The sequence below is a fragment of the Hyaena hyaena genome, unplaced genomic scaffold (genome assembly GCF_003009895.1).
Source record: "Hyaena hyaena isolate Hyena2069 unplaced genomic scaffold, ASM300989v1 scaffold_6, whole genome shotgun sequence".
Classification (NCBI taxonomy): Eukaryota; Metazoa; Chordata; class Mammalia; order Carnivora; family Hyaenidae; genus Hyaena; species Hyaena hyaena.
Genome location: NW_024080638.1, coordinates 6,556,078 through 6,828,056, shown reverse-complemented (window position 1 = coordinate 6,828,056; position 271,979 = coordinate 6,556,078). Strand labels below are relative to the sequence as shown.

General features: G+C 39.6%; 4 protein-coding genes, 1 long non-coding RNA gene and 3 pseudogenes across 10 annotated transcripts in view; 5 read left to right on the top strand and 3 right to left on the bottom strand.

The window, feature by feature from the left end:
* Nucleotides 1-10,321, bottom strand: part of SNX30 (sorting nexin family member 30) — a 129,193-nt gene extending 118,872 nt beyond the window's left edge. Inside the window, exon 1 of one of the 2 annotated variants that reach the window (XM_039239388.1) lies at nucleotides 10,111-10,321. In XM_039239388.1, coding sequence (XP_039095319.1) covers nucleotides 10,111-10,266 — 156 coding nt within the window. In that variant the 5' untranslated portion in view covers nucleotides 10,267-10,321. The remainder of the gene's footprint in view (nucleotides 1-10,110) is intronic. The other variant, XM_039239412.1, reaches the window with a different exon arrangement.
* Nucleotides 1,161-1,278, top strand: LOC120237754 (annotated as a pseudogene).
* Nucleotides 10,322-40,297: 29,976 nt separating the features above from the next.
* Nucleotides 40,298-60,035, top strand: LOC120237662 (INTS3 and NABP interacting protein). 2 transcript variants are annotated; one of them, XM_039241052.1, is made up of 5 exons: nucleotides 40,298-40,499; nucleotides 41,613-41,695; nucleotides 55,359-55,461; nucleotides 58,071-58,161; nucleotides 59,283-60,035. In XM_039241052.1, exons 2-5 carry the CDS (start codon nucleotides 41,671-41,673, stop codon nucleotides 59,376-59,378), a joined length of 315 nt encoding a protein of 104 aa, XP_039096983.1. In that variant the 5' UTR covers nucleotides 40,298-40,499; nucleotides 41,613-41,670; the 3' UTR covers nucleotides 59,379-60,035. The 2 variants fall into 2 exon arrangements, with proteins under 2 accessions (XP_039096983.1, XP_039096991.1); XM_039241060.1 differs by lacking the exon at nucleotides 40,298-40,499 and adding an exon at nucleotides 54,556-54,636 and having other exon boundaries at nucleotides 41,616-41,695.
* A 20,044-nt stretch (nucleotides 60,036-80,079) lies between these two features.
* On the bottom strand, nucleotides 80,080-232,569 carry KIAA1958 (KIAA1958 ortholog). 4 transcript variants are annotated; one of them, XM_039239737.1, is made up of 5 exons: nucleotides 232,529-232,569; nucleotides 157,561-158,755; nucleotides 117,888-117,971; nucleotides 93,647-93,819; nucleotides 80,080-81,672 (listed from the first exon to the last, which is right to left on the bottom strand). In XM_039239737.1, exons 2-5 carry the CDS (start codon nucleotides 158,729-158,731, stop codon nucleotides 80,866-80,868), a joined length of 2,235 nt encoding a protein of 744 aa, XP_039095668.1. In that variant the 5' UTR covers nucleotides 158,732-158,755; nucleotides 232,529-232,569; the 3' UTR covers nucleotides 80,080-80,865. The 4 variants fall into 4 exon arrangements, with proteins under 4 accessions (XP_039095668.1, XP_039095660.1, XP_039095643.1 ...); XM_039239729.1 differs by lacking the exon at nucleotides 117,888-117,971; XM_039239712.1 differs by lacking the exons at nucleotides 80,080-81,672; nucleotides 93,647-93,819 and having other exon boundaries at nucleotides 114,566-117,971.
* Nucleotides 80,863-86,146, top strand: LOC120236776. The gene is made up of 2 exons (XR_005529768.1): nucleotides 80,863-80,923; nucleotides 85,932-86,146. It is a non-coding gene; the product is annotated as an uncharacterized LOC120236776 (long non-coding RNA).
* LOC120237077 lies at nucleotides 138,828-139,576 on the top strand (annotated as a pseudogene).
* LOC120236769 lies at nucleotides 186,219-188,270 on the top strand (annotated as a pseudogene).
* A 10,973-nt stretch (nucleotides 232,570-243,542) lies between the features above and the next one.
* Nucleotides 243,543-271,979, bottom strand: part of HSDL2 (hydroxysteroid dehydrogenase like 2) — a 68,253-nt gene continuing 39,816 nt past the window's right edge. Inside the window, exons 7-11 of the mRNA XM_039240858.1 lie at nucleotides 270,166-270,360; nucleotides 268,946-269,017; nucleotides 262,366-262,515; nucleotides 259,413-259,541; nucleotides 243,543-244,635 (exon numbers count right to left, since the gene is read on the bottom strand). Coding sequence (XP_039096789.1) covers nucleotides 244,523-244,635; nucleotides 259,413-259,541; nucleotides 262,366-262,515; nucleotides 268,946-269,017; nucleotides 270,166-270,360 — 659 coding nt within the window. The 3' untranslated portion in view covers nucleotides 243,543-244,522. The remainder of the gene's footprint in view (nucleotides 244,636-259,412; nucleotides 259,542-262,365; nucleotides 262,516-268,945; nucleotides 269,018-270,165; nucleotides 270,361-271,979) is intronic.

The window sequence follows — 271,979 nt, the reverse complement described above, 5'->3', positions numbered from 1 at the left end:
AGAGAGAGAGAGGGAGAGAGAGAATCTCAAGCAGGCTCTGCTCTGTCAGCGCAGAGCCCAAAGTGGGGCTTGAACTCATGAACCATGAGATCGTGACCTAGGCCCACATCAAGAGTTGGATGCTCAGAAATAAGTCAGGCAGAGAAGGACAAATACCATATGTTTGCACGTATAGGAGGATTAGGAGGAACTTAACGGAGGACCATGGAGGAGAAGAAGGGGGGATGGGCACGGAGAGGGGCACTTGTAGGGATGAGCACTGGGTATTATACGGAAACCAACTTGACAATAAACTATTTGTAAAAAAAAAAAAAAAAAAAAAGAGTTGGACGCTCACCGGGTACCCCTTCTCTTGCCTTTGTCCACACAACCCCCCCAGACCACCCCCCCCAACAGAACAGTTATTCCTGATTATTGCTCTGGCAGCCAAAATAAGGAATTCTGTGGGGCAAGACAGACACAAGACAGCTTACGAGCCCTCTAGAATCTAGTAAACACACCCCATTACTCATACATGAATTGGTGTGCTTTTGCCAAGCTGTTATTTCTGTATTTTCACACAAAACATCTGTCTTCTTCCCTGTAACCTTTACTCATGTTCAAGTCTCTCCTAAGTGCCTTCCCTTCACCCCGTGTTCCCCTCAAGCCACCACCCTTCTTATTACAAAACAACTACCAACTCCTCCCTTGCATTTGATTGTCAGTCTCCACATCACCTTCCGCACCGTCCACTGCCATCTCTATTTCAATTTCCTGGGGTTACATGTCTATATAATAAGGAAGAGCTTTCCAGAAGCAGCATTTGTGCTAAGACTTGAACTCTGAGTGGGCTTTCAAAGGTGGGGGTTCAGACCACCTGTGTCCTGACTCCTGACCTCACACTGCACCCTGGTCACCTTTCCATTTCCTGATCGCTCTTGCTTCCTAACTCGGGTGCCTCCTCTCTGTGAGGGCACCAGTCATCCCCATGACACCAAAACAAGTCATCTTTACACGTCCCAATCTTTCTTCTTGCAGGCACCAGCCCCAACCTACACCCGGCTAACACTCCTGCTACCTCTTTCTCTGTCAGTCCCTCCTTGTCCCAAGCACTGACCACACATTCCCCTGCTCGAAAACCCTCTAGGGTTGGCGACTGCCTAAGAAATAAAAGCTATGTCACTGCTTTTTGGCCTTTTGGCTAAGATCAAGTGTAGTATCTGTTCTTATCAGAAATAAAACTATTGGGTGTCCTGGGTGGCTCAGTCGGTTAAACATCGGCTCAGGTCATGATCTCCCGGATTGTGAGTCTGAGCCCCGCGTCTTTGGTCACCTCCCGACTGGTCTCCCTGCCTCCTCTCTCACTAATCCCCACTCTAGACCCTCAGAACCCATCCCAACGCGTGACCAGACTCAACCCAACTCCGGCGGGCACAGGTCTTTCCCATTTCAGGAGCTTTGCTCAAGCTGCTCCCTCAGCCCATGACGCTTTTCCCAGCCTAGACCAAAAAGGCTCCTCGGACTTCGAGGATCTCGTGAAGACACCATGTCTGCCACCTTAGCTGACGCACAGGCACACCCTCCGATGGTGAGGCTGACCGACAGGAATGGAGCACCCCTTCTCAATCCTCCCAAAGTAAAGCTCAAGCTTCGCTTCACATTTTAAAGTCAATGTATCTATCGGTCAACATTTTTCTTTTTTTTAAATTTTCTTTAACGTCTCTTTATTTTTGAGAGACAGACAGAGACAGAGCATGAGGGAGGGAGGGGCAGAGAGACAGGGAGACGCAGAATCTGAAGCAGGTTCCAGGCTCTGAGCTGCTAGCACAGAGCCCAACACGGGTCTCAAACCCATGAACCACGAAATCATGACCTGAGCTGATGTTGGGACACTCAACTGACTGAGCCACCCAGGCGCCCTCAATCAACATTTTTCTTAAGGGTCAAGTGACAAAAACAACTTAAAAAAAGTGTCACTAAAAGGGAATCCGTGACCTTCTGGAACCAAGAAGCTCTGCTAGCTTCAGGCATATCGGGACTCAGGTGATCTTCAGGGTGTGTCCCCCACTTCCTCTCCTAGCTCCACTTTCCTCTCTGGCCTCATTCCTCCGCAGGCACTCTCCACACTGCAGCAAGCAAAGGTTTACAGGCTACCAGAAAGAGCTGCTCTTTCCACCGGCATCCGTCTGAGCAAATCTCAAGAAACACTGTTTGGCTCTGCTAGACTCACATGTCCACCAAGGAAAATATTTTGATCAATGGAACATATTGATGAAAGACCAGAGAAGCCAGTGTGTTCCTCCCACCACCCCCCTCCCCGCCGACGCCCCCAAAACACTTTCCCTCTGGTTCAGATAAGCGTCCCTGGCAGCAGCTGCTTCCTCTCCAGGGATGGCCCCCTCTGTGGACCCCACACTTGTTGGGCAAGTTCTAGCTGTGGTTCTAGTTCCCACAGAAGCCCTAGATTCTACATCGCCTCTGACCCTCTGGCCCCGACAGTGACAGCCGTTTCCTGCTGTTGCTTCTCTCTGGGTTAATCTCACCATCTTCTTGACTTCTCCTGTTTTACATCATTGATGCAATTAATTCCCTGGATTATAGTCTCTCAGTTTGAAATACCTAACAGGCCTTTCACCCTGACCAGATCACAACTGATATAGACATTGACACAGAACAGGCAGGAAGTGCACAAGAAAGTATGGAGAGTACACTGCCTAGGGATAGCCACCATGAGCACCTCACATTTATTAAAGGCTTACTACTTGCAGTCTAAGCATGGACTCCCCAGATCTTCCTATCACCTTGTGATATAGGTACTTCTGTTACCCCCTTTTTACAGATGAAGACATGGAGGCTCAGAGAGGTTCAACAATTTGCTGTTACAAAGACCATAGACAGGCAGAGCTGGGATTCGAACATGGACAACCTGGCTCCAGAGTGCCAAGTGAAGAGTATTTCCAGTAAGAAGGTACTCAACAGCGCAAGTGCTACCTGCCAAGAGGTCAGGATGGATAAGGATTGTGAAGCATCTGCTGGATTTTGCAAGAAGGAAGTCACAAGGGGACTCGACTAATAAGTCAGAAACCCGACAGCAGCAAGCTGAGGAGTTAGGAAGTAAGACAAGAGGAGCAGACCTTTCTTTCAAAACATTTGTCTGTGACGGGGTGCCTGGGTGGCTCAGTCAGTTAAGCATCTGACTTCGGCTCAGGTCATGATCTCACGGTTTGTGGGTTAAAGCCTGCGTCAGGCTCTGTGGTGACAGCTAGCTCAGAGCCTGGAGCCTGTCTTTGGATTCTCTCTCTCTCTCTCTGACCCTCCCCTGCTCACACTGTCTCTTTCTCTCTCTCAGAAATAAATTTTAAAAAACATTTTAAAAATGCAATCTTTAAAAAAACAGGTTTGTCTGTGAAGAGGAGTCACAAAATAGGTGATGAAATGGGGTGGAGGGGAGAAGTATCACAACAAAGCTCTCTTTACTCCTGGTGTAAGAAGCAAGGGTGACCTGAGCATATTTAACTATTGATAGAATGAGCCAGGCAAGAGGGAGTGTGAAGACACAGAAATGGGGGAGGGTGATGGACAGGACAAGGTCTCAGAGAGGCCAGAGGGGGCGGGCCATACAGTCCAGGGGTGCCTGAGAATCCCTTCTATGGCAACTGGGGGCAACCAAGAAACAATGGCTACGGATTCACATCATTTTGTAGTCTGGAAAAAGGAAGGTGTTTTATGATGGCTTCTGTCTTCTCATCAGCAGAACAGGAGGGTAGAATGGGGGTCAGAGGGGGCTGTGAGGAACAGAGAAAAGTTTCAGATCAGCCATGGCACAGAGTGGGAGCCTCTATGGAAAGAAAGCAGTGCCCAGCACCACTGAGGCCCCAGTTGTGGTTGGAACAAGGGAATTTACACTGGCAACAATTCTCAACATGTCCAGATCTGAACAAATGGAATGATCCAGGCTGAGTGTAAAAGGAGGAAAGAAGGAAACAGAAGAAAGGAAGTGGTGGGAGCAACTGATGAGATGAGCCATGCCATCTAAAGGAGGGAGGTGAGGGGTGCCTGGGTGGCTCAGTCGGTTAAGCAGCCAACTTCGGCTCAGGTCACGATCTCATGGCTTGTGGGTTCAAGCCCCGCGTCGGGCTCTGTGCTGACAGCCAGCTCAGAGCCTGAAGCCTGCTTCTGATTCTGTATCTCCCTCTCTCTCTGACCCTCCCCTGCTCACGCTCTCTCTCTCAGAAATAAAAAAATAATAATAAACATTAAAAAATAAGTAAATAAATAAAGGAGGGAGGTGAGGGACACCTGGCTGGCTCAGTCAGAAGAGCAGGTGACTCCTGATGTCATGGTCATGAGTTTGAGCTCCACATGGGATGCAGAGATTACGTAAATAAAAAATAAAAATAAAAATAAAGGAGTGGGGGAGTACAAGTGGTCAGACAACAGGTAGGGGCAGTAATGACCTACTGAGGGAGGCTAAGGCAGGAGAAGATGATATCTGATGGCATCATCTCAGAGCCCGACCCTTCCGGGTATTACAGTGCAGGGCTGTGGCCAGGGAGAGGGCAACCGAATTAAAAAAGAGGTAAAGGTGTGTGGAGATTCAAGTCAAGAAGCTGATAGTTTTGGAGGTTTGAACAGAGTCACCGTGAGGTGAGGGCGTGACTTGAGAAGACAGTAAGTTGAGGTCTAGAGATTTCAATGAAGAAGAATGAACGGCAAGTTAGAAATGACAGGGAAGAAAAAGGTCGTGCAAGGCCTATATTGTTGTTGCTTGGCCCACATCCCTTTGTTCCTCCTTCCTTCAGCGGCATCCTGATCCTGCTTTGGAAACCACCTCCACCCTCCCCAGGCACACAGGGGGCTTCTAAAATACTAGTAATATTCTTGGGGGAGCCTGGCAGCTCCACTGGTAGAGCATGCACCTCTTGATCTCAGGGTTGTGAGTTTGAGCCCCACGTTGGGTGCAGAGATTACTTATAAATAAAATATTTAAAAATAAATAAATAAGGGGCGCCTAAGTGACTCAGTCGGTTAAGCGTCCAACTTCAGCTCAGGTCATGATCTTACAGTCTGTGGGTTCGAGCCCCATGTCAGGCTCTGTGCTGACAGCCTGGAGCCTGGAGCCTGCTTCAGATTCTGTGTCTCCCTCTCTCTCTGCTCCTCTCCCACACATGCTCTGTCTCTCAAAAATAAATACATGTTTAAGTAAATAAGAATAAAATAAAAGATTAGTAATATTCTCTTAATCTGGGGGATAGGAACATCAGTTTTTATTGTTCTTTAAACTATAGATATGTTTTATTGTCCAAACTACATGAATACATTTTATATACTTTGTATGTACATTTCACAGTTCAAACAAACAGAACCACCAAAGACTTCCCTTCTCCACTCTCCAAAGAGAAGGACTTAGTGCAGGTCTGGGCAATCAGAGTTACAGAGCTTGGTTTCTGCACTTGACCCAATTTGGGCCCATGGGACACCAGCCCAGGGCTTTTGCTGGAGCTATCAGGAAAGAGGTGCTCCCTTTCTGCTGAAGTTGTGAAGCTTATTTGTAGAACGTATCCCTTCACTATCTTGAGAATAAAACTAACACACAAGAAAGCAGAGCCAAGAGATGGAGAGTGACAGATTCCCAATATCATTTGAATACCTAGTTCCAGCCACGCCTGAAGCCAAAATACCTGGGGCTTTTCAAAAACATAAGCCAGGAGACTTTTTTTTTTCTTCAACCAGTTTGCACTTGGTTTATGTAATTTTAACTAAAAGGAAGTGAATTCAGTGGAATAGCCAAATAAAGGATTCTCAATTCAACAGCCTCTGTGAGCCTTTACAACACATAAGTCAATCATATCCTTCCTTCTGCTGAAGACACTGCAGTGGCACTCAAGAGTCATGGCCAAGGTTCTCAGGGTGACCTATGAGGCCCTACACAATCTGGACCTTTCCCCTCTCTGCTGTCGGCCAAGAACCCTCCACTGCTCACTCTGTCCAAACCACACTGGCTTCTGGGCTATTCCAGGACACGCTAGGCAGATGCCTTCAAGACTTTGCTTTGGCTGTTCCTTCCACCTTGAAGGACACTCCTCCACTCCACTCGCTAACTCCATCCCTCACCTCCTCCGGGTCTCTACTCAGAGCTCAAGTTCTCAGTAAAGCCTATCCAAATTCCCCTCCAAAAGCCAATGATCCTGAATCCTCTCATCCTACTTTTTCCTCCCTCCCATAGCATTTTTCATTTAACACAGTATATACTCACAAATGTACCCCATGAGGGCAGCGGTCCTTACTGGTTGACTCATCTCAAGTTCCTGGAACAGCGCCTGTCTCGTAGCAGGCCCTCAAATATGTGAATGAACAAATAAAAGGACATGAGCCTCCAGGGAGCAGAGCGTGGTTTATAAAAGGCAGTGCAGAGAAAGGACACTGACCTCCATCTCCTGAGCCAGATATAAGTGGAATACAGCTCCATTTTGAAGACTTTGGGAGAAGCGGTAGCCGAGGAGGGCAGGAAGTAGGCAGAAGAGTTCAGTGAAGAGGCTGAGGATGTGGGAAGGGGTGTTAACCACAGCCGGGGCTTGGGCAGGCTTGGTGTTACGTTCTGGGAGGCACACAGGAGTTGGAGGCTGAGTCAGGGAAGAGGTAGCCCAGAGTGGTTTGCAGATGAAAGTAAAAAAGAGAGGCAGGCCAAGTGGTTTATTTACATCTCAGGTGGAGATGAAGGATGCAGTGATAGAAGGCCTGGTGAGTTCAGCTGCCATGGAAAGAATTCGCGCTCACAACCCTGGGAAGATAGGAAGGATTCTCCCGTAACTCCATGGTTTGGATGACTGTAGAAGGCAGAGGACAAAAAGGCCATCATATGTGGTCGTTGTTTCCTTCTCAAGCAAACATCCCAGACGTCACTCAGAAGTGCCTGCTGGACCGAGACACAAGGCTTCCCTGTGCTTGGCGACGTCCTGGGCCCAGAGAAAGCAATTCTGCTCCACATAATACAATAACTCTGTGCCATGCGCAGCCTGTCAAACCCTCGTTCCCCAGTCCCAGCACTGACTCTGAACCAGGCATCCGGGGTCACAATGCACTGTCCAAAAAGGCAAGAAAAGAGGTTTCTTTTCAAAGACAGATCACAGCACTCTGCTTTCCTACCTGCCCTCCAATGACCCACATGCTGCCTGTGCAGGAGAAAGCAGGGCAGAGAAGGCTCCCTTCCACTGACTCCTCTCTGGTGCATGCCAGCTTCTCTCTACAGAAATTTCTCCAGAACATACATGCACGCCAAGATTCAAGGAAAATGTGACTTCCAGTCAGAGAAAGAAATTACATTACTTAGCCTCCAAGGAGAAGTGGCTTACTATAAATCAGGCCCTTGGGAGTGAGGTCATTTTGATGCTTCTTACAGCTCTAAGAAGACTTATTAAATGTTCAATAATTAATAATAATGGCTTCAAGACTGTCTTTCTCATAGAACTGGAAGCCAGCAGTAATTAGACTTGGGCCTGACTTCCTGCCCACCAACAAGACCTTGGTGGTACAGGGCATCTGTCCTCCCAGTATTTATTAGTAAAATGCCCAGATTTCTGAGACAGTTATCCTCCAAGAGTGGGTCACTAAGCAAATTTTTTTTGTTTTATTTAATTTTGAGAGAGAGAGAGAGAGGGACAGAGCATGAGTAGGGGAAGGGCAGAGAGAGAGGGAGACACAGAATCTGAAACAGGCTCCAGGCTCTGAGGTGTCAGCACAGAGTCCAATGCGGGGCTCAAACCCACGAACTGTGAGATCATGACCTGAGCTGAAGTTGGACGCTTAACCGACTGAGCCACTCAGGCGGCCTGACTAAGCAAATGTTTAAAACAGCCATCAGTAGGGGCACCTAGCTGCCTCAGTAAAAAGAGTCATGTGACTCTTCATCTCAAGGTCATGAGTTCAAGCCCTACATTGAGTATAGCAATTACTACGAAAAGATAATAAATTTCTAAAACCTTCCAAATAAATAAATAAAATAGCCATGGGTATCAGTCAGCATTCACAACAGCTCTGATAATCCCTGCCTTCTGATATATATTTTAAAAGATTTTATTTATTTATTTTTATGTGAGAGAAGGGTAGAAAGAGAGAATGTGAGGCGTGCGCACAGTGGTGTCAAGACAGAGGCAGAAGCAGAAAGAGAATCCCAAGCAGGCTCCACGCTCAGCACAGAGCCCGATGCGGGACTTGATCTCACGACCCTGTGATCATGACCTGAGCCAAAACCTAGTCAGATGCTCAACCAACCGAGCCACCCAGGCACCCCCACCTCCTGGTATGTATACTCTCTTCCCACTTTGTACTAGCATTGTGATCAATACAATAGAGCAGAACTATGTCACTTCCAAGATTAGATTACACAAGAGGGTAGCTTGAGTCTCGGGTTCTCTTGCTCTCTCGGACCACTTGCTCTAGGCGAAAACTAGCTGCCATGTCAAGCCGCCCTCTAAAGAGGAACTAAGGCCTGTCAACAGCCAAGTGAATGAGTTTGGAAGCTGATCCTCCCCCAACCCAATCTTCAGATGACCACGGCCCTGGTCAACACCTTGACTGCAACCTCAAAAGAGACCTGAGTCAGAACCACCCAGCTAAACTGCTCCTGGATGACATGACACTATTGACCCACGCGCACTATTTGCGGTGCTAAATTCTGGAGTAACTTGTTACACGGCAACAGATAATTCATTCACTATCCTGAGAAGGAAATCAGAGGGTTTTACTTCCCCTCATATCCTACATGCATGCATACAGGAACAATGTGTCTCTAAGAAAGCAACTAATTATTCATTCAGGCATTCCACACTTATTGAACGTCAAAGATGGGCAAGGTATTTCCAAGCAACATAACTCTGCATATAGTTTATCATCTATAAAATAAAGGGAAATAATCACAAAGAGCCCCCCCCCCCCCCCCCAGACACCTGAAGCTGCTCAACCCATTGGTTTCATTAGCTTTTTAAGTCTTTTTGCTCCTAATGCTCTACTCCCCACTCCTGGCTTTCATAAACTCTTTCAGGAAGGTACATCAAACGCCCCTCCAATAGCCATTTTGAGTGCTCGGTGCACTAATACTCATTTTTATGGTACCACAGGCCGTCCCATCTACAGGGGAAAGCCTCAGGTCCCCTGACTGCATTTAATATCGAGACAAGGAAGAATTCATTCAGTTATTCTACGAGAGGAGGGAGTTCTAGTCACAAGTGTCGAGAACAATTCTAATTTCCACATCTCAGTTAGTAGGTGGCCACAGCAGCGCTGACAGGATCACAGCTCAAGTCCTGGTCACTGCTGAAATGGCCACGGGGCCGGGGGAGGCCGCCCCTCACCCTTCGCTGTACTCTGCTGTCTCTCAAAGCAGCAGGAGGACTATTACGCGGCTCTAAGAAAATCAGGAGCCTTCTTCTGCACAAAGAAGGTCAAAGGGCGAGCTTTGCTTCCCTCAACCACAAAAACGGGCCTCTGCCAAAGCTAACCAGTGTGGAAGGCCGGGAGACGGGAAAGAAAGAGCCCCAGACCGAAAACCACAGCGAGCCTCTCCCCACCCGCCGGCTGGGGTCTGAGTCAGGTGACTCCTCGGGGCACACAGCAAACCTAAACAAAGATCTCCCCACATGACGGGGCGTGAGGAAGACGACTCTGGCGGCAAGACCAACGCCGCCGGTCCCACCAGGGAAAACCATTAACTCTTGCTCCGTTGCAGGGCCAGGAAAGTAGGGGAGCTACAAGTCACCCGGCAGCGCAGCCTTCGCGGATGCACCGGGAGGAGCTCGGCACCCCATCCCAGGGCACACGCGCCGGGCACCGCACACCCGCCGCCGGCCGCACCACGCGGCCGGGACCCCTCCCCGCCAGCTGTCACCGGCGCTCGCGACCCGTCACGGCCGGGCATGCCCGGCCCCCTCCGACCCCTCGCGCTGCGACTACGGCCCCGCGGGGGCGGCAGGGAGGGACGCTTTTTCCGAAGGCTCTGGGGGGCGAGGGCACGCCCGCCCCCGGGCAGGGGCGCCAGGGTGGGCGCGGCCGGGTGCCGGGAGGGAGAGCTCCGGGTCCTCCATCCCCCCGCGAGAGCGAAACGCGCCACCGGGTCCCCAGCCCCGCGCGCCCCACCTTGTCGCCGAAGCTGCGGGCCATCAGCAGGTCCGGGCTGGGCGTGCTGTCGCCGCCCACGGCCTCCTCGCTGCTGGAGCCGGCCAGCGGGTGCGGCATGTCGAGCAGGGAGTGGGGCCCGGTGGACGGCAGGCCCTTGGGGGGCCCGCCTGACATGGCGCGCACGGCTCGGGACGCGCCGCCGCCGCTTCCTCCTGTGCCCGCCGCGGCGGGCTCCCCCGGCGCCCGCGCCCAGGCCCCGCTTGGCCGCGGTCGGTCGGAGGCCCTGTACCCGCCGGGCTGAGAGCCCCCGCCGCCGCCCGCCGGCTCGTCTCCACCCGCGAGGCGCCGGGCCCGGCTGTGCTGGGCTGGGCTGCTCCGCGCCGCGCGTCCCCGCTCCGCGCCCGAGCCCGCCGCGGTTCGCTCGCACCTTGGCCGGCGGCGCCCAGCCCGCTCGCCACGCCGCCCAGCCCGCTCGCGGCCCCGCCCCCGCGGCGCCTCGGCCGCCCGGGCGGGGGAGCGGGGAGGCGGAGGGGGCGGAGGGGGGAGAGGAGCGGGAGGAGGGGGAGGAGGGGGGAGAGGAGGAGGCGCGCCCAAGCTCCGCCCCCGCCCGCCGCCCCGCAGGAAGTGCGCCCTGAGCCCTCGGCCGCAGTCCTCCGCGTGGCCGCCCTCGCCTCCCAGAGGCTGAACCGTGGAGGGTGCGCGCTGTCCCCGGACAAATGTTTAACGGCCATCAGAGGTGGGAAAAGACGTTGGAGCATCTTGTTCCATCCCGCCCGCGTTTACCGAGGCGCCCGCCGCAGGACGCTGGGGGGGCTCTGGGGCCCGCACGGGAGTCGGGATCGCCTGGCCTCGAAGATCATCAAAATGGGAGGAATTACGCCGCATGGTATACGAATGGCATAAAAGGCTGGGGGGCGCAGAGGAGCTGGAGGGCACGCGGTGGGAAACCTAGAAGGGAATTCAGGGAGGCCGCGTGAGGGTTCTTCCCGAGCGCCGCCGAGGGATCCCCAGGCCGTCGTGCTAAACCTCAGAGGAGTGAGCGTCAGAAAGAGATGGGGCGCCTGGGTGGCTCAGTCGGTTAAGCGTCCGACTTTGGCTCAGGTCAAGATCTCACGGTTCGTGGGTTCGAGCCCCGCGTCGGGCTCTGTGCTGATAGCCAACTCAGAGCCTGGAGCTGGTTTTGGATTCTCTGTCTCCCTCTCTCTCTCTGACCCTCCCCTGCTCACGCTGTCTCTCTCTCTCTCTCTGTCTCTCAGAAATAAATAAAACATTAAAAAAAAAGAGAGGGAGTGCTACAGAGGATGTAGGACCCAAACTCATACCTTGACCCAACTGCCTTTTGAGAGAACCGAATTTTCATGCGTTTGTGCTTCCTTTCTAGGCCTTTGAACTGAATTCTCGTTTTTATTTGCCAGTAGAGTGGAGATAGTCAAGGCGTTACTTGAGCTCTTTGGGGTGAAAGTGCACCAACTTTAACCACCTTACCGGTCTCTGCATTTTCTTTGCTTAGGGCCAGGTCAGTAGGGGGCCCAAGTCTGCGCAAGAATAGATGGCTTCTAGCAAAGTAATGGGTAGGGAGTATTTTTTTCCTATGTACTTCCAACCTCCTCAGGTTTGTCTAGGTTCACCTGACCCATTTTTTTAAGATTTTATTTTATTTTTTAAGCTTATTTATTTTGAGCGGAAGAGCACAAGCGCGCAAGTGGGGAAGGGGCAGGGAGAGGGAGAGAGAGAAACCCAAGCAGGCTCCATCCACTGTCAGCGCAGAGCCTAACGGCTCCAAACCCGAAATTGAGATCATGACCTGAGCGGAAATCAAGAGTCAGATGCTCAACCGACTGAGCCACCCAGGCGCCCCTCACCTGACAGATCTTGAAGTTGGGATTCACTGTGGTCTCCGCCTCGCCTTTATGGAGAAACCAGTGATACTTCAGCAGGAGGAGAATGCAGAGAGTTGAAGCTGAGCTAAAATATCACTCAGAGACTCGCTGAGCTTCAAAGACCTTATTTCCCCTGATATAGTTAGTGGGGCCTTAGCCCTCAAGTGATCAGCTTTTCTCTCCCTGTATCGGTCTGCCTTTTGGCAAGACGTTGCAGAGGGCACTGGGAACAATTTTATACTCTGCATCTTGTCTACCTCAAAGGAATGCCGATGTCTGGTCCTCCTGGAGATGGGTAAAATTAATACTTTTATATTCAAGGGCCACTTTTTTTTTTTAATGTTTTATTATTTCTAGGAGAGAGAGAGAGTCAGCATGAGCAGGGGAGGGTCAGAGAGAGAGGGAGTCACAGACTGAAACAGGCTCCAGGCTCTGAGCCGGCAGTCAGCACAGAGCCCGACGCAGGGCTCGAACCCGCGAACCGCGAGATCATGACCCAAGCGAAAGTCGGACGCTTAACCGACTAAGCCACCCAGGCACCCCTCAAGGGCCACTTATGACTACAGACCCTATTGTTCTTATTAACATCAAAATAAGTAGCATGGATATAACTAGAAATGAATGTTCTATAGATGTACAATATCGGTGGTTTTTACAGAATAGCGTTATTTATTTTAACAACCAGGCCACCTTAACATAATAGGGATCTTATTTTATGAAGACTCCACTTAGCTCCTCAGGTCACCAGGGAAGAGTGAAAAGAGAGCCACGTTTGGATCCCTGCTTAGTCACTACAAGTGGGTGACCATGATCAACTTACCTACCTTAACGAACCTGTTTCCTAACCTAAAAAAGAAGGAGGGAGCATCACCTTGGTGGCGGCTGTGAAATAGCATATTCTGCATGTAACGTACCTAGCAAAATGCTTGTGTGGAATAAACATTCCCTAAATGTTCCTTTCCTTCCTTTCCCCCTCTATCCGGTTTTCTCTACTATTGTTATAAAATAATAATTACAGAGTTTTCATATCTGAACAGGCTGCACCCCAAACTCCTGTGTTTGCTTAGTTTGGGTCAGAGTACCATTTTTCGGTGCTCCTACCAAAAACAAAAAATAAAACCCAGAAAACCAGAGTTCCTAAAAGGCCGTATGAAAGAGTTTATTTATTTATTTTCCAATTTCCTGGTCGGTCAATGGCATCTGGCCACAGTGATCCGGTGGGTAGTCATCAAAACTAAAGAAAGTGAACTGCCATGGAAAACATTCTGGTATAAAGTTTCCACCATTCAAATTTAGCCCAGAACTGCCTATTCATACTCACCACTTCCTGTTGTAGTTCAGTATTCCTTGTGGTGGGAAACCGTCACTAAAATAACGTTAAGTGTCCTAGAGTATGTGACTATGCTCCTCCTAAAAGTTTTCAGAGCAACATGGTGGGAAGGAGGAGATGTGGTTTTTATATCAGAACAGAAGAATCTAGTGTTTGTTGGAGTTTATGGAGGGAAGCTTGGATCTCTAGGGCTGGGTTCTGAGGAAGAATACACTGGATATTCTATGTATGTGGGGGCACGTGGTAGATGCCATAAATCCAACCAAACAGGATGGAGCCTTCCACCACCCAAAGGGAATCTTGGGCACTTAGGCTGGCACCTTTCATGAGACAGGGTCTTGGAACCCGGAGTTTTTTAGGTTTGCCAAGCCAGACTCCTGTAAACCTTACCAGCAAGTCTATCTAGGCTTTACATGAGCACCCAGACCTCAGAAACAAAGCAGAGTCGCAACAAAGCATTCTCTCTTTCTCTCCCTGGTACAGCATGTGCTTAGGCCTTATTCATGTTTGTGTTAGCTGCTTATCCTCTCCTGGTTTTTAATACAATCGTAGCTTTATTTTATATGGCATCCCAAACCCTGCCTCAAAATAACACCACCACTTCTGAAGTGGACGGCTGATGAGGACAAAGGAGGTTTTCAAAGAGCGTTCAGAGTGACATGTAGAAAGCCACAGAAGGCTGTCTCAAACAAGAGGGGCAACCGAAAGACACTATTGCCAACACAGGCAAAATTGTGTGGACAATCCAATTCAGCCAGTGATGTCCCAGGAAAAAGCAAAAGCCAGCAGGCCCACTTGAGGCCGGGATCTGAAGAGTTTTGTAAACAAGAAATTGGACCTTGCCCCAGGACCAGCAGAGAGGCTTATGGGTAATCGATAGGATCATTTTATATTTCCATATTGAGAATCCTGGCCCTCAAAGCACAGACCTTCTGCAGTGGATGATGCGACACAGGCCATGGAGCTGGTGCCTCAGATCCATCTGTCAATTTGTTAAAATGAAAAGTTTTAGACCCAAGAGATTCTGATTCTGGCGTGGGCCTGGAATCAACATTTTTAAACAAGCTCCTTGGTGAGACTGATGCTGATCTATAAACTGCACTTTCAGAAACCCTGTTCTCTGAGCTCCACCCTTTCTCTAAACCTTAAGTTGACATTCCAAACTACCTTTTGTAAATAGTATTTAAGTGCTTGCTTTGGAGAAGTTTCCTGTTGGCTGAAAAGTTTCTTAAAAGACAAATTTCTTTTGCAAAGTCTATTACAGGGAACGTTTGCCCTAAACTTTTATGGTTCTTTTTATGGAACATCTACGAGGTGCTTAAAATTTTGGAAAAGAGCCTAGGTGAACTAAACTATCTGTTGACAGATTCATTTCATAGCTCTGCCCGTGGAAAGCCTCACCACGGAGTGGGTATTCTTCAAAGCCCAAAAAAATTTCTTCGCATAGGCTTGCAAGTTCCCGGTAACTGGGCTTCATCTGGTCATAGAGATGTAATTCACCACCTCACAAGGGACACCTGCTACCTGGCTTTCTTTGCAAGCAGGCTCTGGCGGGCGTGGGTTTGTATGTTGTCTTTTTTTGGTGGCTACCCATCAGAGAGGGTGAGCTGGAGAAGATACAGAGCTGACAAGTACTGGAAGCCCAGGCATTGAGTCTCATTAGCAGCAAATCTTTGGATAAGGTGGAAAACCGACTTACTGGCTGTGTGCTACATGATAGTTTTTGCTTCCATTGCTAGGAGTGATTCTTACAAGCCATCTAGAAGGTAAACATTCAGATATCCTATGACCCAGTAGCTCTGCTCCCAGAACACAACAGAAATGCATGTGGATGTTCATCAAAAGACGGATTTGAGAATCTCCACAGCAGCAGCATTTCTAATAGCCCAAACTAAAAACAAGTTACGCAACAGTCACATATGGAATGTTACACAGCAGTGACAGCAAAGGAACAATATGGTGAGTGGATCTCACAAATACAATATTTTCCTTTAAATTTTTATTTATTTGTTTTTGAGAGGGAGAGCGAGAGAGTGAGCGAGCAAGCAGGGGAGGGGCAGAAAGCGGGGGAGGCAGAATTGCAAGCAGGCCCCACGCTGTCAGTGCAGAGCCTGACGCGGGGCTCAAACTCACAGAGATCATAACCTGAGCCAAAACCAAGAGTCAGATGTCTAACTGACTTAGCCACCCAGGTGTCCCACAAATATGATTTTTTAATGTTTATTTTGAGAGAGGGAGAGCACATGTGGGGCATGCACACACAGAGGAGGGACAGAGGGACAGAGGTAGAAGAATCCCAAGCAGGCTCCTTGGGAGCATAGCCTGACACAGGGCTCAATCCCACGAACTGCAAGATCATGACTTGAGCAGAAATCAAGAATAGGATCCTTAACTGACTTGAGCCACCCAGGCACCCCACAAACACAATTTTTAAAAGTAATCTCTATGCCCAGAGCACCTAGGTGGCTCAATCGGTTAAGTGTCCGACTTTAGCTCAGGTCATGATCTCATAGTCTGTGAGTTCAAGCCCCACATCAGGCTCTGTGCTGACAGCTCAGAGCCTGGAGCCTGCTTCAGATTCTGTGTCTCCCTCTCTCGCTGGCCCTCTCAACTCACACTCTGTCTCTCTCTGTCTCTGAAAAATGAATAAACCTTAAAAAAATTTTAAATAGGGGCGCCTGGGTGGCTCAGTCGGTTAAGCGTCCGACTTTCGCTTAGGTCATGATCTCACGGTTCGTGGGTTCGAGCCCCGCATCGGGCTCTGTGCTGACTGCCAGCTCGGAGCCTGGAGCCTGTTTCAGTCTGTGACTCCCTCTCTGTCTGACCCTCCCCTGCTCACGCTGTCTCTCTCTCTCTCTCCTAGAAATAAAAAAAAACAAAAACAAACAAACAAAAAAATTTTAAATAATCTCTATGCCCAAGGTGAGAATCACACTCATAACCCCAACACCAAGAGTCACATGCTCTACTGACTGAGCCACAACCACAATATTGAATGAAAGAAGCCAGATACAAAAGAGTATCTACTTTATGACTCTGATGGTATGAAGTTCCAAAATGCAGTGCTAGAAGTCAGAATTGTGTTACCTTTGTCTTTGTGGGGGCTTCGAGGGTACTGATAGTATTTTCTTGACCTGGGGGCTGGTTTCACACAATACATTCATATCTTGTGAGCCTTCATGTTAGGCTTCATTACAACTTTATGTAAAAAAGGCATCTAGTCTATGACCCTCACTTCCTAAATGAGGAAACTGAGGCCCAGAGAGATATTACATAACTTGCTCAAGGGCAATCAGCTAGTCCTGCTGTTAAGTGCTTCCTTCCATTTCGATGCATAGTGATTCACATGCGGGTTTGGGTGATACTTGTTTAAGTAAACCCAAACGTAAAGGAGTGAGGACATAAAAAAGAGGAAGACAGCTGTGTCAGCAGCTAGTATTTGCCTGCCAGTCATTCGTCCTTTCCTCTGGTGGTCCCTGTTTCTCTTCCACCCTCCGTTTTCAGTGCAGTCTTGTGAGGGCTTGGTGCCTGGAGCCGCTACCGCCATCTTGTGGCCATGAGTGGAGATATTCCCAGTACTTGGCGTCACTGAGCCGAGGCACGGACTCCAAACTTCTTAAGTAAAAAGTAAACACCTCCATGGTCCCAGACAGTTGAACTGGGACCCCTGTGACATGCAGCTGAACCCATCCTTAGAAATTCAGAAGAAGAATACAAGTAGGCAGGAGAGGATCTCAGAAGAGAGTCCCTCCTGTGGAGCGCAACATTCACAGCAGTGGTGCCATCCTTCTATCATATGGATTCTCAAACGGGGCCATATTGTCCCTCAAAGGGGTGAGAATTTGTTCATGGGGTAGCAGTAGGGCAAAAGCCGTCTTAGCTATTTCAATGGTTTATGGCTCTCCAAAGCTAACCAACAAAATGTTATTCTTTACTGTTTTTCTTGTTTTGGCAAATTTAAACCTACTTCACTCTTCCCCCCTTAAGGGCAGTAATAAGGATAAAGGGTTGAGAAACCCTGCTCTCTAAAGAGAGGGAGGGGCACCTGGGCGGCTCAGTCAGTTAAGCCTCCGACTCCTGATTTCTGCTCAGGTCATGATCTCACGGTTCGTGAGTTTGAGCCTTGCATCGGGCTCTGTGTTGACAGTGTGGAGCCTGCTTGGGATTCTCCATTCTCCCTCTCTCTCTCCCTCTCTCTCAAAAATGAATGAATAAATTTTAAAGATGCAGGAAGAGCTGTAGAACAGAAGAGGAACAGAGTTCCTGGATTCCCAAGGCAGAGCTTCTGAGCCTTTCCAAAGCCTTTGAATTCCACCAGCTCTCCCCAGAACCTTGGCCCAGGTTGGACCACTGTGGCAAGTCTAGCCAGACCTGCTCTGCCCAGCTCATCCTGAGCCTTGTCAGCCATGTATTCAATGACTGTACTGTGTCCTCACTGTACAGAGGTAAAGGAGACTGCAGACAAGAGGCCCCATCTTTCTGTAGAACCTGTGGGCAGTGTAGCAAGATGGTGTCAGGGGCACAGCAAGGAAATTACACTAAAACCCAGACTTTTGGTCCAGGTGAGGTGACTTGCTAAAGGCAGGGCTTCCCCCATACCATCCACTATCTAAGGTAATTGATCATGCTGATATTTCGGGTTGTCCGATTGGCACACCAGGAGGCTTGGTTTTCTCGCTTGGGGGCCTCTGTGATGTGGCAGGCAGCCCACCATCACCACCCAGTCAGGAAGGAAACAGCAGATTCAGGAAGCTGCATTCACCACATACCCATTAATCTGGTTCTCTCTGCTTGCTGGAAGAGTAGCCTTTGAGTTTAGGCCAATATATGGAAACTTCTAGAAGTTTTATATGCTGGCATGCTAATTTTTTCCAAAATCAAACCCAGTCCCTTGCAAGACTTCTTAAACCACGCTGTCCTACACTAGAATGAAGGTTCATTCAACTCCCAATTTCTAGTGCACGTGGGGTATGCTGGCTCCTCCACGTCAGCATCCTTGTGAGGTGGTCAGTCTTCCAAGTTCACTCCTTCCACTGCTTGTTGTCATCAAGTCAAAGCAGACGGAAGTTTTTCCTAGGAAAAGCCACACATCCATCCACTCCCTCAGAGTGGGATCTTTGGGGGTTATTAATGATGCAAGTAAAGTAATTTAACACTGAAATGAAAGCAGAGTTGTAACTTCACCTTGAACACGAGATTTCTGTACATTCTCAGGACAAACGGTCTGCTCTGCTGATTTCAGTCCATCCGCCAGCACCAGTACTACCCAGAACCCCCTGGAGGACTAATACATGGCTACATGGCTAGTATGGTCTGGGGATCCGGAAACTTAAAGGGGATACCAGAAACTAAACCATGCCACCTTAATAAACCCTTAATAAAAAATTTATGCTATAAAATCATAATCTGATATAATTACTAATAATACTTTTTAAAGTTGTAATTTTCCTGGAGTAGAGAAGATGCGTTTCATGTTGGATAACATTGCTGCTAATGGTATTCCATCACATGGGTAAGAGAAGCTACACCACGTCCGCTCCTTCCAGCTGAGACCCAGGGGACCCTAGGCTAGTTGGGCAGGGAAAGATGGCAGATGGAATACCTCTCACCTGCAGCTTCAGGTAGTACAGAGGTCAAGAAATGGCAGAGTTCAGAGTTGGGTAAAGTGAGAAGCCAAGATAAAAAAAAAAAAAACACAGGGTGAAGGGTCTGAATTGGTCACTCAAGCAAGGAGGGAGGGGAGGGTGAAAGCAAGTGTCAGTGGTGAAGTAAAGAACCACGGTTCAAGAACCGGGAGCAACAGGTTGAGAAAATAAGCTTCTGGTGGTCTTAAGCGGCATCCTGCAAGAGAGGACAAGGGATGTCACTGTGACCCATGGAAACTTCCTGAGATAGGAGGCATGGAGTGGCCAGGACAACCCGAATCAGTTATTCTGGAAAGCTTCTCTGAGTTGGCTGGGGAATCTGGACATAGGAAATGACTTTTCAAAATTCATTTCTGACCCACCCACAAAATCTGTGCAAACTAAGTGTGAGGCTGCAGAGAAAGCACCATGCTCTCTTGGCTTAGATAGACTCCCTCAGGAAGGGTGTGGCTAGCAAGAATAATTCCCCCTCCCTCTTAATTAAATAAAAGGTTTAGAATAATTTTAGATTTCAGAACAGTTGCAAAGATAGTACAAAAGTTTTCAAATAGTCCTCACCCAGTATCTTCTATTGTTAACATTTTCTATCCTTATGGTACATTTGTCATAAGGAGCCAACAGTGACACATTACTATTAACTAAAGAAATGGTATACTTTATTGCATGTTACTAGTTTTTCCCTAGTGCTCTTTCTTCTGTTACAGAATCTTGACCAGGATACCTCATTACACTGTGTAGTCATGTCTCTTAGCCTCCTCTGGTCGATGGCAGTTTCTCAGACTTTGTTTATGATGCCCTTGCTGTTTTTGAAAAATGCCCATCAGGCATTTTGTAGAATAGCCCTCAATTCGGGTCTGTCTGTTGTTTTTCTCATGGTTAGATTGGGATTATGGGTTTTGGGGCGGAAGACCACAAAGGTGAGGTCAATTGCTGTTCTCATCATATCCTATCAAAGGTACATACGCTCAGCATGATTTGTCATCATGAAGTTAACCTTGATCACCTGGTCCAAGTAGTGTTTGCCAGGTTTCGTTACTATTGTCACTCCTACTGCACGCCTCACCTCTTCCCATAGTATAGTCTCTGGAAACACAGTGCCAAGTGCAGTTTGGCTCCTTTTAGACCCTTGCTGTTAGGACCCCATTATCAATCTTTATTTGAAAGAGAAAGCTGGGGCACCTGGGTGGCTCAGTCAGTTCAGCTTCTGACTCTTGATTTCGGCTCAGGTCATATCTCACGGTTGGTGTGTTTAGCCCCATGTCATGCTCTGTTGTCCATATGGAGCCTGCTTGGAATTCTCTTTCCTCTCTTTGCCCCTCCTCCACTCGCTTGCGCACGCGCTCTCTCTCTCTCTCTCTCAGAATAAACAAAAATAAAACAAACAAAAAAAGAAAGTTACTTGGTTAAGGCAAGTCTCAGAGCATCACGTGAGCAAGCCCACTCTACCCTGAGCAACCACACGTGGAATGATCAGGACTCTGCTTTTTGGGAGTGTTCCTTGCCCTTGCTCTTGCCTTTTGTTCCTCAAGAATTTGTCTTCCCCCCAAGTCTGTTGGAAAGGAAACTTCTCTCTCATTAGGTATGCTAATTTCTTCTTGAAATCTAGTCAACAGGCAGCATTCTACTTGATTAGTGACTAGGAAAAGACTGAGGACACATTTGAGATGAAGTAAGGATGTAAATTTAAGAATATAATACTAGCAGAATGTTTAAAGAACCTTGAAGAGAGTAGAGACCTTAAAGCCACATGGGAAACTACAAAGTTATAGGAGTTGTAAAATAAAAGAGAAATATATTGACTATAGGAAAACTAAGAAAAGTTGATACTACAAGTACCATTTGTCAAAAGATAAATTGTGATGGGGAATGACAGATAAAGCATATGGATTTCTGTTGGCGGGGGGAGGGGGGGTGGTAAATGTTTTAAAATGGATTGTGGAGATGGGTGCACAGCCCTGTGGACACAGAAAGAACCCCTGAATTCTAGACTTTAATTAGGTGAATTGACAGATATGTTAAATAGCTTGATGGTGATAATCATTTTATAATGTATGCAGATATATCATGTTGCAACTTGTATGCAAACTAAAAAATAAATTATTAATAAAAAAATTTAATATCATGTTATACACCCTAGAGTTTTGTTAATTATACCTCAATAAAGCTAGAAAAAGAGAATATTAATCAATCAATGGGTGAATAGTATATGTGAATTAGATCTCAATAAAACTGTTATAAAAAAAGACAAAGGATAATCAAGAGAAAATTATTTGTTACACATATGACCCACTAGTTTTAATATTCTTGAAACACATAGCCCTACAAATTAACAAAACACAATCAATCAAAAATGACCAAAAGAGGGGCACCTGACTGGCTCAGTTAGTGGAGCACGTGACTCTTGATCTTGGGGTCATGAGTTCAAGTCCCACAGTGGGCATAGAGCTTGACAAAAGAATATGGACAGTCAATTCAATTAAGAGGAAATACAAATGGCCAATATATGTGTGAAAAAAATATGCTCGATTTCACTAGAGATCTATGAAATGTCAACCAAAGCGGAAAGATGCAAGTTTCGCTTATTATTGGCAAATATTGAAAGACCAATAAATTATAATTAGGTGAGGATTCATGCTTTAGGAGATCTACAATGTAAGCAATTTGAGGGCCATTTTCAAGCAAAGGAATTTAAAATTTCTTTACAAAACTTACTACAAAGGTAAATATTTACGATGAGAAAATCAATCACCACAATAAGAAATTTTATGAATCTAATCAGAAGTATCCCCCCAGGCAGTTTAAGCTGTTTTTTAACTTCCTGACACACTTCTGCAATACTATTTTTCATAGCCCTTTGCATGCATATTCTGTAAGAACTTCTTCAGATGACAATTATCTTATTATTTTCTGTAGAAAGAATAGAAAGATAATGAAGTCTTCCCTCTAGCACGGCTGTTTGAAAATTTGCTTTTTTGTTATTGAGAGCTTAAAAAAGCTTCAGCCCCCAATCCGTTGTTGGTAATGTGCTAAGATCCGATCTGATACACTGGCAGGCATAAAACGTGGCTTACCACCAAACATACCTGCTGTTTGCAGGCTGTTACACATTTTTAGCCTACAAGCACAGGAATTTTAATTGTGTCTGGGGCAAGTTCCAGGTGAGTTTATAATTGTATGTACTGCTTTCCCAAGGATATTACTGACAGAAACACCTGCTCAGAATTCTATCACTTGGACAATTGGAAGAATTTTCTATAGGGGCACCTGGGTGGCTCAGTTGGTTAAGCATCTGACTTGGTTTCAGCTCAGGTCATGATCTCACGGTTCGTGAGTTCGAGCCCCACGTCTAGCTCTGTAGTGGCAGAGCTTGGGATTCTCTGTTTCCCTCTCTCTCTGCTGTTCCCCTGCTTGTGCTGTCTCTCTCAAAATAAATAAACTTAAAAAAAAAAAAAAGAATTTTCTACCAACCAGCTTCTGGTTCCATACATTTCACACTCTGTTTCTCCTCCAGTGCCCTCATATAGCTGGTGCCAGGTGCCATTGGACAAGTTCATTTCATGATACAAACTCTGGCCCTGTGTCTTCACAGTCATATACTTGGAAGCCATTCCTCTGCCAGGATGTCTAGCAATAACGTCACTATGCACAGAAGTGACTGTGAACAGTGAACCTCTTAAATACATCCCGCTAAACTCAAATAGACACTTCCAGCTTAACTTTTTTTTTTAAGTGAACTCTACCCTTAATGTGGGGCTTAAACTCACCACCCAAGATCAAGAGTAGCATCCTCTATTGACTGAGCCAGCCATCCAGGTGCACACTCTACCCCCCCAACCCCCGCCCTGCCCCGCCCCAGGCTCAACTTTCAAACCCCTGCAGCCATTCCAAGGCCATCCAACCCAAGGGGAAGCGTGAAGGGAGAGAAATTTGGAGTGAAAAGGCACAGTAGTCTTAAGCGGTTGTGGATAAAGTAACCTATTTTTTCAAATATTACAAAAATACACAACCCTGCGAGCACAGTGCTAAACTTCTCTCAAGGCCTCAGGCAGGTAGAGGGGTAGGAGTGTAAGGACACATGTTCAAGTAAAGAACCCTGAACTTAAGCTCCATGTGACATCTCCCTCCCACTACTAATAAGGATACAGGGACCTGGGTGCTGTCAGTATCAGCACAAACTTGTGATTCTACCAAACTAAAGGCACTAGTACCTATGGGTATATATGTGCAAAGATGTTTATTGCAGCATTATTTGTACAGGCAAAGAGAGTGGAAATAACCTACATATACACCCCTAGGGAAAAGGTTGAACAAATTATAGTACATCCACACTATATTATATAGCAATAAAAATAAGCATTTTGTGTATTAGAAGGTCTATGATACATTAAATTTCATTCATTCATTCATTCATTCATTCATTCATTTAATTTATGAGAGAGAGAGAGTGCAAGCAAGTGCAGAGGAGGGGCAGAAGGAGAGGGAGGATTTTAAGGAGGTTCCAAGCCCAGCACCGGAGCCCAATGTGGGGTTCAGTCTCATGACCACGAGATCATGACCTGAGCCAAAATCAAGAGTCAGAGGCTTAATCGACTGAGCCAAACAGGCACCCCTAGACATTAAAATTTAAAAAGCAAATGGTGAAGTAACATGTATTGTGGAACCACCGTATACGAACGTATGTATGTCTAGGTTTATATGAAAAAAGGAAAACAAATGATACAACATGCACCAGACTATTAAACATTTTATCTTGGGATGAGGGGGCTGCAAGCGCTAACCAAATTAACATTTTAACTTTCTTTTCTTCCTTTCTTTCTTTTTTTTTTTTTTTTAGAGAATGTGAGTGGGGTAGAGGGAGGGAGGAAGAGAGAAAGAAAGAATCTGAAGCAGGCTTCATGCTCAGGAATGAGCCCAATGCAGGGCTCCATTCCATGACCCTGGGATTATGACCTGAGCCAAAATCAGGAGTCAGAAGCTCAACCAACCGAGCCACCCAGGCGCCCCAACATTTTCTTTCTACAACTTCATATTGTTTCCTTTCACACATTACAAAGGGCATTTCTTTCTTTTGAAATTTAAAAATTCTAATAAGGAATAATTTTTAAATCAAGACATGAAACATTGAGTTAAACATATGTACAATACTAGGGCGCCTGGGTGGCTCAGTCGATTGAGCATTTGAGTCTTGGTTTCAGCTCAGGTCATGATCTTCTAGTTCATGAGATCAAGCCCCAAGTCGGGCTCTGCACTGATAGCACGGCCTGCTTGGGATTCTCTCTCTCCCTCTCGCTCTGCCCCTCCCCCTGCTCATGTTCTCTCTCTCTCTCTCTCAAATAAACTTTAAAAAAGCATATCTGCAATACTTCCTACTTCTTTTCTAAGGCTAAGCAATATTTTTTGTATAAGCCAACCTTTTGCTTAATTTTCTCCATTTGTAAAGTGATAGAAGAACTTTAAGAAATCTCTGTTATATCCTAATTAGCAGCACATTTAAAAACATCTCTTATGACATACCACTTCTTTTTTTTAAGATTTTATTTTATTTTACATTTATTTATTTTTGAGGGACAGAGACAGACAGAGCATGAGCAGGGGAGGGGCAGAAAGAGAGGGAGACAGAATCTGAAGCAGGTTCCAGGCTCTAAGCTGTCAGCACAGAGCCTGATGTGGGGCTCGAACCCACGAACCATGAGATCATAACCTGAGCTGAAGTCAGATGCTCAACCAACTGAGCCACTCTGGCGTCTCTTAAGATTTTGTTTTTAAGTAATCTCCACACCCAACATGGGGCTCAACCCCGAGATTAAGAGTTGCATATTCTACTGACAGCCAGCCAGGCGCCCCAGGTAACACTTTCTATTTCAAATTATATTCATCTGCCACACAACAGCAACAAAGACAATGTTCAGTACAGTTCTAGACTCCCACCTAACAGTGATGTCCCACCCCTCTCCTCCATTTTAATGGACATACTCCTGGGGCACCTGGGTGGCTCATTCGGTTAAGCAGCCTACTTCGGCTCAAGTCATGATCTCACGGTTTGTGGGTTTGAGCCCCGCGTCGGACTCTGTGCTGACAGCTCATAGCCTGGAGCCTGTTTCAGATTCTGTATCTCCCTCTCTCTCTGACCTTCCCCTGCTCACGCTCTCTCTCTCTCTCTCTCTCAGAAATAAATAAAACATTAAAAAAAATTTAATGGACATACTCCTTTCTGTCCTACCTCACTTTTATCAGATGTGTCTTTTTTTTAATGTTTATTCATTTTTGAGGTGGGGAGGAGCAGAGAAAGAGGGACACAGGATCAGAAGCAGTCTCTGTGCTGGCAGCAGTGAGCCCAATGGGGGGCTTGAACTTATGAGCTGTGAGCATGACCTGAGCCGAAGTCGGACACTCAACCGACTGAGCCCCCCAGGCGCCGCCAGATGTGTCTTGAGACACGAGGAAACAAGCAAGGTTGAGTTCATGTCACACAATCTGACGTACACACTACAGAGGCATTTCCAATTTGAGAAAAAATATCAATTTTACTTATTAGAATTTTTTTAACACTTCAGAATTATATGCCTCTTTGCTGTTAATTGTATATATAATGTGTATTTTGTACTGGAACTGGTATGTTCTCAGTGTCTCATTTTGATGATGATCTTAAAAGTTTTTCTAATATTCTGACTACTCCATATATATAAAACATAGCAGCATATTCTGATTGTCCAAATGACCACTCTTTAGTTAACTAATGACATGGATCTTGGCTCCCACATTTATACGTAAGATCAAGAAACTACCAAATATTTCCATTTTAACTTCCCTATGGTAATGACCAACATAACACACGTAAACTTGTGCCTAGTCAGGCCCCTCTGTGCATTTGTGGATCCTGGGGCCTCAGTACAGATGCAGGCTCCATACGTCTAAATAGTTAAAAGTTATAATTCAAGTTAGGGGTGCCTGGGTGGCTCAGTCAATTGAACATTCAACTCTTGATCTCAGCTCAGGTCTTAATCTCAGGTCGTGAGTTCAAGCCCCACACTGCGCTCCATGCTGGTCATGGAGCCTATTTAAAAAGAAAAAAAAAATTAAGAGTCTGAGCAAAAAACTATTCCAATAGGGGCAGTGTCAAACTGCAACACCACTGACAGGAGCTGAGGGAGGAAATTTTATCAGGAAGAGACAGAAGCAAAGCAAGGAAATTATTGACTGGCTATAGTATAAAGCCTAGTTGGCTCTTTGTGATTGGTTTTCCTTAGGCTTCAATTTCGTTACCTGGAAATGTGTGTAGGCTTGTATTTTGGTTTGCTTATGCAGGATGTCACAGCATCAGAGCCACCTCAGTCAAAAGGCCTCCTTGTTTAATTGATTTAACTTCAGTAATGTCAAATTGGACAAACTAAACTTTCTTATTTTTTAAAAATATTTTAATGCTTATTTTTGAGAGAGAGAGAGAGAGAGAGAGAGAGAGAAAGAAGTGTACAGGCAGAGAGAGAGGGAGACATAGAGTCCGAAGCAGGCTCTAGGCTCTGAGCTGTCAGCACAGAGCCCGACATAGGGCTCGAACCCATGAATCGTGAGATCATGACCTGAGCCGAAGCCAGATGCTTAATTTACTAAGCCACCCAGGCGCCCCTGGACAAACTGAACTTTCTTTAGTGATTGTAGTTCTTAGCTTTTTGTTAATTTCAACATGGAGAAAATGTATTCTCTGGCAAAGAAACAAGTGAAATTGCCAATTAAATTCTTAAAATAATACTTAGATTCAGAAATGAATCACAAATTTTACCTATCATTAAAACATTCAAATGGGGATGCATGATAAACTATCACAGAATGTTAGAATATATTTTCATTTTGTCATAAAGTATCACTTATGTTGAAATTTTTACTTTCTCTTAATCTCTAGATGCATACAGTAAAGAATCAGTATATGCTTCACTCGTGATACATACAAACTAACATATACACAAGCATAAAAGGTATATCTATAATTTCATATTGCAGAAGTATTCTTCGGCCACCAGGACAGCTATTGTGACTACCACAGTCATTCATGAGCAACTCCAGATTCACAAATAAGAGTAAGAAGAAAAGCAAGAAAATGGAAATTCAGCACCCTTTGGTTATAATTGTCGGTTATGGGGGCACCAGGGTGGCTCAGTTGGTTAAGCATCCAACTTCAGCTCAGGTCATAGGCTCGCAGCTCAGGAGTTTGAGCCCCGTGGTGGCCTCTGTGCTGACAGCTCAGAACCTGGAGCCTGCTTCAGATTCTGTCTCCATCTCTCTCTGCCCTTCCCCTACTCACTCACTCTCTCTCTCTCTCTCTCAAATATAAACATTTAAAAAGAAAACTTTTTAAAAATTGTAGGCTATACAAGAATTTATTGAATTCCTGTCTGATCTGAGACACAGTATTTGGAATTTGTTTTTTGTCTTCCCTAAGTACTTTTGTCGCTCACCTATTTCCTGCACTAAAAAGCAGTGTCCATGTCTGGTCTTTTGAGACAATAGAAAAAATATAGATTGGTGTCTGCCCCACCCCAACTCATTCCTGGCCCAGAGCTCCTGAAAAATTTACCCTTGTAAATTCCTAAGTGATAAGAACAGTAGGAGTGTCTTTGGTTCTAAAATTTGGTCTTTGGGGGCACCTGCATGGTTCAGTTGGTTCGGCATTTGACTCTTGATCTCAGCTCAGGTCTTGAACACGGGGTCACGAATTTAAGCCCCACGTTGGTCTCCAGGCTAGGCATTGAGTCTACTTAAAACAACAACAACAACAAAAAACAAATAAAATTTCGTCTTTGAGCCTGGCTCCCAACACAGGGCTCCTAACCCCCTTAAAATTTCCTGCGTGACAGGAGTGCCTTTTGTTCTAATAAGATGACCGAGCGGACTCCTGCATGGCTCCAGGAAGGGGGCTAGTCATCAGAAAGACCACGCCATGACTAGAAGCTTGGAATTCTACCCTCCATTCCCCAAAGGAGAGGGGCTGGAAACGGAGTTAATGACGGGTCCTGCCTCTATGAGGAAGCCTCTATAAAACCCTAATTGTACAGAGTTTGAGAGCTTCCGGGTTGACTAACACGTCTACAGATCAGGAGGGTGACACACCCCCAACTCCACAGCAAAGAAGCTTCTGAGATCCAGACCATCCCGGAGCTTGGCCTGTGGATGTCTTCAGCCGGCTGTTTATCCATATCCTGTATCATGTCCTTTAATAAACTCAGCAGTGTAAGAGTCTCCCTGACTTTCTGTGAACTGTTCTAGCAAATAATCAAAGCCAAGGGGGAGGAGCCTCCAATATGTAGCCAAGTTGGACAGGAGTTGTAGGTAACCTGAGGGCCCTCTACTTGTGACTGGCATCTGAATGAAGTGGGGTGAAGAGGGAGGGCAGTCTCGTGGGACTGAGTCCTTAAGCTATGGGGTCTGATACTGTCTCCAGGTAGATGGCATCAGAATTGAGCCGCACATAGCTGGTGTCACAGGATTGCTTGGTGTGGGAGGGGCGCACACGCACTTGGCGTCAGAAGTGTTGTGCCTGTGCTAGCAATGTGAGTACAGGAGATACACAAGACTGGGTTTTTCTCAACTCAGACCTCAATGGGCATAACCCATAAACCTTCACAGCTTTCTATCCCAACCGCATTTTGACTCAAAAACATAAGGCAAGAGATGTGAAGGGTTTCCATGGGGCCTGAATAGTGTTAGTCATAGCTGTAGACGGCCAAGGCTCTAGGTTGTGCTGGGCCAGTGCTCAAGTGACAGAGGTTCTCATCTGCTCTGGAACAGATGGGTGCATGCAGCGTGTACATGTGTGTGTCATAAAGGACTCTCTAAGATATGAGGGCAGAAGCCCCTCCTGCTTGGACCCAAGGTAGTCCAAAACGACTACCTTGGAAAGCCAAATGACTTCACGCTTTAGAGGTGAAGGTTTGCAGTCATTTTGTCACTGGAACCCAAGTTCGGCTGCTTACAGCTCAAGAGCCGAATATTCAAGAGACAAGTGTTGGTTGGAAAGGAAAATTTGCTTTATTCAGGAAGCTGGCAACTTGGGAAGATGGTGGACTAATATTCAAAGACCCTCTCCTAAAGTCCTGGACCAAGCAAGCTCTTTTTAAGGGGGAGGCACAGGGAAGTGATAAAGGTCAAACAAGTAAGGAGAAGCACTCTCCATGTGACCTCAAGCAGATTTGCTGGCATCAGGGAAGGCTGTTCTCTAGTATGGTCAAGCTTGATCTTCTGGGAATACTCGGTTCCTTGTTTCCCCAGGGTCAGTATTCTGTTGAAATCTCAAAGAAGCTATAATTAGGCTACAAGTTAGAAGGCAAAGGTTAATGAGTTAAAGATATGTAGCCTTTGGGCTGCTTGGAACACAGTTACATTCTGAATGGGGAAAACTGTGGGAGAGGCAAGCAAACCCACAGAAATGCAGGCTGCCCTTAAGAGCATCTTCTTCACACTGTCAACAGAGATTCAAGTTTGCTGCCATATGTTACATAAAATTTAATGTATTGACCTGGGTGTATTAGTTTTGTGGTTTGTTTGTGTCTAAGCTTTACACCTGATTTATAAACAATTCTTAATTGTTTATAATGTTTATAATTCTTAATTGTTATAATGACTTAGGCTCAGGGCATGCATGATCTCACGGTTTGGGAGTTCAAGCCCTGCATCGGGCTAGCTCCTGTCAACACAAAGCCTGCTTTGGATTCTCTGTCTCCCGCTCTCTGCCCCTCCCCTGCTCCTTCTCTCTCTCTCTCTAAACAAACAAACAAACAAACTTAAAAAAAACCTTACAGAGATAAGTAGCCCTCACAGAGACACAGGACGTGTGCTGACTTACAGGTGTTAAGAGATTACTGAAAATCCTCATTTCTGTTGCCAATTAGGTATTAAAATACTGAGCAGGAACCTTCCATTTAAAACAATGGCATATAACTAACTTGGATTTAAATTTTAAAAAAAAGCTGAACTCCTAACAAAAAAATTATGAAAATAAAAACAAAACAATGGGAAAACACCCCTAAGAGATGACAAGTGTAGCTCTTCTAACAAGCTAATGTTAGTGCAAAATGTCCCACCTGATTTATCTTGTATCATCCACTCTGCCCAACATGGTGATTTGTAAGTAGAAAGCACACAATGAAAAGCTCAGATAGTTATGGAAAAAAGGCAGACTGCAAAAAGGTCATATGCACTTTTACCAAATTTTAAGATAATGTAATATATTTAAAATGCAGTGAAAGTTTAATGATACGTATTGGAGCAAAGAAAGCTGTGTTCAGGAAAGTGGCTTGCCTCAGAAGTGGAGAGGGAGCAGGATGGGAAGGCTATCTGGAACTATTTACATGTATTTGAAACATTTTGTTTTTTAGGCTACTTGGTACATTTCAGGGTGTCTATTGTATTATCAGGGTGTCTATTGTATTATTAGCTACATATTTTTAGAAGCCTAAACACTTCATTAAAATACAACCCAGACGAAAAAGCATGTCCAGCATTTGCTCTCCAGCATTCTCACATGCACTCCGACAGGCCGAAAATAGCAGTATGTTGGCTGCTGTGCTGACTCTAACAAGTGACCACAAACTCGATGCCTTAAAAACCAGAAATTTATCCTCTCGTGGTTTTGAAAGCCAAACGTTCAAAATCCATTTGATTGCACTGAAATCAAGGTGTCAGCATGGCCACACTCTAACCACGGGAGGGGGGGATGTCCTTTGCTCCTGAAAGTGGGGGTGCAAGCCACCACAGGCCCCACAATAAGGACAGAATGGCTCCTGGCTGCCTCTGACCAGAGTCCTGTAGCCCTTGGTTACTGTTAAAGAAAACTGCCTCAGGAAATAACATAAAGTGGCCTCCCGAAAAGTCCGTGGGATGCTGTTCTGCCTGAGATAGCAAACATAAGGTGCTGTGTTTGCAAGAAAAAAATAACACTAGTTTGCAGCTCAGTAATCATCACAGGACGTAAAACCTTGGCCTCTGGACTCTAGAGATGGCATCGCTAATTCAGTTGGCTGAGAACATCTTCCAGCTCCAGGGCCCTAAAGTGGAGCGACCAGGCCCCTGAAGCAGAATGACCACCTCACCACAAGCACACCGAACCAGACAGGGAGTCAGTGGAAGGGACAGGATGACCAAGAAAGCTAGTATTACAGTTGGCCAAATCCCTCATCAATCAGCACGATCCAAGACCCTGCGTCCCTTAGCCTGAATTTCCACCTTTTTAAAGCCATTGCTCATAAGCCACCTGGGAGTGCAGGTTTTTGAGCACGAGGTCCCCCTTCTCCTGGGTGGAGCCACACCAACAAAGAGCCTATCTTGCTTCACTGCAAAAGCTCAGTGTCACATTTTTCATTTGGCTTGCCCGGCCTTGGTGTGGTTAGGTTTTACTTGTTCCGGCATAATGCCTTCTCTTCTGCCTTTGTCAAATCTCTGCCTCTCTCTCTCTCTCTTTCTTTAAAGTAGGCACCATGCATGGAGGAGGACACTTGTGGGGATGAGCACTGAGTGTTATGTGGAAACTAATTTGACAATAAACTATTTGAAAAAAAATAAAATGAACACAAATAAATGGAATTACAGAATATTAAAAAATAAATAAATAAATAAAGTAGGCACCATGCCCAATGTGGGGCTTGGACTTATGACCCTGAGATCAAGAGCCACATGCTCTACTGAGCAAGCCAGACACCCCTCCCTGCCTCTCTCTTATAAGGACACTTGTGATTGTGTTTAGGAATCCATCTCAAAATTCTTAATGTCACCTGTAAAGACCCTTTTTCCATTTGCGGTAACATTTACAGGTGTCAGGGATTAGGACTTAACCACAAATAACTTTACCTTCAGTCACAATAGGAATTCAGTCCATTCCTAAGGTTTGGGTTGAATAAAACTGGCCCAAGAACAGTAAATTAAAAGTACTCATTAATTAGAAAGGAATTTTAAAAATGCCGGGGGATGTGGGGCATGCAGCATGGGCTGGAGCTAGTATTTTATCATTAATGATCTCAAATAAGAGCCCTTCTGACAATTTATTCAATTTACAAATGGCATCAAGCCTGGAGGAGCTGTTAACAGTGCTAGTGTTAACAGTTTCAGAAGCACAAACACCTTGAACTTTGGTGGGACAGCAGTGCTGAAAAGCTTATTAGCTGCACACAGTGAAAAGTCCACAAAGCATTCTTTGATTAAAGGATTAGATTCCTTTTCAAGAGTAGAAAAGCAAAAGTGGGGTTCTGGCCTCCACACTCAAAAAGCATCTTAGAGATAAAGACAGTTCGTTCTGTTTGTATTTTCATTAAATGTTTAGTGAATAAAGGAACAAAAGGGCACATTTCAGCTTCGGCTGGGTTTAAAACAAAGATCAATCAGTGGGTGTGTCTGCTTGGCGCTCTTCTGATGAGGGGACAGAAGGCAACCCGACCCCCCACAAACCATGCCCCCCCCCCCAGGTGGGATGTGTGACACTCCTCAGGGACTCCTGGCTGCCCAAGAATAAAGGAAAGGACAGAGAACAAATGGTTAGATTGATAGAGTCTCCATCAGTTTATAAATATCTTAGTAATATTGCAAAAAAAGGGCAATCTTATAGATAGGCTAATCTCCAGGAACGCCCTACTGTCTTAATGTTAATGCTTTGTTAGAGGGAAAAATAACCTAAAAAATAGCTAAACCTCCAGCAATCTATGTCTTCTTTAGCATATGAAAATCCCTTTAAGAAACTTTCTCTTGACTTTATGTCCCCCCACTCCACAGTATATGAGCAGTCACTCTTCACAACCCCGGTGCAGCTCTTTCTGCCCATGGGTCCTGTCCCCGTGCTTTAATAAAATCACCTTTTTGCACCAAAGATGTCTTCAAGAATTCTTTCTTGGTCATCAGCTCCGAACCCCCACCACCTCAAACCATCATCACTTCTAGGTACTCTGAGGATGCCAAAAGGTACTGGAAACCTGGCTCCTTAGAGGTGACCACGTTAGAAGCCGATGACAGGGGGCGCCTGGGTGGCTCTGTCAGTTAAGCACCCAACTCTTGGTTTAGGCTCAGGTCATGATCTTACAGTTTGTGAGTTCGAGCCCAGCACTGGGGTCTGCACTGATGGCACAGAGTCTGCTTGGGATTCTGTGTCTCTCTCTCATTCTCTGCCCCTCCCTCACTCTCTCTGTCAAAATAAATACATAAACAGAAAAAAAAAAAAAAGTAGATGATAGGAAGCATTACTCTGGGCTCATGCTGCCATGCTCCATGAAGAGCTTAATGCAATTTCTTGTGTCTTCTTCAGGCCCCAGTGAAAACATCAGGATTTGATCCATTTAATTAAAGGGACAAACCAGTGGTAAAATTAAACTCTTACCTTTTAAAGTCAATCAATCTGTTAAAACGTTTCCAATCTAATTTTTCCTGCCCTTAGAGCCCTCTCCTTGCCCCAGCTGGGGAGGCACCCTTTACCTCCCTCCATGGAGAAAGAGGCAGACTGACCTAAAGCCTTGGTGTCTGTGCCACATAGACTTGGCGGGCAAACTGTGAACTAGACCTGACTCCACGTGCGGCATCAGTGTGCACCGGCTGGCACCAGTGACCACACGGCACGCTGTTACCCTTGGCCATGGTTATAAACACCAGGGGCAGCTTCACCTAGTGGTTTGCTTCTGTTAAAAAGAAACAACAGACCTGAGGCACCTGGGTGGCTCAGTTGATTAAGCATCCAACTTTGGCTCAGGTCATGATCTCACGACTCACGGGTTCAAGCCCATGTCAGGCTCTGTGCTGACAGTTCTTCTCACTCAAAAATAAACATTAAAAAAAAAACAATAACAAGAAACCAGAAACAACCGGCCCAAAATGCAGTCATTTATGTTAAGTCTCACCGTGAGTACCTAAACTAATTGCAGTTTCAGCCTCTCCCAGGAGTGGAGTTTTAAAGCAATCTGTCTGAAATTTTCTGATGGCACTGGTGAAGTAATCTGCATGATAAGACCCCATGTCCTTTCCCCCTAATTGGAAGGTGCCCTTGCCTGGAACAATCCTTTCTTTTCTCTTGCTGATAATTTCCTTGTCCTGACCTGTTTCTGCCTATGAAATCTTCCATTTGGTACAACTCTTAGAGCATCCTTCTATTTGTTAGAGGGAATGCTATTGAGTCATGAATCACTGAATAAATCCAATTAGAGGTTGAATTTGTGTCCTTTAACAGTTCATTATTATAAACAAAGAATGGGGGCATCTTAGACAAGTGACTTCATCTTTCAAAGTCTCAATGTCTCCACATCTTTAAAGCTGAAAGGTGATCATTGCATCCTTCTCAAAGTTTAGTCTTGAGGCAACACACGTGGAGTCCCGGCCTGTAGTAAAGATTCCATAAAAGCTACCAATCACCTCCCAAGTTTGTAGAGGTTTCACTTCATGGCCTGCAAATTCCCCTTAATCAAGCCATCTGTCTGCCTTTTGATTGAACTGAAATCCACTCTCCTTCAAGTGTAGCTTCCCTCACATTCCTATAGAAGGTTCTATTATTACTCCTTCCCATAGATAAGGAAATTGAACAGTTATTGAACAGTGTTAACTCTGTTAAGTGGCAGAGCCAGAATCTTAATTAGGATAGTCTGGTTCTAAAGGCTGCTCTCTAACCCAGTGGGCAATTCTACACCTTTTTGTAGTTAAGAGTTTCCTGAACTAACTTCACCCTATTTTATGAAACAGGATCTGAAATAAAGAATACTTTTTTTTTTTAAAGCAATGTAGTTATAGTAGTCCGCTCCTAAGATGATCCCTGGTTTGGACTGAATGTTTGTGTCCCCCTAAAATCTGTATGTGGAAATCCTAATCTCCTGTGTGCTGGCATTTGGAGGGGGGGCTTTTGGGAGGTGCAGAGGTCACAAGGGCAAAATCCTCACATATGGAATTAGTGCGCGTTTAAAGGAAATTTCAGGGCCGCATGGGTGGCTCATGCCAACTTCAGCTCAGGTCATGATCTCACCGTTGGTGAGGTCCGAGCCCAGCGTCGGGCTCTGTGCTGATAGCTCAGAGCCTGGAGCCTGCTTCTGATTCTGTGTCTCCCTCTCTCTGCCCCTCCCCCAGTCATGCTCCATCTCTCTTGTATCTCAAAAACTACATATACGTTAAAAATTTTTAAAAAAAGATTTCAGAGGGGTGGCTGGGTGGCTTAGTCTGTTAAGTCTGTTCTGGGATCAAGACAGACCTTCCCCCTCCACTGGGCCTCATGAGCATGGAGCCTTCTTGAGATTCTCCCTCTCCCTTTCTCTCTCTGTACTTCCCCCCACCACCACCACTTGCTCTCTCTCTCTCTTTCTTTCTTTCGTTCAAAATAAATAAACTCTGATAAATAAATACATAAATAAGACCTCAGACAGATCCTTGACCCCTACTGTTAAAGTAAGCAGTTAGTTAGGTTTTGACAAGATGGCAGGGGGCCGGCAAGGGGAAGTCATGAACCATTATCAGGAAAGTTAAAGACCTGTCCTGACAGCATTCCAAAAACAAAGCCACATGAAGAGCCAGATCAAACTAGACAGGCCCAAGATAATGAAGGCCAGAGACCCTGACCAAGTAAGGGACAAAAGGCAGGAAACCCTGAGAAATCTCATCCCCAAATAATAAATATTCCACTCCTTAGTTAACAACCGTCAATAAAAGATAGAGACCCACACCCCACCCTGGGTGCAGCTGTCCTTTGAGCTCCCCATGTACCCTCTCTAATAAACTCCTCACTTGTACTGCTCAAATACGGTGTCTGGTTCATCCCTAAACACTACCTTGCGGGAGACCCAGAGCCTCCGGCAACATCCCAGGGATGGGCTGGGTGGAGGCCTCAGGGCCCAGTGGTCTCCACCACTCCACCAAGCAACACTACCACCATGTGAGGTTATTGCAAAAAGACAGGTGTCTATGAATGAAGAAGCAGGCCCTCACCAGAGCCAGATGGTACTGGTGCCTTGATCTTGAACTTCCCAGCCTCCAAAACTGTGAGAAATAAAACTCCGTTATTTATAAGCCACCCAGTCTACAGTATTCTGTAATAGCAGCCTGAAGGGACTAAGATAAGACAGTCCCAAGGGTTCCTATCTCCCAGGATGCACAGCCCTGTGGTCCCTTCTACACTGTAACAAGGCTGGTCTGTGAGCAATAGTATATAGCAGGAGAGATGGTAAGTCACTCTTAAGATCATGTTATAAAAGACACTATGGCTTCTGTCTCGGTCACTCTTTCTAACTCTTGTATCACTTGCTCTAGTTGTGAGTTGTCATGTCATGAGACACCCCGCAGGTTGAGGAACTAAAGGCGCCTGCCCTCAGCCACGTGAACAAACTTGCAGGCCAAACCTGCCATCCAACTAAGCTTTCAAATGATTTACAATCCCAACTAGGATTTTGGCTGCAACCTACAAAAGATCCTAACCCAGAACCATCCAGCCAGGCTGACTGCATTCCAGTCCTTCAAAAACTGCGATAAGAGAATGAACATTTGTTTTTATAAATGGGGCAAGTTTGGAGGTAATTTGTTACAAGCAATAGATAACTAATACGGCAACTGTCTCAAACTTAACTTCTACACACTTTATTTCAAAATAGCAAAAGAGAGTTAAGGTGGCTCCAACTGGAAATTGGGGACTATTCTCGCCTCTCTACTCTGAGATTAAAAGCCCATGGTAATCATAATGGCTTTATGGGCTGCTACCTGGCATTTTCTTATCAGTCAACAGAGCCTCGAGACTGTCACATGCATTCCTTTTGTCTTGGACTTTCCCCAAATAGATTTGTACAGTCTGTGTATTTATTAGCTCACCCATGACCGAGTACCAAGGTATGCAGTAAAAGGCCGCTATGTTATAGTTGCCACAATTGCCCGCAGCCTTCTCCAGAACTCTTTTCATCTTGTAGAACTGGAACTCTGTAATCCATTAAACAACCACTCTCCATTTTCTCCTTCCCCCAGACCTTGGTAACCACCATTTTACTTTGTTTCGATGATTTTTTTTAATGTTTTATTTATTTCTGAGAGAGAGAGAGACAGCGTGAGCAGAGGAGGGTCAGAGAGAGAGGGAGACACAGAATCTGAAGAAGGCTCCAGGCTCTGAGCTGGCTGTCAGCACAGAGCTCGACGCGGGGCTCGAACCCACAAACCGTGAGATCATGACCTGAGCCAAAGTCGGACGCTTAACCAACTGAGCCACCCAGGCGCCCCGTTTCGATGACTTTTGACCAAGTACCTCATACAAGTGGAATCATACAGAATTTGTACTTTTCCGACTATTTATTTCACTTAGCAAAATGTCCTCGAGGTTCATGTACGCTGTTGCTTGTATCACAATTTCCTTCTATTTTAAGGCTGAATAATATTACATTGTATGTATCGGCCACATTTTGTTTATCTTTTCATTTGTGGATGGACAATTGGGCTGCTTCCACCTCTTGGCTATTAAGAACAGTGCTGCTATAAATACAGTGTGCAGAAATCTGAGACCCTGCTTTCAAGCATTTTATGTATCTGGCCAGAAGTGGAATAGCTCAATCATATGGTAACTATTTTTAATATTGTAACCATCATCTTGTTTTCCACAGTAGTTGTATCATTTTATATTTCCACTGAACAGAGCATGCACGAGAGTCCCAATTTCTCTGCCAACATTTACTATTTTATTTTTTGGGTTTTTTCCTTCCACTTTTAAAAAGTGTTTTATTTTTATTTTTGAGAGACAGAGAGAGACAGACAGACAGAAAGACGGAGTGTGAGCGGCGGATGGGCAGAGAGAGGGAGACAGAGTCCAAAGGAGGCTTCAGGCTCTGAGCCCAGAGCCCACTGCAGAGCTGAAGCTCATGAACCATGAAATCATGACCTGAACCAAAGTTGGATGCCTAACCAACTGAGCCCCCAGGCGCCCCTTCTGTTTTTTTATAGTGGCCATCCAATGGGTATGAAGTGGTCATTCATATACATTTTTATTTCCTTTTTATAGATGACAGAACTGAAGCACTGAAAGGTAAAACAAGGGCTCACAATCATTAAGTGTCAGAGCTGGGATTTGAACCCAAGTAAACTGACCCACTAATATGCCAAAATTCTTGTGAGGTGGCAGTTCCAACAACTCTCAAGGAGAAAACTGAGGGGGTTCAAAGGCTAACAACACCCACCAAGTAAAGGGTAAAGAAATCTGTAGCAAATTAAATTCATTTTTCTCCTGATAATGTTGTCCTAATGCCTGGAGGCTGACCTTGCCAGGAAATTACAAAATATTGTTCTAGAGGTAGGCTCTTTCTCTCTCTCTCTCTCTCTCTCTTTTGTCCATGAATAGGCTTGTTTCAGAATGTCCATTAGGGCTCAGACTGCTAACAGACACATGAAAGGATGCTCCACATCACTCAAATGCAAATGCAAATCAAAACGACAATGAAATATCACCTCACACCTGTCAGAATGGCTAAAATTAACAAACAAGAAACAACCCTCTTGCAATGCTTGAGGAAATGCAAACTAGCCCAGCTGCTCTGGAAAAGAGTATGGAAGTTCTTCAAAAAATTAAAAATAGAGTGATCCAATGATCCAACAACTAGGTATTTAACCAAAGGATAAATAAACAAACACTGATTTAAAGGGACACATGCACCCAGATGTTTATAGCAGCACTATCAATAATAGCCAAATTATGAAAAGAGCCCAAATGTCCATCGACTGATGAATGGATAAAGAAGATGTAGTATATATGTGTGTGTGTATATATATATATATATATATATACACACACACACAATGGAATATTACTCGGCCATTAAGAATGAAATCTTGCCATTTGCAACCATGTGGAGGGAGATAGAGTATATTATGCTAAGCTAAATAAGTCAGTCAGAGAAAGAGATACCGTATGATTTCATTCATATGCGAAATTAAGAAAACAAATGAACAAGGCTGGGGGTGGAGAGAGAGTGGCAAACCCCAAAAAGATTCTTAACTATAGAGAACAAACTGAGGGTTGATGGAGGAAGGGGGTTGGAGGATGGGTTAGGTGGGCAATAGGTATTAAGGAGAGCACTTGTTGGGATGAGCACTGGGTGTTATAGTAAGTGATGAATCGCTAAATTAGTTAACTAACTAGAATTTAAATAAACACTTGAAGCAAACAAACCAAAAAAGGACATAGACTGGAGCTTTCTTATGCCATGGTTTCTGTATATCTAGTCAGGCCACCTAAAACCAAAAGAATTTCCTAAGGTCTTGTCAGCCATATACACCCCAGTCATCTTTTTAGTCAGTCAGGGACTCAAAAAGGCACCCCCCCTTTTTTTTACATTTATTATTTTTTTTTTAGTAATTTCTACACCCCACTTAGAACTTCAACTCATAACCCTGAGATCAAGAGTCATATGCTCTTGCGACCGGGCCAGCCAGGCGTCCCTCAAAAAATGCCTCTTAATTGAAAAGCAGTCCTGGCCGACTTCCAGAATGCTCATGAATTACACTTTGAATCTATACTGAAGAGACCTGGATTCCGAGGAATTCCTTCCTCCCAAGCAGAGACAATGTGTGAGACTTAAGAATGTGGGCCTTAGCATCTGGCAAAACATTTACTCCTTTGAAACTCAGGTTGTTACTTGACATAAAGTAATTCAACATTTCCGAGTTTTATATGTAAGTACATAAATATAAATCACATATAAATCAGGAAATGGCAGGACCAGAGCCCGATGCACAAGAACTTAGCATGCAGAAGGCACTCAATACATGCTGGGGGGGTGGGGGGGGGGCGCCACCACAGAACAGGTGACTCTCATCACTATGTGATTACCTTTTAATGTAAATAGGTAGATCTGTAGACCAGGCATCAGGTGATCCCACTAGGCGGGGCTTCGTGTTCTGAGATGTGGCACAGCCATTTCTTAAGGAGATTATAGCACAGTAGCAAACACTTCTGCATGTTTGGTGCTTTTCTTATGTATAGTTATGTAAACTAAACCCCCCCCCCCAAAAAAAAACCACCCAGGGATTTGTAGAAGAATGCAGACGCAAAACCCCGAGATGGCTGTTGAATAATGAAAGCCAGCGCAGCCTGTGAAGACTGGCCCTCCCCTTATTCTAGCCGAAGTGGATTCCTATCGTCGCAGGCCTGGCCAGGCTGATGACTTTTCTCTGAACAGTGGCCTTGACGAATGGGCCACTCGCGGTGCTAGGGTCTCAGCTGGTCTCCGCCACGCCCCTGCCCAGCAGAGCCAATAGCAAGCGTCTCTCGGTGCCTCGTCTGGCCCCGCCCCCAACAGCACCTCCTGCATCTCCCATGAGCCTTTTCGGCTGTCATTCTTCGGAAGAGAAGTGGCGTCTGCGCGGAGCAGTTAAAACACGAATCGCGGTGGGCAGCCGCTGCTGTCCGCTGGCAGAAGGCGGGACTTCCGCTCCCTCTGGTGTGCCCCAGGCAGGAGGCGGAAGCGTAGCGGGGGCGGGAAGGTTGTAGAGCCGCATGTTGGTCTCTGTTTGCAGGTCTCTAAGTGGTCGCGCCCCCTTTGAGAGAGCGATCTGGCTGCAAGGAGGGTCCTGGGCGCTCTCGTGGCCTGGGTAAGTAGGACCACCTGACGGCATCGGGGGATGGAAGTGTGTGGCCGCAGCGCGGATCTGCTGTCGCTGTCTTTGTTGCCACAGGGTAGCGGCCTCCCCACCGTCTTCACTCCCCCTCCTCTGGGTGGTGTCTGCCGGAGCCCCCGCCCAGCCTGCCCTCCACGCCCTCCTGCAAGGACCTTTTGAGACGCTGGTGCCGCCTTGCTACATCCCTGCTTAACGTTCCCCTTCACTAGATGGCCCTCTTTGCTCTCGACCCAGTCTGCTTGTCTCGCCCGGTGCTTCTGCCGGAGAAGCGCCTAAAGATACTTTGTTTAAAACCGCAATCTGTTTGCTAGCGCTCGTACTTTTCCCGAGTTCCCCTGAAGGCGTCCTTTATCACGCCAATAGAATCAGCTCCTCTCTACTTCCGGAGCACTGTTTACGCCTTTTAAAGAGAGCGTTTGTTAAACATTTTCGTATAGTGGCTTAAATGAGAGTATATTTTCCCCATGGGATTGTATGTGCCTTGAAGGCTGGAGTAGGGTCCTGCCCATTTGCGATCTCCCCAAGACCTAATACAAAACCCACGAAGTTTGGAAACTAGCTTTGTGACCTTGGGCACGGATCTCCCTATCTATAAAATGGTGATCATTAATTTCAAGCATCTTACATAGTGTATGGTGCAGAGTGTGTATTTGGTAAATTCTAGGCTTGTTTTCCTCCTTGGCTTTTAGTACACACAGTAGTTGCTGGATATATTTTAAGTGAATCCAAAAGCACCATACCGGAGTGATTTTTTTTTTTCTTTCTAGCACCCATCGTGTTGATGCTGTCAGTTGGTTGATATATGTGGTAGCATTTGGTAAATAGGATGTAACGGTGTATATCAAAGACAGTAATGCTAAATGTTGGTTCAACATCTACAAGAATAAATATTGAACGTTCTAACTAAATATTTGAGGGCTTTGCAGAGTTTAAATTTATGATTTAAGTCTGTGTGCTTTTCAGATGTGTATTTCTGATGAGAGGAGGAAACTGCAAATGTAGGGAAGCTACCTGTTACTGACAACTGTTAGTTTGTTATTCAAGTACGGTACAGTTTATATGTTTGGACACATTTATTTTTTACAGGCGATTGTAAATTGCTGACCAGTTGCCACTGAACATAGTTGAAACAGAATAGGAAGATATGGCAGCAAACCCATCAGGACAAGGTAATGCGTGCTGGAACTTGTTACTAATAGGAACTTTTCCCCAAAATAGTAAACATGTTTTAATAGAAAAGTTAGCATACACAGTTAACTGTAGTCAGAATATAAAGCGAACAGCAAAGTAAAAACCCTGTATTTGAAGTAAGTCCAAGATTATATCAGATATATAACATTCTTAATAGCTATTAATCGTGTTTATTTTTTTCAAATGTTTGTTTATTTTTGAGAGTGAAAGAGCAGCCGAGGGACAGAGAGAGAGGTAGAGAGAGAATCCCAAACAGGCTCCATACTGCCAGTAGAGCCGGCTCGATCTCACAAACTGTGAGATCATGACCCAAGCCAAAATCAAGAGCTGGATGCTTAACCAACTGAACCACCCTGGCGCCCCTATTAATCCTATGTTTTAACCTGTGCTAAGATTATTCACAATGTAGGGGCGCCTGGGTGGTTTAGTCAGTTAAGCGTCCGACTTTCGCTTAGGTCATGATCTCGCAGTTCGTGGGTTCAAGCCCCGCGTCGGGCTCTGTGCTGACTGCCAGCTCAGAGCCTGGAGCCTGTTTCAGAGTCTGTGACTCCCTCTCTCTCTGACCCTCCCCTGCTCACGCTGTCTCTCTCTCGCTCTCCTAGAAATAAATTAAAAAAAAAAAAAAGATTATTCACAATGTAAAACCTGTGTTCTCTTCTCTTTTACTTGCACTCAGAACCACTTTTCTTTAAGTTTATTTATGTATTATGAGAGAGCAAGAGCAGGGGAAGGGCAGAGAGAGAGAGAATCCCAAGCAGGCTCTGCATGGTCAGTACAGAGCCTGATGGGGAGCTTGAACCTACGAACCTCAAGATCATGACCTCAGCATCTATGCCAGCATCAGGAGTTGGACACTCAACGGACTGAGCCACCCTGGTGCCCCTCAGAACCACTTTTTTTCTCCCAAAGAGAGGGAAGGGGGGAAAGAGAGAGAGGGAGAGAGGTAAGAGGTGAGCAGGGCTTACCTAAAGTGGGCTTGAGCTCACTTGATGTGGGACTCGAACTCACAAACCATGAGATCATGACCTGAGCCAAAGTCAGATGTTTGACAACTGAGTCACTCAAGCACCCACACTTCAGAACTATATATATATATATATATATATACATATAATTTACTTCTTTAAATGTTTATTTGAGAGAGAGAATACCCACAAGCAGGGGAAGGGCAGAGAGATAGAGAGAATCCTAAGCAGGATCTGTAGTGTCAGCACAGAGCCTAACATGGGGATCAATCTGATGAACCGTGAGATCATGACCTGAGCTGAAATCAAGAATAGACACTTAACTGACTGAGCCACTCAGGAGCCCCAAGAACCACTTTTAAAGAAGTTATATTGTCACCAGGCAGTTCCCATGCTTTTATCTTCATTTGCTCTAAACACCTTCATATACATCTCAGTTTAGAAGCTTTCTAAAGCAAATCAAGTCAAACACATCCTAGAGAAGGAGTTTTTTTTTGTTTTTGTTTTTGTTTTTGTTTTTTTTTATTTCTAGGAGAGAGAGAGAGACAGCTTGAGCAGGGGAGGGTCAGATAGAGAGGGAGTCACAGACTGAAACAGGCTCCAGGCTCTGAGCTGGCAGTCAGCACAGAGCCCGACGCGGGGCTCGAACCCACGAACCGCGAGATCATGACCTAAGCGAAAGTCGGACGCTTAACCGACTAAGCCACCCAGGCGCCCCAGGAGTTTTTATTTAAAAATAAATTTTGGGACACCCGGGTAGCTCAGTCAATTGAATATCTGACTCTTGATTTCGACTCAGGTCATGATCTCACAGTCATGGGATAGAGCCCTGAGTCAGACTCCAAGCTGAGCATGGAGCCTGGTTGGGATTCTCCCTCTCTGCCCCCTCCCCGCTCCCCCCCACTCACATGCTCGCTCACTCTCTCTCTCAAAATAAATAAATAAACTTTAAAAATAACAAAAATAAGTTTTAGAGGTGGGTGGATGGCTTGGTTGTTTGAGCATCCAACACTTGACTTCAGCTCAGGTCATGATCCCAGGGTTGTGGGATCCAGTCCCACATCAGGCTCTGTGCTGAGCATGAAGCCTGCTTGAGATTCTCTCTCTGTCTCTCTCTCTCTCTCTCTGTCTCTGTCTCTCTCTCATGCGCACGCCTCTTCCCCCCCCATGCATTTATTCTCTCTCTCTAAAAAAAAAACAAAAATTAAAATTTAATCTCTAGAAAGTATTAAATCCCACTTTGTAAGTTGTTTCCTGTTTCACAACTTGAAAGCAAACCTCTGTTTCCTTTCCCCATCAACTTTGAACTTTTGTTTGACCCATATTTTTTTTATCCTCTCTGTTCTTTTTTAACCTTAGTTTTGTCTTAAATTTCTTCTAAACAGAATCATGGAGTGTGTACTCGTTTGTGTCCAGCTTCTTTCACTCACTGTGCTCTGAGTTTCATCCGTGTCATGCCATGTAGCAATAGTTCATCACGTTTATTCTGGAATAGTATTCTACTCTGTGTATTTACCACTATATTTTTATTCATTCTCTGGTTCAGGGGTTTTGGGATTGTCTCAGTTTTGGCCATTGTGGATATAGCTGCTTTGAAAATACTTGTTTATGTGTCTTTTTGTAGATATGTGGATTGATAGATACGAATGGAACAACTGAGTGTATTGTTAATTTTATAAAAAACTGCCAAATCTTCCCCAAACTGGTTGTACCATTTTACATTCCCTCTGGCATTGTGTGAGAATTATGGGTGCTCTATGTACAGCGCTATAGGTCTCTTTAATTTTGGCCATTTTAGGGGACGGGAAGTGACATCTCATTATAGTATTAACTTGCACTTCTCTGATGTCAAATGTTGAGCTCTTTTTTGTACTTGCGATCGTAAACTCTTTTGTGTGATTTGAGTGTTTTGTTCATTTTTAAAGAATTGGGTTATTTTTATCGTGAAGTGCTTTGTTTTTTTAAGTCTGGATACAGGCCCTTAGCAGGCCCTTTGTCACTGCTAATTGCATCATCTTGATTATCTTGGAGTTGGTTTTTGTTGACTGTATTTTTTTTTTTTTTGAGTGTGGGTCATGTTTTCCTTTTTCTTGCTATACTTAGTGATTTGTTATTGGATAGTGGATATTATGAATATACAGTGTAGAGACACTGGATTCTTTGTATTCCTCTGAAATGTGATTTCTAGCAGATGCAAACCTCAACTCAACTCAGGCTCCAGACTTGTCTTGCTTGTGTTGGGCGGTAGCTGAACTCTCTGTTCAGTCTTGGTAGCTCTAACTGTCCCTTTATTGCTAAGTCTCCTTGGGTTTCCCCCATCGTGTGTAGTGTTAGCAAGAAGCAAACACTCTGGGTGGATTTTATAGGCACGTTTTGGGCTTGACTCCCTTTTGCTTTTGGGTTTCTCCCCTCATTTTCTGGCTACTCTGCCAGCTCTGAGCTCTGTCCTCTGATACCTCAAAGCCAGTAAGGTGAGGCGATCCAAACTGTTTGTGGATTGAATAAAAGGTCACACATTCCCAAATCTCCCTAATTGCAGTTTCTGCCTGATTTGGGTCAGTTTCTAGTGCCTTCACTTAATGATTTTTTTTAATACTTCGCCCAGAATTCGTACTTCTACAGTGGCAGGGTTGCTCTAACCAAACTACTCTGCCAGTACTGGAAGTTGGAAGGCTGCTGTTGTACTGTATGTAAATCTGTTTTAGTATATTAGTTGCATTTAGGGCAAACTGAAGGTTGCCTGAGTTTTATATAAGTGTAATGTTGTGAAAAGCTGGCTATGGTTGACAGTTGAAACCAGCTAAGAACTGTTCTGTTCTGTCAAATAACCACATGTGATTTGTGTGCTCTGTGGATTAATCACCGTTCCCTTGTGGTCTTTGATTTCTTCTTTTCATCAAGTTATCAAATTAAAAATAATTTAACTTGAACCAGAGTAAAATCAAAGATATGTCTATTTTTGAAAGGAAATCTGCTGCTAAAAAAAAAAAATCACAGTCCAGTCTAGATGAAAATAAATTTTAAATTATCTGTCCTAATAGCACACATCATTGAGATTGAGATTTGCAGTTTACTGGGTTGTGGTTTTTTTCCGCATTTGCAATAAAACACACTTTTAGGGTTGCTTTTGATTGATCCACAATCATCTGCTGTGAAACCTCCCTTAATCTAAATAGATGTGAATTTAGATTAGCTTTTTGGCTTTTGTTGTTCTTTTGTCCATGATTTTGTTGGTGTCCTGGGCTGCTATTAGGCACCAGCAGAGGGAGTCCATATCATACTCTATGGACTCCCAGTGAATTTTTAAATTCCTATCTATCTGGATCTGTTGCCTTTAACTTTCTATATTAAATTATTTCTGTACTGTTTATGTATATGGGAACTGCTTAATACAGAGATTGAATGGCAAGGGCCATAATTATCTTACAATGATAGCTGAGAGAACCACGACTGAACAAGAAGTCCTGACCTGTACATCGCAATCAGTTAACGTCCCTAGTGTAGAAGACAGACTCCCATTGTGCCCGCTGGGCCCTCTAGCAGGTCTCGCAGTCTGCCTTACTGTGGTAGCGATCAGGACTGCTAAACCTCATAAGCTCTTGGCAAACCGTCACTGAAGTCTCCTATTCTTAGCATCTGTCGTGGTGTGGAACATTTGGTTCGTTTCTCATAACCACTTGATGGATGAGTAACATTTTGAGAATTCTAACGTGTAGAGGCAGACTGTCAAACTGCAGTTTGGCCAGGGTACTATGTAAAGAATCTTTCATTAGTGGTAAATATCAAGGTCCTATGTTTGTATGGTGGCAGTTGGATTGGGCCAGCCTGATTTCAGACACACAGAAACCTGGTGAAATAGTAAGAAATGTGAATTATTTTCTTGGATTCTTTTATAGTTATCGATAAGGAACGATAAGCCCTGAAGGTCAGGTGGTGGGAACTACTGATTTGGGGCCATTCTGTATGTGCTTAGCTGTGATTTCCGGGTGCCGTGTAGGAATGGGGTTGCATAGCTCTTGGGAGGTGTCTTGCTTGACCTTGGGCCCGGATGCTAGTCTTATCCCAAACTGTTTATAGTCCAGAAGAAAAGCAAATGTACCCTTAAGCCTTGTACTAAGGTATGCTACATCTCAGTTAAGAATTGGTCTCACTGATGAATAAAAATCATTTTTAAATTCTTCCATTTGATACTTTTTAAGTGGAGAGTGTGAATGCAAAGATGCAGCTTGCAGTTGGGTTTTTTTAAATGTTTTTTTAAAATTTATTTATTTTGAGAGATTTATTTATTTGAGAGATTTTGGGCACATGCATGAGAGCTGGAGAGGGCCTCAGAAAGGGGGAAAGAGAATCCTGAGCAGGGTCTGTGCTATCAGCATAGACACCAACACGGGGCTCAGTCTCACAACCCTGGGATCATGACCTGAGCCAAAGTCAAGAGTTGGATGCTCAACTAACTGAGCCACCAGGCGCCCCTGCAGTAGGTTCTTTATTTTTAAAGGTTAAGTTATTATTATTTTTTGATTTTTTTTAATGTTTATTATTTTTGAGAGAGAGAGAGTGAGAGAGAGAAGGGGAAGGGCAGAGAGAGGGAGACAGAGGATCTGAAGTGGGCTCTGTGCTGACAGCAGAGAGCCCAATGCGGGGCTCAAACTTAGGAATCATGACATCATGAGCTGAGCCAAAGTCAGACACTTAACCGACTGAGCCACCCAGGCGCCCCTGTTATAGGATTTTTTAAAGCTAGATTTTTGGGTGTGTGTCATTTTTAACTGCAAAGGAAAGAGTACAGTATTTTTCTGATGTGCTAGGATTGATCTGTAGGCCCCAGGTTCAAATAGGAAAGAAACTGAGTTGAGGCAGAATATGATGTGAAGTAGCTTCAGAGAGTGTGTATAGTTAGGAGAGAGCTTGAGATCCATTCCGCCTGGCCTGGGAGGACTGTCTGTGAGGCCTGTCCTGTGAGTGTAACCTGGAAAGCTGCATGCTAATCAGCTTTACTCTTTGTAATGAAAAACTATTCACTGAAAGTGGGTTGGCAGAATGGGGCTGACGGAGAATGGAGTGATGTTAACTAATAGAGAATGCTAGATAATGACAGTAATCGCTAGTATTTATTAAGCAGTTACCACATGGCAGGCCTTATGCTAGGTATTTTACTTATATTTTCTATATTTCATATAACCACCCTTCAAAGTTGTTACCATCGTCCCTATTGGTCCCGCAAAGTGAGATGATTTTCCCGATATTAAATAATAACTGGTAGTAGTGAGATGAGACATCAAATTGATTCTGTGCCCAAGTCCCCTGTTCATTGCTTTTCCATACTGCACTTTAGCTGAGGGATTAGAACATTCTAATTGTAGCATCTAAGAAAATTTCAGGAGCTCTAGAACAGGGGCAGAGACTTCTTAATCTTTGTATCTCATCTGCATCTTAATAGATGAAGCAGAAAATCCTTGCACTGAATGAGAAAAGTCCCCGTGAATTTAAGAGGAAAAGAAAAATGAGTGATGAGGAAAGGTCAGTTCAAGCAGAAGATAACTCATTTTATTTAGCCAGTCCTGAAGATGGGAAACTTCAAATAGGTAGAGAAAGTGGCAGTGGCTTACACGGAGGAAGTCCATGCGGTCTGAGAGAGAACTTGAACCCAGGGATGTCTGAGCAGGCATTAGGGTTTGTTCCTTTCCTTTGATAGGTATTTTCAATAAAGTCCGAAAGGTGGCTAAAAGTTGAATAATTTTTCAATCTCGTCAGATAGAAGAAGTGTTTTCCATTCACTAGATACCTAAAAGCTAATTATTAGTAATAATCAACTCATGTTGACTTAATAATGTCATACGCTTTTATTCTGCTAAGACTTAGACATCAAGCAGTCTCCCCTGGGTGAGGTTTGAGCTTTAACCACGGGATGCCTGACATATCATGAGGAGGTGTGGTAGGCAGAGTGATCCCTCCCCCACCAAAGATGCCCACATCATAATCCCCAGAACCCGTGACCGTGTTACCTTATGTGGCAAAAAGAACTTTGCGCATGTGATTAACGTTAATAAGGGCCTTGAGATGGGAAGATAATCCTGGATTATCCAGGTGCGCCCATTTTAATCACATGAGTCCTTAAAAGCAGCAAATTTTTTTTCCCCCCGGCTGTGGTCAGAGAGATGCAACGTTGCTGGTTTTGAAGGCAGAGAAAGGGTACCAGGATCCAAGGAACTCAGGCAGCTTCTAGAAGCTCGAAAAGGCAAGGAAACAGATTCTCCACCAGACTCCAGAAAGGAACACAGCCCTGATTTTAGCCCAGAAAGACCACTGAGCTGTAGAACTGTAAGATACTAGATTTATGTTGTTTTAAGCCACTAAGTTTGTAGTAATTTGTTATAGCAGCAATAGAAAAAAATAGAAATAATTCCCCATGTCAGAAATCTAGGAACCATCCAGGATACCTTTTTCCTCATTCTTTACTTTAGATTTACTCTATCAGTGTCCTGTTGATTTAATTTCCTAAATAGCTGTTGGATCTGTTTGTATCTTTCCACTTCCCTGGCCCGTAATAACAACTTCTTTCATTTCTAGCTTGTTCGACTGTCATAGTCTCCTGTTTTCTCTTGTCTTGCCTAATCTCAGCACTGCAGCTACGGTGCCCTTTTCATAGGGAGAAGTGTCGTGTTTTTTGTTTTTTTTTTTTTTTTGCCCCACCCCTAGTAAACTTATTTATTTATCCTTTAGATTTCAGTTCAGGCACTACTTTCTCTGGAAGCCTTCACTGGTCCCCCTACTCCCAGTCTAGGTCAAATTTACTCAACATTAATTCCTATAATAATGATTGTTATAAATGCTTACAGAATTTTCTTTATTTCAGACTGCTCATCTTAGGTTCTAAGTATACATTCATTTCTGTAATTATTTGATCATTTCTATCCTCACTGGACTCTTAGAGAACCATGAGAGCTAGAATCATGTCAAGTTTGGCTCATCATTGTATCCTTAGAACCTATCTGGTGCCTGTTTATGAAGGATACACAATAAATGTGTGTTGATTCAATAAACAACTTAAAACTGGTGAAACTAATAGTGTCACAGTGACTTTCCTTTAATACTAAATAGGTATGTTTAGGTATGACACGTTGATTTAAAGTATAGCTGTCAAGGGGCCCTTTGGTGGCTCAGTCAAGTGTCTGACTTTTGATTTCAGCTCAGGTCATGATCTCACAGTTAGTGAGATTGAGCCTTGTGTCGGGCTCCATGCTGTTAGCACGGAGCCTGCTTGGGATTCTTTCTCTTCCTCTATCTCTGCCCCTCTCCCTGCCCATGTTCTCTTTCTCTGTCTTTACCTCAAAATTTTAAAAAAGTATAATTGTGAAGAATATCTAGCTTATAGGATAACCACTTCAAAGGATTTGAATAATATTTTAAAATATCTTTAAAAAATTGTTATGAAAGCAGCTTATCAACTGTAATTGGAAAGTAGATGATTTCATAAACCCACTGATCAAACAAAATAATTTTCATTCTTTAGCTTTAGTATTTTTTTTCCAGTAAAAAGAATTTCAGTTAGTGCTTGTTTATATGTGATAGAGCTATTCATGTAAAGTGAGTATCAGCTGTTAGGTTTTATTATTTTTTTTATTTTTTAAGTATATTTGGGAGAGCTCAAGCGGGGAAGGCGCAGAGAGAGGGGACAGAGGTCCGAAGCAAGCTCTGCACTGATAGGCTGACAGCAGTAAGCCCGATGTGGGGCTCGAACTCACAAACTATGAGATCATGACCTGGGCTGAAGTCGGACGCCCAACCTACTGAGCCATCCAGGTTCCCCAGCTGTGAGGTTTTAAATATAATTTGACGTGACGCTAGTTCCTCAAGAATATTTTTATGACCAAAAACTGTATGGGAGCTAAATGTTTCTATGAGTGAATGTGATGAGAATATATATATGATTGTGAATGGAGGTAGGGCTGAAGTTCTAAAAGCAGAAGTATTTTAGAGTATGCTGCTTTATTCTAAGATAATTCTGTCTGGAAAAAGGTTAATTATAAAGGAATATTAAGTACTGCATGTGAGATGTATCTTTAACACCCTTACACGTCTAAGAATATAGAAAGTTAGATGTAACTTTATGAAATGTGTAAAAATGTTAAATTATGGCAAGAGGTTAGGTATGTGTTTTTTAAAAACTCATGTAGTGAGTATAATAAAAGAGTTAAATGTTATATATTGGTGTCCTAGAGTTTGTTTGTATAAACCCTAAAGGTAGGAGAATCTTACTACAGAACATTATGTATTATTTAATACGACCAGATAAACTACCTACTTTGTGCCTTAAGTTTCAATTTGCAATAAGTTCTTATTATTCTTTAAGTGCTATCTGTTGACTTTTATCTGCTTTTATAATGTAAATGTTTTATGCAAGACAGACATGTAAAATAATACTGTATATTATTTTTTAAAAGTCAAGAAGGAAGCATAGGTTTCAGGGGCATTAGACAAGATCAGAGAATAAAAGGCTGTACCCTTTCCCTATAAAGTAGTCTTTGTGGCTCTCACTGCCTGTAGTTATACATTAAGGTCTAGAATATGCAAGAGATCATTTTGTTTGGTTAGACTGGAAAAGGAGTTGGGAGAGGAAATTCTTTTAGAGACATTCAGGACATAAAATTAGTCGGAGTAGGGGCACCTGGGTGGCTTAGTTGGTTAAGCGTCTGACTTTCGCTCAGGTCATGATCTCGCGGTTCGTGGGTTCGAGCCCCGCGTCGGGCTCTGTGCTGACTGCCAGCTCAGAGCCTGGAGCCTGTTTGGGTCTGTGACTCCCTCTCTCTGACCCTCCCCTGCTCATGCTGTCTCTGTCTCTGTCTCTCTCTCTCTCCTAGAAATAAATAAAACATTAAAAAAAATTTAAAATTAGTCGGAGTAAGTGATGGGTTAGATGTGGGTAGGAACAGGGAAGAATGAGAAGGATAAAACTTGAGCTTCTGGGTGGGAGCATTGGGACACCAAGTGACATACAGAGATAAGCATTATCCCGTCTTTACAGGGAGGAAAGGTCAGGAGCTAGCTCAGGCCAGTTACCTCTTGTTTAAATACTTTAATGACTTCTTTGAAGTCTGAGGGCATCTTGTGCATGGAGAAGAATACTCATCACTGCTCATAATTTAATTAACAGTATATTAAAACTACTCATCTAATAAACTAAGTTCTAAAATAAAAATTTTTAGGGGCACCTGGGTGGCTCAGTCGGTTGAACGTCCGACTTGGCTCAGGTCATGATCTCGCAGTTCGTGGGTTCGAGCTCCGCGTCGGGCTCTGTGCTGACAGCTAGCTCAGAGCCTGGAGCCTGCTTCTGATTCTGTGTCTCCCTCTCTCTCTGACCCTCCCCTGCTCTCTCTCTCTCTGAAATAAATAAAAATTAAAAAAAATAAAATAAAATAAAAAATTTTAAACTTGTAGAATTGATTATAAGCTTATTTAGTTAAATTCTCGTTAATAGTTTAAATTGGAATTATAATTAATATGACTGTGTAACACATCCCTGTATAATTATTGCAAAACTTTATACATGTAAATCGATTTTAAAATATTAACCCATGATTAATTAATTTACTCATTCTGTACTTGTTTTTATGTCTTCCTGGGGTTATAATAATTTTCTCAGATTCTTATATCTGTACTTCCTAAGATTCTAGTAATTTTTTTATACTTTCTTAGAGTTACAGTAATCTTAACCACTACCAAAAACAAAACAAAATTTCAGATAAGTCAGGTTTTAGTGTTTTTGAATAAGTTTGATTCTCAGCCAAAACATAGATTTGGTAATGCCTTTAAAGATGACTGAAAAGCTGTGTTGATGTGCACTGGGTCCCTTCTGTAAGTAAACTTTACCTGTTAAGTTAATGGGATTTTTTTAAGCTCCTGCCTATATCATAGATTTTTGGTTTCTTGCAACCTGGAGTTAGTCCCTGAATGAAATACTTCTGTGTTCTGTTTTCATTTTGAATTGCCCTTTTCTGGTAGCTTTACTGCCAGGATTTAATGCGTTTCATCTCCTAAGAGGTCAGGGATTATTAGGTCTGTACAGTTAGTTTTCTTTAGGATATTTCACTAATGCATCCAGGTAGAACTCACACTTTCTACTTGGTCATTGTGTGACATGGGAGCTCCTAGCCACGGGGTGTGAGGACCTGCGCTGAATCCACCTCTCCTGTTCTGGTACCTAACCTGCTGTTTCTGGAACTGTCTGACTTCGCCCCAGTTCCCTGTGCCTACCCCTTCCTCCCGGTACCTTCACAAAAAAGTATGCAGCTATACTTTATAAACAGATACATTTCGTAGGAGAAACAAACCCTAAATGATAACACTGACTTAATTATTAACTATAATTGTTATAACTAATCTCATTATTAATTATAATGATTATGATAATTATTATTTTCACCCTTCTTTACAACTTTTTTTGTATCTTACTATTAAGTCATGGCTTGCCATAGATTGAATTTGTTCCTTTAGCTATAATTACTATGCTCTTGTTAATGATGCAGTGTGACAGCCTGGCTAACCTCAAGTTGGCTTCCTTGTCTTCAGCACTACCCTGAACATTCTTTAAAAAACTTCTTGCTTTCTGACCATAAGATGTTCCAGGCCTATCTTGATTTTTTTTTCTTGCCCTAAGACATGGACCTAGAACTCTGGTTCCTTTTCATGGAGGAGAGACATTTAAGAATAGTTTATGTTGGGGCACCTGGGTAGCTCAGTCAACTAAGCATCTGACTTTGGCTCAGGTCATGATCTCATGGTTCGTGGGTTCGAGCCCTGCATCAGGCTCTGTGCTGACAGCTCAGAGCCTGGAGCCTGTTTCAGATTCTGTGTGTGTCTCTCTCTCTGTCCCTCCCCTACTTGTGCTCTGTCTCTCTGTCTCTCTGTCTCAAAAAAAAACATTTAAAAATTTAAATAAAATAATTTATGTAAATTTACACATGACGAAGAGCATTGAAAAACTCAGTTGTGCTTGTATTTATCTGAACATTATCAAATTATCTTCATGTAGTCTTTTTACTGTTTTGTACATACATTTTTTAGAAAATTTTTTAAATGCTTAATTATTTTTGAGAGAGAGACAAAGTGTAAGCGGGAGAGGGGCAGAGAGAGAGGGAGACCCAGAATCTGAAGCAGGCTCCAGGCTCTGAGCTATCAGCACAGAGCCCGATGCTGGGCTCAGAACTCACCAATGGTGAGATCATGACCTGAGCTGAAGTGAGATGCTCAACTGACTGAGCCACCCAGGCACCCCTGTACATACATTTTCTGTGTACATACAATTACTTTACTGTAGTGACCCTAAAACATTTTTTGGTGAACAAATTAATCTTGAGGGAAATTGATATTTCTGTAAACAGCAGGTCAATACTTTCCAGTGTGATTATTTATTTTGTTCATCACATATTAGACACTATCAGATTTTTAAATTTGCTTTTCAGGACTTTATTTTATTTTATTATTATTATTACTATTTTTTAAGTAATCTCTATACCTGATACAGGGCTCAAATTCACAACCCTGAGACAAGAGTTGCAGGCCCCACTGACTGAGCCCGCCGGTGTCCTGTTTTTCAGGACTTTTCTATTCACTGTATCTCTAGATTCCTACAAAGATAGAACCACAAAATTATCTTCTAAGAATGCATTAGCCGCTTCTGAGAAGTGGAGAAAAGTCTTGTCCGATAGGAGGAAATATACCTAGTGGTGTAACCTGCGGTGAACCTGCAGCTTCATGTACACAAATGGGAGAGTGCTTCTTTCCCTTGGGAAGCATTCTTCACTGTACAGAGAACTCACTTTGGGGTTCTTTTCCCAGTTTTTTATCTTTCCATTTGTTTTCTTCTGAATTAGGGATCAGAAACTCAAATGCCCACAGGGCGTATAAACAAGTCGAATAAGGACTGCAGTAAGCTAGAGAGTGCCCAGTGAAAGGTGAGGCCTGTTTGTTCCTTGTAGGTACGTTTTGCCATGGGGTGTCTAGGTCCCCTGTTGCCGGTTCTCAACATGTTTCAAGAGAAGCAAGAAATCTGAGGGTTTTGTTTACAGTATCTCCGTGCTTACATATTGGCATTTAATTCACATTTTAAAAACCTAGTTGGATGCTGCTCCTGGGCCAGGACTTTGCACCCTCTGCTCCAGATCTTTTATAATTTGAAGATCAGAATCAAGCTCAGGGTTAAGTAGTTGCTAAAGGACACGTCTTTCTGCTCCCCGTCTGTTAAGGCTTCATTTCGTTCTCAGAATTGCTGTGTAGTCAGTCACCGTTATTTGACTTGCTCCTTGAAAGATCCTGTGTCATTTCTGAATGAAAGCAGTTGGGAAAAAGAAATATTGTTTGGATCTGAGTATGTCTATTGCTCTTTTCCTCCTGAAAACCTTGGTGATTCCAGTTCTTCAAAATTTAAGTCAGCAGAGCCCTCAGTCAGTATTAGTTTTAGACTCTGCATACAGCCATGGGCTGTGCTGGTAAGGTCGCTGGGAAGTAGGCAGTGGGAAGAGAGTAACCATCTAGGGAAACTAGTTACTAGTGGGTTTGTTATCTTGTGAGAGAAGAGAATTTGCTTTCTGGGTTTTTGGATGGCCTGGGTTTATAAAAATACCTCTAAAATGTTTTTTTATTTCTCTCTCTCTCCTCCACCCACCATCTTTCTTAGGTTTTCAAAACAAGAACAGAGTTGCGATCTTGGCAGAATTGGACAAAGAGAAAAGAAAATTACTCATGCAGAACCAGTCTTCAACAAATCATCCTGGAGCTAGGTATTGACGAAGAATGTGGTTTTTGTATTCAGTGATATAAAAAATACCTTGGACAAAATACTTCAAGTTGGTTGGCAGTGGTTTATTTCTCTCATATTGGAATTTACATGTTTTATTTCCTAGTTAGATTTGAAAAAAATTAGACAAATAGATTGGATTCCAAATATTTTAATCCTAACTAGGAATTTAATGTTTCCGACAGCCTACTTTTTAAAAAAGAAAAGGGTTTGTGTGGTTTTTGTTTGCTACTGAACTTATTGTCGCACCCCAGTCTTTTTTTTTTTTTTTAATGTTTTATTTATTTCTAGGAGAGAGAGAGAGAGACAGCGTGAGCAGGGGAGGGTCAGAGAGAGAGGGAGTCACAGACTGAAACAGGCTCCAGGCTCTGAGCTGGCAGTCAGCACAGAGCCCGACGCGGGGCTCGAACCCACAAACCGCGAGATCATGATCTAAGCAAAAGTCGGATGCTTAACCGACTAAGCCACCCAGACGCCCCTGTCACACCCCAGTTTTTAAGCATTCTGTAAAGCAGGTAAAATTTAGGTAGCTTGGTGATCTTTATTGTGTTCGGTTTCTGCCCTCTTACATCTCTTCCTTCAGATTAGCCCATTTAAGCCACCACCCAACCTTCCCCTGTCCTTACAAGTGCTGTCTGTCCTTATCTTGACTCCTCAGCACCCTCCACTCTGTCTTGAGGGCCCCTCTCCCCCTTTCCCAAGAAGAAGTGCTGCCCTAAAGCCACTTGCACCTTCATTGTGGATAAATCCGGTAGGTCAGAGGCCTTCTCTTATGAGACATGTTAACATTATTTGACACCACTGATCACTCCCTCCTTCTTCAGAGACTCTCTTTCCTTGGCTTCCATTCACTCCGTGTCCCACTGTCTTCATTTCTTTTGTAGACATTTCGCCACTGCCTGTCTCGTGAACGTCCGTGCTCCTCAGAGTTCAGTTCTACATCCAGTTTCCCAGTCGTCTCACATCTTTTCCGCCGGACAGCTACATCCACCCTCACAGCCTGTTATTTATGTGCTGATAACTTTTATCTAGTTCTCTCTCTCCCAGGTCCCAGACCGCCTCCTGGATACCTCCGCTCTGGTGTCGTTCAGGCATTTCTAACTTCGTATGGCCCAAGCTGAACTCTTCTTACCTTTGTGCCTCTAACTAGCCACTTAATATTCTTGGGCTTCTTGTCTCAATGGATGGTACAGATCTGCTAGTTCTCAGAGGCATAAGTGTGCCCTTCATTTATTATTATTATCCTTTCATTTCCATCTCCAAGCATATCCCATCCTCTTATGTTTATACTTGAAACGTGTCTCAAATCTATTTTTCTTCATCGCTACTGGTCCTGGCCACTCTCATTCCTTGCCTCAATTACTATAGCTGCCTCCTCACTGTATTTCCTGTCGTTAAATCTTCCTGAATACATTTATCAGTTGTGTCAGTTAGGATGCTTTCATCTGGAAGTAACCAAAAACCAAGAAAATGGGCATGTCCATTAGGAAGTACCTTAACCAGGAATGTGAAGAGCAGGGGGGTTCCAGAGTGGTGTCATGCAGTGGCCCAACGGTCAGTGGCCCAACGGTGTCAGCAGTGCTCTGGCTTCCGTCTGGCTTTCCTCTGCGCCTTTCTCTGTGGGTCAGCAGCTCCCAAATGGTCAAAATATGATTGCAATAGCCTTGGCCTCACCTCTACACTGAGCCACCTATAGAGGCAAAAGCTAGAAGCTTCCTCCCCTGTGTTCCTTTTGTAAGAGTGTGGAGAATGTTCTCAGAAGCCTTCCTGCAGACTACCCATCAAGTCTAATTGCCCAGAATTGTGTATCTTTCTCTTGCCTAAGCCAGAAACCAGTAAGGGGAATGGCACTGTCTTACACCAATCAGAGTTCACCCCCTGAGGGATGGGCCTGGCCGGACCTGAAGCATGGGACCACCGATAACAGATTTGTGTTCCACCACCAAGGAAATGGGGAGGCAATCAGTTGTTGAGGGGACCAGCCCTGTCTGCCATAGTGCTGGTCCTTCGGAGCCATCATGTGGTACCAGTGGTCATGTCACTTCTCTGCTTCTAATACTCTTGGGGGTCTCCCTTTACTGTTAGGATAAGCTCTACATTTCTTAATGTATTTCACAAGGCTCTTCATATTTGGGCACCTGCCTTACTCCCCAGCGTCATTTTTTGCCAACCCACTTCACCCCTTTTCAGTCCTGACGTCCAGTCCTATTGAACTCTTCATTCCTTCAGACATGTCAAGGTCTTTCACCCTGGGCTTTACATGGGCTGTACCTTCTGCTTGAAACATTCAGTTCTTCTGTTTTCATCATAAGTGTAACTTTATGATAGACTGGAGTACCTCAATCTGTTTGAAAGTAGGGGATCATAAATCATCCCCAAAAAATCACCAAACAAAAAAAAAAGTAATTTGAAGCCCTAATAAATAACATAGGCTTTCTTCATATAAATTAATGTCGACAGTGGGAGAAGGAAAAAAAGACTTACTCTGGAAGGCCTTTTTTATCCCTGCAAAGAATGCATAATGAAGACTGTGGTTCAGAAGTAAGGAAGTCTCTACTTTAAACAGCCAAATAACTAAGATTCCCGTTGTAGCATTGCACTCTCGAGGCCCTCTCTTAATAAGGACTTCCGGGATCACGCCGAGCAGCAGCATATTGCGGCCCAACAAAAGGCAGCTTTGCAGGTGAGCAAAGTGTAACTGACCTTCTTGTCTCGTTGGAGACTTCCTGGGTCTGGGAATCTAGCGCAATTCCTATTTTGTATTTCAGTGGCGCAGTATCAATAAAAGCGTTGCACACATAATTGCAATGGTTTTCTGATGTTCAGTCGTGCTCAAAGGATTTGAAGGACCGATACAGCGGTAATGAAAGTATCTTTTATGGTTTTGACGCGGCCATGATTGATTCTGTGTCATACCTGGCAAGGGATTGCTTGTGTACAAAAGGGTTTAGGATATCTGGATGGATAGAATGATCTTAGAAGTCGAACTCCCTGGTTTAATGGTACATACATTTTTTTTTTTTAATTTGTCACGCCGTTACTTCCCTGGTTTACTGCTGTTTGGATTCTTTTCTTAATGGTCAGCATACCTGATGTGCAGGAAATGTTTAAAAACTAACCCTGACCATAGGAACGTGATAATCCGTCAGTTCATAAAAATACTGTTCTTCATAGTAATAATAAACAGTTTTAGTGTTTCAGTGATCTTGGATAGTTTAACACTCTGAGACCTTGAACAAGCCACCATTACCTATGCTTTTAAACCTTGGAATTTCAGAATTTGAAGAGACAGATCATCTCACTTCAGGCAACCTAAAAAGTCTTCCTTTCTCTAGTGACAGAGGGAGGTCACTGGTGGTTTTCTGTTACTTCCAACATTCTCTCCAAAAATGATGGTGTCTCAATCACCAGTAATTGGCTCCCTTCCCCACCCCTCTCCCTTCCCAACTACTGCCCTTTTTTTGTCAAGCTGAGCTTTGTTGATCAAGAGTCGATCTTTGGGATCTTTGTTGCTAGTTTTTCCTGCTCCAAGGAACAAAGTAATACATGTCTTTGACTCACTATTGACTTTAGAGAATCACAGAGGAGAGAGTGGGTCTGATAAATGAGTGCCTGGAGCAGCTTCTATGAATTCTTTATTATACTCTCCATCTCTCATGTATTTAAACAAAATCAGCAGCAGTAGAACTGATTTTTAAAATAAATTTTGTCTCAAGGATAAGTAATTTTAATGTCTTGGTTGAAAAATTGTGACTTTTAATAGCTTAATTGCCTTTTTTTCCTTTTTTTTATACTCTCCCCCAGCATGCACATGCACATTCATCTGGATACTTCATAACTCAAGACTCTGCATTTGGGAATCTCATTCTTCCCGTCTTACCTCGCCTTGACCCAGAGTGAAGAAAATATTTGTAGCAAAAGCAATGATAATATCAAATGCCAAAGCTACTATCATTTAGTGCTATACAAACTATGACTTACAGACTTTTGGTGAACTTTTATACTTTTTGCTTCTTTAAAAGAAAGGTATGTGTAAGTCAAAGCAGAAGAGGAGGGTCACCAGGAGGATGCGAGCTTTGGGAACTGTTCTCCTTGAGGAACTGATGATGCTCCTTGTCACTGTTTTGTCACACAAAACACTTTGGTTTTAGCTCCAAATCAGACTCTGGATCGGATGGTCGCATACATTCATCCCCCACCCCCAATTAGGTGGACTGGTTATATCATTGTCTGCAATAGGCTTTCATGAACCATTTATAGTACTTTAAAAAAAAAATGAGGGTGCTTTTAAAAATGTGAACCAATGGGCTTAAATAAGTTACATTTATATTTGCTGTTTATAGAATTGCTATCAGTGTACCTTTTGTGTTTATAGTCAACATGTCATCCTCTGAAATCTTTAACTCATGACTATCTCCTCTATTTTCCATTTTCAAAGAAAATCTCAGATAAGACTAAGTTACCAACAAGTCTTAAACATCTTTTGTAAACCTATGCCACTAGAAATTATGTGACTAAATGCTATTAAAATCAGTGATAAGAAACATGGTTTTAAAATTTGTACATGCTCTTATTATTTAGTGTTACTACATGTATGGTGTGCCTGCTTTTTATCGTCCATTTTTGTTACAATTAAAAATGTATGCAAGTCAAACCCCTTTTTAATTACTTTAAGGAGTTAGGTTAAGCAATATGACACATCTTTAATGGATAGATAATAAAAGATTATTATCTTTCATAATCTGGGGTGCCTGTTTAAAAAGGCAGTGCCTCCTACCTTACTCCAGTCTTACAGAATTAGAATCTTTAATTCAGAACAAAGTCTTAAAACCATGGGTAGGAGAATTCAATTTTCATTATACACACACACACAAATGTGTATATGTGTGTGTGTGTACATATACACATGTGTATAGGTGTATATGTGTGTACGTATGTATATGTACACATGTGTGTGTGTGTGTATAAATTCATAGATTTCTATGTCCATGAAACTTAGAGGTCATTTAGCTAAAATCTACATTTTTTTAATGTTTTTTATTTATTTTTATTTTTGAGAGTCAGAGAGAGACAGCGTGAGCAGGGGAGGGTCAGAGAGAGAGGGAGACACAGAATCTGAAACAGGCTCCAGGCTCTGAGCTGGCTTTTAGCACAGAGCCCGATGCGGGGCTTGAACCCACAAACTGTGAGATCGTGACCTGAGCTGAAGTCGGACACTTAACCAACTGAGCCACCAGGCGTCCCTTTTTTTTTTTTTTAAACTTTTAATAGGATTGAAATTATATTTTATGCTATATCACAGATACACTATTTTATAACTACTTGTAATTGACCTCATATTAGCCTTGAGTCCCCATCGTCTCTGGTGGTAGGAATTGAGACTTAAAATTCCAGTTTGGGTCAGTATTTAATCGAAGTTCGTCCCTCTTTCCAAAGGGTTTCTTTCCCTCCTTCCCTAGATATTTGCAACAATCGCATAGCCCTATGTTAACCCAAACTAACTAAAGCAGGAGGGGACAATTCTAGACTTGGCTGTGCTCTTTAGAGTCTTGAGAATTTGAACTGCTTTTTCTCATTTGGGTGAGGTGGTGGCTGCTGCCATTGTAATGGTCACTGCTACAGTGAAGGTGCCCTTACTCCCTGCTGCTAAGGATCTCCCAGGGGCCTCTGGCTCCTGTCCCACCTCAGGCCCGTCCACCTCTTCCTTGGGACTTCTACTGTGGCCCTCATTTTCTTGAATTGTTCTGACAGTTTCTGTTCTGTGCCACCCACAACCCACTGGCATGGTTCTAAGTCTATCTACTAATGCTAAGAAGATGAAACATTTGGATTGTATACTTTTTATACTGTTGAAGCCTCTACCTAGTGTGTGACTTCTAGGTAAAGAGATCTTTTTTGCAGTGGTATCTTTTCTAGTCTCTTAGCCTTCTTTCTTTCTTTCTTTTCCTTTCCTTTCCTTTCCTTTTCCTTTTCCTTTTCCTTTTCCTTTTCCTTTCCTTTCCTTTTTTCCTTCTTGAGCACATGAGCGAGGTAGAAGCAGAGAGGAGGGTACAGAGGATCCAAAGAAGGCTCCATGCTCACAGGAGTGAGCCTGGTAGCCTGGTGTGGGGCTTGAACCCACGAACCAGGGCTTGCCCACAAACTGTGAGATCATGACCTGACCTGAAGTCAGATGCACAGCCAACTAAGCCACCCAGGCGCCCCACCGTCTTAGCCTTTTAAATAGATGTTGCTAAATCCTGCAGTCCTGGCTAGTAAGCACTTCCTTGCCCCCTTCTGGGAATCACTTGCAAACTCAGTTCCATTCCGTATGTATTTGTTTTTTTTTTTTTTTTTAACTTTTTTAATGTTTTATTTATCTAGGAGAGAGAGAGACAGCGTGAGCAGGGGAGGGTCAGAGAGAGAGGGAGTCACAGACTGAAACAGGCTCCAGGCTCTGAGCTGGCAGTCAGCACAGAACCCGACGCGGGGCTCAAACCCACGAACCGCGAGATCATGACCTAAGTGAAAGTCGGACGCTTAACCGACTAAGCCACCCAGGCGCCCCAACGTATGTATTTGTTAATACGCACCCTGTAAAACATTGTAGTATGGGGGGGGGGAGGGGAGGAGGCCTGCTCTGAAGGAGGTCCCAGTGGAGGGGAGCCTGTTGTGCACAGCAGAAATGATAAAGGAAGCCAGAGGGCAGTGTACCGTAAAAGAGGCACTAAGAACACGTAGCAATCTAGACAGGCCTAGGGGTACTGGTGCGATTTTACCTGGAAGGGCAGGAGGAGCTGCTCCGGGCAAAGGTCAGGATTCTATAATCCGAGAGAAGTAGGAGGTAAGACCACTGGGAAGGCTGCAGATGATACTGGGAAGGGCGGGGGCCGGTCGGAAGCCGGAGGGGAGGCTTCAACACTGCTTCCCCCCAGCCGTGAATTGGGGTAACTCACTCAACGTCTGTTGGCATGTGTCTCTGTCTCGCCTATAGAATAGGAACGGCACCCGCTCTGCTTACTTCATAAATCGTCTAGACCAGTACTTTTCAGAGTGCAAGCCTCCACCTATAAACTAAATTGAGAAGCCAACTGAATGGCTTCACGGGGTGTGACCCGCCTTTTTTCTTTTTTGAAAAATAAAATAGAAAGCATGAGAGTGCACGGCATGTGGTAACAGGAGATTTTGTTCCACGGATCTTTTGTTTCTGTGTGTGTGTATTTTGCTTGTTTGGTTTGTTGTATGTTGTACCAGTATGTAAGGTCTTTGAGGTGAGGATTTGTGTTTCCTTCCCCCCCACTTTGTTCACTACCGTATTCTGTTTAGTTTTTGGCATATAGTAGGTGACCTGTACCTGCTTATTGAAGGAATGAATGAATATATATGACCTGGGTTGTGAGGGAGAAGGTATTTTTTTTCTTTTTTTTTTTTTTCCCCCACTGTGAGTCACCACAAGAAAAAGTCTTGAAAGCCACTGCTCAGCAATTCAGATGATAGTGCTTTGTGTGATTCTGGAATAAAAACTGAAAAGACTCACTGATTTCAAAGACAAATTTGGTTTCCCCTGAACAATCTATAAAATGTCTCAAGTTGTCTCAGTTCTTTGCTTCACTTTGGCAGTAGGAACTCAACCTTTCTCGAGTGAAAGGCCTAAAGAGGCAAGGGTCTTGGTTAACATGGTCACACTGAGAATAGAAAGTCAACCTAGAGCACATCAAGTCGTCGGTGCAGGTCGGCCCCACCACTAGCATCCATCAGCCATCACGAGTCCTGTTTCAGCATCAGCTCAGCCAGTGTTTACTGAATGCTGTTCTTCACCTCTGTACGCACCGGGGACATGATTTTTTTTGATGATCAATAAAGAATGAACATAGGAGGAAGAGGAGAAATTCACCACCCTGTAAAATAGACCTGATGGTCTAGCATGGGTGAGACAAGCACACTAATAGGTGTGAACTTTCAGATCACACCTTATTAGCGAGGAGAGGATGAGCCTGGCTGGACCAGTGAATCCTACATTGGGAGGGGCAGGCTTCTGGTTGGTTCCATCAGTGCAACATGTGACTCTGGATCTCGAGGTTGAATTCAAGCCCCACGTTGGGTGTAGAGATTTCTTAAATAAATACATCTTTAAAACAAAAGAGAATAAGCATTTGAACTTAGCTTTTTTTTTAAAGTTCTTTTTTTTATTTTTTTTAATGTTTTTATTTCTAGGAGAGAGAGAGAGAGAGAGACAGCGTGAGCAGGGGAGGGTCAGAGAGAGAGGGAGACACAGACTCTGAAACAGGCTCCAGGCTCTGAGCTGGCAGTCAGCACAGAGCCCGACGCGGGGCCCGAACCCACGAACCGCGAGATCATGACCTAAGCGAAAGTCGGACGCTTAACCGACTAAGCCACCCAGGCGCCCCGCATTTGAACTTAGCTTTTGAGAGAAGAGAATCTCAGCCAGGAAAGATAGGAGAGCAACAGTGAAAGCAAAGGAAAAGCCTGCACAAAGGCAGAGAAGGCATAGGGGCCATTGTGAAATAGCAGAAGTCCAATTTGGCTGGACTTGTATGGATAGATGTGGATAAATTTATATCCTGCAATAAGAAATGAGGCTAGGGCACTAAAGTGCTCCAGTCTTCGAGGAAGCAAAGGCCGCATTGGAGTGAGGCCCTCACTTCATCCAGCAACTAGCACCATGCCAGCAGCACATGCCAGCACCGTGGCCTCCACCTCAGCTCACCTGCATCTACTCTGCCCTCATGCTGCACAACCATGAGGTGACAGTCACTGAAGATGAGATCAATGCCCTCATTAAAGCAGCCGATGCAAATGCTGAACCTTTCTGGCCAGGCTTGCATGCAAAGGCCCTGCCTACTGTCTACATCGGGAGCCTCATCTGCAACGTAGGGGCTGGTGGACCCACCCCAGCAGCGGCTGTACCAGCAGGGGGTCCTGCTCCCTCCACCACTGCTGCCCCAGTTGAGGAGAAGGAAATGGAGCAAAGAAGAATTAGAGGAGTCTAAACATTTTAAAATTATTTATCAATTTACGTTATCTCTATTCCCAAGGCAGGCCTTGTACTCATAATGAGATCAAGAGTCACATGTCCTTCAACTGAGCCAGCCAGGTGCCCCAAAAACCTGAACTCTTAAAAACACACACACACAACAGCAACAAGAAATGAGGCCAAAGATAGGCTGGATGCATCCTCTGGAGAGTCTTGAATTCCAGGGTGAGGCAAATACCTCCAGCCTGGCGCACACTGAGAGCTGTGGAGCATTTTTGAGTGTAGGTAGGTATGGAGATGAACCAGTTAGGTCCTCCTTAGCCAGCTTGTGGCAAAGAGGACCTTGTGAGAAACACCAGAATATTACTCTTAATTTCTATTGAGATTTCAGACCCAGGTCTTCTGTTCACAACCACATCTCAACACCAGCTCTCTTTTCCATTTAGTTCTTGTACCCTTCCCCCAAATTTCTTTTTGCTTACTTTCCATTATCTAGCATTCTTCTCTCACCAATTCCTAAATCTCCACATCTAAGAATGTCTATGAAAGAAAAAGCCAGGGCACCTGGATGGCTCAGTTAAGTGTGACTCTTGATTTTGGCTAAGGTCATGATTTCATGTCTCCTGAGATCAAGTGCCTTGTTGGGCTCTGTGCTAACAGCATGGAGCCTGCTTGGCATTCTCTCTCTCTGCTGCCTACCTCAACAACAACAACAAAAAAAAAAAAAAAAAAAAAAAACCTTAAAGAAAGAAAAAGCAAGGCAACCTCACACCGTATTCACTTAATCTTCACAGCAGCTCAGCGAAGTAATGAAGTAGATATCTTGGTAATTGTGGCATTAATCTTTCCTTTTCCCCTTCCCAACAATATCCAAATTTTTATTGGGCATGCCCCTTCTCTACAATAGCCTTCTCTACATGCCTCAGGGGAAGCTGACTGCCCCAAGCAGCAGGAGTGGGCCTTCCTCACACACTCCAAGCCGCTCCAGGCAATGTGTACAGCACACTGCATTTCACAGACCACAGGAATTGGTTCAGCACTGGACATGTTGCCCAAATCAGACTCCGGAAGAGATTTGCTGGGCTTATGGGAAAGACAGGTTCTAACCTTTGAGGATGATACCAGAAGAGTGTCTTTCTACATGTGTAAAAGGAAATGTGTGTGTGTGTAATTAATATAATGACCATGTGGTATTTCCATACAATAGGATAGTATTTAGCCTTTAAAAAGAATGAAATTCTGGTACATGCCACAATATACATGAACCTTGAAGCCAGTATGCTAAGTGAAATAAGCCAGACACAAAAGAACAAATGTTGTATGATTCCACTTAGATGAGGTTCCTAGAGTAGTCAAATTCATAGATACAGAAAATCAAACAGTGGTTACCAGCGGCTGGGAGGCAGGGGTAGTGATGAGATATTGTTTGATAGGTACAGAGTTGCAGAGCAGAGAATGAAGAAGTTCTGGGAGTGGACAGTTGTGATGGCTGCAAATAGTGTGCATGTGCTTAATGTCACTGAACTTTAACACTTAAAATGGTTACTTTGTTATGTATATTTTGCCACAATAAATTTTTAAAAATATAAGTAGGATCGTTTTCCTTCTCTAATCAGTTTCCATTTCACTACCAGTAAGAGTAGTGAATCTTTATAATGGACTACAAATACACAAAATATTGTCAGGTGAGTTTAGTTCTTGGAACAAAAAGAACTTGGCTGAAAACAAAGTGAAGTTTTTTCCCCTTGCATCTTAACGTACTCTTTCTCCTTCCCCCTTGGAGTTACTAAACTTCTACTGAGAAGCTATCTATTGAAAATGGCCAGTGGCCAAATGACAATTGGAACTTGAGCCAAATTCTATGTAGTTCCTCTCCACTGGAGAACCATCAGGTCTGGATGGTAATGGGTGTCAGTTCCTGATCCAGAGCCATCCTCGTTCTGTGCGTCTTTGGTTAGGAAAACCAGCCTGGTCCATCAAACAAACAATGGTTTGACCCAAGATGCTGAGCCCTTCCACTCTTCCGGAAGGTGAAAATGATGCTTAGCCCCTGCTGTCTGCCTTAATGTCAAGCAAAAGCAACTTTGAAGAGAGAGTCCTCTGGATACCTCTGGGACCCTGGGGCCTTTGCACTTGCTGTGCCCTCTGCCTGGCACGCTCTTCTTCCTTATACCACAGAGCTTGCTCCCTCAACAGCCTCCAGTCTTGGCTTAAATGTCATCTTTTCAATGAAGCCTTCTTTGACCACTCTATTTAAAATGTCATCTCCCTTACCAGTACAACCTTGCTTAATTTTTCTTTGTGGCTCTTAGCACCTTCTAACATAGAACGTAATTTACTTTCTTATCTTGTTTATTTTCTGCCTTTCCCACTAGAATGTAAGTGTCGTGAGGGCAGATGCTTTATGTGTGTTTTTGTCCCCTGTCCCTAGTGCTTAGGACGGTGCTTGCCTGATACATCATGGCAAGCATTCAAATAGTTTAATGAATAAAGAAAAAAAAGTCGATCATCCAAAGGGAACACTGGCATCTCGGTCCTCAGCAGTGGACCCTCTGCAAATGATATGTACAAAACGCTGCACCTGTAATTTTAGGGGGTTCCTAGACTGCCTGAAGCCCAGTCATAAGTGCTAGGTTAAGCCCTTTGATCAAAAGTAATGTAGCTGCTATCCCTCTTTGGATGTCTCTCCAGTGCAGCCTTTGGGAAACCTCAGTGCCACAGATGTGATTACTACTGGGAGTCTCCCAGGAGACTCGGAGCAATATTGTAGCAAATACAGCAAAGCTGGCAGCCAAAGGTTTGCTAAGAAAACAGGAGTGTGTGCCAGCACGTCATTTTTCATAACTGAGCTATTAACTCATGTTATCTTAGGAGAACACCCAACAGTAGAAGTACAGGCTCTGAGCAGCCATGAACTGAGGCACCACCCTCCAACCCGATGAATGGGGATGAAGGCACAGACCTTCATTCAAGAACCCATCTCCCAGTTTAGCCACGTTGTGGGTCACATGCTCACAGATGCAAAACTGCTCCCTTGGAGTAGAGTTGGCTCCTTGGGAACAGGAGACGGTGCAGAGTGACACTGATTGGCTTGTAGGTTCTGTTCAACACTGCCAACTTCTGAGGCAGCAGAAGCCAAGAGGACTCGCTGCTTCTCAGAGGAGCTCACATGTACAGCATGCCAGATGAGAACTGGAGAAGAAGAGTTTTGTAAGAATTTTACAAAATAAGAGAGTGATGGCAGAGGAGTGGGGAGAAGAGGGAGGGCATCCAGGCAGAAGGTGACCAGGGAGCAGGCATGATGGCAGAGGGAGGGGGTGGAATGCTGAAACAACATCAGCCAGAAATCCATGTGGAGGGGTTGGAGCTTATCAGAAAGGCTTTGGAGAGCCATTCAAGGGGAAAAGATAGAATATGATTTGTATTTAGTGAGATTTTCCCGGGAACCAGTGGAAGGTAGATTGGTGGGAGCAAGGAAACCACTCAGGTCGCTTTTAAATAATCACAGGACAAAGTGGTATGCACTGACCAAGCTGGTGGCAGCGAGAATGGGAAGGGAAGAGATTCAAAGGATATTAAGGTAGATAGAAGGATCCACTAGTGGAAAATGATTATAGGGGATGACAGAGGATTGGGGAGCGGGAGGACTGAGACCCTAGAATGACTGTCAGGCTTCTGGCTTGGGCAGCAAGGTGGATACAGGTGCCATTTCCTTAGGAAGAAATATAGAGTGGGGACATGGGGTTGAGGAGCCTTTCTCAAGAGTTTCACTAGGGAAGTGAACCATAATGCCCTAAGACACCCATTGTCTGGAAGGAATTCACATCTCTCCCCTGCATCTATACCTTGTTTCTTAGGAATGATTTTAACTGTTGTATGTACAGAGCAGAGTACTTAATGTAGCTCTCAGTTCTCCAGCTGAGAAGATAGGCACTCGAGTCATTTTCTGCATTCTGTGGTTCAGAGGAAGGACCCCAGTTGAGAAAGGTTTAGATATTGTAGGTCTCCTTATGCTAAGCCCATGGGAGTGGATGAAATTGCCCTGAGAGAATATACAAGATTGAATCAGTATAAATGAGAGAGTCAAGGGATGAGGAGCTGAGAAAGACTCTAAAGACACACCAGAAAAACCAGGAGACCACGACACCTTAAATTCTCATGGAAATCAACGAGAAGATAATCTCAGAAAGGATGGGGTGGCGGGGGTTAGAGGGTGTCAAGCTATTTCCTAAAATGTGGTTATTGTGGCACTGGTGATGACAGAGATCATTCTTGGAATTTATATTGACAAATATTTTAAATTGCAATATTTATCTGTTTATTTCAAGGAATACAGCATTTATGTTATAAATAATAAGCATAGCTGACAGTTACTTATGTTTTGATAGTTAGTTTGTAGCAAGCATTGCTTTAAGTGCTTCATCATATATATTAATATTCTTATTTAATCCTCACCACATCCTTATAAGATAGATATTGTTGTCTCCCTTTTAAAAATGAAGAAATTGAAGCCCAGAGAGGTCAAATATCTTGCCCAAGGTCACAGAACTAGTAAGAAGCAGGGCTGGAATTTGAACCTGACTGGTCTGACTTGAGAAACCCAGCTTAAAAGAAAGTTATTATTATTATTTGCTTTAAAATAAATTCAAGTAACAAATGAATCCATTTAAAGAAAGTAGCAAATAAAAGACTGAGTGGACTCAGCTATCGCAAAAATTGTGAAGGAGGTAGATGAATGACAGACATCTGAGAAACAGTATCCTGGCTGGGGACTTGCACCACGAAATCATGAGAGAGCAAAAGAAATATGTGACAGTGGGCCCGACATAGTCCATACACGTCCTGAGAATACAGCACAAAAGGAAACATCTGGATCACACCGGCTCCCTGCCTACAGGGAGGTCAAACTGCATCCTTCCAATTCTGGGCCATGATCCTAGGGACAGACAATAACAACAAACCACAAATACAGTATTAACTATTAACTGTCAAAAATGCATTTGTTATTATGGGGGTTAGATTCCTTAGTAATGTCTTAAAAGATTCACTGGGTTTTTAAAATTTGGCCAAACTCTTAAACATTATGACCAGAGTTAAATGTATTAGAAATGTGCTAAATTACTTCCTTGATTGCATTTTGAACATTTCAGCAGCTGAGTACATTGTAAATACTCCAGCAGGAATTTTTATTTCTCATCATTATTTCTTTGGGATCCCATGAGAAATACAAGAATCTTGTTTATTGCTGAAATATATCTTGTTTAGTATCTTTCATGTCTGTCCCTGCTGTCTTACCAGCACAAACGGTAGTGAAAATGCTCCTAAGCAGAGGGAGAACTGAGCCAGGGAAACAGAAAGGGAGAAAAGGAAAAGGAAGTTGTACTGGGGAAGGAAGACGGAGCATATACCTCTGGGACTCCGGGTCCTAATCTGGGAGAGGGCAATTAAAAGGAGACGGAACAGACTGAATGAGTCAAGTGGACGGGGTCACAAGTCCTCCAGGAATTGGAAAATCACATTTTGACACCTAAGTGAGGAAGGGCACACCAGGCCACTGCCGCACTGACCCACAGACCGCATCCCTTGCTGGGGCTTGCCTGCACCTTCTCTGGTCCTTTCAAGGTCTCCATAAGCACCTGGTTTCCGTGACGACCCCTGAGGAGGTTTGTCTTTGAGGCCAGAAAGCCAGGTGCTGTCCCAGCCCTTGGACCTCTGGGCCCGGCGTGCGAATCTTCACGGCCCTTCGGCACGAGCGGAACACATCTCTATCTGTACATCACAACTACAGCTCTCTGGAGGCTGCCAGAATCAGCCCCAAGGGTTCCACAGATCTATTCTCTGCATTAAAGGGAGAGAACAAAATGTGCTCCCATCTGGTAGGTGCAAATGAGGTCATGTTAACAGTTAACAATTCATATGTCACTGGTTCTTGTCTTTCCTGCTCCAGCCCAGCATTCTCGCCTGAAAATCAACTTCAGGTTTGTCTGGGGGCCGGGGGGGGCGGGGGGGGGGTCTTACCTGGCTTTGTCAGTATCCTTACTCTCCTCTCCTCAGGGCCTTCCTCTCAGCTGGAAGATTCTGCGATTCTATGAGATCTGTGAAGAGGTTAGTAGAATCTCCAGTACAGGAGCTTGTTGCTGTTTTAAACTCGTCCTTATAGAAAATTTCAAGCATATGCAAAAGAATGTTGGTATAACAAACTCTCACGTACTGCTTGATTTGCTTTAACTATGATCTACTCTAAGCCAATTTGTGTATTGTCTACATTGCCACCAACTCTAACCCTCTGGATTATGTTGAAGTAAGTCCTTACATCTTTTAGACTACATCTCAAAAAGGCAGCTCTTAAAAAAAAAAATAACAACTGAATGCAGGAGTATTTAAACCTGGGTTTATGTGTGTAAAATGCTACATGCATATATGCATTTTCCTGAGAAAATAGTCTATAGCTTCCATTACATTTTTAAACTAGCCCAGAAATGTAAAATTTTTAAAAAATCATTGCTCTAGGGGTGCTTGGGTGACTCAGTCAGTTAAACATCTCACTCTTGATCTAGGCTCAGGTCATGGTCTCACAGTTTGGGAGATGGAGCCCTGCGTCAGGCTCTATGCTGGCAGTGTGGATCCTGGTTGGATTCTCTCTCTCCCTCTCTGTCCTTTCCCTGCTCGCACACGCTCTCTCTGTCTCTGTCTCTGTCTCTCTCTGTATATACACACACACAAAATAAAAACTTTAAAAAAAGTCATTGCTCTAAGTAGGATAATGAGAAGAGAGTCATTGCGCCTGAGGGTCAATAATTCTCAGTGAAAACAGCTCATCTTTTCACTCTTATCACCATGATATCCATTTGGAAAGATTTCTCAGATGTCCATTTCTCAGGAATGATTTAGAGCTACAGATGTCTATTTTAAAGGTATTCAGGATTAAATATACTCTCCCCAAACCAAAAATAGTAATTTAGAGAGCTGAAAAACATTAATCTGAGGCATATATAATGGTCAGTATATTGTCACCTACAAGGGCTTTCCAAATGGGTCCCCCACAATTGGGCTCCCAGCTGCCCAGTGAAGAAATCCAAATTGGTGAACCAGACAGAAGTTCAGCCAGAAGAATTTCACTCAGAGCATTAGCTCAGGCGCACAGCATATGGGCAAAGGACGGCTCAAAATGTCCTTACATTGCAAACTACAAAGAACATTACTTCTAGGAACATGATATGAAAATGAAAAACATTCGGAAACCATACATATAGCTGATTAAGTTTCAACAACTAAGTTATCTTAATGAAACAGACATAAAATATACATTAATTTTTTTTTATTTTCAAAAATCTGGGGTAAACAGTCAAGCTGCACATACATAAACCAAACAACAACTTAAAGCAAAACCAAACCAAACCCAGAACCTTGCAAATTGTTAACAGACTTAATAGACTATCAACTAGAGGGCTGGACTAGATGAACAGGAAAATCCCTCCCCCTCTGACATTCTGTGACAGAAGACAGATGCCACACATGCTTTCCCTGCGTGCACATGCGTATGTGTGTACATGTGCAGACATCGGGGTGGGAGGGAAGAAAGAAAAAGTTGAAAAGCGGTACATTAAAATCATCCAAGTTACTGACCATTTCTTATATTATTCAGGATGACGTTTCCAGTGTTAAGAAATGATGGATACCCTCCTCTATACTAAGAAAAGAAAAACACATCCAGAATAGTGAAAACATTAGGACACAGCTTTGTTGCTATCATTTGGAACATACAGCCACATAGAAAATATTTAAAATTTTAAATGAAAGCACTGCGTTTCTCATCTAAGCAGTTACAGTGAACAGACTTTTGTCAGTCACAGCCAAGCAACAGGGGACCCGGGAAAAGGTTACGCTTGGAACCTATCCAGAAGAGACTCTCTCCATCTGGAAGAGGTTTGCTGTGCTTCAAAATGAAAAACCAAGCAAATGCAAAGCAACCTATTAACTATTCTATTGCTAAATTTAAAGCAAACATGCTGGTTGTGTTGAAAATTTAATTTAGAGTATAAACTGCAAGGAAACTTAGGGCACAGTTAAACCTTTATACTGCCAGGAAGGAACTGAGCAGTAAGGCCAAATGATACTCAACATTCCTGGGTTTTTTCAAGTCCTTCCAGTGCAAGCTAATGAAAAACCAAACCAAACAACCCAGCTTCAGTTCCCACCTTGACATTAGACTCCAGAAGTAATTAATTAGTTTGGTGGGTTTTTTTTTTCAATGCTTCTATTTCCTTAATACCTGAATGTAAAACTTCACGTACAGCTAAAGACATCAGTCTCACTGCCTTGCCGGTTCCTGCTGTTGCAACTGGACCCTTCTTATATTCTAAAACAAGGTTCGTTTTCCCTAGTCTCATTTTAAGACACAGATATAGAGTCTGTAATTTTCTAATTTGGCACCTGTTCGTTCTGAATTTGAGGAGAGGGGACAAGTACATGGATGGCCTCCACAAGCTCTAGTCCAGGCTCTCAGACCCCAAAACAGAGGTGGGGACCCCTTTTCTGACTTGGAAGCAAAGGACTCTCGCAGAATAGTGCTTTAAGTGGTAGCAAAGGAAACTGAGGGCCATTTAAATTTTATCTGTGAGGAATGTATCTGAATTTTCTATTTATACTGGAATGAACAGTGCATTACTTCAGTAATAAAAATGAAGAAACACAATGCTGTCAAATGGTAATTATTTTCAAGTATATTTTCTTGCATTAGGGAAGCCCATTCATGTGAGGACCTAGGGCACTTTCAGATATGTGGCTTCTAGCCATATTACCTATTTAAAAGCATATATTTCCTTCTTCTGGTGGGTAAATGATCTGATATTTAATACTCCAGAGTCCCTTGAAATTATATCAAGAAAAATTGCTTTTTTTTTAAACCTAACTGTGTAGGTTAGAATAGTACATAGATGGTTTATTTCCTGAATGCTTGTCATAACTAAAAATCCTTTCTGTATCTTAATGTGGATCAAATTCCAAAATTCCACAATGTTTCTCCTCAAAATTCCCTATTGTTTCCTGGCATTTGGTGCTATAAATAAAAGGCTGAAGCCAGAAAGCTCTTTTGTTTTTTGAGAGGCAACTGGTGACTTTCTGGCTGGATATGCCTGCAGGATTCTTCATTCTCTGTCCTTGGTAGTTTAACATTTTTGCCAGAATGTGCTTAGGTACAGATCTCTTTGGTTTTATTTTATTTTATTTTTGGCCTGGAATGCAGTGAGTCCTTTCAACCTACATTACACAGATTTTCTTTCTGTTCAGGCAAGATTTCATTTCTATGGTCTTATATATATTTTTTCCTTAGTTTTTCCATCAGGAAAGCAAAACTCAGGAATGTTAGCTAATGTTCTGTCTTCCAAACCCATTAATTTTCATCTCTTATTTCTTTTGAAAGAACATTGGGAAGAAAATCTCAAGTCTGTCCTTCGTATTATTGATTTACGTGTTTCCAAGCTCAGTCGTGTTCTTTTCTGCTTCCAGTGCGGATCTGATGTGTTTTAGCTTCCTTGAAATCCTTCTAAGCTCTCTTCTTTTTCATTTTATTCTATCACCTTTTTCTCTGAACCCAGTCCCACCAAGAAGAGGCCTACAATTTTCTTGTATCTTATAGGAGACCACTTTCATTTTCAAATGCTTTTGGAAGCTGTTTATTTTACTTGGTTCAGTCATTTTTTTATATGTATATATACACTGATTTGTTTTTTTCTCTATACTCATCCTTACATATGGTCAGTCCTCTCTGCCCAGATGCAGAACTTACTCTTGGCTGTGTTGTCCACATGAGTGTCTGTCAACTCTATTTTGTGGATATATGTGGTGGTGGGTAAGGAGATGTACATGCTTCCAAGTCCAATTTCAAGTTTAATTCTTTTCTATTGAAGTGGCATCCTTTTCCTTCCTGTTTCCTGGTTTCCTGGTTCTCTGAACCAATACTATACGTGAAAAATCATAGTATTTGCATGTTCTGCTACTTAGTTGTATCTGTCTTCACCTAAAGGACATTTTTTTTTCGCAGAATGCACCATGCCTCTAAGAGATCTTTCTGATTTCTGCTCACATTTTAGCTGAGGGTTTGGAGTTGTGAACTAGATGAAGAGGCGGTGGGACAGGGAGAAGGGTGGAGCAATTGAGAACCTTCATGGTCTGCCTCCTGGTCAAGAGGAAGGATCAGTCAGTTATTTCTCTGGCTTGGGAGATCTGATCTTGAGCAAGGAGGCTGGATGTGGTTGGTGAAGACAATGAGTTACTAGATATCTTTCAAATTTTTAAATTCACAGTGTGTCCATTTCATGACACGAAGCCAGAAAAAGTACTGAGCTACAACCTGGAAGATTTTGCTTTGTCCACCACTAGATGCCTCATAAATTGTACCAATTCCTTCTAGATTCTAGAACTGAGCTTTGGCCTTCTTTGAGGTCATTATGAGTATTTCTTTGGGAAGTTAGGAGCTCAATGGAGGCTTCTGACAGCAAGATGTAGTTCAATAATTAATTTTTAAAAATCCATATCTTCCCAGCTATGTATGGAGGAAAGAGATCTGGATTAATTTTCTAGTCCTGAATCTAATTACTGTCTTGCTGATCTTGGATGGCCCAGTAAATATCTCTGGGCTTCAATTTCTTTATTGGTAAAATGAGGGAATTTGACTACATGATCTCAGAGGTACTTATAACCTATTGTTTTTTAAGTCTCAAACAAGAAAATAAAAATGCCCTAATAAAGGAAAGAAGAATACAAGACAAATGACTAAGGTAAGTATATTTTGCTATGAGGGTGCTTAACCCTAAGGATTATAAAAATCCTTTGACACCAAAATTAAAAAGCAAAAGTAAAAAACATGAGCATATAATTGTGACATAGATTAGGTAGTTCTTTATATTTTATTCAGTGATAACAGTGTCAAAACAAGTGCAGTAAGTAAACTACTGGACTTTTATTAGAATAAATTGGCATGATCATCTACCCTTTGGGTTAGATAATAGGTAATACAAGTTATTTATTGGATAACGACAGAAACTTTTCAATATGTAGAAAGTTCACAGAAAACCATCACGCCTCCCAGAAACTATTGAATCATACTAATGACCAACAGATTACTAAGAGAGTACATACAAGCTATGCCACAGTATGCCTGGGGAAATGAAGTATTCCCAAACAAACAGAAATTATGTTTAATTTTTTAAAAGTTCTGTGATAAGTGGACCTCTGTGTCCCCAAAGAAGGAAGTTTTCTCTAATGGATTGAGCACTGGATTTGTAGTCAGAAGACCTGGGTTTAAACTTAAGTTTTCCTTATTAGCTCTGTGAGAATTAGGGAAATTTACTTAATTTCTCTGAGCCTTGGTTTCTCAATAAGTATCGTGGGAATAATTAGACCTACCTTGCAGAGCTGGTGTGAGGCTATATGAGAATATGAGGCAGCTGGGAGGAAGCACTTACCATAATGTTAGTCAAATGTGAACCTTCTAGAAACTTATTTGAGCCTAGAAACTTATTTGAACCATAACAATAACTATAGTTAAATACAAATTAATCATATCAGTTATATTGACCATAAAATATTTAGGAGCCCAATCTCATCTCAATGGGGGTTTATATAAATGCTCTTAATAGTAATGTAAGCAATATGCATCCAATATAACCCAGTGATCTTTTTTTTTAATAAATATTTCCTGAAATTATTAACTTCTATATGAACTGCATTAGATAAATAATAAAGCACTTTAATTGAGCATAGAAATCTGATTCTGATCAACAACTAAACATAAGAAGCAACTCTGGATTCCTTGGATTGTAAAGAACTGGAAGCACTCAAAATCATAATAATAATAGGCAAACTTTGCCAGAGGGAGGGGCAGCCTCCCTCAAACGAATTTTGGAAAATTAGGTGATGTCAGGAGTCATGGACACAGAACACATAGGAATTCCCAGAGATAAGTTAATCACCCACATGCCCACATGGCCTCTTCTCTCACAAAGGGATTTCGGCCACACGTCACCCGCAATCTCTTCCCTCCACTCATAATTTTGCTAAGGTGATTAATTTATATGGGGGGAAAAACAAAAAAGATTTGTAAGAACACTGACTAAATATAAGTGAATGTTTTTCTCCTGATAACAGAGCATTAAACATTCAATCCCAAAGCAAAAACATTTAAAGATATATGTGAATTTGAAACTTTTAATATTTTCTTCTGTTCAGGACTGTTTGCTATCTGTTTCTAAATGTGCATGGGCCTTAACTTAGATGAAACTGGAGCTCACATAGAGAAAATGAGGTAACTCTGAGGTCTTCGTAATCTGCATTTATTGGTGCCTAAAGGTAACAGGTTACTAGCTCAACAAGGTTTAGCAATCCAGATTTCAGTGAAAGCAACAGAGTGATGCATGTTGATAAGCACAATATTTAAACATCCTGTTTACTTTAAGTAACTAAAATGTGGCCAGCATTAGCCTAGACTAAGAAAAGCAATCAATATTTTGTTGCCTAGAAATAGGAAAAAATAATTTTAGAAGTTGTGAAAAATGAAAATTCAAGAAAACTGTTATTCCAGAAGAAAGTGTTCTGGTACAGTGAGAAACTTCTTAAAATTTAGGAGATTCACTATATGATCTTGAGGAATTGGGAATCTTGCTTCCAAGTTTTGCCACTTCCTAACTATATGAGCTTGAGGAATTGTATTCATGTTGGAGATGATCCGTTCCAACAATCCCACTTTATTATAGTTGATAGAAGTGAGACCAGAATTGCCAAGTGAGCAGTGAAGGAGCTCCCAAGCAAGTCCTCTTCTTACCATAGAAAAGGGCTCCAGCTTCTAAATGAAGGTTATTTTGTCCAGATTCTCCCAGTGATGGTCTATGAACACGCTGAGAGAGTGGTATAGTCCTTGATGCTTTTAATAAGGTCGAATTTAAATAAAAATCAAAGTAATAGAATTTCACATTTCTTCAAACACCATTTATCAGTTAGGGCAGACTAATACAGCATATAATCCATGCAGAGCTGGAAAATGCCACACAGCCACGGAGGCCATTTCTTTTACAACTTTGGTTAGGTTCTTCCATATTACTCCCCTTTGCAAACACACTAAACAATGCAAAAGCTTTCTCATAAAGCCTCTTAAGGCATCTCCATTCTTCACAAGTTTCTGCTTACAGCTGAGGTATCAGGGCTGGGCTGTGTTGGAGGTAGAATTTATGGGTATAAATGTGACCAGATTATCAGGTTTGGCTTCCTCTTCAAGTTTAACAGTTTAAAGGAGGGAGAATCTCCACAATGGAAGAAATAATTGATGTAATGCAGATTAGTTGAATATTATCATTCCCAAAATTGTAGCTAAAATAGCTAACATATACTGCATGCTTCCTATGTGCCTAGTGCTGTATTAAACCCTTTATGTTTAATGGGCTCATACCCTTCAAGCTGACCCCCTATCATCTCTGCTGGAATAAACTACAAAGGGGAAAACTGCTAGACTCTGCAGAGGAGGTACCAAGCAAGCAGGGCTCACTTAAGAGCAGATGCAGCAGATGCTGTGGGCAAGAGTTCGTCCGAAGCGCTCCACAGGTACTCTCCGTAATATCTGCAGCCCCACAGTTCCTGATCCAGAGCCAGAGACAACTGTGCTTAGGTGAGCTTGTGAATTCCTGCTCTTCATTCCCACTTTTGAGTAAAATAGCTAAGTGGAGAAAATGCCCTTAATCTCCACCCCCTTCCTTCTTTTGGGATTCTCCTTTCTTCTGGCTTAGGCAAGAGTAGAAAATCATGGTGTTCCCAGTGGGCATGATTTAGAGCTGGCTGGAAAGGCAGAATGCCAAAGAGAACTAGCTACTCTGCCCCCACTTCAGATCCTTTGAGGATGGACATGGCCATATAAAGGAACAGGTGCTCTGCCATTTCAGCAGGTCTACCAGGTGTTACCACATATAAATTTAAAGTATGTGTTACACACACACACACACACACACACACACACACACACACACACCCCTAACACAAATACATAACAAAGCACCTAGTACAATGGGTAGCACAGAGGAGTGCTTGATAAATGTGTTTTCTTTCTCACTTTTGTGCTCCCCAAGGGAGGCATGTAATGCATGGCATTTAGGATGCTGAGATACAATTATTTCATTCCATCAGATAGCACTGAAGATTCCACCTCCTGATTTTTTTATTAGAATCATTCACTTCAGAACTCTGGGGATTTAAAACATATCAAATAGTGACAAGCAACAAATGTGAGGCAGAGGTGGTTATTCAGCTGATGAAAAGCCACTCTCAACAGAAAGATGACAACCTCTGGGTCAGTTATTGCTACTTATGGAAATGTTAAAATCTGAAATGATCCTAGTGATTCCTAATGGCGACGACATCTCAATTCTATTTAAAATAAAGATGGAGGTTTTATTCAATTGGGCTGCAGGCTCTGTCTGCCCAATAGTTCACACGGGTTTCTGTTTAAGTGCAGAACTGACAGAAAACACGACCATCTGCTTTCCACAAACAGAACAACCTTTGGGTGTTTAGCAAACTAAAGAAAACTATACCTAATGTTTTGTGTCTCTTTTTAAGCAAAACCCTTCAATCACTATAGAAAATCACAACAGAACAATATGCAATATCAAGTCATAACACTGATTATTCAGTATTGCCTGTTATTTATATACACATGGAGACATACCCCAGTGAACCCATATTCAGGAAAGATCAACTAGTAAACAAAATTGTAAATGTGCAGTTTAACTAAAAAGGGAAAAACATTAAACCTTAAGGCAGCATTGGCTGAGTCTTTTCCGGTAAAGGAAGTAGTACGTATTTCAATGACTGGTGAATGATATTTAAGAATGATTAATTAGAATAAATACTAAAATAATGTTTTGGAAAAGAAAGAGGACTGATTTTAGGAGTCTGGCAAAATGAACTTATATTGGAATTTTAATTTTGGATTAGAAAGCACACGCAGGAGCATACTGGTATAAAGCTGCAGCAGTCTCTCCTCAAATACAAAATAAAGATTTCTGGAAATTATTATTCTTAATTACCACTCTTTGGGCTCCTTTTTCACTTATCATTCAGAGTAGTTATTAGAAAATTCTGCTGATGTTTCAGCAGCATGTGGTCAGGTTGACGTTTACTTGAGTGAAATAATTTCAAACTGCATTAACATTCTGTCATCGTGCTCTGGTTTTTACGACTACATCCACAATGCTGAGCCTGCTTACCTGGTAGGCTGCCCACGTCATCATGTCCCAAGCAGTGGTGCCAACCTCAAATGATGACATCTACTGTGGCTGAGAAAGTCATACTTTGACAAACATATTTCAAAGCTCTTTAATAAACACATTTTGGGGTTTTCTTTGCCGCTTGCTTTGTTGGATTTTCCTGGTTAAGTCGAAAAATTACCGTTAGTCGTTTTACAGATCCCGTGCTAGATGCTGACAGAACAACTGTATGACAGACACAAAGAACAGATTAAAAACAATTCCAAAAAAACAATCAGATGAAAATAGCTTTCACGTGGTACTGAGAAATAAAACGTAGGCACTTCTGCTTCAGGAGGTTTTCTTATTTTGATCACAGATTGCTTTCCCAAGCTACTTTTTTTTTTTTTTTTTTTTCACTACTGGAAATTCCCTCATGGTACAAACCATCTAGTTCACCGGAAATCTTGCTCTCATAAACATCTTCTGGTGCATTAATCTTTTTCCATAAAATTAAAACTGTCTCTGTTGATGCCGGGATCAAGTTGTTCCCTGTGCTGACAGCAGGGAGGGTAGCCCCCACCTCTCTTTATCAGCACTAATGAGTGCAGCCCCCCCAAGCTTCTAGCAGCCAAAGCTGCTTGCTCTGCAGAACCAAGTCATCCATCAACAAAATAGAGAGAGGAGTGTCGAGTGCAATTTTTCTCCTGGAAATAGTTAACATGTCTGCCTCTCTCCTTCCAGTTCCTTATTGTGAGTGTAATTCAACGAAGTATATATAGTCTTCATAACATTCTAAAGCTACTAGGCTACTGGGAGGTTTTTAATGACTACTTAAACAGTCTCCTTTTTTTCTTTTTTTCTTTTTTTTGAGAAAAATCTGTGCTAACAAGGCACTAGATAAAATGAACTTCCTCCACTCTTGTGTATGTAACAATTATACATTGTGTTAGATTCTATAATTTAACAAAGGTGACACACATTTAGATAAAATGCCAGACTCATCTACTTTCAGTTAAAAAACAAACAAACAAACAAACCCAAAGTCAAAGAAACAGCAGGTCACACTGACAGAGACCAGCCTGATTTTGACATCACAATCGTGCCCTGCTGCCTTGGAGCTGCTGGAGGGAGCTCCTGCCCATCAGGGTAAGCAGGGCAGTGGCCTGGACCCAGAGAAGACTCACTGACAGCAACTGTGGGAGCCAAGCCTCCTGGAGACCTGAGTAAATGAGACAAAGGTGAAGTTCTCACAGTTTTCCAGTTTGACCTTCTTGGCTAAGTTTGGGACAATTCCCCGAAGAGAGCGCAGTCCCATCCTCTGCTCCTCATACCATACGCTGCCCATGTCTGTGGCCTCCTTCCTGGCTGTAAGGTAGAAAGGGGACTTGGCCTCCATTTGGGTGGGCGGCCGGTGGATGTACATGTACTTGTAGAGGAGGCAGTAAGGGCACTGTTTGTGTCCCCTGGAATGCTCATGGTAGATTTTCCCATGACATACTCTAGTGGAATTGCTCCGGCTCTCCCGCTTGACACTGTCTGTCCGGGCAAAATAGGGCTGGTTTTGTGGGTCTTTGAGCAGCTCAATGTCACCATACATCAGATCTGCATGCTCCTGCAGTGTCCGCATGTTCAGGTATTGGCTGTTGTACTTGACCACAGTGGACAAGAGAGTAATGGGGCTGTCATCCCCTAGACACCCTGCTTGCCACATCTCCTCCTCATCAGAAAGAGAGAAGTAGACAATATTTCGAGAACGAGCACCTGACATCCCTGCCTTGCTCAGCACCCACAGCTTCTCCTTGAGTTTCTTCGTGGAAGAGCTGAAGGTGCTGCTGGTGATGGAAAAGCCCACACCTGCATTCTTCAGGATGCGGTCCAGGCCCCGGCGGATGGCGTGCAGCGAGGTGGCCAGGAAGTCGGAGCCTTCACTCTTCTTAACGGTGACATAAAAATTCTCGAGCAGCTCGTTCAGCTTCGCCGCGGGGATCTCAAATGAGACAAACACTGAGGTTACACATTTGGGGACACCCAAAGAACCAGACCCCTTCCTTCTCCTGATCCTCACCAGGGGCTGTGCTGTGGACAAGACACTTTGTGGCCTCAAGAGGGCTGACTCCTCAGCATGAGGCAGTGAAAGAACTTCAAGCAGAAGATCTCCGTTCCACATTTGGAACCTAAGTGCTTCAAGCAGCAAAATGGGACATAATACTCAAGACCTATTCAAAGGATTACTGTAATGCTTAAATAGAGTCTGTGAAAGGGTTTGTCAACAGTGAAGAACATATATACACGTGTACATACATAAATATTCATATGCATACTAGTTACTATTTTTGGCCCTTGTAACTTTCACTATTTTGTTCCTCTCTGGAAGCCCTTTCTTCTCCAGAAGCCCTTTCTTCTCTTTTCTAGCAAATCATTCCTTCTCCCTCCTTTGGGAAAATTCAACCATTCTCTCTGAAGAATTTGTGAACTTAATTTGCAAACTCTGAATCATCCAGCATTAATTTCCTCAAAATCTGTGCATATAATTGGGTTCTGCTGGCACTAAACACCATGCCATTAGGGAAAGGCGATGGGCATGTCTGGGTTGCAGAGCAAGTTAATGACCTTGGTTTTTCACTTGAATATATCTGAATAGGTCCGGAAAGATCACTGGCTTAATGACCCATAGGGTTGCAATATCAATGCCTTTTCAAAAAATATGAAAAGCTTAATGACTGCACTGACAATTAGACAGGGCTTCTCAGCTGGATGTAGTGGGAGGAAAAGGAAGCCTGGCCAGTGAGAGAGCTTTATTTTCAAGGAGGAGCTAGACAGAGAAAACCAGACTTTGCTCATAGTCATTTTAGGCCATATACACATCCTAAGACAAAAAGTCTCCAACAGAAAACTTTTTAAAAGTAGAAACTGGGGGCGCCTGGCTGGCTCAGTCGGTTGGGCGTCCGACTTCAGCTCAGGTCATGATCTCGCAGCTGGTAGGTTCGAGCCCTGCATCGGGCTCTGTGTTGACAGCTCAGAGCCTGGAGCCTCCTTTTGATTCCGTGTCTCTCTTTCTCTCTCTCTCTCTCTGCTCTTCTCCCACTCGTTGATCTCTCTCTCCAAAATAAATAAAACATAAAAATTTTTTTTTTAAATAATAAAAGTAGAAACTATACAGGTAACATTCATTCTTCTAATAGCCTGTGGGTCAAAGAGAAAATAAGAACTGAGCTAGAGATTTAAAATGAACCAAACTAAAAACATTCCATATCAAAATGCATGATATTTTCTAAATACACTCTCATAACATTATACTCTTGAATAACTTTGTTAGAAAATTGTCTTGAAAATAAGCAAACTGAATATTTAGCTCAAAAAGCTAGAGAAAGTAAACCAAATGAAAAAACAATAGATTGAATCATGGGGCACCTGGGTGGTTCAGTCCGTTAAGCCTCTGACTCTTGATTTTGGCTCCAGTCATAATCTCATGGTTCATGGGACTGAGCCTCTGCACCATCAGCTCAGAGCCTGCTTGGGATTCTCTCTCTTTCCCTCTCTCTCTGCCCCTCCCCTGCTTGCTCACTCTCAAAAATAAATAAACTTTAAAAAATCTTAAAACAATAGTGTGAATCAATAAAAAATAAAACATAAATCAATGAACTAGAAAAGATATAAATTGGGATAGATTAAAAAGTGAAAATATGTAGGGGTGCCTTGCAGGCTCAGTTGGAAGAGCATTCAACTCTTGATCTCCAGGTCATGAGTTTGAGCTCCATGTTGAGTGTAGAGATTACTTAAATAAATTTTTTTAACAGTTTAAGAAATGAAAATATGGGGTGCCTGGGTGGCTCAGTTGGTTAATCCACTGAGCTCAGGTCATGATCTCATGGTTCATGGGTTCAAGCCCACATCAGGCTCTCTGCTGTCAGCATCGAACAGACTTTGGATCCTCTGTCCCTCTCTTTCTCTGTCCCTCCCCCACTTCCATGCTCGCTTTCTCTCTCTCTCTCAAAAATAAATTTTTTAAAAAATTGAAAATATGGGGGCATCTGAGTGGCTCATTCAGTTAAGCGTCCGACTTCGGCTCAGGTCATGATCTCACGGTTCGTGGGTTCGAGCCGTCGGGCTCTGTGCTGACAGCTAGCTCAGAGCCTGTAGCCTGTTTCAGATTCTGTGTGTGTCTCTCTCTCTCTGACCCTTCCCTGTTCATGCTGTCTCTCTCTCTGTCTCAGAAATAAAATTTTTAAAAAACTGAAAATATGTAATCTTTGAAGAGACTTACTTTGACAAACTTCTAGTGGTTCTGACAGAAAGAAAGAGAAAGAAAGAAGAAAATATACATTTAAACATTAGGAATGCGAAAAACAGTAACTATAGAAAATGAATCAGTAATATGAAAGAACGTTATATACTTTGTACATATTAACTTGAAAATCTGGGTAACCTGAATAATTTTCTAGCAAAACGTAAATTACCAAAGTTGGTTCAGTAAGAGGTAAAAGATCTGAAGAGCCCCCAAAAGAGAGTGAATGATCATCAGAGATGTTTATCACTCCGAAGGAGATGGCTTTATGGAGTCTATTCAGCTTTTGTATTTAAACAGTTTTGGAGCATAAGAAAAAGAAAGGTTCTTCATTTTTCTCTAATCCAAGTCTAGCAGACATATATAAGAAAGCATACAAATATAAATGTAAACAGACAATGTTTGTTTTGCACAGTGCCACGTTAAATAAGGCATCTGCATGTTAGAAGCGTGCAAAGTGAGAACAAGGCTCCAATACACAGCTCTGATATGCACGAACAGCAATTAACATGGTGCCGCGGAAAACAAGGGCTGCCTATATTATCAAATCAGATTCAGAACTGCAGGAAAGCAATACTACACCAAGACAAGTAGGGACTGTTGGAGAGTGTAAGGATGCTTTGATCTTAATAAGTAGGTTAATATCATCGACTTACTCATAGAGAAAGTAACATGGACTTGCTGAGCACTGAAAAATGACTTGAAGGTATGATATCCATTTGAAATTTTTAAGAATTTGAATTAAATTTAGATTGGAAGAAAAAAATCCAATCCTCTTACTATGATGAAGAGTATTTTACAGACCAGAACTATAAAAATTATACCTAAGATGGAAATGTTAGAATTTTTTTTATAACATCAGGAATAGGATGGACTTGCTGAATATAATTACAGTGATATAACACTGTTCTGGAGGTTCTAGCCAACCAGGCAAGACAAGAAAAAATATGACACATACACACATATGTATGCATATGTGTATATACTAAAGAAAGATGATAAAATATAATTGTTTTCTGATTATCTGATTGTTGGTCTAGGAAATTCCAAGGGATTCAGCTGAAAAGCTATCAGTGGAGTAGCTATATGCAAAATATGAAAACCAACAGCTTTCTTACATACCAGTAAAAACCAGTTAAAACATCCATGACTCCCAAACTCAACTGGTTTCAGATTTTTATGTTGTCAGTTGCAACTCCCTACTTGCGTGTTTTAACCTCTCTTTGTATTAGTTGGGATTCCTTTGGTCGCAAGAGATAAACCAAATTTGAACAAGCCTAGGCAGGGATGTGAGCATTAGCAGACTCCAAGACCATCAGGGCTCTTCTCCCATCTCTGCTTCTCTGTGCAGAGCAGCTTTCTTTACACAGCTTACCACATAACCCCTCAGAGCACCCCCTAAGTTGCATCTTACAGCTTCAGGTACTGGCAGTGTTCCAACTCTCGTTTTCAACAACAAAAAATCTAAAGAAAAGATTCTGGTTGGTCCACTCCTGATCCAAACAACCAACCAAAAGGTAGTCTGCTGTACTAACATGATGGCTTCTTCGGTAACCATCAGGACTGGAAGAGAGGAATGGCTCCTTAATAAGGGATGTTGAGCAGAATATCTTTTTCCTGTAGTACTTAAAATAAGACAAAATATGGCAACAAACAAATCAACCTCTGCTAGCTTCCTGTTTCCCTCAGAATGAATTTCAAACTGTTCACCTTGTAAGCCAGTCTTTATAATTTGCTTTCACCCTCTGGTACATTGTTTGCAAAGACAGCCACAACTCCTCCCCTCCCACACCCCTCTGGAATGCTGCTCCTTCCATCAAGGGGTGGAATCTGTTTTCCCATCCTTGGAATCTGGGCTAGCCATGACTTATCTTGACTAAAGAACGTGGCAGAAGTAACAATGTGTGAATTCCAAACTTAGGCCTCAAGAGATGATGGTTTCATGTGCTCTGGCCTTATAGGTTCTAACAGGCTGTGCTTTCATCATCTTAGTACATGATATTACCAAGTGAGGAAGCCCAGTTGGACCATGGGAACATGTGAAGCAGAGACAAGTCGTCTCCCATCCAGTACCCTGCACCCACGCGATAGATACCCCAAGTGAGACCAGTAGAAGAACCACCTACTTGAGAACAACCCATAGAATCATGAGCAAATAAAATGAATGTTGCTTTAAGCCACTAAGCTTCTGGGTGGTTTGTTATGCAGCTATCATGAACTCGTACACACACTATTTCTCTAACCTAATCTGCTGTTCTCCTTGTACTTTACTTTCCAGCCTCACTAAAATCTGTGCCATTCACAGGAACCACCAGGTGCTCTTATGCCTCTAAGTCTTTGCACATCTACTTCCTATGCCCAGAATGCTTTTTTCTTCTAACTTTCTCTATTTGGAAAATATCTATTCATTACTTCAGGTCTAACTCAAATTATGCTGTCTACATAAAGGTTTTTCCAGCTTCCCTAAGCAAAGTTATTCTCTCACCTAGGATCCCACAACACTTATTATGGCCTTCTCCATATTGCAGAGCTTCTTATCTATTTATACGTCTGCCTCTCAAAATGGACTGAGAGCTCCCTGAAGGCAAGAACAACATCTTATACATGACTGGGTCTTCAACACAGAGCAGAAGGCTTGCAATACATCAGTGGTCCACAGTGAACTGATAAACATGGTTAAGTCAATGAATTTACCTTGTAGTCAGGAGAGCCAAACTACTTAAGATGCAGAATATTTTTCTTGATTTATATAGAATACCACAGATTTCAAAGTAAAACCACTGCAAAAGCAATTCCTGGAGACATATCAAGTCACACAATTTATATTGTTTGCGCATAAGAAACCATTCATTCTGTCCCACGTTGGCTGCCTCCTTAGTTTTCTCAGATTGAATTTTGATTGGTGGTTATTTGTCCCGGTTACCAGGTCTTAAATTTGTTAAAAAGACATCGCATGGGGCGCCTGGGTGGCTTAGTCGGTTAAGCGTCCGACTTTCGCTTGGGTCATGATCTCGCGGTTCGTGGGTTCGAGCCCCGCGTTGGGCTCTGTGCTGACTGCCAGCTCAGAGCCTGGAGCCTATTTCAGAGTCTGTATCTCCCTCTCTCTCTGACCCTCCCCTGCTCACGCTGTCTCTCTCTCTCTCTCTCCTAGAAATAAATAAAAATATTTAAAAAAAAAAAAAAAAAAAGACATCGCATGAAACTATTTTTCTTCATTAATAACTCTGCATAGATATACCATGTCAAAATTTGCCATGGATTATAAACTTGGTTTCCTTGATGTCAAAAATGACCAAAGAGAAGTAAGAGCATGGTCATGGGGCAGATGACCCCAGAAAGAACAGAATAAGAAAAATCTGACTTTCATGGTAAATCCCAAAGTTCCAGAACTACACAGTAATCCTTGACACTCAAAAGAGTTATAAGACTAGCCAACCAAGAGTTATTTTTGGGAAATGTCTCAAATCCCTCTGTGGATAATCTTATCTAGGAGGATGAAAAAAGTGGAGAAATGCTTATGAACTATAAGCACTCTTCTAGGAAAATAAAATGAATCTTGAATTAACCATTGCTGACAACAAAAATGGCTTCATTCTTGCAGTTACCAAATTTTACTTTATTCAGAAAGAAAGATAGGTGTGGAATTTCAAGATGCTCTATTTTCCAACAAGTGAGTCTAGGTCACTGAGATAGTAACCTTGAGGGAGATTGGTCAGGGATGATCAGATCACACCTGTGAAAATAATTTGTATGAAAAACACTACGTGAAAGTCACAAAGTAGGCAACAGAGTGAGACTGGAGGGTACACCTCAATTATTTAGATGATATTCTGAAGTCTAATTTGACTCCTTGCTTTCTCCCTTGAACAAACAACTAAATTTGAGGCTTACCAGCTACCAAATCATGATCAAGAGCTGTTACCTACCGGGGCGCCTAGGTGGCTCAGTGGGTTGGGCGTCCGACTTCGGCTCAGGTCATGACCTCACAGTTCGTGGGTTTGAGCCCCGCATCGGGCTCTGTGCTGACAGCTCAGAGCCTGGAGCCTGTTTCAGATTCTGTGTCTCCCTCTCTCTGACCCTCCCCTGCTCACGCTGTCTGTCTCTCTCAGAAATAAATAAAACATTAAAAAAAAAAAATTAAAAAAAAAAAAAAAGAGCGGTTACCTACCTTGTCTGCTGTCAGCTCTCTCTATCTTTAAAGACACATCTAGATTAAAAATATCTTGGGGTGCCTCAGTGGCTTAATCGATTGAGCATCTGACTCTTGATTTCAACTCAGGTCATGATCTCACAGTTTGTGGGTTTGATCACTGTGTCGGGCTCTGCGTTGCTTGGGATTCTTTCTGCCCCTCTCTCTGCCCCTCTCCCATGCATATGCATACATGCATGGTGCTTATATATATAAGACTAAGAAGGTAAGATTAAAGAATACAGATTTGAATGTCATAATTCCTTCTTTTTACTAAATACTGGCTAATCCTCTGAGATATTGGCCTCTTTCCTAAGAAGTTATTATTAAAAATGTTTATTTTGATGACCCATGTGAATAGATTACAGAAGACTGAAATACATCTTCTTTCTCACCCATTATTCCTCTTGGTAACACAGGGCCGACTAAGAAATACTAGTGCAGTAGTGATAAGGTACATTCTATGGGGCAGATGGGACATTTTCTTCACTTGGGTTGCAAAATGTATCTAATCTTTAGAAAGTGTGGAGAAATTAGGTTCTTTTCAGGGATTCCTGCATGGGAATGTAAAGGTTCCAAGTAACAGACAACTGTCTTCGTAGTGACTTCACTAAGTTTGAAAGACAAGACCCTCAAGCCTAGAAAAGTTTAGTAGGGATGAAGAAATTGTTAAGGGGTCTGTGAGAACAGGTGAATTTTAAAATTATTAATAAAGGTAAAGTAGGTACATTTGTACTGATTTATGTTTTTATTATGGTAAAATATATATAATTTACTATCTTAATCATCTATAAATATACAATTCATTGGCATTGAGTACATTTATAACCTTGCACAATCACTCCCACTATTAATTTCCAGAACTTCATCATCATTCCAAACTGTACTCATTCAACATTAATTCCACATTTTCTCCTCCCTCAGCCCAGGGTAACCTCTATCAGACCTTCTGTCTTTACGACCTTGCCTCTTCTAGATATCTTACATAAATGGAATAACACATACTTGTCCTTTTGTTTATGACTTATTTCACTTAGTATAACATTTTCTAGGTTCATTCATGCTGTAAGCATCTGTCAGTACTTCATTTATCTTTATTGCCAAGTAATATTCCATTATATGGATATGCCACATTTTATCTATTCATCTGATCATACCATTTGGGTTGTTTCTATGTTTTGGCTATTGTGAATAAGACTACAGCAAATATGCCCAATGTGGTGCTAGAACTCAGATTTTTTATGGATACATGTTTTTAATTTTCTGGATATATGCATAGGAGTGGAATTGCTGGGTGAAAGAGTAACTATACGTTCAAAACTTTTGGGGAAATGCCAGACTATTTCCAAAGCAGCTACATCATTTTATATTCCCACCAGAAGTGTAAGAGAGTTCCAATTTCTCTACATCTGCACCAACACTTGTTATTATCTTTTTACAAAATTATTATTATTGTAGTCTTCTATTGAATGTGAAGTGGAATTTCATGTGGTTTTGATTTGTGTTCCCTTGATGTCTAATGAAGTTGAGTGTTTTTTCATGTGCTCATTGGCCATTTGTTTATCTTCTTTAAGATAACTTTAATGTCTTGTCTGCTAATTCTAAAATGTGTGTTAGATCTGGGTTGGTTTTGATTGATTCATTCTTTTAAGGGATATGTTCTTGCTTCTTTGAAGGTCTGATAATTTTTGTTTAGATGATAGACATTGTGAATTTTATTACTTTATTTCTAGATATTTTTATGTTCCTATAAATATTCTTAAGCTTTGTTCTAGGACACAGTTAAGTTACTTGAAGATCATTCAATCCTTCTATGTCCTGACTTTTTTTTTTTACTTAAAAAATTGAGATATAAATGACATATAACACTACATTAGTTTCAGATGTACAACACAATGATTTAATATTTGTATATACTGAAAAATGATTACCATAGACTAGTTAACATCGATCATCACACATAGTTAAATTTTTTGTATTGTGTGGGGGAACTTTTAAGATCTACTCTCTTAGCGACTTTCAAATATTCGATACAGTATTATCAACTATCATCACCAAATTGTATATCACATTCCCATGACTTATTTATTTTATAACTGGAAGTTTGAACCTTCTGACCACCTTTACCCATTTTACTCTCCTTCCCAATGCCCCTTCCCCTCCCCTTCAGCAACCACAATCTTTTCTATTTGTCTATGAGTTCAGTTTGGCTTTTGTGATTGTTATTATTTTGTTTTGTTTCAAGATTCCACATATAAGTGAAATCTTATGGCATTTGTCTTTCTCTGTCTGACTTACCTCACCTAGCATAATGCCCTCGAGGTCCATTCATGTTGTTGGAAATGGCAAGATTCCCTTCTTTTTTATAGGTGAATAATATTCCACTGTGTATATATGCATCACATTTTTTTTTTTTAATCCATTCCTCCATTGATGGACACTTAGGTTGCTTCCATGTTTTGGCTATTGTAAATAATGGTGCAATGAACATGAGGGTGCATAGATCTTTTTGTTTTTGAGACAAATACCCAAAAGTGGAATTGCTGGATCATATGGTAATTCTATTTTTAATGTTTTGAGGAACCTCTATTCTGTTTCCCATAGTGGTTACACTAATTTACATTACCACCAATAAAGCACAAGGGTTCCCTTTCCACATTCTTCACTAACACTTGTTATTTCTTGTCTTTTTGATATTAGCCATTCTGACAGGTGTGAGGTGGTATCTCAGTGTGGTTTTGATTTTCATTTCCCTGATTATTAGTGATGCTAGCACCTTGTCATGCACCTGGGTCTAGCTTTGAAGATTTGCTGGGTGGGATTAGAGCAGAAGTTGGCCTCCAGCTAACTATTAACATCTGATACAAGACCTTTCTCAGTACTCTCCTATGTTACCTGTCTCTAAAGGCTTTGTTGCTATCTGTTGCACATATTGTGCTCAGTTTTCTAGTTGTTATACCAGAAGGGTAATTTTGGGCCTCATTATGTCCCCAAGTGGAAATTTTTTGTTATTTTCAAATCTGCTAAATTATTTTGATAAGTATGTTGTTGCTTGCTCATTTTTATAATTCTTATCATTTCTGTAAATATTTCATATATATTAGTCTATAATCTACTATCTCAAGTTCTTGGTATCTAAATCTATTGTTTGCTGTGTCTATGCAACCTCACTCATGGTGATCTATTTCCTTGAGTGGCTGGTGTTTTTGTTTTTTGTATGTTTATTAATTTTTTTTACATTTTTATTTTTGAGGGGGGTGTGGCAAAGAGAGGGAGACACAGAATCTGAAGCAGGTTCCAGGCTCTGAGCTGTCAGCACAGAGCCGGAAGCAGGGCTTGAACTCACAGACCGTGAGATCACGACCTGAGCTGAAGTCAGATGCTTAACCAACTTAGCCACCCAGGTGCCCATTAATGTTTATTAAATTTTTGACAGAGATAGTGCAAGAGAGGGGGTGGCAAAAAGAGAAGGAGACAAAGGACCTAAAGCAGGCTCTCTGCTGTCAGCATAGAGCCCATTGCGGAGCTCAAACCCATGAACTGTGAGATCAATGCCCTGAGAAGAAGTTGGTTGCTTAACAGAGCCACCCAGGCGCACACCCCTCCTTTTTTAATGAACACATATTTAGTTGACTTTAATCTGCAAAAAAACTAAGCCCCTACCTTTTGGGTGTTTCACTTCAAAACTTATTAGCATATGACTCTGTGAGGAGCCAAATCGAGAGCCTAGAACCTCTTACAGCTCCTTTTAGTTTCCTCTCCTAAATCCAGGATTCATCAGTGCATCTATCTGTCTCTTCCCTTCCTTGATAATGTTATCAATCTATGTCCTCAGGGAGGACCCTGCCTTTCATATGTTCTCCTGCTCACTGTTCCAGTTTCAGCTGGTGTGTGTATGTGTATGTGGGTGTGTGTGTGCGCGTGCACACACATACTGTGGATGTTTCCTTTCCTTTTGCAAGTAGAGCAGAAAGGCCACTCACAGGATCTGTAGCACCACGTTGTCAGGCATAGAAACCTGAAGGGGCGCCTGAGTGGTTCAGTCAGTTAACCGACCGACTCTTCGTTTCAGCTCAGGTCATGATCTCGTGGTTTGTGAGATGGAGCCTCACACTGAGGTCTGCACTGACAGCATGGAGCCTGCTTGGAATTCTCTCTCTCTGCCCGTCCCCTGTGCATACACAATCTTGCTCTCTTCCCTTCTCTCAAAAATAAGTAAATAAACATTAAAAAAATAAAGAAATAGAAGCCTGGATTTCTTATTTCATCTATTGCTGGTGCCCTAAACACAACACCTGAACTTGGAGATGTACTTGCCTTGGGCTTCAGATATGACCTCTACGTGCAAGACCTTTAAATCTATACTTCCAGCTTTCACATCTCTCCCATACTTGCTTGTGTGTGTAGGTATATATAAATATAAATTATTTTTTTCTTTTATAGTTTATTGTCAAGTTGGTTTCCATATAACACCCAGTGCTCATCACAATATAAACTTTTTTTTAAGTAAGCCCAACGTGGAGCTTGAATTTATGACCCCAAGATCAAGAGTCACATACTCTACTGACTGAGCCAGCCAGGTGCCCCTTTTTCTCCCATGTTTTAAGTCCCACATTCCCAACTGTTTATTGGACATGCCCATTTGGACATCTGTCTGATTTAGACTCAGTATACCCAAATCAAACCATGCTTTTCTGTTCTATCTCTATATGTCCAAGAATGTTTCCTTCCATTCACAAACATTTCAAGTTGGAAGAGATTTTAAGAGCTCATTTTACAACTGGAGAAATTGAGGACCAAGAATACTAAATAAATTTTTGCTAATCACTTCCAATTAATTTTTCCCAAATATCTCTTTCATTATGTTATTCCCTGTTAAGAAAACTTCAGTGATTTCCCTTTAGGCTAACCCTTTAGATCTTACAGTCACCTTTCCCTATTGTGACAGTACCTTTCCAGCTGCTACTGTAATAATCATTCAGATAAACTACTCCTTACAAACAAAAATAAAACAAAACTTCAACGGCTTCCCAATATTCATAAGATCTTAGTTTGGCATTTAAAGGTTTATCAGAATCTAGTTTTATAGTCCAGTCTCCCCATATAGAAAGTCTCCAAGGCAGGCAAGTATGTCTACCCTCCAAATCTTATTCTTTCTTATGTCACTCAGCCTAGAAGATTCTTCTTCATCCAATTCTAGTGAAATTCTAACTCTCCTTCAAAACACAGCTTTAACTATCTCACTAGTCTCATCAGACTGAAATTAATTTATCCATCTGAATTTTTGGCATCTCTGATCTGTAAACTCACAGAACACTTATAAAATTCTGCTTTGCACTGTGTATATTTTTCTTTCAATTTCATGTTCTTCCAAAGTTTCCTTAAGCAAAAAGCAACACTTTGGTGTTCCCCACAATGCTTAACACAATGTCTGGCACTCAGAAGCTGTGAAGTTGGCTGAAAGAAGTAGACTCAAGAGTTTCTTACCTTGGTGATGTCCGTGTGATCTTTGAGCCCGTTGGTCATGCACCAATATCTCCACACATTCAGGGCATATCGTGTGGCTTTGGTAGTGTTTGGGCTTACTGCACTGGTACACAGATCATTCAAGTCATCGTTAATATTAAATACAGGAAATTTGTTGAGCTTAGTAGAATAGGCTAGAAACAAAAACAATAAAAGGCATTAAAATAATTTGCCATTCCTTTCTTTAGAGAATTACATCTTGGAATCATGTTAAATAACAGAAATCTCCTATGAGACAACACTTTAAAAAATTAAATTTCTGTTAAGTATACATATATTAGAATAAATAAAGTAGGTATCAATATTTCTAGAATGGAATTAATGCAATAAACTTGCATTTGACCCCAGTATTTTTGCCATATATCAACTGATGCACCAATGCCAGTGTTCCAATAACAGAAGGAAAAAAAATGCAGAAAAACAATCTTCTATCTAAAATTTTCACTGGAAAAACAAGGTATTCATATGAACAACAACAACAAAAATTAGAAGGAAATAAGGGAAGGCAAGTTACGCATCCTTTCTCTTGACCCTCAGTGCATGCAGAGATGTTATTTCTCTGTAAGAGAGTGTCTTATGTGCTCTCCTGGACAGCCTTGAATTAAATGGTGTTGGCATATTTCTTTAATTCACAAATGAACAAAGAGATATTTAAACCCTGACTCCACAATCCATCAGCTACCTTAGAATCAGAAGGGAAGGTAAAGTGAGAATAATTTTATGGAAAAGAAGGGAGAACTGCCAGAAGGCCTCACAGCATCTCAGAGGAGAAGGAACAGATTATAAACTGCAACTGTCAAACTATGTCAGATGAACACTGGTCTTCTTCAAAGTGTCCACCTTAATTGTTGGCTACCAAAGAGATAATCAAGTCCACAACCATTAGACCTTTCTTTATACCCTGTGATCTAATAAAACCAAACTTAAATTATTTAAACTGTTGTCTTTGGATAGAAAAAAAATCAAGGTAGACCACCTTAAAATGAAAGCAATGCCAACCTGTAATTTATCTAATGGTTCTGATCCTCTTTGGAATGTTTCTATGTTCAAACAAGGCACTAAGAGGCTGAGAAACAGTAACATGGAAAGTTAGTGCTATTACCAAGGTGATCTGCAAATGGGCTCCACTTTGCCTAAGTCACCTCACCTTTCAGTGCTCCCACTGAGGACTTGCAACCACCAGCTCCTGTCATCCCCAGCATCCACTTGGGCCCAGGACACCACACCAACCTCCTCACCTGAAGCGAAGAAATCTCCCCATGGTCTTTGGGCCAATTACTGTATTTTTTCCCATTTCTAATTCCAAGCTCACTTCTACATAACTTTCCTCACATGAACCCAACTCCCTTATTCTCTCAGTATGTGTCTTACGTTTACTTTTTTATTCCTTAGAACTGGGATATAATTGTGTCCAGAAGATCTCCAGTTGGTTTGTACTGTTCCTTGAGACTGTGTTCTTCACTCTTTAAGTTTGCTGTTGAACTGCTGAACACACAATCTACTTTAATAGATGCTTTTAGCAAGAGAGGAAGAAATAATGCTAAAAATGCTATCCGAAGTGACTGAGTCATAAGCATATTCTCACCACCTTCATAAACTGAGATCACTCATATTGGGCCTTGCTTGATATTAATGAAATAATTCTTGTATAAAATTTATTACTACATCCAGTATTAGTTGAATGCTTACTATATGCCAAGAGGTATATAAACAATCTGTAATCACTAAGCAGTTGTGTTGCTATACTTATTTTACAGATAAGGAAACTGAATTACCTCATACATTTAGTAACTTCATACATCACTCATCCAATATTTACCAAGGTGTCCTCTCTGTGCCAGGCACTGGGCTGTCCCAAGTCATAGAGTTAGCAAGTGCTGGAGCTAGGGTGTGGGCCTGGCTCCCACTGACTCTGTGTTCTAGCTGCCACAGCAAAGGCAGCAGGTATTACACAAATAAAGTTCTCAGTATGGAATACAATTTAGATATTAGCCACTTATGAACAGTATATGCTGGTCCCCAACATTTAACTGAATTAGCCTTTAGTGAGAACGAAGTCTGAATTATTTACACAACCACTACAGTTTCACTATGTTTGTTTATTTTTTAGTGTTTATCTATTTTTGAGAGATAGAGTGCAAGTAGGGGAACGGCAGAGAGAAAGGGAGACACAGAATCTGAAGCATCCTCCAGGCTCTGAGCTATCAACACATGGCCGGATGTGGGGCTCAAACTCATGAACCGCGAGATCATGACCTGAGCTGAAGTTGGACACTTAACTGATGGAGCCACCCAGGTACCCCTATTTATTTATTTTTTTAAATAACCACAAACAGGATGTATTTGCAACATAGCCCAGTCCCCACCATTTCAGTACAGTATAGGAATAGAAAAAAGTCACACTGTAAGATATGAGGTTTAAGTTTAATTATTACATGAAAAAAATTACATAGCTTTAAATAACTTCATTCTATCATTGGACAGAGACTGTATACCGAAAATGGAAAACAGAATCCTAGTACATAGAGAAACTGGTAAAGAATGCTCTTATGCTTACCTAAAAGGAAATAAACTGTGAGAAAATGATTAAATGACATATACGGTTCTTTCATTAGAGTATTTAAAGATGAAATTAAATTTACTTAATAAACTGCTCTTTGAAAATTCTGAGTAGAAGTGGGAAAGCTATGGTGCTGAGGACATTTTTAGGAGACCGTACTGATGGAGAAACAAACAAAAGTAAGAACTTATAACTGAATATGGGACAAAGAGGGGACCACTAAAGAAGGATTTGAATTCTCCTTCCATTGGAGAACAGGCAAACTCCAAGCTCAAAGTTGGGAAGAGCTGGCCATCGAAGGGGGAGTGGCCCCATCGATGGGGTCAGGTACTCACTCTAAGGATGGTCAGATTTGAACAATTACCCTGGTTCTCGATGCGTGGCTACCACATACATCATGTACAGCATAGGTGTTGGCAAGCACAGTGTGTAAAGTGAGGGAAATTGCTATGAAAGACTACCCTCAGAGTCAGAAAGAGAAGGGGCATTGCCTCAGGAAACCTAGGCAGCCCCACTGGACACAGGGAAGGAAAAACCAAAAGCAGCTGTAAAAAAGGCAAAAAAATGCCCTGAATGCATGCCCTGTCATAGGTAACACCTTCCCAGTGTCTGCATTTGCGAGCTCCCAGCTTCCCAGGTTGCTTTCAGTTTATATACCCTGAAGGGAAGCGTATTCCTGGGGCTTCTTTGTCCACTCATTCATTACACCTGGGTGAAGCTCATTTGCAAAACCCTGTGCTCAACTATTACTGGCAAAAGTAAACTCTATCCAGGGACGCCTGGGTGGCTTAGTCGGTTAGGTGTCCGACTTTCACTTAGGTCATGATCTCGCGGTTCGTGGGTTCAAGCCCCGCGTCGGGCTCTATGCTGACTGCCAGCTCAGAGCCTGGAGCCTATTTCAGAGTCTGTGACTCCCTCTCTCTCTGACCCTCCCCTGCTCATGCTGTCTCTCTCTCTCTCTCCTATAAATAAATAAAAATATTAAAAATAAAAAAAGTGAACTCTATCCAGATGTATCAAACAAAACCCTTTAGCAATGTCTAAGGAAATTCCGGTGAGCTAGCAGCAATGATGCATCTAGACTTTCATTTTTAAATGTGAGCACACAAGCATTACTTGGCAACTGGGGAAAACCAATAGCATGAAAGTTACTAAATTTCCCAGGCAGATCAAGCAAATCGACATTCTTATTCTCCCACAGTGTTAACTCAGAAAATCAAATAAAAAGTTTAAAAGATCACAAATGTATCATTACATAGACCGCAGAGCGCAATGCATCCTTAAAACAAGGACAGCTTTCATTGGAAAAGGAAAAATAGGAGAACAAAAAAAGACTGTAGAAATTGAAAATGATTGACAAAAACATACTTAAACAATAGTTGATAGAAGAGCTATTTGTATTTGAATAAACAGAGCTAAAAGACAGATTAGTGACATGGAAGGAATTTTCCCTGAAGGGCAAACAAAATCCTAACAGCGTTTAAATGATGAGGGTGGGGTAAGAGGGATGGGAGACTGACTGAGGCTGGAGATTCAAAATCCATCTGATAAGAGTTCAAAAGAAAAAAATTGAAAAGACAGAATACAAAAAATAGTCAAAGAAACAATATATGAAAAGTTCCATTAATCAAAGAGATTTTAATCTTTAGGATGTTAAGGCTCATGAACTGTCAAACAGACATACTGAAGAAGACACATATATAAACATATCTTAGTGAAATTTCCCAGGTCTATGAACAAAAAGAAAATTCTATGTTCTTTCTAGTAAGGAGGGGGGAAGCCACTAACATAGTAACAAGAATCAGATTTCGAATCTGTGACACCACATGCTACAATATAATGACTCTATCTTCTCAGAGTTGTGAGGGAAAAAGACTATAAAATGAATAATTCTATTACCTATCTTAAGTATCATTCAAGCACTAGGGCAAAATGAAGACATTTTCAATCATGAAAGACACAGCAACAGAACAAGTTAACAAAAGAAATGAAAACTCAAAAATGATGGCAGGAGGACTTCCACTTAGGGCTATCATGAAGCAGCTGGTATTACACTATCTTTCCTGATGGGAATAAAGCTAGATACGATGCCCTGGAAAACAACCACAATAACTGGAACTCAAAGAGCAAACATCCTGGTGAGAAGGGAAATGCACAGAGGGGAGTTCTGCATTGATCATCATGTTTTCCTCTTCAGTCATCTGAAGGGTTGCAATGCAGGTCATAGAACCCAAAGAGAAACAAGCAGCCTGAAGTCTACAGCAATCCCAGTGAAACAAGCACACACATATTCAAGTACAGGGCTAACAAGCAGCCAGTAGTCGAGAGTTGGAGATCCTGGAGGGAGGGAACTATGGAAAAGTGAGCCAACACCCTGCGTGGAATTTTCCTTCTAGAAACTGGTGATTCCTAAACTAAACACACAGGGGCAAGATGCAAAGAAACCAAGTAGAAAGGGGAAGTCACTAAGAGGAAACCTCACGGCACTGAGGAGTCAAGAATAGTAATCCAGGGCCTTCTAAGGCATAGAAGACTTGGTAACAATACAGGCTTTCATTTGAGACCCAGGAAGGGCTTAACTGTAAGAATAAGAGAAACGAAATATAGATGGTCCCTGATTTAACGATTGTTTGACTTTACAATGATGCAAAAGTGATAGGCATTCGGTAGAAACTGTTCTTAAAAATTTGAATTTTGATCTTTACCTGGGTTAAGCAATATGTGGTTGGATGCTCTCTCACAGTGCTGGGCAGTAGTGGCCAGCTACAACATCCAGTCAACCACACGAGAAGGGTAAACAACTGATACTCTCATAACATTCTGTACCCACACAACCATTCTGTTTTTCATTTTCAGTACAGTATTCAGTAAGTTACATGAGCTATTCAACATTTTATTATTAAATAGGCTTTGCATTAGATGATTTTGCCCAACTGTAGGCTAATGTCAGTGTTCTGAGCACATGGAAGGTTAGGCTAGGCAGAGATGTTCAGTAGGTTAGGCATATTAAATGTGTTTTCAACCTAAAACATTTTCAACTTATGATGGGTTTATCGAGATATAAACTCACTGTAAGTCAAGGAAGATCTGAAGAACAGTGTCAACTGGATTAAGGTGATCTGCTACCTTATTTACTAGCTAGCAGAAATTGAAATCCTCTCTGGAGGAAGGATAACATCGTCAATGAGCTTTCATACACAATGGCCATCATTGATAAGTTAACAGACATGCTATAAAATAAGACCAAATAAATGAAAAACAAGAGAAAACTCAGACATGATTATCCAGATTATGGGAGTTGTCAGACACGGACTTTCAAGTAATTTTAATATGTTCAAGAAAATAAGGCAAAGGTAGGAAAATTTTATTAGAGCATTAGAATCTATTAACAAAATGGAATTTACAGAATCCTCTCCCTTCTTTCTCTTCTTCCTCTTCCCTTCTTCTGTTTCCATTTTCCTCCTGAACTACTCAGATTCAAAGCTGTTGGTGGGGCAGAGCAAAGTAGACATCTGTACTGGAGTATGCGTGTGCTGAAGGGACTGTGGTGGCTTACAGTGAGGCATGAAGCCTGAACGGTAAAGAGGACGTCTGCATAGAACTGCCCAGTGAGGGGTACAGGAAACTGGGGCAAGAAATATGTTTCCGCGGGGAGACAACAGATCCTGAACTCAGAAGAAATAAAACAGCTCATTCAGGGGTAGTGGTGTGAGTGTCTGAGCAGACTGAGGACACCCACACAGCAGTGGGAGATATGGGAAGAAGCCCTATGTGAAAAGTCAGAGTCTTACTGGAGTGAGTAAGGCTTTCCTGCATGGGAGTGGCCTGGTGCCAGTTATCACAGCCCAGGAAGTGTGATGAGAGCTTTCCATGCAAGAGGGCTTCCCAGCACAGGATGTCAGGGTTTGAGTGGAGTGAGAAAGGGACCTGTGGTTGGCAGGATGGTCCAGTGCAGGGTGTTACAAGTTGAGCAGATGAAACACAAGGAGAAAATCTTAAAAGAAACTGGAGGAAAAGTGCAAATTACCTTCAATGGAGCAATAACAGATTGTTTGGTTTTTCAGCTGATACGATGGAAGCCAGAAGACAGATGATTAACATGCTGAAAGAAAACTGCTACAAGTGTAGAATTCATACTAAGCAAAGCATCCTTCAAAAATAAAGGTAAAATACAGAGGAAGTCATACAAAATAATGAATGTATTTGTTATCAGCAGTCAAGTAGTAAGTGATAACAGAGGGAGATTTTCCAGGAAAAGGAAGTGATCCAGGATGGAAGCACATTGATACAGCAAAAAATAAAGAACACTGGAAAGATGGAATATGTAGGTGAATCTAAATGAACATAGTTGTTTAAAATAATACTAATGGTGTCTTATGGGGCTTTAAATGAATGGAGAATTAATATTCATTACAATAGCACAGAAGAGAGTAACTGGAGCTAGTGTTGAAAGGTCTTTGCATTATCCAGAAAATGATGAAAACACTAATTTAAAGTAGACTTTAACAGTGCAAGGATGCATATTTTAATCTCCATGGTAACCACTACAATATTGGAAGAATGTGTAAGTTGATACGGGAGGAAGATGGGATGAAAAAGACTTGCTTAATTAAAAACAAGGCACAAAGAAAAGACAAAGCAAAAAAAAAATGTAGGATATGTTTATTTTTTATTTTTATCTATATCTAATTATTTATTTATTTTGGGGGGGGGAGTGGGAGAGACAGAGAGAGAGGGGGAGAGAGAATCCCAAGCAGGCTCTGCATTGTCAGCACAGAACCTGATGCAGGGCTCAAACTCACAAACTGTGAGATCATGACCTAAGCTCACACCAAGAGTTGGATGGTTAACTGACTGAGCCACCCAGGTGCCCCTGGGATATATTTACACCTAAAAGTATCAATTATTACAGGATTGATATTGGAATTAAAAGATAAGTGATGTCAGTCTGGATAAACAAAACTCAGCTATGTGTCCTTACACACAGGAATAAATAGGGTAGAAACCTGAAAGCAAAAGGATGAAAAAAGATATACCATGTAAACAATAAAGAAAAGAAGGTTGGCATAGCTATATTATCAGATAAAACAATCTTTAAGGCAAGAAGTATTCCTATAAATAAAGAGAATTTTTTTTAAGTTTACTTATTTGAAAGTGGGAGAGTGCAGACCTGTGGCTGGGAGGCAGAGAGAGAAGGAGAAAGAGAATCCCAAGCCAGCAACACACTGTCAGTGTGAGCCTAATGCAGAACTCATACCCATGAACCATGAGATCATGACTGGAGTCGAAATCAAGAGTCAGACACTTAACAGACTGAGCCACTCAGGCGCCCCTAAAGAGAAATGTTCTAAAATTCAACCAAAAGATATATAACAATTCTAAATTTCTATGGATCTAATCACATAGCCTGAAAATATAAAAAGCTAAAGTTGTAAGAATTTTAAAAAGAAATAGGCAAATCTACAACTAACATTTTAATATATCCTTTTCCATAACTAACAGAACAAGCACATGCAGAAAACAGTATAGATACAGAAGATGTAAACAATGCAAGTATCAAACTGTACTTAATTGATACACAAAGAGCTACATACCTAACAACTGCAGAAAACACATTCTTTTGAAAGATACATGGCACTTTTACCAAAATAGAAATGCTAGGATCTAAAGCAAATTTCAACATTCCAAATGATCAAATCATTCAGAGTATCAGCAGAATTAAAATATAAATCAATTATAAGAAGATAACTTTTGACAATTAAGCAACAGTATACTTCTAAATAAACCTCCGATGAAGAGAAAAAAACCAATGGGAATTAGAAAATATTTCAAACTGAATGATAATAATAATATACATGTCAAAGCTGTGAGATGCACTTATTGTTAGCATCTATAGAGGAAATGATATAGCGTTGAATACAGAGATCAGGAAAGAAGAAAGGTTGGATATCAACTGTCCTAGGAAATTATAAAAAGAATAACATATATACTCAAAAAAGTAGAATACTGAAATCAAGAGTCAGATACTTAACCGACTGAGCTACCCAGGTGCCCCAGAACACACAAATATTCTATGATCCAGCAATTCTACACCTGAGTATATACCCAACAGAAATATGTACATGTTTACTGAAAGGCATATGAGCGTTCATAAAAGCACAATAATAGAAAGCCACAAAATGGAATAATCCCTAAATCCATAAACAATAGAACACATTTTAAGTTGTAAAATATTTATACAATGAATTATTATATAATAATGACAAGGAATGAGTACTGGAATCAACTAACATGGAAAATATGGATGAAGCCCACAAACACAAGGTTAGACAAAAGAGGCCAGACACAACAGAGTATATGAAATGGTCTACTTACATAATATGAAAACAGGTAAAGTGACTCTTAACATAGTAGTTATCTTAGGGAGGTAACTAAGGCAGGGCACATGAGGGAATTTTATTGGGTTCAGGTAATGTTCTATGTTATAGCAATATACCTGCTTCATAAACATTAACCAAACTGTACATTATTTGTGTACTTTTATGTCTATAAAATTCAATAAGAAAACTTTCAAAAAATCAAAATTAAAAATATATAAACCTAATAAATGAAGAATCATACCATGTACCTGGATGGGAAAGCTCAATATTGTAAAGATGTTTAATTTCTTCAAGTAATCTTTGATGTTGTGTAATTCCAATCAAAATCCCTTTCTTTGTTATTACTGGTCAGGTTGATTCTAAAGTTTATCTAGGAGAGTAAATGCATAAGAAAAGGAAGGCAAATTTTGAAAATAATAACTGGGAGCTTTTGCCCTGAAAGATAGAAACATATACTGTAACACTGCAATAATTTATAGTTTAAATTCTGGTAAAGACAAATAGATCAGTGCTATAGAAGAAAGTCCAGAAGTCTGTATAAATATGCAAATTGAGTCAATAAAAAAGGCTCCAATTTGAATTGGTGGGGAAAGGATGGACTCTTCAATAAATGCATTGAGATAATAAGCTATTAAGTTGGAAAAACAAAAATAAAAGCAAATTATATTCCTATTTGATACCATACACAATGCATTTCCAAATGGATCTTTTTTCAAAAGACTCTTTCCATAAAGACAATTTTCATGATTTTGAGAGGAAAAGCCTTTCTCAGCATGATACAGCCCAGAGCTATAAAAAGTAGATTAACAAATCGGATGACATAAAAATTCAAAAGTTCTGCAATGAATAAATTTTAAAAGACAATAAACAGACCAGGAGAAAATACTTATAACACATAAAGTGACAAAGTACATATGAAAATCTCCCTTAAATCAATTGGAAAAAGATAACTCACTAGAAAATGTGCCTAGGATATGACAGGCAATTATTCATAGAAGAAATACAAACAACAAAAGCATTAATAATAATAAGACCTTATAATCAAAAGAGGATGTATTTCATTTATCAGACTAGCAAAAATATAAAAAGGTCCATATCTAAGTTTTGACTCAGATAGGGGGAACTTGCCCTAGTTTAGAAAAAAATTTGTAAGGATAAGGATACATATCACACTGGTATGTATGTAGCTCTGTGGGACTTTTAAGCTTTATAGTATGAATAATTATTTGCCAGTTATACAAATGACTAGGATTTTGGAAACGTATATGCAAGAAAAATAAATGTTTTTAATTTGACCCAGGAATTCCTCTTACAGAAATTTATGCTAGACATTGAATCATAGGTATGTACAAAAATGTATGCTTAAGGATGTTCTTGAAGGCAAATATGCAACAGGGAAAAACTGGATACAAATCCTAGCCAACAAAAGCATTGTAAACTAAATTTTGGTACTATTATGCAATGGAAAGCTATGTAGCTATATGATAATCACACTTTCAAAGGCTAATGGTCTGGGGCACCTGGGTGGCTCAGTTGGTTGAGCATCTGGTTTCGGCTCAGGTCATGATCCCACTGTGGGTTCAAGACCCATGCCAGGACAGCCTGGAGCCTGCTTCATATTTTCTGTCTCCCTCTCTCTCTGCCCCTCCCCTGCTTGCGCGCTCTCTCTCTCAAAAAATAAAAATAAAATGTTTTTAAAAATCAAAGGCTAAATAAAGATCTTTTCCAAATGTACAAAAACAGTAAATACAGTTTGACTACAATGTTTTTTTACTACAACTTCTGAAGGACATCTAAGCATAATATGTAAAATAAAACACCAAAATGTTAAGTTATTTTTATGGGTAGTAAAATTCCTGTGATTTTTATTTCCTATTTTATTATATTTATCAGTATTTGTCAAATTGCTCACAATGAGTATTTATTTATTGCCTCCACATCTTAAAAGCATTATAAATTGTAATAAAGAAAATATGCTCTTTTAAAAAACAATAGTTTGGTCTGAGGATGCTTGCCACCAAATTCAATGTTTGCTTTCAACATACTTTCAGATGCTGTATCACCAACATTAAGTATTTTGTACATATGAGCCATTTTAGTTTTTTTGATATCTTTTCAGAAAAAATTATGAATAAATTAATTTAAAAATTTTAAGAAAATATTTTCTGAGTTGTAGGCTAAATATTACTCAATTTGAATTCTAATAGCAGTCCTCTATTGGGGAAATAAAATTTGTCCCATTTTATTGCATTAAATTTTTTTTAATGTTTATTTTTGAGAGACACAGAGAGAGATAGAGTGCAAGTGGGGGAGGGGCAGAAAGAGAGGGGCACACAGAATCTGACGCAGGCTCCAGGCTCCAAGCTGTCAGCACAAAGCCTGATGCGGGGTTTGAACCCACAGACTGTGAGATCATGACCTGAGCTGAAGTTGGACCCTTAACCCACTAAGCGACCCAGGCGCCCCTAATTTGTCCTATTTTAAATATATAACTTGTAATCAAGTTTAAAGCTGAGTTCCTTGTTTCATGAAGTAACAGGAAAACATAAACTAAGTTACAACTAATTATAAAGTAACTTTAATACAATTTAAAATACTATCACACAAAAATATAGCTGTTGCTTCTATTTGCAATATTCAGCTTTCTTCTTTTATTAAAACTTTTTTTAATGTTTATATATTTTTGAGAGTGAGAGAGAGAGAGGGAGACAGAGCATGAGTGGGAGAGGGGCAGAGAGAGATGGAGACACAGAATCTGCAGCAGGCTCCAGGCTCTGAGCTGTCAGCACAGAGCCTGATGCAGGACTCAAACCCACAAACTGTGAGATCATGACCTAATCTGAGGTGGGATGCTCAATGACTGAGTCACCCAGGCATTCTTACAATATTCAGCTTTCTATGAGTAAAGACTGGTGGATTATTCATAGACATGAAAGAAATACATTTGCATTTTGGTAAAACCAATGACTGTATTAAGGAACATTATATTTTCTTGTGTTTTAATGTTTTTATCTATTAAATAATTTTAGTGACACAACAAAGATGTCTGAAGTTAACAGCTGTAATCATTTTGAATAATCATTCCTATTCTGCTCAAAGAATATCATCAAATATGCTAAATGCAATAAATGGCACATGGAGAATTGTTTGTGAGCAAAAAGATTTTCCTAAAAATGAGGAAGTCTGTAACTTGACGTCTACTTTGCTTGGTATAACTTATGTACAACTGTCTGACAGAGCTCACAGACTGAGTTTGCACTGGAGACTTCAGTTTCATTACTAGGGTTTTTGGACCTGGGGCTCCAGGAAGCATAGGATTAATTCAGCTGTCCTAAAGTGTCTTCCCTACCCTCTGGACTGCGTGTGAGCATACACAAGTAGAAACAACTCTTTTCCAAGATTTCCCCTCCTCAGTGGTTAGAAACATCTGATATGCACTGACTATCTCCTGGGGCCTAAGGCACAGTGACCAGGACAGTTTTTTTCCCCCAAAATGTGGCTATGCTTTTAAAAACATTTGCTGTAGGTACAAAGAGCAGCCAGCTTTGCGGAAAACCATTTATTAAGTGAAGGAAGACTGGTCATATCCAAATACAGACAAAATACTGTGATTAAAGCATGCTCTCATTACGGAGACATCACGGATGCTCATTAGCTGATTTCATTGGATTTTTTTTCTTACTTCCATAGGTTTTAGGCCGTACCAACAAATACTGAAAACAATAGAAAATTACACGACGTTAGAGGCCAATATACACACAATGGAATAAGCCGCTGGGACATAAAACTAGAATTTTATTTAGAGCACAAGTACACAGACAAATATGAAGCAAAAACAGTGAGCTGATAAAGATGAAAACATCGTAATGTGAAATGCAGTGAGTAGCAAAATAAAAATGAAGCTAACAGTATATTCTTATCAAAAAGGTCTATCATAGTAATACAAATATCAACTGGCAGAGGATTAACCAAGAGCATCAAAGTCACACATTTTAACATATTAACAGAAATTTCCCTCCATTTCAACTCCTTTCTCTTCTTTCACAATTTATAACTGCAGCAGTTTTAAAAAGAATTTTAAAATCTTATTAGAGTGAATATCAAGCACACATGCTTTTTTCACAGAAGTCAGCTAAAAGCCAAGTGGCCAGGAAATATATCAAAAATGACAATCTACCAAATGGGGGTGGGGGGTTGGGAAATAAATGTATCTTCAAAGAACAGCACCATTTTTCATAAATTTTTTCTAAGTATTAGCTGTGGTGGCTATATTTCTGTTTTAAATAAATGTCTGGAGTTAAATTACACTGAATAAACTGAGAAATCTATCTTTTTATTCCCAATTAACTTCTAAGTGGTAGAATAAAAGAAATCTTCACAAGGAAGACCTTATTTAAGTTGAATACAGCATTCATTCTAATAAGCAACCGAAGTTCTTATCTTAACAGATAAATGAGTCATTTAAGTGATTCTGTTGAATCCAAAATGCTTCCAGTCATTCTCTTACCAGGCTTCAGGCCTATGGGATTACAGTTACATTTTCAGATTACAACAAAAAAGGTACAAACTATTGCTCACCATGGGACTAATCTGGCAGATCTATGTCTAATTTTAGCAGTGAAAAAAGTTTAAAGTCATGGTGGAACATACTCTATAAATTAGAAACCTAATAAATACATATGCATTATTTAATTAAAAAGTTGCCCTGGGCATAAGAGCCTCAGGACAGACATACAAAATATAAAGAAGACCCAAAGTGGGTAAAAAAATCCAAGAGCAGGATTCAAATAAACATGCCACAGCTATCTAATAGAAACCATTAATCATCATGATATATCATGCCATAATCTTTGGTGTCCAAAATATAAAAGAAATTCTACATATAAATGCCTTGCCTGAAAACCCCCAATGCAGGAATCAAGAAATACTTTAGTGCTGCTCTGGAGGCCACTGGACAAAGGCAGAACTTCTTTAGAACATACATAATTGAGTTTCCTTTTATTGCTTTATCACCTCCATAGAGGGGCAAATGTTTAAAGCATATTCTGGAGAAAAGGCTCACAATTAAAATCTGCCTTTCTTTTCCTTTAAGCAAAGGAGTGGCAGGGGCCTTGATGAATTCGTTTTAATATTCTTAGAATTAAATCAGCAATTTCAGCAGCAATGTTTCCAAATAAAGCACTGGCTGTTGCCATGCATCTGACAGTCACACAAAAAGCCTCTATATAATTCAGGAGATTAAAGGAATCTCATAATTATAAACCCATTGAGCAGACAGAATGAAACCCTGCACTAAGCAAGGAATTTTGACACGTTGGTATTAAAATGCTCTTAAGGACGTAGCTTTCTTTTCTTAACATTTTATGACTGTTTCCCTTCCAGTTTGAGTATAAATGTATATTTCCCCTATGTTGAATTTTAACAAAACATAGAATTCATCCACTGAAATAGTTTTCTCTCGAATTGCAGGGTTTGTTTGGAATTACTAATGCAAGATGGAAATATTAGGAAAAACTAAAGACAGGTGGGCATGAAAAAATTCTGATTGTTATAAGGCAGCCAAATATGTTACAAAGCCCATGTGAATGCTGAATATAAAAGTTAATTATTTGGGAACTCTGAGGTTTCCACAGTCGCTAATACATTTGAAAAGCTAAATATTCTTATTAAATCCAGTCTGGACAATAAGCCATGGTAACCAACAAAAATAATGTAGGCACCTCATAGTCCTGTTATTACATCATTTACCTGGAGAGAAGTAACCAGTAAAAAGTACATTATGCTGCTGTGTTGGCATTCTATTGGATTTCTCTGTAAGGTGTTCAAGTATCCGAAGAACAAAAAAAGATTTGAGGCGGGAGGAGTACGGGAAAAGTTAAGAATTCTTGCTTTCTCATTTTGCAAACATTTCCTTTCCAAGAGTTGGGGAAAGTATGGAAGAAAATCTGACGTGCAATTACACGTGTGAAACAAGATGCTGAAGTTGGCATCACTAGACAGCTACAATGTTTCTTTCTGTAGAGGCCACTAAGTGCTGGCTCAAAATATTAAACAACTAAGTACATATTTTCACAAGTCACACATACAAATGTTGACCTGCACAGCCTCTTAGCACAGTTCTGCAGTTTAGCTACAATGAGTGATAGCAGCAATGGTTTACATTCCCACATAAACACCACAAACACAGATATGCAAGGGCACTGACAACAACATGCAAATCTCAACAGTGACATCACTGAATATTACACAATGCATAGAAATTGTAATGGTTTTTGGCAAGATGGGTTTTTTTTTGTAACAAATACTTTATAAAACAAAAGTTCTTTTGTTATAAATGTTATTTAAAAAGTTGTAATATAATGAATTGTAGATATAAAAATTCAGTTAGATAAAGTTAATCTGAGTGGATTAATACTAAAATGGACCTGCTACTTCATTCAGTATAAATAATCCATTATAAATTAATTTCTAGTGGAAGTATACTAAGTTACTTGATTTATAAAATGTAATTACAGAAAGTAAACAGACATAAAAATCACTTAAATACAGTATGCACAATTACTGTGAAGGTTCTATATTGCTGATGTCTTCCTAATTCTACTTATCACAAATAAATAAATTATGCCAAAGCATTACAAAGCTCTCTGAAATGGATGTACCATGGTAAAAATACTAATTCCAGTGTAATACAAAGGAGAACATTAGAAGTGTAGCAAAATTCAACATTGCATTCAAAAGACAATTAATTCCACTGTACTTTAAAAAAAAGTCCTAGAATTTCACTTTTTTTTCTCCAACTATAATCTGGTAAATATAATTTGTAAAATAAAAATTTGTGAAAAATGTTCTTTTATGCTTGAATTCCTTTTTAGAAGAACAAGCAGGATAATCAGGAGAATTTACAAATACTTTGTATTTCTACATCTTCCTGCTATAGGTCTTCCATTAGTTCCCATTTTCTGTTTCTTCCCTATGTTTAACTAAATTCACTTCAGAAACATCTCAATTGTGTTGACAGAAGTTTGACCTTTTGGACTGAAGATATGTCTCAAACTTTCAAGATGATATTTTAACCTTTCCATAGAATAAAAAAGGCTTTCAGAGACTGCATTCAAAACTAATAATATAGATATGATGTTGCTGGATATGCGAACGAACATGACACTAAACAAAAATTACTTTTTAGTTCATAATCTATAATTGGAATTCATATACTTGTAAACTGCAGCTTGTTTTCCCTCTGTAAATGAAAACTAAATATGAATGGGGTAAGCTGAGAGATGCTTGTTAAAAAAGGCGAATGATTGTGTTTAGAGATTATGCCATCAAATTTCAAGAAGAGAAGTTGTTAAAATCAAGATAGAACACTACACAATGAAACGTGACAATTCACATGCAAAAATTGCCTATTTGGAAACTGCAGCTTGAATCTACTTCTAACAGAAACTTGAGGCACCTACAACATCAACACCACAGTTTCCTTTTTAGAAGGAAGGATTACAGTTTTGAAAACAAGAAAAGGATACTCTTTCACAGTGGAAATGTAGGGTTATTTTCTTTCCCCGAACTCTTATCTATGGACATCAGGGTGCTTAGGTTCTAGTTCTGGCTCTGATAAGGAGTGTACATCTGGGCATTCATCTATTGTTTCTCTCTTCTATAAGAAAGTGGGGTGGATTAGGTTAGAGGTTTCCAATCTTATTTTCCAGCGTCCCCGTGCAAAGGATGTGTCATGGAGGCAGGAGTTCATTCAGTCTAGTCGGGGCATAGGGAGCATGAGGAATCCGGGTGAGGACCCCCGCTGCAATCTCTACTGCCTTGCCCTCCTTTCCTCTATTCCCAAGAGGGCATGGTGATTCCTATTCATCATAGCGCTGAAAAGCACTGGCCTAGAGGTTCTCTTGGTCAGCCTCTACGATTATAATTCAGCAAAGCTGATGGTTTACATTAATATTCTGACCTAATATTCTGATCAAATGAGGACTGACTTCATTAATACTGAGTGTACATAGTTTACATAACAACTCAGATGTATTAAAATGTTGTCTTTTTAAAACATAATGCAATCTTCCATACCAACCTAGGTGTTTCCCTCAGTTCAGGCAGGCCAAATTGATTGATTTACAAATAGGATGAAGCATGAGAAATTTTTATTATCTTCCTTTTCTCTGATTAGAAGTGAAATCAGAGTCATTGGCAGTTAGCCAATATCATTCCCTTTTCTGTTTTTATATCATTAGAAATACATTAACCACCAAAAGATGAAATATGGAGTATATTTATTTCCCAATTATATTCTATGGCAAGGATCTCTTAAAATCATCCTGTCTTCATCACTTTGCCTTGTGAAAATGCAAGTGTGAAAATCACTTCATCTCAGCCAGATCTAAGCAGGGAGAAGCAATGCTGAATACCATGCATTAAGAAAAACAAAAAAACGACTGAGGGTGCCAAACAAAGGTGGCAATAGGGGATTTCTTCATAAGCAACTCTCTAGCTGTACTTTATCATGTGGTGATATGTTAAGATCCGATATAAAGGAATTCTATTTGAGAAAAAATCTATTAAACTAATTGACAGAGACCTTGTTAATTCTTTAGTATTTATAACATTTTTTTCATAAATGAACCTTTTAAAAATTAGCTTATTGCAATAAATTACCATACACTCCTCTTGACTTCTCTAGGCTTAGAAATTTATTTTCCTTATCATATAGTAGAGTTTCTATTTATAGATGCTAAGTATTATAGCACTATTTTGGCCAGAGAAATATAGATCAAAATATTCCTTTCCTATAGATAGAGAAAACCAGTCAACAAGAAGCCTGATTAAAACCAGAAGTGTTTGTCTCTAATATATTGAACTATGGATATAGCAAAACTAGAGAAAATCTGAATGATTTCAGTCTATCTCTAATTCTGAGAATCATAAGGATAGTTATCTTTCTTCAAATAGTTTGTTAAAAAAAATCTTTATTTATTAAATAGGCTCCACACCCGACGTGGGGCTTGAACTCACTACCCTGAGATCAAGAGTCACATGCTTAAATGACTTGAACCAGCCAAATGCCCTAAAAACAATCTCAATAGGTAAAAAAAAAACAAAAACAAAATATTGACAACAAATTCTCCTATTAGATATTGTTGGGGTACTTGGGGGGGCTCAGTTGATTGAGCGTACAACTGGCTCAGGTCATGATCTCACCGCTCATGGGTTTGAGCCCCACATCCAGCTTTGTGCTGACAGCTCAGAGCTGGAGCCTGCTTCAAATTCTGTATCTCCCTCTCTCCCCAACTCATGTTGTCTCTCTCTCTCTCAAAAATAAACAAACATTAAAAAAATTAAATATTGTTAATTTGCTGGCACCAAATGTGAAGGCAAGATCAAACTCCCTGGGAGACCGGCAATCAATATTCAGTAACTGATGGCTGGCAATATTGGCTTTTGGGCTTAAGAGCCCAACCTTCCCTTTCCCTGTCTGATTTATGAGGAACTCTCTTGAAATTGAGTTTTTGGTTTATTTGGGTGTAAAAACAAATGACAGTTTAAAAAAATATAATTACTTGTACACACACTTACTTCCATGACAAGGTTAAGAGTCCTTTAAAAAGTGACACAGACTTTTGCTCTCTATTCATGGTCAGAGGAGAAACAAACTGCCAAATGTTCTATATCAAAATAATTTTTAAAATGAGGCCTAAACAATGTTGTACTAATAAACATGCCAGGTGATGGCACTGCTCTCAGTTTGGAGTTGAATGAATATTGATGATTTTATTAAACCAGGGGTTTCATGTATAATTTATCACTTCAGAGAGTCCACAGATGGACAGCAAATCACCTTGTGAACAAGCTGCTTCAGCAGAAAAGGACAGAACTTAATAGGATCTGGATCCGGTTTCAGCTCTTATGTAAGAGCTGTGATATGGGGAACACATTTGACTTCTGTGGATTTCCTCATTTATGAAGGAGAAATAATCCTACTTACCCTCAGGACTATTGTGAGAATTAAGTGAAACAGCTTACAGAAACACCTACTACTCTGGCACACTGCAAGTACTTGGTAAATGATAGTCATTGATAACAATCTGCACATTCTTCTACATGTGTGCCCCTTTGTGAACACAACGGATGGTGCAGGAATGGCTCTGCCTTCGGACTGATTTTAAAACAGGGTCTAAGGAAGATTCTCATCAAAATACTCAAAGCAGTGTTATGTATTCCACAGCAAACCAACATATTCAGTGACCTAGTAATGGATGAACTACATGAGTACAAATTAGGGAAATGATGCAAAACAGTATCAGCAGAGACTTTTTTGGTGAGCTCTCAAAATGAAATGAAACTTTTATTACAGTATTTTTTTAAATTAATCCTTTGAGGGGAGGAACTGTTTTACACATCTTTGTACCCTTCCCAGTGTCTAGACAATAAGTGCTCAAATATTTGTTGATATGGCTGTAAATTCTCATTTCAGTGAAGTTATTTGATGTCATGACATCTTATAGCTAACCCATATGATTTAGACCAATTAATGTGATAAAACTTTCAGCTAATAATGATCTAAATGAAAAAAGCTAAGACTTGATCTACACTAGAAAAATTTCAGACTATTCTTTCATGCATTGGGAAGTGATTTAACATAGGGGACAATCAATTGACATAGGAAAAATTTAACACAGGGAAAAGATCTAGAAAATAAATATTTTAAGTAGCTGGCATATTACAAATCATATTCAGACCACCCCTACTAGCTAGGAGAATAAATGGAATTTTAAGAATAAGCTCTGTTGGATAAACATCCTGAATATCTCTAACCTTTTCAGACATGGTTTTAAAAACAATTGCTACCATCCATGGTTTTCAACAGTCAGTCACTCACATGAATATAGAAGAAAGATTGAATTTTGCAGCTATCTCCCCTCAAAACCTGCGGATGGGTTTGACACTTTTGTTGTAGACAGTGCAAAACTTCTAGAGTCATGTGAGGTGTCCTGGAGAACTCCTTCCATGACATTACACTAACCTAAAAGTGTAAACCTTGCAAATATGATTTTATTTTTTTTTTTTGTATGAACCACAAGGATGACTGGAAAGGCAGCACATTCAGTTGCAGTGAACACCTGCTGGACTGTTGAATCTTCATGGAAGCACATGTATGATATTTCGGCATGTACCACTGCCACAGTGTGAACGTAACTTCTTCTAAGTTAAAGTAACAATAAAAATGACATCTGGCAATAGCATGTCTTCACTATTGTTTATATAAAAACACAAAATTTAGAGGTAGTTGCAGATAATTTTTCATAATTTCATTAACGCAAAAAGATACTATAATTCAGCTAAACTACCAAGCCATTCTTCAGAAAAGTTTTCTAAATCTAAATGTCACAATGTTCCTATTTGGTTTGAATTATCAAAGCAAAATAAAAATAAAGTAATTCACATTCTCAATTTGTATTATTCTGAATGAAAACGCAATAGAATGAAATAGGAGAGAGATTTTCATTACAGTGCCTCAATCAACACAAATAGGAATGCAAAATTCCCTAGTTATGCTTTCTCAGCACATCCTCATTGCCCTTCTTCCTTGTGACAAACCTACTTTGCTGTCAAAAACATATTAAGAATTTTAAAAAATATGTCAATGCAAAAATAAAATGCATAATTACATTTTAAGTGTTTCACAGAAAACTTTTTTTTTTTTTCAAACATGAGAGGTAACCCATCAAGAACAGCCTTATTTTTAAAAGAGTTCTAGGGGTGCCTGGGTGGCTCAGTTGGTTAAATTTCTGGCTTTGGCTCAGGTCATGATCTTGCAGTTCTTGAGTTTGAGCCCCACATCCAGCTCTGTGCTGACAGCTCAGAGCCTGGAGTTTGCTTCAGATTCTGTGTCTCCCTGTTCCCCTCCCCACTCGTACTCTGTCTCTCTCTCTCTCTCAAAAATAAACATTTAAAAAAGTTTAAAAATTTTTTTTCTTTTACAGTAGGCTGTCCTGTGCACTTACAAACCAGGTTATAGAATAAGGAAAGTTTTGTAAAGAGAATTGGGAGAAAGAGGCCCTGTGGCTCAAAATGAACAGAAGAGGAGGCACTAGGGGACACAATGTGCCAGCATGAAAGGTCACTCAGTATTCCTTCTAATCAGATAGCCTCGAGAGATGGGAAAACACTGTGTCCCCATTTCTGGCTCAAAACACTGGAAACTGATTCTGAATTGGAACTAAGGAAGATAAACAGAAAAAAACCTGGAGTCAGATGACAGTACCATTTCTTTAACTATAACTGATTTATCTTGATCTCAACATACAATGAAAATAACTAAACTTTTCAAGGATTGAAAGGATGAAAGATGATGTCTATAGAAATAAATATATATGTATTGAAATGTCTAAAGAAATATCTACTAAAATATTAACAGTGGTTATTCGGGCCCACAGATTTATGAGTGTGTTCTTTATGCTTACCTGAATTTTCTAATTTTCACACAGTTAGTAACTATTACATATATGATGCATGTAAGTCACTTGACAGAGTGCTGGCACACACACTAGCTCAAAAAATGGTGGCTGTTATCATTACTAATACAAAAAAAAAAAAAGCAAGATATCTTCCACCCTTTCTTCTTATTTCTGGTTGCCTCTATATAGGAAAAGTCACGAAATGAGGTTGGCTCCACCACAAAAAGTCCACAGAAGACTTTCTACTCCTGAACCAAAGGTAAGATCACTGTCTAGAGGAATGAGTCTTCATGTGTTTACGACTTAGTGTTAGAAAAAGCTACCTACCCAAGGGAAATCTCACCTTTGTGATGATTTAGCAAAGCAAATAAAAATGAAACCTGTCCTGGTTGTACAATAAACTAACACATAAAATATCACCTACCCTCCTAGCTAATGTGAACTAAGAGGTTGCCTTGAAGAACAAATACTTCCCGACAGAATCCAACAAAGCAATTAAGACTCAGATAGTCTATGTGTTAATGATTATACAGGACAGGAACCTAGCTCAACTTCACTGTTGCCCTAATGTCTAAATTTATGTTGTTATTGAAGGATCTTAAATAAAATACACCACAGGCTTTAAGACTTGAGAATAAAGACCTTGGGAAAACTACCACAAAGAGTTGTTTAACCAAAATTATTATTATTATAATTGCAGGGTATCGCAGATAAATTTATATTTACTGTAGAAGAAACTGTACATTTTCAAGAATGCTTTGATTTCAGCTAAATCCGGTAACAAAATGTTGTTACCCAAAATGAGTGTCAATATTCTTTTGATCTCAACTACAGAGTCGAGTAATCTCCTAGGGAAAAGAGACCGAAGTTTAATGCTTATAAATAAATAATTCAGGGGATCTGGGCTTTGAAGAGTAGTCATCTTTTGTTGTCCTGACTAGTGCTTCTAGATTTTTAATAAGACTCTCCCATTCTCTACCTTCTCTTTATGTTTGATATACAATCTAATGCTTGGGAACATTTTCAAAGCTTTGGTAGTTCTGTAAATCTGAAAATCACACTTCATTTAAACTGATTTCTTAGGGAAAAAAAGAATTCTATCCAGGTTCAAGCACAACAGTAAAGAGCTATTAACAGTCTTTTTTGCCAAAATATTGGACTTTGCATATTATTTAAAAATTATATAGTTTCCAAAAAGAATGGCACCTTTATTGCCCTCAAAAGAAAAGATGTTATCTAAACATCTAGATTTTTCAGACATTACCAAAAAAGAGGCACAGGAGCTAAAATTCTAATTCAGCTAAAAAAAGTATGTAAATAATTTGTAGAGCTTACACTCTCATATTCTAGAACTGACTGAAAACAATTCTACGTAAGCAGTAGAGTTAGCATTGTTTCTTCCTGATTAATATAAAATTTTAAAAATTAAAAAAATAAAGCCATTTATTAACTAGACTCAAAATGAGAGGTGGGGTGGGAAGGAAAAGCAGGCATTGTGAACACAAGTGTTGATGACTTTCAGTTACTTTTCTGACAGTTTTTTAAAAAACGGAATTCCTTCTCTACTTTGTGTTGCCTGAGAACCACTATGGTTTTGTAGAGGCTGTAACAGTAATTACATTTAATCACCCACAAGTACATTTGTGTTAAGCCTATAAATACTATGTTAGCAATACTAAACTATCTCCATTGGCATATCTGTAAAAAGAAAAATATATTATATATTTATATTTTTATAAAGTTAACACTGAGGGCAGAGGAAACGGAATGAGAAGCAGTGTATAATCACAGTTTCTCTGGACACAGTAACCAAGCTGGGGTCTTGTTCAGGCCACCTGGTCAAGCAGTGTCTGAGGAAGAGTCATAGGAGGCAGAGACGATGAAATTGCCACTGTTGGAGTGCCCGGCCACCGACTGTGCGGCCTGCTGGCTCAGATTGTTACAGATAAGCACCAGCTGGTTGCTCTGTGCCTCGGACAAGGTGCTGCAGCTCTGATACACACTGAAGTTGGTCTTCCTGCCAGGGATGTTGCCCTTCTCACACATGGTCTTCACCATCTTGGCCAGCTTGTTCTTGCCGAGGGCTTGGCAGTTGTACCAATGGAGGGCTGCCAAGTTCACCACTGGCTTGATGGACAGGTAGAAAGGGGCATCCTCGTAGCGCATGGCAGGAGGCCGCCGCTGGGCATACTCCTTATAGTCCTGTACGGGGCAGGTCTGTGGGGCATGCTGGGTGGCATACACACGTGAGTCCGTCCCCCCTCTCTTGGTTTTGGCATTCAGGTCACCAGTGTCTTGACCCATCCACTCTAAGTACTCCAGCCCCGTTTCTGTTACCCGGAGCCGGATATCACCCCACTTCAAGGTAGATCCATGGAAGCCTGTGCAGTGCCCAAAAGCTTTTGTGTTGTTAAGCCAGACAAGGTTGAGAAGACCCTCGGGATTATAGCGGCTCAGCAGTCCCCTTTTCCGCAGAATGAGCTCATCAGCAAAGGTGAGCTTCATGGACTTGTGTGGCTTATTTCCTTTTCCTTTGCAGCGGAGTTCAATTTGCTTCTGTTTCAGGGCCTCTTGGGAACGCTTGAATTCCTTATCCCTGGTAATACTGTAGCCATACCTGTGTTCTTTTAGGTACCGCTCAAGTCCACACTGATAATTGGCCAAGCTGTTGGGTTCATATTCAGACCCATCCTTCTGCCTGGCATCCACAAAGAAAGAGGCCAGGTAGGCATCCAACTCCTTGCAAGGGATGACATAAATCTCTCTTGTTTCAGAAGGATACTTGGAGATGAGGAACTCGCGGAAATTGCGGAGCGCAGTCTGCGTGCTCCGGATGGTTTTCTCATTCTGCTCCCTGCTGAGCTCAGCTGCTCTTTCATCCTGGTCTGCAACAAATTGGGGAGGGGAGGGATAGAGAGGGTGTTGATGAGTTCAGACAATGCACTTTCTACTCTGAAATAAAGTTTCCTCTTATAATGAAAAGGGAAAGAAGGAATCCATTTTATAGAGATCACTTACAAATGTTATTTACATACCCGTTGCATTATAATAGCCAACTTCAGTTTCACAAATGATGTACTAGACAAGAGTATGGCCCATTACAATCAAAATAAGCTTCTTGTGTCACTGGCACATAACCTTTGTGCATGAAAGTGTGTGGGAAGAGTGAGTTGAGAGACAACCTTTGTTTTAGAAAGAATGCGAGGGGAAAAAAATGTGCTATTCACCCTACTGCAGTGTGCAAGGGCCCCATTAAAGCTGACACACTCATTTTGAATCACTTCATTTGTGAAACCAGAGGCTGTACTGGTTCCATTTTATTGAATTAAACTAAAATATTCAAATTTGTTGGATAATCAAGATAACTAGATCACTAGATCACTAGAGATCTACATTTAAAAGTTACTAAACAGATTATCTGCAGTAGTTAATTCAACACTCTATGGCAATTTAGGTAAACACAACTTATATTCTATATGTAACTGCAGGGCAGTTTGTAATAAGTGGTAACATATTTGATATTTTGTAAACTAATGAGGATGGGTCACCTGGGTGGCTCGGTTGGTTAAGCTTTGGATTTTGGCTCAGGTCATGATCCCACAGGTCACAAGTTTGAGCCCTGAACTGGGCTCTGTGATGACAGCTCGGGAGCCTGGAGCCTGCTTCGAAATCTGTCTCCCCTTCTCTCTCTGCCCCTACCTTGCTTATGTTTTCTCTCTCTCTCAAAAATAAACATTAAAAAATTTTTTTAAATAAATGAAAGATAAAACTTTATCTCTGTAACAGACAGGACAACGAAATTTGAATTAGGCTACTAAAATCCAGATGTAAGGAAAGGGATGTATTTCTTGACAAATAATTTTATTTATTATTTATACTCTTCCACCAAGAACTAGAGTTGCGATGCCTCTTCTCATTATGGATCATCCATGGTGAAGTGATGTTGCTCTAGCGTACCAGTTCTCACACTTGAGTGTACTTCAGGATTGCTCAGGATGCTTGATCAACAGCAGATTCCCAGCTGGCAGGAATCCATACTCAGGATGAGGTTTGGGAGAAACTCCCTTGAGAAATAAAGTTCTAGTGTTTATGTTTTATGATGGAAATCCTACTCTATTTTTACTCGTTTTTTTTTTTTTTTTTTTTTAAATTTTTATTTATTTCTAGGAGAGAGAGAGACAGCGTGAGCAGGGGAGGGTCAGAGAGAGAGGGAGTCACAGACTGAAACAGGCCCAGGCTCTGGGCTGGCAGTCAGCACAGAGCCCGACGCGGGGCTCGAACCCACGAACCGCGAGATCATGACCTAAGCGAAAGTCGGACGCTTAACCGACTAAGCCACTCAGGCGCCCCTCATTTTTTTTTTTTTAAATTAAGTTTAATGATATCATCTAAATGGTTTCCTTTCAGTAATATGTAATTTAAATCTGGACTCAACATTAACAATAAAAGCATTTGTCAAAAATCACCACTATTATGTCAGACATGGGTGTAACTCAAAAAGAGAAAATTCTAAGAATGAAACTACACAATAGAAAACTGGGCTATCCTACTGTTTGTTGAGAGGCAAGCATCAAGCTTAATTTAAAACAACATAAAAATGTAATTTCTTTTTTTTTTTTTTTAAAGGAAATTTTTTTTTTAATGTTTTATTTATTTCTAGGAGAGAGAGAGAGAGACAGCGTGAGCAGGGGAGGGTCAGAGAGAGAGGAAGTCACAGACCGAAACAGGCTCCAGGCTCTGAGCTGGCAGTCAGCACAGAGCCCGACGCGGGGCTCGAACCCACGAACCGTGAGATCATGACCTAAGCGAAAGTCGGAGGCTTAGCCGACTAAGCCACCCAGGTGCCCCATAAAAATGTAATTTCTGATTCTACGGAATAGAGGTAAAATATTTTGTCTACCCTGATTGTCTTATTTAGGAAAATTTTAGTTTGTAAGGTGGCTCATTGGAAGTCGTTGTAAATCACCAAAACAATAATAAAAATAAAAATTCTAATAGACTGAATTTTATTCATAAAATACACTTTTTGTATAACTATACACATTTATGAATGTGTATGTTATTTTAAAATGACTAACATATAATTGCCAAAATCCTCATAACTTTATAAAACAGAATGAGCTACAATTCACTAGGCTAGCTAATTAGATATTTTTATAGGCATATTTTTGAAGGATCATATTTCTAAAATTCAATACACAAAAGTGTATTTTATGCTTCGTTAGGCTTAACTTTTGATTATGCTATTTTCTTCCAGTTTAAATTGTTTATATATCACCAATAAAGATGTGTATCTTTCCCTCAAAAAGATGGAAGGCACACTTTGCCTGTAACCTTTTACCATGCTGGCTTCCCTGGCTGTTTACATGTAAAGCCAAACGGGCCAGCACATCTGTTCATTTTGGCTAATTGTTTAAACATCTATCACAGTGGTCTTCAAACTTCAGAGACTTTCTAAGAAATAAACAGTCATGGACAAGTTTAGGGAAAAAATTTCCAGTTTCTCAAGTTTCACACAGAAATCTTTTAGAAAACTTATTGTCTGAGATGAAGACTGAGTTTGCAAATGTTGCCATCCCCAGTCTACTATGGTACATATATTCTGGGGTGCAAAAGACTTTGAGGAGGTAAACAAAACTTATACATTGAAGATTAAACCTATAGTGTGCCTTGTCCTTCTTTGTTTTTTGTTTTTTTTTTTAAATATTTTTATTTATTTCTAGGAGGGAGAGAGAGACAGAGAGAGACAGCGTGAGCAGTGGAGGGTCAGAGAGAGAGGGAGTCACAGACTGAAACAGGCTCCAGGCTCTGAGCTGGCAGTCAGCACAGAGCCCGACGCGGGGCTCGAACCCACGAACCGCGAGATCATGACCTAAGCGAAAGTCGGACGCTTAACCCACTAAGCCACCCAGGCGCCCCTGTCCTTCTTTGTTCTTATACATATTCTGATATAGGTGAAATCTGCCATCAGAAAGAGGATATTTGGGCCTGAACTGGGTGTATTCAGGATTTCTGAAGGGGTTATAAATTAGTCAGGTTAGTTCTTTTCACTGGAAATGGAATATTCTGCAGGACTATCAGGATGTTCAAGATAGAGGCTTAAAACTCTACCCAGTTCTTTCAGATTCAGCATGCTTTTGTTCATAAGATGCTTAATAACTATTATCATATATATGAAACAGTAATTGTAGTTACAGTCAATCCTCATCTTCACTTTATAAAATATTCAATATTTTCTGCCTCTTTTTTATAAAAATAGACTGTTGAAAACCTTTGGGTTTCCATTTTCCATTTTAAATGGACAGTTTTCTCAAAGTTCTTTTGAGGGGTATGTGAGTAAAAGAGTTTAAGTCTGTTGGACTTAATTAAGCAGCCTTGGTCAGTATATACTGTAAGAGGAACTGGTGAAGAAGACTATGGAAGTGTCTGGAGTCATTCATCTATAAACTTCCTGGGTGAGGCAGTCAGCTCTCTCACTTCTGCCATCTCCTCCATCCACATTTTTAGCAGCCTGCTAACACAAAGCTGGCCGACACATTAGCACTGCTGGCCGACACATTAGCACTGTTTCAACATCCTCAGCCCAGTTTTGTTTCAAGTCTTTCTCTTCTTTCTACTCAGTCTCAGTTTTTAGTTGAGAGCCATTGTAGCTATAGAAAAATAAAACTAAAAAAATATTTTCCTAATAGCCTGAAATGTGCCATAAGAGGAGGTGGAAGAGTAGAGAAACCCTCATTCATTTTGCATGAATAAGGGGAAGTAAATGGCTTTAAAGTCAAGTCATAGTTTTTCACCTAATTATACAATCAAGTAAGACCAGAAAAGATTAACAATATAAAACTGTTACATTTATCTTTTATCTCTAGTTTTAGAAAAACTTCTGATCCACTTCCTTTTAAAAGCTTTTTATTAGGTACAACATACATACAATAAAGTATACTAGTCATTAAGTGCATGCAATTAATTTTCACAAATTGAATCCAGTATCCAGATTAAGAAAAAGAACACCACCAGCATCCCAGAGGTCTTTCTCGAGTCCCCTTCTTCCAGTTATTCCTTCCCATCAAGAATAACAGCTATCCTGATGAAACATAATACAATTGGCTGGACTACTATTATAACTAATATGAATGGAATCTTAGAGGATGAACTCTTTTGTATCTGGCTTCTTTCGTTCAACATTGTGAGTTTCATCCATATTGTTTTGTAGCTGTAGATAATTTACCCTCATTGCTGTGTAACATTCCATTGTGTACTATATCACAATTTTTGTTTCCATTCTATTGGGCATTTGGATAGTTTTTTCAGTTTGGGGCTATTTCCAATGAAACTTTTATGGAACAGTCTATGAAATGATCATGTCAGGTGTTTACTTAGAAGTGGAATTACTGGGCCAGAGGAAATCACAGGTTCAGCTTTAAAAGATACTGACAATTTTCCAGAGTGGTTGTACCAATTTACTTTTACAAACTTGAGTACATGAGAGTTCCGGATCGCTCCTTATCTTCGGCAACAACTAAGTAGTCTTTTTTTATTTAAGCCATTCTGCTGGGGGTGGGTGGTACTGCATTGTAGTTTTAATTTTCATTTCCCTGATGACTAATGAAGTCGAACATCTCTTTTTATGTTTATTAAATATTCTTTGTGGAATGCCTGTTCAAGTCATTTTTCTGCTGGATTGTCTGCCTTTTTCTTACTGTTTGTAAGAGGTTTTAACATTCTGTTTGAGTCTTTATCAGATACGCATAATGTAAATATCTTCTTCAAATCTGTGGCTTGCCTTTTCACTTTCTTAATGGTGTTTTTAATGAATAAGAGTTCTGAATCCTAATATAGCCCAAATATAATTTTTTTTCTTGTGTTTCATGCTTTTTGCATCTTATTTAACAAATCATGCTTATTCCAAAGTAATGGAAGATCTATTTCTTCCAAGGGCTTTATAGTTTTACTTTTCACATTTTGATTTGCCATTCACTAGAACATCCATCTGTAGATTGACTATTTCTTTCAAATACTTATTAGCCTCCTATATTTTCTCATTCTCTTTCTGTGGATTCTTTTTTGGCCTCTGACCATTTTCTTTTTTTATATTGATTTATAGGAGTTACAGATACATTTAGGACTATATTTAGTCCTTTTTATGTTTAGTCTTATAAATATTTATTAAATCATTTACTTAACCTTATCATCATTATATTTAGCTCTTTGTGCTATATATAATGATGCATATGTGTAGAAGTATATACTTTTTTTTAGTTCACCTTTTGTATTTGTGACTATTACACACTTATGGTATTGAAGTTATCTCTCTGTTAAATTTTTTTTATATTTTGTGGTATACTTAGAGATGTTTTCCCCACTATGAAGCTATAAAATAGTTCTCTTATATTTTTTTCTAAAACATTTTTATTTCATTTTCCATTTTCACTTTATTTCATTAAAATTTCATTTTTACTCTTTAAATATTTAATTATCTGAATTTATTTTGGTGTAAGAAAGTAGGCACCAACTTGACATTTTTCTAGAGAGTCATCCTGCTGTTAATAATAGTGGTGACTGTGGCTCATTATTTACCTAACTGGACTTTTAAAACTTTTTATTTTTGCAGCAAATTCCTGTATTTGTTAAAGAATGTCATTATTTATTAGAAGTCTATCATGTCTTTTAAACTACTGAAGTATTTTTATTAGAATTAGTTTGGCTGGTTAGTGATCTGATTTCAAAGTTGCATACACTTTGAGCAGTCTCCCTCAAAAGCTCTGTCGTTTTTTAGTGTGCCATTTGCAAACTGATTTTCAGAAATGAATATATTCTTTGATGACAACAGCTGCATAGGATATCACTGGGTTTTGGTTTGTGATCCACTCTTAAAGTCAACACTGAGTTTATTTCATTTCTTTGTTTTAATATTATATTTATTTTGTACACTACACATTAATGGATAGACTTTTCCCCAGTTTTATTGAGAAATAATTGACATATATATCACTGTATAAGTTTATACATTACAGCATAATGTTTTGAATTACATATAGTGAAATGATTACCACAATAGGTTTAGTTAAAATCTATCATCTCATATAGATACAATAAAAAGAAAAGAAATTTCTCCTCATGGTGAGAACTTTTAGGATCGTGGTGAGAACTTTTAGGATCTATTCTCTTAATCTTCTCATTTCTATTTGTTTCATTTAATCTTAGTTCTTATGATCATAATATATGTCAGGATCTGTTTTTACGGTTGTATCAGGGCTCTTGCTCAGCTCCTCTTTTTCTTTGGCTGAACCCTCTTCCTTGTGTTGGCTTCATCCACAAGCAGGATAACAACAGCCAGAGGTTGAAAAGTGACCATCTATTCCAGGAATCTCCTCTTAGGAGTAAAGAAAACCTTTCCCAGTTTATGTTATGTTCTCTTGTTAATTTTTCTAGTGGTTATCATTATTTTGATAACTTTGCATATCACAAATCCTCTATTTTTATACATTATTGATACCCCACTACAAGCAATGTCAAAATTAATATACCATATATTTCTTCCTCCAAGTAATTATTTTCAATTTCATTATATTTCTTAGTCCTTATAATTGTGAGCTTCTATTCTACTGTTTGGTTTAGTTCTTCTAGTGTTACCTATATATCTTCAAGTATCTGAATACCCTACTTGAATTTGTAGCTTTAAGCAATATCTTTTGAATCTTGGTTTATACCATTTCCCACATTCTCTCTCCTGTGCCCTCCCAACTTTTGAAAAATCATACACTTATACATTGTTGTGGCTTATGATACTTACTATAAATATTTATAAAATAATTTATACAATTCTGTTTTTAATAACTTCCACATTTGTTCTCAATCTTGCAATTAAATATATAGAATCAATGCTTACCACCAGTGTTTTGCAAGTCTCCTTCAGTTAGCTAAAGTTTGTCCTCTAACAGTTTAATCAGAAAGTATTTATGGAAACAATATTTTCCTGAGGTCTTGAATTTTTTAGTATGTCTTTAAGCATTTTATTGTCTTTATAAATGAACAACAGTTTGACTAGGTACAAGACTCTCCACCCATACTCCCCACCCCTCCCACACACCCTGGACAATAGCAGCATTGCTCAAGTATCATCTAGAATTCAATGCTAGCAAAGAAAAGTCAAAGGTCAGCATAGTCTTTCTTCCTTATAGGTCTCTTAATTGCTTTATTGGGCAGGGGTCTGGATATCTAAATGATTATTTCTTTATCTGTGAAGGGTAGTAAGGTACTAGGCTATATCTCAGTGCTGATCACTGTCCACCCATCTTTTTTCTGGTACACAGTGTGCCCTTTCAAGTCACAAATTCAAGTATATCTCCACTGCCTTATCACACTGGCAGACCACCACCCACAAAGATGGCAAGTATGTAAGTATTCCTTTACGCAGTCTGCCTCCTCTATTCTCTGGTGTCAAACGGGGCCGAGGGAAGCTCTCAAGACCAAACCAAATACTCCATACCAGTTCTTCAAAAGTGACTGTTAATTTTAGTGCTCAGTATATACCATCCTCGGTGGAAAACTGAGTTCTCACACCTCCATCTGAGATCGACAGTCACATGTCTCGTGGTGTCATGTTCAAATCCCCAACTGATCACTGGTTCTCGCAGTCTTTGTACACTGTGGTTCTAGCAGAAGACTTGTACTCTAAGAAAAATGTTTGTTTCTGTTTCTTATTTTGAAGTGATTTAAAAAAAAAAGCTGGAATTCAGATCTAGTTCTTTGCATATGAATGTGACTGCTGCAACTTTTAGCCCCTAACCTGGTGTCTAGCACTTAACAGGGATCCCATAAATGTTCAATGAATGCATTCTCATCACATGAAATCTACTCTATGAAGAAGAGTTACATTCCTCAAGATTTTGTCATTCATCAAAAACTTAGTAGTGAAATTTTATTTGAATGTATGTGGTAAGAAGTAGAACTTGGATTCTAAGTAGTTCTACTGTTTAATGCTAATGATAAAATTGTTTTCAACACAAACGGAAGATTCTATAAAGATCACTTTCAATTTCCTCAAGTATTCATATCATTCAGCATGCAAGCTGAATGAGTCAGTGTTATTGATGGAAAAGAAAGGATGCATTGAGATAAGCAAAATGGTCTTATTATATATAGGAAGTTGTGATTTTAAAACAAATTTTACAATTTGTTATTTAAAAATAAAAACCCAAAGGCCTAGTAAACTGAATGCAGAAGACAAGGTAGCAGCCCAAAACATAGAAGTACAAGTTACTGTTTTCTAAGCAGATCAAGTGTTTAACAATTAGAGATGCAGTTTTGCAGACAATGAATAAGTAGGCATCAGAATCATGTTCCCTATGGCTCCCATGAACGTAATGCTCCTAACAGCCTAATCATTATATGTAGTTTTGGCTCTGTTCCCACAAACCTGCTCTTCCACCTAATCAGTGCCTCCACCACTCACTCACCATTTGCCAAAGCTTGAAAGCTGAGCACCAGTCTTGACACTGCTCTTCCTTCTTCTACAGTGAATCCATCAATCCCTGCTGAACCACTTCACTCCATTCAAGCACACTTAATGAGTGACTGAAACATGTTAGGAATTAAGTAGGCTCAGTCTACAGGGAGGAGTATAATGGAAACAGTCCCTGCTTTTGTGGAATTTACCACAGAGTGAATGAAAACAGACAGTAACACAAATAAGGAAACCTTAAACAAACCAAAATAAATACAATGAAGAAAATGTTATTGTGAGGAAGAATAAATGACCAACTTAAGGATGGATGTTCCATGAAGGACTCTCTAGGAAGATCTTTTAGTTGAGACTTAAAAATGAGAAGCCAGTCACATAAACTATAGAAGGAGGAAGAGCAGAGGGAACAGCACACCAGAAGTTCCTACAATGGAAATTAAATTTGAGAAACTGAAAGAATATCAGCGTGCCCGGAGCAATAAAAAGGGAGAGTGATGAGGGGAGGTCTGAAAGCCCATGGGGGGGTCAGAACACACCACGCCTTGTAGGCCTTATTAATGATTTTGTATTTTGTCTTAAGAAAACTAGTTGGTCAGAAAACTACATGGTCAGGTTTGCACTGTTCTCTTATGATATAAACCTATCTTTAGGTTTGCAGACCTATCTCTTCCCATGCTAAGAAAATCTTCAATAAATTCTACCTTGTGTAAGTAGGGCTGAGTTCACATTTGAATTGACCTGATGCAAAACACTCCCAGACGGTGAAATGATGCCTAAACTACCTCTGTGGAAGGTGAGAGTCAGAGAAAACAAGAGGAATATCCAAGTCAACCATCACCTCACCTTTCCCCCTCACTCTACCCCCCAAAAGGAAAGGTATTACGAGTTTGTAAAAACTGTGGGATAGAGATTTGAGCTAATCTTATTTTAAAGGACCAAGAGACACCAGCTGAAAAATGATTATGTTTCCATTATCCTGCCGTATTTATTTTATTCCAGCTCACACCTCTTGGTTAGGTTGTGACCTCCTTGAGGAGAAAGGAATGCTTAGAGGCAGTCTTAATAAAAATATATATATTTTAAAGATTTTAAGTAATCTCCACAACCAATGTGGGGCTCGAACCTATAAACCCAAGGTCAAGTGCTGCACGTTCCACTGACTGAGCCAGGGAGGCGCCCCCAGTTTCAGTAAAATTTTTAAGCAATGGTTTTCTATACTTATTTATATAGTCTCTATGGTCTATTAATTACATTATTTTTCATGTATTTATCATCTCTGAATCCTGAATACCCAGCATATGTTCCAGCACTCCAGAGCTACCAAAGTATGAAGACTAAAATGAATAAATATATGAACTATTAAAATTTTTTTATTTAAAGATCTTATTTTTTTTTTAAATGTTTTATTTATTTCTAGGGGGGAGAGAGAGAGAGAGAGAGACAGCACGAGCAGGGGAGGGTCAGAGAGAGAGGGAGTCACAGACTGAAACAGGCTCCAGGCTCTGAGCCGGCAACATACTCAGATTGCTCCAGTTTTGCGTGCACTCATATATGTACCTGTGCATACATGGGTGTGTATCTGTCTTACCCTTTGCAATGTTTTTTTTTTTTAATGTTTATTTATTTGAGAGAGAGAGAGAGAGAGAGAGAGAAAGTGGAGCTTATGCTCACTTGGAAGTGGGGCTCAAGCTTACCCGATGTGGGACTCAAGCTCACGAACCGCGAGATCATGACCTGAGCCAAAGAAAGTCAGATGCTTAAGGAATGAGCCACCCAGGTGCCCCCTACACATCTATTTCTAATGACTGAATGTTTCAAGCTTTGACTTGAGGATGGTAGGAAAGGGAGAACTTCTGGACATGGGTGGCCTTCAAAAATGCATTTTTAAAATGTCTGCCTTTCCCCCATAACTTTCATAAATTTATATTAGCTCCCTTCTACCCATACTGTACCCTGCTAGGCTACTATTTTAGGGATCTTGGTTCTCACTAGTATACAAGTAACTCTTGTTTTTAAGTAGGCTTTGGTTTTAAGCAGAAAGAGTGAATAGACTCTTCAGGTAGAAGGTATGGATGACCTTGGTTCTCTGAATGAATGTGGTTACTTACTTCTTGCCTGTACCATACACAAGAGCCGTCTAACATTTACCACTTAAACTTACTCTAAGCTTCTCAAAAGAAGAAGTCGTTCTATAAAATCTAGCCAGGTTCTATAAAACCTGTAATGAGCCTTCTGTAAATGTAGCCAAGATATGGAAAAGTTTTAGGTTACTTTCTTCCAAGAGATCTGTGACCTGGAACAGAGCCCAAGAGAGAGTCTCAGCAATGGCTTAGGAACTCCTATAAAGGGCCTGAGTAAAGTTTTACACACACAGCCTTTCTGTACTTATTTACATAGTCTTCATGCCCCATTAATCCAATTATTTCCTCCCTTGTTAGGAGATGGCACGGAAAAACACATAATTAGTGCAGTATCTTGTGTTCTCATTTAATTTGAGGAGATTTATGTTCGATTTAAATTCAGATCCATTTCCTTCTATTGCTGTAGCACTCAGTTTAACAAAAAAGAAGCTTAGCTATCACATTCCTTTTGTGATTTTATTAAAGCGATACATCTGAAGCAGTAAGAAACATTTCTTGATATTTAAATTATTTTCATTAGAATATTTTGTCTTTTCACTTGATAAAGAAATGATGTTCAAATTCTTTTTATAAACCAGTGAATGATAAGTCCATGAGCTTATTAAATAAGACTGTATTTTTAAGTTTGAAAAATAAAAAAGTAAAAAGAAATCTGGTGAGTAGTTTTATCTTTATGAGGCTGCATTGGGAATTAATATCAATCTACATTTGTGAGTACCCACCCTGCTCCCTCCCTAGCATTTCAAGAAGTCCTGTGAGGGTAGAGTCAAAGGCAAGTCCCTGATGATTATGTAGACTACATCAAAGCTAGAAGAGATGACTAACACATGTAAAATTAATTAAAATGACCATACACGGCACTGTGCAATTAGGCAGTGTGTTTGCGGCACGGCCTCCCAGTCCTATAGGAATTCAGAAACAAAAGAGAAGTCAAATAGAGTTTAAGATATGTTGTAGCTCTGTTCCATGGGGTAAGGGTACCATTTGATTAAGAAGAACAGGAGGGTAAAGCATTTCAGGAAGAAATTGCATGTGCAAAGGGAATGATATGAGAGGGAGTTTGGCTTCTTATCATAAGGACAGTGAAACACTGATCCTGGTCTCTGTAGGAGAAGGGTTACAGTGGGGAATATAAAGCTTAAACAGTGGGAGAGCCACATGGAGTGCTTTATATAGTCATTATAAATATATACAGCAAGAGAGGAAACTGAATATGCTAAGTGCAAAGAACCTCCAAATCCCAAACATTTGAAGAAACTGCTTTTTAAAAATGAATCAACAACATATTTCTCTACTTCTGACATTCTTAATTCCTCTGAAGGTGTTATTTTCTGTACATCTGTCACCATCTGACATACTACATATTTACTTGATACCTTGTTTAGCATCTGTCTCTCCCCAGTGGGCTGTGAGCTCTGTAAGAGCTGGGACTTTTCTACTTTACTCACAGGGTCTGGAAAAGCACTTGAGAAGTAGTAGCATTCAATAAACATTTGTTGACTGAATTAACACCAAAGCTAAAAGGAAAGTTACTGCGTTAACAGTGTGGGTAATTATACAATCCACTTTAGACCAACAATACTGACTGCATTTAAGAACAAAAGTCAATGGGGGCGCCTGGGTGGCTTAGTCGGTTAAGCGTCCGACTTTCACTTAGGTCATGATCTCGCGGTTCGTGGGTTCGGGCCCCGCATCGGGCTCTGTGCTGACTGCCTGCTCAGAGCCTGGAGCCTGTTTCAGTCTGTGACTCCCTCTCTCTCTGATCCTCCCCTGCTCACGCTGTCTCTCTCTCTCTCTCTCTCTCTCCTAGAAATAAATAAAACATTAAAAAAAAAAAAAAGAAAAGTCAGTGGTATAAAATTAAATTCTGGGGCTCACAATCAGAATCTCATAGTCACCTTATCCTTCATTAAGCCTCTTCAGAGAGTCTCTTGTGGTCAAGTCAGGTGGTGGTATGAACATCTATAATAATTATACAAAATAGCTTATTACAAGGAGATTGGAAGCTTTTCTCAGGGCTAGTTCCTTTGGATAAAGGGACCTATCACATAAGGATGGGCTGGCTGACTCAGTTGGAAGAGCATCTGACTCTTGATCTCGGGGTCTCGGTATCAAGCCCACGTTGGGCATAGAGCTTACTAAACAAAAACAAACAAATAAAAAAGACCTATCACAAACTGCTATAAGACAATATCTTTATATTACTATCAGGATAAGAAAAAAATGCTTTAACAAAAGTCCTTATTACAATTAATATGTCCGTAAAATCAAGGGATAACTCCCTCCCCCTAGTTCTGACCTTCAATTTAAAAAAAGATTATACTAAAAAAAAAAAAAAAAGATTATACTGACATGATGATGTTTGCTTTAGGTACTTACTTCTTCTACATATGTATTCCTTTGAAAGAAATTAAATTTTTTTAGGGTTCTTTCATATGTTCAAGGAAAATAATCTTGGTTTTAACTTTAAAAATGCCCTAATTGGTAATCAGGAAATAGGCCAATTTTATTTGTCAAGTGTTATAAAAATCATATTTGCTAACATTTATATTTCATTTTTGAAAACAGCAATAGCTCCTAACTCCTATAATTTACTGGAAAAAAAAAAGTGAGCTCCATTTACTTCATTTATTTACTTATTTTTTAAAAACTTTTATTCAGTATTGAGAGACAGAGAGAGCATGAGCAGGGGAGAGGCAGAGAGAGAGAGGGAGACACAGAATCTGAAGCAGGCTCCAGGCTCTGAGCTGTCAACACAGAGCCTGACACAAGGCTCAAACTCACAAACAGCAAGATCATGACCTGAGCCAAAGTCAGCTTACTTAACCAACTGAGCCAGCCAGATGCCCCTGTATTCACTTTAAAAGTGGAAAAAAGGGGCACCTGGCTGGCTCAGTCAGTGGAGCACATGACTCCTGATCTCAGGGTTGTGAGTTTGAGCCCCACATTGGGTGTAGAGAGTATTTAAAAATAAAATCTTCAAAAAAAAAAAAAAAAGGTGGAAAATAAATTGAGATCATCTTATAACTACCATAAAATGTATTAAAAGTTACTGTCTTCCTTCTCCTTTAAACATTCAACTCCTTGTATATTTTTATGCTTTCTCCTAGAACTTTAAAACACAGGCTATGTTGTAGGATTGTTAACATCACTAATTGAAGCCAGACTTGTATGTTATTTCAGCTTTCTGCCCAGCAAACTATTTTAATGCTCAATCTTTCCAATAGAGTAAAACACATTTCTTACATACATATTCAAAAGCATGATAATTTAGAACAATGGTATGAATCAGGTCAGTATGATTTTTGATAGTATTTTTCACTGAAGCAGAAATCACTTAAATAAACATCAGTCTTCTGTTCATTGTTCTCAGTTGTATGTTATGTGACTCTAGAGCTTCTGGAAATTTTTCTCCTTAAAAAATTTAGAAATAAAATACAGTACAAAAAATAATAGCACTTATTAAACAAGTAAAGGCAAAGAAAGAAAGAAAGAAAGAAAGAAAGAAAGAAAGAAAGAAAGAAAGAAAGAAAGAACGAACGAACGAACTCACCTTTTTTTTTCCATGCATAGTCACTGCTGCCTCTCTATCTATGAATCAGGCTAAGGAACTGTGTTCATTGGATGGTGGAGTAAGATACTGTATGTGTAAAGGAGACATTGCAAATGTCTCCCAATGAGGAATTGATAAATGGCTCATAGCATGCAGGAGTCTACATTTTTAACAAGTTCTCAGATGATTTTAATATAGGTGTGGTCCAACAGGCCATGCTTTGAGAAACAGTGCCTCCTCTCTCACTTCCCTTACAAGGCCTAGAAAATCTTCTTTCTTCAGTGAACCTTAGCCCAAGCCTGGCCCAGCACTTGCCTCCCTGCTGCGAGAAAAGATTTTCTGATCTGAAAATTTTTATTCCCCTGGCAAAACAATGGCTTCTTAAATAAATACATAATAAATGTTTAAGTGATTTCTGCTTCTGTCAAAAATACTATCAAATATCATACAAGATAACTAGTATTTTTACTTGACAAAATAATGAGTGAGTTAAACGATTATTTCCCTCTTAAGTCCACTGGATTCAAACTTCTTCTTTTGTAACTTTTGTGAAATTATTAAATTCAACACTGTTTCCCTAATTGCCAAAACTAATTTTTCAAATCTAATCTTATTTGGTCCCTTTCAAGGCACTTGATATGCTGCAGCAACTTGTTAATGGCTGCAGCACTGCCAGTAGGAATGGCTGGGTTCAAGTCCCAGCTCTAATGCTAACCAGCTATGTGAACCCCTGTAAGTCTTTTAACTTGAGTTTCAGTTTCATCAGCTGTAAAATGGGTGTAATAGTTTCATCTATCTCTTAAGAGTTGTATGAAAGTTATTTGAATAAGACAGAAAAATAAACCACTTAGCTCAGCACTGGGTACATAAATCATCTAGTTCAACTCTTTAAAAACATCACTGCTTAGAAATGTGTTCTAACTGGGGCACCTGGGTGGCTCAGTCGGTTAAGCATCTGACTTTGGCTCAAGTCATGATCTCATAGCTCTTAAGTTCAAGCCCCGTGCAGGCTCTGTGCTGGGAGCTCAGAGCCTGGGGTCTACTTCAGATTCTGGTCTCCCTCTCTCTCTCTCTGCCCCACCCCTGACTGTACTCTGTCTCTCAAAAATGAATAAACTTAAAAAAATTTTTTTTCAAATGTATTCCAACCTACTAAATCTTACTTCACCAGAGTTTCTCCTCTACTGATGTTTTAATTTGTAGCTAATATTTAATTCTCCCAAGTTGCATCTGTAACGGTCACCAGTGTTAGGCATCTGTGTATAAGTGAATATATTCTGTCACAGACATACGTAAGCAATCAGAATTAATATCTGTATCTAAAACAGCTCTTGGGACACCTTCCATTTCACATCACCTAGAATCCTGTGATGTGACAAGCTTACTGTGTCACTGAAGAAGAGATTATACGATTATATGAATTCACTACAGCACTAAACAAGGGTAAAACTATGGAATTCCCTAAGAATTCTGCTTCCTTTGCATTAAGAAAATGAGGATTTCTCCTCAATTGCTCCTTCCCCTCAAAAAGAGCAGGTGTAGCCTAAGAAGCCTTGGAGTCAGCACTGCTAGCTAGGGACAGCTGTGGGCTATCCACATTTGCTCAAAAGGGAGTTAATTCAAACAGGCTTCACATATAGAGGACAGAAACATTCAGTAATAATAAAGACGACACAACGGGGCACCTAGGTAGCTCAGTTGGTTAAGCATCCGACTTCAGCCCAGGTCATGATCCCACAGTCCATGGGTTCAAGCCCCGTATCGGGCTTTGTGCTTACGGCTCAGAGCCTGGAGCCTGCTTCAGATTCTGTGTCTCCCTCTCTCTCTGACCCTCCCCTGTTTGCTCTCTGTCTCTCAAAATAAAATAAAGACATAAAAAAAAAATCTTTTTAAAAACCAAGATGACACAAAAAGGAGACCAGATGACAGAAATGAATGAAAACTAGATGAAACTTCTCAATCTCAAACTTAATTTCAAGTCACAGAAAAGAAATTAAGCATTCTAAAGGCAAAAAAGGAGTAGAACAAGAGAATAAATATTGTACTATATTAATCACAATAAGGACCCCTTTTGTCTTGGCCAAAATATATTCTTAAATCAACTGTAGAATGTGGCTGCATTTTCAGGCTTAGCAGCATGAAACCCACATGACTGTAATTAATGTAATAAATCATGTTGTGGAATTTTCTACAGAATGTGACAGTATTCACTGATATACTGCTTATTAGAGACTGCAGAGATTTCTCCTCCACTTTTTTTTATTACACTGCCAGAGATATTGAATCAGGAGGACCTTCTGATGGGTCTGAAATACCTGCAGCTGGTGTAATACATAAAATATACAGGGAGCTGCTGCCTTCAGACTTTCATATACAAAACATCATAGACAATTTCCCAAAAGAATCTTGTTTTTGAGTTCTTACTTTTCTGGACTTAAGGCAGTTGTAGGAGAGACAGGGATTCATTACTGATGTGACATTTATAGTTTCCAGTTTTTAAAAAAATGTTTTATTTATTTTTGAGAGAAAGAGTGGGTGGGAGAGGGGCAGAGATGGAGACAGAGAATCCAAAGCAGGCCCCATGCTGTCAGCAGAGTCCAAAGTGAGGTTCGAACCCACAAACTGAGATCACGACCTGAGCTGGAGACCTAAGCAGGGAGCCACCCAGGTGCCCCCCATTTTCTAGTTTCGATCATGAAGTCACAGCTTTACACATGGGACTTTCCTTTTCGGTTTAGTCTACGACGACTCTATTAGTACACAGCACATAACGCTGTTAAACAGGCATTATTTCATCAGCCTATATATGTTCTTTCATGATTTTTAAGTAAAATTTTATTGGCTATTAAATCATTTTCAAAAGTAAAAATAACTCCTTGCTCAGTTCAGAAATTCAGCCTGACTACATTTCACCTTGGTGAGTTTAAATATCCTTAAATATGCTTTGCTTAAATTTAGAAATATCTGAAGTTTAAAAATTAGATGACTTAAAGAGTATTCACATGAGGACAAGGTTATTTTATGTATATTTCCTCTAAATAAAAATAATTTTATTAGTTTTATCATGGAAGTAGTACTTAAAAAATTTTTTTAAGGTTTATTTTTGAGAGAGAGAGAGACGGAGTGCGAGTGGGGGTAAGGGGCGAGAGAGAGGGAGACACAGAATCCAAAGCAGGTTCCAGGCTCTGAGCTGTCAGCACAGAGCCCGACATAGGGCTCGAACCATGAACCACGAGTGAGATCATGACCTGAACTGAAGCTGGTCGCTTAACGAACTGAGCCACTCAGGTGCCCCAGGGTTTAAGATAAAAAATTTTCCCCAGAAAATAAAGGTATAGAGAAAAAAAGAAAAACTGTCCATAAATCCATCACCCAAAGGTGGCCACTATATATATTTTGGTGTATATCCTTCTGATTTAAAAGTTTAATTACAACTATTTTTCTTCAATTACCAAGAGTTTAGTCTATTCTATCTTAACTGTATACTTCAGTTTCCTTTTGTGATGCATTTTTATTTTTCTCTGGAAATAATGCTCTGTTTTATGTTTAAGAGAAAAACTACTGTTAATACAGTAATGCCTGGTTAAGTTACTATTTCTTAGATATTTCCTTTGATCATCTGAAATTATAGATTTTAAGACCTGAATAGGAATTTGGTATTGGATTTATTACCCGGTGATGATACACAAATTCCCTATGTCTATTCTTGCCTCTATTCAAACTGTTTACACAACAGTTTGAGTTTTCCTGAAAGAAAGCAGAAGAAATGAAAGTTATCTCTTTCTAGAAATTTTAGTATTAGCATTATTTATTTTAACTCTCAACAAAAATACATCCAGCACCTCAGCATGATAGGCATTGTTTTATGGATGCCTGTATATCTCTTCCTTTGGATAAACTTTGATTTTCATCCCCTCCTAATGGAGACAATTAGACAATAAAAGCAGATGGGAGATTGCGACTAGACAAGGGAGAGTAAAAGTAGAAGTTTGGGCAGTGAAGTTTCTGGAGAAATAAAGAAAACTGAAGGAAAGTTGGTGCACGTCCTAGAAGGACTTCTAAGTGCTAAGGGGGAGGACTGCTGAAACACGCAAGAGAAGCATCACCATGGCCAGTGACTCTGGTGATTAACAGCATGAACCAGACTGACTAGGTCAGAATCCCAGCTCTCCCACCCTCTTACTGTGTGACCTCCAGCAAGTTCAACCTTTCTTGCCTTAGCTTCTTCATCTGTAAAATGGAGTTAATTATAGTCCTGACTTCATAGAGTTGTGAGAACGGAGTTACCACAAGTAATTAGTGAAATAATAAGCACCCTATAAGTATTGGCTATTTTTATTGCTATTCCACATGTAGTAATCAAAGAGAGCTAACAAAATATGACCCTACCTATGAAAAAAAATCACCATTTGTTAACAGCTTATCACTATCTCAGTCAGAAGTGAGTATCTGAAAAGCACTTTTCATGAATTTGCGAAAATTCTATGGCTTCAGTGACTCCAAAACAAACAAGTGCTCGCTTCGGCAGCACATATACAAAACAAACGAGCACACTAAATTAGGTGACATCTGATGAACTGAAGAAATAAAATGTATGCCACAATAGAAACAGTTATAAGAAATTCTGATTAGAAACCAGGTCTTCCTTTAAATTTACATTCAATTTATAGGACTGCATATCTTAATTAGTAAGGCTCAAAATGTAAAGGCATCTTTTACTGAAAATGTATAATAAAGTAAAAAACACAAAGAAATTATTAATCAACTTGAAACAAATGATGTATGGCACATAATGCACAGGAAAACAGATAACACATAAAAATAGAAATGCAGAAAACCCTAATAAATTATCTCCTTTTTTTTCTGGGTTAGTCTATAAATATTCATTAAATTCCACCCAAGAAGTAATAATTTAATGGACAGGAAAATGCTAATTTCTCTAATTGGGTCAGTGGGTAAAAACGAAACATATTTTTGAAAACTTCATTATAAAATAAAAATTAAATTACTTTTCTACATGGATTAGCTTTCTTTTACCCATTTCTTAAGTATGAGCAAAACTCAAAGTTTTTTCTTACTGATGAGATAGCTGCTTTTCATTACACAGAGTAATAATTTAGCAGCAGTTATTATAACAGTATAAAGGTGTTTAAACATTAGTGACCTGTAACGTAAATCTCAATATACTCTAGACACTAAAAATATTATGTAAAATATAATTTCAGGCATTATTTTTAACGAATATGTACCAAACACTAAAGTCAAATTCACAGCAGCAACAGCACATTCTTGGATAATAAGGATTCTTTTTTTCTGCCAAATGAAGTTAACAGGTGGAAAATTAAGCAACACTTATTTTTTTTTTTTAAGTTTTTAGGGGTGATTTCAGTACGATATCTGAAGACATCCGTGACTCATATCACTCCTATAAACAATAATTTGGCATCCATTCATGGACAAAAGTGCCTTTGTGGGTTTTGGAACCAGGTGGGAGACATAGGACCTGACAGGAGGCACTCCTAATTGTACTACTAGAAATTCCAAAAGGGTCCAGCAGTCTGGCAGGTCCAAAGACCTTAGTATCTGGTAGCAGATACCAATGTTGGCAACCATGAAGATCCTGAAAGGACCCAATTTCACTCTAACCCCCTCAGAACCACAGTCTGCCAGCAGTCCTGAGAGTGCAGAACCCCAGCAGGACATACTCCCCCTCTGCAAGCCCAGAGATTCAGAAAGGGCCCAATACTCAGCTCCAGCCTCTCAGCCAGTCTATATGTACTACTGCTGATGGAGGGAACCTGTGGGAAATACCTGTCGGCACCCCCACAGGTCCTGAAAGGACCCTATACTCAGCTCTGGCTCCTTTAGCCACACACAGGGAATAATGTAGCCTACCCAGGGACCTGGTGGGAGACACATCCATTTGTGCCTCCACAGTCAGGTCTGCAGACCTCAACCTTGACTGTGGAACCAGAAACAGTGCTGAGGATCAGTTACAGCCTTCTAGGCTATGGTCAAGGGTCAGTCCTGCCAATCTAAGGACCCATCCAGTGACTAGGTAGGAGCCTTTTCAGAGGCCTGATGGGAACTACAACTGTCTGTACACTAAGTTAATAGGGCCACTGTCTGAAGACCTAACCGTGGATCCTAAAATGGACCTCTGTCCCAGCACTACCCTACCACGCCAGGTATGGAAACAGTGCTGCCTAGCCGGGGACAAAATAAGACCCACACTCACCTGAGCCACTAGTAACAAGAATACCAACTGCAACCCGACTGTAACCCAGCAACAGCCTCCTAACTGTCCAGCCCAGCATGACTGTGACTCCAGGGGTAATCCCATCAGCCCAAGGAATAGGAAAAGATCTTTACCTGCTAAAGCCAGTCTGTAAAAACTGGAAGAGATGTTACTTCAAATGTACAGACAACTATGTAAGGCTACAGGATCAGGAAGAACCACCCAAACATGACAAAGAAATTAATAAAGGGACCAATGGAAACAAATCAAGCTCCCATAACTAATCTCAAAAAAACAGAGATCTAGCTCTTTTTATGTGGTACCTTGGAGTTAGGAGGCTGCTTCACGATGAGGCTGAACCTCTTTTGTCTAGCTACTGGCTGCCAAGAACTCATTGAAGTAGACGATGAACGCAAGCTTCATACCTTTTATGAGAAGCATATGGTCACAGAAGTTGCTGCTGATGCCCTAGGTGAGGAATGGAAGGGTTACGTGGTCGAAATCAGTGGTGGCAATGACAAACAAGGCTTCCCCATGAAGCAGGTGTCCTGACCGATGGCTGTGTCCGCCTGCTACTGAGTCAAGGGTATTCCTGCTACAGACCAAGGAGAACTGGAGAAAAAAAAGTGCATATCTGTTTGGGGTTACATTGTGAATGCCAATCTCAGTGTTCTCCACTTGATCACTGTAAAAAAAAAAAAAGGGGAGAAGGACATTCCTGGACTCAGTGATACTATTATGCCTTGTTACCTGGGGCCCAAAAGAGCGGGATCTGTAAACTTTTCAATCTCTCTAAAGAAGATGATGTCCCCCAGTATGTTGTGAGAAAGACCCTAAACAAAGGTAAGAAACCTGGAACCAAAGTGCCCAAGACTCAGCATCTTGTTACTTCATGCATCCTCCAACACAAACGTCAGCATACTGCTTTTAAGAAACAGTGTACTAAGAAAAATAAGGAAGAGGCTGCAGAATATGCTAAACTTTTGGCCAAGAGAATGAAGGAGTCCAAAGTAAAACACCAGGAACAGGTTGCCAAAAGACGGAGGCTGTCCTCTTTGAGAGCTTTTATCTCAATGTCTGAGTCCAGGCAAACATGAGATTTTCTAAGAGTAACAACTAAGATCAGACACAAAAACATAAACAAATCTATAATCTGCATGACAAAACATTCAAGATAACCATCTTAAAGAAACTAAAAGAGGGGCGCCTGGTGGTTAAGAATCCAACTTCAGCTCAGGTCACCATCTCAGGGTCTGTGCTAACAGCTCAGAGCCTGGAGCCTGCTTAGATTTCTGTCTCCCTCTCTCTCTGCCTCTCCCCCACTCACACTCTGTCTCTCTCTCTCTCTCTCTCTCAAAAATAAATAAAGATTAAAAAATTAAAAAAAAAAAACGCAACAAAATGTAAGACAACACAAACAACTAAACAAAACCAAGGAAACAAAGCATGAATAAAAGGAGAAGTTTAATGAAATATAAGCATGAAAAAGAACCAATCAGAAATCTAGGAGCTGAAGAATGTGACAACAAATGTGAAAAGTTCAATAGAGAGCGTCCAACACACTTGATCATGCAGAAGAATCAGTGACCTTGACAGATTATTTGATATCAGCCAGTCAGAACAAAAAAAAGAAAACAGTGGGAAAAAAAAAAAAAGCCTATGTGAATTATGGGATATCCTCAAGTGAATGAACATTTGCATTGTGGGAGTTCCAGAAGGAGGAGAGAGAAAGAGGCAGAAAGGTTATTTAAAGAAATAGTTGATGGGGCCCTTGCATGGCTGAGTCAGTTGAACATCCAACTTCAGCTCAGGTCATGATCTTGTGAGTTCAAGCCCTGCGTTGGGCTCTGTGCTGACAACTCAGAGTCTGGAGCCTGCTTCAGATTCTGTGTCTCCTCCTCTCTGCCCCTCCCCACATTCTCTCTCTCTCTTTTTTTTTTTTTTCCACATTCTCTCTTAAAAATAAACATTTTTAACAAAGATATTTAAAGAATATTAGTTGAAAATTTCCCAAATCTTGGGAGATATACGGATATCCAGATACAGAAAGCTCAAAGGACAACAAGATCAACTCAAAGGTTATTCCAAGATCTATTATAATCAAAATGATAAAAGTCAAATAATTTTTAAAGCAACAAGAAACAAACTATTTTTAATAGCTCCAAGGTGACCACACATGCAGTCATGAGGGCCTAGAACACACAAAGGCTGCATCCAAGGAGGAGGCCAATCACACTGTTGAAACCTCAGAGAGGCTCTAGGCTTGGGGACAACTGGCAAGGGAATGGGACAGTGAGAAATGGAGCTGAAAACTGGGCTCCCTAATCTTCTAGCTGCTCCACCCACACCCCTTTCCAAAACAAAAACAAAACAGAAAACAGACAAAACTTTGCTAAGGAATTGAACCCAATCATGTGGGAAGGCATGGCCTGCACTGTGGGTGCTGGTGACTGAGACTCATCTTTGGAGGCCTGCTGACCAAGCACCAGCTCTCCATCCGCTCTCTATAACCAGAGTTCTGCCAATCAATACATCTCACATACTTTTCACTTAGGAAAAGGCCCAAAGTAAGCAAATCTATTTACACAACTGCAGAAGAAACCAACACCAGATTCCTGTCCTGTGTTCTTAAATGTGAACTATTTGACTAGGCATCAGAAGAAAACTGGCAGCAATTAAGAGAAGGATGGAAAAACAAAAAAAGAACAGAAAAACTAAAGGAAAAGATAATTCAAGTACAGAAGATATATTTTTAAGCTTGTAATAAAAATGCTGAGAGATTTGAGAGATTACTATAACTATAATCCTTGTGAAAGGAACAAGTACAAAGAAAGTTTTAAAATTCCTATCAAGGGCGCCTGGGTGGCTCAGTCAGTCAAGGGTCCGACTTCGGCTCAGGTCATGATCTCATGGCTCTTGGGTTTGAGCCCCGCATCGGGCTCTGTGCTGACAGCTAGCTCAGAGCCTGGAGCCTGCTTCAGATTCTGTGTCTCCCCCTCCCTCTAGCCCTCCCCTGCTCACTCTGTCTGTCTCTCTCTCAGAAATAAATAAATCATTAATAAATAATAAAATAAAATTCCTATCAGAGGAATGGAATTTTTAGCAGTTTAAAGACTTAAAAGTATACTTCCCACCTATCCATTCTTGGGAAATTATTTGATGGAGTCCAGCAAAATAAGAAAAATAAAGGGGACAAGTGAAATCTAGGAATCAGAGGATAAAACCTAGAGAATCCTCAGGGTGGTAGGGTTCTCTCAGGCTTGTTAAATCGATTACTCCAAACTGCAGCAGGAAGACGGAATGGAAAATGGAAATCTTGGGAGGATCAAACAGCTATAACAGCAAACCGTTCTTCTGTCAAGAAATGATACCCAAAATTTTAAGAAACACAAACCCCCCAAAACTAGAATAATATATTTCACTGATTGTAAGACGCACTTCTACATTTTAGTATCTATGAAATTTGTCTCACAATTCTGGGAACTATAGTTTAATTGGTAGCATGCTTTTTCTTTCTTTGTGGAATATAAAATAATGGTACATTTTTACAACCAATGACATTTCAAATGCAACAAATACAGTAATAATAATAATAATAATGTGGTTACATACTTAAGTAAGCCCTTTACATTGATTAGGTCACTTATCCATACAAGAACTGTTAGGAACATCCTCGTTTCAGTGTCCCAGAGGTGGTGAAATTCATCCAGATGAAGAGATTCTATTTTAGAACACTAATAACAACGGATAATATTTATACTGTCAAAATAACATAAATGGTGCTATTGTTTTTTAAAATTTTTCAATGTTTGTTTATTTTTGAGAGAAAAAGACACACAGAGTGGGAGTGGAGGAGGGGCAGAGAGAGAAGGAGACAGAATCCAAAGCAGGCTCCAGGCTCTGAGCTGTCAGCACAGAGCCCCAAGCAGGGCTGGAACCCATGAACCGTGAGATCATGACCTGAGCTGAAGTTGGATACTTAACCAACTGAGCCACCCAGGCGACCTGAATGGTGCTACTGGTTTTTAATGTTGAAGAGTCAACTTAAGGATAAAGCAGGAAAGACTCAGTTATGGCCACCAAAGACGATGAAAAAATAGTGACAACTTGGTCAGGTTAAGAAGATGATTAGAAGGGAGGTGAGATGGTTGAAGGAAGTATAGAAGACACTAATATCTTCAGTCTTAGGTTGAGAAAGCATATGTATCTCCTTTTTCATTACTTTTATTCTTCTATGGGGTACTTGAGTATTTTAATAGCCTAAAAATAAAAGATGGAAAGGTTCATGAAAATGAGTTAAATTCTCATCATTCGTAATGAGTGTGTAGATATTTTCTCAAGCTGATAAATGAAGAAACAGAAGTATAAACAACTTGTTTAGAATTTGGGAAAGAACTGAAAATAGAATTGGCTCAAATGAAGTTACTCTTGAAGAGTGGGATTATGAGGTGATGAGCTCTGAGGTGAGAGTCTGTTTATGTTTAACAATATTATCTTACTGATTGCCACATACATGTAATACTTTGATAAAAATACAGAAAATTGAAAATGGCAAGAAAATTGTTTTGCCTAAAAAAGCAATCCTGCAGATATTAGGGCAGTACTGAAGATGCAGCTATGTGTATCAAAACTGAAGACAATAAGTAACTAAGGTACATTAATCATTAAATCAGATTTACTTGATTATAAATTTGATCACTCTTCTCAACTAAAATAAAGCTTAAAATCAACTTGTAGCCATGGAAGCATAATTTATCACTTTTACAACATTACATATAAGTACTTCTTGTGGTTCTAATACACTCTTGGGAACACAAGCCATCAATTACATAAATGAGATCTAGACTGAAAGAGAAGTTATTGCTAGGCCTACGATGCAGGGCATCACCTGTACTCTGCCCATTCCTGCTGAGACCCAAGATGGTGAGGTAGCAAAATCTGTAAGGAAAGGTCAGAGGCTGTTGCTTCCTTGAGGAAAACAAATGAGGAAGATGTTTCAATCCTGGGACACTAAAGCGAAGACTTCAGTGCTCTGACACTGACTTGTTTGCTCAGAAGTCGTACATTATTTCATCTCTTTAGACTACTAGGAATGGATACCAAGACTAGAAAGTCAAGATCTATGCCTCTTTGATTCTGAACTTTCTAGCAGCCCCAGTCAAATCTAAATTCACTGAAACAAATTACACGCTGATGTTTATAGTTATTTGCTAGTCTGGCGTATTTGGATACATTTTGCATATCTGGAAGTCTGTTATATCTGGGTGAACATTAAATAAGAGCTCTTATTTCATTGGTATAATAAAAAAGCCTTTAGTTTAGAAAAGTAAAAAGCCAACTGGGAAGATTTTCTTGTAAAATATTAAGACAAATGACATTTTAAAAGTATGTGTAAGCACTAGAGAAAAGCTGATAAAAGTAAATTTCTCAGAACATTATGCATTGGTACAACAGAAAGCCATTAGGTTGATTTTTTATTTTGCCTTTTGGAAAATTAGTAAATAATTATACTTTTAATTCTTAAAGATAGGTCACTAGTTGAATGCAAAAATAAGCAATATTACAATTTTAATATAACTAGGCTCATGTTAGATTTAGTTAAGTATAAAGTATTTCAAACAAATGATATGGAAAGGGTTGTCTGTAGCCTCCACACTTTTAATTTCCAGCTAAAACTCACCTTTCACTTACCATAGTGGTTTAATTGTTCATTTAACCACATTTAACCATATATCATTCTAGAAACAGCCTTCACAAATGTATTATCTAAAGGTAACTGATTCAGTCTTACAAAGTCATTTAAAGTTGAATAGCATCTTGGTTCAGAAAATATTTTAAACTTTTTTGTTCTTAACTGAGGATGTTTTGAGAGGGCAAGTATAGGATGTCTCTCTTCAATTAGACTGTGGGCAGTATGACAAAGGGAACCACATTTTTGCCCTGAATGTTGGTATACTAATGTACCCAAACTGAACTTGGCAATTTATAGCCTTCCAATGGGTATTTGTCGAATGAATGGATGAATGAATGCCATAGCACGCTTCAGAACTCCAAACAGTGTTTTATCCTACATATAGAGAATTATGCCTTCACTGTAAATATTTGGGTCCTGAAATATCCCAATATTTTTGGTGTTATCCCAAACAGTGCTGTGCCTTCGGATAGAGAATATGAGGGTAGCAACAGAAATCTCAAGAGGCTAAATACGCAGAGTAATCAAGGTCTGTAGTTTTAACTCCTGAAGCATCAATCGCTCTGTCTCCTCCTCTCCAATGCCTGCATTGTTGTCTCATGAGCACTTTACTGCCATCTCCCACTGGAATCACTGTATCACCCTGTAAAATAGCTCTTGTGTCCCAGCCTCTACTTCCCCAATGCTATCAGTATGATGTAAGACAAAGAATTGTGCCCCTCTGTTTTGCATAGGACATTTGTGACATCACACGTACAGCCCTTCATGGAAGGCTCCAGCCTTCAGCAGCAACTCTCCTGACCCCTTAGAAATCCACTCTCCAGCCACACTCAAATCCACGCTTCCATAAGTAATCTGCAAATGTTCATGCCCGAATGTTTTTGCTCATTTGTTCTGTTTACCTGAAATACTCTTTCCTGTGTCCCATAAGGCTGAGTAAACTGCTCCTCATGTGTTTACTACATTTCATATACCTCTTTCTATACATTTGGAACTCAAGTTGTTGCTTTATTGGCCTCCCTCTCTAAACAATGCTATTGTGGGTGCTGGGAATCTGACATTCATCTTTGTATTCTCATCACTTCTGTCATATAGTTGATCTTAAAAAAAATGTTTGATAAACTCAAGGGCAAGTGACTTGGCCAGATGCTTAGCAGAAGAAGAGACCAAGACACATGTCTCCCGACTCCTGGGACAGTGAATCCTTCTATGAACGATTTATAACCTATTTCTATTTATTCTATTTAAACCCTGGGTCCTTTTAAAAATGATTCTCAGAGAAAATAGATATCTTTAAGATGTACCCTGGCAACCTAAACTTTGGGTAAGTGATAGGCATGACCTGAAAATGAAAAAAGGGGAAGAAGGAGCATTTGGAGGTTTAGGCTATTTCTCTACCAGGACAAGCAGAGGTAGGTACCTAGCAGTGACTCAATGCCTCTTAGTTAACAAGCAGGAGACCAAGTTTCTCCCACCATAACTAGGCAAATCACCTAGTTTCTTTGTGCCTCATTTCTCATCAGTAAAATAATGGAAACAACCTCTTATTTCATGGAAGTTGGGCAGTGTTATTTTGGAAATAAAAGTGCTAATAGATAATAGAGACCATCTAGGGGTGTTTTTTGGTTGCTGTTTGCATATTCTAGCAGAAGAACTTGAAAAAGTTCCCCATGACAGCATCCCATTATAATCATAGGAGGGAAGCCATAGTGTTGAAATTTGTAAGAATAATCCCCAAACTCTTATCTATAAACAAGTAAACTATAAAATAATGCTAAGTCAAATTTGCTTTCTTACCAAAAAAATCTTCTATATTCTGTAATAACAATAATAATGTCATAATGCTCTCATCTCATAAATATTCCACAATTTTATTTATGTTTCATAATCTACATTTATTTTTTTTTAATGGTTTATTTATTTCTGAGAGATAGACAGCGTGAGCAGGGGAGGGTCAGAGAGAGAAGGAGACACAGAATCCGAAGCAGGCTCCAGGCTCTAAGCTGTCAGCACAGAGCCTGACACAGGGCTTGAACCCACAAACCGTGAGATCACGACCTGAGCCAAAGTCACTTAACTGACTGAGCCACCCAGGTGCCCCTCATAACCTACATTTAAAAAGTAATCATGTTTGGGGCACCTGGGTGGCTCAATTGGTTAAGTGGCCAACTTCAGTTCAGGTCATGATCTCAGGGTTCATGGGTTTGAAACCCACATCGGGCTCTGTGCTGACAGCTCAGGGCCTGGAGCCTGCTTTACTGCCCCTCCCCAACTCATGCTCTCTGTCTGTCTCTCTCAAAAAACATTAAAATAATAAACAAACAAACAAATAAAAGGAATCATGTTTTAGAGGCACCTGGTGGCTCAGCTGGTTAATTGTCCAACTCTTGATTTCGACCCAGGTCATGATCTCTTAGTTCAAGAGACAGCTCTTCTGTTAGTTTGGAACCTGTTTGGGATGCTCTCTCTCCCTCACTCTGTCCCTTCCCTACTCATGCTCTCTCTCTCAAAATAAATAAAGGAACATTTTTTTAAAAAGTAACCACATTTTAAATATACAGAAAAGAATAACAGAATAACAGTAAAGTATGCTTACCATGAATCAGAGGGCTTTGTATGGATTAATGTAATCCTTGTGTCAACTCTATAGAATAAATACACTATTTTCTTCATTTTACAGATGAAAAAATGAAGCCAGAGAATTTAACTAACTTGCCAAACTCACTCAGAAAAGGAGTGGCAGAGCTGGAAAATGAATCCAGGCAGTTGTGTGTCTGGATTTCCATAATTAAGCACAGCACTTACGTTGCCTCTGATATAACACAATTCATGTTTCTGTCATTCAGATTTAATACGTTATTATTTTGTCATATTTTTTACATGATTAAAAGAACGTGTTTCAGATACAGTTCATTTCTTGTTCCTCTTCCTCCTCAAAGGCAACCATTATCATTTGTGGTATCTCCTTCCATGTTTCCTAATTAATGTGGGGGGCTGTGCATAAGAACAATGTATTTTACTACCTGGATTTTCTTTTAAAAGGTATGGTACTCTATTATTCTGCAACCGTGTTTTCAAGATTTATCTACAATAGTAAATGCAGATCTGGCTGGTGCATATATTCCATTGAAATATATATAATTTGGGGCGCCTGGGTGGCTTAGTCGGTTAAGCGTCCGACTTTTGCTTAGGTCATGATCTCACGGTTCGTGGGTTCGAACCCCGCGTCAGACTCTGTGCTGACTGCCAGCTCAGAGCCTGGAGCCTATTTCAGAGTCTGTATCTCCCTCTCTCTCTGACCCTCCCCTGCTCACGCTGTCTCTCTCTCTCTCTCCTAGAAATAAATAAAAATATTAAAAAATATATATATATAATTTATTTCTCTCTTGACAGTGACATTCTCAACATTTTTTTAACTTGTTATCACAAAGCAGCAATGTACACTCCTGTACATCCCTATCTCCTTCTCTTTGTCTGTCTAACTATCTATCTATGGACATTTCTCTAGGGCAAATACCTAGATAATTGAATTCCTAGGTTGGGTGCTATGCATATTTTAAATTTTATTAAATATTACAAATTGTTCTCTAAAATGGTCGTACTAATTTATATTCCCAAAACCATGTTCCCATTTTTCCATACTTTCAACAACACATGGGATAGTTAAAATTAATAATTTTTGCCTTTCTAATGGTACCTTGTTGTTGTCTTGTGTCCCTTTGATTACCAGTGAGGCTGAGCATTTTTCATGTTTACTAACTGCATAAGGGTTTCCTCTTATTAGAAGTGCTTCTTCAATTCCTTTTCTCATTTCCCTACTGGATATTTGACCTTTTTCCTACTGATTTGTGGCAGTTCTTTACATGTATTATATGTATGAATATTTTTGGTGATGTGCATTAAACTCATCCCACAAATGGTTGCTTATCTTTTTTTTTTTAACTTTGTTTATGATATCCCTTGTCTCAGCTAAGACTTTTACTTTAAAGTTGTCAGCATTTCCAATTTTTTCCTTTAGGGTTTGTGCCTTTTCTGTGCCATGTTTTAAACTCTCTTCCCAACATCAAGACTATTTTGCAAGATTTCCTTTAGATAGGTTTATAATTCCACGTTTAGATCTTTAAATAAAATTCATTTTTATGTCTGATGTGAGGTGAGGACCTAATTTTATTTTGTTCCACATACGTGACAAAATGTCCAATACTATTCACTGACTGGTCCATCCTTTTCCCACTAATTTGAGATGCTATCTCTTTCACATACAGTTCCTATTGATGTGTAGGTGGGTTTCTAGGCTCTCTATCCTGTACCACTGCTCTACTTGTCTATCTTTCTGCCAGATTATTCCATTTGAATTATTATAGCTTTATAAGATGCATGTAAGTTATATATTGTATGCAATGTAAGTTATAATGGATTTTCATTACTGCGTTAGTAAAACTATCTTTGTAAAAACCTACATACTTTGAAAAGACACGAAAATACAATTTTTTTAACAGAATGATTGTACTTCATCACATATCCCCACACATATCTCCTCTACTGCCACTGTAGAAAATAAAACTAGGAACTACTAATTTAAAACCAAGTCTTTTCTCTTTTCTAAGAACTACATTGCAGGAAGGAGCAGAGTGCTTACCAGCCAGGGGCTAAAGACTACCATCCCTGGATCCTTAAAACTCATTGTTATAAGCTTTCTACTAGGTGTGATAAAACCTAAACAACCCCTACAGCTCCACTCTGAGAACTGCCCTTTGATCAGATGGGGAGGAAGTGCTTTCCAACACTTAGAGAAGAAGTGATCCTATGACACTCGTAGGAAAATCAAGAGCTGATGATCTACAAGTGGAGAAACAATGAGACTTTGTGATACTCAGCAGAGGGGTGGAAGGTGGCATCTAAAAGGCTAAGGGAAGGGTGGCTGATGGGACAGATCAGAAAGGGTTCACAGTGTTCAGTAACACATTAAAGGGGCCTGATTTTTTTCATTGTCCAATTAGGTGAGTAGAGGAATTAAACAAGGTTCTTGCTTCTTAGCTGATGTTGCTAGCATCAAGCAATGAGTCCCAGAAACTCCGCACTAAGGTACGTAATTTTTCCCTAAGATATATGCCCATGGTCAAGAAATTAACAATACAATGACCACACCAATGTTATGTGTGAGGCCCTGGCACTAGAGAGAAAGGAACTGCATGAAGAGCATAATAAATTAGTAAGTATCTAGTTCATTAACTTTCCTCTCAGAAATCTAATGAAATAAAGCTCACTCCTCTTCACCAGATCTCATAAAACTTTTGACATTACCACCACTACCAATGGCAACTCAAGGGCAAAATTATACAAGGAGAAAAAGAAATGGAGGATAAGAAGAAATGAAATATATGAAGCAATTAAAAAAAAAATCAATGTCCAGATTTTCTTAATCCTCCTTATTTGGGCTACCTCCAGGTGATTTTGGTGTTCAATCCCTTTGTCAGAGGCATCAACTTAAGAAAAGGTAAAGAAATAAAATAGATCATTTCAGGGAATAGTATCATGTGAATTAGTGTGGAAAAAGGTATACCTAAGAAGAAACTAGTAATTCAAAATTAACTTTTAACCAATATTTAACATAATGGTAAGAAGTTCCTGGGGCGCCTGGGTGGCTTAGTCGGTTAAGCGTCCGACTTTCGCTTGGGTCATGATCTCGCAGTTCGTGGGTTCAAACTGTGCTGACTGCCAGCTCAGAGCCTGGAGCCTATTTCAGAGTCTGTGTCTCCCTCTCTCTCTGACCCTCCCTTGCTCACGCTGTCTCTCTCTCTCTCTCTCCTAGAAATAAAAATATTTAAAAAAAAAAAGTTCCAACTGCGATTTCTCTCATTTCCCAGAACTGCCCTTGCTGAAAGCAAGGTACTAAGTATCCCCTTCCCTTATTCTAGGTTCAGGGAATATGTTAACCTGTGCTTCCAACCACTCCCCAACAAGGGACACATTTCAGCAAAAATTCCCACTGGAAAGGAAGGGAAGATTTAGTGTGAGGAGAAGCTATCTCTACCTTTACCATCCTATGGATTTTACAAGTTATACAGCAAGATACCATACAATACAGGTCATCCTGGTATCAGTGGTTACTTACCAAAGGGATGCCATTAATTTTAGCTGAAAATACAAACCTAGTGACAAAAAGAAAATTATTTTTCATTCAACCTTTCCTACGTTTAGAGGTTATATATATTCCTCCAGATTCTCTGTTTAGAACAATGGAAGCCCAATCTAGTGAGCTTAGGCAGAAAAGAATTTAATAAGGGCCACAGAATTTCCTAAAATACCAGTAAATCAGGTTTGGAGGAATCCACAAATAATGTCCTTAGCCACCACAGATTTGCTCTGGTAGAGGTCATGAAGCCACCAAACTCCAATGGCCTCTAGGGTTGAAACCACTGCAGGGATGCTGCTCCTGCTACCTCTAGAAATGGTAAGATTTGCATTTGCAATATAGATTCTTCTAGGTACTTCCGATTAGAATCTGGTGTGAGTGCATTTGACTGGCAAAGCCTAAGGTCACAAGACTGTGCCCTCACTGAAATACAAACTTGGAAACCAAGTTTTTGGCCTCTCCAATGAGAAATGCAGATGCACAAAGGAGGGAATTCTCTCACACAGGATGAGTGTTCAGTTACTGAGTGGCTGGATGGAATAATAATGTGCCCCATAATATGGGTCCTGCATTCCCTATATCACTGCTTCTCAAGCTTCAATGTGCATACAAGTTATGTGGAGATCTTATTAAAATGCAAATTCTGATTCTTTGGGTCTGGGGTATGACCTGAGATTCTGCATTCCTACTAAATTTCCAGCTGATGTTGATGATACTGGTCCATGGAACAGTTTTTAGTATATGAATGGATGTAAATGCATAAGATCAGAATGTACCTGACTACTTAAAGAGTATTGAACACGGAGTAATAATGGTAACAATGGTGATGATAATGAAAATAAAAATATTAGGGGCGCCTGGGTGGCTTAGTCGGTTAAGCGTCCGACTTTCGCTTGGGTCATGATCTCGCGGTTCGTGGGTTCGAGCCCCACGTCGGGCTCTGTGCTGACTGCCAGCTCAGAGCCTGGAGCCTGTTTCAGTCTGTGACTCCCTCTCTCTCTGACCCTCCCCTGCTCGCGCTGTCTCTCTCTCTCCTAGAAATAAATAAAACATTTAAAAAAAAATTAAAAAAAGAAAATAAAAATATTAGTAATGGGAGAAACTTACTTGTTGAATGTTTATTATATGTCAGGTATTCTCTTTACCTATATTTTTGCATTTGGTCCTCAAACAATCCTATAAGATAGGCATTATTATTACTTTACAAATGAGAAAGCAGTCTCAGGAAAATGAAATAACTTAGCTAAGTTCACAAGGCCAGCAGGAAGTAGGGCTGGGAATCAAGCTAGGCATGTCTGATTCCAAACTCTGAATGGCCAGGCACTACTATCTCAATGCCCAGCATTGCCTGACGTATCCTCATATAAGCATCCTGTGATAAGGAGGGAAATGATGGCATAAACTGAGCCTGAATTTTTACTCTCCCTCTCTTATCTTTCAGAATTTATGTCTCAGGTTTTCCTGCAGGAAGGCACAGAAAAGGGTGTGGCTAAGAAAACATATTTAATCTTGTTCTATCTTGCAAGAAGAGGCATATTATGTTTTGTGGAATAAGGAAATATATAAAGTATCATGGATATGTATGTATACATATGCATATACAGACACACAAGCATACATATTCATATATGTTTCTACCCTTTATATTAGAATACTGTTCTAGTATATCCTGTCCTTGAATGACATATATAAATATCTCCTCCTATCTGCCCATATTATAAAAAAACTTAAGTGCTCAGGGGCACCTGGGTGGCTCAGTCAGTTAATCAATTTCAAAAGCTTACTAAACTTGGGGTACCTGGATGGCTCAGTTAAGCGTCAGGACTCTTGGTTTCGATTCAGGTCACCATCCCGCCATGGGATCGGGCCCTGAGTTGGGTTCCGCACTGAGTGTGGAGCCTGCTTGGGATTCTCTCTTTCTCCCTCTGTCTCTCTCCCCTACTCATGTTCTCTCAAAAAAAAAAAAAAAAAACTAAACTAAAAAACAAAAAACATACTAAACTTGATTTTACATGAGTAGGTTTCAAAAACTATTCTATTAAATATTTTAAATTATACTCTTCTTTTCCTATGAATGCATTTCGTTTCATATAAGATATAACCAAATAGTGGGGCACCCAGCTAGTTCAACTGGTGTAGTAAGTGACTCCTTGATCTTGGGGTTTTAAGTTCATGCCCTGTGTTAGGTGCAGAGATTATTTTTTTTAAATCTTTTTTAAAAAAAGATATAATCAAATAATAAAAAAATTAGAAGGAAAAGAGATCAATAACAGAATTGAAAATCTAAAACAGACCCAATTATAAACAAAAATGTGATATATAAATCAATTCAGTAGCAAATGGGAATTATTTAATAAATGATGCTGAAACACCTAACTATCTGCAAAAATAATGAAGTGAGGTTCCAATCCAAAATATATTCTACTTCATGTTGGTGGCAACTACCCTCTTCTATCGTTTCAGCATGATGGGGCCTAGGTATCCTGCCCTCTGCTGCCCAAGGTGTGAACATGAAGTCCAACTGGATGCCCACTCCTTGGGATGTAACACATGCACCAAAACAGGGTGATGAGCTGTTTCATCGTGTTGGTGGACGCTTGTTCCTGTTTCCAAGTGCCCCAGAGTCACCTTTGTTACCTAAGGAGGCAATAAGAAAACGCTGGATGGCTGAAGGACAAATGCCAATGACATTCCTTGCACTGAGCCCACCACAAAAATTAGTTCCCCTATTGTTCATAGTCATAGCTCCTTGTCATTTAATTCCACATCACTTACCATTATTGGCAATGGAAAAAAAAAAAAAAATATATTCTAAATATAGAGTTAAAGGTAAAAAAAAAAAAAAAAAGGAGACAGGATGGGAGTGCGGGGGACCAAAAAAGAGGAAAATATAGGTAGTTATCTGATTCAAGGGAGGGAAAGGACTTCCTTAGCAAAATAACCAAAGGCAGAAAAGATGATAACTAAATAAAGGCTGAAAAGAATAACCCTCACAAAAATTAAGAAAATCCATCTCAAAAAATGCCATCAACAAAATTACTTTAATTACACTAAAATTACTTTAATGGTAAGGAGAGAAATGTATTTCCAATGTACAAAATAGACTATGAGAGAGGTGCCTGGGTGACTCAGTTAAGCCTCCAAGTCTTAGTTCTGGCTCAGGTCATAATCTCGCAGTTCCTCAGTTCAAGCCCTGCATCAGGCTCTGTGCTGATAGCATAGAGCCTGCTTGGGATGCATTCATATTCTCTCTCTCTCTCTCTCTCTGTCTCTCCCTCTCCCTCCCTCCCTCTCCCCCACCCTCCTTCTCTCTCTCCCTGAGTCCCCCCCCACCCCCCTGCCAAATTGTGTGCTCTCTCTCAAAATAACTAAATAGTCTACATTGGTGGTATAGTGGTGAGCATAGCTACCTTCTGAAATAACTAAAAAAAAAAAAATTTTTTTTAAAGTAGACTGAGTTAATATTTCTAATATATAGAGAACACCCATAATTTATTAGAAAAACTAAAGATGTATATTTTCTTTTTTTTAATGTTTATTTATTTATTTTTGAGAGAAGGAGTGAGCAGGAGAGAAGCAGACAGAGAGGGAGACAGAGACAGAGAGACAGAGAATCCCAAGCAGGCTCCAAATTGTCAGCACAGAGCCCAATGCAGGGCCTGAACTCAGGAAATGTGACATCATGACCTGAGACGAAATCAAGAGCCAGACGCCTAACCAACTGAGCCCCTCCATGTGCCCCAAGATGTGAATTTTCAAAAGAAAAATAAAAGGGGTCCTTGTACAAAATCATAAAGTATGTGTGTCATGTGTATGTGTGTATATTTGAGAAATATGCACAAAAAACCCAATTCACAGTGAAATAGAGATTTAAATTGATGACAAATGCCCCAAATTTACATTTAAAAACCTCAAAATGTAATGGAACCTAAGCCTCTGGGAGATAGTCAATAATTCTTTTAATAATATAGACCCTCTTCCCTCATTTACTGTTTGCTAAGATTTGGATTGAATAGTAGAACAGGGTTGGTATGAAAATAATTTTATCCATACCCTGATTAACATCTTGAGAGTTTAATTTTGAACATAAATAAGGATGACTTTACACTACGAGAATACAATTTAAATGGCATCAGTAAAACTAAAAAAATGAAACAACTTCTCTTTGTTTTTGGTTGACTAAGAGTCATTTGTCAGATTATTTATTTTAAAAATATTATTCAAAGATATGCAGTATTTCTATAACGATCTGATAAGGACTCCAGCTAATACAACATCCGTTTTAAGAAGAGTACCTGATTTTGCTTACAGCAAGTTCTTTTCAAAAGCTTTCTTCCTTGCTTAGTTCCAAGTACACTTATATATATTAACTAAGGTCCATCTGTACATAATTATTCACATGCATTTGGATGTGATTTCTAAATTAAAAAAAAAATCTATCTTTAGAATAAAGACTACCCACTATAAAAAATATGCAAAATAAATAAATAAAATGTTAGAGCACAGAGCCAAATTTGGGCTCTATAGAACAAAGGTAAATTTAAGTTAACTATATTTATAGAACTCTCACAAAAGAAAAACGTCAGATTTTTATTTGTTCCAGTGAGGTTTCCAGTACAAATAGTGTTTCTTTAAAGCTAATGATATCTTAGCAATATAATATCCTTCCAAAGAACAATGGATTAAAAAAACATCAAAATGATTCCTTAGAAAATTCTCATTACCAGTTCTTCATACTGTTTTTCTTAAAGGTTCAATTCCAAGCCAAACCAATTCTCCTTGCAAGAGTTAAGCTAAATCACAGTTTACAATCGTTATTAGTTATGTGCTGTACTTTGCCATACCTGCTTTTTATAGCTTTTATAAAAAATACAATTTCATTAAGAGAAGGAAGAGAATGTAATCTACATAAAAATAAATAGATTAAAATATTTCTTTTTCAAATAGGTTGAATTTCTTTTCAAAAACAATTATATAATAAGATATTCATATTGTCTTTAGTAAAGAGCCTTGACGTCTCATTCCCTAGCCATTAGGCAGATAGATGGAAGAAAATCTGGGGTCAGTTAGTGGAAGGGATAATACAATAGAATTACTAAACTGCAGTAATTAGTGGAAGGATGCTGGGTAAGTTCATGGAAGGATGTATAATACAACAGTCTTATTACTAAGCTGTTTTGGTATACTGGACCCCTGTGCAAAATACAGTTCTGAATTCTACCCTCAAATATAAATTAAGTGGAAATGCAGAAAATTCTGTCAAGCCAAGTCTTCTATTTTATATATTAAAAACGGGGGGGGGGGGACACAAATAAATAAACTAGATACAACTATTTAAGGGAAAAAGTACTACTACTTATATCCTATATGCATCAAGAGTCAGATTTCCTACCTAGTACAAAGACTTTCACCAGATTAATAAAAATAATGTGTCCAAATTATGCCAGGATTAGCTAAAAGACCATATTGTTATTAAATGACTGAAGTAAAACTTTTAAGAGTTCAATTAACACCACTAGTCATTAGGATAATAAAAATCAAAACCACAATGAGATACTATTTCATGCATCTAATAGGATAAATATTTTCTTAAATGGAAAATAACATGCATTGGTGAGCATGTTAAGGAACAGGAATCTTTTTACATTGCTAGTAATTGTAAAATGGCAGAGGTACTTTGGGAAATAGTTTGGCACCTCCTCAAAAATTTAAGCATACAATTATAATACACCCAACAATTCCACTTCTAGGTAGGTGCCCAAGTGAAATGAAATCATATGTTCACACAAAAACTTGTATATGAATGTTATTAACAGTATTACTCATGACAGCCAAAAAGGAAAAACAACCTAAATCTCCACCAACTGATGAAAGGAAAAACAAAATATGGATATCCATATAATGAAATATTATTTAGCAACAAAAAGAAACCCTGATACATGCTACAACATAAATTAACACTTAAAAAAGTAGCTAAGTGCAAGAAGGCAGTCACAAAAGGCCACACGATATGATTCCATTTACATGAAGTGAGCACAAAAGGCAAATCCATAGAGACATAAAGTAGATCAGTGGTTGATGGGTTGGGAAGAGGGAAAGAGAGACTGCTGATAAGTATGGGCTCCTTTCTGTGGTGACGACAGGGTTTTGAATTATATAGTGGTGATGGCTGCACAACTCTGTAAATATACTGGAAGCCACTGGACTATATACTTTAAAAGAGTATACTTTATGGTATGTGAATCATATCTCGATAAAACTGTTATGTTAAAAAGAAGGAAAAATGAGTAAACTGAAAAACATAATTCTGAGTTAGGATATGAATATTTTCATTGTGTATTTTATTAATAATACCGTGACTATCTGAGGAAAATCATAAATTGGGTAAAGGGACAGGTACCACAGGCTTCTAGGAAACTCTTCCCAAAATGCAGGACTTCCTTGAGAGGGATTAAAATGAAACCAAAATGTGCCACACATTTCTGCTTTCTCTACTCTCTGTTCTGTATGTCTCTTCATCCTTGCCCAGGTTTCTGCTTCTGGCTTATTAGATTCAAATAATGGACCCAAATGCATGACACCTAAGCCCCCTTTATATAATAATAGCCCAGATTAAATAAGTACTGAACGTGAGAATTACAGAACATCAGAATTACAGATAGAGACCTCCATAAGATCATGAGTTAGGCCCACCTATTCCAGGAATGCAAGTTATCTTAAATTTTGAGATAAAAGATAAAACACTTCTTCTAGAATTATTGATTACTTTTTTAAAAACCTTGTTCTAAACTGCCACACCAACTAAAATGAATAGAAATGCCAAGATGGTTCAGACAAATAAATAATAAAGGAAAAGCACCAGTTCTATTGTCATCATATGCCTAACCCAACATCATTTTGGCTTCAAACAGTAATCAAGGAGACAATAAAATTTTTTTCAAAGATAACTTTACTATATAAAGTTCAGCTTAGGATCAGATATGAACCTTAAATCTAGCCATGCAATATCAACAGCACAATCCTATAGCTGTCCTCTCAGCCCTGAGGTACACTGACCAGATGGATGGCCTTAATTCAGATGAATTTCCTTTAGAGTAACACTTGAATGTAATGTATTTCATTAGTTGTATCTTTCTGAAAATAATAAAGGCCTGAATTCTAGCAGACCGAGCTAATGGTTTCATAAGTGCTGACGGCGCAGAATTCTCTGATGTACATGGATGAGGGACTCTCTGTCACCTCATGTGCCATACCTGGTATGCACTGTACTGTGGCCTCAGTGGTTATGGTTGGAGCGACTGGGGGCTGCTGCTGACTGGAGCTCACTTCTGGCTCTGTGTTAACTGAGGGAGAAAGAGCTATCTCACAGGAGGAGACCTGGCTGGGCAGATGGGGCAGGAACTCTTCAGAAGCAATTTGGTCATCCTGTCCAGGCAGTTGCAGGGCAGACAAAGGGATGCTGATCTGTTTGTTAGGATGGGATGTGCTCACAGGCAACTGCATGGCCACCTGCTGGTTGGTGCCATGGGCACTGGGAGGTCCTCTGTTTGGTGAAGCCAGAGATACCCTGGCAGTCTTCTGGACGATCGGTCTAGACATCACAGAGGGGGATGCAGACACACCATGTGGGTCTAGCTCTGTGCTGATGGCAGATGTTACATGGGGAATCAGCTTAGCAGACCCTACACAAGAGGGACCAGCATGAGTCTGAGGCTTGGGTTTTGCCATCTGTGTCAATGACAGGGCTGGTCCGTCTACCCCTCCAGTCAGCTCTGCATTCGCCACAATGTAATAATCTTCAGGAATCTCTTGTTTGATTTTCTTAATGATGACATCATTGCTGCATTCATCAACCATTTGAGCCTGGGAGCTGGAATGGAGAGAAGATGGAACTATTCCAGGCCTTTTTCGAGCAATGCTTTGAGGCCTTTGGGTTTGGGGTTCAAAGTCACTATCCTCATCTGTAACAGAGGACTCACAAACCATGTCAAACAGGGTGTTTTCATCTTCATACTCTTCAACAGCTTCATCCAGTTCAGAGGGCTCACTACAATAAGAGAAGTCACAAGAGTCTCTGGTCCGATTACAGTCTAGCTTCGCTTTCACTGGTCTCCCAGGGTACCTTTCAACAGGGCTAGTTTGTGTCTCGGAGGGGACTCCAATTATACTGGGACTATCAGAGTTAAAACTTCTGTTATCCTGGAAACAGACCCTTTCTTGGGACCCAGCTCTGCAAGTAGCTGTGAGTGGCCAGTGATAAGCATGGCCAGCACTACAGCCCCACATTGCTGTGAGGTTCCCATGGGAACCTTCTGAAAGTAAGTGTTTCAGGTTTGGAATGAGGCTGCAAATGGTCCCATGGCTGTGGGCCCAGCTGACCAATTTGGACAGATTCTCAGATGAGGTATGAAGGCAATCCTCCATGTTACAGGATCAGCAGTGTCTTTCCTAAAGGGAAATAATCAAAATAAGAAGCCATTATTACCCAAGATATTCCCATATCTCCATTATTTCAATATCCTTGAACTATGATCACGTGGCATAAAAAAGAAATGCACTTCAAAAATTTAATAAATTAATATTGCTGCACATGGGCAGGGAATGGAAAAGAATACAGGGAAAAGTAAAGAACAGTTGATGCCTCATGGCTGTGAGACAAGAAGACTTTTGTTAGTTTCCTTCAATGTTATAGTAATATCTACATAAAAAGTAATATTTGCATAAGAAAAACATGGGAAAGAAAAAAAACAATTCAAAAATAAAAAAGAGGTGAGCTTTTTCATGATACATTTTACTTCCAAAGTCACAAAGAGAGGTTTAGTCAGCCCCTTAAGAGTAAAATGTGTGCATTGTTTATTAACCAAGAAGATGCACTTCCAACTTTATCCTCTGCTATCAGAAACTTCATTACTGATGGCAGAACCAACAAAGGCTTAGATCCCTTCTAGAATGAGTCCCAGATTCTCTCCAGGGCACCAGAAAGCAAATGATTCAACTGAGAGTCCGAGGAAAGAATCAAGTGTGGAAGTGCAGAAGAAAAATCTAGCAGAGGGTTGCCTGGGTGGCTCAGTCGGTTAAGCGTCTGACTTTGGCTCAGGTCATGATCTCACAGTTCGTGGGTTCGAGTCCCGCATCAGCCTCTGTGCTGACAGCTAGCTCAGAGCCTGGTGCCTGTTTCAGAGTCTGTATCTCCCTCTCTCTCTGACCCTCCCCTGCTCGCGATGTCTCTCTCTGACTCTCAGAAATAAAAAAAATAAAAAAAATTAAAGAAAAAAGTCTAGCAGAGAAGGGAGAATGGACTGGGAGGAGAGCCACTAGAGTGTGCCTACTGAGGTCTGGGGTGCAGGCAATCTGTAGACCAGAAGCAAAGATGGGTGGGCCAGGTACCAGGACTCTAACCAAATCTTAGGAGCAGTCTTTCTGCCTCCTTGCTGCCTGAAATTCCTGAAATACTTGCCTTTCGTCTCACAATTTAGAGGTAAAAGATGTGTTTGGTGTATTCCACCATCTGAGCTTCCTGGACACCCTAGGATAACCAACTACCAAATAGGAGTAAATCATTCTTTATTGGACAGATTTCAAATGGAATCACTTGTTATGGGTCTTTGGGTGTGTTAAGAGTGAGGACAACATAATGGGGAAGAAAAGTAAAATGGGGCATGTAATTAGAAAGGTCAAGTAAATTTCTGCCAAAAGGGAGATTCTGGGAAGAACTGGGATGGGGGGCGTGGAGAAGGAAGAACAGGATCTTGTGTGGTTAGTCAGTCCTGTTCATCTGTAGCTGTGAGTGACAAGTGGTGCCTCAGTGTAGGTGGACTCTGCACTGAGGTACCAAAGTCAGGTGGTCATACAAAAGGGCACACTTGAATCTCCATGTCCCCTCATCAGTAGAGTTAGGTAAAGTAAAACCTTTCACATGTTATGAGGCTTCTTGATGTGGTCATGACCACAGTCAATCCCTCAAACCTCATTTCCTACTAGTATGGGATTTCCCCACATTTTTTATGGTCTCCTCTTCTCTAAAGTTTGTCACCCCCCACTAGGCCTCTAAACACTTGTTCTTTGGCTTGATATACAGCCCTTTATTCATCTGGAAAATCCTTTCAAAACTGAACTTGAGACCACTTCCTATTGAAATCTTTCCAGACCTTCTTCCAGCCTCAGAAATTTATTCCAATTCTTTTTGCTTGTACTTCCATCATCTCCTGAGTTATCTCTGTACTGTTATCATTGACATTCTTGTCTGTTTCCCAAACTTGACTGAGAATGACCTGAGGACAGGAACTATAACTTTTTAAATTTTTATTTATTTTTAAAATTTTAGTATAAGAGGCTATAATTTTTCATTCATCAATGAGGGCCTACTTGGGGATACAGATATTAATACTATACACTCCTGTTTTTGAGACCTTTTAATCTATTATTAATGATAAGTGAATGAATGAAGAATGAACGAATAAATATATAAATGTTGGCAATGCCATCAACGCTTAACAAAGTAAACATATATGACCTTCAAATAAGGGGGCGCCTAAGTGGCTCAGTCGGTGAAGCATCTGACTCTTAATTTTGGCTCAGGTCATGATCTCACAGTTTGTGGAGTTCAAGCCCCACATTGGGTTCTGTAATGATAGTGCAGAGTCTACCTGGGATTCTCTCCTCTCTCTCTGCTCCTGCCTTTTTCTTGAGCTCTTTTTCACACTCTAAATAAACATTAAAAAAAATTTTAAGACCCTCAAATAAGAAACATGAAGTTTCCTCCTATCATTTTTATTTTAATCATTGAAGGGAATAGAGGATTTTCTCGCCAGTGGTATAACCAAACCATAGCTGTCTAGTGTATGGAAGACTAATACATAAGCAACCAGATTTTAAAAAGCAGCAGAGTAAAAGCAGTTATTGGTATATGACTTAGGAACTTCAAGTCTAGTCCTGGAACTGATGTCTGTGGCCTCAAACAAATCACAGATTACCTCTAAGCTAAAATGTCAGGATTATATGATCTTTAGATTCCCTTCATACTTTAGGAATTTAGGGACTTTTTTATTTATATTTGTTTCATATAACTTTAAAAATGCAGATAAAAGAGAAAGACTGCTACAATTATCACGAAGAGCACTAAGTAATGCACAAAATTGCTAAATCACTATCTTGTACACATAACACTAATATAACACTGCGTTAACTAGTTGCACTTAAAATTAAAAACTTGGGGCGCCTGAGTGGCTTAGTCGGTTAAGCGTCCGACTTTCGCTCAGGTCATGATCTCACGGTTCGTGGGTTCAAGCCCCGCGTCGGGCTCTGTGCTGACTGCCAGCTCAGAGCCTGGAGCCTGTTTCAGAGTCTGTGACTCCCTCTCTCTCTGACCCTCCCCTGCTCACGCTGTCTCTCTCTCTCTCTCTCTCCTAGAAATAAATAAAACATTTAAAAAAATTTTTTTAAAAATTAAATTAAATTAAAAACTTAATTTAAAAAAAGAAAGAAAGGGGCACCTGGGTAGTAGTTCAGTTGGTTGAGCATCCAATTTTGGCTCAGGTCATGATCTCATGGTTCATGAGTTCAAGTCCCACATTGGGCTCGCTGCTGTCAGCATGGAGTCCACTTTGGATCCTCTATCCCCCTCTCTCTGCTCATGTGCTCTCTCAAAAATAAATAAAAACATTTATTTAAAAAAAAAAAAGCAAGAAATACTGAGGTTTTTTATTTTTGTTTTTCTAGTTTCTTAATACATATATTTAATTGGTATGAGAGAGACTATTTGCCTACCCAGTATCCATTCTCTCATTTTCCTTAGAGAAAGTCCCAATTTGTTGGGGCAGCAATATGCTCACCTAAAACATATTTCTCAGCTTCCCTTGAAATAGGAATTGTCATATGACACGGTTCTGGCCAATAATATGTTAAAAAAAAAAAAAAAGTCACTGAGCGGGGTTTGGGAAAGCCTTCTGAAAAACAGACTTGTCCGATTTTTGCCTTTTTTTCTTTTGCCCTTTGTCCTCTTTCTTCCCGCCTGGAACAAGGACATGATAGCTGGATCTCCAAAGGCCATATTGGGAGCATTAAATTAAGAACTTAGAGATGGGAGAGAATAGCCATCAAGCTTGTCCTTGAGGACATCATGAAGCCATGGCATCAACTCTGAACTATCTAGAATTCTTTATTACTTAAGGAAAGATAAGCACCTTATCTTACTTAACCCATTGTTGTTGGGAGTATTTGATTACATACAGCTGAACTCAACTACTACCTGACATACAAAAAAATTAACATTCATCTCTGGGTTTTGGAGCCTTCAGAGGAGAATCCTTTAATTTCTCTGAACCATGCTGCAGGACAATTGTTTCTCAGACTGGACTCCACAAATAAATTCTTGGGAGGTCTATAATTCTATTCCAAAATATTCATAACTGTCTTATTTTAATTCTATAAAAAATTATTTTAAGCATATTATGAGTCATCTAAATAATCACCTTATATCTGAGTGTTGCCTTTGCATCGATACTCACATTATTGTCCATAATCACCTAAAGTGACATGACTTAACTACAAATTTGTTGGGAGGCCTGTTTACTTCTCTTTTGCATTAATAACTTTCAAAGGAAAGGGATTGTGATTTGACATCATGAAAATGACATATGTGATGGTAAAGTGATATAGCACTTTAAGTGTCACAGGGTAATGACACTAATAAATATCTATGTTCATAGAAAGAAATGTTGAAATAAATATATATATACATAGAAAAAAAATATACATTATGGCAGAATATATGAATAAAGATATTGTTACAGTTCAAATAGGTAAAAATGTGGCAGAATCCAAACACAAAATTGTATAAGCATATAGAACTCCAAAGAACTTACTGTTCAGGTAAAAGCTACAGTAGTAAAACAGTACCCTTACTGAAGGTCCCACAAGCCAGAAAAAAAAAATTATAATAAAAGACAATGTATATAAAATTCAAATTTTGTTAAAAGCTTATCCACTTAATTCCATAATAATAACCAACTTTTAAGAATCAATAGGCAGTAATCACAAGTCACTTTTATTACATTCTGAAATTCACTAGCAATCTCATGAAGAGGCTCTTAAACTTTCTTGAGTATCATAAAATGAAAATATTTTTCTAGTACCACTATTAATATATTTCACAGCCAGGCAACCAATGTTAACCAATGTAGTTATAAGAGCATAATTAGCTGATATTTAGGGTAATTAAATGGATTAAGTCCAAGCTGACAAGGAATAGCTGTCAATATGCTGCAATATAGTCTAAAATTAATAAAAATAGAATCAATAAGACAATTAAGGTATTTCCAAGCCGCTAAAAGTAAATCCTTTCTAGAACCTACTGATTTCTTTCAACAGTCTGATGATAAGCTCTATGCTGAAAAATAATGCTTTTTCTACATTTTCAAGAATTAAAAATAATTTCAGATAGTATTTTCCCATATTTGATATGGGCTATGATTGGATTAGGCACACAGCTTCACAGAGTTATCACATGACACTTGATTAAAAACAAACTCAAGGAGTCCTGACTAGCAGGGTTTAGGTTAAGTATGAGATTTGTTATCCCAAATTAGCAAAAAAAAAGCTATAAAGTTATTATCACCACACTGTATGTTAACTTAGGCAAGCAAACATTCTATATATTAGGATTCATACATTCTATATATTAGGATTCATACTATTAATGTCAAAATCAGAAACCCATTAAACATAGAGTCAGACTTTCTACTATTACATCCAATATTGATCATTAAGGTTTCAGTAGAATATAAAACTATTATTACAGCTAATATTTATTCAATATTATTAATTACCAGGTACTGTTTAAGACTTGACATACCAATAATCCTAACTATAACCCTAATAAATTAAGTAAATTATTACCCTCATTTTATGAATGAGCAAATTAAGTCACTGAACAAAGTAGTAGTAGAGCAAAGTTTGAACTTTGGTCTTTCTCCAGAGCCTATGCTCTTAAAATTAACATACTACACTGCTTCTGACATTGTAATAGTAGAAAGATATTGTCTCAAATCTGGTTCCCTATCACACTAATGTTAATTTGAGTTTATGTTGGTTTTATAGTTTAACTTTGGTTGAATCTGTATGATTGTTTTGGTATATAACTGTCTCAGAACTATAAATTTTATGTTTATATATATTTAATTAACATTATGACAAAAATGACTTAAGGCAGCACTGGACATAAAGACAGTCCATGAAAATATTTTTCTTTCAAAAGTTTGAGAAAAATTTCTTTATAGTTTTAAAAAAAAGGGGTATGAAAAGATTATGTCATTTTTGTAAACCTGAATACCAGCCAAATAGCAGTGAACGTTGAGTTGGCTTTCACCTCACTTTAGTTGCAACAATCTGCCCACAGCCCTTTTGATTTCTCTCTTTATAAGATTCTGAACCTTTCAAAGGATTTGGTGTTGCTGTTGTCTGAATACCGCTAAATGTCAATTGCTGATAGATGACAAAATTGACACAAGGAAAAAACAGAAAATCTTAATAGTCACGTATCTATAAAAGAAGTTGAATGTTAAAAAAAAAATCTTCTCCAAAAGAAATATTTCACTGGTAAATTCTATCACACATTTAAGGAAGAAATAATATCAAATTTATGCAAATATTTTCAAAAAATAGGAGAAGGGAGCACTACCCAACTTGTCTGAGGAAAATAGCATAACCCTAATACCAAAACCTGACAAAGACACTGTAATGAAAATTACAGATAAAGACCCTTATTTTATACAAAAAAAGTTTACCAAAATGAATCCAATATATAAAATGGGTAATACATCCTGATCAAGTAGGACTTTTCCCAGGAATGCAAGGTTGGCTAAACATTCAAAACTCATTCAATATAATTCAACATATTAATAGTCCACAGAAGAAAAAAAATCCAAATGATCATCTCAAAAGATGCAGACAAAGCATATGACAAAATTAAATATTCATTTACAATTAAAAATGCTTAGGGACATCTGGGTGGCTCAGTCAGCTGAGCGTCCAACTGTTGATTTCAGCTCAGGTCATGATCCCAGGGTCGTGGGATCGAGCCCCATGTTAAGCTCTGCACTGAGCATAGAGCCTGCTTAAGATTCTCTCTCTCTTCCTCTGCCCCTCTCCTTCACTCACACTCTCTCTCTAAAAAACAAACAAAAACCACCAAGAACAAAACCAAAAAACCCAAACATCTCTTAGTAAGCTAATAATAGTAGAAATTCCCTCAAACTCATAAAAAGGATAGCTATAAAAAAACTATAGTAAATATTACTTAATGTAAAAGGCTGAATCGTCTTCTCCCAAGATCAGGATTCTAAATGCTCACTTGCATCACTTTTATTCAACATCATACTAGAGGTCAGAGCCACTGAAACAATGTAATAAAGAGAACTAAAAGGTAGAAAAATTAGAACAGAAATAAAACTGTTTTACATGTAGATGATACTGCTATTTATGTAGAAAATTCCAGAGAACTCATAAAACTGCTAGAACTCATAAATGAATTTATTAGCAAAGTAGTAAGATACAAGATTAATAGTTTTAAAAATCAATTGTTTTCTATATACTAACAACAAAATATTAGAAAATTAAATTTTAAAAAATTCTATTTATGGTAGTGCCAAAAGTATTAAATGCCTAGGAATAATAACAAAATTGTCCAAGACTTCTATAACTAAAAACAACAAAACACTGCTGAGAGAAATTAAATGTGACATAAATAAATACAAATAAATACCATATTTGTGGATTGAAAGACAATCCACAGGTTGGTATTATCATCAGCTGATATATCTATTCAATGCAATTCCAATCAATATTCCAGTTGGCTTTTTAAGAAGAAATAGGTGATTCTAGGGGCGCCTGGGTGGCTTAGTCGGTTTAGCGTCCGACTTTCGCTTAGGTCATGATCTCATGGTTCGTGGGTTCGAGCCCCGTGTCGGGCTCTGTGCTGACTGCCAGCTCAGAGCCTGGAGCCTGTTTCAGAGTCTGTGACTCCCTCTCTCTGTGACCCTCCCCTGCTCACGCTGTCTCTCTCTCTCCTAGAAATAAATAAAACATTTAAAAAAAAAATAAAAGAAAAGAAATAGGTGATTCTAAAATTTATATGAAAATGCAAAGGATCTAGAATAACCAAAGCAAAATCTTTAAATAATAATAAAGTTGGAGTACTCACCATACCTGATTTTGAGGCTCAGAATAATTTCAAGCTATAGTAAACAAGATCATGGGATCCTTACAAAAAAAATAGACACATACATCAATGGAACAGAATGGGTGTTCAGAAACAGACCCACATGTATTTGGTTAATTGATTTTTGGTAAAGGCAAAAGCAATTCAATAGGAAAGGAAAAAATTTTCAACAAATGATGCTAAATCAATTGGATAGTCACTGAAAACAAAAAGAAAACAAAACCTTAAGTTAAACCACACATAAAAATCAACTCAAAATGGGAGCACCTGGGTGGCTCAGCTCATGTCATGATCTCGTGATTTGTGGGTTCATGCCCCATGTCTGGCTCTGTGCTGACAGTTTAGAGCCTGAAGCTTGCTTCAGATTCTGTGTCTCTCTTTCTCTCTCTGCCCCTTCCCCACTCACACTGTCTGTCTCTGTCTCTCTCTCTCTCTCAAAAATAAACTTTAAAAAATTAACTCAAAATGAACCTTAAACCTAAATCTAAAACCTGAAACTAAAAAAATTTCAGAAGAAATCACAGGATAATATCTTTGTGACCTTGGGGTAAGCACAGGTTTGTTAAGTTGCAGAAAGCAAGAGCCATAAAAAATTTGATAAACTGACTCCATCAATTGCTAATGGAATATACATAATCCGGGAATGGAGAAGATACTCATCACAATTAAGCACACTCAACACTCCTACCCTCTTTCAGGAGATCCCCTATGTAATTTTCAATGCTATCTAAGGAAACGTGGGTATGGTCTAAAAAGCACTGATGATGTCCCAACTAACAGACCAGTAATGAACAAAGCCAGAAACAAAAGAAAATAAAATGAAACACAGGAAATACAGCTCCTAAAAAAGCCAAAGATAAGGTTCCTATGTTTTTCTTTTCTTTTAATGTTTTTATTTATTTCTGAGACAGAGAGAGAGACAGCGTGAGCAGGGGAGGGTCATAGAGAGAGGGAGACACAGAATCTGAAACAGGCTCCAGGCTCTGAGCTAACTGTCAGCACAGAGCCCAACACGGGGCTCTAACCCACAAACCGTGAGATCATGACCTGAGCCAAAGTCGGATGCTTAACTGACTGAACCACCCAGACGCCCCTCTATGTTTTTCTTACTTACGGAGAATGACATATACTTCCTTTTTTATTTTTTTATTTTTTTTTATTTTTCCATTAACTACAACTCTTAGACTCTAAAAGTAGATCATGTAATCATAATTCCCCATATTTTCATTAAAGGATATAATTTATAATAATTGCTACATATGGAAAATATTCAAACAACTGGAATTTTACCAAAAAATGTCTGAGGACAAAAATTCCAACACTAATGCATAATAATATGCAGAAAGATACTACCTTAAAACCACAGGGAAAGGACAGGGAAAGGATATTTATTCCTCTTGAGGCCTAAAATGTGCTTTCCAAAATGTAAGACCCAACTATTGTTGAAAAAAATGTATATGTAAGTTACCTAAACTAGTACAAACACCAAAAGTGAGCTTACAGAGGCGCCTGGGTGGCTCAGTAGGTTGAACATTGACTTTGGCTCTGGTCATGATATCACAGTTTGTGGGTTTGAGCCCCACATCGGGCTTTTCACTGACAGCACAGAGTCTGCTTCAGATTCTCTGTCTCTCAAATAGGTGTTTTTCAAAAAGTGAGCTTGCAAATAAAGAATTCAGGGGCACCTGGGTGGCTCAGTCGGTTAAGGGTCCAACTTCAGCTCAGGTCATGATCTCATGGTTCGTGGATTCGAGCCCCGTGTCAGGCTCTGAGCTGTCAGCACAGGCTGACTCTTAGTCTGCTTCAGATTCTATGTGTATCTCTCTCTCTATGCCTGCCTGGATCGCACTCTGTCTGCCCCTCTCTCTCTAAAAAAATAAACAAACATTAAAAAAAATTTAAATATAAAAAATAAAGAATTCAAATTACATAATATTTGCTTTTACTTTAATATATTTATTAATTTTCAAGTGTTGTAAGTACCATGCTCCATGATGCAATTTTTGGAAATAGACAAATCTAAAAGATGCTCTGTACCTAGTAAATTTAAAAAATCATAATATAAAAAAGTTTTAATTCTATGCCATGAATATATAACATGTATTTCATTTATATTTATATTTAAATTCTGTAAACATTAAGTACCTATTATATGCTAAATACTGTGTTATAAACCTGTTCTAAAGATATGTTTTAGTCCTAAATCCCAGTACCTCAGCATGTTACCCATGTTACCCATAAAGTAACTTACAGGGGTGTCCAGTTGGTTAAGCATTTGACTCTTGATTTTGGCTCAGGTCATAATTTCACAGTTCATGAGTTGAATCCCCGCATCGTGCTCTGCACTGACAGCATGGAGCCTGCTTGGGATTCTCTCTCTCCCTCTCTCTCTGCTCCTCCCCATCTCTCCCTCTATCTCCATACCTTTCTCTCTCAACATAAATAAATATTTTTAAAAAATAATCTATAATTGCAGCTATAATTGGTTAAGTTTCCATGAAGTCATATGGATGTAAACAGGGCCCCTAATCCATCATGACTGGTCATAAGTAGACAGCCATGTGAAGACAGATGCAGGAAGAAAGCAATGTGACAGCACAGATGGAATGGAGTTAGACAGCTGCAAGCCAAGGAACACCAAAGGTTGACAGAAAACTACTACAAGCTAGGAAGAGGAAGGAAGGATTCCCCTATAGGTTTCAAAGGAACATGGTTTTGTCAACATCTTGATTTAGGAATTCTAGACTGAACTATGAAACAATACATTTTTGTTTTTGTTTCTGTTGTTTTAAAGTTCATTAATTTTGAGAAAGTGAGACAGTGCGAGCTCAGCCTGACGTGGGGCTTCATCTCACCAAGGCAAGATCGTGACCTGAACTGATATTGAGTAAGATGATTAACCGACTGAGTCACCCAGACACCCTCTCATTTTTGTTGTTTTAAGCCACTTGGTTGTGGTACTTGTTGGGCAGTCCTAGGAAACCTAATATACATTGTGTAAGGCATTCCAAAAATGAAGAGAAATAAGACCAGAGTTCCTGACTTCAAGAAACTTAAGAGTTTACTAATACGTGAGTCAATTAATTGAGTGTGGTACAAGAGAAGTTCCATATACAGGGACAATGGCTAATTCTACTTCTGGTGTAGGGATTATGTCTGAAAAAGTAGGCAGGGGCTAGATCATGTTGGTCTTATAGATCATGTAAATGACTTGACTTTATTATAGAGATAACTTAAAAGTATTACATGGTTGTAAACAAGGAATTAACTGTAGAATCATCATCCTGATTATAGTTGAAGAGATCAAGACTACAAGCAGGAGGGGCATCTGGGTAGCTCAGTCGGTTAAGTATCCGACTCAGCTCAGGTCATGATCTAGCAGTTTGTTGGGTTTGAGCCCCATGTCAGGCTCTGTGCTGATAGCTCAGAGCTTGGAGCCTGCTTCAGATTCTGTGTCTCCCCTTCTCTCTGCTCCTCCCCTGCTCATGCTCTGTCTCTCTCTGTTTCTTGATGATAAGTTAATGTTAAAAATTTTTAAAAAAGAGACTATAAGGAGGAATCCAGTTAGGAAAGACAATGCAGCAATTCAGGTAAGATAATGGTAACCTGCCTTGGATAGTATCAGAAGGATGGAAAGAAGGGGACAGATTTGAAAATCAAGTAAGAGGTAGAAGATGAAAGATTGAATAAGGGTGGTAAGAAGAAGAAAGAAGTTATAGATTCTGACTTGGCCACTGAGAAAAGGTTTGATTTTTGTCATGTTACTTTGAGGTGCTTTAACACCCATAGTTGGATACATAGATGAGTATAAAGAGACTGATAAAAGAAATGATATAAGGAAACAATCAGCAAAACTAAAAGGTAACCAAAAGAATGGGAGAAGATATTTGCAAATGACATTCAGATAAATTGATAGTATCCAAAAACTATAAAGAACTTTTCAAACTCAACATGCAAAAAACAAATAATCCAGTGAAGAAATGGGCAACAGACACTTTTCCAAAGAAGACATCCAGATGGCTAACAGGTACATGAAAAAATGCTCAACATGGCTCATCATGAGAGAAATACAAATCAAAACCACAATGAGATACAACCCCAAACCAGCCAGAATGACTAAAATGAACAACTCAGGCAATGACAGACGCTGGCAAAGATGTGGAGAAAGAGGAACCGTTTTGCACTGCTGGTGGGAATGCAAACAGGTGCAGCCACTCTGGAAAACAGTACTGAAGTTCCTCAAAAAATAGAACCACCCTACAATCCAACAATTGTACTACTAGGTATTTATCCAAAGGATATAGCTGTGCTGTTTCAAAGAAGCACATGTAAACCAATGGTTATAGCAGCATTATCAACAATAGCCAAAGTATAGAAAGAGCCCAAATGTCCATCAACAGATGAATGGATAAAGAAGATGTGGTGTGTATATATATATATATATATATATATGAGTTATATTACCTCTTTGCACCTTAGTTTGCTAATCTATAAAATTATTCTATTGTGTATATATACACACAATAGAGTATTGCTCAGCAAACAAGAAGAATGAAATCTTGCCATCTCCAACTACATGGATGTAACTAGAGTGTATTACACTAAGCGAATAATCAGTCAGAGAAAGAGAAATATCATATGACTTCACTCATATGTGGAATTTAAGATACAAAACAAGTGAACAGAAGAGAAACAAAAATAATATAAAAACAGGGAGAAGGACAAAACAGAAGAGACTCTTAAATACAGAGAACAAACTGAGGGTTGCCGGAGCGGTTTTGGGTGGAGGGATGGGCTAAATGGGCAAGGGGCATCCAGGAGGACACTTGTTGGGACGAGCACTAGGTTTTATATGTAGGGGATGAATCACTGGATTCTACTCATGAAATCATTACTGCACTATATGCTAACTAACTTGGATATAAATTTTAAAAAAAGAAATGATGCACTGTAAACACAAAATAGCTATGAACATTTCTGTACAATCATAGAAAATAAAAACTGCATATACAAAATAACACTAACAATAGCTCCATGAACTCTGAACTCCTTGAGTTTGGGGGTTTTCTCAGATCTGAATGGGGGTTACTGGGGAGAAGAAAGAGGCATGTTGCCTTGCCAATTCATGGCTAACCTTCCTGTATCTCATCAGTGACAATTTTCTCCCTACGTTTCTATTTCTCTGACCATTTAGATAAGAAATTAAGATGAAAGAGAATGAAATGTATGAACTTAAACTGTGATGGCACAGACACCATTTGGCAAGTGTCAATGTTCAGGTTACCTGAGAGATGAGACTTGGTAAATCAAAAGAAGATTTATAAGAGGATGGCTACAGAAGGAAACTGGGTCAATCAGGCAGAGAACAGAGTATCAGCAACATTCTCCACTGACTGGTAAAGGTAAAAGGTAAAAGTGTCTGACTCTTCCAAAAGGGCCTCACTGGTAGAGTTACAGATAAGTCTGATTAGATGAAGGTCACATGAAACTTTCTACAAACTCAACTGCTTTCCCCCAAGCCCTATCTTAATATGCATATAACTGAACAGACTATTCTGGATGTGTATGAGGGACCACTTCCCTCATGTGTAAGATGGGACAGTGCATGGGACTCCACTGCTAGACATCTAGACAGAACTTAAACTTATATCCTAACTCTGCCATTTGCAGAGTGACCTTGGGCAAGTTACATTACCTCTTTGCAACTTAGTTTGCTAATCTGTAAAATTATTCTAGGAATAATCCCAACCTCATAGTGTTACTTTAAGGATTAAATTAATTCATACAGTAAAATGCTTAGAATAATCACTTGATAATTGTTCACCAAAATTAGACTCTTTTCCCCATTTCGATGGTCTACAATATAACATACAACTTGGCATAGTACACTTATGAAGGAACGAGACCCAGAGAGCACACAGCGTTTGCATACTCAGTCAAGAATTAGGTTCTCCTTTCACTTTCTCAGACTCCTTAGACTTAGAAAGATTCATCAAAATACACACTAAGTTTAGAGCAGCATAACAGAACAAGGCCTAGCTACCCAGACATCCCTGGGAATCATGCAAATAGGCCTTAGACCAGCCATAGGACCTATTGTGTAGCCACCTTAAAACTTTGGTCCCAGAGTTTCTTTTAAGAGAAATCATATGGTCTTTTCAGTGGCACCCTTTCTTTCAACAAATATGGAATGACATTAATGCCCCTAAGCACTAGAATACTGTCATGAACAAGTCAGCCATGATCTATGTCTATAGGGAACTGAAGGAGGCAGGTGGGATGGGACAAACAGCTAATTACACAAGAAATAATTGTTGCAATTTTCACAAAAATTCTGCAAAAACAATCCACTGAGTGCTAAGAGAGCATAAAACTAGAGAGATTTGTTCTATTCTGGGGTATCAGAGAAAGCCTCTGAGAAAGTATTTAAGCTAAGAGCTGGGGCGCCTGGGTGGCTTAGTCGGTTAAGCGTCCGACTTTCGCTTAGGTCATGATCTCGCGGTTTGTGGGTTCGAGCCCCTCATCGGGCTCTGTGCTGACTGCCAGCTCAGAGCCTGGAGCCTGTTTCAGTCTGTGACTCCCTCTCTCTCTGACCCTCCCCTGCTCACGCTGTCTCTCTCTCTCCTAGAAATTAAAAAAAAAAAAAAAAAAAAAAGCAAAGAGCTGAAAAATTACTAGGAATTCACAGATGGAAGGGGTGGAAAGGGTAGAAGGGGAGAAGAAACTTCCAAGTAGAATAATAAGTACAAGCAAAGCGACTCAGAAAGGTTCTGAAATTACATTATATGTACTCACCCTGAACAACCATTCTGAAACATTCTAGCACCCCACCCAGAGGCCAGGATAAAAGATGTAACTCTCTGAAGTGCTACTTGCCCCATCCACCCCACTCTTCTAACAAATGCTGCTCACCGTCTCTTTAAGAAACTGATCCAGTAGAAATCTTAACTTGAAATATATGTTTATGTCATGGGCATTTGCCAAAAAAAAAAAAAAATTCATTTGAAAAATAATTTTTAACAAAATTTCTACTGTCATGGAAAATGAACACCTTAATCTTAGTGAATAATTTGATACTGATATATCAAAAATGCTTTCAAAAATATCAGTACAACAAAATACCCATAAATACCTCAGAATTCTTAATAACTCCCAATTATTCATGTTTTAAATGTCTATAGTTTATACCAAGCAGAAGTTTGTAGTAAATACCATTAGAAAAGGATTAAAATTAGTGGCATTCCATTCATATAAACTGTTCCATATGCACTGACTAGTAATATTATTCAACCACATTTTAAAGTGGTTTTCCAATCAATGAACATGATTTGATAGTATGGTTCATGCTTTATAGCCCACCCAAAGAAGTATAGTTAATGGAAAAACTGAAAATTCTATTTCAAAGTGACTGATGTTAACACTTTTAGCTACCTTAAAATTACATACCTTCATTCTCCTGATAGAATTTTCCAAGACTGGAGTAGCAGTGTCTCATAATGAAGACTGTATCCTAGATGCTGCTGGAAATACAGCCCCACCTCAGTAAATAAACTGAAGGTGGGCTAACCCCAGATTTCAGAAAACAGTGTGAAAATACGCATACCACTCCATTCTCCACTGGAACTTCTCTAACCAACATCACCAATAACCACATCAAGAACTTCAGCTGATACTCCTCAAGTTCTCTCTCTCTCTCTTTTTTTTTTTTTTTTTTTTTTTTTTTTTTTTTTTTTTTTTTTTTTTTTTTTTTTTTTTTTTTTTTTTTTTTTTATTTATTTCTAGGAGAGAGAGACAGCGTGAGCAGGGGAGGGTCAGAGAGAGAGGGAGACACAGAATCTGAAACAGGCTCTAGGCTCTGAGCTAGCTGTCAGCAGAGCCTGACGCAGGGCTCGAGCCCAAGAGCTATGAGATCATGACCTGAGCCGAAGTCGGACGCTTAACTGACTGAGCCACCCAAGCGGCCCCCTCAAGTTCTGTTCTGTTGGTTTCTCAGCAGTTTAAACAGATGTTCTCTGCCTCACTTGAAATCGTCTCTTTCCTTAGCTTCCATCACACACTGCTATTTTTCAGTTTCCTATGCCAGGGCTCACCATCTTCTTTTTGCCTTTAAAACTAGAGTTTATTGGTGGTCCTGGCAGTCTTCTCATATTACTGTCTCACTAGATGATGTTTTCAGTCACCCCTAAGAATCTGCTTATCAGGTACATATCCTGACAATTAATATCCAAATTAATATCCTAATAAATGGCTAATTACCACCTCCTCAGCTGCTTAAGTCCAAATCCCGCAAGTTACCTTTGATTCCAGTATGTCCTCACATTTCTATGCAGAGGAATCTACAGGGCAGGTTCAATTATAAGAATTCATCTCTGGCCACTGGTTTCCAAAATTACTAGGTTTTACAAAGCATCTTATTTATACTATTGCTACACTTCTAAAGCTTGTAGAAAAAAATGAAACATTCAGACAGAGATGTACTTTATGCATAGCGGATACACCTTAAATTAACATTTTAAATGTACTAATAAGTTAATAAACATGGATAACAATTATATAATTCTTATATATGGATACAATTATAGAATATATAAATTAATTCTTTTATCTTTACTGATTCTCAGTAAAAGGGAAGGCAGATCTTTCTTACTATTGTGAAATATATTCTTATGGGGATAAAATTTTAAAGCTACCATGTATATATCATATTAATAGTCCTCCACTCTGACTCTCATTTTTAGGAATAAGCATGGTAAGTACTCCAAGTGGTATAATTGTTCCAGATGAGATGATAAGTTAGTGACATGGGTTAGGAATGTGAATAACCTAGTGTTGCTCATGAAGTGAAATATTTTAGAAATCCTGAATAGATATCAAAATGGCTTAAATTTCAGGACACTGGTAATACGACTAAACCCTATAATTTGGGGCCAGAGCATTTGTTTTAGAAAACATACAAGAAGGAGGGAATGAGACTATTTCCCTCAAAAATGCAAAGGAACTAAAAAATTGATATGGTTTGGTGGAATATTACAGTCCCTTTGCAAAAGCACAAAAATGTCCTTACTTTCCCATATGTATATATATATATATATTTTTTTAATGTTTTATTTATTTCTAGGAGAGAGAGAGAGATAGCGTGAGCAGGGGAGGGTCAGAGAGAGAGGGAGTCACAGACTGAAACAGGCTCCGGGCTCTGAGCTGGCAGTCAGCACAGAGCCTGACGTGGGGCTCGAACCCACGAACTGCGAGATCATGACCTAAGCGAAAGTCGGACGCTTAACCGACTAAGCCCCCCAGGCGCCCCAACTTTCCCATATATTTTTATAGTTTATATTCTGATTTACAAACCTATTTATCTATTTTATAATTAATACTGTATCATTTAAAATCCCTGTAGCTGAGGGCACGTGGGTGGCTCAGTTGGTTGAGCATCTGACTTTGGCTCAGGTCATGATCTCACAGTTCCTGGGATTGAGTCCTATATCAGTCTCTATGCTGGTGCCATGGCGGCTGCTTAGGATTCTCTCTCTCCCTCTCTCTGCGACTCCTCCAGCCGTACTTGCTCTAAATGAATGAATGAATGAATAAAATAAAATAAGTATTTTAAAAAATGAAAAATAAAATCTTAAAAAAAGAAGAGAAAGAAAATTGACCCAGAAAGCCCACTACAAGCTTTTGCCTCACTCACTAAAGAAGTTTAAGTCAAGAAGACTATGTAATAATACCCAGATAACAACAAAATCAGAGAAAAGCCATAGGTCTGTGAATTAAGTAAGAGTATATGTGTGTACACAAAGTAGTAAGCTTTTCAGAACTATGTCCCACTCCACTCCAAGGAACTTAGCCAGAAACTACTTGGCTATGAAGGTAGCAGATGCTACCATAGGTGCAGAGGATGGTTGAGAACAGTTGACAGCTGGGTCTCCCCTAGAAGTACAAAGGCAGAAACCAAGAGCAACCTGGGTCTTCTCAAGGGATATATGAGACGTCCTAGAGTATTCCAAAGTTCACTTGGCTCCCCAGAGGTACCTATGAAGTAAGAGGATGAACACACACTTGGTGTGGTACAATATCTCAGTCTTATTTGTTCCTTAACTCCTTACTTGTTCAGCCTCTGCTCATGGGATCTCAGGACTGCCCATGGTAACCAAAACTATAAATGAGTTCACTCACTCTTAATGAAACATTCCTTCAGAATGCTGTCTGGAGGTGAGCTCTAAGTAGATGCTTTGCACCAGGAAGATGGTACCACCAACCACAACTACTACCTCCAAACCAAGTCTTGCTGTTCCAATATTTGAGAGAATATTTTGTTCTTCTGGGGGAAACTCATCTACTAATTTTGGGGGGATGGAGGATACGGAAATGACTTTTCTTTAGCATGCATTAGATGCTCAGCACCAATTAGATTTCTGGATAATCTGATCTCTCTTTCTTCCCTTCTTCCAGATTTTTTTTTTCTGATTCTTCTTAAGTCTTCTTTTTTTGTTTTGAGGGTCTTCACAGATTTTAGTATAGTTGATATTTCACTTGGCTTTAAAAACATTGTTTATCTACTTTTGAGAGAGAGAGAGAGAGAGAGAGAGAGAGAGAAAGACAGAGAGACAGACAGACAGAGCGCAAGCAGGAGAGGGGAAGACAGAGAGGGAGACACAGATTCTGAAGCAGGCTCCAGGTTCTGAGCTGTCAGCACAGAGCCTAATGGAAGGCCCAACTCATGAACTGTGAGAGCATGACCTGAGCTGAAGTTGGATGCTTAACCGACTGAGCCACCCAGGTGCTTCTCATTTGGGCTTTAAAAGATGAGTCGAACCTTGACTCCGTTGACTGAGAGTCAATGCATAACCAGAGAGTCACTGCAATAGTGGTTCCCAAATCAAGCTGTGTACTGAAATGACCAGATTTCCTGTTAGAAAATGTAGGCCCTGTTTCTTACTTAGCTCAACTTTAGAGATTCTGATTCACTAACCAAGTGGCTAGGTTTGAGAGTCTGGTTTTATCAAGTGTTTGGTGACTGTCTTGAAGCCAATATGAGAATCTCCGTTTGAGAACCACGTTTTGAACCATGTTTCAGTCACTTCAGGCCCTAAATGAGGGAGTGAACTAAATTAAATTCTCTAACAGATTATGAACACTTACTACTCCCCATAGATAAAATACACGAATCCTCACTACCAAATGCTCATTAACCATGAGCCTATAATCATGACACTGTGAACAACAAAAGATGTCATGTACCAAAATATTCACCAACTGAGCTGACAGTTTCCACTCAAACTCCTCTCCTCCCCTCCACCCAAATACTAGTGTCTATTTCTGGGAACCTGTTTACACTACTCCCTGATTTTTTGGATGCCACAAACACCTGACCACATAAAAGGAGGATGAATGTAAAATGAAATTATAAAGTTTTCCAAAAACACAGGATTTGAACAAGTTTCCAAAAAATACTAGAGAACTGCTATAATCAAAACAAATCCATTTTAACAAATTAATGTCTACCAGACTTAGACCAGTTAGCAAATTTAAAGAATTTTCAAAGATGATAGAATAAATACTTCAAAAAAGAATGGATTAAACCTCCAAGAACTAAGAGAGGCCCTTAGGAAAACTGAAGAAGGCAAAAAACAATTCTGCAAAAACATCCTTCTTCCTGACCTGGTTGAATGAAATGAAATTGGTGAAGGGTATTATATTCTGCTCTTTTCTAATGTCATCAAAAAATCCACGTTCCCAAAATGAATTCTCAAGCCTCTTCTTATTCATTCTAAAGATTAGCACAGAGCATCAATTATAGAAATTTTGTTAAATTTAAGATTTTAAAAAAAAATTTGTCAATTATTTTTGACAGAGAGGCAGAGCATGACCAGGGGAGGGGCAGAGAGAGAGAGAGAGATACAGAATCTGAAGCAGGCTCCAGGCTCTGAGCTGTCAGCACAGAGCCTGATGTGAGGCTCAACTCACAGACTACGAGATCATGACCGGAGCCGAAGTCAGACACTTAACCTACTGAGCCACGCAGACGTCCCTAAATACAAGATTAAAAAAAAAACTATAAAAAATTTCAGGTCATGTTTTCAAGTTGAAGCCTGCATAGTATCAGTGTTAAAAAATAACAAAATTCTAATACAACATGCTACAATGTGTATGAAACATTGAAAACATTATGCTAAGTGAAATAAGCCAAACACAAAAGAATACTGTATGATTTCACTTACATGAGTTATCTGGAAAGCCAAATTCAAAGAGACAGAAAGTTGAATAGTAGTAACCTGGGGGTGGGAGAGAATGGGATGGAGAGTTATTGTTTAATAGGTATATTAAGTTTCCAGTGTGTGATGATGAAAAAGTTCTGGAGATGGATAGTTGTGATGGTTGTACAATAATTTGCAATATGCATATACTAAACGCCACTGAACTGTGTGCACTTACAAATGGTTAAAATGGTAAAGTTTTATGTTATGTATATTTTACCACAATTTTTCATTTCCTTAACCTAAAAATAAATTTAAAAAGCCCATGCAGTAAAGGGTTAATTCAGCAGGTTAGGGGAGCTCAACCTCAGCACATTCAAAGAAAAGAGAACTCCCCATGACCAGCTCCTAAGAAATAGCCTCTAAATTCATGGCTATCTTACCTGTTAAAGGTATTTTTATATGTCCAAGGCCTTGAGCCACATTGAATCAGTGTGGTTGGAAGAGGGTTGGAGACCAGGTAAACTGCAGTGCTTGTGTGACTATCAACAGAAACCCTAAACACCATGGTTTGGTTGAGTTTCCTTGGCTAGCAATATTTTACAGGTTCTGTCACACAGGTGGCTGAAAGAATTAAGTGTGTCTTTATGTGACTCCCCTGGGAAGGCATACTTGAAATGTTACTCCTGTTTCTCCTGGATTTCACCCACCTGCCTTCCCCCCTGGCTGGTTTTCATCTATATTCTTTCACTGTAATAAACTCTAACTGTAACAGCTTTCTTTTTTTTCTGTGAGTTCTGCCAGCAAATCATTATGCCTAGGATAGTCTTGGGGACTCCCAATACAGAGCCCCAATCAAGTCCCGTCACTAGCTACTATAAATTTTTTTCCCTACTTAAGTAGGGTTCACTTTAAATGCCCTTCACATACAAATTAGCAAGGAAGAAGTCAAACTTTCCCTCTTCACAGGTGACAGAATACTCTACATCTAACACCCTGAAGATCCCACAAAAAAACCTACTAGAACTGATACATGAATTCAGCAAGGTAGCAGGATATAAAATCAATGTACAGAATCAGTTGCATTTCTATACACCAATAATGAAGCAGCAGAAAGAGAAGAAACTAAGGAATCAATCCTATTTACAACTGCACCAAAAACCATAAGATGCCAGGAATAAACCTAACCAAAGAGGTAAAAGTAAGAGGTAAAAGCTGAAAACTATAGAAAGCTTATGAAAGAAATTGAAGAAGACACAAAGAAATGAAGAAACATTCCATACTCATGGAATGGAAGAACAAATATTGTTAAAATGTCTATACTATTCAAAGCAGTGTATACTACAATGCAATCCCTATCAAATATACCAGCAGGGGTGCCTGGTGCCTCAGTTGTGTCCAACTTTGGCTCAGGTCATGATCTCACGGTCTGTGAATTTGAGCCCCAGGTTGAGCTCTCTGTTGTCAGCTCAGAGCCCTCTTTGGATCCTCTGTCCCCCGACCCCTCTCTCTGCCCCTCACCGGCTCGTGTACATGCACCCATCCTCCCTCCCTCCCTCATTCTCTCTCTCTCTCAAAAATGAATAAACTTAAAAAATAAGCAATACCAGCATTCTTCACAGAGCTAGAACAAAATTTATATGGAACCAGAGATGGCGCTGAAGAGCCAAAGCAATCCTGAAAAAGGAAACCAAAGCTGGAGGTACCACAATTCCAGACTGTAAACTGTATTACAAAGCTATAATCATCAAGACAGTATGGCGCTGGCACTAAAGTAGACACACAGATCAATGGAACAGAATAGAGAACCCAGAAATGGATCCACAAATGTATGGCCAACTAATCCTTGACAAAACAGGAAAGAGTATCAAATGGAAAAAAAGACAGTCTCTTCAGCAAATAGTACTGGGAAAACTGAACAGCCACATGCAGAAGAATGAAGGTGGACCACTTTCATACACAAAAATAAACTCAAAATGGATGAAAGACCTACATGTGAGACAGGAAACCATCAAAATCCTCCAAGAGAAAACAGGCAGCAACCACTTTGAACCTTGGCTGCAGCAATTTCTTACTAGACAGGTCTCTGGAGGCAAGAGAAATAAAAGCAAAAATTAACTAGTGGGACATAATCAAGATAAAAAGCACAGCAAAGGAAACAAACAGAACTAAAAGGCATCTGGTGAAATGGGAGAAGATATTTGCAAATGACATATTGGATAAAGGGTTAGTATCCAAAATCTATAAAGAACTTATTAAACTCACCCCAAAAAACAAATAATCCAGTGAAGAAATGGGCAGAAGACATGAATAGAGACTTTTCCAAATAAGACATCCATGAAAAGATGCTCAAAATCACTCATCATCAGGGAAATAGAAATCAAAACCACAATGAGGTACCACCTCACACCACTCAGAGTGGGTAAAAATGAACAACTCAGGAAATAACAGATGTTGGCGAGGATGCAGAGAAAGGGGCACACTTTTGCACTATTGGTGGGAATGCAAACTGGTGCAGCCACTCTGGAAAATGGTATGGAGGTTCCTCAATAAGTTAAAAATAGAACAACCCTGGGGCACCTCGGTGGCTCAGTTGGTTAAGCATCCGACTTTGGCTCAGGTCATGATCTCACAGTTCGTGGGTTCGAGCCCCGCGTTGGGCTCTGTGCTGACAGCTAGCTCAGAGCCTGGAACCTGCTTCAGATTCTGTACCTCCCTCTCTCTGACCTTCCCCTGCTCACGCTGTCTCTCTCTCTCAGAAATAAATAAAAAAGAACAATCCTACAACCAAGCAAATGCACTACTAGGTATTTACCCAAAGGATACAAAAATGCTGATTCAAAGCGTCACATGCACCCCAACGTTTGTAGCAGCACTACCAACAACAGCTAAATTATGGAAAGCCCAAATGTCCACCAACTGATGAATGAATAAAGAAGATGTGGTATGTATGTATATATACATTTACATATATATATACAAGGGACCTGTATTTATGTATGTTGTGTATATATATACACACACACAAGGGACTTGTATGTATATGTGTGTGTATACACAACCACATACATACATATACACACACACAGAAGAGACTATTACTCCGTGATCAAAAAGAATGAAATCTTGCCATTTTGCAACAATGTGGCTGGAACTAGAATGTATTATGCTAAGCGAAATAAGCCAGTCAAAGAAAGACAAATATATGATTTCACTCATATGTGGAATTTAAGAAACAACAGATGAACATAAGGGAAGAGAAGGAAAAATAAGATAAAAACAGAGAGGGAGACAAACCATAAGAGACTCTTAAATACAAAGAACAAACTGAGGGTTGGTGGAGGGGAGGTGGGTGGAGGGAAAGGCTAAATGGTTGATGGGCACTGAGGAGGGCACTTGATGGGATGAACACTGAGTGTCATATTTAAGTGATGAATCCCTGGGTTGTACTCCTGAAAATACTACCCTAACTTGAATTTAAATGTTAACTAACTTGAATTTAAATACATACATATATCCCCCTTCAGTATACCCAGCTAACAAGGAACTGCTTTACATAGCTTCATTAATGACTCCTTAATAAATGGGTTACCAAGAGTTAAGAATTCCTAGAATGGTAGGGCACTTTGGCTGAAAAAAACCATTCTAGCAAGTCTGAAGAGAAGATGTCCCAACTTCTCAACATGGCTTTTGAGGCCTCTTGACCTAGACCCTGCCAGTGAAGCTTACTTCTCAAACTTAGTTTCTTCCCATTCAAAATCTCAGCTCCAACGATGTTAATAAACTCATTCTAGGTCCCCAAACTATGGTATTTCAATTCCAGATCTTTACAAATAGTGCCTTTTTTTTCTTTGTTTGACTAGACACCCTCCCTTCAATCTTTTCAACTTGATTTAGGGGATTCTCATCCCTCAGCATTTGGGGCTGGATAACTCTCTTTGGGGGATGATCTTGTGCATAGCATATTTTGCAATATTCCTGGCCTCTACCCACCAGATGCCAGTAGCACACTCTTCTCTCTCAAGCTGTAACAACCAAAAATGTCTTGAGATTGTCAAATGCTTCCCTCTACCCCACCTCTATTTGCGAACCACTGATTTAGTCATTTTTTCAACACTTCCCCCAAAAGTCACTTAGGTGCCACTCCATTTGCTCCCCTGGGATCCTATGTTACCCTACATAAATGTCCACCTCCACTAGGGTGTTAACTCCTTGACCACAAGGCTTATAATTTTATCAATCATTAAACTCTCAGCTCCTAACCCAGCACATGGCACATAATGAGGTCTCAATAAATACTTGTGGATCAAATGGCCAGGATCAGGATATACAGAATAGTGTGGGAATTAAAGGAAGAAAACAATGTTGGAAGAATACAAGAAATTGGGAAGCTCAGGGTGTACAGAAAATAGCAAACATTTTCATTTGCTTGAGAACAGAATGGGTTAAAGAAAGTAACAGGATATGAAGTAAGAAAAATAGGGTGGAACAGCACAGAGTTATAAAGGCCATGCTAAAGAGCCTGAACTATACTGGAAATGAGAAATCAGGGGACTGAAACAGACGGTATTTGTTATAGTCCCTTCTACATATGCCATTCCTGAGCTTATATGTTATCAAGCATGAGCTTATATATTATGGCAAAAATGAGGCAGCACATTCTCTGGTGTTTCTTTGGTCAACTGCTGTTCTATACAGGAGTCCTCTGCATGCTGAAAGCCGATGTGTGGAAATGTGTAAGTTATAGAGTTTGGCATGCACTTAAGGAAATTAATCATTTCCACCAGTCCTGACTCTACAGAATGGTGGAGTAGATTACAAATGTCCAACTTTTAGTGTGCTGAAATGGGATTCAACAGCTGTGAGCAGCTTCAAGTTCCTTCACCAAGCTTGATTCATTTATTTATTTATTCAACACCAATAACTGAATACCTATTCTCTTCCAAGTACTGTGCTCAGGCCAGAGATGCAGTATTAAATAAGGGAGATATAGCCCTATTCCCGCTGAGTTTAAAGTCTGGCTAGAAATGCTTACAATTAAGCAATTATAAAACAGTGGAGGGTGAGTTATAGTGAGAAGTAATTAGAACTTAAGGTTCTTCCATCAGTAAAATAAAGGGATTTAATAATGATCTCTCAGGACCCTCTCATTCACTTCAAGTCTAACAGTACATAAAATTTTAAAAACATTTCAAGTTGCTACATACTTTCTTCCATTTTATAGTAAAAAAGGACACAGATAAGAAAAGGGCTCAGAAATGAATCTAATATACTATGGAACTGAGGGAAGGAGGATCTTAGTGCAAAAAGACTGGATACAAAATTGAAAAGAGGACATTTTAATTAGGATGGTAGAGATACAGACAACGGTTCACACCTACCTCCTTGAACTAATTAATGGGCAAAATAGCAACACAAACATCACAGAGAAAATGTATATATTGTAGGAAAATCTATGTTTCAATGGCTTGGTATTTCAGCTGGCATCTCTTACATATATTATGATAATCAATCCTAAGAAAGTATTTCTATGATTGATGTCTCATATATTTTATTCATTTAAAATATAGGGGCAGTTGGTTAAGCATCCAACTTTGGCTCAAGTCATGATCTTACAGTTCGTGACCCCACACTGGGCTCTGTGCTGACAGCTTAGAGCCTAGAGCCTGCTTCAGATTCTGTGTCTCCTTCTCTTTTTTAAATATAAAGATTAAGTATCTTCTATATACAATAAATTGTACTAAATGCTATTGCATAGCCAATCTACATCAGACATGGGTACTTATCTTAAGAAGCTCACAATTTAGTGATTAATAAAGGAGTTAAGCATTTTAAGATTTTTTTTTTAATGTTCATTAATTTTGAAAGACAGAGAAAGCAGGGGAGGGGCAGAGAGAGGGGGGCAGAGAGAATCCGAAGCAGGCTCTGCACTGTCTGCACAGAGTCTGATGTGGGGCTGAACCTACGAACCGCAAAATCATGACCTGAGCTAAAACCAAGAGTCAAACCAAGAGTCAGACACTTAACCGGCTGAGCTACCCATGTGCTCCAAAGGAGTACATATTTTACAGAATTCTTTGTACAAACTAAACAATATCACATGCAAGACATTATATAACCAAAGTATTCACAAGATCTAGCCCACTCAGTATCTATTTATTTACATTTAATGGTTGTTTACTCAGATATATATGTGAAATAGATGGTTATTTCTGAATACCCATGGAATGTTAAGAGATTTTAATTATACTGTTTTCCAAAAGATTGTCTAGTGTGTGTGTGTGTGTGTGTGTGTGTGTGTGTGTGTGTGTGTGTGTTTAATTAAATGGGTTGAGTTGTTGCTGGCAGGAAGCCTCGGGGTGAACAGTGTTCAAGCTATCCAGAACTTCAATCAACTCAGAGTGAATACAGGCCATGAAGAATGCTTGATTTATGAGATCTCAGAATACCAAACTGTCTGAAGCCTCAGCATTCCTTTATGAACTACCAAATCATGAAGATGAAGTAAGAAACTCAAAAAGCAAGTCATGTGATTCCCAGTGTCCCTCCCATTTTGAGTTTAAGCTCTCTCAATTTGCAGATGGTAACAGAGGCTAAACTCCTCAGCCCCCAATACTATCAATTCAACAAAAGGAAATAGTAAACTCCAGAGTATCATTAGCTCCAGGTTTGAAAACTATTAAATTATCCTGTAGCAAAAGAAAGAGTTGTGCCTGACAGGTACAACCTAAATGTGTCAGCAATCTAATGTAAGCAGCACCCATTTGTTAATTTACTGTGAATATTAAATGAGAAGGTATGGTAAAGCACCCAACATAGTATCTGGAACTTCACTAAGAAAAAAAGATCCTGACCCCTAAATGGCCTGTAAAGCCCATTCTGAAAAAAACCCATTCCAACTTCTCCAGTCCATACCTAAACTAAGATCTGTTAATAAATATCAGGATGACAATCCTTTAAGTTATATTCATAATTATTTTGTTTTTGTTGCTAAAACTTTCATTTTATTATTACTATTTTAAGTAGTCTCCACACCTAGCATGGAGCCCAACGGGGGGCTTGAATTCACAACCCTGAGATCAAAACCTGAGCTGAGATCAAGAGTCACTCAACTGACTGGGCTACCCAGGCGTCCCTGAAACTTTCATTTTAACTAGCATATTTGTCTCAAAGCAGAGTAGATATGCTATTTAATACCTACTAGGTTTTTAATACACTATAACTGATAATCTTTTCATTAAAAAAGATGTTGAGAATGAGTATAAAAGCACAAGCATACAACTAGTAGCCTTATTTCTAATAGTCCAAAACTGGAAACAGCCCCAAATAAAAAATGGGTTGAAGATTTGTTGTATATTTATACAATGGACAGCAATAAAAAAATAATATACTACTGATACACACCACTATAATGAATAAACTTCAAAAATATGGTCAGTGAGGAGGGCGCTGAGAGTGGCGAGAGGCCTGGCCGCATCAAAACCAGGAAAAATAAAGAGGAATGGCCGTGGAAGAACTTCAATCCATAATAAAGAGATGTCAAATCCTAGAAGAACAAGACTTTAAAGAAGAAGATTTTGGCCTGTTTCAGTTAGCGGGTCAAAGATGCATAGATGAAGGGCATATAGAGCAGCTATTAGAAATTATTCAAAATGAAAAGAATAGGGTCATCATCAAGAATATGGGCTAGAATCTTGTTGGTTCTGTTGTTCGATGTCTTCTGTGGAATAAGGAAGATGAGAAAAGAAAATATTATCTTCTGATGCTTGATTTATTGGTAAAGTTATATAATCCAAAGGAATTATTGTTGGGTTTGCTTGAACTGATTGAAGAGCCCTCTGGAAAACAGATATCTCAGATTATTCTTCTTTTACTTCAGCCATTACAAACAGTGATTCAGAAATTTCATAACAACAAGGCATATTCAGTTGGATTAGCACTGTCCACTCTTTGGAGTCAGCTATCTCTCCTTCCTGTTCCATACTCAAAAGAACAAATACAAACAGATGAGTATGGCCTCTGTCAGTGTTGCAAGGCCTTAACAGAATTCACTAAGCCTTTTGTGGAAGAAGTCATTAATGACAAAGAAAATTCAGTGGAAAGTGAAAATGAAAAGTTAAAGGATGAATTACTGAAATTTTGTTTCAAAAGCTTGAAATGCCCTTTGCTGACAGCACAATTCTTTGAGCAGTCTAAAGAAGCTGGAGATGATCCTTTAAGATGTTCTGCATCTGAAATAATAGGTTTTTTATCAGCAATTGGACATCCTTTCCCCAAAATGATTTTTAATCATGGAAGGAAAAAGAAGACATGGGATTATCTTGAATTTGAGGAAGAAGAAGACAAACAGTTAGCAGACTCTATGGCTTCTCTGGCCTATTTAGTATTTGTTTTTTGTTTTTTTTTAATGTTTTATTTATTTCTAGGAGAAAGAGAGAGAGACAGCATGAGCAGGGGAGGGTCAGAGAGAGAGGGAGTCACAGACTGAAACAGGCTCCAGGCTCTGAGCTGGCAGTCAGCACAGAGCCCGACGCTGGGCTCGAACCCACGAACCGCGAGATCATGACCTAAGCGAAAGTCGGACGCTTAACCGACTAAGCCACCCAGGCGCCCCTGGCCTATTTAGTATTTGTACAGGGCATCAGTATCGATCAGCTTCCAATGGTCTTAAGCCCATCGTACCTATTGCAATTTAATATGGGGCATATTGAAGTCTTTTTGCAAAGAAGAGAAGAGTCCATTTTCTCCAAAGGAGTGGATCTGTTGGAGAATGGTTTATTGAGAATAGAAGACAACAGTCTACTTCACCACTACTTAGAAATCAAGAGCTTTCTTATTCTACCTCAGGGTTTAGTCAAAGTAATGACACTTTGCCCCATTGAGACACTGAGGAAAAAGAGTTTAGCTATGCTTCAGCTGTATATTAACAAGTTGGATTCACAAGGCAAATATACATTATTTATGTGCTTATTGAATACAAGTAATCATTCAGGTGTGGAGGCTTTCATTATTCAAAATATCAAAAATCAAATTGATGTATCATTAAAGAAAACACATAACAACAAATGGTTTACAGGCCCACAGCTGATTTCACTTCTAGATTTGGTATTCTTTCTCCCAGAGGGTGCTGAGACAGATTTACGCCAAAACTCAGATAGGATAATGGCTTCATTAAATTTATTGAGATACTTGGTTATCAAAGATAATGAAAAAGACAATCAAACTGGATTATGGACAGAACTTGGAAAGATTGAGAATAATTTCTTAAAGCCACTCCATACAGGACTTAACATGTCAAATGCACATTATGAAGCAGAAATTAAAAATAGCCAAGAAAATAGCCAAGTTGTCCAGAAATATAAAGATCTTTGCTCTGTAACGGTAGGTGGAGAAGAGATCCCTAATATGCCACCTGAAATGCAGCTTAAGGCTCTACATTCAGCTCTTTTCACATATGATTTGATTGAAAGTGTTTTGGCTCGAGTAGAAGAACTCATTGAAATAAAAACAAAGTCTACTCCTGAAGAAAATATTGGGATAAAATGAACTTCCATTCCCCAGAATAAAAACTAGTAAAATACTGTATTTTCCATTATGATTATTTAACATCTTTATAAAAAATTTTCTGTAAAATACTCCTAGAAAAAATAAATGTACTCTCATTTAAAAAAAAAAAAAAGAAATATGGTCAGTGAAAGAAGCAAGGCACATCAGAATACTTACTATATATTCCACGTATATGAATTTTCTCCCCCAGTATATGAATTTTAAGGACAGACAAAACAGTCTAGAATGACAAGAGTCAGCACAGTGGTTATCTGTGCACAGTAAAAATGGACTAGAAAGGGGCACAAGGAAACTTTCTAGGGTGAAGGAAGTGTTCCACATTTTAGTTGACAATATTTACATAGTTGTATACATATGTAAGAATTTACCACTCTATACACTTAAGATGTGTGCATTTTAAGGCAGAGAAGGACAAATATCATATGTTTGCACGTATAGGAGGATTAGAAGGAACTTAACTGAGGAACAAGGGGGAGAAGAAGAGGGGAAATGGTGGGGGAAAGGGAGAGAGGCAAACCATGAGAGACTCTTGAATGCTGACAAAAACTGAGGACTGATGGATGTGGGGGGGAGGGGGGATGGGCATGGAGGAGGGCACTTGTGGAGATGAGCACTGGGTGTTATGTGGAAACTAATTTGACAATAAACTATTTGTAAAAAAAAAAATGTGTGCATCTTACTGTATGTAATTTACACTTCAATTTAAAAAAAAGACTCAAAGTCTCATAAGTAGTTCAACCCTAAAAACCCATTCTTTATTACTAAACTGTACAACTTCATGAATGTGAATCCAAGAGAAATAAACCAAAAGCTAAAATAACAGTGTCTGGCTACATTCACTGCCTGGCATATTAAACTCATTTACCGGAGTACTCTGCTCCTTACAGTTTATATAGGATTTGAAGGCCTCCCTTGTAAGAGGGACCATCATTTCTTTAATGTCACAAAACAATTTCTGAGTACTAAGATAGCCCAGCTGTTTTCAGTTCCCTCTCTTTCTTGTCTTGATTTTCCCAGAACAGATGCTGTAATATATAATGGTCCACTTCATGTTGAAACAGAGGGCTCTAAATTAATTTGCCAAAACCATTCACTAGCAGCCAATTCATAAATAGATCAATTAAATTGAATATATCAAATTTATATTCTCACTTTTTCAATATTTCAGTGAAATTTCAGAATTTGCTTCCTAGCATTTTAAAAACCATTTAATTTGCAAAAAGCAGAGTTGTAGAGTGGTTGAGTTTCTTATAAATATATTCTTCATGAATATATTCAATAGATGTGAATATATTCTTTATGATTATATTCATGAATATATCCTCATAAATATATTCATGAATATATTCTTCTTTGCCCTATTGGGAAACGTTTTAATGTAGTTTAAAATTAATGAATATCAATATATTCATGAACATTTCATAGTTTATATTCACATTCATGAGCTATGTTCTTGACCATATTGGGGCATTTTTGAACTTGGTTTAAAATTTAATGAATATCAATATATTCACTAAGACTATATTCATATTTTCATCAGCATATATTCATATTCATGGCCTGTACTCTTAACCTACACTGGAAAATTTTGAGCTCAGTTTAAAACTTAATGAATATCAATAGATTCATTAAGAATACATTCATCGAACTACAATCATATTCATTGCATATATTCAATAAGAGTATATTCACAACACAACAGACTTATCTGATAATTCTAACCTTCGACAAAATGAACATTACTTGAAACAGTGCTAAGAATATATTTGTTTTTATTGGTAAACTGGCATCCTGCCTTCTAGAAGGGTTTTTATCTCCAACCAAGTGCATATCAGCTTCAGTATTTACCCTGTGAAACTCATTTGGACATGTGCACGTGGTGTCCCAGTATTTCTCAGCCTTCACAGCCTCTGTAACATCTATGTTTTTCTTATTGTACTCAAACTCATTGATTCTGAATATATACAAGACTAAATGAATGTTAAAACTTTCAGCAGCCCCATCAGCTGATTATTACAATCTATCTTCAGGTATCCTTTCCATTCTACCTTTTAGATTTGTATTTCAATATTTTTTTTAATGTTTGTTTATTTTTGAGAGAGACAGAGTGAAAGCAGGGAAGAGGCAGAGAGAGGGAGAGGAAGACACAGAATCCAAAGCAGGCTCCAGGCTCTGAACTATCAGCACAGAGCCCAACAGGGGGCTCGAATTCACTAACCGCAAGATCATGACCTGAGCCAAAGTCAGACACTTAATCAACTGAGCCACCCAGGTGCCCCTCACATGTTTTTTTATCATTTACTCTTCTGGTGTGATAACTATTTCACTTAACTGTTTTAATATGAGAAGAAAACATCCTGAACCCAATAAATAGTGTTCACTGAAGTACATAAAACCTTAACACTAGAACGAGACACTGCCATTAAAAATTAAAAATAAGGATGATTACTCATTGTTATCATTCAAAACTGTCCTATCTGTGCTAGACTATGCAGTAAGATTACAGACAAAAATAATGGAGAAGAATCACAAAATTAGCATTATTTCTATATCAGATGCCAGTTTACCTAGAAAAAGAATAAATTTTTTTTTAATGTTTTATTTATTTCTAGGAGAGAGAGAGAGAGAGAGAGACAGTGTGAGCAGGGGAGGGTCAGAGAGAGAGGGAGTCACAGACTGAAACAGGCTCCAGGCTCTGAGCTGGCAGTCAGCACACAGCCCGACGCGGGGCTCGAACCCACGAACCGCGAGATCATGACCTAAGCGAAAGTCGGACGCTTAACCAACTAAGCCACCCAGGCGCCCCGAAAAAGAATAAATTTTATTTAAAAACTTAAAAAAAATTTTAACATTTATTCATTTCTGAAAGACAGAGAGAGACAGAGCACAAGTCGGGGATGAGCAGAGAGAGAGGGGGACACGGAATCTGAAGAAGACTCCAGGCTCTGAACTGTTAGCACAGAGCCCAACGCGGGGCTCAAACTCATTGATCGTGAGATCATGACCTGAGCTAAAGTCAGACACTTAACTTACTGAGTCACCCAGGCACCCCAAGAATAATAAATTTTTTAACGGAATTAATAAACAGAATATGAAATTCTAATTAGCTTAGAAATTTAATTTAAACAAAAATCAAAAGAATTAGAAAAATAATTTTATAATTTTGGGATGTTTAAGACATTTCTCTTTAAGCATGCTGTTAACGTTTTAATATGTGAATATTATAAAAATGTCATCTTAGAAAACATTCTAGTGGAACTTTTTTTCTAAATTTCTTAATATTGTCAAACATAGATAAAAGTTGACAGACTAATAAAGTGATCACCCATAGAATCCTCACAGAGTCAATTATTATTATCATAAAACATTAGAATATAACCTTTAAATATTTTTTTCTTTATACCTTTTCTTTATACCTGAAAATATTCAGGTAACACAGCAAAAGTTATAACATGGATGGGCCTTAAAAACAGTATCCTGGGGTGTCTAGTGGCTCAGTTGGTTAAGAGTCCGAATTCGGCTCAGGTCATGATCTCACAGTTTTTGAGTTTGAGCCCCATGTCGGACTCTGTGCTAAGAGCCTGGAGCCTGCTTTGAATTCTGTGTCTCCCTCTCTCTCTCTGCTCCACCCCCACTCACTGTCACGCTCTCTCTCTCAAAAATAAACAAACATTAAAAAAAAAAAGAGTCTGACTTTGGGTCAGTTGTAGTTCGTGGGTTTGAGCCCCTCGGGCTCTGTGCTGACAGTTCAGAGTCTGGAGCCTCCTTCAGATTTTGTCTCTCTCTCTCTGCCCCTTCCCTTGCTATGTCTCTTCCTCTCTCAAAAATAAATAGACGTTAAAAAAAAAAAAACAGTATCCTAAGTGAAAAAATTAAGTCATAAAGGCCCACACATTACATTTACATGAAATGGGTAAAACAGGCAAATCTCTAGAGACAGAAGGTAGATGGATGGTTGCTTAGGGCTGGGAGAAGGTCAGGGCAGGGGGAGGATTTGGGAGTAAATGCTAATAGATACTAAGTTTCTTTTTAGGATTTTGAAATTTTTCTCAAATCGTGAGTGATCAGGTTGCACAATTCTGCAAATACACTAAAACCCACTGAATTGTATAGCTTAAACATGTATATTTATGGTATGTGAAATACATCTTAAAACTTATTAAAAATAAGAAATTGTTTACAGCTACATCAATTGACTTTAAAAGAATTCTCTATGCTATATCTGAGTAAGGAAAGCAACATGCAGAAAAGTGTGCACATGATTTCATTTTTGTAAAACAATGAGAAAACTGTATATGTGAATATATGCATGTATGTAATTATACGAACACGGAATAAATATGGAAGGATACAACTTTGGTGTCAATATGGGTTACCCAGACAGGGGATGCTAATGTGGGGAAAGGGCGAATAGAGGAGAAGTAGTAGCAATGCAATACAGGTTCCATTTAGACAAACTGCACTTAGAGAGAAACCCATGATGTGTCACATCTGCAACTTACTTTCAAATGATTCAGAAAAAGTGTGTATGTGTATACATACATGATTTTACATACATACATATGTCTACACACAAAAATATGGCTAAAGCAGGGGCACCTGGTTGGCTTAGTCAGTTGAGTATGCGACTTTTGATCTCAGAATTTTAAATTCAAGCCCCACATTGGGTGTAAAGATTGGTGGATCAATCAGTTGAGCGAATGACTCTTGATATTGGCCCAGGTTATGATCTCATGGTTGTGTTCTCGTAGTCATGAGATCAAGCCCCTCGGCTCCAGGCCGAATGTGGAGTCAGCTTGAGATTCTCTCTGCTTCTCTCTCTGCCCCTCTTCTGCTCATGCTCTTGTGCTCTCTCTCTCAAAATAAACATTTTTAAAAATAAGATATTTTTTAAAATGGGTAAAGCAAATATGACCAAATGTTAACAGGTTTTTTTTTTAATGATACATAGTGATTTCTCAATATTGAAACAGTTTTGAGAATAGCCAAATTTTGTTGCAATGATTTCTGAAGAGCAACTTTGAGGGCCATTATTATGTTTTAATTTTTATTTTTTTTAATGCTTTTTTATTTATTTCTGAAAGAGAGAGACAGCATAAGCAGGGGAGGGTCAGAGAGAAAGGGAGACACAGAATCCGAAACAGGCTCCTGGCTCTGAGCTGGCTGTCAGCACAGAGCCTGATGCGGGGCTTGAACCCACAAACCATGAGATCATAACCTAAGCCTAAATCGGCCGCCCAACCAACTAAGCCACCCAGGCGCCCTGAGGGCCATTATTAAGAAAAAGGGTTCTACTATTCTGCACAGTTCTTGATTATCATTTTAGTGTACACATGAATCTCATTATGAAGAATTCATGTGCATTCTACTTATCAAAGCACAGGGCAACTTTATACCATGCACACAGGCAGACTGGAATAACTAATCCCACTAGTATCATGAAACCAGGCTACTAGAACGCAAACCCAGTTTTTGATACTGCAGTCCTAACTCCAGGGCTGAGCTACCAAATGCTACGGTAATATTACCACTGTTATATCAGAATCTTAAAACTGACTACCCTCCCCTGCCCCTCAGGAGGCAATCAAGGAAATGAACACTCCAGTCCCTATTCTCTTATACATACTGTGATATTTCCCAGGAACAGAAAGAACAAGAGATTGAGCACTGGCCATTAGAGACCAGGGTCATACTAGAAGGGGGGAAAAAAAGGAATTTTCCTCTGGCTTAAGGACAAAAACTACATTCTCTTTGAATATATCTATAAACATTAAGTTAAAAAGAAAAGGATGGTTTACCTTGTACACACAAAAAAAGGAAAAAGAAGATTTAAAATGCATCTGCCTTTAATTGTGGCAAATTTGGCAAAATTTTTAAGACTGGAACATATCTTTTATAAGCTATAATCTTCTATCTATGACCCATCCTGAGGCCACCCAGAGATATCAGCCTGCAAAAGACTGCAGCTTCCAAGCCTCGATTCACCTCCTCCTAACCACCAAAAGCTAAAAAAATTAAAAGCAGCTCAATGTTAGGTATTTTTAATCCAAAGAGGCTCCCCAAGGTATCTATTGAGGCCACCAGTCTCCAACGAGAGAAACGTTAAGGCTGTCCCTCAAAATGTGGTCTGTCTGGCAGCGGTAGCAGCAGCGGCAATAGCAAAGCTAAGGCTTCAATGGGCAGCATTTAGGGCCCTCAGTCTCCCAAATCTGTCCAGTTGAGCAGACATTAGCGAAGTCATGGTTTCAAAATATCAACACTGAGCGTTAACCCTTATACTGTGGCTCATTTCTGTGTATAACTGAAGTAAAATCCATCTGATATAGATTTTTAAAATGAAATAAGATGCACTTAAAAACCTGTAAACTATAAAGTGTTATAAAAATAAGAACTGGTTCACCAGTGGAGAAAACCAACGTGACTTACAGAATATTTTTTTAAAGCCTTTTTAACTTTCAGGATCTAAAATGGAACAAATAAATTAGCATCTGATAAAAATCCTTGCAGAATATGCTTTTTCCTAAATTAAAAAAAAATGCCCTCATTGTCTCATTAAATAAGTAACACATACCATTTTCTTTTCTTTTTTTTTTTAAAATGTTTTATTTATTTCTGAGAGAGAGAGAGAGAGAGAGAGAGAGACAGCATGAGCAGGGGAAGGGTCAGAGAGAGAGAGGGAGATACAGAATCTGAAGCAGGCTCCAGGCTCTGAGCTAGCTGTCAGCACAGAGCCCAACGCGGGGCTCGAACCCACAAACTGTGAGATCATGACCTGAGCCGAAGTTGGACGCTTAACAGACTGAGCCAACCAGCGGCCCCAAAACATACCATTTTCTAAAATTGAAAAATAATAGAAAAGCCATGTCACACCACCGAGTAAAGACATTCACTATTAACATTTTGGTATTTTCCAAATGGTCTTTGTTTGGATGTATGATCAGTTAGTTTCCTTTTAAACAGAGTTATAATCAAACTATTACTATTTATCTTAAGCATTTCCCATATTGGTATAGCATTACTTGCTATATGTTATTCCATCAGCTATAACTCAAGAATAAGCTGAATATACAATATATAATAGAATTACTGACAGTTTCATAACAGTCTCTGAACTATTTAGTTAGAGATAAACATATGAAGAATTTCAGGCTTCTAAGAGCTAAACTTAATTTCTGGCGAGCATGACTGGTAATTATAACCAAAAGCCAAATATTATGAAGTCCTTTTTTTAGACTAAGCAATCTTACTACTCAGCATTTATAATCACTGAAGCACTTCCCGCACAGTATCTGCTCAGCTATTGGCAACTGTAAATATCCCTGAAAGCTAGGGAAATATAAATATTCTCTAACATGATTAGCAAAGTAGAAGTTATACCTGATAGTTTAAAAGTATAAACTGGTCACAATATTATTCTGAGAAGTATTTACACAATATTTATTCTGAGAAATACAATATATTCTGAGAAAATTCATACTCATATATTTTACCTATTAAAAGTAATTACACAGGGGCGCCTGGGTGGCTCAGTCGGTTAGGCATCCGACTTCGGCTCAGGTCACGATCTCACAGTTTGTGGGTTCAAGCCCCGCGTTGAACTCTGTGCTGACAGCTCAGAGCCTGGAGCTTGCTTTAGAGTCTGTGTCTCGCTCTCTCTCTCTCTGACCCTCCCCTCCTCACGCTGTCTCTCTCTCCCTCTCTCAGAAATAAATAAAACATTAAAAATTAAAAAAAAAATAAAAGTAATTACATAGACCAACACAAAAAAACAAAAACAATATATACTGAAGATGTATCTACTTAATAGTCTTGAGTTCATACAACCACATCAAATTATTTTCAAATTCTACAGAAAATCACTGAGGGGAAATTACTTAAATTTTCAAAAATACATACTTGAATATCCTTATAGTACTAGAAAATAAGGAAGCATTCAAAAAACAAACCAATGGGAGCATGCCAAAGGGACACAGGAACCAACTCAAAGAGTTCCCAATGCCCAAACCAGAACAATTTGAGCAATCAATAAAGTAGTATTGGATTATAAACCAAAGTATAAATAAATGAATGACTAGATGACTGGGAGAGAAGAGACAAATCTATTGTACAGAAGAATTCCTTCTCAAGAAGACAGAGCATAACTCCCCATCACTTAAGTGGGGTGCATGTACTAACTTCCTTCCAAAAAGTAATGTATGTGGAGTGGGGGGAGGACTTCACAGTGCAAGAACCTGACAAACATTACCTCAGTCAAGTGACCAAGGCATCAATAGCAATAATTGGATATGCATTGGTACATATGGATAATATGTACCACTAGTATTATGAGAATGGAACTTTACCTCTGTGATCTTCTTCCTAAGAACGTATAATTAATTCCCACTTAATCATGAGAAAAATATCAGACAAATCCATATTGAGGGACATTTCCATTTAACAGAATATATCAATACTCCTTAAACTGTCACTGGCATCAAAACAAGTAAAGCCAAAAACTGCCACAGCTCGGAGGAGCCTAAGACAGCATGATGATTAAATGTTATGTGGTATCATGGACGAGATCCTGGACAGAAAAAGGACATTAGGTAAAAACAAAAGAAATCTGAAAAAAGTATGGACTTTAGTTAATAGTAATGTAGCAATACTGATTAATTAGTTGTAACACATTTAACATACTAATGTTAATAATACAGGGTTTCTGTAAATCTAAAACTGTTTTAGAATTAAAAGTATATATATAATGTTTGAAGTGGATATATAGGTATTGATAGATCATACACACATCTTAAGTTTCAAGAGAGCAGCAGAGACTTTGTTTTGTTCACTACTCTCTACTCTGCTATTAGAACACATTTAGGTAATCAATAAATATTTTTGAAAGGAAGAAGTGGATATATAGGTTTTAAAACACCAGTTTTGGGGCGCCTGGGTGGCTTAGTCGGTTAAGCGTCCGACTTTCGCTTAGGTCATGATCTTGCGGTTTGTGTGTTCGAGCCCCGCGTCGGGCTCTGTGCTGACTGCCAGCTCAGAGCCTGGAGCCTGTTTCAGATTCTGTGCCTCCCTCTCTCTCTGACCCTCCCCTGCTCACGCTGTTTCTCTCTCCTAGAAATAAATAAAACAACAAAAAAAAAAAATTAAAAAAAAAATTAAAAAGAAAAAAAAGAAAAGAAAAGCAACATATTTACAGATGGGATTGCATAGAAAATTGCCTAATGAGGAACCCTAAAACTGCAATAAAATGGCTGATGAGTCACTTGTGATCAAGCAGTATAGAGTTAAATAATAATGGGCTTAAAATCATAATTATTATTTATGATTNTCTCTCTCTCTGACCCTCCCCTGCTCACGCTGTCTCTCTCTCTCCTAGAAATAAATAAAACATTAAAAAAAAAAATTTAAAACACCAGTTTTATTTCTATAATTCCATTCACAAAAGTATGTCAGAGATTTAAAAACAAAACATGAAATTCACAATTGCTTTGGATTATCATGAAAGTACATACCTCATCTTGCATGAGATGGTAAGTGGTGAAGGATTCACAGGCAAAGAGAGTCAAGTAAGCCCCAAACAACTAATGCATGGAGAGACAGAACATTTCTGTCTGTGGGGCACTAGATGACAGGCAAAGCATAGTGATGGATGGTGTGTGAAAGACAAGGAGGTCTCAAACTATCTAGAGGTCTAGGGAGTTGATTTGGGGGGGGGGGGGTTGGATCTCAGTAGATCACATCTCCTGGGAGACACAGTGGAGCAGGGTATAGGCAGAGTGGTGTGAAGTTGTGAGAGCACGACAGGCAAGGATGGTGACCTGTGACAATAAGGAGAGGAGAGAACTGAGAACGATTTAGGAGGTAATATAGGCAGATTTGGCAATTATTAAAATATGGATCACCATGCTCTTAACTCCTCTCTCCACTTCAGCCTTTGTCCTGTTCAACCCATTCCCCCCACAACAGGCAGAATTATCCTTGTAAAAGATAAAGCAAGTCAGCTCACACACACACCTCTTAAAACCTTCCATAGGTCTTCCATTGCATATCCCAAAATTAATCTCCTTAGTGTGCTGTGTGCCCTCCAAAGCACATCATAATCAAATTCTTGCTTTCTTCTCCAACTTCATTCTGTGTTACCTTCTTCCACCAGCTACAATGCTTTTCTTTCAATTCCTTAAAAATATTAACCTCCTTCCTGTTCTAGCACCATTTATGCCTGCAATATTCTTCTTTCTATTTGTTCCATGGATGTCAACTTAAATGTTACTTCCCAAGAGGCCTCAAATAAGGGAAGCCTCTCTTACCATTGTTAGCTATTTTCCATCATAACATCCTATTTGTCCTTTCTTTACACTTAAGATACTTTGCAAGTACAGCTGATTCTTGTTATCTGTAGTAACTATGTTCTGTAAAGTCAATGAAAATACTAAATGCTGAAATTATTAGAGGAAATAGAGGGTTACGTTCCTCCAAGCCATTGGTCATTAAATTTTTGCCAACTGGTCAACAAATAATCTTGTTCTATTTGTGTTTCTGTTTAAAGATACCTATTCATTAATTATTCAAGTAATTATTCATTACTGTATATGTGGATTCATTAACAGTGAACTTAACGGCCAACTGCCCTATAACCCATGTCTAAACAAAACTTACCTAACAAGTACTTTCTCCATAGGACAAATGACAGCCTTCTTGTGTTCAGGAACTTTAGAAAGCACATTAACATTACACTACAGGGTCATTTTAAACATTGAAACCACCACCAAAAAGCACAAAAATACAAAAAGTGTGGCATCACACTGAGCGTGAAAAGGACACTTGTTTATAGTATGAGAGTTAAAATAGAAGCAGAGCACTGCCTTGTTCAACCTCAGGTGGGAACAAGTGCATCCATTCAAATTTTTTGCTGCTCTGTACATGTCCCTGACTACAAAGTACTTCAAGTACTGATTTTTCAGTTACAAATTAATTTTAGTGAACAGGTAGTTTCACGAAGAGAATCTACAAATAATGAAGATCAACTATATTTGATTACCATTATTTGCTTTATAATATGTAAAACCACAAGGGTAGGGCAGAGGCCAGAACTGTCTGTCCTCTCAGCATCCAGCACACAATAGAGCAGACATTCAATAAATGAAAATAAATAAATATATGAGTACACAACAGGTAGGTGAATATATAAACCAGAAGGTCAATCAGAGGAGAACTTAAGATATAAAAAGACATGCTAAATAATCACAGATGTGATAAATGCTGAAAAGAATTTAAACAAAGTGCCATGACAAATATAGGAGAGACCTAATGAGGATGGTCAGAGAAGGCCTTTCTGAAAAAGTGGATTTTTTTAATGTTTATTTATTTTTGAGAGAGAGAAAGAGAGAGAGAGAACAAGCAAGGAAGGGGCAAAGAGAGAAGGGTACAGTGGATCTGAAGTGGGTTCTGTGCTGACAGCAGAGAGCTTGATGTGCGAGGCTTAAACCTTCTAACCACGAGATCATGACCTGAGCCAACAAAGTAAGATGTTCAACCAAGTGAGCCACCCAGGAGCCCCTGAAAAGGTGATTTTTAAGCTGGGATGGAGAAATAGAAGGAGCAAGTCATATAAATAAAGTGGAGTGGGGAAAAAATTCCAGGCAAAGAGAACACTTAAGTGTAAAGATGCTGAAGTAGAAAAGTGTCTTGATGCTGAGACAGTACTATCTAAAAGCTTAGATGAAAAAAACAACAGCATAAACATATTAGTGCCTGAATGAGTTCATCACAAATACTAAATAGGCTTCCTTATATAAAGCAGCAGTAACTTCAACCTGTTTAGCACTTCCCAGAGATGTACAAAGGGGATTCCTTTCTTTAAACCCCGTAGAACAATTCAGATAAACATGGACACCAAGACCACTGACAGCCCATGATCAGGATAGCACCGGGAGAATTCACTGATAGGGACACAACAGAATAAAAAACTTAAAAGAAGCCTCCCAATTTCTCCCACTCCCAAGGTCCCTAATAAGAGCCCCTGAATCCCTTTGTCCTACTGCTTCTCTTCTATGCTCATCTAGACTCCATAAGTGTAGGGTCTATTTGTTCCTATTTTGGTTATGTAATGTAGTAAGTTTGCAAAACAGCAAAAGTAATCAAGGACACAATGTGGCTTCTCTCATTCAGAGGAAATAAAATTGTGCTATTCTGTGAGGACTAGAAAATTACATAAAAAAGAAATATGTAATAAATTCTCCTTCATATACTAGGTACTAGGCAAAATTACCTTTATATATGAATAATTGCAACAATAAACACCAATAAAGCAGGAGTAATGGCATCATTAGGAACAGCCAAATAATTCAGGCAATGAACAGACCACTGGTGGTCCCCAGAATCAGTCTACTTCACCATTACTGGGAACATACCATTATGAATAAATGAAAACCACAGGATATGCTCATTTTCTCAAGATTTGTATGCTTACAGGGAGGTCAACTGCTGTGGATTTCAGGAGAGAATATATTTCTAGTGTTTATGGACCTGAGAGGATGGGTAAGGTATGACTGATGGGAAATCAGACAGCAAAGTAGAAAGGAAATGTGTCAATGTCAACTCATAGCCAGCACAGTAAAATGTTCTCTGATTACTCAGTATATAGAACATATACCCAAATACCTTCATTGATAAAATGATCTCTGGCACAGAGATCAGTTACAGAATCAACATGTAGGAACCTTCAAAGAATGTGCTATAATCTGCTGTGAAGGGGATTCTGGGGAAATATAACACGTGACAAGTCTCCACAAGGAGACAGAGGTCCAAAAATGGTAAATCATTTAGTTTAGAAAACAAATGAGGATTTTACCACAAAAGCAGTGCTATACAAATTATAATTAAGTTCTCAGGCCAATTACAAAAATCTCTTTTAACCCCCTCTGCTAACTAGAAACACAGAACTAACACTGCTACATACCACAGCCAACTAGAATTTTTATTATTATTTCTATGAGAAAATGCAATTCTATTTTACCACAGATAGCAAACTCTGACTCCTTCGTAGGCATCAAAGCCCTACCCAGCAACAATCCCAAGATGCCAGGGCAGCAGAGAGTCATTAAAGACTTACTTAGTAATTCTAATCTATAGTGGCTACTTAAAACTTTAAAAAAAATTAAATATAATTAAAATTTCAGTTCCTTACTAACCAAATTCCAAGTGTTCAACAGCCACATGTGGCTAATGCTCCCACAGAGGGAAGTGCAGAAAGAAAACATTTCCATCACTGTCTAAAGTTCTTTTGGACGCTACCTTCACATCTTTATGAATTAAGGATTCTCACTTTTCTAACAACATCATAAAAAAATATAGCTCTCTGAGGAATGGACAGTGGTGATGGTAACACAACAACATGAATGTACTTAATACCACTGAGTATATTTAAAAATGGTTAAGATGGTAAGGTTTATGATATACGTATTTTACCACAATAAAGGGGGAAAAAGCAGTTCTCTCAGTTACACTCTTTCCTTATATTCCAAGGTGTGGCACAAATTGCAACTGGTCGCTAAACTGAACCCCCTTCACATATGAGGCACACAAAGCCCCAAATTTTAAGAGGTTGTGAGCATACAAAAAAGGGGCAATTCCTGGAGTCCAGTTTTACTGCCCATGCTTTAGTTTTCTGAGTTTACACATGTCTTTAGTTGCATCTTGGACCCATCCACATTTTATACACCCCCCTCAAATTTCCACCACACACAATTCTGTCCTTCAGAGTTATGTTAATCCCTCAGCATGAATATCAGTACCACCAGTGGCATCTTGTTCGCTTTGGATACATGGAAATATGGTTGGGAAATGATCGATTAACACTGAAAAAAGAGATGAAATCACCAGGAGAAATAAGATGGGATACTCCCTCAACTACCAAATCTTATTCAAGTTTCCTGCCTTAAACCTATATGGGGTTTATATATTATGCATACTCACTACCTGAGGCATATTTGATGTACACGGTGACATCTAGGAATACAACTCCCTACAAAATGTCTATTCACCCATGAGGTCCCAGAATAAAAGCAAAGCCATCTAAATCAAAGTCAACTTTATCACTGTATCTCCATCTTGAGTTTTGCTTTATCATTTCTTTTATATACAAAGATATATTAACAACTTAATTAACCGTGCTTAGGTCATATACACTGAGTTTTCTATTGTTCTGCTAAACCACCCACACTACTTTCCTAATCCTAGTCTGTAAACATGGAACAACTGGCCTTTGAAAGAAGCCAACTCTCCTGAAATGGCATCATATGTGTGACGTGGGCTCCAGTGCAACCATATGGCAACACACCCAGATTTACCATTGGATGGATGCTGAATGAATCTACTACACTACCTTTCATTCAGTCCTCGAACCATAAACCAAAGAGCTACTTGCAAATTTCCAGTCAGGTCAAAGTTCCTGTTATATCTGTCTGTTAAGATACAGTTGGGCAAACTTCTAAGCTTTTTTTTCTTATAGGAAAATTCAAGAAACTTTACAGATACATATCATCTCATTGGTCTTATCTGCTAAACACAGTGGTTCAATACACTATGCACAAGGTTTGGCACTAGACAGACATGACTCAAATCTTGGCTCCAGCGATTACTAGCTGTACAACTTCTAACAATTTACGTAGCCTCTGAGACTCAATTTTCACATTTATAAGATGGAAATAACAGTCACAATACCTTAGTTGTATGGCTGTAGCAAGATAACATATGTAAAAGATTGACACCACATCCAGCAAAAAGGTTATTTAAGAAACGTCTCTCTGCAGGACTGCCACTGTCCAGTTCAGCCAACTGCCTCTCAGATTTTGCTGTACATTCAACACTCGCCCTAGCTCACATAGTCTGTCCTAAATAAATGGGAGCCATTATTTTTTATAGTACTACCTCCTCATCCAAATCAGCTCAGCTCTATTGCCTGACCTCACCTCTGCTCATTTGCAGATTTACTGACCCCATCTATTCATTCATTATGGCATCTCAGAACACACTCTACAGCCAACCAGTGCCCCTGCCCTCTCCAATTGGCATTCTGGCCCTGTGTAGCTGATCCATCAGTGCCTGTTAATACTAGGGACAGTTCCACACAAGTATAGAGGTTACAGAACAAACTATACTAAAATGACACTAGAGCATATGCTCATATATACACCTTCCAGAAAGATTTGTACAAAGGCTTACTTTCAATTACCTTTAGAAAAAATATTTCACTAAGAAATTCTAAACTATCTTCTCCAGGGCTTTCAAAAAACAAAACAAGGTGAGGAAATTCTAGGCCAGAGACTAAATCTGATAGATAAATGGCTTAAATTTCATGTAATCCAAGCCAAGCTTCCAAAATCACACATCTACTGGTTGATTCTTTAAAATCATCAGATTTACTTATGAATGTATCTGAAAAGTCTCAACATCTTACAGGACTACCCTCCACCCTTAGAGTCTCATTCTTATGTCACTTTTCAAATTAGGAGTCATAAGTACAAAAAAGAAATCAGTTTCTGATGGGTAGCTGTGATGATAGCTGGTTTTGATGTTAGGTGGCTATGCTATATGGGTAGAAAACATACTACCCAGCTATCATCACACAGCTCTGTATCTTGCTAATTCAAGCCACTCAAAACTGTGAACTTGTGGATACCCCTACCATCTACTCAACTCTAAAAGCAATCTAAGCCACATGAATTCAAATTTCCATTCCATCTAATGTGATCAAAACACAGATGACTAATGTTAAGTCTACACAGTAAGTTCCTGGGCAGCTATTCCAAGAACCCACCAGAGGTTGAGACAAGTCCTTCTGAATCAGTACCCTCATTCGCCCAGCTTCAGACTAGGGGCTGGCTAAGGAGGATAAGCTCTATGGCTATACCCAAGGATCAAAGCCACATAAAAGTACATATGTCAAGTGGAAATAAGGAAGCTGATACCAACTGGATCAACAAGGGCCAGGGTTCAAGGTCAAAGTAAGCAATGAGAATGACTGCACATGCCAAGCTTGTAATTTCTGTGGTTATGAAACCAAAGAGAAGGGAATCCTGGCCTTTCAAAAGGCATTAAGAGCGAGATAGGTATATGAAAAACAGAGACTGGATAGATATCAAATGTGACTCAGAAAAAATGAAAGTAGGACCAGAGCTACTTAGAGATGGTAAAGATACTAAATAAAACAGAACAGGGTTAAGACTTGGGTGGCTGTGGTTGGAAAGTAGTATTGGGGATAAAGTATTAAATCAAAATATGAGATACCTTATCTACAACATGAAATATGAGAGGACAATAAAGATGGTCTATAGCTTCTTGGGGAAAAACTATTCAAAATCAGAATTCTGGGCCGCCTGGGTGGCTCAGTCAGTTATGCACCAACTTCAGCTCAGGTCATGATCTCACAGTTGGTGAGTTGAAGCCCCACATTAGGCTCTCTGCTGTCAGCATAGAGTACACTTTAAATCCTCTGTCTCCCTTTCTCTCTGCCCCTCCCCTGCTTGCTCATACACACGCTCTCTCTCTCTCAAAAATAATAAACATTAAAAAAATAAAACAAAATAAATAAGAATTCCATGCCCAGCAATAGAATCATTCAAGTGTGTGAACAAAAATAAAGGCATATTCATTTAGGGTACGGCCATAGAAGTTAAGACCATAATCAGCCCAATGCACTTTTACTGAAGGAAAAAAAAGAATAAAGAACATATTCCAGTAATATGAAAAATATGAACAAGGATTCCAAGCAGACATTAAAAAAAAATCATAAAAACACAATTAGACCTGAATAGATATAATTTATTTTCAACTAGAGAATATACATTCTTTCCAATGCCAATAAAACCTTTCTCAAAAATTATCATCCAATATGTCAAAAAGAAAATCTCAAAATTCTATTTTTTTTTATTTTTTTTTAATGTTTTATTTCTTTCTAGGAGAGAGAGAGAGAGAGACAGCGTGAGCAGGGGAGGGTCAGAGAGAGAGGGAGTCACAGACTGAAACAGGCTCCAGGCTCTGAGCTGGCAGTCAGCACAGAGCCCGACGCGGGGCTCGAACCCACGAACCGCGAGATCATGACCTAAGCGAAAGTCGGACGCTTAACCGACTAAGCCACCCAGGCGCCCCGAAAATCTCAAAATTCTAAAATGGAAAAAAGTCTACAGCCCCTCTGGAAAACAGTGTGGAGGTTCCTCAGGAAACTAACAATAGAACTCCCCTATGACCCAGCAATAGCACTGCTAGGAATTTACCCAAGGGATACAGAAATGCTGAGGCATAGGAGCACACGTACCCCAATGTTCATAGCAGCACTCTCCACAATAGCTAAAACATGGAAAGAGCCTAAGTGTCCATCAACAGATGAATGCATCAAGAAGATGTGGTTTATCTATACCATGGAATACTACATGGCAATGAGAAACAATGAAATCTGGCCATGTGTAGCAACATGGATGGACCTTGAGGGTGTTATGCTGAGCGAAATAAGTCAGGCAGAGAAGGACAAATATCATATGTGTGCACGTATAGGAGGACTAGGAGGAACTTAACAGAGGACCAACCGGGAGAAGAAGGGGGGAAATGGTGGGGGAAAGGGAGAGAGGCAAACCATGAGAGACTCTTGAATGCTGACAAAAACTGAGGACTGATGGATGTGGGGGGGAGGGGGGATGGGCATGGAGGAGGGCACTTGTGGGGATGAGCACTGAGTGTTATGTGGAAACTAATTTGACGATAAACTATTAAAAAAAAACAATAAAATGGAAAAAAGTCATTTCTATGACCAAAATGCAATAAAATTGATAATTAGCATAATAATCAAAAGAAGAAGAAATCTTTTATTTATTTATTTTTTAAATGTTTTTATTTATTTCTAGGAGAGAGAGAGAGAGAGAGACAGCGTGAGCAGGGGAGGGTCAGAGAGAGAGGGAGATACAGAATCCGAAACAGGCTCCAGGCTCTGAGCTGGCAGTCAGCACAGAGACCGACAGGGGGCTCGAACCCACGAACCGCGAGATCACGACCTAAGCAAAAGTCGGACGCTTAACCGACTAAGCCACCCAGGCGCCCCAGAAAAAATCTTTTAAAAATACTATTTTAGGGGCATCTGAGTGCTCAGTCAGTTAAGCATCCAACTTTGGCTCAGGTCATGATCTCCATGATCTCACAGTTTGGGAGTTCGAGCCCCACAATGGGCTCTGTACTGACAGCAGAGCCTGGAGCCTGCATTGGATTCTGTGTCTCCCTCTCTCTCTACCCCTCCCCAACATGCACTTGGTGTGTCTCTCTCTCCTTCTCTCTCTCTCTCTCAAAAATAAACATTTAAAATTTTTTTAAAAAATAAATACTACTTTAAATAAGATACACTATTCAGAAATACAAAACACTGAGAATAACACACACTGAAATCCAAGGAGAACAGGCAAAGCAATGGACCCAGGAAGATGAATTGCCTTATATGCTTTTATTAGAAAAGAAAAATTCAAGTTTGAAAAATAAGTTAACTAAATATTAAACTCAACAAGCTTGAAACATGATAAAAGAAACTAGAATAAAGGGCTTACCGATAAAGGAGAAATTAATAAAAGCAAAAAAAAAAAATCAAAGAGAAGATGGCAATTTAAGCAAGTCAAAACATGAGGGGGGAAAAGATAAAATGTAGACATTTATTGGGCACATCTCAACTCCAAGTACTGCATAACAGGTGCTAGGGGCAGAATGCTGGAAAAACAAAAAACAAAAAACAAAAACCCAGTAACCTATGCTTGTCTGATCCAAACAACAGATGGTCTAGAAAGGATTCCTATAAGAAAACCTCAGGACCTTAGTGTTTCTAGTGTCCATTTTTAATCTTTATAGTTTGACTTCGTTCTTATTGGAAAATAAACATTAACATTTACTTGTATTCAGTATTTTCTTGATGATCTGGATTTATTTTTAGAATCACTTATCATGAACAGTTACAGTAAAAAAGAAAATCAATGTATTTCTCACAGTTTCAATATTCTGTTAATTTCTCTGTTCCTTCAGTTTTCTTTCTTATCACTGTTTCTGTATCCTCTATCATTCTCCTAATTGTAGTTTTAAGTTTCTGGATGCCAATTTACAAAGGAAGTCCACAACTTACTGTAAAAAAAGTTAATCTAATATTAATATACCCACTCACTTGGAGTATAGAGTATCATCATGTAGATGGTGGTAAAAGCATCAGGAGTATGCTGTTGCTTTATCAGACATGATAAATAATGCACAACTAATGCAAAATATCAATTTCATTCTGTCTCTAGTTACCTGAGACTATACCACATGCATTATTTTATCTACAACTGAAGGTAATGCTTCTACTCAAAGCCATTGCTAAAGACTGAATTAAATTTCCCTGTAAATAATACAGACATAGTATTTTATCTACCTGTCTTTTCTATCGTGTTTTAAAAATAAGGCACCTGGGTGGCTCAGTTGGTTAAGCGTCCACCTTGAGCTCAGGTCATGATCTCATGATTCTTGGGTTCAAGCCCTGTACTGGGCTCTGTTCTGACAGCTCAGAGCCTGGCTCTTGCTTCAGATTCTGCATTTCCCTCTCTCTCTGCCCCTCCCCTGCTCACATTCTGTCTCTCTCTCTCAAAATTAAATTTCAAAAAACATTTTTTAAAAATATATAAAAGCAATTGAATTTGCTGCTTTCTTTCCACAAACCAATCTACTCAACCAATCCAAGTGTAGATGGCAAAAAACTGTTTTCACTTTGCCATTTTCCCAAACATGCAAACTTAAGAACTCCTTGATCTAAATTATGACATATCACTGAGGGAACTGAAACACCTTTCTTCTATTATACTTGTCCACTTCCTGCAATGTAATATAATTAGGAACAAGACACAAAGTAATGTGCTTATACCAGCACTTACTAAAATACAAATTAAACGCTTTAATAATCCAACAATTATATGAACATAATCCGATGGGATCAAATTGTTTCATGAGAAACAAGTTGGTATGAAAATGTCTTTGAACTCTAAAAGGTACACCAGCATTTCTTACCATAACGACTTGTAAAAATAGTATGTATCTGCGGGAAATTCCTCAAAGAACTGAAGGATTTGGAATTAATTTTCATGATAATCACACTTTATATAATATTTCCTCACTTAAAAATAATTACTGAGTACCTATGTACCAGGTAATGAGGAAGGCAAACTTTTCTTCAGAAGAGTCTTAAGAATAATTTAAAACAACCAATTCCTAAAAGATTGAAAGTCATCTGTATTTGGGTTTGATAAAGATTTTGCTACTGTGTTATATTTAAACATCAGAACAGGGGCGCCTGGATGGCTTAGTCGGTTAAGCGTCGGACTTTCGCTTAGGTCATGATCTCGCGGTTCATGGGTTCGAGCCCCGCGTCGGGCTCTGTGCTGACTGCCAGCTCAGAGCCTGGAGCCTGTTTCAGTCTGTGACTCCCTCTCTCTGACCCTCCCCTGCTCACACTGTCTCTCTCTCTCCTAGAAATAAAAATATTTAAAAAAAAAAAAAACACATCAGAACATGTGATGTCCTGGTAGTAATTAACACACAAAAACTAGATCATGAAATTTCCAAATGGATCCTGAACAGGACACATGCTATGCACACAAGTTTAGATATCATAAAGGAGTATCTCATTTGTGTTAAATCTCACATTAGCGGGGCACCCAGGTGGCTTAGTTGGTTAGGCATCCAACTCTTAATTTTGGCTCAGGTCATGATCTCATGGTTTGTGGGTTTTGAGACCCATATCGGGCTCCATGCTACCAGCACAGAACATGCTTGGGATTCTCTCTCTCCTTCTCTCTACATGCACACACATGCGTGCACTGTCTCTTTCAGTGTAAATAAATTTAAAAGAATCTCGTATTAGTATAATAACAGCAGACATTAATAAACGCCTCATGATGTTTCATAACCCAATCAACAGAGAAATCATAAACTAAAAAGAGCAAAAAATGATATTTCTTCTGCTTTCTTTAGCCGTCATTTATTTTATTCTAAGATTTTTATGGTTTTAGCTCTTACATGATGTTTTTGTTGATTCATTTTAAGTTAATTTTCTTATTTCCTATTTAAGTCAAATTTCCTACCATACCTTGCCTCATGGTATGAAGTAGGGATCCAACTTCATTCTTTTGTGTGTGAAAATATAACTGTACCAGCACCACCTGCTAAAGAGACTTCTTTTCCCATTGGGTGGACTTGGCACCCTTGTCAAAAATCAATTGGTCCTATATATAAGGATATATTTCTAGACTGTCAATTACAGTCCACTGGTCTTTATTTCTATCCTTATGCCAATACCACACTGTTTTGATTATAATAGGTTTGTAGTAAGTTCTGAAATCAGGAAGTATGAGTCCTCAAATTTTTTTCTAACTTTTTTTTAATGTTTATTTTTTAGAGAAGCACAACATGTGAGTAGAGGAAGGGCAGAGAGAGAGGGAAACACAGAATCCAAAGCAGGTTCCAGGCTCCAAGCTGTCAGTACAGAGTCGGACGCAAGGCTCAAACTCACAAACCAAGAGATCATAAGCGAACTCAGATGCTTAACCAAGTGAGCTGCCCAGGAACCTCCCAATGGTTCTTTTTCAAACTGTTTTGGCTATTCAAGACCTTTCGCAATTCTAAATGAATTTAAGTATCAGCTGTTTAATTTTAAAGTAGACTTTAAAAAGTCTACTGGAAATATGGTAAGAATAGTTCAAGGGAATATTGACATATTAACAATATTAAGTCCTCTTATCCATGAACACAGGCTGTATTTCCATTTACTTAGGTCCTCTAATTTCTTTCAGCACCCCTGCATATTGTTACCTGCATATGTATAGAAATACAAGTGACCAGGGGCACCTGGGTGGCTCAGTCAGTTAGGCGTCTGACTTCAGCTCAGGTTGTGATCTCAGTTTGTGAGTTTGAGCCCTGCATCGGGCTTTTTGCTGACAGCTCAGAGCCTTGAGCCTGCTTCAGATTCTGTGTCTCCCTCTCTACCCCTCCCCGACTCACACTCTGTCTCTCTCCATCTCTCAAAAATGAATAACAGTAAAAAAAATTTTTTTTAAATAAAGAAATACAAGTGACTTGTGTATGTTAAATTTTGTACCTTGCAACTTTGATAAAATAATTTATTATCTCTACTGGATTTCCTGGGACTTTCTATATATGTGATTGTGTCATCTGAATAGTTTTACCTCTTCCTGTGAACTCTGTGAACTCTAGTCACATTGGCCTCCTCAGACTTCCATCCCCACCTTTTCAACTCAGTGAAATTGGCAGTCTCCACTTAAATTTACCCTCCTTGCACCACAGCCTAGAAATCTTTTCCAGGTAGTAAGCTAAAGCAGTCATGGGGTTCACCTTACTTGTTTCTCATCTCTCAGAAATCAATTGTACTTCAATGCCTGATATCCAATGTTTTAAAAATCACTGTTTAGGGGCGCCTGGGTGGCTTAGTCGGTTAAGCGTCCGACTTTCGCTTAGGTCATGATCTCACGGATCATGGGTTCGAGCCCCGCGTCGGGCTCTATGCTGACTGCCAGCTCAGAGCCTGGAGCCTGTTTCAGTCTGTGACTCCCTCTCTCTCTCTGACCCTCCCCTGCTCACGCTGTCTCTCTCTCTCCCAGAAATAAATAAAACATTAAAAAAATTAAAAAAAAAATCACTGTTTAATATACTTTGTCTGGTTCCTTAATTGTTTCAGGTGGAGAGATGGTTAGTTTTATGTGTCAACTTGACAGGTCACAGGGTACCCAGACATTTGATTAACATTACGTTGGGTTAGTCTGTGAGGGTGATTCTATATGAGGTTAACATTTGAATCAGTAGACTACATAAAGCAGATTGCGCCCCTTAATGCGAGTGGCCTTATCCAATCAATTGAAGACCTTAATAAAACATAAAGGCTAAGAAGGAACTCTTCCTGTTTGAAGAATAAACTGAGTAATCAGTCTTTTTCTGTATTCAGACTCTAAAAACAACAACAACAACAACAAACACTGGCTCTTCTTGGGTCTTGAGCCTTCAGGCTTTCAGACTGAAAAGTATACCATCAGCTTTCCTGGTTCTCGGGCCTTCAGAATTGGACCGGAACTACACCACTGGCTGGCTCTCCGACTTGCAAACTGCAGAATTTGGGAATTCTCAGCTTCCATAATTAAGTGATCCAATTCCTTACAATAATTATATAAACAAACACATCCTATTGGTTCTGTTTCTCTGCAGAATCCTGACTAATAATACAGGTAGGGTGATAAATCTGCTCCCAGTTACTCTATCTCGGCCAGAAGAAGAAGTCTTAAGTATTTTTAAGACGTTTTATTACAAGGCAAGTAGTAAGAGTCATCAATACTTTTTTTTCTTACTTTTCTTCAAGATTCCTATCTTTTAAATAGACTTAAGGCAAGATATTTGTACGGCATAAACAAAATACAGGATATAGAAGAGAAGGACAGCAGTGTGGAAAACGGTGAAGAATAACGATTAGGAGATGTGATCTTATTATTAAGAGATGGGACTTTATTATTAGATGTGATTTTATAGAACATTTTCATACGCTTGTCTCTCATTTCATATTCTGAGCAACTATGAGACTAAGCTATTAGTTACTTTTAGTTCTATTGTGCAAATATTGAAATTGATTCACAAAAGTTAAGTAACTTACCCAAGGCCAAATAACAAAGGCAGGACCTGAACTCAAAACTTTTGACTCAAAATTACTTGTTCTGACATATAATTCTAAAGTCAGGAAATACTAGTTTTTGAAGACACGTGACTGAAGGGAAAATGCTTGTAATTTGGAGTTAGAGATCTGTTATCAGAATTTCTTTCACTGACCAATTTTTTGACCCACTGGGACTCAAGGTCAATCTTACCATGTTTTCACTGTCCCAATGATCTATCCTCACTTATTTTTTTAAAATTTTTTAACATTTTTATTTATTATTGAGAGCCAGAGAGAGACAGAGCATGAGCATGGGAGGGGCAGAGAGGGGGAGACAGCCTCTGAAGGAGGCTCCAGGCTCTAAGCTGTCAGCACAGTGCCCGATGCGGGGCTCAAACTCACATACTGTGAGATCATGACCTGAGCCAAAGTTGGATGCTTAACCAACTGAGCAACCTAGGTGCCCCATCCTCACTTATTTCTTTATGCAGCTTAGATTTTGTGGTATATCACTTGAAACAATACCTTGTACACACTCAGTTACCTCCTCCCTTTCTTTCTTCAACATAACCTAGTGACTATTTTCACATTAAACTTAAGATCACTCAACTCAAGCGGGACCTCAAGGCTACCTACTAATTTGTACTTATCTCTTTAGTCCAATGGCTCTCAAACTTTTTTGTGTATAATATCCTAGAAGGCTTATGAAAACACAGACTGTTTGTCCTTACCTCCAGAGTTTCTGATTCAGTAGGACTGGGACGAGACCCAAGAATTTACATTTCTAACACATTCCCAGATGATATTGGTGCTGCTGGCCCAGGGATACACTTTACTCAAACCCATTCTCTCACTACTGTCCTAACTGAACAGCTCTTTAAACCTCCAATTCCTTCTGCTCCATCCTTACTCTCACTGAGGAAACATAAGCAATCAGAAGATAATTTCCACATGCTCCCAATGTCCATCTACTTACTTTTCTGACATCATCCCCTTCTCCATCACTCTGTTCCATCTGCAAAACCCTCCTTGCTCTTTTTCAAATGCATCAACCTTGCCCCTACTACAGGGATTGTGCACTGACTACTTAGAATGTTTTTCTCCCCAGATATCTGTATGATTTGCTCCTTCACTTCCTTAAATCTGCCTTAGTGTCCTCTTAATAAAAACACCTTCCCAGACCACCCTACCAACCCCCACCCCGACATGTGTCTGGCACTCCCAACCCCCCCATCTTGAATTCTTTTTCTCCACAGCACTTATTATCACCTGATCACTTTCTTAGGTGTTTGTCTATTAGGTATATCTCATTTTGTAGAGACTTTTGAGTAGAAGGGAGGTCGACATAGCCAAATTCCTGGAGATTTTAAAGAGAGTTAGTGATAAGAGAAAAGATAGCATTATAATACATCTATTTAAGAATCTGGCCAATGTGTAGCAACATGGATGGACCTTGAGGGTGTTATGCTGAGCGAAATAAGTCAGGCAGAGAAGGACAAATACCATATGTTTGCACGTATAGGAGGATTAGGAGGAACTTGACGGAGGATCAAGGGGGAGAAGAAGGGCGGAAATGGTGGGGGAAAGGGAGAGAGGCAAACCATGAGAGACTCTTGAATGCTGACAAAAACTGAGGACTGATGGATGTGGGGGGAAGGGGGGGATGGGCATGAAGGAGGGCACTTTGGGGATGAGCACTGAGTGTTATGTAGAAACTAATTTGACAATAAACTATTTGGAAAAAAAAAAAAAAAAAGAATCTGGCCATAAAAGAAAGGAAATAGGAACAAGAAGTAGTAGGCAGGCTCAGGCACAGGTGTCTCAGTATGCAAAGGCAAGGATGAAGGAATAGGGGCTAGGACCAGTGCAAAGAAAAAGTTTAAGGATGGTGAATATTCAAAGAAGTATGGGAGACAAGGCTGCTTAAATATCTGTAAAGAATGAGCTTATGGGGCACAGGATTTTTGCTTTTATTTTTAAAACAGGTTTCTACTAAGAGCTTACTATAATGCAGAGCACTGTAGGAAACAGTTTATATCCACTGTCACATCTAATTTAGTTAATCTCCACAATAACCCTAGGAAATAAGAATTTCCATCTAGACCTTTTTGTACATAATCAGAGACTTCTACTAACAGATTTTCCCACTACAAAAATAACATAGGCTGGTGCTCCTGAGTGGCTCAGTCAGTTAGGTGTCCAACTCGTTTTTGGCTCAGGTAATGATATCACACTTGAAAGATCTAGCCCCATGTAGGGCTCCATGTTGGCATGGAGTCTGCTTAAGATTCTCTCTCTCCCTCTCACCCTGCCCCTCTCCCACTCACACAAGTGGATGCTCTCTCAAATAACTAAATAATAAAAACAGCTTTATAAAAATAAATAAATAAATAACACAGGCCTCTTCTCCAAATAATTTCATCCTTCCTTTTTCCCTTACCTTATCATTGATCCTATAGGATCTCTAACTTCAGGGTCTCATGGAGTTAAACACCAGATCTCAGGAGCAAAATTTTGTGGAAGAAGATGAATTACTTCTTTACCACCTCAAGTGGTTATCAAGCTGACCACATAGGTAATCAACTGCTTATGCTTAGAGAATTCAAAAATCACCCTGACTCACAGGCACCAACTTTTGTTGACTGACTCCATAGTGTCTTCACACGATTCACCCTCAGTTGAACCCTTAGAGGTACACCACATACTTTTTCAACACAGCTACTCTAAATTCTTTCTTCTCATTGTTCTTAATTGCCCAATTTCCCTCTCAGCACCCCCGAATGCTCCCACCACCACTTTCTGCAGAAAGTCTTCATTTACCAAACATGGAGGGTATCCGATAGAAAATGTTTCAACTAGGGCACCTGGGTGGCTCAGTCGGTTGAGTGTCTGACTTCGGCTCAGGTCATGATCTCACAGTTAATGGGTTTGAGCCCCACATCAGGCTCTGTGCTGACAGCTAGCTCAGAGCCTGGAGCCTGTTTCAGATTCTGTATCTCCCTCTCTCTGACCCTCCCCTGCTCACGCTCTCTCTCTCTCAGAAATAAATAAAAACATTAAAAAAAAAAAAAAAAAAGAACATGTTTCAACCTCCCTTCCCTCCAGTTTAAACTTTCATCTTATTCTCAAAAATATTCTTTTCCTCTATCCCATAACTACTTCTACAAATGGTGATAATTATATGGTTTCCTTTCCAGTATCTATTTTTCTTGCCTATCTTAGGATCTCCAAAACAATGGTGATAACAGACATCCTTATCTTGTTCCTCCTGACTTAACCTTCAGGCCTTCAGTGTTTTCCTCATGTGGACATACGTTTACGGTTTTAGTGTTCCCCACTAATAATGAGCCTAGCTTCTCACAACAATGCTTATTTTAAATGTTCAAAAATGGAACATCTACAAGGAGTCAGTTCAGGTTCACACAAAACCTCTTTTCTATGATAAAGTTATCCTTATACTATTCTGCTAACAGACAGAAAAGACATTAGACATAGCTACATTACTTTTTTTTTTTAAACCACTTATCTGAGGTTTTGCCTTCCAAGATTTCAGTTACCCACAGTCAGCTGTGATCTTGAAGTAGATAATCCTCCTGATATAGTATCAAAAGGCCAATAGCAGCCTAACACAGCATCATTCACACCACTTCACCCATCAGTTAGACATTTTATCATCTCCCATCATCACAACACTGAGTATAGCACAATAAGGTATTTTGAGAGAGACCACATTCACATAACTTTTATTACAGTATATTGTTATAATTGGTCTATTTTATTATTGTTGTCAATCTCTTACTGTGTCTAATTCATACACTGAACTTTATAACAGGTATATAACTAATAAATAGTATGTATGTGTGTATATATGTGTATATATATATATATACATATATACATACATACATATATATACATACATATATATATATATATGGTTTGAATGGCAGTCTTGGAACATATTCCCCCATGGAATAAGGGAGAACTACTGTATTACCTTTCTAGGCATTTTAATTATAAGTCAGCTATTTCTTGAAATGTTTATTTTAGTGTCTTTTTTACAGCAAATAATTTTCTTTCTATAATAACTATAAATGCACGCTATGTATGCTCATCGTGCAAAAGTACAATATAGGTGACTAGCCTATAAAAGTGAAAATTTTTTAAATTGAACCATATAGTTTAACTAGTGGCCAGCAGGGTCAAATAATCTTATACTAATCTTATTAGAAAAAAGAAAATTAGACAATCAGCTTTATGGTACAAATCAGCCAACAGAAAACTGATTTCAAAAACAATTCTCAAATGTTTAATAATGTATATTTTTATGACATGACTTTCAGCTGCTGTTTCACCTTCCAGCTAGACTGAATCAGATTTTAACCACCCTCATGGCATTGTACATATGCAGGGAGCAAATGCAATCTATTGAAGCGAAGCAGTGTGTGCAAAAAGGGCTCAATTAAATTGTGGAATGTTTCTTGTAAATTAAAGCCCTATTGAATAATCATCTTCCATGCAAATTATCTTTCATGGGGTGTTCCAACAATGTGCCATCATCATATGTAGCTGCTTTAATACATGCTTATTTGTAATGCTTGACATAATGAATTCACCCTCTTTATTCCCACAGAATTGAGAATGAGAATTTAAGCTTTTTAATTTTTCCTTGCTAGACTGCCTTTGTGAATGTACCAGTAGAGAGACACTATTTTTTCATAACCTACAGTGCAGAAGAATGATTTAACCAGATGCACTACTCGTACATTTATCAGAAACAACAGTCTGAATGGATTTCTGATGGAAAAATACCATGGTATTCCCTCCTTCAAAAACGTAAATTTTCCCTGTAAGTCCGTTAAGTTCACTCTCCTAGTCCTTATCTCAAACCTTTAAGGTTTCCTTTCTTACGAATACAGAAGAAAGTCATATACTAAAATGTAAATACACAAATAGAGGTTGTTAGCATAATGTGTCAGAAAGATCTAAATTCCTCCTAAAACGTATACAAAATTATATGCTATATGTGCAGCTGTACATTTTCTGAGAAGAGAATCCAAATTTTTTATCCAATTCTCAAAGGGGTCAAAGACCCACCAAAAGATGAAGAATTACCAAGTAAAGCTAAGATATACAATATCTCAGAGTCATACTTGATCTTACAGGAACCTAAAGTTTGACTGACATCCTAGTCAATATGAATTTAGTTCTCCTGCTGCTAATGCAGTATATTTATCACACAGAACAAAACACCCTACTCAAAAGAATCAAACTATTCAATCATAGTCATTTCTTAAAACCTAAGGAGAGATTCCATACATCCTTCCTGAGTATTCAGATTAATTCTGTGCACTTGATACACCAACCCAACCCTGAAAAGAATAACGAACCCAACAACAAGAGTGTTAGGGGAAATGTGAGTCATGTGCTACCTCTTTGGACCAGAGCCTGGTTTAACAGCAGAGGGCTGGGAAAGAAAGGCTAATTCAGTGACACAATTTCATGTTTCATGAAGGTCTCTGTAAATGTATGGCTTCCTTCCTCCCACCTCCAAATACTTCTAAAAGTCCTTAGCTTAACTATTAACTAAATCATAAATACTAAACTGCATTTTTAAAAACTTTCTCAGTTTAATATAATGGACTAGGAAAGCTCCAAGGGACCTTCAGGCTCAATTAAATACCACAACAGCTACAATAGCCATGTCCTACTGAGCATATAAGTACCTGAGTTCTGTTAGGAACTCACTACCAAAACCATCACACTTCTAGTTAAGCACAATCCCTAGGTTCTATTCAGAATTAATGTGCCCACAGAAACCCTAAGTTATAACCCATGACTCTGTAAGGAAGGCAGAAACACTGCTGACTATATCTGCATTTACCCAGCTATGTTAAAAAGAAAACAGTAGCAGCTTGAGCAAGTAAAACTTCTGAAGACTTAGCACCTGAAGAAAACAAAATCAACATTACAAAAAGATTTCACATTTTTCCCACTAAAAAGTAATAGAATATTATGCAGTCCCCAAATAGTCACAAACACAAAATATATTACATACACAGTATGTATATAAAATCATCCTTCACAAAATTAAATACCACTAAGAAAAATATATCTAACCTTTTTTTTTCTTTTCACAAATTGTCAAAGTACTCTAAGTTAAATTCTGGGTTTTTTTCATACTTCAAATTTTAACAAGCTTTATAATCTATTTTGAAAGCCATTTTCTAGAAAAACTAAAAAAAAAGTGTTAATTCTTAACTATATTCATTATGTGAGTTCATTGGTGCTCAGACTCTCTGAGGTTAGAGGCACTCAAATACTGGAATTCTGGTGGCATGCTTCAAAGGGCAGGGTTACATCCTCATCACTCTCTGCTTGATTCCCGTTCACCAATTTGTGTCTGTGTACACACAGCTCTTTACTGCCCTGACCTATATACGCACAAAGCAAAGTTCTTACATGCTCCAATAAACAAGCAATCTTTCCTAGAGCTGGCTGGACACTGTGCCAGTAGCTTTCAGGCCAGCCAGTGGCCTTTTACCATTCATCCTCTTCTGTATTTTGTCACATGACCCACTCAGGCCACTCACCTAAGTCACAGTATTTCTCCTACCGGAGTTAAATATTCTTCCCCCCAAAATTGGATAACCATCTGTGAAAGATTTATAGTGTAAGTGCTACAACAGCACAATTTGAAGCCACTGTGGTAATTAAGCTATGTTAATTAAAATGTTAATAAATTGCTACATGTTACCTATTAGGTCAAAGTAGAGAAACACCTACAAACCTTCAATAACACAATTCAAGTACTTGTCGAACTCAAATTTCTCTGTTATCTAGGGCTTAAATTACTTTTCCTTCCTGATATTTATGCCTCCATAATATTTGGCCTAATTGCCTGGCATTTTACCTACATGAATTTATTTAATCCTCACAACAACCCTATGAGGTATATACTTAGTACCAAATCATTTTATAAATGGGAGGTTAAGTACTAATAAGAGCCAGAAACAAACCCAGGCAGTCTGAGTCCTTCTATATTCGTGGTCTTAACCAGGGTGTTAGCCAAAAGAATTCATTATTAACACCATATTTGCTACAGGGGTTTTGGCACTGAGAAAATTTGGACAACACAGATTTAGATTTCATTATTTTAAAAAGGATTATCTTTTCATGTTAAAGATTAGGTAAGTATTAATAACAAAAATCACTAAAGTGCTGAACAAACTGAGATTAAATAGCAATGGAACATACAAACACATATGAAAAAAACCTGAAAGCCTGAGTTCCTTCCCTTCTCCAGATCATTTCCTTACCCATAAAACATAAAGGGTCTCCATAGCTCCTTCTGGTTCAAACACTGAAAAATTATTCATTAAAAACCCAGCAATTCCTTAGATGATTTAAGACAGTGCTGTCCACTGGCAGGCTACAATCAACTGAAGGTAACTGACTGCTATGGTATGCAAAATCCTTCAAGTTTCAAAATATGCATTTTATTATAAAAGATAGCCAAATTATACGAGGTTGACCATGATGCATCATCGCTGCCACCCCCAACCCCAATACCAGTCCAACCTCATCCCTTGCTACTCTCTCCCCTTCCTTCACTCTCCTGCAGCCCTTCATCTTACTGTTGTTTGCAGAACACATCAAGCCCATTTCCAACTTTGCTCCTTTATACTTGCTTTTCCCTCTGTCTCAAATGTTCTTCCTCTAACTCCCTGTATGTCAAGCCCTTTCACTTATTTAAAGTCCTTACTCAAAAGTTATTTTCTCAGAGAAAAAAGGCAATCTAAAATGTTAAGCTCTCACCCTAAAATATTTCATATCTCCCTTCCTTTTTTTCTTCATTGTAGCACTTATATCTTACATATTATTTTAGGTACTTATCTTGTTTATTCTCTATCTCCTCCACTTAAATTAAAGTTCTATGAGGGCAAAAATTTTTGTCTTTACTGACTTGCCAGCACCAAGAAAAGTACCTAACACATAGCACATGCCCAAGAAATGATGATACAATAATCTCTATCGTCATTAAATAATTTTTTAAATGTTTATTCATTTTTGAGAGAGAAAGACAGACAGCGTGAGTGGGGGAGGAGCAGAGAGAGAGGGAGACAGAATCTGAAGCAGCTCCCGCCTCTGAGCTGTCAGCACGGACCTTGATGTGGGGCTTGAACCCACAGACTGTAAGATCATGACCTGAGCCAAAGGTGGCCTCTTAACCAACTGAACCATCCAGGCACCCCTCTAGCAACTCTAGCATCATTTTAAATGACTATATCCTACTCCATCGAGTGCTTACACCGGGATTTATCTTATAATTCCCCAACTGATGGATATACCAGTTATTGCTAATCTTTCACTACTCTAAGTAATGCTCTAATGCAGGGGTCAGCAAGCTTTTTCTGGAGAGGGTCAGATGGTAAATATTTTGTTTTGCAAGGTTTCTGTGACTAAACTCTTCCATTATAGCACAAAAGTAGCCACAAACAACAAATGGTTGTAACTGGATGTGGGCTACAGCCGGCCAGATTTACCCTGTGGTCTTTGATCTCTGCTTCATGGAATGTTTTTGTGCATGTATCTCTTTCCATCTTTTCAGTTAGTAGAATTACTAGATAAATGGCTATAGATATATTTATGTCTCCTGATACATTCTGTCAAAATGCTTTTCAAAAGGATAATCATGAAGAAGTGGAGCCCTGGGACACTAACACACTGCTGATGGCAATATAAATTGATACAATTACTTTGGAAAATTGGCAGTATCTATTAAAGCTGAACATATATACTCTGACTCAGCAATCAGTCAGGATACTTGTTTTCCTTCAAAAAGACTGTGTTAGATACAGGACGCAGTACAAGGGGTTCCTCTAGGGTTCTGATAAAGTCCTGCTTAGTAATAAGAGTGTTATTCACATTTATTCAATTTGTTAAAACTCAACTGTATATACAATATGTTCATTACTGGTACACATTACAGTTTGAAGGGGTTCAGAACGTGCCACCCCAAAATATGTCACTTTGGCATATTATTTTCGGCTGAAAGCACTTGAGAAACAGCAAATTCAGGAAAGTCTCTCAGACCTCCCTCTTTCTACCTAAAAGCAGGTCATAAAATTTCCCAGGAGACAGATGCCCTCTTTATATCAGGAAGAGAACATTCTTAGCACTAGAGACTGGAGATGATGCCAAAATGGATCTGTACAAACCTACTAAAATAACCTTTATCTTCATTAGTTTCTCTCATATATTTTCTAATCACTATTTCACAACTTACAGCCTCTAGCTAAAACTCCTTTACCCAGTCACTTCCCCTCAAATTTGATTCTTTGTTTAAAATCTATATAAACTTTCTGAGGTGCCTGGATGGTTCAGCTGATTAAGCATCCAACTTCAGCTCAGGTCATGAACTCATAGTTCATGAGTTCAAGCCCTACTTTGTGTTGACAGTGACAAGACTGCTTCGGTTTCTCTGTCTCCCTCTCTCTGCCCCTCCCCCGTATGCACAAACTCGTGCTTGCATGTGCCAGTGTTCTCTCTCTCAAAACTAAATAAACACTAAAAAAAAATCCTATATAAACTCTCAGTCCTACCCATTTCTTCAAGTCTTAGTTTTCCTTATGAAGACTCTTGTGTGCCCCCCAAAATATTAAATAACACCTTAGGGTGCCTGGGTGGCTCAGTCAGTTAAGCATCCAACTTTGGCTCAGGTATGATCTCACGCTTCAAGGGCTTGAGTCCCACACTGGGCTCTGTGCTGATAGCTCAGAACCTGGAGCCTGTTTCAGATTCTGTGTCTCCCTCTCTCTCTGCCTCTCCCAAGCTTGCATGCACACGCACGCACGCGCTCTCTCTCGAAACTAAATATACATTTAAAGAACGCTTAAACATTTGAGGCAACTACTTTATTAATGGAAAGCGCAGGTTTTTTTAAGCTTATTTATTTACTTTTAAAGAGCCTGGTGGAGAGGCAGAGAAAGGAGAGAGAATCCCAAGAAGGCTCCACACCGTCAGCACAGAGCCTGGCACAGGGCTCAAACTCAAGAACTATGACTTCATGACCTGAGCCAAGAACAAGCCAGACACTTAACCAAATGGGTGCCAACCACCCAGGTACCTCAAAAGTAGAGTTTTATACCTTATCAATGTATAAACACATCATTAAAAAAATGCTAACATACAGGAAATATAATTTGCGGTAAGACTTTTGTCTGTCAGAAATAAACCAGCCTTGGGGCGCCTGGGTGGCTCACTCAGTAGGTTAAGCGTCTGACATCGGCTCAGGTCATGATCTCACAGTTCGTGGGTTCGAGCCCCGCATCGGGCTCTGTGCTGACAGCTAGCTCAGAGCCTGGAGCCTGTTTCAGTCTGTGATTCCCTCTCTCCCTGACCCTCCCCTGCTCGCGCTGTCTCTCTCTCTGTCTCCTAGAAATAAATAAAACATAAAAAAAAAAGAAATAAACCAGTCTTACCCAAAAAACAACTTATGAATGCTGCATATTAAGACTATATTCACAAATACTAAATACATTCAAAAATATATTCATAAGTAAAATATTATTTATAAAAATGCTTTTTCCACTGAATATACACATTTGCATTAAATAAATTCAGAAAGAAAACATTTACAAAAAGACTACACCATTATATAATCTTTGCTTTCAAAAACAGAACATTCCGGGGCTCCTGGGTGGCTTAGTCGGTTAAGCGTCCGACTTTCGCTTAGGTCATGATCTCGCGGTTCGTGGGTTCGAGCCCCGCGTCGGGCTCTGTGCTGACAGCTAGCTCAGAGCCTGGAGCCTGTTTCAAATTCTGTATCTCCCTCTCTCTCTGACCCTCCCCTGCTCACGCTGTCTCTCTCTCTCTCCCAGAAATAAATAAAACATAAAAAAAAAAAGAAATAAACCAGTCTTACCCAAAAAACAACTTATGAATGGGGCGCCTGGGTGGCTTAGTCGGTTAAGCGTCCGACTTTCGCTTAGGTCATGATCTCGCGGTTCGTGGGTTCGAGCCCCGCGTCAGGCTCTGTGCTGACTGCCAGCTCAGAGCCTGGAGCTTGTTTCAGTCTGTGACTCCCTCTCTCTCTGACCCTCCCCTGCTCACGCTGTCTCTCTCTCTCCTAGAAATAAATAAAACATTTAAAAAAAAACAATAAACAAAAAAACAAAAAAAAAAAACAGAACATTCCTGCATGGAGGAGGGCACTTGTAGGGATGAGCACTGGGTGTTGTATGGAAACCAACTTGACAATAAACTATTTAAAAACAAAACAAAACAAACAAAAAACCAGAACATTCCTTAAAATGCTGCTCTGAGGTGGAATGGGAATACCTTCAGCTAAAATTTCACAGAAATATTCAAAGGCTGTTTAAACAAGGTTTTGGTAAATCCGTGAATTTGATGGATTTGTCAGTTAAGTGGATAGAATCTTCCTAGCATTTGTTCTAAGAAACTTTTCTAAAGTTGCAAAACTTCAGAGCCAGAAAGCTGAAGAAACTTTTCTGGGGACACAAACAAATTTCTTTCTCTGCTTGTGTTCATCCAGATGCCAGAAAAGGATTCTTGGCAGATTTCCATAAGTAACTAAATTGCCACCCTTTATTTAAATTTAACCACATATGGGAAACATTTTCCCTAAAAATAATTAAAATCTTAAGTTCTGTCCAAGAGATAAACTTTAGTTATAAAAAATTAATTATTGTGGAGCTCCATTTTCTCAAGATGCCAAAGTATAATTATTATTGAACCATAACTGTTAAGAAAATGTTAACAATCCAAGTAATTTAGAAAAGAACTGAATTCTCTGAAACAAATCTATGCCAGCTTATCACTATATTATAAAGCAAATAAACCCAAAAAACTATTGATCAAATTACTGCATATCCTAACCTTTTTAACCTAATATTTGTCCCCTTTGATCAATAGAAAAAAAAAAGTTTTCCAAGATAAGAGCAAAAAAATCATACTTAAGAATGAATCAGGGGGAATAAAAAACGAACAAGGAGTTCTAAGCAAGTTGAACAGTAGCAAAGGCTTAGTTCTGGACTCTCCTCAAATCTATTCACAAAAACAGATGGGATAGACCAAGAAACAGACCCATCCGTATGCTCAACTGCTGTTTTACAAAGATGCAAAAGCAATTCAATGGAGGAAGAATAGCTTTCTCAACAAATGGTGCTGGAGCAACTGGACATTCATAGGCAAAAAAATGAACCTCAACCTAAACTTCACACCTTAAATAAAAATTAGCACTGGGGTGCCTGGGTGGCTCAGTAAGTGAAGTGTCCAACTTCAGCTCAGGTCATGATCTCACAGTTCATGGGGTTTGAGCCCTGCATCTGGCTCTGTGCTAACAGCTTGGAGCCTGAAGCCTGCTTTGGATTTTGTGTCTTCCTCTCTCTGCTCCTCCCTCACTCACACTCTGTCTGTCTCTCAAAAATAATAAACATTTTAAAAATGTTAATTAACACAAAACAGATCAGACTTAACTATAAAACGTAAAACTCAGGGGCACCTAGGTGGCTCAGTCAGTTAAGTGTTGGACTCTTGATTTCAGCTCAGGTCATGAGCTCTCAGTTCATGAGTTCAAGACCCGCATCAGGCTCTCTGCTGTCAGTGTGAAGCCCACTTTGGATCCTCTGACTCCCCCTCTCTCTCTGGCCTCTCCCACTTGCACGCATGTGTACACATACATTCTCTCTCTAAAATAAATACAATATTTAAAATGAAAAAAAATAATAATCTTTGTAAACTATCTTGATCTATTTCCACCTCCATCACAGAAACCTTCCCCTAAAGTACAGGTGAAACTATCTAATTTAAACATGAAGGAGAGAAAAGAATGTAATCTAATCCTATGTAAAGTACTGTGAGAAAAAGACGAAAAAGAACCAAATAATGTACCACAGCCAGTGAAGGCACATCAGAAAAATATGGCCATAAAGTAGACGAGAACTTTAACATAATATTTTAATATGAATTAAAAGAAATTAAGAAACTGACAGAAGCTATAAAATAAAGAATACATCAGAAATAGAAAAGCTAAAAAAACAACAAAAAAAGAGAAAAGAGAATGTCGACATGACAAGCATTCACAAAGAGAAATGACATAATTCTGGACAGAACAGGAAAGAAAAAAATTCAGAAAGGAAGACAAAACTGGAAGGAACACTAGACTTAATAGATAGATACCAGGGATACTGCTTAATAAAAGAGAAGAAGGAAATATACAAAAATAAAGCAAAATTAAAAAGTATTATAAAAAGGATTTGAGGCAAGGTATAGATATAAAAGACAAGCAATGAAGATCCAACATACATGTAACAGGAGACCCCCAAAGAGAAAATGAAATCAATGACACATTAAATACTAAAATTTATCACTGATGAAAATATGAAAATATCTATGAGAACAGTCAACACTTAATACATATTCTACGGGCATCTGGGTAGCTTAGTTGGTTAAGTGTCAAACTCTTGATTTCGGCTCAGGTCATGAGGATCTGCACTGACAGCACAAAGCCTGCCTAGGATTCTCTCTCTCCCTCTTTCTGTCCCTTTCCTGCTGTGCTCGCTCTCTAAATAAATAAAAATAAACAAACCTTTAAAAATACATACTCTAGTAAAAGTACTGGTCTTTAAAGATTAAAATTCCTTTGGACATCTAAGAAAAAAAGTCACTTAAAAAAAAAAATCACAGGTATTAGACTCTGGCAACAACACTTTTTACCAGAATACAACAAAATAGGGCTCAGCAAACTACGGCTTGTATACCAAATCCAGCCCACTGTCAGGTTCTATAAATAAAGTTTCTCTAAACACAGTCATGTTTGTTCATTTACATACTCTATATGGCTGCTTTTGCACTGCAGTGGCAAAGTTATATAATTTTGACAGTGACCTATGTTCCACAAAGCCTAAAATAATTACCATTTGGCCTTTTACACAAAAGGTCTGCCAAATCCTACCACAGAGTAACATATTTAAGAAACTTGAGGAAAGAAAATGTGAGCCAAGTACATTCAGCAAAACCGACCTTCAAATATAAAAGCCACAAATAAACAGTTTTAAACAAAAAAGACAGGGCACATTATTCACATGAGGCATTTATGAAGATTCAAAGAGCTTTAAACTATCAGATGATTATAGAAGCCTTAGCATAAGGACGTGTGTTGTGCATTGAATATATTTAACTGCAGAACCAAGACCAACGATAGGCAAAGGTGACACAGTACTATGTGATCTGTACAGGGCAAACAGAACTGAGAAATCTTGGGGAGCAGGAATCAAGTAGTCTAGGGGCTAGATTGTATCACACATATGGAGTGAACTATGTATGCATGAAAGACAATGAGTGGAGGAATGGGTTGTATTATGAGCTGAATTGTTCACCCCCCTGCCAAATTCATACACTTAAGTCCTAATAACCAGTACTTCAAAATGAGACAATACTTGGAGACAGGGCCTTTAAAGAGGTAATTAAGGTCATTTGGGTGAGTTCTAAGGTTACGGATTGATATACTCTAAGAAGAGGATATAGGAACACAGACAGGCACATAGTGAAAATATCTGAGGAAGACTGCCATCAAAAGCCAAGGAGAGAGTCCTTAGAAGAACCCAACTCTGTCAACATCTTGATCTGGACTTCTGGCCTCCAGAGGTCTGAGAAAATTTTGTTGTTTAAACCACTTTAAACAAAGTCTGTCATACTTTGTTATGGCAGCCCTTGTTAAATAATACTGGCTGGGAAGATGAAATAGTTCTGCCTGGGTAGGAGTTCACCAATACTGGTATGACATCTTAGAAAAGCAGGGCTTTTTATATGTGGTGACTATGCCTTAAATAATGCAATGATTAAAAAATTTTTATTTTTTGGGGGGCACCTGGGTGGCTCAGTGAGTTAAGCATCTGACTTCGGCTCTGGTCATGATCTCACAGTTCATGGGTTTGAGTCCCAGGTGAAGCTCTCTGCTGACAGCTCAGAACTTGGAGCCTGCTTCAAATTCTGTGTCTCCCTCTCTCTATGCCCCTCCCCTGCCCACGCTGTCTCTCTCTCTCTCTCAAAATAAATAAACATTAAAAAAAAAATTTAAAAAAACATTTTTAAATGTTTATTTTGAGAGAGAAAGGGAGAGAGAGCATTCATGAGAGGGAGAGGGGCAGAGAGAGATGGAAAAAGAGAATCCCAAGCAGCTCGAGGAAGTCGGCACAGAGCCCGACGTGGAGCTCAAACTTACAAACCCACAGACCCGTGAGATCATTACCTGAGCGGAAACCAAGACTCAGATGCTTAATCAACTGAGCCATCCAGGCACCCCAACTAAAAAATGTTTAAACAGGGGTACTCAGCTCTTATTTTTTTTTTTATGTTTATTTTTGAGAGGGGGAGGAGGGAGGAAAGGGGAAGGACAGAGAGAGAGATAGGGACTGAAGATCCAAAGCCAGCTCTGTGTTAATAGCAGAAAGCCCGAAGTGGGGCTCAAACTCAGGAACCATGAGATCATGACCTGAACCAAAGTTGGATGCTTAGCCAACTGAGCCATCCAGGCACCCTTGGAGCACATGACTCTTGATCTCAGGGTTGTGAGTTTGAGCTCCACATTGGGCTTGGAGCCTGCTTAAATAAAAATTGTAAAAAAAAAAAAAAAAAAAAAATCCAAAAAATGTTTTTAAATAGTAGACATTCAAGAGAAAATGTAATGGACACAGTATTTGCAACTTGAAAAGCCCAGAAAAGTTTCAAGTAGTGTTAGTTCTGAGGAAAACCAGGAAGAAGAAAAACCTAAACAAGATATGTCCTATTCCTGAAATTAACTAGAAAGGTAAATAAATAATATAAAAACAATCCTGCCAAACAACAAAAGTAATGGCAGCAACTTTGGATAATTCTTTAGAATTCCAATTAACTTTTTTTTTTTTTTTTTAAAGTAAGCTCTACACCAACGTGGGGCTCAAACTCACGACCCCAACATCAAGAATTGTATGCTCTACCCACTGGGCCAACCAGGTCCTCCTCAGATTAACTTTAAAAAAATTTCAGGAGTATTTGGGGGGCTCAGTGAGTTAAGCGCCAGCTCTTAATTTCGGCTCAGGTCATGATCTCACAGTTCATGGGATCGAGCCCCTTGTCAGGCTCTATAACAGTATAGAGCCTGCTTGGGATTCTCTCTCTCCCTCTCTCTTTGCCCCTCTCCCATTTGCACTTACTCCCACTCCCTCACAAAATAAATAACTTAAAAAAATTTTTTTTCTAACAGAATCCCTGATGATTAACAAAACATTTTCAGCGTCAAATGAAAAGATATTTTCAGTGAGTATTAATGAAATTATGGTTCACTGCAAGTTTTTTTCTAACAAACAAGTCATAATTACTAACAATTGCACCTATATTATTTCTTGCCCTGTATCTAAAGCTACAGAGGCCATAAATTTCGAGAAGACAGTAAGATTGAGGGGAAAGCTATTTTCCAATTTGTACCTACCTAAAAGATACTTGTTCCGAGGTGCTGAGGGGGCCAAAGTTCAGGCAGATCAGTGGGAAAATAGCTAGAGTCAAATGCATCATTTTACAACAAGGCTTTTAATGTTTTTAAAAGTTTCTTAAATGTTTTAATTTCTTAAAGTTTTTACAAGTTGTATTTCACATGAAGTTGCACAAATTAGCAACATATATGATGTTACTTTTCTTTCAGTACGAAAGAACCAATCAGAAACACCTAGACAACAACACTTTGCTTTCTATATTAAAGTGTGATAAAGTTTTGAAATACATCCTGTCACTAGAGCCACTGGTATCACCAATATGGAATAGTCAAAAAGCTCTCCAACTGTTTTTAAGACTTTACAAACTACACTCTAACACTGCTGCATAATTTGCCTTTCTCCAGAAATGCATATTAAACTTTGTTGACATTGGATACAAAATAAAATTCAAAAATTTGCATCTTGAGTACTTTTGGTTTCTTGACCTTTATTTGAATTTGAGACTAAGCTTTACCAAACAACAGAATTTACACTGTAACTAGCCAACCACAGTCCTCATTATGGAATCTATGCAGTACAGTTGTTACCTAGGAAACAGATCAGAGCACAGGCAGAGTGCAATTTCTGTATAGCAAAAGAATTCTCCAATCATGCTGGTAAATAAAGTCCATAAATCAACTAATCAGAAGCAAAGTCAAGAACTATCACATAAGAGTTAAGCTCTATGGGAACTTTTTTAAAGGAAAATAAGAAACCTGTGGGGCTTCTTCGGGCAACTATGTAGATCTCTTAAGTAAATATTATGAGCAGGTTTCTTTACAAACACAAACTGTCAGAAAATAAACTGTTCAAAATAAATGGCTTCTCTCCAATCTTCAGCTTCTCTATTTTTGACAGTATTTAAGAGAAAAAGCTTCTTCAGAGCCAGCCTCGTACATCTGGTAGCAGAATATTAATCCAAGAATGAAATACACATTTTCCAAGAGTAGCATGAGTTTGTGCCGTTCTTAAACAATGCAGGACAATACAGGCTGGAATGAGGTCACTGTCCACACTTCTAACAGTGAGACCTGCTTCCACACTGGGCTACAAAAAAATTTATGAAAAAGAAGGATTTGAAAGTCACAGATCTATTAGAAAGAATGAAATTGGTACTTTCCAACTTTCCACTTGGTTATTACTAATGATAATACTAGTCCTTTGAAGGCTCCAGGTAATCTAAAGTGGCCATTTTGAGTTTCCTTTAATAGTAACACACTGGTAACTAACAAGGAAAAGTCTATGGATTTTCAAGTCTATCAAATTTAACTGGACAGCTTAGTGTTGTTAAAAAAAAAAAAAGAAAAGAAAAGAAAGAAACTGGTAAATGTCAGTTTATATTTATCAGCTATATTTAAAACCCAACTTTACAAAAAATTCAAAATTTCTGGAAGTAACAGTAGCAAAAAAAATATTTCAACCATGAAGACTGAAAAATAATTTTTATGCCCTCCTAAACACCGACATACCAGAAGAGATATCAGCTGAAAATATGTAAGGTTCTTTGGACTGCTTCTGATTACACTAAAATGTTACAGTTAATTATACAAAAACTGAAAAATTAATATCCACATATTAGAGCCAAAAATAAAAACAGAGCCAAAAAAAAAAACTAGGTGTTATCTTTGAGCCAGCCCACATAAAGACACTACACTGCCAATCCCAGAAAACTGTTAGGCGTAACTACAAGTTGCCAAGCAATTCTCAACACAGGCCACACTCTCTTCATGTTTAATTTACACAGTGACTCTTTGTTAAACTTTATCCCTCCAGTTGCCAGTCCTATAAACAAATATATAAACACGCAATTCAAGTTGTTAGCTTACCTTTTAAAAAACTTCTAAGTACTGATAAAGAGTGTGTAATTTAATAGCTGAAACTCTGGGAGTGTTTTCGAATTCCATCCCACCATTCTTAATAAAGCCTGAACAAATTTCAATACCTATGCTCTGTGGGCCATCCTTATTGAGAAAGAACCCTGCTCAAGGGCTTACTATTGCCTTACACTGAGCTCTATGCAGCCTAATTTGGTTTAGCTAATCTAGGCAGGAAGTCAAAGCAGGAATAAAATTTGATCAACTCAAAGGGGCTGGGGAGACAAATGCTGTAAGTAGCCTCTTCTAGGTTTTAAATGTACAAAAATGTACACTCCAGGTATACATAAAATTAGGCATGCGATAATATTATTCTTTTAGTGTAACTAGGGCAAGAATCTAGGATAAATTTTTCTCCTAGAAAAAGATCACTCTCTTTGGCACACTAAAACGGTCTCCTCTTTATAAGGACAAAAATCAGTTTGCCTAATTAAAACTGCATTAAAACTGTACACTGCTTTCTGATGAAAGCACACTGCTTCTGTAGAAGCACAATGCTTTCTACATCTTACTTGATGAAAATTTAAATAAATATTTTCCCACCGCAATGTTTTTCCTTTAAGTTCAGATGTTTAAGAAAGTCTCTGTTTTCTACATACAGCTGTACATATAACTGTTTTGAGTGTACCCAAAACTATTTTTTTATCTCCTTGATAAGTCATATTTAAATTTGTCAATACAGATTCTCAAACAACAGGCAAAAAAAAAAGAGGGAAAAAAGTCTCCAGAAGTGAGTAAATTGAGATTAATATAAAGATATAAATCTGTATCTGCATCAAAAATCTGAATGTGTAAAATTAAGTTTCTGGGTACTTATTCAACTTCACTTATAATTTGAATATCTACAAGTACATATCAACTCTTCACAAGAAACTCAGATAAATAACATAAACCAGAAATATCACTCACGGAACTTTTCAAAAAACTATATCCACCAGTACAACCCAATCGTTAGGTTTTGTTTAGAGAGAATACATAACAGAATAAAAGAGGGAGCATAATCACAGGGAGAGAAATCAATTCTAACATTCACGTTCTCCCCATACGCTGTGGAAGACCTCCTATTTTAAACCAGCAAAAATAAAGGTTTCAGCCTGAACGGAAAACTAGATGTTTACTGCACTCCAATTTAACCTCCACCGTGGAAGCTGTCACTACCTGAGTCGCTTGTTAACTGTTTACTTAATAGGTAGAAGATTCTGTCATGCTAATCCTAAGGAGTCTGGGAAATAGCAAAACTTTACCATCAAACTTTAAAATATGGATACAGATCCCCCAAATCCTAAAAAATCACAGCCATGTTCACCTTTGATTTGCCTGAAAGTCTCTACCTTATCTTAAAAAACCGAAGAGGAGCCACCTGAAAACCACAAACAGTCTCTGATTTGGGTCTGATTCTGGCCAGCCCAGCCTCCTTGCACCCAGGGGAATACATTTGTCGATGTATCTGATAACAAACACAAGTCACTGTGCGCAGCCTCGGATGGGGGAGGGGGCGGAAGAGCCCTTCGGAGAAAGCCCTCCTCCGTTAGAAACAATAAATAAGGGACCGAAGCGATGCACGTTCCTCCACACACGCCACACACGCACCACCTCAGCGTGCCTCTCGCGAGGGAAACAAGTCGGGCAAAGACCCGAACCACCTCTCTCCCTCTCTCCACAACCATCTCAACACTTGGAAACTAAGAGGGCTGATCTTTTCTTTCTCCTTCCCGCCCTCCTTCCCACCTCCAAACAGACCCAAGAGCGGGAGCAGGCGAGCCAGACCCACGCAGCGCGCCCGCGGCGGCGACAGGAGATGCTGGGCGCCGGGCCGGCCCCCGCGAAGGCTGACCAGAGCCGCGGCCGCCGTCGCTCGCTCCCGGAGCCCACTCGGCCGCCTGGGGTCTCACCCGTCGCGCCCCCCAAACCCGTCGCCGGCGACTGCCGGCCGCCCGGGTCGCTGCCCTGACTCTCGGCCTTCCCCCTCGCCCCCACCCCCCGCCAGAGGAGACAAAAGAGGGTTCAGCCGGGTCACTGCTTGGCGGCCGAAGGGGAGGCAGCGCGGACCCCAGCGCGGCCGCCCCCCACACAAAGGGGCTCCCCGGCCCAGGTCGCAGCGTCGGCGCGCTCGTCCCCGCCCCGCGCGCGGGCTCTCACCCACCTGCAGGTGTCTGTGCGTCTGTCCATAGGAACGCGGGCGGCTGGGGGGCCTGCGGGAGCCGGGCAGCCCGGGCTGGACGGGGCGGGACCGAGGGGAGGGAGGGAAAGCGGCCGGAGGGCCGGGGAGCGGCGGCAAGAAGAGCGGGGAAGGCGCCGGGCGGGCGGCGGACGGAGGCGCGGAGCGGGGGGCGGGGGCGCCAGCCTGGCTCTGCCGACCGGCGCGCGCCGCTCCGTGCGCCCCGGGCTCCGCGCGCCCGGCTCGGAGCGCGGCGGGCTGGGGGCGGGGCGCGGGCGGGGCGGGGCCGGCGAACGGGGCGGGGGCTCGGACCCCGGGCTCCAGCCGGCACCGGAAACGCGCCGTGGTCCGCGAGACCCACAGGAAGTGTGTAACGACACCTCCTACGAAGCGCTCCGAGCTCGCGGTCGTCGCTGCCCGGAGGAGGTGTGGACCGACCCTCCTACTGCACACCCGCGCGCGGGAGCCCGGGTCTCTGCACCTAGACAGGTGTGGAGCCCACGATCCCCGCTACGTCGTGAAGTGGGCAGCACGCCGTCCTGCCGCGCTCCCCGGCCCGCGGTCCCCACTTGCCCCTTGGAGCTCCGTACAGCCCCACCTAAACGCAAGGAGCGGACCTTGCAAGAACCTGCTCCGTTCATCTGGTGTGTAACACCTGTTTTAACGCACCGAGTCACCTCCAACTCAGGCATGTCCAGGAGCACCTCCTACTGACACATCTAACCCACAGTCACCACTGCCCAGTAGAAGTTCCCAATCCAACTACCACACTCACATCCATCCCATAGAGAGAGAGGGTCAGCTTAATAACACCTAAAACACACTAGGACCAGAGAGGCATACAATAACATCACCTAGACAGCTTGGTACAACAGAGGTTAAGGCTGGCGTCTTCCACCTTTATTTTACCTAGCAAACACTTGTACAGCGCTTAATATGCGACCGGAGTTAACACTAACTTCTTAGAGTATATTAATTTATTTAATCCTAAGAACTCTTTGCAGTGGGTGTTGTTAGCATTACCAATTTATGGATGAGGAAACTGAGGCACAGAGAAATTAAGACATCGGGACAGGATCAGATGATAGCAGAACTCAGATTCATCACACGTGGTTCAGGCATCAGATTCCATGCTCTTAACTCCTTTCTACTTATAGTATTAAGTATCTCCAAAATAATAATAGTGGTAATAGATAACATTTAAAGCATATCTGATTAGCTATGTGGAGAGAAGAATATGAAGCAGAGAAAGAGACTGACTTCTGAACAAAGAAGAAAGGATTCTTAACACCTTGCTCTGTCAACAGCAACACTCCTCCTGGCATAGGCTGAATTACAAAAAAAATTTCCATTTTTGACAAAATAATGTCTGTCCAAAATACGAACAAAAAAGCAGTTAATTGCCACGTGTTTCAAGTATGTAATCCTGTAGAGAAATTGGAACCCTGTGCTCAGCTGATGGAAATGTAATGGTGCAACCACTATAGAAAACAGTATGGAGGTTCCTTTAAAAAAATAAAATTATGATCCAGATATACCCACCTCTGGGTATATATCTAGCACTTAAAGCAGAAACCTGAAGAGTTATTTGCACACCCATGGTCACTGCAACATATTCACAATGCAAGAGGTGGAAGATGCCCAAATGCCCATAAATGGATGAATAAATAAACAAAATGTGGCATATGCATACAATAGAATTTATTCAGACTTAAGGAAAGAAATCCTGTCAAATGTTACAACGGGAATGAACCTTGAGGATATTCTGATGAGCGAAGTAAACCAGCCACAAAAGGACTACTGGAATACTGCATGATTCCACTTACATGAAATACCTAGAGTTGCCAATATCGTGGAAACAAAGTACAGTACCATGGCCGTTGCCAGAGACTGGAGGAGGGGAGTATGGGGAGTTGTTCCATGAGAACAGAGTTTCAGATTAGCACAATGAAAAAGTTCTAGAGATCTGTGACACAACGATGTGAATATAGTTAACACTACTGAACTGTATACTTGAAGGTGGTTAAGAGGATAAATTTTATATTACATGTTTTTGTTTTTGTTTTACTACAAATAACTCTTTAAAAATGCAATCCCTGGGGTTCCTGGGTGACTCAGTCAGTTGAGCATGTGATTCTTGACTTTGGCTCAGGTAATAATCTCACAGTTTTTGAGTTCAAGCCCCACATCGGGCTCTGTGCTGACAGCATGGAGGCTGCTTGGGATTCTCTCTCTCCCTCGCTCTCTCTGGCCCTCCCCTGCTCATGCTCTGCTTCTCTCAAAATAAATAAATAAATAAAAATGCAGTCCCATTTAAAGGATATCTCTATCATGATGAATTTCTTCAGTGATGCAGGCTTCCAGCTATGGTGGGGCACTTTGTTGAACAAACTACTTCTCCCATGAAGAACTGTAAAATCTGTATTTAAAATATTAAAACAAAAACAAAGGCTGTTTTTAAAGCTACTGTGGTGCAACCGAGGCAACCAAGGCTTGACAGTCCAAGAGCTCAGCAAGAACGGAAACATATTGAAGTGAATCCTATATTCTCAATCACTTTTCCTTCTTCGGACATTGTTGATTTGTGTCTAGAAGTATAGAAACCAGTGAGAAGCATCCTAGAATTTTCAAGTCTGACTGGACTATGGATACAAAATTTGGAGGTCAAGTCTATCAAGGCAGCTAGGACTTGAGAGGCCAAGATCACAGAGAAAAAGCAATCACAGCAAAAGGAGCCAATCACTCTACATGCCATTTATCTTCAAAGCATTTGCTTTGTACACACAACAGGCAAGAAGCCACAAAACTAACTGCCAAAAAAAAAAAAATTCTTAGCAGGAACACTTGGCTGCCTTATAGTGCCAGAAAGAATTAAACAGGAAGGAAGGGTCCCAGTGAAACCTCAAACTTGCAGTTGAAACCCTTGAAGAACTATACCCTAAGAGTAAAATCATATCAGAAATAGTGCTAACAATGCCTGAAACAACTTGAACTATTTAAATGACTAGGTGGATCAAGATGGTCTTTCTATATTCTATCTGCCTGCAAGAAACAATAAATCTTCTTTGAAGAATCTTAATAATATATACAATATCTAACATTCTATCAACAATTACCAAATATACCAAGAAATATACTAACTGCATAAAAGCCAAGAAAAAAAAGACTTTAGAAAGAGGGGCGCCTTGACAGCTTAGGTATTGAGTGTCCAACTCTTGATTTCAGCTCAGGTCATGATTCTAGGATGAGGGGATTGAGCCCCACGTTAGGCTCCATGATGAGTATGGAGCCTGCGTGGGATATTCTCTCTCTCCCTCTGTCCCTCTGCCTCACTCATGCTCTCTCTCTCTTAAAAAAAAATGGACTTTAGAATTAGATGTACACAGGAGCCAGATACTCTACTTACTATATACAACTTTTAGAATAATTACAGTTAGTATGTTCAAGAACATCAATAACAAAACGTAAAATTTCACTAGAGAGCTAGAATCTTTAAAAAAGAATGAAATAGAGCCATCAGAGAGACACAAATCAGAAGCACAAGGATATCACTACACATCAAGATGGTTATAATGAAAAAGATAGACAATAACAGTGTCAGCAAGGATGTGGAGAACTGAAACCCTCATACACTGCTAGTGATATTGTTAAAGCGGTGCAGGTGCTTTGGATAACAGACTGGCATTTCTTCAAAAGGTTAAACAGAGCTACATACGACTCAGCAATTCTTCTCCTAGGTATATACCCAAGAGAAATGAAAACATGTCCACACAAAACTTGTACATGAATGTTTATAGCAATATTATTCATAATGACCAATAAGCAGCAACAACCAAATGTTCATCAACTGATGAATGTGGATAAGTAAAAAGTGGTGTGTTCATACAATGGGATATCATTCAGCCAGTAAAAGGAATGAAGTACTGTACATGCTACAACATGGATCAACCTTGAAAACATGCTGTGTGAAGAAAGCCAGTCACAAAAGACCATATATTCTATGGTTCTATTTATATGAAATGTCCAGATAGGCAAGTCTAGAGATAAAAAGTAAATTAATGGTTGCCTAGGCCTGAGAGGCTTTGGGGGGAAAAATGGAGTAACTGCTAAAAAATAGAGGGTTTCTTTCTGGGGTGATGAAAAATTTTCTACATTCAATGATGGTTTTGTTGCCCTCCCCGTTTTTATATTATTTTTGCTTCCCTTCCCTTATGTTCATGTTTTGTATCTTAAATTCCTCTTATGAAGTCATACGATACTTGTCTTTCTCTGACACTTTTTTCTTAGCATAATACCCTCTAGTTCCATCTACATAGTTGCAAATGAGCCCGGGTAATTTCTTAAGTTAAATATACACCTACCATATGATCCAGCCATTCTATACCCAAGAGAAAATAAGGCTTGTATATAACTGTAGATTTATTTGTAATAGCCAAAAGATAGAAACAACCTGACTGTCTGTCAACAGGTGAATGGATAAACAAATTTGGTGTATCAGCAATAATAAAAAAGGAATGAACTATTGATATATGGAGCAACATGAATAAATATCAAAATAATTATGCAGATTGAAAGCCAGAATGATAGAGTATATATTGTATAATTCCATTTATATAAATTCCTAGGAAATGCAAATGAATCTATAGTGATAAAAAGGTCAACAGTTGCTCTGGGAATGGTGTGGAAGATGAGCATAAATGACTATAAAGTGGCAGAAGGAAACTTTTGGATATGTTTACTTTTGGATAGTTGGCGATGGATATATATTTACAGTGCAAATAGTAAACATATGGGTAAATTTAAAAGACATTTCTCATTTTTTAATTTTTAAAAAGATAATTTACTTGTTTAACAGAACTATTAAACAGTATATTGCAGAATTTATAACATGCAGGAAATAAAATGTATAACAAAAATAATACAAAGGATGTGAATGGGTAAAGGAAATATCTTGTGAGATTCTTGCATTACATGGAAGACAGAATGAAATGAAAGAAAGCCTGAATTAGAAGAACAAAGATATACAGAATGGATGGGAAAAAACCAAGATGGTAATTAATAACCTTCTAAAACATAAAGTACCAAGTCAAGAAGTATTCACTGGTGGATTCTAACACACATTTAATGAAGACATTATACCAATTCTCTATAGTCCCTTTCAGAAGAAAGAAACAGAGAAAAATATTCCTAATTTATTCCATGAGGCTAACATTACCCTAATACCAAAACCAGACAAAGACATTACAAGAAAACGACAGACCACTATCTCATGAACATAGATACAAAAATCCTCAACAAAACAGTAGAGGACTAAACCCGATAATTATATAAAATTAACTATGTTCCACGACTGTCATAGCCTGCTCAGGCGGCCATAACAAAGAACAGATCTCGCTCAACTTACCATGAGGTTGTACTGATAGACCCACTGTAAATTTAAAATATCATAAGTTAAAAATGCACTTAATACACATAACCTACCAAACATCCTAGCTTAACCTAGCCTATGTTAAACATGCTCAGAACATTTACATTAGCCTATAGTTGGGCAAAATAATCTAGCATAAAGCTTATTGTATAATAAAGTGTTGACTATCTTATGCAGTTTATTGAATACTATACTGAAAATGAAAAATAGAATGGTTGTATGGGTACAGAATGGTTGTTAAGTGTATAGGTTGTTCACCTTTATGAGGCTCACTGAGAACTGCAGCTAACTGCCACTGCCCAGCATCATGAGACTATCATGGCAGATATCACTAGCCCAGGAAAAGAATAAATTCCCATTTCGAAGTGTGGTTTCTACTGAATGTGTACCGCTTCCACATCATTATAAAGTTGAAAAATTGTAAGTTAAACAATCATTAAGTCAGGGACCCTCTGTACCAGAGACTGGGTAGCTTTTTAAACACTAAAAATTTATTTTGCTCAGTTCTGGAGGCTAGGCACACACAGATTTGGTATATGGTAAGGGTTTAATTTCTGGTTCATAGATGGAATCTCCCTGCCATGTCCTTACTTGGTGGAAGGGACTAATTAGCTCTCTTGGGTCCATTTTATAAGGGCACTAATCCCAATCATGAGGGCCTCACCCTCATGACCTAAACACCTCTCAAAGGCCCCACTTCCTAATACCATCATCTTGTAGGTTAGGGTTTTAACACATGAAATGCGGGAAGGGAGAGACACGAACATTCATATAAAAACAACCATGTGGGATTTATTTCAGGTAGGTAAACCTGGTTCAATATTCAAAAACCAATCAATGTAATCTATCACATCAACAGGCTAAAGAAGATCATATCAATAAATGCCAAAAAAGCATTTGACAAAAATCTAACACCTACTTATGATAAATTCTTTTAGTAAACTAGGAACAGAGGGAACTTCCTCAACTTGATAAGGAATATCTACAAAAAAACCTATAGCTAACATGGGGCGCCTGGGTGGCTTAGTCGGTTAAGCGTCCGACTTTCGCTTAGGTCATGATCTCGCGGTTCGTGGGTTCGAGCCCTGTGTCGGGCTCTGTGCTGACTGCCAGCTCAGAGCCTGGAGCCTGTTTCAGTCTGTGACTCCCTCTCTCTCTGACCCTCCCCTCCTCACGCTGTCTCTCTCTCTCTCCTAGAAAAAAAAAAAACAAAAACCTATAGCTAACATACATAAATGGTGAGAAACTAGAAACTTTCTAAGATCGTGAACAAGGCAAAAGGATGTCCCTTCTCCATTAATGCTTTTTGACATCATACGGGAGGTTCTAGCCAATGCAATAACATCAAAAAAGGAAACAAAACATATAGAGATTAAGAAGGAAGAAATAAAAATCATCTATGTTCACAGATAACATAATTGTCCATATAGAAAATTTGAAAAAATTGACTAAAAAATCCCTCCTGGAAATAATAATGATTATAGTTAAGGTTGTAGGATACAAGGTTAATATTACAAAAGTCAATCACTTTCCTGTATACCACTAATGAAGAAGTGAGATTTGAAATTTAAAACACATTACCACTTATATTAGCACCCTGCAAAATAGTTAGGTACAACTCAAAACAAAATCTAACAAGATCTATCTGAGGAAACCTATAAAACTCTAATGAAAGATATCCTAGAACAACTTAATAAATGAAGAGCTATTTCATATTCATGGACAGGAGAACTCAGTATTGTCAAGACATTAGATTGTTCCACACTAACACATGGATTTGATGCAATGCCAATCAAAATCCCAGAAAATTATTCTGTGGCTATCAACAAATTGATTCTAATGTGTTTTTTTTTAATTAAGAAATACTTTTACTTTTGTTTTCTTTTTTAAAAATTATTTTAATATTTGTTTATTTTTGAGAGAGAGAGAGAGAGAGTGGGAGCAGAGGAGGGGCAGAGAGAAAGGGAGACAAAGAGTCTGAAGCAGGCTCCAGGCTCTCAGTTGTCAGCACAGAGCCTGACGTGGGGCTCGAACCCGCGAACCGTGAGATCATGACCTGAGCTGAAGTCAGAAGCTTAACCGACTGAGCCATCCAGCATCCCTACAAATTGATTCTAAAGTGTTTTTTTTGTTAATTGAGAAATACTTTTATTTTACTTTTAAAATTTTTCTTTTATTTTAAGTAAGCTCTACACACAATATAGGGCTTGAACTTATGAGATCAAGACTGGCATATTCCACCGACTAAGCCAGCCAGGTGATCCTGATTCCAAAGTTTAATGGAGAAGAAAAAGACCCAGAATGGCCAACTCAATACTGAAAGAGAACAAAGTTGGAGGAGTCTCACTACCTGACTCCAAGACTTACTATAAAGCTACAGTAACCAAACAGTGTAGTATTGGCGAAAGAATAAACAAATAGTTCAATGGAAAAGAATAGAGAGCCTAGAAATAGGCCCACATAAATACAGTCAATTGATTGATTGATCTTTGACAGGAGACAATCTGTTCAACAAATGGTGCTGGAACTGCATATCCACATGCAAAATAAAACAAATCTAAACAAAGACTTTATACCTTTCACAAAAATTAACTTGAAATGGATCACAGATCTAAATGTAAAATGCAAAATTATAAAACTCCTAGAAAATAACAGAGGAGAAAGCCTAGATGTCCTCGTGAATGGCAATGACTTTTTAGATACAACACCAAAGGTACAATCCATGAAAGATATGACTGATATGCTGGATTTTATTAAAATGAAAAACTTCTGCTCTGCAAAAGACAATGTCCAAAAAATAAGAAAACAAGTCACAGATTGGGTGAAAATATTTGCAAAAGACATCTGATAAAGGGCTGTTTCCCAGAATACATAAAGTACTTTTTAGCTGCAAATAAGAAAGCAACTTGATTTAAAAATGGGCTAAAGACCTTAAGAGACACCTTACTAAAGAAGATACGGATGCAAGTAAGCATATGAAGAGATGTTCAGCATTGCAAACTAAAATGAGATACCATTACACACCTGTTAGAATGGTCAAAATCCACAACACTGACCATACCGAATCCTGAAGAGAATGTGGAAAACAGGAACACTAATTCATTGCCACTGGGAATGCAAAATGGTACAGCCACTTTGGAAGACAGTTTGGCAGTTTCATTTCTTTCTCTTTTTTTTAAGTATTTTTTTTGAAGTTTATTTTTTGAGAGAGAGAAAGAGAGAGGCAGAGAGAGAAGGAGAGAATCCCAAGCAGGCTCTGCGCTGTTAGCTCAGAGCCCAACTCAGAGCTCAAATTCACAAACCATTGTAAGATCATTACCTGAGCCCAAATCAAAAGTCGGTTGCCACGCAGACGCCCCTTGGCAGTTTCTTATAAAACTAAACTTGCTACCATGTATTTTCTTTTGCACAATTTGCCACCCTAGAAACTCATTTTCTTTTGTATTATTTCTCTAAAAATGTATTTTAAGATGTTATGTAAGCTCGTGGCACCTGAGTGGCTCAGTCGGGTAAGCGTCCTGCTTTGGCTCAGGTCATGATCTCATGGTTCGTGGGTTGGAGCCCGGCATCAGGCTCTGTGCTGACAGCTAGCTCAGAGCCTGGAGCCTGTTTCAGATTCTGTGTCTCACTCTCTCTCTGACCCTCCCTTGCTCATGCTCTCTCTCTCTCTCTCTCTCTCTCTCAGAAATAAACATTTAAAAAAATTTTTTGAATGATGTTATGTAGGCTCAAGTTCTAACCACCTCTTTGAGTTACTCATGTCTGAATACTCCTATGTATATTTGTAATGCACATGTTAATACACTTCTATTTCTTCTCTAACAGCTATCTTCTGTTAATCTAATTTACAAGGCTCCAACTGAGAACTTGATAGGCAGAAGAAAAAAGACATTTTTCCTTCTACTTAAGAGTCTCTTTATAAGAGGATTTGTTGAAATATAGGATTACTAGCAACAAACCATCTTCAAAATGTCTAAATAACTTCACTCAATCACTGACAAGCCTGGCGGCCTTGATTTCACTCCATACCTTTTAATTTCAGAAATACAGTTCAGCTGGTTGCTGGACAACACACAACATGGCCATTCAAAACTTCTGGGAGGTTCTACAATTTCAGTGCAGCTAATGGACAAGATCCAAGAAAAGGTAACATGTGAATTCATCAAAGCATCTGGCAGATGTGACAAAAGGCTTCAGGAATCTAGGCGTGGCCACCTTTATTTCTGACACAATACTGCAGATGGATCAGAACTTCTTAGTGATAATGAGCACAAAGGGGCTGCAGATGACCAAATCCAACTACCCCAATTAGAGATGTGAATACTAAGACCCTTGTGAAAATACTTTTTCCCAGTGTCCCAAAGCCTCAGTAAGCAAGTTCCTGTTTGAGTGATCAGAACCTAGAATTCTTGTCTCACCAGATTTTCTACTTTTTATTTTCCCAAAGCTTTGAGACAATTTGGAGAATGCAGAGAAAAGAGAAATCTTCAATAAACTTCGGTAGAGGGGCGCCTAAGTGGCTCAGTTAAGTGTCCAACTTCAGCTCAGGTCACAATCTCCAGGTTCCTGAGTCCTGCAATGGACTCTGTGCTGACAGCTCAGAGCCTGGAGCCTGCTTCGGATTTTGTGTCTCCTTCGCTCTCTGCCCATCCCCCACTCACATTCTGTCCTCTCTCCCTCAAACTAAACATTAAAAAACATTAATAAACTTCAGCAGAAAATGAGGCTGCTGGCAACATCTGACCAGGATCTTCCTGTAGCTAGAAATGATTGGCAGATGTAAAGGGAGTTGTGAGGGTGCCACCCCAAAGGCAATCCATATGGACTTCCTGAATGAGGAGGTAAAGTCTTCAGGTTCTGTTCAATGATAATATCCTGGGAGGTTTTTTTTGGATAGGGATTGTTAATTTTGGCTTTGGGCTAGTCTATTCCCATCTCTGATCTAGTTTTCTCATTTGTACAATATAGATTAAATGCTTTTAATATTATGATTCTATGGAATGCCAGAATTAAGCTCCATAATATTAGAGAATGAACAATGAGAAGTAAAGGAATTGCACAACCAAGTATTTTTTTTAAGTGTATTTATTTTGAGAGAGAACGAGCCCAAGTGGGGGAGAGAAAAAGAGGGAGAGAGAGAGAATCTCAAACAGCACAGAGCTTCATGTGGGGCTTGAACTTATAAACCATGAGATCATGACCTGAGCCCGAGACCAAGAGTCAGACACTTAAACAACTGAGCCACCCAGGCATCCTTGAGCAAGGATTTGTAACATATTAAAATGAAAGGAAAGGGCTTTATTTTTTTTAATCCTTAGCTTTTTAAAAAAAGAAAAACAAACCATTATATTAGTTTGCTAGGGCTACCATAACAAAATACCACAGACTGGGTGGCTAAACCAACAGAAATCTTATAGTTCTGGAGAACAGGAGTCTTGGTAGAAGGGCTTCTTCTGAGGCCTCTCTCCTTGGTTTACAGATGACTGCTTTCTCGCTGGTCCTCACATGGTCATTTCTTTGTGTGTACCTCCCTCGTCTTTTATCTCCAAATTTCCTCTTCTTATAAGGAACCCAGTCAGACTGAATTAGAGCCCACCCTAAAAGTCTCTTTCTAACTTAATCAATTCTTTAAAGGCCTTATCTCCAAGTACATTCACATTCTGAGGTACTGGGGTTAGGACTTCAGCAAATGAGTTTGGAGCATGCAGTTCAGCCCTTAACAATCACATATTATAATGTTCTCATTTTAAAAGCTTTTATTTATTTATTTTTAAGTAATCTGTACGGCCAATGTAGGGTTCGAACTCATGACTTCAAGATCAAGAGTCACATGCTTCTCCGACTGAGCCAGCAAGGCACCTAATGTTCTCATTGTAAAATACTGTGACCAAATGCATACTTCTAGGGGAGAAATTGTTTTATTTTAGGATATTTTTACATACTTTAAAAAGAAAATACATACTATAATGACTTGGATTACATTAATAATATTTTACTATAGGTAACATACCTGGAAATCTAGTTAAAATGAAAAATTTTTTGTTTCATTAGTCTTCACAAATAGTATTATTAAGTAGTTCATGTGATTTCTGTGAAAATGCATTGTAGATGATCTTCTTTAAAACAAGTATATAAAAATCTAAAATATCATAAGATATTTCATTAGTATATAATCCCAAACTGAAAAATTTAGAAGAGATTATTGTCCTTTAATATGGGAAGAAGTGTTGAAAAGAGCTAATTTTACTGCTGGGACCTGATTAGTTGCTCATAATACCTTTCCTAGAAAATGGTGAATGAAATATAGAGCTCAGGGGGCAAAACTCACAAAATACAAAAGGCAGACTGTCTTAGAATTCCATGTAATGAAACTTGTTAGCTAGCTGTCTTAATTACAATTTCAAGCTTTATAGATATAGAAATTCTATTTTTTTTCAGAACAAACATGCATATTCTTATAACATGATAGAGAAGAAAACAAACTGATTTTTTAACTATTGAGTCCTTTTACTTTTTAAGCTTAGCAGTCAACAATTTTTTCCCCTTTTCCTTCACAGCCTGGCATTCATCTGATTCATTAACTTCTCCAACTTGATTGCTAGGGCCATGTTTCCTTTAATCTTCAATTTCCCTGACATGAATGCCATTGTTGGTTTTAGTTTCCCTAAAATGAGAAAAGGAGAGAGGGAAAAGCATCCATTAGTGCCCTTAGGGATGTACCACCTCAAGAACACGCATCATAAAAAGAATCTCCCTGAGTTCTATAAACCTTTGAGGCACACAAATTTCTATTCCATAATTTTTTTATCAGTATCTTGGGAATCCGAATTCCTAGGCTTAGATGTTAAAAATATATAATAATATGAGAGAGAATGTAAAAACAACAATCAGCAAAAGATTATATAAAAAAGCTGAAGATGCAACATTTATATACTAGTTACAGTACATTAAAGGTATATCACCCTCAGATGAATTATAGTAAACAAATACTATCTATTTTAGTTAATTTTCCAATCTTTTATAGTTCATTAAACTTCAGCATTTCAGGTTTAGATTCAAAAAAACCAAATGCTGTAAATGCATATAATATTCTTAAGAAATTATCATTAAAAATATAGGGTAGGAATAACAAGTGTTAGCAGTATTTTAACCACAGAAATGCCAGGATGTAAAACCTGAGTATTATAATGGAATTGTAGTTAATAACAACATAAAATAAATAGAAGCTGCACAGAGGAAGGAAACTTTTTATTTGCTACTCTTATTCCAGTGCTAGTACAAGGTCTGGTACAAAATGGAATTAATGATAAAACTGAGGCTCCGAGAGGATTCTGACTTGCCCAACGTCACACAGCTTGTATATGACGATATTGCAATTCAAAGCCAGGTGTTTCTAATTTATAGTTTTCTGAGCCATGTTATGCCAATTTATATATATATCACATCTCTAGCAGGCACAACATATGTCTGGTACATTAGTGAACTTCCACTGGGCCACACACAGATAGGATCTTTGTAGGAATAAAATGTGTGGGTTAATGTATTTATATATTGACGTATTAAATACCTTTATTCTTTTTAAAAATTAAAAAACATATATTTATTTTAGAGAGAGCATGGACGCACAAGCTGGGAAGAGTGTCAGAGGGAGGTGGAGGAGGAAAGAGAGAAAGAGAGAGACAGAGAGAGAGAGAGAGAGAGAGAGAGAGAGACAGAATCTTAAGCAGGCTCCGTGCTCAGTATAGAACCTGATGAGGGGCTCGATTCCACAACCCTGGGATCATGACCTGAGCAAAAATCAAGAGTCAGATGTTTGACTGACTGAGCCACCCAGGTGTACAGAAAAACCTTTAAATTATTCTATGTAGGGACTGTTACAAAGCACAAATTGCTTAGGGACAGAAAGAATCAAGTCTAATTCTTTCACTTTAATGAATAAACTGAGCTGTGCGCCATTCCATGGAAATGTGATGTTAAAATAGCAAAATTTACAAATTGATAAATTAAGGGATAATTTTGATTTACATTGAAGATACTGGAAGATCTTTGTTCTTTTTTTTAATGTTTATTTATTTTTGAGAAAGAGCGCGTGCAAGCAGTGGAAGGGGATAGGGACGGGGACAGAGGATCTGAAGCAGGTTCTGTGCTGACAGCAGAGACCCTGATGTGAGGCCCAAACTCACAAACTGTGAGCTCATGATCTGAGCCTGAAATCATCATCTTTTTTTTTTTTTTAATTTTTTAATGTTTTATTTATTTCTAGGAGAGAGAGAGACAGCGTGAGCAGGGGAGGGCTAGAGAGAGAGGGAGTCACAGACTGAAACAGTCTCCAGGCTCCGAGCTGGTAGTCAGCACAGAGCCCGACGTGGGGCTTGAACCCACGAACCGTGAGATCATGACCTAAGCGAAAGTTGGATGCTCAACCGACTAAGCCACCCAGGCGCCCCAATCTGAGCCTGAAATCAGACGCTTAACCGACTGAGCCACTGAGGCGCCCTGATCTTTGTTCTTTAAAGGAACAGACTATCTCTTCGAGAAACCTAGAATCACTGACATCTAGGTGCCCTTGAGCTAAAAAACTGGTTCCCTGTTCTGTCACCCTCCAGTGGAACCCACTAGTCCTCAAGCCTTACTTACACACATGCAGCTTCCAACCAGCTCTCTGGAGCCTTGCCTACAAAGATAAATGGACATCATTGAAAAAAAAATTTTTTTAAAAAGGGGAGGACACCTGGGTGGCTCAGTCGATTGGGTGTCTGATCTCATGTTTACTCAGGTCATGATCTCATGGTTTGTGAGTTTGAGCCCCCCCGTCAGACTGTGCTGACAGCTCAGACTGGGCCTGGTTTGGATTCTGTGTGTGTCTCTCTCTGACCCTCCCTGCTTACACTGTCTATCTCTCTCTCAAAAGTAAATAAACAGGGGTTGGCTCAGTCGGTTAAGTGTCCAACTTCAGCTCAGGTCATGATTTCACAGTCTGTGGGTTCGAGCCCCACACCAGACTCTGTGCTGACAGCTTAGAACCTGAAGCCTGCTTCAGATTCTGTGCCTCCCCCTCTCTCTGCCCCTCCCCATTCACACTCTGTCTCTCTCTCTCAAAAATAATAAATAAACATTAAAAAATAAAATAAATAAACATTTAAAAATTAAATTAAAGAGATGAATGGATATCAAATGGAAGACAAAAAAACAAAAACAGATAAAAGCCATCTGGAGGAAACAAATGCAGGCACTGAAGAAAAGTAAAACAAAGTAAATGAAAAATAAAAAATTCCATAGTTCATATTCTTATTGTTAAGAGAAGATATTACGTCAATGTATCAAAAACAGAATGCTAGAGAAAGGGGGAAGAATGAAGCACAGGAAAGAGGAAGGAAAAAGAGGCAGCTACTTAAAGGGGTAGGAGAGGGAAATGAGAGGGAGAGAAGCAGCAGAAGGGGAACGGAATGGGATTGAGTGAGTAGAAGGGGGCAGTAAGAGAAGAAACGATTGGAATTTAAGAAACAAAACAGATGAACATATGAGAAGGAGGGAAAAAAGAGAGGGGAAAAAACCATAAGAGACTCTTAATGATAGAGAACAAGCTGAGGTTGATGGAGGGAGGTGGGGAGGGGAAGCGGTAGATGGGGGATGGGCGTTGAGGAGGGCACTCATTGGGATGAGCACTGGTGTTGCATATGAGTGACGAATCACTGAATTCTACTCCTGAAGCCAATACTACACTGTATGCTAACTAACTCTAACTAACTAGAATTTAAATGAAAATTTGAAAAGAAAAAATAAATTAACTAAATTAAATTAGAAAAAAAAACAATGACAACAATGATGAATGCCTGGAAACTAAAAAGTTGACAGATAATGCTAAAATAAAAAAGGAAAGAGGCACTTGCAGATCTTCTGGTCACAGAAGTCAACTCTCTATTGCAACCATCCACCTCCCATTGCAAAAGTCTCTCTCCACGCACCACCCCACCCCCAACCAGTCTTTCCAAATTAAGTCTCTCCCTGCTATATAAAAAAAGATAACAGGCCAAAATAGGAAGGTGAATCAATTTCCCCAAAAGTAAAAAAGTTATACAAAGGGATGTGCAACCGAAGAAAGAGATGATCAAAGATCAAACGTTTTCTCCAGAAAGTGAGAACTGAGAGATCAAAGAGATAAGACCCATTCCCAAGGAGCCCACCAGGTACCCAGGAAAATGAAAAAAGAAAGAAAAAAAAAAAAGACCACCCTACCCTGCATCACTGTGAAATTTCAAACCACCACAGAGATAGAGAGCATTCTGATTCCAGAGCTTTTGGAAAGAGAGGGTAGATACAAAAGATTAAGAGCAACAACAGTATCAAATTCTCAGTGGTAATCTTAGAAGGTGGAGCAATGGTTTCACAATTCTGAAGAAAAATGAATTTCAACCCAGAAATCTCTCTCCAGCCAAACAATACCAAATACTCTAGCCAAATACTACCTCTGCTGTATCCTTTCTCATGAAGCTACTGGAGAATGTGTTCAGCCACCAAAAGAGGATGTAAGCCAAGAAAGAACATGAGATACAGGAAAAAGGAGATTCAGTGCAGGAGAGAGTTAAAAAATTTCCAGGATCACAGCTGTGTAGCAGGCTTAATGAGCCTATCTGTCTATTATAACAAAACAAAGGGCTCCAGGAAAAAAGTAGACTGACAGGTAATCTGACACAACTGGCACTGTGGAAAAGTGTATCAAAAGGCTGTGGGAAGAGAGTATAGGAAGATTTTGCTTAGTTTCTTTAAACCTATTCTAATGGGGAAAAATAGGGCAATTATTTATATCCAGGAAAAAGAAAAATTCTGAGAGGAAACATAATAATAGTATACTATTCGACTCAGCAGCAAGCTACACCAGAATCATAATTATTTAAACAGAGTATTGATTTAAGCAAAAATGGTGATATAATTATATTGGGAGGATGGGAGAGGGGGAGGTAAAGCAAAATCAAGGTGCTATAAAGAGAACTTAAATCTCACCTGCCAGGCTTTCGTGAATCTAAACAAAACAGTGTAAGTATACATCTAACATTGAGAAATGCGATCATATTGAAAAATGTGGAGTTAAATAATGAAAGAAATACCAAAAGACCTGAAGGGAATCACCTCTGTGGAGAAGAAGGGGTAAAGGCCAAAGAACACTTTTTGGGGGCGCCTGGGTGGCTCAGTCAGTTAAGGATCTAACTTCAGCTTAGGTCAAGCTATCAAGGTTCTTGGGCAAGCCCCATGTCGGGCTTGCTGCTGTCAGCAAAGAAGCCTGCTTCGGATCCTCTGTCTTCCTCTCTCTCTGCCTTGCCCCCACTCTCATGTGCTCTCTCTCAAAAATAAACACACACACACACACACACACACACACACACACACACACACACACTTTGGGGCACCTGGATGGCTCAGCTGGTAAAGCATGCAACTTTTCGATTTTTGGGTTGTGAGTTCAAGCTCCGTGTTACTTTTTTAAAAATTAAAAAAAAATTTAATTAAAAAAATAAAAATATATACTTTTAAAAACTGAGGTGAAATTCACAGGATATAAAATTAACCCATTTATTCTTTTAAAAATTTTTTAAATATTTATTTTTGTGAGAGAGAGACAGAGTGTGAGTGGGGGAGAGGCAGAGAGAGAGGAGAATACAAAATCCGAAGCAGAATCCAAGCCATCAGCACAGAGCCCAATGTGGGGCTTGAACTCATGGACTGTGAGACAATGACCTGAGCTGAAGTCAGTTGCTTAGCCAACTGAGCCACCTAAGTGCCCCCAAATCAACCCCTTTAAAGTGAACAATTCAAGGGAGGTGGGTGGGAGATGGGTGGGTGATGGGTATTAAGGAAGGCACTTGCAATGAACACTGGGTGTTGTATGTAAGTGATGAATCACTGAATTCAACTCCTGAAACCAATATTGCACTGTATGTTTAACAAACTAAAATTTAAGTTAAAAAAGAAAAAAATAAAGTGAACAACTCAGTAGCATTTAAGTACAGTCACAGTATGGTACAACCACCACCTCTATCTAGTTCCAAAACATTTCTATCACCCCAAAAGGAAACCTTGTATCCACTATGCATTCACAGTTCCCCTTCCTTCTAGGCCCTGGCAATCACCAATGAGCTTTCTGTCTCTTTGGATTTACCTATTCTAGTGTATTACATAAATTTTTTTAAATGTTTTATTTATTTCTGAGAGAGAGATAACGTGAGCAGGGGAGGGTCAGAGAGAGAGGGAGACACAGAATCCGAAGCAGGCTCCAGGCTCCGAGCTAGCTGTCAGCACAGAGCCCGACGTGAGGCTCGAACCCATGAATGTGTGATCATGATCTGAGCCAAAGTCGGACGCTTAACTGACTGAGCCACCCAGGTGCCTCTCTGGTGTATTATATAAAAGGATTCATACAATATGTGATCTTTTGTGTCTGGCTTCTTTCACTTATTTAAGTTTTCAAGGTTCATCCACATTCTACAATGAATCAGTACTTCATTTCTTTTTATGGCTGAATAATATTTCATTATACAAACATACACACACACACACACACACACACACACACACACACACATTTGTTTATCCATTCACCTGTTAATGGACATCTGTTTCCAACTTTTGGCTACTGTGAATAGAGCTGATGAACATGTGTATACACATATTTGAGTATCTATTTTCTTTTGAATACAGGTGTGGGAATGCTGGGTCATACTGTATTTCTTAAAAATTTTTTTAATATTTTTTTTAACATCTTTAGAGTTCATTTTATAAGGTCTGAAGACAAAATGCCATCAATAAAATTCCACATTTAATGTTTATTTTTGAGAGAGAGATAGAGAGACACAGCATGAGCAGGGGAGGGACAGAAAGAGAGGGAGACTTAGAATCCGAAGAGGGCTCCAGGCTCTGAGCTTTCAGCACAGAGCACCACATGGGGCTGGAACCCACAAACCATGAGATCATGGTCTGAAGTCAGACCCTCAACCGACTGAGCCATCCAGGCACCCCATATGGTAATTCTATATTAATTCTACCTATATATTTATGGGCTTAACAAACCCATGCATCTACGGTCAACTAATCTTTAACAAGGTTGCCAAGACCATTCAATGGGAAAAGAATAGTCTATTTAACAAATGGTGCTGGGATAACTGGATATCCACATGTAAACAAATGAAGTTGGGCTCCTACTTCACACCATGTATAAATATTAATTCAAAATGGATTGGAGGCCTTGGGGAGCCTAAGTGGCTCAGTCGATTAAGCCACCAACTTCAGCTCAGGTCACAAACTCATGGTTTGTGTTCAAGACCCGCCTCCAGCTCTGTGCTGACAGTATGGAACCTGCTTCGGATTCTGTGCCTCCCTGTCTCTCTGCAAGCCCCCCTCACGTGCTATCTCTCTCGAAAATAAATAAAACATTTTTAAAAAATGGATTGGAGGCTTAAATGTGAGAGCTAAATCTAAAAACATTCAGGGATGCTTGGGTGGCTCAGGCATTTAAGTGAGTAATGAATGGTTTGGGCTCAAGTCATGCTCTCACAGTTTTTAAGTTCAGGCCCTGTGTCTGGCTCTGTGCTGACAGCATGGAGCCTGCTTGGTATTCTCTGTCTCCCTCTCTCTGCCCCTCCTTTGGTCACACACACTCTCTCTCTTAAAAATAAAGAAGCATTAAAAATAATAAATAAATAAATATGCTCATAAAAAAACCACATAGGAGTAAATCTTTAAAACTTACATTTGACAAAGATTCTTAGATATGACAACGAAAGCACAAGCAACAAATGAAATAAAACATACAGATAAATTGGACTTGGTCAAAATTTAAAGCTTTTGTGTTTCAAACTGTATCATCAAAAAAGTGAAAAGATAGGGGTGACTGGGTGGCTCAATCAGTTAAGTGTCTGACTGCAGCTCAGGTCATGATCTCGCAATTCGTGAGTTCAAGCCCTACATCAGGCTCTGTGCTGACAGTTTAGAGCCTGGAACCTGCTTCGGATTCTGTGTCTCCCTCTCTCTGCCCCTCCCCTGCCCTTACTCTGTTTCTTTCTCAAAAATAAACATTAAAAAAAAAAGAGTGAAAATATAATCACCCCAAAATTGGGAGAACATATCAGCAAATAATATATTTCATAAGTAATATCTTCTTTATATCTGGAATGTATACAGAATTCTTATTTTTAATAGAGAAGGTCCTTTTTGTTGTTGTTGCTTTTCTTAATATTTATTTATTTTGAGAGAGAGAGAGAAAGTGCACTTGAACAGGGGGGAAAGAGAGAGAGAGACAGAGAATCCCAAGCCGACTTCATCCTGTCAGTGGAGAGCCTGATGTGGGGCTTGAACTCACAAACCATGAGATCATGACCTAAGCCAAAATCAAAAGTCAGATGCTGAACCGAAGGAGCCACCCAGGCACTCCTGGAATATATAAAGAATCCTTAAAACACATTAAAAAAAAGGGGGGGGGAGGTGAGCGCCTGGGTGGCTCAGTGGGTTGAATGTCTGACTCTCGATTTCTGCCCAGGTCATGATCCCAGGATCTTGGGTTCGAGTCCCATATCAGGCTCCACGTTCAGCATGGAGTCTGTTTAAGATTGATATTCTCTCTCTCTCTCTCTCTCTCTCCCCCTCCCTCCCTCCCTCCCTCTGACCCTCTCCTCCACTTGTGTTCTCTGTCTCTCTTAGATGAATAAAATAATAATAATAAAAATCACAGTTAAAAAAAAAGACAACCCCATTAAAATGTGGAAAGGACATAGACATTTCTTCAAGGAAGATGAACATACAACCAATAAGCACATGAAAAAACGCTGAACGTCATTAGTCATTAGGAAACTGCAATTCAAAACCACAATGTGGTATCACTTCACACCCACCAGGATGGCTATTAAAACAAAAACAAAAATAACAAGTGCTGGTAAGGGCAAGAATGCAAAGAAAGAGAAGCCTTCACACACTGCTAGTAGGAATGTAAATGGTACAGCTGCTGTGGAAAACAGTTTGGCAGTTCTTCAGAGAGTTAAACATAGAATCACAAGACCCAGCAACACAAGAGAAATGAAAACTTAAGTCCACTCAGAAACTTGGACACACATGTTCATAGGAGCATTACTCATAACAGCGAAACAGTGGAAACAACCCAAATGTCTGTTAACAGTGGAAGGATAAATTAGTTATGGCATATCTCTATGATGGAATACTATTCAGTCATAAAACGCAATGAAGTATTGATAAAAGCTACAACTTAGATGAACCCTGAAAACATTATGCTAAGTAAAAGAAGCTACACACAAAGGTTACCTGTTGCATGATCCCATTTATATGAACTACCCAGAATAGGCAAATCCATAGAGAGCAAGAGAGAAAGCATGTTAATGGTTGCCAGGGGATGGGGAAGGCTGGAATGAAGTGTTATCTAAATGGTATGGAGTGTTTTTCTGGGGTGATGAATAAGCTTTGAAACTAAAGGGAAGTGCTAGTTGCACAGCATTGTGTATTCACTAAATTAAATGCCACTGAATTGTACATTTTAAAATGGTTAACTGTATGTTAAATTAATTCCATCTCCATTAAAAAAAAAAAGAATAAGTATTGATACATGCTACATCAAAAATGAAATGTAAGGGGAACCTGGGTGTCTCAGTCGGCTAAGCGTCTGACTTTAAGGTCATGATCTCATGGTTTGTGAGTTCGAGCCCTGTGGCAGGCTCTGTACTGACAGCTTGAAGCCTGGAGCCTGCTTCAGATTCTGTCTCTCTCTTTCTCTCTCTCTCTCTGCCCCTTCCACACTCAGACTCTCATTTTCTCTCAAAAATAAACAAACACTAAAAAAAATAAAAAACAATTAAACTTGAATATATGCTAAAGAGAAAACATGCCAAAAGAAGCCAGTCACAAAGAAATCTCATGTTATACTATTCTGCTCATATGAAAATGTGAATTAGAAAGCTATAGAGACAAGAAGTAGACTGGTGGTTGCTTAGGACTGAAGGTAGGTAGATGGAGGATAAGGGATTAACAGCTAATGGGGGTGGGGTTTCTTTTTGAGGTGATGAAAATGTTCTGAAAGTAACTGTGGTGACAGTTGCACGTATCTGTGACTATGCTAAAAACTATTTAACTGCACACTTTAAATGGATGAATTGTATGGTACGTGAATTACTCAATAAAGCTGTTAAAAAAAATAAAAGCTATTGTCATATATAACAATAAACTGAATTAATAATTTAAAATTTTTCCACAAAAAAATCCCAGGGCCAGATGGCTGCACTGGTTTTTCACAGGATATAAAATTAATACATATGGGGCGCTTGAGTGGCTCAGTTGGTTAGGCGTTCGACCTTGGCTCAGGTCATGATCTTGCAGTTCGTGGGTTCGAGCCCCATATCCAGCTATGTGCTGACAGCTCAGAGAATGGAGCCTGTCTTCAGATTCTGTGTCTCCCTCTCTCTCTGCCCCTCCCACATTCATGCTCTGTTTCTCTCTGTCTCAATAATAAAATAAAAACATAAGAAAAATTAAAAAATAAAATTAACACACAAAAATTATATTTATGTATTCGGAACAGATCATTCAAAAATAAAAATAAAGACAATAATTCCATTCACAACAGCATAAAAAAAGAATGAAATACTTTAGGAAAAAGCATGAACCATAAAAGAAAGAAATGATGGATTAGATTTTATCAAAACTTACAAACTTTTGTAATTCAAAAGATACCATTAAGAAAATGAAAAGATAATTCAAAGACTGAAAGAAAATACTGGCAAATCACATGTATCTAGAATTTATAAAAAATCTTAACTAATAATAAAAAGGTAAGTCAATTTAAAGATAAGCAAAAGTTTTGAACAGTTCATCAAATGTATATAGCTATTAATCACATGGAAAGATGCTCAACATTAAGGAAATACAAATTAAAGTCACAATGAGATACTACCCACCACACACTTACTAGAATCGCTGCAGTATCAAAGACACTGCCATGTGTAACAACATAGAAAGACAAATACTGATCTTACTTATATGTAGAATCCAGAAGCAGAGAGTAAAATGGTGGTTGCCAAGGGTTGGGAGTAAGGGAAATAGGGAGATATGGGTCAAAGAGTACAAACTTTCAGTTACAAGATTAATAATTCCTGGGAATCTAATGTATAGCATGATGACTATAGTTAATAATACTGTATTATATATGTGAAATTTGCTAAGAGTAGATCTAAGAGTAGATCTCTCTTTTTTTTAAGTATGATTCACGCCCAGCGTGAGCCCAATGCAGGGCTTGAAGTCATGACCCTGAGATCAAGACCTGAGCTAAGATCAAGAGTTGGACGCTTAACCAACTAAGCCAGTCTGGCACCCCTCTAAGGGTAGATCTTAAGTGTTCTCACTACACACACATGGAAGGTAACCATGTGAGATGATGAATGTGTCAATTAGCTTGATTATAGTAACTTAACAATGTATGTGTGTGTGTGTGTGTGTGTGTGTATATCAAATATTCCTGTTTTATACCTTAAATAGTCTTTATCTAGTATACCTTAATAAAGCTTTAAAAGAAAAGAAAACACTACTAAGTATTGGTGAGGACTTAGAGAAACTGGAGCTTTCACACATTGCTAATAAAAATGTAAAATTGGTGCAGCTACTTTAGCAAATGGTCTGGTAGTTTTTTAAAAAATTTTATATACAGAAACTTACCATATGACCCAGCAGTTCCCCTCTTAAGAATCTATCTAAGCAAAATGAAAATATATATCCACCAAAATATATGTGTGACAATATTCAGAGCAGCATTGCTCAAAAAGCCAAAAATTTGAAGTAACCCAAATATCCCCAGCTGGTGAGTGGATAAATAATACATAGTTTATGCATACAACAGAATACTATTCAGCAATAAAAAGGAACTGAACTATTGATAAATGCTACAACATGAATGGATGAATCTCAAAAGCCTATGGTAAGTGAAATAAGCCAGATGTGAAAGATTATATACTGTTTGATTTCATTTACATGAAATATCCAGAAACAGCAAATCTGTAGAGACAGAAAGCAAATCAGTGGTTGGCTAGCTGTGGGTAAAAATGGGGACTGACTACAAAAAGACAGGAGAGAATTTTCTGGGGTGATGAAAATGTTCTCAAACTGGATTGTTTGTGATGGTTGTACAACTCTATGAATCTACTAAAAATCACATACTACATTCATATTGGGTGATTTTATGATATATAAATTATATTTCAATAATACTGTTTATAAAAATAACTTAAAAACTGCTAGAAAGCACTATATCCTATATAGAATCTCTCTTCCTAATATATTAATCAGGTAATCTTGTAAAATTTCCTATTATAATGTTTTACCATACAGTGGCCTCTACTGGCCAAAGGAGAGATCTTGATTAGTTGACCACTAGTTGCTTAAAATTTTATATTCATAATGTATCCACTATATAAATTAGGTCAGGAATGGCTATGATTTCTTAAAAGAGAAACCATATTAAGATATAAGGTCTGAGACACCTGGATGGCTCAGTTGGTTACGTGTCTAACTTCAGCTCAGGACATGATCTCACGGTTCATGAGTTCAAGCCCTTCATCCAGCTATCAGCTGTGAGCACAGAGCCCACTTCGGATCCTCTGTCTCCCTCTCTCTCTGTCCCTCCTCCTCTCAAAATAAATAAATAAACTTAAAAAAAAAAACCCATATAAAGTCTAAACTGTGCCCAAAGGAAAGCAGATGGGATGAAGAGTAGGAATGAAAGGACATAAGAAGCAGAAGCAAACTCACTGTTGCTATAAAAGAAACATTTTAAGAAAACTTTTTTTTTTTTAACTTATTTATCTGACTTATCTTCCCTAGTCAATCCAAGGACACATTCACAGAAAGAAAAATGGAAAGCTCATTATTACAGGTTTACGATACATAAATAAAATGTAAATTAAAGAAATAGCTTGACTCTTTCACCTTTGAAGGGCAGAGTAGCATAATGATTAAAAGAACATAAGCTTAAGATTCAGACGGATTCAGGGGTGCCTGGGTGGCTTAGTTGGTTAAGCGTCCAACTTTCGCTTAGGTCATGATCTCGCGGTTCATGGTTTCGAGCCTCGCGTCGGGCTCTGTGCTGACTGCCAGCTCAGAGCCTGGACCCTGCTTCAGATTCTGTGTCTCCCTCTCTCTCTGACCCTCCCCTGCTCGCGCTGTCTCTCTCTCTCCTAGAAATCAATAAAACATAAAAAAAAAAAAACGATTCAAATTTTGACTTCAACATTTCCTCTCTATGTGATTTTGGGTTTATTATTTAATTCATTGATGCCTCAGTCTCCATTTTTATAAAATGGAGAAAATATTTTATCTCAAAGCATTTTTAGGAGTATTGCTCACTTTATAGTAACTATACAATGCATATTAGCTGTAATTATTGTTATTTTAGTTTAGAAATTGACAGTAAATTTTTAAATGATCTTGAAGTTCGAAATACTACTTATTTATAATGTGCAAATTTGTCAACACTTATTGAGCATTTAGTATGTACAAAGCACTTTAAGTTTTATAAGGAAATAGCTGTTGAAATACTTAAACACTAAAGACGCTATTGAAAATGACTCAAGAGGGGCGCCTGGGTGGCTCAGTTGGTCAAGTGTCTGACTTTGGCTCATGTCATGATCTCACAGTTCATGAGTTGGAGCCCCATGGCAGGCTCTGTATTGACAGCTCAGAGCCTGGAGCCTGCTTCAGATTCTGTGTCTCCCTCTCTCTCTGCCCCTCCCCTACTCACACTCTGTCTCCCTCTCAAAAATAAACAGATATTTTAAAAAATTAAAAAAGAAAGAAAATTACTACAGAGATAACTATTCATTATCACTGAAAGATGTTATAACATATTAGTGAAAAAGATTACAAACAGTAGTAATGCTATAATCCTGCTTTTAAAAGCACGTGTATATTTATTTTTTATTTTTGAAAAACACATTTTTAAAAAATGTTTATATACTTTTGAGAGAGTGAGAGCAAGCGAGTGCACAGCAGGGGAAGGGCAGAGAGAGACACACAGAATGTGAAGCAGGCTCCAGCCTCTAACCTGTCAGCACAGAGCCCGAAGCAGGGCTTGAAACCACAAACTGTGAGATCATGACCTGAGCCGAAGTTGAATGCTTAACAGACTGAGCCACCCAGGGTCCCCACATGTGTGTATTTATATACATTCACAGAAATATATATGACTCTAAATCGAAATCAACTGATGGTCATTTCTTAGTAGTGTGATAAAAAAGTATTTTTATTTATTTATTTATTTATTTATTTTAATGTTTTATTTATTTCTAGGAGAGAGAGAGAGAGAGACAGCATGAGCAGGGGAGGGTCAGAGACAGAGGGAGTCACAGACTGAAACAGGCTCCAGGCTCTGAGCTGGCAGTCAACACAGAGCCCGACGCGGGGCTCGAACCCACCAACCACGAGACCATGACCTAAGTGAAAGTCGGACGCTTAACCGACTAAGACACCCAGGCGCCCCATATTTTGCTTTTTCTTAAGTGTATTTTCAGATTTTTGTACCATGGATATTTACTACTACCGTAAAAAAAAAAAAAAAAGGAAAAGTTGAAGGGACACATAGACATAGATTTGCTCATAAATAGGTAGGCCATACTCCCTGCCTTGGAGATGGAATGCAAGATCTACAAGACATGGAGTACACACTGCGATCTTCAGTTTGTGAAGAGTAAAACAGAACAAAGAATGAATAACATTTACAGATCATTAAGTGACTCTTTTTGATTAGAATGTTGTAATGGTTAGAATGTTGTAATGTAAGTGTTGTTTCTAGAAAATACATGTGATAATTACCATTTGGTGTAGTGTTCTAAGAATATTGAAAAAATACTCTTAAAGTTTTCTGGCACAGTTAAGGGGTACACAGGCAGAGTAGAAAACTACAGAAAAGGTTCTCCTGGGTAGGGATGCCATAGAAAGCAGGCTCACGGGGCCATGGGGGAGCCACTGTTTCCTATTACAGTGACGGCAAAACTGAAACATGACCTTACTCCCAGCAAATGGGCTAAGGCTGGGTGCACCTCCCGTGTCCCAGGTATTCTTGGAAAGGGTATCTTAGTCCAACTAATAGAAATAAAGCCTACCTCCCAGCCCTTTTGAATTACCTCTCTGTTCCTAATATTATCTTTGGGCTTCTCAGTCATGTAAAAAGGAAATTCTGACTTCTACTTTCCACTTGTTGGATGAAGTAGAAGGGGCAGTAGAGGTTAACAGTAGGAGCAGGTACCCAACAGTAAGAACTGCCTTCTGAAGACTATGTGCTCTTCAACATCAATAGCCGCTAAGAGTCTACTGCTAGAAAAATAAGTCTTGATTATTTGGAAAGGAATTAAGTTAGAACTAAATTTTCCTTACACACTCAGTAAATCTATAAAATTGAAAACTCACCTGAAAACATTTTTACAAAATCATCAGTAGACATACTCATCACCACATCTGCCTGATCAGAGGGCTCTCCATACCCAACATTCCCACCTTTGCTTTTAAGGTCAAGAAACCACGTTCCACCGTCTTCACCTACACAAAATATAAAGATAAAGAAATAAATGCCAACATAGCCCTGTTTTTCTTACACTTAACAACCGCTACAGTTTGAATAAATGCTCTCTTCAAGGTTAAAACCCTCAGGCCTCTATCAAATTCAGCAAACATTCATTAAGTACTCACATGCTAGGAACTAGGCTAGGCTCTGAAGACTCTTTAGTAACGTGGTTCTTATACAAGATGTAGTGGAAGGCTAATGTGGAGTCAGGCAAGCCCAGCAGGTGAGATTTAAAAGTCAGGTAAGGAGGGGCCCAGGTGGCTCAGTCAGTTAAGTGTCCAGCTCTTGATTTTGACTCAGGTCATGATCTCACAGTCTGTGGGACTGAGCCCTGCGATGGGCTCCATGCAGAACGTGGAGCCTGCTTGGGATTCTCTCTCCCTCTCTCTCTGCCCTTCCCCCTGCTTGGTGCTCTCTCTCTCTCTCTCTCTCAAAATAAATAAGTAAAATTTTTAAAATAAATAGGTAAGAGTCAGGTAAGAATTAGCTAGATGAGGGACTGAAAAAAGATACTGGGACTGAAGGTAGAAAGAGAATGAAGAGTGGCATCAGATGCGCTCATGAAGCAGTCAAATACAGGGGTAGTGAGCCATGTAAGAGATTCATTCTAAGGGGATAGGATGACTTCATCCTAAAGGGATAGGCTGTGGAAGGAGAATGATATAAGGCTGGTGTTTTCAATAGTTCACCCTAACAGCAGTGCAGAGAATATATTGGAGAGGGATGAAGAGGATGCAAAAGGCAAGTTAGGATGGTGTTGGGGTAGTTTGGGAACTTGAGGATATGTGCCTGGATCAGGACTGTAGCAGTGGGAATATAGGAAATTAGGCTTATTTGAGAGAGAATTTTACAGAAGAAACACAAGACTGGGTAAATCAATGAATATGATGAGGAAATGGTATAGAGAGTGCATAAAAATGATTTGCTAATTTTTGGCTCAGGAAACTGGGTTAAACTGGTGTATTTTTTACTAAGAGACGACTACTGAAGAAAAGCAGATTGAATAGGTAGTGTCTGAGGCACTACCTATTTTGGAATGGTAGTTGGGAATTGTGTGCTGTTTTAGATATTTTCAGATTGCTGAGGGATTTTTATGACAGTCAAGGGAATATGTCAAATGAAGTCTGACTAGGCTAGAAATATAGTTACATAAGTAATTACTTCCTATGGTGATTGAAGCCATTTGAGTGAGTGGGGTGTCCTAGGGCAAGTCTGTAACAGACAAAGATGATTACAGACAGGAGGGAAGCGAGGAGAGGGGCTATCAGCAAAGCCAAGGAAGGGAGCATTTCCAGAAGGGAAGAGCGGTTAACAGCTTCAAATGCTGTACAGTGTTGACAAGGTAAGAATGACAAAGGCCCACTGATGATACAGAGGTCACCGAGGACCTTGGTGACAGCAAATTCAGTGGAATGGAGAAATACACCAGAGCAGAGTGAACTGTACATGGGAAATAACTGGCTTTTAAAAGGGAAAAGAATGGTGGAGGCAGAAGTGGGGTCGGGGGTTGTGTTTTGATTTGAAGACAGTATGGACTTTGAGAATGTTAAGATACCACCAGAGAGTGGGCTGCAGGATAAGCAGGTCAGAGAGAGGGCATAATTGCCAGCACAATATCCCTAAGGAGGCCACAGGACTCCAGCTTTGCTACTGGGATCTACAGCTTTGCTACTCAAAGTGTGATCTGTGGGGGTGCCTGGGTGGGTCAGTTGGTTAAGTGTCCGACTTCAGCTCAGGTCATAATCTCTTGGTCCATGGGTTTGAGCCCTGTGTAGGGCGCTGTGCTGGATTCAGATTCCGCATCTCCCTCTCTCTCTGCCCCTCCCCTGCTACTGCGCTCACTCACTCACTCTCTGAAGAATAAACAAACATTAAAAAAAAAGAAAAGAAATGCAGAATTCAGACTCTGCTGGCGACATGCTGAATGAGATTCTGCATGTTAGCATGATCCCAGGTGATCAGTATGAACGTTAAAAGCTTGAGCTGCATGACTGTAGAACTGAACTCTGTTCTACTGGGAAGGAAGTAAGAATGATGCTCATAATGGCTGATATGGTATCAGATGGCAGGAAGCTGAAGCAATTTGTTTGCAAGTTTCTATTATCTCTGTGAAAGAGGAGGTGGGATTATCCACTGACACGGGCAGGGAAGTGGTGAAGGGAGCAATGGGAGATTTGGGGAACACTGAGAAGGTTTAAAATAATTACTGTAGTGCTTTCAACAATAGCCAAATTATTATCTTTTTTAAATGTTTATTTATTTACTTTTAAAGTTTTATTTATTGTTAAGAGAGAGACAGAGCATGAGTGGGGGAGGGGCAGAACAAGAGAGAGACACAGAATCTGAAGCAGGCTCCAGGTTCTGAGCTGTCAGCACAGAGCCTGACATTGGGCTTGAATCACAAGCTGTGAGATCATGACCTGAGCTGAAGTCGGACGCTTAAGCAACTGAGCCACCTAGGTACCCCAATGTTTATTTATTTTTGAGAGAGAGAGAGACAGAGTGCAGTTGGGGAGGGGCAGAGAGAGAGGGAGACACAGAATCTAAAGCAAGCTCCAGGCTTTGAGCTGGCAGCACAGAGCCTGACATGGGGCTCAAACTCACAGTTTGCTGAAGTCAGACACTTAATCAACAGAGCCACCCAGGAGCCCCGCTATTCTTGAATGTCTACATTCTAGGGCTAAGGGTTCTGGATACAGCCAACTATCAAGGCGATTATGACTGGAGACTGATTTTCTTCCAAGGGAACTATCCTACTTGGTTTCACAAAGGCACCAAATTACTGGATATAATTTTTACCCGAGAGTTCAAACTGATAGACTGCTTGAGTGGCTTTAACGACGTCATCAGTGAGAGAGTCCTTAACAATTCTAAATGTTTCTTCCACAGCTCCAGAATGTGGTTTTGGTGGTGGCTGTGGCTTCTCTTCTTTCCCTTCCAGAACAGCACCTGTAAAACATTGATTTAAATGGCTTTAGAGCCTAGGCAGTGTAAGGCCCTACACAAAAGTAATTAGCAGAACAGACTTGCCACCAATTAGACCTGTCTGATCAAGATGACAATAAATACATCTGGTGACAAAGCATAAGACAACCTGATAGAATAATATCCAAACACATTAGTTATGATTATAAATATAAATGGTGTATACTCTCCAAGTTAAAGGCTGACTCTCAGATTAGGTTAAAAAAAAAGAAAGGAAACCACTACTAAACTATAGTGGCTTTTTTTTTTTTAAGGGACCTAAACAAACTTTTGGGAGTTTTAGGAGTAATAATCACTCCTTTATCATCCCCTTTGAGTTCTAAAACCAAATGAGAAAAGAAGATACTAGAATCAGAACCACGGAGATGAGACCATCAACCATGTAAACAGTGGAGCTGAACTGGAGATTGTAGCTTGAATCAACAGCCCAGTGAACTTCCTAATAACTTTGCCTCTAAATTTAACTTAGTTTCTTCATCCCTGGATTGAATCTGCTCCCTCCTGTCAGGGCTTAGATATGGCTCTCAAAGTATAGATCATGTGAAAACCGGGGAAAACCTGCTCAGAAAGAAAGAACCTTCACAAGGATCTAAAACCACACAGTTAGTTCCTCTTCCAATTTCATCAGACTCGTCCCTTCCACTGGATGAAGATGGAGGTCAGACGATAAGCCTCATGAAAGCCTCCCTCTTCCTAGAAATATAAGGCCAGTGGAATGGGTACGTTTTTAAAGTATACCCATGTAACCCATTGGCCATAACCATTCAGCATACAATGAGTCAGGAGATCTGCAGTCCATAGGACTGATCAATTGCCATAGCGTGAAGCTGTCCCCCAATACCAACCTCTATTCCTTTATTTTTCCTCCTGGAATCACTTGTGGGTAGTTTAGCAGTTGCCCCCAGAAACAGGTGAGTACAATTCATTAATTAACTCCAAGGCCAATCTGTGCTCTAGGCTAAAAATTAACTCTCCATATACTTCTCAACTCAAATTACACCCAGCCTTTTAAAGGCTATTAAATGAAAGGCTATTAAATGAAATCTAATTGACAGCACAAAGATACTCCACGGTACAACAGAAGCAATATAAAAGTATCCCAAATTTGCTGGATATAAATTACCTTCCACTATAATGATTCCAGACACCAAAATACCCAAACAAATAAACAAGAAAATCCTTATCTTCTCACAAGTTAAAATCCAAACAGATATTAAAGATGAAATCCTCAAGATCCAATGGAACAGAGAGGATACACACTTTTAAAAAACTTTTAGTTACTTATTATTTTTAAATTCATTACAGATAATGCACCTCTTTATTGCCTACACTCACAGCAAACACCTCCAACTGCCTTGCCCTTGCTTTTTATTCATGGTTAACATACAGAAATGATGGTCATAAGTATACAGCTCAAAAAGTTATCAGAGGTTTGGGGCATGAGTAAAAAGGGGTGAAGGGGAGTAAGAGGTATAGGCTTTCAGTTCTGGAATGAATAAGTCATGAGGATAAAAGGTACCACATAGGAGCAACATGGATGGACCTTGAGGGTGTTATGCTGAGCGAAATAAGTCAGGCAGAGAAGGACTAATATCATATGTTTGCACGTATAGGAGGATTAGGAGGAACTTGACGGAGGAACAAGGGGGAGAAGAAGGGCGGAAATGGTGGGGGAAAGGGAGAGAGGCAAACCATGAGAGACTCTTGAATGCTGACAAAAACTGAGGACTGATGGATGTGGGGGGGGGGGGGGGATGGGCATGGAGGAGGACACTTGTGGGGATGAGCACTGAGTGTTATGTGGAAACTAATTTGACAATAAACTATTTGTAAAAAAAAAAAATAAATTAAATTAAATTAAATTAAATGAAAAAAAAAAGGTACCACATAGGGAATACAGTCAGTGGTGTTGTAGTAACATTCATTGTATGGTGACAGATGGTAGCTACACTTGTGGTGAGCATAGTGTAAGTACAGAGCTGTGAAATCACTATGAAACAAATGTAATATTCTGTGTCAACTATACTTCAATACATTTTTAAAAGTTATCAATAAGTGGACATACTGAGGCATCATCATCTAGGTCAAGAAAGAAGATATAACAAGTCCCCCAGAAGCCAGTGGTGCCAAGGAAACTGCAGCAAAAACTTTGGTGTAGCCCCAAAAGACATCTGCCAAGTGATAAACTGCATAATTTATCGCCTGGAATATTTAGACATGGCACGATGACTTTGCACAAGAGAATAAAACTTCAGGAGACAAAAAATAAATCAGTAATATATTTGAAAGGTACAGTCAGTGGACTATAACTATGTAAGCTTTAATGAGAAAGAACATTTTGGTAACTTAAAAAAAAAAAAAGAGGGGTGTCCAGCTGGCTCAGTTGGTGTAGCATGCGACTCTTGATCTCGGGGTTGTGAGGTCAAGCCCCATGTTGGGTGTGGAGATTACTTTAAAAATAAAATCTTAAAAAAAAAAAGATAATGACTAGCAGCCCCTATCATACCCTCTCCTAATGTCACACTTAAATAAATATAAACATGTAAAAAAAAAAACTAAACATCACCTAGACTCACAATCTACTGTCAGAATCTAGGAAGAAATGTTCAGCATCCCTAAGGTAGACAGAGTCAGCCTAAGAAACAGGACTGTCTGTGCTTTGCCTCATGAAAAATCTCAGAGAAAGAACAGCTCTGCTAACCTAAACAAAGAACACAGGCTTTAACATTTTTATTTTTTTTTATATTTTTATTTATTTCTAGGAGAAAGAGAGAGAGACAGCGTGAGCAGGGGAAGGTCAGAGAGAGAGGGAGTCACAGACTGAAACAGGCTCCAGGCTCCGAGCTGGCAGTCAGCACAGAGCCCTATGCGGGGCTCGAACCCACGAACTGCGAGATTACGACCTAAGCGAAAGTCAGGCGCTTAACCGACTGAGCCACCCAGGCGCCCCAGGCTTTTACATTTCTAAACCACCAGACCAGACTCTGGGCTGGTTTCAACTGGAAGGGTAGGATCTGTCCCTCTGTTCTACAATGCTGCCTTTCAAGAACGCTTCCATCTTTCAAATCCAATTTCCAAGCTCGTCGCTCCCAAATATCAGAGGAGCAGATAGTAGGGGGAGCCCTTGTAGTGGGGCATCCTGGGAAGTACGTGTCCCAAAGCAATACTGATAAAAATGGGAAGGGGAAGAACCTTGGGAGCAGGACATGCAGGGACAGTAGGAGGTAAAAGAAGATCCCATGTCAGCCTTGCACACAGGCACGAGCTATGTGCCTAACAGGTACCACAACTTAAACAGTTCTGTGAAAGGAATTCTACCCAATGGACAAGGAATGAAGCCAAAAGAAATCTACACATCCCAGTCATTTAACTCTACTAGCTCTAGAGATATCTCCTAATATAAAGCTAAATTAATAGGGGGGAAAATAACCTGATGCTTATGTAAATCAAGGTACCACAAGGGTAATGGAAAATTATTCTGAAGAGAAAAAAAATCTACCTCTAAAAATAATTTACTAGGAAACCGACAAGAATTTCTCTCCATAAAAACTATATAAAACAGGGGCACAAAGCCATATATAACTGGCTGGGATAAAAAGATAATGGAATAAAATGAACAAGATGGAACATGAGAAACAAAAGGAACAGTAACAAAATTAAAATAAACATTACGGGCCATAGGGAACAGAGATCAAAGTGTCAAAAGACTTTTTTTTAATGTTTGTTTATTTTGAGAGTGAGCAAGTGAGCGTGCATGCAAGCAGGAGAGGGGCAGAAAGAGAGGGAGAGAGAGTCCCAAGCAGCCTCAGCGCTGTCAGCTTAGAGCCCGATGCAGGGTTCCATCTCACAACTGTGAGATCCTCACCTGGGCTGATATCGAGTTGGACACTTAATGGACTAAGCTACCCAAGCGCCCCAAAAGTCTTTTGTCTTAAGTAGGCTCCACACCCAATGTGGGGCTTGAACTCCAGCCCCAAGATCAAGAGTTGCATGCTCTTCCAACTAAGCCAGCCAAGTGCCCCATCAAAAGTCTTATCAGTAATTTACAGTATAAACTTGAACAGGTCTCCCAGAATGCAGAAGAAAGAACAGTAAGATAGAAATAATACAAGATGGTGACAACTTCAGGGGAAAGCAAAAGGACAGCCAGGCTAAGAATAAGTGTTTCTGAGGAGAATCCAGAGCAACCGGAACAGAAGCAAAGAAAAATTAAACTAAAGAAAAAAAAATAAGCCAACAAAAATAAACTGAACAAAAAAGACCGTGGGTTCCCCGTGTTGTAATGGGAAGAGGGAGATCAATGAAGAAATGTCAGTACTGTTTTTAATATGAGAAAAAACACTAACTTAAAATTATGTACATAATCTACAACATACCTCATAATTACAAATACTTTATATAGAGCAAATATACATAGCACAAATAACCAGATAAGGTACAATCAAATGTTGATAGAATGGTAAGCCAGTCCCCCTTGGGAATGAGGGCTACACACTGACCTCTGAGAGAGAAACTGTACAGAGGATGTGGATATGGACTAACCAATCACCTGAAAGAGATGTTAGATTCTAGGCCAGATATACTGGACTATATGAATATATTAAGGGATCTACAGAAAATATGGAGTACAACTGCAGTAGACTTAACAAGGAAGAAGAGGGGGGATAAAAGAGAGCTACAGTACCAAGCGACCTCTCCAGCAGCATATGGGGAAGAAAAGCTTTAGCCAAAGGAATTTGAGTACTGTGACCCCAAGGCTGAGGGCATCCCTCATGTGGAGACGGAATATGGACTGTAGACAAACCACAGGACACATTCTGACCCCAGAGGCAAAATCACTCCCATCGAAATCTGATGCCAGTAAACATTTATTTTACGTTTTACTTATCTAACCTCTCCTGTTCTGATTCCATGGTCATGAAACACCTTCTGATCATGATTCTGTTCCCTATGTTAATTAGGACCCAAGGGAGAGAATGGGCTGATCATGGCAACTATACAGTTAGTCCATGAGACGGCAACTCCTCATTATAAATTAATAACCTAGATTAACCTGGATTACTGGGGGTGGGGGGGGAGAGGGAAATATGCTAATTTAAAGGACTTTAAGTATTGAGGAATTAGAAAGGCAATTTAAATTTACTGGTTAAAGTTATGGGCTTGGAATTGAGAGAAATACAAATTTAAACTTAAATCCTGGCTCTGCCACCTGCATGATCTCAGATGTAAAATGAAGATAATAATACTTGTCTTGCCAGCTCTTTTTAACTGTGACAATGCATGTGAAGTACTTGGCATAGTGTTTGATACACAGTAGTGCCCAATAAATATGTGCTGAAAAATAAAATGAATATACATGATCGATAAGTGGTTCTTAGTATTTAAATTTGGAATTTGAATGAGCTCAGATCCAATCTGAAGGTGCTGCACAAAAATCAGGATTTTGCTCTTGCCTGACCTTAAGACTATACTCTTTTGGACTTTGATAAGCTGTATTTTTCAAGTTTTCTATGGTACAAAGGAAAAGTTGCCATTTTTATTACTTAAGTAATTTTTAAAACTATCTCCAAAAATTTAGACAAAGAAAAGATAAAGGTAGAAAAGACTGAGCCAGAAAAAAGGTGGCACTAGAATGCACTAGAATGTGGTATAAGGTTCTATAAATTTGCTATAAACGTATAGAGGAAATTGTTTCTTAAATTTTCTAGCAGCCATCTAAAGAATCTATGATCACTTAGGAGATCCACATTGTCTGTGAAATAAAATAAAGTTAGGGTCCAGGAGAAGCACAGCCGTTCTTGTTAATAAACCATGAGACAAATTCTTCTCATGGTTATTTGTTAAACAGTGTTTCTTCTGAAATCTTTCAGTAAACTAGTGGTAAGCTAGTGGCACAAGGCCAGAACACAAAAACTAAAATGTAAACTCTGGACCAATTAAAGGGGGCTATTGTTTCTGAAGTATAAAAACAAAATAAAGTAAAACCAAAATCTCCTTTGAAGTGAATTACTCCAATAAAGCAGTCACACGGCACACACTCGGAGAATGCTGTCAGGTATACTTTGATGTGACACATTTTTCCTCAAAATAAAATAACACACCAACATGAAATACCTAAACACAGTGCCAAGGAAAAGAAATAAAAACCTTAAAAAAGGGTTTGTTTTCTTGACTTTTTTTTTAAACTCAAATGTAAAGCACATATTAAGAATTTCTTACTGGTGGAAGGAAAAGACAACCTTCTTTGAATTAACTAAGACCGCATATTACTTGTCTAGTTTAAATTACAAAATGGATCAAAAGCAGAAGGCAGCAATGTCCAATTTTATATTCTGAAAGACATATGTAAGTTAGTATCTTTATTTTCCTATATAAAATATGGTCTACATCTTACCATGTGATTCCACTTTCTTGATAATTGTATCTGGGTGTTCATCTAAGAAGAAATCTGGTAACAAAGGATGGCCTGAAAAATGACCCCAAAAGTAATCGGGTTACTAAGACAACTTAAATATATTAACACTTTTAACACCTGTTCAATGAACATTATAACCTGTTTTTATTGTAATAATCATTCTCGTGCAATGGAAGACTCCCATGAGAACTGTCAAACTATCTGACCTTCATGAAGCTAAAATACTTTCCCCATAACCCAGTTATCCTCCTCTCCAATGGCAAATTTCACCTCTAAGATCCAACCAAAGAGTCTACAATTTCATAAAGAATGATCTTTGAACAAGGAGGCCTCGAGAACTTCTCAAACATACCCTTGTACAAAAGACAGATGTGTTCATTCATCTTTACCATCTATGAGTAAGTTACTCTAAGAGACTGCACTTAAGAGACAAACATTTGAGGATATCTGGGAGGTCAGTGGGTTAAGCATCTGACTTTGGCTCAGATCATGATCTCACGGTTTATGGGTATGAGTCCCTTGTCCGTGCTGGCAGTGTAGAGCCTGCTTGGGATTCTCTCTTCCTCTCTAAATTAAAAAAGGGAGAGTGAGAGAGAGAGAGACAAACATTTGGAAAGAATCCATACATTTTTTTTAAATATTTGAGAGAGAACGGGGGAAGGGCAGAGAGAGGGAGAGAATCCCAAGCAGGCTTCATGTTGTCAGCACAGGGCCTAAAACGTGGCTCAATCCCACTAACTGTGAGATCATAACCTCAGTCAAAATCAATTCCAACACTTAGCCGACTGAAACACTCAGGGTCCCCCAAGAGTCCATTTTCTTAAAAGGGTTTTGTAAAAAAACCTCACTCCTGTATCATCTGTTTCCACAGAATAAAGTCTTTACTCTGTGATTTTAAGGCCAACTTTAAAAACCAATTTTCATTTTTGGTTTCTTTCAAGATTTCGAAATGGCTAATAGCTGATATGCCTTCCATATCTGTACATCACTTAAAAAGCCCTTAACTCACTTCTAGTTTTCCTTTCTTTCCTTTTGAAGTTGTATTGGTATGGTCTTCCCCTTCATCAGGAGGACGGCTTTTAAAAGAACATATTAATTTTATGATAACACAAACATGCACACAAAACAGAGGTGTGTTTCTTGCATGAAATGTAGAAAAATACATCACTATACATCACTACTTTTAAAAAATGTATTACCTGGTTTAATTGCATAGACGTCGAAATTTTTTACTCCTTCTTCTCTTAAGATGTTCTCATCAATAATAAAGTTTCCCGTAAAACTTTTTGGCTTTTTAAAAATGGAATAGGCAGCATCGGCAATGATATCAACTTTTCTACACTGGCTTTCAATACCCGATCCTCCCAGCATGTCCATAGCAGCGGTGTGGATGGCTGCGGAGAGAGCAGATACACACAAGAGAACTCCAAATCCAATAATGGGGCTGTGGAAGTAACAAACAAGACAGCTGAGCTCTTTACTTCTCAGGTGACAAAAATAAGGTCCAGAGAGCTTAAGGGATTTGCCAAATGTTCTACTGATATAACCTGGTAGGAAACACATGTTCCTTACTCTTCACAACGCTACCTCATACAACAGAATGCATTCCTGAGACTCAGCAAAATTCAGTTGGACTTCTGATTTAGAATGCTCAAGAATTTGCATAGGATTCTTGAAAGTTGAGAAAGCAAAGAAGGTGGAACAGAAAAAGCACTCAGCAGTAAATCAGGTGAGTAGGATTTTTATGCCAACTGTACCATGATTTTTGGCAAGTCACTGTAACATCTCTGGGCTTCAGTTTCCGGTCTCTACAATACAAAGCTCCTTTCCTAAGTTTATTATCTTGCCCTTCTATTAAAATACAGAGATTTTGGGGCCCCTGGGTGGCTCAGTCGGTTAAGTGTCTGACTTCGGCTCAGGTCATGATCTCACGGTTCGTGGGTTCAAGCCCCGCATCAGGCTCTGTGCTGACAGCTAGCTCAGAGCCTGGAGCCTGTTTCAGATTCTGTGTCTCCCTCTCTCTCTGACCCTCCCCTGCTCATGCTGTCTCTCTCTGAAATAAATAAAACATTAAAAACAATTTTAAAAATACAGAGATTTTGTTTTTGTCATTCATCAGGGTCTTCCTCGTGGCTAAAACAATGACAAACACATCATAAGCACTCAATAAATATTAGCTGGATTTTTGGTGGTTCCTTTTAAGTTCAGATACTTCAATACAGAAAATACTAGAAAATAAAGAAAAGCAAAAGAAAGAATTTAAAAATTATAATGCTGAAAACTGAGGGCAGATGGGGTGGGGGGAGGAGAAGGGGGGGTGATGGGCATGGAGGAGGGCACTTGTGGGGATGAACACTGGGTGTTATATGGAAACCAACTTGACAATAAACTATTAAAAATTATCTAGGGGCGCCTGGGTGGCTTAGTTGGTTAAGCGTCCGATTTTCACTTAGGTCATGATCTCACGGTTCGTGGGTTCAAGCCCCGCGTCAGGCTCTGTGCTGACAGCCAGCTCAGAGCCTGGAGCCTGTTTCCAATTCTGTGTCTTCCTCTCTCTCTGACCCTCCCCTGCTCACGCTGTCTCTCTCTCTCCTAGAAATAAATAAAACATTAAAAAAAATTTTTTTTAAATTATCTATAATTCCCCTACTCAGAAATAAGTACTATTAATATTTGCATACAGGGGCACCTGGGTGGCTCAGTAGGTTGAGTGTCAGACTTTGGCTCAGGTCATGATCTCATGGTTTGTGGGTTTAAGCCCCACTGTCAAGCTGTCAGTTCAGAGCCTGGAGCCTCCTTCAGATTCTGTCTTCTTCTCTGTCTCTCTGTACCTCCCCTACTTGTGGTCTCCCTCTCTCAAAAATAAACATTAAAAATTAAAACAAATATTTGCATACAATTTTTACTATTTTAGCTGCATATAATTTTTTGAATAGTTTATTGTCAAGTTGGTTTCCATATAACACCCAGTGCTCATCCCAATAAGTGCCCTCCTCCATGCCCATCACCCCCC

Bases quoted from the DNA above. Each gene is read 5' to 3' on its own strand.
- LOC120237662 (XM_039241052.1), top strand. From the start codon at position 41,671: ATGGCAGCAAACCCATCAGGACAAG. The intron at 55,462-58,070 runs GTATTGACGAAG...TTCCCGTTGTAG, and splicing joins ACAAATCATCCTGGAGCTAG to CATTGCACTCTCGAGGCCCT. The intron at 58,162-59,282 runs GTGAGCAAAGTG...ACTCTCCCCCAG, and splicing joins AACAAAAGGCAGCTTTGCAG to CATGCACATGCACATTCATC.
- KIAA1958 (XM_039239737.1), bottom strand. From the start codon at position 158,731: ATGGAGGATTGCCTTCATACCTCATCTGAGAATCTGTCCAAATTGGTC. The intron at 117,972-157,560 runs GTATGGCACATG...AATTTGTTGCAG, and splicing joins CACAGTACAGTGCATACCAG to ACCAGGATGAAAGAGCAGCT. The intron at 81,673-93,646 runs GTAAGAAACTCT...GTCTCATTTGAG, and splicing joins ATCACACGGACATCACCAAG to ATCCCCGCGGCGAAGCTGAA.